We start from the raw sequence: 288,358 nt of genomic DNA on the forward strand, positions 1-288,358 counted from the left end.
TTCTCTTGAAGGAGTGGTGGCATAGACCACATGGATGGAGACAGAGTTGCACAGGACAGTTAGAACCTCCTCTCTCCTTGCTGAGTCAATGCACTTCACTTTAGCCTCTATCTTCTCATCTCTATTAAAATCGTACTCTCAGAGACAAAGGCCTTCTAAATGCCCAGTTTCCCAGACCACATTCTGCTTGACTTCTCAGGAGATCTTAACCTGAGATCAAAGATTCTCCAATGGTTCTGTGTATAGAAGCCAGGGAGTCAGTGAACTTGGATGGAAAATAAAAATACATTTTTTAAGCTACTTCTAGCAGTTCTAATCAAAATTTAGATTTTTCTTCAATTATGAATGCAGGCAACAAACCACAAAAGTATTTTCAGTCCCCATAACTTTGTCATTAATAGAAATCACACATTGTCATGTCACATGTCAGTAGACACAGGTATCTCACGGTATCATGTATACTCATCACTACCTCAAAATCATGGTAGTTAATGGACTAGTGGCCAGATCTTGTTATTTAATATGTTAATAACAAAACACATATTCACCCTTTATCAGATACATGGTTTGTAAATGTTTTCTTTCTTCCATATATTGCCTTTTCACTTTGTTGATGGTTTCCTTTGCTGTGCAGAAGCTTTTTAATTTGATGTAGTAGTTTTTACACTTTTAAATGATTGAAAAAATTTTTTTAAATAATAATATTTCATGATGTGCAAAAATTTATGAAATTCAAATTTCAGAGTCTATATTCACTAGAACAAAGCCACACTCATTTGTTTACATATGGCTTATGGCGACTTCTGCACTAACAATGACAGAGTTGAAAGTTGGGATGGAGAGTGAATGGCTTACAAAGGTTAAAATATTTACTAAATGGGCTTTTAGTAACAGTTTGTTGACCCTGAATTAGAAGAGTGTAAGGGTCCTGAGGACAGGGACAATCTCTCATATTTCTTTGGGTCACTTCAGTACTTAGCTCAAGCTCAAAGAAAGAATCAGTAATCCACAAATCTCTACTGGTTGAAAGGGCTCTGCTCAGCCCTTTGTGGTCCATTCCTGCCAGTTTGGGAATCTTGGTAAATTCTACCTCCCCTTTAATTTTTTCTCTAAGCTTCTAATTCAAGGACTCACGTTCCTTTCCCTTGGAAAATAGGAGAACTTCATCTTACATTTTATATTTAGCAACAGGAAAATGAGAAGAGGGCCGAATGTCTCTAGCTCAGCTTTACTGTTAAAGGAAATTACTAAGTAATGAAGCAAGTGCCCACTATAATGCTATTGCACAATATGAATTATTATGCAACAGAAAAAGTGATCAGGGGGCCAGCCTGGTGGTGTAGTGGTTAAGTTCACGCTCTCTGCTTTGATGGCCTGCGGTTTGTGGGTTCAGATCCTGGGCACAGACCTACACACTGCTCATCAAGCCATGCTGTGGCAGCATCCCACATGCAAAAAATAGAGGAGGACTGGCACAGATGTTAGCTCAGGGACAATCTTCTTCAAGCAAAAAGAGGAAGATTGGCAATATATGTATATATGTTAGCTCAGGGCCAATCTTCTTCACCAAAAAAGAAAAGGAAAAAGTGATCAAAAGATGACTACCGTGTGGCACATTTCTTCAATATGTACCGGTCAAGAGAAGTTTGATTCAGTCCAACGGATGCTCCCCCAAGCTGGAGGGTCAGAGGAGCCCAGCGGAAGTACAGCTCTCCCACAGAACACCTTGCAACAAGGAAGGTTATCCTGAAAGCCAAGGAAATAACCAGATTCTCCTTATGTCTTCTTTAAAAACAACAACAAAACAACTCTGTACAATATGTCCCTCAAAACTATAGTTTGATAAAGCAGTCATATGGTATAGAGGAAAAGAATTAGGCATGGAGGCAGAACATCTAGATTAAAATTCCAATTTCTCCCCCACAGGAAAACTCAAGCTCTTTAAGCCTAAATCTCTTCCTGTATATAATGAGGGAAAGGGGAAAATAACACTTACCTCTGAGGTCTACTAAGAGGATTAAGTAAGATGAGACACGTCAGTTACAAAGCACTATACACTCGCGCAAACATTCAAAGGTGCTGATGTATAAGAGCATTTGGTGCAGTGTGGAGCTGGAGGCCATGCCAAGCAAGTTGATAGTTCTTTACCTTGTATAAGTCTGTTCATTTATTCACTCATTCACACATTCATTCATGTCTGCCACATCCCAGAGATGACTGAAGGTGGCTTAAATACACACAAGTCAACAAAGAAACTTAAACATAAGTGAATATGAAAATAAGACTAAAGGAAGAAAAAGTAGACAAGGAGTAAGGTAGATAACCAATGCTTCCTAGACTTTGGATTTTCTGAACGAGTCAAATTTTGCCAAACACTGGGAACTGACACAAGTGTGCTATCATATTCTTTTGCCAGGTTAAGACATTAAAAAACAAAAAAAACAAGCCAACAAAAGTTCCTACCACTGACTCACCATCATTTCTTAAAAGAAAGACTTTCTTTTGTTAATCCCGACAAAGTGGAAATATAGGGTAGTCCAGTTTAGTTTTATAATTATACATTATACATACAAATATATTTATAATTATACATATAATTATACATAAATTACACATTGTTATTCATATTTTGTCTTGGATGGATGAAAACTGGCACAAGCTGGCAATGGCTTAGAAAGGCCATTTGTGAATGAATGACTTAGTATGCAAAACAACCTCTATACTTGCCAAGCAGTGGATCCCAAATCTGACCCTTGAGTCCATTAGTCAGTGCAAGGATGGAGATAGAACAAGTTGCTCAAGGAAAGAAAAGTTATTCCTGGTAGAGCCCTGAGAGAAACTTTTTCCTGAATTCTCCTTAAAAGGACATTGTGTAAGGGATTAAACAATATCCTCAGACTGAATTGGGCATTTTTATAAAATGTATTCCCCCAATATGGGCAAATGAAATAATGTCCAAGTGAAATTTGATGAAAGAAATTTTTCTGGATACAGTCCAGGCAAACTGCTCTTCACTTAGGTTGATCTGGTACAGGAACTGATTTTAGAGGATCCATATTCTGGAGGACCAGTTTTATATCTTCCAGGGAGTTCCCCAAAATGATATTTTTCTCAACCAAACTTTTGACAAATATTGAGTTCTTAGTTGTTGCATAATTTTACAATCCTTTTATAGTATATCTGGAAATCAGATCCTGTGTTGATGGTTAAACAAGGAGTCACATGCTTTAACTTTCAGCTTACCTAGGGGGAAGGACTGACATATCTCTTAGGACAGTTGAGAAACCTGATGAGGGCACAGGAGTAAATAGAGGAAGCCTAGAAAGTTTCTAACTAAAGGAGGTTCTATACAGACATTCCATGAATTCCCAAATGTCATGTGTTACAAATTATTTTCATTCATTCATTCATTCTGTATTTATTGAATGCCCACTATGTGCAGGCTCTACTCTATGCATTGGAGATACAGCCGTGAACGAAACAGAAAAAATTCTCTTTCCTCATGGAGGGTGGAACAGAAACAGATGACAAATAAGATATGCAAGTAACTAATATAGTGTATCAGAGGGCGATCAATGATAACGGAGAAATATAAAGCAGGATTACCTACCAGCAATGTCATAACAGCACTTGGGATAAAATGAAGTGGAAGTCTTGCAGTGTTGGAAGCTTACTCATCTTACCAGTCTGGGTGAAATCCCTGAGATCCATAACTCTGACAATTTGCAAAGAAATTCTCACAGACCTTAGACAAATTTGGATATCATAACAAAGAGCGACGTGCCAACACTTGCTCAGCTCTGTGCTTAATGCTCAAACCCACAAAACCAGCTCAGGTGGGAAGTGGGAACCCCAAGTAGAGTCTGGATATTGTCATAGAGCAGCATGGAACCGTTGCTTGTGTAGAGCAATGATTTAACAAACAGGAGAGGGAGCCGAAAAGGGAAGTGGAACCCGTGCCCAGAGTTTTATCTGCTTTGTCCATAAAAGGAGATGAGACACTTCACAGAAGCCTGCTCTGGGGCTCGACCATACTGTCCGCTTGTTCTCATACCACGTGGATTTGTCGTCTTATCCATTGTAAGCACGAGTTCTCCCATGCAATAAAATTTCTGTTTATTTAAATTGCGGAAATTCCAAAATCTACATTGGTTATCTGCTCATTTTATGTTTTTACTCCACTATGTTTTATCATTCTTATGCCTTTCAGAAAGTAATTTCAAGGCCCTAAGGATTGTAGGCAAGTCAATGTAACATACTAGCTGAACTTGATTTTAACTCATTTTCTCATCATGAAGGATATTTCTTACAGCTGATTAAGATACTCAGGCATGACTTAACATACTGTTTAGATGCTGATAGTTACGCCTTGGGTTGGCAGGATTGGCAATTACCCAGCTTGCTACCTCGTCCCGTGCTTGAGGCAGATGCTCCTTCTCCATCTTGCACCCTTTCCCACTGAACTTGGATTTTTTTTTGTGTGTGTGAGGAAGATCAGCCCTGAGCTAACATCCGTGCTAATCCTCCTCTTTTTTGCTGAGGAAGACCAGCTCTGAGCTAACATCTATTGCCAATCTCCTCCTTTGTTTTGTTCCCCAAAGCCCCAGTAGATAGTTGTATGTCATAGCTGCACATCCTTCTAGTTGCTGTACGTGGGACGCGGCCTCAGCATGGCCGGAGAAGCGGTGCGTCGGTGCGCGCCCGGGGGTTCCGAACCCGGCCGCCAGTAGTGGAGCACGCGCACTTAACCGCTAAGCCAGGGGGCCGGCCCTGAACTTGGATTTGACTCAGAAAACTTCTCCACCTAGGGCTCCAGAAAGTCACCACCAGTTAGCGGGAGCAGGCATACTCAGTGAACCACTGTACTATCCTAGGGTTCTATAGCCACAGTGGTGTTTGGCCCCATTCCCTACTTAGTTTTATTATTGGTGACTTGAAGAACTACCAACAGAACACCTGCCTGGGCCCCCAGGGAGTTCTCTGTTGCCATCACCAAGGCCCCGTTGCTCCAGCCTCCGCCATGGCGGTGTACCAGCCCTGCTGGGAGTCACATATCTGCACGACAAGGGGAAAGAGCTACTCCCTCCTAGAGCAATGACACTTGCATTAAAATCTGGGGAGTTAGCTCTCATCTTTCCACTCTGCACTAGGACAACATGATGTCCCCTCCTGCATCCTACCATCCCAGGTATCACCATCAGTCCCAAAATCCTCTTTACTATTTCTTCCAGAGTTCCTAGAAATGAGTGCAAATGAGGTTGATGGCAGGCCATCCTCTACTCTCTGAGACAATGCTTTACAGCCAAAAAATTAGAAAATCCTTATCCCATATTGTAAAGGGAGTTCTGTTTCCAGGAAGCTAAAAGTATTATAAAATCCCTCATTACCATTCCTAGGGTACTGACCCTGGGAACTAGAACGGTAACGCGAAAATCACTGCTTCTCACAAGGCCGCAGCGCTTCCCTAACCCACATTAGGAGTCAGGGCGAATGGTCACTTGCCACTAAGTTGTAACTCTCTGAGCTGGAACTTGCTAGGTCTCAGCAGTGGGGGTGGGGAGAGGAATGTTTCCCCCACCACTACAACATTATGAGAGACATGGGGGATAGGCCTCCCTCTGCCCCCCATCCCTCCCACTTTCTACCTTTGTGACCTGATTAGCGCCCCAGCTGGCTGCCTGTATGTACCTAAGCTTTCCTGCACTCTGGGACTTGGCGTGTGTGAAGTGGGGGCAAGGAAGTTAGTGAGGAAAAGAAAAGGGAGCGGAGTGGCAGGATGGGAGGGGTTCTGGCCAGAATGTTCTATAAGCAAAGACCAGCCTTGGCCTGACCACTTCTCCCAGGGGCAGGGCTGGCAGGCAGGAATATTAGGTGAGAGTTTCAACCCTCATCTGGCAGGTCATATATGGAAGGCAGTTTAGGGGTGTCAATGCACTGGATGACAGTGTACCTGTCTTGATATCCTAGCACTCTGGAGGTAAGTGGGTTCAGCAGGCTGCTGCAGAGAAGGAAGGAGAACCGTACAACTGAGTTGGAGGTAAAGATGTGAAATAGAGGCCGGCCCGGTGGCTTAGCGGTTAGGTGCGCGACCTCCGTTACCGGCGGCCCGGGTTCGGATCCCGGGCACGCACCGACGCATCGCTTCTCTGGCCATGTTGAGGCCACGTCCCACATACAGCAACTGGAAGGACGTGTAACTATGACATACAACTATCTACTGGGGCTTTGGGGAAGAAAAAAAAAAAAAAAAGGAGGAGGATTGGCAATAGATATTAGCTCAGAGCCGGTCTTCCTAAGCAAAAAAAAGAGGAAGATTAGCACGGATGTTAGCTCAGGGCTGATCTCCCTCACACACACACAAAAAAAGATGTGAAATAATTATGGTGTGATTCAAGAGACAACCATATGGCTTAACTGGTTTACCTGGTCTTGTAACCTAATGAAGAACAATTTCCATAACCCAATAAACATTCTCATCATTAGAGTATGTATGTCTGTATGTATTCCTCAGCTCTTTTTTAAAAAGATTTGAGGCTAAGTCTACAAATAACTGAGCTGTAACAAACAGTGAGCTAAGTGCTCAAGAGAGCAACACAGTGGCCAGAGAGAAAGTGGGTTATAAGGGGCTTTGGATCTTGGGAGTCCTAGCACCAACTAGTTCTGTGGCCTCCAAGAGGCATTAACCTCTTAGCTTCCTCATTAGTCAAGTGGATTTAATCATCTCTGTTCCGTAGAGTTTTTGTAAGGATTAGAGACAATGTATGTAAAGTACCTACCACAATGCCCCCAGTAGGCTAACCCTTCAAAGAATAATAGTTACCGCTATTACGGGAATCTTAAATCACGCTGTGTATAAAACTTTTGTGTCTCACTTAAATATACCTCCCCTGGACGTGAGCATCCAGAAGAATGGGATCAAGGAATCCCATGAGGGAGTCCTAATCAAAAAGTCTCCAAGAGTTTCTGTCAACTTCTAGGAACACTGTTAGGGTGGGGGTGGGGGGACCATGGACCTCCATTTGCCTCCTGAGCCAGGTAACAATAGCTGCTGCCGTTAGTCCAGGTCCATATATGGGTCACTGGACTCAGCACTTTACATAACTGTCCCATTTTATCCTCACAATGGCCCTATAGAGTGTGAACTGGTTCCATTTTACAGGTAAGAGAATGGAGACCAGAGGTCGGCAGCTTGCCTAAGTCACACCAGTGGCAGAGTTGGGATTTGGGTTCAAGTGCAACCCAGCAGCCCAAACTCTCAGCCACTTCCCTAAAGTCAGCTTCCTGCTACACTAAGCAACAAATCCCAAAAGATGCCGCCTGGGTTTCTCCACCACAGCCCTCTTCTGCAGCCGCCCCCCGCCCCGGTCCATCTCCCTCTCCTTCCTGCTCTCCCCTCCCTGCTCACTCGTCTCTGGAGACGGTGCTAGGTCCCCTACTTCCCTCAGATCCCCCTCCACCACCTGGGGAGTGAAATTGCCCCTATTTACCTGGTGGGACGGGGTTTGGGAGGTTTCCCTGTGTCCTACAGACCGCCATCTCCTAATCCTAGGAGCCCGCTTTCTCAGCCGTCTTACAGTTCCCTCCTGTCTCTTACACTCTACAAGTCCATTGGGAACTTCCCGCAACCTGACTCAAGGGTAGGCACACCCAGGTGTGTGTGTGTTTGTGTGTGTGTGTGTCTGTGTGTGTGTGTGTCTGTGTGTGTGTGTGTCTGTGTGTGTGTGTGTGTGTGTGCGCGCGCGCGCGCGCTGGACCAGCAGGGAGAGAAAAAGCGCTCAACCCAGCCCCTGCGTCACGCCCGCAGTTGTTCAGAAATGGGGCTTACCAGTGTTTAATAAGGGGAGGACACTTTAGCCATTGCTGTTTCGGAGTCCCTGATTTTCGTGCCTCAGTTCACTCCCTGCCATTATCCCACCCTCGCACAGAAAGAAGGGGTGATGCGGGGGAGAGCCAGGTGGCTTGGTCGCCTTCCTGTGATCTGTGCAGTTTTCATGTCCCTTTCAGAGAGAGAAGGCGAGAGTCCAGATGAGGGGGAGCGAAGAGCGGGCAGGCAGTGCCACCTGCTGAGAGCCCTGCGGGCCGAGAGAGCGGCAGGCAGCGCCACCTGCCATAAATAGGCCGCCGAGGACAGGGTGTACGACCGCACATCCCGCCGCGAGGGCCTCAGTCATGCGCGGGGCCCCCGGTCCCCGGAGCCCCAGGCTTACGGCGGGCCAGGAGCCTGCGCTAGGGCTGGATGGGGCGGCGCTCCAGATCGCCTCCCCCAGGCGGGGGCTGGAGCCCCCGGGGCGGGTTGAGGATGGACCGCCCGGGAGGGGAGAGGCAGGGAGGGGAGGGAGGCGGCGGCTGACCCGCACTGCAGCAGCTGTTGCCCGCGTGTGACTCGCCTGTCCCGGCCGTGCCGCCCGGGCAGAGTCACGTGGCGCAGTGGGAGGGAGGGGGCATCGCGCCCCCCTCTTGGGTCCCTGGTGACCGAGTCGGGAGATCCCGGCTTCTGCCCTCCCCTCGCCTCCCCCGCGCTCGCCCAGCCCGGGAGGAGGAAACGCGAGCCGCGCGCAGACACCTCCTCCTCCGCCGCCGCCGCCGCCGCCGTCGTCCCCGCGCCACCGTGCCTGTTGCTGCCGCCGCCGCCGCGGGACTCGCCGTGTCCTCAGCCGGGTGGAGAAGAGGCGGGAGCCAAGCCGAGGGGAACCCCTCCCCGCCCCCCGCGGCGTGAAGAGCGCAGCCAGTTGGGCACGATGGACGCCCCGCCCGCCCGCGCGGTCCCCAGGCTGCCGCCGAGCATCTGCGCCCCCCGGCGCGGCCCGGGGCTGTGAGCGCGCCGGGCACAGGTAGGCGCTCTCTGAGGCTTCGCCCACGCCACCCTGCTGGTTCCTGCCGGAGCATCCCGGCCGCCCCTCGCCCCCAGCACGCCCCAGCGCTCCCGGGCCCGCGGAGAAGCCGGAATCCGGCAGCCCAGGGGCGTTCCTGCGGTCCTTGCCACGCGGGGGGCTGTCGAGGGAGGAAGTGCATTGCTACCTGGTTGTTCCCTACTTGGACGAAAGCGAAACCTTCAAGTTTATAGCGACCCAGGAGCTCCGACAGGCACCCTCCCGCTGCCTCCCTCCACTCCTGCTCATTCGTCCTCGCATCTCTCCCCTCCAGCCAAAGAGCTCTAGGGCTAATGTGTAAGGCGACCAGATTGGGAGCAGGGCGGTCAGATGGATCCCATGGCATCCTTTAAAAGTTCAGGGTACTTTGCACTAGTAACTTTGGCAGCTCCACCAGTGCGCGAAACATTTCTTTCTATGGGCACATCCTGTACCAGTCATTTTGAAACCCTGCATAATTGTTTCTAGCAGCTTCCTGATCGTTCGGTGATTATGGGACCCTTCAAACTTCGCCACGCGTTGTTTTTTTAAAAACATAAATGAGGTGTCTGGTTTTTTTTTGAAATCCACCGAGAGGCACCTTAACTTGTGATTTTATTTAAAATAGCTTATTCTCTGGGAGTTGCTTAAAAAGGAAAAGAAATTGAAAGTGATGACTGTTCCTTCCACCAAACGGGTTAATTTTCAGAGTGCCCTACATTAATGAATAGGTATTCACTTCATATAGAGCTCTCATTCTTCCTTTTAGATGATTGGATGGTTTCATTTATTAATATAATCAGACTTTGAAAGAGCATTTAAAAAGGACCCGATTTAAATAGGTCACACCCAAGAAACTCGGCTATCTCTACAAGTCCAAACTTCTAAACTTTCTGCACTGTGTTTAAACTGAACTGCAGAGGCCTTGATAAAAAACCCTTCTTTAGGAAAGCAGAAATTCATTCTTTTTCCCAGATTCTAAATGGGATTGGTAGGAGTTGGAGAATGGCCCCCTCTGGGTTTTGTTGTGTTTAGGGAGCCTACTCTGTGTGGGCAGGTTGGTGTGGAAGAATGAATGGAGAGCTGCTGCAGGAGGCTGGGAATCCAGCTGGCAGAACAGACTCTTCATGTTTCTAAACACTTCATGTTCTATGGCTCACTTGGGTGGGGGGGATCCCTGAGGTGGCTGAGTTCTGCACGTTTTCTTAGAGTTGAGATGGCTTCTCGTAGTTGGGAGGAGGTGTGCCTCATGATCACCTCCTTCCTGGGAACCCTGAGGACTGTCCTAAGGAATAAGGACGTTGCATGAAAAAGTTTGTATAAAAAATGAGGCTTGATTGCTTTGTAAACAGGTGTTTTACAACTGTTGGCAATGGAATGCTACAGCACCTTCAAATCTGCCTGCTTCATTTTTTTCTGTACCAAATTATAAGACCATAAAATGTACTTTCTCTCCAGATTTGTCTGTAAGTAACCGTTGACATAACATGAGCTGCTGGATAGTGGGCACAGCTGTGAGTTAAAGGACACCATGAGAAATGTTTAGGGGACATTTTCTGAAGTGAACACAAGTGGAGTATCCTGAGACTATTAATTGAATGCAAGGAGATAGAAAAGAGACTAAGCATAGCTCAAAGCAGTGAATAAAATCATCAGGCAACGATTAAAATAAATGCCTTTATGTGGATTTGCCCAGCTGTTTGCAAACCAGTAAAATAGGGAAAAATTCATTGGTGGTGTTATAAATTATTAGCATCAAAGTAGAGTTTTGCAAATGAGACTCCCTGCCATAGTCAATGATTGTCTTTCCCACTGAACGCTCTGGGGATTTCCCCTTTCACTATGAGAACGTTTCTGGTTGGGTGTCAGGGTTGACCTTTTATCCCATATGACATTGTTTGTCCTGGTACCAGAGAGTATGAGGAAGAAATGGGCAACGCTGAAGAAATGCAGCTTGCTCCTTCTCCCTTATTATCCATCTATTGACAGTTTCTGTCCCCCACTTCCCTAGAAGGCAGCCTTCACCAGAAAGCCTACAGTAGCAATCAGATGTCCCCCTGCCAGAGCCAGGTGTGGGCAGGCAGCTGCTTCCATGCCCAGATCTTCTAGAATCTTCTAGGATGTACCACTTGCAAGCAGCGGTTAGTGGTGCACCAAGCAGCATGGTGCTTACCTGTTCCCCATTCACACCAGCATCTCCAGTCATTGTGGTGCCTGGAGAAGGGATGCCTGCTTGAGAGGATTCTGTCTTTGAATATGCTTTTAATTTTATCTCATAAAATGACAACTCCCTCAGGCCTCTTTTAATCCCTTCACAGCATTTCTCTGAAGGTCCTTGGTCTCCACTCCTCAGATTCCCAGGTGACCTAAAACGTGTATCAGCCCATTTGGGGGCTTACTTCTGCTTATGTGTGGGGGCCTTGGCATAGTTTTCTTGGCCCTTTTCCCTGTCTTCTGTGTTGTCCTTCTCAAGTTTAATGGCCACGTTAGTCCCAATACATGGTATGTTTCTCAGCCCTTTTCTTTTCTTGGTCGTTAAAACTTGGAGAAGCAGAATCTGTTCATTAAAATGACTGTGAGTCCACTCAGCAGACAGAGAGTGTTGGGTTTGTGTCCCCCTGATGATGGCAAAGGATTTAGGTTTTCAGAGCAGAATTGTTACCTTACAATTGCCTTTGCTGATTTTTATCTTCATTTCTTCCTTTCCAACCCCACATTCCAATAAAGAAAATTTTAAACGAGACTCTTCACAAAAGACATGAAGCTTTCCATTTTCAAAGTTTTTGACATTTTCAAGCGGAGATTTCCATTTGTCAGGTTCTTAGATTTAAGGAGAATGTGTCCCTTTTCAGGTTTCAAATGTTTAGAAAAAGATTTGTCATATTTGGGCCACATGAAATAATCTTGACACAGGTTTCAGTGAAGCTGTGCAGAATGTAGGAAATATGTTTTCACACCAACAAAGAAGCATTTAATTTTGAGTGTGCCTGCTTCCTTTGTGACAAGCAGCAGCTTAAAAAGAGAACATACTTATTTAACAACACATTATTTATGATCCGTGAATCTAGGTAAGCCCTTATGGGTTTGTTGTCACACTTAATTGATACATGTAAAGTCCTTAGAACAGTGCCTGATACATAGTGAGCTCTCAATAAATATTACTTATTGCCTTATTATATTTACTTGTTTATTTTATACTTGTAGAGTATAACTTGGACGTTAGATTTGGACTACTGAGGCCAACAAAAATTTAGGTAGAAAAACAACTCAGCTAATCCACTAGAAAGATATTTTAGATTTACTCCCTTCTAGAGATATTCTTATATCACAAAGAACAGAAATTTGGGCATAAGACAGGTCTGGATTCAAATTCTGCCTTCACCATTTACTAGCCAGGGGACCCTTGTGTAAAATGGGGATGATAAAACATACTTAGAGTTGTAAGAATACAGAAGATCGTATATGTAATGTCCAAGAAGATATAGTTGACCAATAGGTATTCCTCTAGCAAAGTAGTTAAGAGCAAGCACAAAGTCTGGAGCAGAAGGACCTGGGTTCAAAACGTGGTTCTGCCACTTGCTACTAGTGTGACCTTGGGCAAGTGACCTCACTTCTCTGTGCCAGCAACTTCCTCCTCATCTCTTGTCTTTAAATTGGAGCTGATGATGATAATAATCCGTAAGAGTCCTTATTCAGATAAGGTAATAACAGTCCAAGGTTGTTGTGAGAGCTAAATTAGTTAACAGACACACAGTAAGTGCTATTATGTGTTAATAATAATTATTATTACTTTTAGGAGAATAACTCAAAGCAGCTGTGCAGGAGGGAGGGTTATACATAATCTCTGAAGGCCTGCTAGGACCCCCACCCCTACTCTTTTATCCTTTGCCGTAAAGTAGAAGAGAATACAAGAAGTGCAGTGGCATTCTAAAGGACTAGCCTTGAATTGGCTCTGATTTATATAGGAAGGAAATCATTCAGAACATCGTTACTTTATGTGTCAAGTTAGAGAGGCACACGCTGGTACTGGAGTATCTTTGATGATGAAAAGATTAGAACCACTGGCTCCGGGAGCTCCGTGCGATGGTGAAATAGCCAGCTGCTCCAAAGATCTTTGGAACCTGTGGGCAATTCCTGGCTAAGTAGAGCGCTGCTCTGATTGAATAGGAGTCTATGGAGAAAGTGAACAAATAGTTTAGCCAAGCCGGAGCTCTTACTGCATGAGATTAGAGTGTTCAGGTGGCAGAATAATTCTGTTCTACTGCATGCCCACTCTCTCTGGGGTAAATAACGGAAAAATTAAACCATTGATTTGCAAGGGGAAGTGAATGGCCACCTGGGGACTCCCTGCTCATCCTGGAGAACCCCTGACTGCTAATCAATATTGTCTGGTTCCTAACCTGGCCTGGAGCTAGAAGCTTCCAACACCGCTCCCTTTATCCTTCTTTTTCTTTCCCTCCCCCTCTCCCACCAGCATTCGGAGGAGGTGAGAGCTGAACCTGCAGTAGCTGTGGTGTTGTTAGCTACTGGAAAGTCCCCATCCTACTCCCTGTGGTTTGCTGGGAGGGAGTGGAGTGGGGCTGGGAAGACAGGGGGTTCCCAATGGTGGCCTACTAACTCCCACCATCACTTCTCTCGCTTCCTGATCAATAAACCCCATGCTTTCTTCATGTACCTCCCCCACATTTGTATTCTTGACAGGAAGATGAGAGCAGCTTTCTATTCCCACACAATGTCGGGGACATTTGGTATTATACATTACGAGTATTAGATTCATATTCACCAGATTTTAGAGAGAGAAGAAAACTTGGGGATGATTTTGTTCCATTCTCTTATAGGAATAAACTTGAGATTTGGAGCAGTTAAGTAACTGGCTTTCTCAACTTCACACTTGAAAGTGTTTTCATGAGGAAACTGAGGTTCTTTGAAGCACTGGGTTGGAGTCAGGGACTTGGATTATCCTAATTCTGTCACCAAACTTGGGCAAGCCCCTTAACTTCTCCAGAACCAGTTTCTTCATTTCAAATATGAGGGAAATTTCTAAATGACTTAAAAGGACCTTTCTAGCTTAAAAATTTTATGATTCTAAGTGCATGCTTCAAGGGATATTTAGCATGGCAGGACTCACTAGCAAGTTTATTGAAACTGTTCTAATAAGAGTATCTTTGTGTTTTGGGTACCTACCATGTTTATGGACTGTGGTAGGTAGGAGTTGTATAGCATACAGACACTCTCTCTAAGGGATAGGCCTGTACACAGATGGCTCTACTAACAAGAACATAACTAGAAGCTTACTAGAATAATAGATCATAGTATTTCTTACTGATGGTATGAGGCACAAGAGGCCTCTTGGAATAGGTGGTTCTACCTTGGGCTTAAAGGATGCTCAGAGGTTGCATGCAAATGATGTGGACTGAGATGGCTTACAAAATAAACTAATGGTTTGTTAGTATTATTTGAATAGTTCATCTGTTTCATGGAACTTTTTATTGAAAAGTAATACAGTTATTCACCTAGCCTAAGTTACTATGAATCTTATATCAGCAGAATCTGAATTGCTTATAAATAATTATGGCTATGTCTGAGGTAGAACTTATTATTTGATAGTTTATAAACTGTGTTAAGGTCCAATCTACTTTTTTACAGAGAAACTAAGACTATGCCCCAGCTGGTTGAAAAGTGAAAACTTTAGACATTCAAATAGTTTTGTCAGTGAAATAGCAGAACTAATTTGATGACTAATTATTTAACAAATGACTAAATTGTGTAACTTTTTTGCACTATGTATATATTCCCTTACAAGAAAAGTGAAAGTAATTCTACTACGCTAATTGCCACCGTGTTAATAACTGCCTCATCTACACTAATGGATAGATCTCAGGTCTATCCTTTGTAATAATTCTAGTACTTTAAACATGTCTTGGGATTACTAGCTGTCAACAGTTAGAACTTGAAACAGATTCAGTTACAGGAGTGGAAGTTGAGCCAGACATTTAATGCCACTTTCACTGGTAGGTCAGAGAGAGAAAAAAGGAATTAGAGAGAGAGACCATTATTTATGGGGTTATATGAACTTCAAGTCTGTTTTCATCATCAAGGGAAGCTGTACTTTAAAGGAAAAGAGACAAGGGAATACACTTTCATGAAATACGTTGGAGCTCTAAATAAAGTATGGGTTTATTTCTGAAATACTGAATATTTAAATTAAAAAATTATCTCTGAGCTGTGTTCAAATTATAAAAATTCACTCTTAGCATAAAAACATAGAGTAAAAAGAACAGCCTTCCATTCTATTTCAGAAAAGGTTTAGAATTTCAGTACTGGTTTTAGAAATCCCAAACCTTAAGAGTTTAAGAAGCTTATAGTCTGGTTGAGGGACATCTATTCAAACTCTTAAAATAAATATGATGACTAGATGCAAAATGCAGGGGGATGTGGTGATGGATGCCCTACATCACCTTGCAAGAAAGGTGGCAGTTGCTTGAGCTATGACTTAAATATGAGTTGGAATTAGGTTAGAGGACAAGAGAAGAGATCATTGGGAGATGATTCTCCGTGGGTCTCTCCTGTTTCTATACATTTTGTGAATAGAGGCACTAACTGCCTTTGTTCTGAACTATATTTTTGTTTTTTTTTTAAATCGCAAGCAGCCATGGAAGATAGATATAGTGTCTCCCTCTGGAGCGAAGGGCAGACATGCTTACTCCCCATTATAAACTATTTGGGCTCCCAAAGCTTAGGCGCCTCTCCTGTAACCCAGTGTGAATACAGATGTCACCCGGCCTGTGGGAAATGGGGGTCAGGGAGCTGACACAAATGCTGACTCTCTGGCTACTGCTGTTGCTCTGAGTAATACATCGTCCTTTGTCTCAGACGATTACTCTACCAGCAGGCTACCTTGTGGCAGGCTAACTTGATACCTTGCAAGTAGGGTAAAATCTCAGACACTGTGCAGTTTGTGACAGGTATTATGTTCCTGGGATAGAGGAACAGTATGCACTGTGGCACAGAGGCATGAGAAATCACATCTCACATGGGAACCACAACTAGTTCTCTATCTTCAGAGCCAAAAGGTGCAGTTGGAGATGTAGACAGGACCAGATTCTGAAGAGACCTTATGTACCATGTAGTAGATGTTACAGGGGCGGTTATTAAAGAATTTTTAGCAGAGGAGTGACATGATGAATTTTGTGTGTTGGTTAAATTACTCTAGGAAAAAAAAATGAAGGATAAATTGAAGATTGGGCATCTTTTCTCCAGTTGAGAAAAGATAAGCCATATTAAGACAAAGAGTCAGTTTAGAAGTGGTGATAGGATGAAGAAGGAATCTGAATGACTTATTTTAGTTTTTTCAGGCTTCTATAACAGAATACCATAGACCGGATGGTTTACAAACAACAGAAATTTATTTCTCACAGTTCTGGAGGCTGGGAAGTCCAAGATCAAGATGCTGGCAGAGTCAGTGTCTGGTGATGGCCTGCTTCCTGGTTCATAGACTGTTGTCTTTTCCCTGTGTCCTCACATGGTGGAAGGAGCAAGGGAGCTCTCTGGATTTCTTTTAGAAGTGCGCTGATTCAATTCATGAGGGCTCCACTCTCATGACCTTTTCACCTCTCAAAGGTCCGACCTCCAAATACTATCACCTTGGGGAGTAGGTTTCAACATATGAACATGGCTAGGACACAAACCTCTAGTGTATAGCAATGACTCCTTGGCTTTTGACTTGGCCAGTAAATAGTGATGCTTTTCCCAGAGATATAGCTTATAGGAAAGAAGAGAAGTTCTGGGAAGGGGAGAGGTGAGACTGAGTTAGTTTTAAAATAACTAAATTGAGACTGAGGTGCCTATAGGCTATCCAGATAGAAATATTTAGTGGCCTGTGCTGACCTGGTACTCAGGAAGAAAGAGACTTCAATGGGAGACAAACACTTAGGAATCATCAGGGTATATGTGGTAGATGCATTCTTGTGCAGCACTGAAGAGGATGGGTTGAGAATAAGGAGCAAGCTCTCCCGCATCACCTGTGACAAGCAATTCAAGTTCTCCAGCCCTCAGTTTCCTAGGTTATAAAAAGGGCAACAACAGGGGCCGGCCCGGTGGCGCAAGCGGTTAAGTGCGCGCGCTCCGCTGCGGCGGCCCGGGGTTCGCTGGTTCGGATCCCGGGCGCGCACCGAAGTACTGCTTGGTAAGCCATGCTGTGGCGGCGTCCCATATAAAGTGGAGGAAGATGGGCACCGATGTTAGCCCAGGGCCGTCTTCCTCAGCAAAAAAAAAAAAAAAAAAAAGAGGAGGATTGGCGGATGTTAGCTCAGGGCTGATCTCCTCACAAAAAAAAAAAAAAAAAAAAAAAAGGGCAACAACAGTAGTCTCTGAGACTAAGGTTAGGGGTGAAGGTGGTTATGAAGATGAAATGAGCTAACACATGCAAAGTGCCTGGTACTCCATAAAAGTGAGCTGTTAGCAGCAGCAGCAGCAGCAGCAGTGAGAGTGTTAGAATGTGGCGGTTGACACCAACAGATTAGGTAAGACTGTCCAAAGAAAGCGGGTGGAATGAGGGGAGAGGATGATGTCAAGCAGGGAAGAAAGCCATCAAAGAACCTGAAAAGAAGCAACCAGAGAGGTAAGATGGGAACCAGAAGAGTTTCAAGCAGGAAGGAGCGGTCAACATCGAGAAATTCATCAGAGAGGACAAGGCAGTAAAGGACTAAAAAGCCCTCTTTGGATTTCACAACCAGAGGATGTGGGCAACCTTGATGGGAGCAATTTCAGTGGTTCCTCAGTGCTTCGAGTCACAATCCAGATTGTGGATGCGCAGTAGGAAGTGGGGATAGTCTAGACTTTACCTTAAAGAAATTTGTGTAGGGAAGAATTATGACTGGGGGATGTTTGAGGTCAAGGGAAAATATCTTTTTTTTTTTTTAGGATGGGAGAGACTTCATTCACTCCTTTAAAATATTTATTGAGCCTGTTTTGAGTCAGGCTCTGTGCCAGGCACTGGGGATACAATGGTGAATCAGGCAGATGTGATCCTTGCCTTCATAGAGTTTCTCCTTAGCACTTGTGTACATGCTCAGGGAATACATGAGAAAATGAAAACCCAGGGAGCAAATGAGTAAAGAATAGTGCTTGAGACCCTGTCGACAGCTCAGCTCTGGACAGAAGGGTTTTATCATCCAATGGACAGGAAGGCATTGGGATACACTCATTGAAAGTCACCCATAGAGAGAGGAAGGCAGTTGAGAGAGTTTGAGCCTAGTAGAAACAACATCCACTGTTGAGGAGGAGGAGCAAAGTGTTGGGGTGATGGCTTATAGTTCATAAATTCAACAAGACGATATTTGTGACGGTGTTTGGAACATAATAGGCACTGAGTACATGTTTTTGGAATTTGAATTTGTGATTCAGACCCTCTTGTCTATGTCAGGGAGAGCCTTTTAAAACTTAAATGTTATCCTAAGTAATAAAGTCAGTTGTTTACAGCTGGCCTGGTTCAGTGGACTATGATGATAGATAGCTGATATTTTTTTCTTGCAAAATTACTTTTCTGGGGGGAGTCACCAGTAGTGAATTTGCTTATCTTAAAAAAATTCCTTGAAATATGTTAACTAATACAACAGGGTTTAAAGCTATCCAGGTAGCATTATATTGTTTTCTATCATGCTTGCCTTTGTTGGCTCTATGCCGCTTAACGTTTAACAGGAGTTTCCCGGTGGGATCTTTGTAATCCGTAATGAGTGTAACAGTTATGGCATTTTCAGGTTTTATATGAAATACAATTTTAGGAAGGCTCTTTCTAACCAGAATGGCTTATTCAAACTAATATTCATTTCTTCCTGTGTTTGGGTTTCAGACTTTTAAGATCTTCTGAAATAATAACTCTTTGAAAGTAGCTATTGCAGTGACTTCATTAAATTCTAATGTGTCTGTTTTTCTCCCCTAGGATTCTGCATCAGAAGCACGTAAAATAGATTGCTTGGTCTAAAATAGAAAACAGTGGCAACATTTTGCTGAGTTTCCAGACCTTTCCCAAGATGGAACCAATAACATTCACAGTGAGGAAGCATCCGTTTCCTAACGAGGTCTCAGTGGACTTCGGCCTTCAGCTGGTGGGCTCTCTGCCTGTGCATTCTCTGACCACCATGCCCATGCTGCCCTGGGTCGTGGCAGAGGTGCGAAGGCTCAGTGGGCAGTCCTCCAAAAGGGAGCCTGGTACCAAGCAAGTCCGGCTTTATGTTTCGCCCTCTGGACTGAGATGTGAACCTGAACCGGGGAAAAGTCAACAATGGGATCCACTGATCTGTTCCAGCATCTTCGAGTGTAAGCCTCAGCATGTTCACAAACTCATTCACAACAGTCATGACCCAAGTTACTTTGCTTGTCTGATCAAGGACGATGCAGCCAGTCGGCAGAGTATCTGCTATGTGTTCAAAGCTGATGATCAAACAAAAGTAAGTGGAGTTGGGGATCAAAAAGGTTAAGGTGTGGCTGGATGGTTTTTATTGTATGGGGGTCAGAACATTGATTTTAAGTATCCTGGAATGAATAAGAGATCATGCTGCAGTCATACAGAGAGTATTTCACTGGAATTTTGAATTATGGGATAGTTTCTTTATAGTCTTGAAGAACATTTGGTAACATATTAGAAATTATAAAAGTTCAAAAATTTAACAGAGAAATCTGTCTAAAATTATAAATAAGAGCTGAACTGTTAGGATTCAGAACATTTAAGATTGTGTTCTAAAGCAGTGATTCTCAAACAGAAATGTGCATATGAATCACCAGGGAATCTTGTTAAAACGCAAATTCTGATCCAATAGGTCAAGTATAGCCCTGAGACTCTGCATTTCTAACAAGCTGCTAGGTGCTGCTGATGCTGCCCCTTTACCGATTGCACTTTGAGAAGCCAAGTTCTAGATCAGTGAGCTCCGCATTTTTTGATCCTATTAATAAAAGTAGATTTACTTATAAACTGTATAAGAATACTATTAGCCACTTTCCCAAGGTGTAATGTTCACTTAGGCAAAGACCATTGATAGAAACAGTGGCTATGAATCTAAGTGTTGATACTTGCAGGGTTTCTGTTGCTATTGTTTTTTGCCAACTTCATGTCAGATCTGATTAGCTTGTTATTGTTATATCTCATGATGTGGCTGAGAAAAATATTATATGAGAAGTGGTAAAAATGTCATCAGCTCTGCTGTTTTCCCCTTCGTTTGGGCTTGCATTGTCGTTAGCATTGCTTGCAGTCCTGTGCAGGACTTGTTTGAAGCCACTTGTTCCTTTTGTGAGGGTTGGTTTAGATAGAATTGGAAATATAATCCATACAGCTATGTTCTCAATTGGGACCATGTAAACTGCAATTTGGTAGACTCTACGGAAAGCAAACGAACAGGTGAGGGCCCCACTGTAGCCCTGTGAGCTGAGGAGTGCCGGCACGCCTGTATGGCTGTCGGCCACGTGCACTGAGTGAGGACACCAGGGTCAATCCGTGTGGTAAATGTCAGTAAATAGAAATAGAAGTGCTAATGATTTCTCCCTGCCCCCACTGGGTGTTTTTGGACACCCTCCAGGGTGCACAAGCCTCATTTGGAAATTAATGTTCTTGGGTGACTAAGTAGGTTTGCGGAGAGTCACTTTTGTTTGTTCATTCCTCGGTCTTTTTTACTCATTCATTCAGTGACTGCTGCTCCAAGTACCATTGGAGAGGATATTAGTACAGGCTAGAAGGATGGCAGAAGCATCAATAGGTAAATACCGCGTGGTCCACAGGGCATGATGGGAAGACAGAATGGAGCCTAACACACCAGAGTGAAAGGAAGGCTTTTTGAAATAAAGGCTAATCTGATAGAGCTAATAGAGCTTAAAACCACTATTTTACCCACAGAATTGGGTATCTTTTTCTTATAAATCATTTAACGTTATTGTCCATGTACCTCAAATGAGCAGGATAGCATCCTGGTTCAGAGGGACTAACTTCCTGGATTCCAGTCCTATCCACCACCTATAAACTGGGTGGCCTCAGGCAGCATTGAGTCTTTCTCATTTGTAAAATGGGGATAATTATAGTGTCTATCTCATAGAGTTTCTGGAGGAACAAATGAGCTAGAACAGGACCTAAAACTTAGTAAGCATTTATGGCCATAAGAAATTTTCATTAAAGAAAGTTTTACTGGAAGCAGATTATATACTAATTTCATTTCAAGTCCTAGGTCAAAAGAAAAAGGAGACCAAGACGAGTGTCTTCAGCTCACAGGATGAGAACCTGGTCATCCTGGAGCAACATTTTGTAAGCTAGACACTTACCAAGCTACGTAAATAAACTTAATGGTTCCTGTTATTTGGGCAAACTCCAGAATGAAAATTAGAGGATTGAACAGCCTGTACTCAGGCCAGCTCGCTATAAGGACTGAGTTTCCTTGGGGAGAGTTTTTCCATAGAAGAGTTGTTCAGCACTTTATACTTTTGACTCTTGCCCAAAATCTTTTACAGCCATCTGAGAACAGGCTTCTGGCCAGTCATTCAGAGACCTGACAGGAAGAAGAGATTTATAATTAAATTCTGTAATTCGGGCTTCCAGTCTTGCTGAAAGGAGAGAATTGGCCTTACTCTGTGTTCTAAAAAGCCATGGTAGAAATATGAATTAGTTCTTAAGTTATTTTTGGCTTGCATACAATTTTTACAAACACAAAGTGCCAGTACTCAGAGTAATGAATTGCTGTCATCCTGCTCATTTTATAAAAGAGTAATTTATAACACAGGTATTTCAATCAGTGATTCTCTTGTTGCTGGAAACTGGTAAACCAAATTGGCTGTGATTCTAACTGGTGTGATATCTTTTATGTTCTTGGGACATCCCTGGCTCTGGATCTCAGAGCAGAGGCTTATCTGCTATAGGAGCTTGTTAACCTATGTCATCATTTCTCTTGACTATTTGTAACATTTGCTTGGTGAAGTAGTTCTCCAGGTTAAGGCCTCTTCTAAATAGATCAGGTCAAACAACTGTGTTTGGCAGAGGAGGTATATGCATTTACTGCCAGGGTGATAAGCACAAAACTGCTGTTTGAGAGGAAACCATTTGATCAGCATATACATTAACTTACTGAAGAATGTCTAGGGAGAAGAGGCACAGAAAGGAATAATTTTATTAGCACAATGTGAAGTTGTGTTTCCCATTGTATATTCCATAGAATGTACTCAAGGTGTTCCACAGAGAAAGGCTTCCATCATCAAAATGCATTAGGGTAGCATCTCAAACTTTTAGATCTGAGGACCCCTGTTCACTCTTAAAAACTATTGAGGATCCCAAAGAGCATTAGTTTATATGGGTTACATATATTAATACTTACTGTATTAGAAATTAAAACTGAGAAATTATAAAGGTTTGTTATTTTATAACCTTTATAATTTAATTATAATAATTAATTATAAAAGTCTATTATTTTATATCATTTTATAAATTTATTATTATTATTTATAATAAATTGTAAATTTCTTCATTTATTAAAAAACAAAAGTAATAAGCCCCTTACATGTTAGCATAAATAATATTTTTGTGAAAATAACTATATTTTCCAAAAAAATTTAGTGATGAGTGGCATAGTTTTATTTTTGTTGGGTTTTTTGGCAACTCACTTTAACATCTGGATTAATAGACAACTACTAGATTCTCAGCTCCGTCTCAATTCATTCTGTTGTATATGTTGATTTGGTTGAGTATATGAAGAAATTTGGCCTCTACAGATGTATAGTAGGAAAATGGAGAAATACTTTATAGCCTTTTTAGAAAATTGTGGATATTTTTCTTTAATACTATACTAAAACTCGACAAGTGGTAGTTTCTTCAAGATTTGTTGTAATATGAAATTTGAAACGATAGCAAAGCACTTTTTGCACTTTGTTATATTAAAATCCATTGGTCTATCTTGCACTTTAATGACTCTTTTAAGCATACATGATTCTGTAACATCATGCATTGATAATGTATTGAAAAATACTGGTTCCCTGAGTTATACAGACCACCTTCTGACAACTGCTGTGTTAGGGAAACACTGTATTTTCTATTCTACTCTTGAGCTGTGCATTAGGCCATTAAATCCCCAAATTTATTGGAGCATAGGTTACATTTTCTCATAACACCCAAGAACATCCTTCAGAACATGTGTGAACACTGTTGTACAAGGTTCTGGGTTGAAGTGCGGTTTTGAGTTTGGGTCCATGGCAGGAAAAGAAAACATCCACTCTGGAAAACATGGTTGTGTGGATGACCCTGACTAGATCTTCACCCCATCCCATCACAAAGAAATCAAGAGTTTTGTCTGGACTCAGCCCTAGAAAAAATGAAAAGTCTAAGAAAATTATCTCAAGATTCTCCCCCTTTCCAGTTCTTCAGCTTTGCCTCTTCCGTGAAAATCTATACTGGGGCCGGCCAGTGGCGTAGTGGTTAAGTTCGTGCACTCTGCTTCGGAGGTCTGGGCTTCGTGGGTTTGGATCCTGGGCACGGACCTACACACCACTCGTCAAGTGATGCTGTGGTAGCATCCCACATACAAAATAGAGGAAGATTGGCACAGATGTTAGCCCAGGGCCACTCTTCCTCAAGCAAAAAGAGGAGGATTGGCAACAGGTGTTAGCTCAGGGCCAGTCTTCCTCACACACACACACACAAAATCTGTATTTAGAAGAACATCTGATTTGCCACTCACTTGAGAGTTTCTTATGTCACTCATAAGAGTATTTACATTTTAATCCTTTTCTTTATCTTCAGAGTAAAAAGCTCTGCCAGCACTGAGTTGCAGGTAGGGGACGTGTTGTGCTGGGGCTTCTGACACCGTCTGTTGCTGTTTAATTTCAATAAGAGGAAAGAATGGATTTTGAATGGGAAATGGCAGGGATTATGGGGACAGTAATAAATGGAGGAGAAGTGTAGGTTTGAGTGCAGGCGAGGGGACTGGACAGTATGTGGGAGTAAGTCAGAGATGGAGTACATGGGAGTAGTTTTGCGATAAGTTCTCACTGTTTTTAACTGTCTTTCTTTATCATACATGCAATCTGTCCCGGCTTTTCAAACACTGTTCCCGACTCCAGGCAGATTCTGATCTTCTGGGTTGGGTGCCCAGTCTGGGCACAGCGTGAGTGTTTCATAACTGTGATGGGACAGATGTCATTGATGCGAGAATGCTCACGGGCTTCTGCTTCTCCGTCTTGCCTAAGACAATCTTGTATTTGCTAGAATCTTACCAGCCTTACTCCCCTCCTCTCCCAAAGAAGTGTTATTTTTTGCTGGGAGAGAAGCTGAGTTGATCTCCGTAATGAAGTGCTAAAACCTTAGGGATGAGGAGGAAGGGAAAAGTGCGGAAAAGGAGCCTGGGGTGGGGAGTAGAGAAGCTAGAGTAACTGCATAGACTAAGAGGACTTTATTAACTCTTGCTGAGGAAGATGTCTTTGAGGGAATGTCAACGTCCTCTGAGGGAATGGGTTTCCTTTTCTATAATTTTTGGCAACTAAACTGCATTTCTTGAAGGTGATCTGAGTCTGAAACCTGTAGGCTCCCTTACTGCTAATTTTAAGAGTACTTAATTATTTGTGGACGTAAGAGCAATAAATGTTTCCTTTTGAAATTTCCAGTAAAGAATCAGTGCCTTCTTGCTTGAGGCGCTGTAAGTACATCGTCTTTCTCAGTAACTGATTTAGAGCGACCTCACTTAGTCTCTCTGGATTTGGTTATATTGGGTATTAAACGAAAAGGTAGTCTAAAGTTGTTTTCCTGTGGTTAGCAGAATTAATACTTCAGTCCCTTATATTAAAAGCCAGAGTTGCTTTGACTGAATTTTATGATTTAATTAACAATTAAAAAAAATTTTTTTATTGTAGCTTTGTTTCGGTTGCATTTTCCCCATTACTAATTTGTCTTAATAATTCCCCATCTGCTTGGAATTTTAAGTTAGTGACTTAAAATATGCACCACTTATTTCAGGATTTTCAATAGAGTCTGGCTTCAGTTGCATCTCTTGCTTCGCTGTTATATTTGCCAGCTCATTACTTTCTTTCTTTGCTAGAGTGAAGATCAAAATTATAACACTGAGCTGGAGCGTTTTGTTCCTGAGAGTGATTATTCTGAAGAACATAGTATTATTTTTCAGATATTCTTATCTATTGCCCTCTCTGCATTTGGTCTTCATAGTTTCTCAATTTCAGACATTAGTCTCTTTTTGCTACTCAGGAAATGGTGCTGAGAAGGTTTTGTTGTGTATGTTTTGGAGGATTTTTGATCTCTGGTAAATTCCCACTGGGCATCTTTAATCCTATTCTGGTTTATTATGTAAGGTTTCATTGGGGGTCCCACCCGGTGGCTATGACTCAGTCACGGAACAGCGTATCCGTATCAGCTAACCAACGCTTGACCGTCTGTCATGCTAGACAGAAGTCGGTTGCTGGGTGCAAGGGTTGGCAGGGATTTTTTTTCATCTATAAAAAGAAAGTCCGACTGCATGAACTCCGAAGTATTTGTTGGAAGGTTTGGGTTCATGACACAGGATTGATTACATAATTTATTTCTGACTTTGAAAAATGAGTGTGAGGGCTTCAGAAGCATCCACCTTGTGATAGATGCTGAGATAATTTTTTAAAAGTCTTTATTTTCAATGCATCACTTTATATAGCTTTGCATTTTTCACCGAATGCTTTGTTTGATAATTATTTTTTAATTTAAATCTGTTCCTAAGAATAGATTTTACGAGTATCTTGAACCTAAAGTTGACTTGCATCTTAAAGGGATTTATTTATAGCCTAGACCTTCACTGTCCAGTACAGTAATCAGTAGCCATACTGAGCACTTGCAGTGTGGCTAGTCTGAATTGAGATGTGCTGTAAATGTCAAAACAGTGGATTTCAAAGACTTAGTTAAAAAAAAAGAATGTAAAATATCTCAATAATTTTCTAGATTGATTACATATTGAAATGATAATATTTTGTATGTATCAGGTTAAATACAATATAGTACTAAAATTAATGTTACCTTTCATTTTACCTTCTTTAATGTGCTTACTAGAAAATTTAAAATTACCTATGTAGCTTGCAACCTCTTTCTACTAGTCAGCCCTGGACAAGTCTAGCCACCCAGGAATTATTTCTGGAAATAATCTGAACATTCATCAGAGTGACTCCAGGTTTCCTCCTTTTCTTTGCTGCCTTCTATTTGTTAATGATAGAATTTCACTCAAAGTTACTCTGAAAAGACCACATTCAAAACAATGACCTGTTTTTAATTCTAAGTGCATCTGGCAATGGACAAGAGCCCTGTGAGTCACTAGTTTGGGATATACTGAAAGAGATAAATCTCTTGTTTCTACTTTTTCTCTTTTGTAAATACTTTTCCTCCCTTTGGATGCTTAGGTGTCCAACCCAATAATTGTTGCCTGCGAGCCTGAACCAACAACCAGAGCAGGCCAAGTGGGGCGCTGCCTTGACTCAGAGGAACCTCACAAGAGGCTGGATCGGGGGTGGGAGTTGGGGGAGGGGCCTGATGTAGGACACACAAGAAAAGAGGTGGACTTGAGTGTGATCGCTGATGTGCAACACTGGCTCTGACCAAACACCTTAAATGTGACTCCGTAGCAGCCGGTCCTGCAGGATCACTTCCCTGGCTGCTTTAGTTCCAACAGTGCATCAGAAGTCATCATTTCTTGTGGTCAAGAGATGTAGGTATTTGAACTGTTGCAGACTTTACGTTAATTCATTCTTTGGAATGCTACCAATGTGTCATGTACTTGGCTGGGTGCTAGGGTACAAAATCAAATAAGGCATGAATGTCCCCTCAAGAAGAATAATGATGTTTTATATGCCAAATATAGGTTCTGAATGCTGCACTGCCAGGAGTTAGCAAACATCTGTAAGTTATGGAAGAGAAATTTTGGGAGAGTGGGTGGAGGACTAGTATAATAAGCATTTGTAGTTATTTGAAAAGCTGCCATGTACAATAAGAAATAGACAAATTATGAATTGCTCCAGAGGGCAAGCCTAGGAACAATAGAAATTTGTAGAGAGATGTTTGTCTCTTCCTAACAGTGATAGCCATCTAGTAATTAAATGGGTTATATTGAACAGTGGACATGGATGGATCTTGTCTCAAAGGGGTTTCACCTGGTAAGTCATCATCTTCCTGTTTCCATACTTCACACTATGAGGAACAAACTACCTGACAATGTTCCCTTTTTGTTTCAGACAACTGAGTTGCTCTTAAATCTGTTTTATGTTGAAATGAAGTTGTTCCCTGTAATGTCTAGTTGTCCATCACAGATCTATCTTCTGGTGGGACCCTCCAGAATGTAATGCATTTTCCATGGGACATGTGAGTGGGTTTTAAAGGCGTACTAGGAATTTCCCAGGCCAATGAGTTGGATGCAGATGGAATAGATGTTCGAAGTAGAGAATATAACATGTGCTAAGCCACAGCAGGACCAGGGAATGCAGAGGTGTCCACTGAGGCTGGGGCTGCTGCGATTACTATTTTGCAAATTGCATAATCAGAGATGACACAGGAAGGAAAGGCTGAGGCCAGATTTTATAGGGCTTTGTATGCCTTGCTGAGGGAGTTGGATATTCTCCTTAAGAAGGTTGCTATTAGAGACATTAATCAGGGAAATGAAATAATTTGGTTTGTTTTTGGATTTTGGAGTGGCGGGTGGAATAGAGGAATGACAGACAGATGAGGGAGACCGGTTAGGAGGCTATTGCAGTAGTCAGTGTGAAAACTCAAGAAGCTTCTTGATCCACAAGTATAATACGAAGTGGCTTGTTCTCGCTGAACCCATGTTGATGTCTTCTGATCACTTTCCCTCTGGATACCCAGAGAGGTTTTAGTAGTCTGTTTGTTGGTCTCTAATGGAAGAGAAAGTCAGCCAGACTCTAATTTCCTGTCCTATTGATGCTGACCTGCTTGGTTCCTAAGGAATGAGATGAAAAATAACATAGAAGTAAAATTCCTAATCTCGTCCTGCTTGGTCTTCTAAAAAGTATATCCTGGTGTCTCCCATCTTAAAGACAAACCCTTCCTTGACCCCATACCCCATTTCAGCTCCCTCCACTTACCCAATTTTCTGCTCCTTTTTTCAAGAGTTGTCAAGGTGGCTACCTTAACTTCCTCTTACCATTTTCTCCTCAGTTTACCAGTTGGCCTTCTGTCTTCAGCATTCCACTAAAATAGCTCTTATGTCACAGCAGCCTACAGCCGGTGAGATCTGATGATCCTTTCTCTGCACGTCTCATCCAATTTCTCAGGAGCTTTTGGCATAGTTGGCAAGAGAGTGTTTTTTCTTTCTTGAAACACTCTTCTCTTGGCTTTTGGAAAACCACACCCTCCTGTTTTTCCTTCTACTTCAACGGTGGTTTCTATCCAGTCTCCTTTGTTTGTTCGTCCTCTTCTCAGTTCTGAGTTTCATGTCCCTCAAGACTTGCTCTTCTACATTTCTCTTCTAGACAGTCTTTCCAGATGAATTCATCATAGTGTTAAATACCACCTATTTGATGGTGACTCCCCAAAATTAATCTATTGCTTCAAACTCACTGATGAGTTCCAGGCTTGTCTATCCAACCGCCAACTTGACTTTTCTACTTGACTGTTAGGCGTCTCAAACTCAACATGGTTAAAATAGGACCCTTGAATTTACTCCCTACCAACCTGTTGCTTTCCCGGTCTTCTTCAGCTCTTAAATGGCAATGACAGTTGCTACAGCCAAACTCTAGGAGTCATCTTTGATTTCTCTTTCCTTCACACTTTCATCCAAATTATTCAAGACTCATTCCAAATCTGCCACTTCTCTGGTTCCCTTGCTAATCCTGAGCCCGAGCCTCCATCATCTCTTATCTGGACTGCAGCGGTACTTCTTAATTGTTCTGCCTGTTTCCATTCTTGCTTCTTCTCTCCAGCAAGCAAGCATCCAGAGCCATCTTTAGAAAACCTCTCAATTCATGCGCTTCCCTGCTCAAAACCTCCTTAGTTACTTCCCCCTGTACTTAGACTAGAATCTCATATCTTTGCTGGGATTTGCCCTGTGGACCTCGTTTCCCAACTATTTCCGGTTCTCTCTGGACCCCAGCCACTGGTGTTTGTGTTACTAAAACATGACAATTTCATTCTTCACATTGGGTCTTTGCATTTTTTGTTGGCTTTGTCTGGAAAGCTCTGCTCCCACCTTTTCACGTGGCTCCTTCCTTGGATCATTATGAACTCAGTTCAGATCTCATCCTTTGGCCATCCAGTCAGAATCAATCACTGCCACTTCATCCAGTTTTAATGTCTTCATAACTCTTACCACTATCTGAAATTATCTTCTTTGCTCATATGTTTCCTTGGGTACCGTCTCCCACCCGCCTAAGCAGCAAGAGAGCAGGGCCCTTGTCTGTCTTGTTCACTGCCAGACCTCAGCGCTCAGGACAGTGCTGGTACATAGTGGGTCCTTCATGAATGAATGAATGAATTTTACCTTTTTGTATTCATTCTTGGGGATGTGCTCCTCTTTTTTTTTTTTTTTTTTTAACCCAATCTCATCTGGAAACCCCCTGTGCAGCCATATTAGTTTATTTCTTTGTTTTTCTTTTCCGTCCTCATCAGGATAGATTTCTCTTGCTCAGTCAGGATTTTATTCTTAGATACCACCCCTCCTCCTCCATCCCTCTTGAGCTTCTTTCCCCTTAGAGTCTTTGTCATAAGATAATATTCATTGGCTCTCATCTCTTTGAAATCTACACAGTTCTCTTCGTTGGTTTTTATGAATACGAAGTTTTCTTGGCATTTATTGGTGATAGTTGTGGGACAGATTTCATGAATGTCGAGCAGTTTTTACTATTGAGAAACTCTTTCTTGTGTGTAAGTTAAATCCTTTTGGCTGTGAGTTGAGCCCGTTTTTTTTTTGCATCGATTTTTTTTTCCTAAAATGAATACTTCTGATTATAGAGGCATTTATGCTGAATGTAAAAAAAATAGTATAAAAGTGTTAAAATTAAAAGTTTCCTCTTAATCCTACCTCCCTGAGAGAAACCAACATTAACAGATTGGTGTATATCCTTATAGATTTTATCCTTTTATTATATAAACAAATGTTTCTATATGAAATCACTTTTATTTTTATTTTTATTTTTTTTGTGAGGAAGATCAGCCCTGAGCTAACATCCGTGCTAATCCTCCTCATTTTGCTGAGGAAGACCGGCTCTGCGCTAACATCTATTGCCAATCCTCCTCCTTTTTTTTTCCCCCCAAAGCCCCAGTAGATAGTTGTATGTCATAGTTGCACATCCTTATAGTTGCTGTATGTGGGACGTGGCCTCAGCATGGCCGGAGAAGCGGTGCGTCGGTGCGCGCCCGGGATCCGAACCCGGGCCGCCAGCAGCGGAGCACGCACACGTAACCGCTAAGCCACGGGGCTGGCCCGTGTAATCACTTTATATATTCATTTCTACCATTTCTTTTTTAACTCAGCCCCCCCATACACATACATGTATATATATTTATAAATACATATTTATTTATATAAATGAATAAATAAAAATAAATATTTATCTCTATATATTTATATATAAAGTAAATATATATACACACACATAACTGTAGCTATAGCTATAGATATATTTTAGACATTGTTTATGGTAGTAGAGGTGCATCCTTTTGAGTGATTGCGCAGTTGCAGCAGCAGAGAGAAAGGGTGGGCCAGTTTTTTGACTGTGGCAGAATTGCTCTTGGGTGACAGCATCATCTTTGTTGAGCTTTGATGAGCCATTTTGGTTATGAAAAAAGAGCATGGCCAGGACGAGCTGGAAGTGACTCAGAGATGTGTGATCTGCTTAGCACAAGAAACAAACAGGATTTTGGAGTAACGAAAGCAAAAATGAGCAAGTGGGACTACGTCAAACTAAAAAGCTTCAGCACAGCAAGGGAAACATCAGCAAAATGAAAAGGCAACCTATGGAATGGGAGAAAATATTTGCAAATCACACATTTGACAAGGGGTTAATATCTAAAAAATATGAAGAACTCATACAACTCAATAGCAGAAAAACAATGCAGTTAAAAAATGTGTAGAGGAACTGAATAGACATTTTTCCCAAGAAGACATATAAATGGCCAGCAGGTACATGAAAAGGTGCTCAACATCACTAATCATCAGGGAAATGCAAATCAAAACCACAATGAGATGTCACCTCACACCTATTAGAATGGCTATCATCAAAAAGACAAGAGATAACTAGTGTTGGCAAGGATGTGGAGAAAAGGGAACCCTTGTGCACTGTTGGTGGGAATGTAAATTGCTACAGCCACTATGGAAAACAGTTCCTCAAAAAATTAAAAATAGAACTACCATATGTATACAAAGGAAGTGATAACAGGATCTTGAAGAGCTATCTTCACTCCCATGTTCATTGCAGCATTATTCACAATAGCCAAAACATGGAAACAACCTAAGTATTGTCAACAGATGCATGGATTAAACAGTTGTGGTAATGGATAAAGAAGTTCAGAAAGAAGAAATTATGCCATTTGTGACAACATGGATGGACCTTGAGGGCATGATGCTAAGTGAGATAAGTCAGACAAATAATATGTGAGACAAAATAATTCAGACAAATAATATAAAAATATAAGACAAATACTGTATAATATCACTTATATATGGAATCTAGAAAAGCCGAAATCATAGAAACAGAGAGTAGAATGGTGGTTACCAGGGGCTGGGGGTGGGGGAAATGGGGAGATGTTGGTCAAAAGGTATAAACTTTTAGTTGTAAGATAAATAAATTCTGGGCATCTAATGTAAAGCATGGTGATTATGGTTAATAGTACTATATTATATACTTGAAAGCTGCTAAGAGAGTAGATCATAAATATTCTCACCACAAAAAAGAAATGAGAATTATGTGACAGTATGGAAGTGTTAACTAATGCTATGGTGGTAATCATTTTGCAATATATAAGTGTATCAAATCAAAACATTATACACCTTAAACTTACACAATGTTATATGTCAATCATATCTCAATAAAGCTGGAAAATAAAGATACACAAGAACAATAAAAAAATAAAATAAAATAACAACAACAAAGATTTTGGAGAAAGCCAGGCCTCAACAGTATGGGAAGCTGAGGCCAAAGTGAAATTCCTGTTTTCAGTGGCAGAGTTGGGGGAATGACCAAGGTTTTCTAAGAACAGGAGACCTAATATTTGTTTTTAGTTAGCTGCTATGTTGAATTATGTCGCAGTCGAATATCTCGCTCCTCCTCCCACCATGTCCTCCCCTAGCTGATATCCCCAACAGCTATTACAGTTTACTATACATAAGAGGTCATGTGAGTATTATTTGTGGACAACAAAGAAAAGGGCTGTGTGGTATATCTGCACACAGGGAACAGAGAAGGAACAAGTAATAAGAGCAGTAGGAGGCAGGACAGGGAAGAGAGCCAGTATTCACTGGGGGCTGCAAACTGGAGACAGAGGGGACAGGAGAAGCCGTAGGCTCTCAAGAACCCCTGGAGAGTTTGGGATGGATGCTGGCCTTCTCTTTCCCCAAGAGAAGAGATTTTGATCCAATTTTTTTCATCTCTCAAATGATAGATCGACCCTTGCTACTATCTGGACTATATATGGATGTACCATAATTTAGCCAGCTCCTATTAATGGTCATTTAGATTTTCCCCTCTTTATTATAGTTTTCTCTGCAACCAGAATCTTGCTTAGCTTTGTGTCTGCTTCTAAGCAGAGTTAATTAATATGAATTAATGGAAACAATGCTGCCCCCTCAAAAAACAGACTAAGAGTATTTTGAAGATGATCTCCTTAGCAGCAGATGTGGCCTGGAGCCCATAGTTGCTCTGTGCTACTTCCATGATGTTAAATTTCAACCTAGAGATTCCATTTTAATTATGATGACGTGTCTTCATGGGATTCACGGCTTAAAAAAGCACCTGGAGACAAGTTGAACATGCAAGTGAATAAATGTCACATCCATGTGATTTCCATTCTCAAAGCTTGATTTATAACACTTGGTCTTCTAAAATCTGTTCTTGCCTTTCTCCTTCCACAATAGTATGGATTTTCTCAGGACTGCTCATAATAAATGAGGTGACTACCACCGACTTTCACAATGACGAAAAGCAAAAGAAAGATTGTTTTACATTGGAAAGCTGCATATAGCATTTGCGTTTATGAGGAAAATAAAATTACACTAAATAATATTTTACGTTTTTCTTTCTTGGCTTTTATGTTTTAAATAATGACCAAACCAATGTCATTATGGAGTGTTTCTGGCTTTTTTTTTTTGGTGAGGAAGATCAGCCCTGAGCTAACATCCGTTGCCAATCTTTCTCTTTTTGCTGAGGAAGATTGGCCCTGAGCTAACATCTGTGCCCATCTTCCTCTATTTTTTTTGTATGTGGGTTGCCACCACAGCATGGCTTGATGAATGGTACACAGGTCCGTGCCGAAGATCCAAACCTGCAAACCCCAGGCGACTGAAGCAGAGCGCGTAAACTTAACCACTATGCCACCAGGCCAGCCCCTGGCATTTTTGATCAGTATCCAAAACGGGGTGTACAAATGTACACTTCATCTAACAACTAATTATAAATTATGCTATTTTTTTAAAGATAAACAACATGTAACTATTTTTAAAATTTTCTTATTACATTTCTGGTATATATAACATTTTTTAAAATATTAATTAGCATAATTCAACGTAATTGTTGAATAACTTTTCATTTAAGGTTTTAGATGATATTTTACTTCTTGTAATAAAATAACAACAGGCAGAAAAGTCACGCAAGAAGGTGATTCCTGTTTGCAGGCTTGAAGACTTATCCCCTCCTTTTTTTAAAATTAGAAACGTGTGTCTTGAAAATGAAAGGTGAGAAAGAAGATATAACCCAGAGAATTTTATGGTTATAGATTTTAATTTGATCAGTTTCTATGCAGTTCACTCCTGGGAAAGGACAGCTACTCCTATTTAAGACTTATAACGTGATCACTGGTTAAAAATGCATGTGCATATTTCTCAAAATAAATACTCTAATGTAAATTCAGAATCTGCTGTATCATCTGTTTCATAGTTTGAATATACAAACTTCCCCTTCTTTTGACTCTGTCAGTGCGAAGTGATTACAGTAAATTATCCGTGTTGACTCTTGCAAGTTAACAAACTATTCTCATCACAAGTAGAATGTTCTTATTTAGCTTCGCTACAGCTGGTGAGGACTGGTTTAGTTCAGTAAACATTAACTGTTTACCCACGCTGTGCCGGGCACTGTGTTAAGCATAACGGATACAAAACCCCACGAACAGCCCATGCCCTTGAGGGACTTCGAGTCCAGGGGCTGTGAGGGTGGGAGGGAGTTTGGAGGACAGTCACAGACAGATGCTTCAATATAATCTGGTAAGAGGTAATAACGTACAGTTATGCTCAGGGCACTAGGTGAGCTCTCCTCCACCTGGGGGTTCTGGAAAGCCATCTTGGAGAAGACTAGTGTGAGCCAACTCTTTAAGGAGGAATGAGAAACAGGTGAAGAGACACGGCACAGAGCCAGCTGAGAAAAGTGTGAAGTGGGGAGTGGCCGAAAAGAGGAGGAAGAATGAGTGAGTAGGTTTCTGGCCTTAGTGGCTGCCTGAGATGAGGAATAAGGGGCAGATTGAAGGAGAGGAGCTGATGACTTCCATTTGGGGCCTGAGGGGTGTTGGAGTTGTTTGAGAAACGTCCCATGGGCTGAAGCTCAGGAGAGTGGTCAGTGCTGGAGATGCGTAGATGGGGCATATACATAGTGGTCAAAACTGTGAGACTGGTTGACAACATCCAAGGAGAAGGGAACACCGGGGAACGTATTTTAGGAGGTGGGTGGGGGAAGGGGAGTCCAAAAAGGAACATTAAGATAGGAGGAGACCCATGAGGCAACAGTGTCCCAGGAGCCAAGGCAATAGGGAGTTTCAGGAATGAGGACAAGGAGAGCAGTGTCAAGAGCAGTAATGAAGTTTGTAAAGCTAATAGCTGAATAGATAATATTCCCTAGATTTGGGCATATGAGTGGTCACTGATGACGTTTGTCAGTTTCAGTGGAGTAGCCGAGTGTGGAGCCGGATGTCAGTGAAGAGTGGATGGACAGCAAAGACAGAGAGATGCCATTGTGACTTCTAACCCAACCCGGAAAAAGAAATCTATATGGGGCCGGCCCCGTGGCTTAGCGGTTAAGTGCGCGCGCTCCGCTGCTGGCGGCCCGGGTTCGGATCCCGGGCGCGCACCGACGCACCGCTTCTCTGGCCATGCTGAGGCCGCGTCCCACATACAGCAACTGGAAGGGTGTGCAGCTGTGACATACAACTATCTACTGGGGCTTTGGGGGAAAAAATAAATAAAATTATTAAAAAAAAGAAATCTATATGTATATGTATATATATATAGATGGGTAGATATAGATATATAAAATTTTTTTTCTGCCTGACCTATTTTTATTTCCTTTTCCTATTTTTATCTCTACTCAAGCCCATTCACTTTTTGTTTTTTACCTCCCCTACCTTTTGATCTTAAAACAATAACTGCAACTAATTTGCATGGCTCTTTGTAATTTACAAAATACTTTCACATACATCACTGTTTAATATGCTCACTCACCCTCTGAGTTGGTATTATAACTAATCTATGTTTAGGGTGGAGGCTCAGACATGTAGGGTCCTAAATGCCTTGTCATTCAACCGCCTGTTTGATATTGAGGAAACTGAGACTCAGAGAGACTTAGTGTCTTATGTCAATTTCACCGCTCTTTGTTGAGGTCCTGGCACTAGAAGCCAATCTCCTGATTTTCGCTGCACAACTCTAATTACAGGGTGGGGACATTGGTGAGGTTCAGGCAACCCCGTTAGAACTCAGTGCAGGAGAAGCTTTGGCCCATAGCCAGCTAAGATCCTGTACCTTTAAACTATCCTGACTCACCTATGTGCTAGTTGCTGGTAGGCAATAAAACCAAACCTCAGACTCTCCAGGCTCATCTATGGTAACTGCCTCAGACTCTCTCACTTTGTTCCCACTCATGTCTTCTATTGGTGGATGTTCGTTCTTTTTGCCTGAGCAGTATCCACTCTTACTTAAATTTATCAACAGCTGCTCCGTATGGTCCACTGGGAATGACCCATGGCTAATTAGCAAATTCTGTTACTCAATGATTGATCCAGGTGTAGGCTTGTAATCCAAGCCAGGCAAACCTGAATCAGTCCTGGAAGGAGAATCTCTCTGCTGGGTCTGCTGGAGACCACGTGGCCACTGCCTAGAAAGAGCCCTTGTGAATGAAGCCAATGTGAAGGCAGCACGGTGATGGATGGGGTAGCTGGGTCCTGACGACACCATCTGCATGCTGGGGTCCAGCCTGCCTGGAGCTGGAGCTCTCCCCGCACTTTGTGAGGTATTGGCATGAGCCAATCAAGTCCCCATTTATGTTTAATCCTTTTGAGCGGCAGTTACAACCACAAGAGCCTTAACTAATATTTTCCTTTTTTCAGCCCCACTTTGCCTCTGTGTCTTGATTTGACTCACTGAGTTTGATCCTTGAATTCTCTAGGATTTGCTTCAGACCCATCCTTTTACTCTGGGCTTCCCACCTTGCTGGTTCCTGCCCCATCAGCCATCCCTTCCCATTCCCCTCCCCAAACCCTCTCGTGGGATATTTTCTCATTACTTTGCTATGAGTCAGAGTTTATGAGCTGCCTGTGCTTTGTTTGTATGAACTGATTATTGCTACTATTAATAAAGAGGGAAGAAATTTCTACCGTTAGATCAGCACTTGTTTTATTGTGATAAAATATGCATAACATAAAATTCACTGTTTTTAGGTGTACAGGCCAGTGGCATTAAGTACATCCACTATGTTGTGCAACTATCACCACTATCCATTTCCAGAACTTTTTCATCATCCCAAACAGAAATTCTGTACCCATTAAAAATAAGTCCTAATTTCTCCCTCCCCCCAGACCGTGGCAACCTCTATTCTACTTATTGTCGCCATGAATTTGCCTATTCTAGGTATCTTATATAAGTGGAATCATACAATATTTGTGCTTTTGTGTCTGGCTTATTTAACGAAGCAGAATGTTTTCACGGTTTGTCTATGTTGTAGCATATATCAGAATTTCTTTCGCTTTTAAGGCTGAATAATATTCCATTGTTTGTATATCCATGTTTTGTTTATCCATACGTTTGGACTGTTTCTATCTTTTGACTGTTGTGAATAATGCTGCTATGAACACTGGTATGTAAGTATCTGTTTGAGTCCCTGCTTTCCGTTCTTTTTGGGTAGATACCGAGAAGTGGAATTGCTGGATCAACCAGCAATTTTTATGTGCCAGGCACTGTGCTATGTATCTGATGCTCATTATTTTACTTAATATTCACAACAACTTTATGAAGTAGTATTATTATTCCTACTTTACAGTTGAGGAAACTGAGGCTCGGAGGAATTAACATGCCCAACGACACATCCTTTTTCATGAACAACCCACACCTGTCGGACTCCAGAGGCTATGCTCTTACTCTGCTATAACGTCACCCCTTCAAGCCCTTCAGGCATATACTGTGTGTCAGGCACTGGGCCGCAGGCTGGAGTGCGTAGTCACGTGTTCATCATGCCTCGTGTGGTCTTTAGCGAGTTGAGAGGAAGAGCAACACCCTGTAGCACGTAGCATGCACTGCGCGGTGCCTGGCCCGTCTTTCGTGCGTGGGGTCTTGTCTTCTCCATTTGCGCCGCTGGGCTTTATTTTTGCCCAGCCGGTGACCAGCTCTGCCAGCCTCTTTCAGAGCGTGGACAGCTGCTTTCTTGTATGAGTCCAATCCTGTCTGTAGGTAGAGGGAACAAGGAAACAAGCTGAGAAAAAAAATGTCTGTATTTCTTCTGATTATAAAAGTGACACATAACCACTGCAGGCAATTTGGCAAAAAATGGAAACATATAGCAAAGAAGACAGAAACTACCCTCTAATTATTCTATTCAGACATAATTGTTTTCAATGAAAGTTTAAAAATAAATTAATAAAATGCTAGATTATCCTCTATTAGAAAAGATCAAAGTAGTTTGGTGTCAATTTACTCTGTAAAACAAAGGGAGAAATTGGCCCTAAAAGTCCCCCCATTCTCTAATATGTGTAAATTACTCAATTCAGTTCCTGCAAATTTATGTCTTTCTGTTTGGAGGATATTAATCCTACAGAATTTGCCAGATGCTGCCCTGCGATGGCTCTATGATTATCCATCATCATTAGGAGGAAATGCTCTATAATCTGTCTGCATTAACTTGAACTATTTGGAAGGAATGTGTGTGCTTTGGAAGAAAGCTACCATGTGAGGAAAGCATACGGGGAGACCTCTCTAGGGAAGGTGGTGAATCCTAGCAGTAAACATTGTTACCTAAACTCTTCTGCCTGAGGCAGAGATAGTATAAATGACACCAGGATCCACTCCAGGACATGATTCCCTCCCTTTGTGTAGAGTATTCTCTGCCTCCCATCCCTTTAGGTCAGGTTTGCTCCTTCTTAATGCTTTAGCATTGCTCTCCAGGGCTGCTAACGCCATATGGCACCTTTGTCCAAATTAGACAGAGGTACCTCTTCCTTCCTCTGAGAGGAGGTGGCCCCACTCTACAGTTTGGCCAGTGGAGTGATGGTGACTTCATTCTTCACTTGCTTCCTTGGCCTGGCACCCATGTTCAGTGAACAACACATGAACACATGTAATGGTCCTGGCTCTGCCTTTTTGAGGCTCGTCCCTCTCTGGGGATGTGGAGGCTGTAGATATTCTAGATCTAGGTGATGTGCCTCCAATGCTGGGTGAGCCCTTGTGACGTGGTCCTCAATTCAACACGTGTGTATTGAGCTCTTACCATCTAAGCCTAGTCCCCACGGAAAGCTACTTGGACTTGGGTACCAGTCTTGCCTTCTTCTTGGCCACTGCCACCACCAACTCTGTGTTTTAGAGCCTAGAACTTTCAATCAAGTCATCTAAGTATTGGCTGAATTTATTGGAAGTAGTTTTGTCTACAGGTGCTTGATATATCACTATGTAATTATTAGCAGCTATTCAAATGAACAGAATCCTGGGTCGGCCCCGTGGCTTAGCGGTTAAGTGCACGCGCTCTGCTGCTGGCGGCCCGGGTTCGAATCCCGGGTGCGCACCGCTTCTCTGGCCATGCTGGGGCCGCGTCCCACATACAGCAACTGGAAGGATGTGCGGCTATGACATACAACAATCTACTGGGGCTTTGGGGGGAAAATAAATAAATAAAATCTTTAAAAAAAAAAAATGAGCAGAATCCTAATATAGTCACAGACACATCAGCTAGATGTTCCAAAACTATGGCCCCATCCAACACTCTCCTCATTTCTTGTTTTTTTTTTTTCATTAGAAGCTAAAGTCCACTCTCTTTCTACTAAAACAAATTCTATTTCTTCTTTGGGTCTTGGTTCTTTTGTTTTGTTTTGTTTTGTTTGTTTGTTTGTTTTTTTGTGAGGAAGATCAGCCCTGAGCTAACATCCATGCCAATCCTCCTCTTTTTGCTGACGAAGACCAGCCCTGAGCTAACATCTGTTACCAATCCTCCTCCTTTTTTTTTCCCCCTTTTTCTCCCCAAGGCCCCAGTAGATAGTTGTACGTCATAGTTGCACATCCTTCTAGTTGCTGTATGTGGCACGCCACCTCAGCATGGCCGGACAAGTGGTGCGTCGGTGCGCGCCCGGGATCCGAACCCAGTCTGCCAGTAGTAGAGCGCGTGCACTTAACCACTAAGCCATGGGGCCAGCCCCTGGGTCTTGGTTCTTAAACTTGCCGGGGCTACTTGGTCTCAAGCCTTTCCCTTCTTAAACTACTCCTCAAGAGTGTGTCTCTGAAAACTATTGCGATTTCACTCACATTTTCATCTGGGGAGCCCGGATCCATGGTTCCAGCTGTACTAGATATCCCTAGTTTTTGCTTTATCACAATGATGTTTGTATAAAAGCAAAACCAACAATTACATTGTCTTAGAGTTGGTGGATGGATTTTTCATGTTAGAAATAATCATTGTGCCATTATGCAAATGAAATTAATTTTGTGGAAATATGTGATACAGCATGAAGCTGAGCTCCTTAAATACAAATCCTTATGGTTTTGTCCAATTAATGCACCCTCAAAAATATTGGTAGGTTGTCAAAAAATTTAAAATAGAAATACCTTATGATCCGGCTGTCCAACTTCTGGGTATTTATCCAAAGAACTTGAAATCAACAATCCAAAGAGGCTTATGCACCCCTATGTTCATTGCAGCATTATTCACTATAGCCAAGACATGGAAGCGACCCAAGAGTCCATCAACAGATGATTGGATAAAGAAGATGTGGTATATATATATACAATGGAATATTACTCAGCCATAATAAAAGACAAAATCGTCCCATTTGCAACAACATGGATGGACCTGGAGGGTAGTATGTTAAGTGAAATAAGCCAGACAGAGAAAGACAAACACTGTATGACCTCTCTCATATGTGGAATATAAACTAACACACGGGCAGGGAGAACAGTTTGGTGGTTACCAGGGGGAAGAGAGTTAGGGGGTGGGCACAAGGGGTGATGGGGTGCATTTATGTGGTGACTGACAAATAATAATGTACAACTGGAATCTCACAATGTTATAACTATTATGACATCAATAAAAAAAAATATTGGGGGGCCGGCCCCGTGGCTTAGTGGTTAAGTGCGCGTGCTCCGCTACTGGCATCCTGGGTTCGGATCCTGGGCATGCACCAATGCACCTCTTGTCTGACCATGCTGAGGTGGCGTCCCACATACAGCAACCAGAAGGATGTGCAACCACAACATACAACTATCTACTGGGGCTTGCAGGAGAAAAAGGGGAAAAAAAAAAAAAAGGAGGAGGATTGGCAATAGATGTTAGCTCAGGGCCAGTCTTCCTCAGCAAAAAGAGGAGGATTGGCATGGATGTTAGCTCAGGGCTGATCTTCCTCACACACACACACAAAAATATTGGTAGGTTGAATTCCGGTCATTATTGTCCCTTCACAAAAACAGTAATGATTGATATATGGCAAGTGTGATTAAAAGCTGCACTCTAGAGCCCCTTACTACTTCAAGGACCTTGGGAAAGGTATTGACTTTCTCTGTGCCTTAGTTTCCTCATCTGTAAAATGTGGATGATAATAGTACCACTCTCCTGGATTGTGGCAAGGATTAAATGAGTTAATATGTGTAAAGTGCTTAGAATAGGGCCTTGGCAACTAGTAGGAGTTGCTGGTATACAAATGTTAGCTATTACATGGAAAATACTATATAATTAGCTTTTGGAAGTCAGACAGAATTTAGGTATGCATTTTGATAATGTAGTCTTACTTTTTTAATGCTTCGGCCAAACTAATTGAGATTAAATCCAACAGTGATAAATACCAAATGTTTAAATGTTTTAAAACAGATTGGTGTTTTGTTTTGTTTTGCAAACTTTCGATAACTGAATTACCCTAGGAGTTTTTGCTCTTCTCTGGGATAGACTTGTTCGCAGTCAACGTAAGTGTAATAAGTACAACCTTAATTTTTCCTTCTTTTGCATCTGATCGTTGAGTCTCTGTTTCTGTTACTTTTTCTTAGTCCCTGTGGCAAGAGCCTCTACTCTGTTTTGTTTCTTGCCCGGTTTATTTGGATTCTGCTGTCTCTCATACTCACTGCAGCAAGGCAGCCAGCTCTTGCAGTGGGCAAACTTCAGAAAATTTAGATCTTGATTTTGCAGCTTGTCCGCACACAATAAACATCCAACCTGTGCCAGTTTTCTTCCAGGCTCTTTTTGGCAGAGGAACGATGACTGGCTGCCATGATTAGGAATACTATGCGCTCCACAGTGGGTGGCCAGATCTGAGCTAAAATAGAAGAAATCCAACCTTAAGCTATTCCGATCTTTTCTGTTGCAGAAATTGATGTTATTATAACTGAGAAATTTATGATCCCCTGTTAATTTCCCTTTTTACACTACATTAGTTATTTTTACCAAGTAACTTCTTGAAATTCAAGGTCATACGAACCATAGGCAGAATTGCCTGAAGCACTGGGAGCTCTTCCTGACAGGTGTCTAGGCTTGGTCTAGGAACCGTGGGCAGGAAGCAAAGAGTTTGTCTGGACTGCTCATCTGAGCCATTGTCACCTCCTTTTATCTACTGGTGCCCTGAATTTGTCATGATGAAACTGTGAGATGGCTCAAAGTAAAACCACATTCAGTAATTTGTGTCTTCTTAATCTCTTTTTGATAATTTCATAAATGACTAGTGGTATCTGTATTAAGGGATGCCAGGGCAACTTTTTCTTTCCATAATCTAGTCTAGCATTTATCTGTCTATTTATCTACCAATCTAGCTCTTGAACCAGAAATGATTAAAATGAACCATAAGTGATTAACAAGCATACATAAAATACTACAATATTCTATGGATTAAAAATTGGTGATAGAAGATAGAAACACAATGATAAGGATATCATACTGGAAAATTGATAGAACTTTGTCGATAGAAAGTTGATAGAAAGAAAGGAAAGTTAAAATGCTGTACTATGTAGCATTACACCAGTGGTTTCAAAATTTAGCATGCATTGGCCTCACCAGGGGTTATTTGTTAAAAATGCAGGTTCCTTGGCCGTACCCCCAGGAACTCAGGCACCTACGTTGTTAACACGTGCCCCCAGGTGATTCTGATGCAGTGGGTGTAGGATCACCCTCTAGAAGCAGTGACCTGTTTACTTGCTGCAGATGGGTAAATTAGGCTCCAAGCTTTCTGGCAGTCAATAGGAAAAGGGAAGGCTGTCTTTTCAAAGAACATAACATCTTTGGCATAAGGTATAAATGAAGGTTTAACCTATGCTTATATCAACTTTGATATCTGAGTGGGATCTTGACTTGCATAAGAATCCAGAAAGGAAATGTCTTCTATAGACCTCCCTAACGTGAAATATGTCAATGAGTTTGTTGTATTCAATTAAATGGCATTAACTGATCTTTTTAGGGGGTGTACCAAAGTCTCTTTGGGAGAAAGGAAAAGAAGAAAAAAAAGAGGAGGAGTGGGGGGATGGGAAGATACAAAAAGGAAGAGTGAGAGAATGAAAAATGAAACTGGCCGCCAGTTTGGACAGCAGTTTGGTATTATCTACCAAAGGTGAATGTATTACACACTCCATGGCCCAGCAGTTCCATTCCTAAGAGTATACTCTATGGAATTTTTGCACATTAATGCAGGAAACATGAACAGAAAGTTTATAGCAGCATGGTTTGTAATAATTAAAAATTGGAAACAACCCAAATGCCGATCAACAGTAGAAGGGATAAATTGTGAAATATGATGGAATACGAAAAAGCAAAAAAAAAATGAATGAATTACAGTTATGTGCAAAAACATGGATGAATTTTAAAAACATAACGCCGATCAAAGGAAGCCAGGTGGAAGAAAATACATACTGTATGATTCCATTCATGTCATTTCAATGTGGGTAAAAAGAGAACTGATACATTGTTTAGGATTACATACTTAAGAGTCGGAGTCACTACCTTTCCAGGGAAGGAAGAGGCTGGGATCATGAAGGGGCACATGGGGATCTTTGGGCGGATAATAGTCATTCATTTCTTTACTTATATGATAGTTATTTATGTGTCTGCTTTAATATAATTTGATGAGCGGTTTTATGTGCTTTTCTATATGTGTATTATTTTTCACAATAAAAAAGTTTTTTAAAATGTTAATAGAATGTTATTAACAGGTTCATGGATAAACAAATGGCGGTATATCCATACAATGGGATATTACTTTGCAATAAAAAGGAAGAAACGATTAATACATGTAACAAATGGATGATCTCAGAATCATTATGCTGAGTACGCCACTCAGAAATGAGGATATAGGGGGCCGGCCCGGTGGCATAGCGGTTGGGTTCGTGTGCTCCACTTTGGCGGCCCAGAGTTCACGAGTTCGGATCCCAGGCACGGACCTATGCACTGCTTTTCAAGCCATGCTGTGGCAGCGTCCCATGTACAAAATAGAGGAAGATGGGCACAGATGTTAGCTCATGGCCAATCTTCCTTACCAAAAAAAAAAGAAGAGAGAGAGAATATACTGCATGACTCCATTTATATAAAATTCTAGAAAGTGGAGACTATGCTAGAGTGACAGAAAGTAGCTCAGTGATTGCCTGGGAACTGGACAGGGTGGGAGGGGGAGGGAGGATTTACAAAGGGCAGGAGGAAACTTTTGGAAGTGATGGAGATCTTCATTATCATAATTGTGGTGTTGATTTTGCGGGTGTATACAAATGTCAATTTATCAAATCATGCTCTTTAAATATATGCAGATTATTGTATGTCAATTATACCTCAATAAAGCTGTTAAAAAAACATTGATGGGAGAAAAACTAGATGTCAGAAATGCCAAAGAAATGGAACTGTCCTAACCAAGCCTTCTCACGGTTAAGGGTGGATACCCTTCATGTCAAGGGTTAGTGAGAGGACCCATGGATGTGGGTCAATGGGTGACTTGGATGTGCCCCGTTGGCCAGCACCTCGTTAGGGTTTGGGGGACAACCATTCATTGACTCTCACTGTGCCTTTATTTCTTCATCTGTAAATTGGACACAAATACCTTTCTTCTCATGATCTTTTATTGAGTAAGGGGAAAAGAGAAGAAATCTCACGTTGGCCAACTCAGTTACTCACTGACTGTTCATATAGTGTTCAGACAAGAAGGCCTTCAGGGAGAATTGAGCAAAGTCTCTGCATTTACCTGCCTTCCACGTTTTTCTTCCATTAATGTAAATCATCGTGAGATGGCTAACAGTGGTTTGTTGTAAATTCTAATCCACTGAGCTGTTATACAAAAGACTGATGTTCTCGTAATGTGCACATTTTTCAAAATACAAAATTTTCAAAGCAGTGTGTTATATTTCCATGTTAAATTTTTAGAAACTCACTAAACTAATTTATTTGGAAGGCAGATCTGTGTGTTGACGTAGCATGAATATTTGTAACAGCAAAGAGCTAGAAGTTCATGAGCTCAACAAATTCAACTGCATTGTGTGTTGGTTCCCTTTTCATGCTTCCTTTAATTGTTACTGAGATAAATTTAAATAAAATCATTTCTTAGAATCATATCTAACTCAATAAAGTGAAATACTAAATGCCAAGTATTTAAACTGGATAGAGATTAGGGATAATTAAATGTTTTAAAGGTAGGATAAAGTAAAATATTAAACTTTTCCTTAAAATGCTGAACTCTGTGGTTACAGGTTTCTAGGACAGGTAATACTTTTAAGCAAATCTGCTTTAGTCATTGGAAGATTTTATATTGAACGAAATAAATACGACATATTTTTGTTTTTCTAAAGGAGTATTTGCCAGATATTAAAATAATAAATAATTATTTAAAAGTATAAGTAATGAAAAAGTGAACAATTAGGCACAGTCACAAGATAAAAATTCACTCTAACAAAGGTGGAGAAAGTCCTACTGGATCATACTTTGAGAATGCTCCCTTTCATATGGAGAAAGAATGGATTTGGAGACTTTTTGTTCCTGGGTTTATTTAATAATGATGGCCATTACCATTTCTCACATGCTTACTTTGTGCCATTCAACACGATAGGTACTTATGTCTTTTATTTCCAATTGTCACAAAAATTCCTGAAAATGAAGTACTGTTGTCCCCATTACCTCCTAACCTTTTTCCACTCCTTCATTCCTTTCTATTCAAACTCATTCACACCAGGTGTTTTGCAAGCTCATCCTTTAATGTAAAATAACTTTTACTCTTCCTCTGCCTCACATCTAAATCATTTTGCCCTGATGATAGTAACTGAACAGGATCGAGAAATAAATTCTGAAATCATGAATTAGATCCAAAAGCCCTGTATCTGTTCCCTTTTTTCCCCATTAGCATCAGTCATTATAATTTTGACTAACAAATTTGGAATCATCTGAGAAAATCTTAAACTCATCTGTCATTGTTTTTTTTCCAGTGGCAGCTAAAGATGGCCTTCGTGGGCTGTTGCCAGAATAAACAGTCTGAATCTTTAGCCGGATCTCTGAACCCTAACTCCCAGTCCTTTCTAACAGATGTGTCAAGACTGGGCCTCTGTAGTTTGCCCTTCACAGAAATAGCTTCTGTCAGTTCTCTGTAAGCAATTCCTTTCATGGTGCATTGTCTAGCCCACTAAACTTGGAGAGAATATGCAATTGTTTTCATTTCTGACCTTTTAATTAATGTGGGAAACTAAGAATAATCACTGGCATTTCATAGTTGTTCTGGTCTCATGCATTCATTAGACGGGAGGTCATATGAAGTCAATTTTGATTATTCTCATTGCTACTTGGGAAAATAATTTTACAAGGCTTTCAGGATGGAAAAGGAAAATAGAAAACCAAAAGTGTAAATACTAGGAATCCTTTTGAGCAAGCATTAATCTGCTTTAAATACAAAGCTATTATTTTAGCTATTGACGTTTTATGTCTTCTGAATTGTGGCATTTTAGAGCAGGAGTGGCCCTGACGAGGCATCTGGTCCAACTCCTGCATTTTACAGAGAGGGAACTTTGAGTCACCTTTGCCCAGGTGCTGCTGGACAGTGGCAAAGCTGGGAGTGGAACCCAAGACTCCTGGCTTCCTGCCCCCACAGACCAATTTCTAAATGACTTTCACAGAAAATATAATTTTTAATAAACTTAAAACTTAATAAATTTAAAAGCATTTTAAAACTTCCATTGGAATATTGTATTCTACTAGGTGTGATACCAAGTGGCTAAAACACACATTACCTACTTTCTAACCTAACATCAGAAAATTTTTACACCTACAGCTATACACACATGCACATGTACATATATACATATATACTCACAAATACGCACAAACATATACACACATATACTTATACATAAACACACCTACATGTATACATACATATATATATATATATACATCTGCACACATATTTACCTACACAGGCATACTTCATTTTATTGTGCTTCACTTTATTGTGCTTTGCAGATATTGCGTTTTTTACAAGACCTTCCACCAGCAAAAAGGTTACAACTCTTGAAAGGCTCAGATGGTAGTTAGCATTTTTTAGCAATAAAGTATTTTTTAAATTAAGGTATGTACATTGTTTTTTAGACATAATGCTATTGCACACAATAGACTATAGTATAGTGTAAACATAACTTTTATATGCACTGAGACACCAAAAGTTCACGTGACTCACTTTATTGTGCTATTTGCTTTATTGCAGTGGTCTGGAACGGAACCCGCAATTTCTCCAAGGTATGCCTGTGTATATACACATACATACACATATATGTATGCCAACACACCCACATGCATACACACAAACACACATATTCCTATAGATATACACACACATATATGTATCCACACACACACAAACATACACACACACACATATATAGCAGAACAGTAGGAAATAGGGGCTCTGGAATCAGGCACCTCTACAATCCTGTTGGTACTGGTTGTGTTTCCTCAGGCAATTATGTAAACTTTTAAAATCTATGTTTCACTATTTGTAAAATGGAGAAAAATAATACTGCTCTTTGACTCTAAGAAACAAAATAGATAAAATATTAAGCGTTTAGCACATTGTCTGCCATCTAATAAGCATTCAATAAATGTTAGTAGCTAACATTGTGAACTATATGTACAAAATGTGAGCAATGAGTAAACGTAGGAAAAGATAGGTGTTTCGATAGCTTGACCTCCATGCTGGTCATAATCGTCATGGTAGGCTGGGTATCTCTGGTTTAGGGACTGGGCCTAAACCAAGGGAAGTGGCATAGTCTTATTAATTTGGAAAAAAGGGCTTTTAAACAGAGGGTGACACTCTCAGTCCTAATGTATGGTGGAAGGAGAAAAACATCTCAGGAGCCTGGAAGGTCTGGGAGCCAGATAGCCTGTGGAATAGCCTTGTCCCTCGCGGAAGGTGAGCAGAAGCCACCTGTGTTGTGTGTGTTCAGTGGGAATGAAGACACTTACACATGTCAATTTGTACTGGGTGAGCAATGACCCTCTGGATCAACTGGGAGAGAGCTGGTGGATGAGAGGCTTTGTCAATAGACATCCAGAGCGTCGTGGTCTGAATTCTGAGGCTGAGGAGTGGGAATGTAGAGAGAAGAGGAACCAGACTGACTGGAATCTGGAAAGGTCAACTAGGCACACAGCTGTTTGTCTGGGGGCGTGCCCAGAGGCCAAGACCAGAAGCTCAGGACGAGTCAGAATGGGCATGGCCACCACATGTGCAAGTTGTCCCAGAGGCTGTGCTGGCGCACGTGTACCTCAGGCTGCCCAGACGGCCTGAGGCACAGGGTGGGTCCAAGACAAGAAGAAGGTTAGCCAGACATGAATCCGAGAAACTGGTCAAAAACTGGAGGGAGGGTAGAGAGTAAGTCAGTCACAGGTGGGCCCAGGGCAGGGACAGATTTGGAGGGAGGGAAAGATGTGTTGCTTCAATTGTCATCTATCCCCCCTTGTTTCCTGTGCAGTTTGTGCCCCCAGGCCTGAAAGTTGATGCAAATGGCTTCTGAAAAAAGGAAAGGGAGCAGAGTGAGAAGCAGAAGAAAAAGGGTTTGTTTTTGTTAGGTTGGGAACCTGAGTTAGCCAGCAGAGAGGAGTCTGACAGAGGCTGATTTGCAGAGGTTTCTGCGAGTCAGAGGCTGGGGCAGGAGTGGGCTTCCTGTGTAGGCTCCACTTTATCTGCTAGCCCTTAAATGTTGCTTTTTCTCAGGGTTCTGTCATAGACCTGCCTTTCTTCCCACCTGTATCAGTCAGAGTAGGCTTGGTTTTGCTGCAATAACAAATGATCCTGAAATCTCAGTGGCTTTAATAACAACAGACATTTATTTCTTGCTCTGGCTACATATTCATTGTGGATTGGCTACTGCTCAGTTTCTTGTAATCTTTGTTCTGAGACCCAGTCTGACTGAGCAACTTTCATCTGGAATGTTGCTGCTTGTCATAGCAGGTGGAAAAGAGACCGGGGGAACTTGAGCTGGGCTTAAAGCCTCTGTGCAGAAGGGAGGTGACACGTCATTGGTCAAAACATGTCACGTGGCCAAGCCTGACATCAACAAGGTGGTAAAATCTAATCCTTCCCCAGGGAGGGGCAGTGGAGCTTTGTAACAATAACACAGACCACCCATGACTGTGCTGACCCCAGGGTCATCTCACTACTCCCAGGACCTGAGTAACTGTCCATGTGATCTTAGATCCAGTCCTCTAGCTCAGGTCTCTACACTGAAAGCCAGACGCACATAGGCAGCTGCCGATCAGGCAGTTCTCCTTTTTCACTTAAACTGAACATACCAAGCTGAAGTCATTTCCTCCTAACCGTTTCATGTCTTTTTATTTAAAGGCCCACTGTCCACCTAGCTACCCAAATCAGACACCCAGGTGTCATCTTTGACTTCTCGCTTTCCTTATTCACCCCATATCTGACCATCAATCAGAAGGTCCTCTGGATTGTACCCAATGAATGTCTCTTGAATATTTCTGCTGCTTTTCATCTCTCCTACTCCTACTTATTCAGGATGTTGTCATTCTATTCTGGACCACTGTGGTGAGCTCAGTGCCTCTGTATCTCCCCTTTCGAATTCATTCCACCCAGCACCCAGACTGATCTTTCTAATTTGCAGATCTGATGATACACCCTTCTGTTGCCACCTCTGGTAAGCTCTTGCATGGCTTCTGATTGTTCTGAAAATAAAGCTGTGGAATGCTAATAAGATTTGTCATCTGCCTCTCCAGTCTCTCCTTAACCATTATCCCACTCCTCATGACTGCTTACGTTTTATGCCCCCACCATACTGAACCTCTTCCATTTTCTCTATCATGCCATGCTCTCTCTTATTTCTAGAATATTGCATGTGTTGTTCCTTCTGACTGTTATGCTCTGACTGTATCCTCTTCAGCAGGCTAACTTTAACTCATCCCTCAGACCTCAGCTTAAACATCATTTCCCCAGAAAGCCTTCTTGGACCCCTTCCTAAAGTAGGTAAGGTGTTCCTATTATGTACTTGTATGACGCCACACTTCCTTTTCTATAGCACAGGATCACCATTTAGAGCTTACTTAAATGTCATTGTCTGTCTTTGCTGCTATACTCTAATCTCTTTGAGGGCAGTGACTAGTTCAACATTATGTCTCCAACTTCTAGCAGAGTGCCTTGAACAGTCTAGGTGCTAGTGTTTATGGAATGATGACCAATGACCATTCATGCTGTCGAACAGTAGGGTTTGTCCCGAACTCAAGAGCAAGGCCAGAAGGACATGGAAAGATCCTTGCTTCTTTCATGTCAAGGGAAGCTCAGAAAAACTAGCTTGGCTTAGGGCTAGAGGGATAGTATCAAAGTAAAAGAGACTTCTGGAGAAATATAAAGGCAGGGCAGTGTTGGGAAGAAGTGAGATCCACTAGACTGTAAGCTCCTCGAGGGAAGGGATTTTTGTTTTGTTCACTGCAGAATCCCCGTGCCTAGAACAGTGTTGGACACATATTAGGCAGTTAATAAATACTTTATTGAATGAATGAATGAACAAATTGTGGGTCAGTGTTCTTGGCTCAAAGAACCAACCCTGGCTGATGTAAGCAAAAACAGAATTTATTGGGAGGAAATAGGGTAGTTCACAGATTCGATGTGAAGACCAGAGAATCAAGCCTTGCAAACGAGTAGCAACCAAGGGAGCCAGGCAGGTGGAACCACAGCCAAGGTGGTGTCACAGGAATACCCTGCCGGGGATGCCAACGCTGGCACCACTGCTGCCAGACACTGTTGTCCCTGGCACTGCCACCACTGGTCATTAGCTGTGGCGCCATGTCCTCCTTGTGAGTCAGGTCTCACTGACCCTGTGACCTGACTTTACCCCTTCAGGATTCAAAGTCCCAGACAGGAATACCTGACTGGCTGAACCAAGGTCGATTGTCTGCTCATTAGTTGCCAGAAAGCAGGAGAGAGTGAATATTTGTCCCCTGTCAGCAGAGGGGGCCATGCTGCCACTTGTTTTAAGATTTCTCCCTATCCAAGACAGTCATTCAATGCTGGGCAGCCTTAAAAAGCTCTAAGTGTCCACTATGGGAGGACTGGATAGGAAAATTCAGAACCCAGGAAAGTATTTTCTCATTTAAAATATTTTATAAATGCTCACTGTAAAAAATTCAATCAATTCAGAAGTGTATAAAGTATAAAATGTAAGTTCACTCCCCACTTCCCAATCCCTATTTCATCCCCCAAAATAACCACTGTTATCAGTTGGGAATATGTTCTTACACACTTCTTCAAGAAAATTCTTGGATAAGAATTGTTTCTTAAATTGCACAGGGCTGGACTTTATAGCATTACTGGGTGCTTATAATTTACATATTAAGCTTGTCATCTGATATTTTTCACTTCGGAATAAAGTGGCTGCTTGGAGTCTCAAGACTGATGTGATGGCATCTGTCACTTTGATGGATGTCAATTTGGGTTCTCTTGGTGGGAAGGTACTGACTCTGCCTTTACCTTCATTGAATTGAGTTGCCAAGGTGACAGCCTCCTGTTTAGGATGTCTCATATGGAGAGATCTGTTCTTCTTAAGAAACAAAAATTATCTGAAATAGGGGCCGTCCCGGTGGTGTGGCGGTCAAGTTTGCGCATTCTGCTTCAGTGGCCCGGGGTTCACTAGTTCGGATTCTGGGCAAGGACCTACTCACTGCTCATCAAGCCATGCTGAGGCGGCGTCCCACATAGAAGGGCTACAACTCTACAACTGTCATACACAACTATGTACTGGGGCTTTGGGGAGAAAAAAAGAAAAAAGAGGAAGATTTGCAACAGATGTTAGTGCAGGGCCAATCTTCCTCAAAAAAAAAATTATCTGAGATAATATTTTGCTGGGAGTTTAAAGAAATAAAGTTCTAGAATGAACCCATCCTCAGCTGACCTTAAGGGAAATTATTCTGGGTAGCTGTTAATTTTCCTTGTTGTGTTGGTGGTTGGTTGGTCTGAGGTGTCCAGGAAGTGGCACTCAGGTGCCCCACAGTGGTTGGGTGGTACAAACATAAGACTCTTATTTGAGACAGTTTCGCACAAAAAACAAAGAGTTGTTGTTAAAATAAGCAGTTTGAATTTTAACAAAGTAGAACTCGTTAAAAAGCTTACTTGTAAGAAATACATGATAAATCGTATGTGAAAAATATAAACTGAATAATATACTTAAATAAGGTGGATGAATGCATCTCAGGTGGTTACATGGCTGACCCAAATTGATCATCAAGATTGGCCCCAAAATAAGGCCTTGGACTGGTATCCAGTGTGGTCTCTGAGAACCTAGAAGCAAAAGCTAGCACTTCATTCCAACCCGCTTTGCTTTGTATTGTCACATGCCCAGGTCAATGTCAATGAAAGATGTTGCATACATAATTTTTGAACGGTGTCATGTTCTTCTTCTTTACCAAACAAGCAGTCCACAGCATTTCTGCACAGAAGGGAGCAAATACGATAAGATTAAGATGTGACATCCTGGATTCCCATACAAAACCTTTATGTCTGAAATCAATGCCATATTAGTACCTAAACTGGTAGCAGTTCTGTTTTACACTCGTGAGATGGGATAAATTTTAGGTCTTTTCGATAGAATCTAATGAACAGATATGAGTTGAAATTTTAAAATGCAGGTGAATTGAGACAATTCCAATCTGAAATCACAGCCAAAAGAAAAGTCAGCTGTGATTCATTTGAAACCATGTGGACATTTTGAGTGTTGATAACAGAGAAGGGTCTTCAGTAAAAAACATTATTTTGCAACATGTAATTACAGCAGAGCTGTAACAAGTATGACAGAAAGCCATAATATTTTGTTGACACAAAGAAACATTGGCTTTTTAAAAGAAGGTACCAGTTCAAGTGGCAACATTTAAAAAGAAGTGAAAGCAATCAACTTTGATATTTTAATTTGAATTAAATTTGCTCTTGCCTTGGTGTCTTGACTATTACCCAAACAATCCTCTGTAGACTAGAAATGCTGGAAAACCCAGTATCATATGAATCTGTTAAAATAATATCCTTGTTTTGTCTGAGCAGGAAGTGACCAATTCTGTCATGTCCTTGAGGGGAGGTTAGACCACGACTGGGATGTGGAAGGGTCAGCAGTGGGAAAGGAATCAGAGGCATCAGCTGCAGAAAGAGGAAGCTAAAGTGTGGGGGCCGCAGTGACGAGAAGTGGGAGTTGTGGTGAGAGCAGCAAGGAACCGTGGTGTCTGGAGAGGAGTTTGGGAGTAGAAGTTGTGGCCATGCTGATGCTAGTTGTCTTTTTAGCCCACGGGCCATGAGCCAGGTGCTCTCCTGGGCTATGCGAAATTTCAGTACAGCCACAGGATGCTACGTGGAAATGAAAATACGTGTCCACACAAGTCTTGTACGCCAATGCTCCCAGCCACTTTATATGTAACAGCCCAAAATGGAAAACAGCCCGGAAACTGAAAACAACCCAGATGTCCGTCAACAGGTGACAAATAGAATGCTACTCACCAATAAAAAGGACGCATATAGCACTGTGGAAAGTCTCAAAGTCATTATGCTGAGTGAAACAAGCTGTCTCCCCCAATAAAAAGAGTACATGCTATATAATTCCATTCCTATAAAACTCTAGAAAATGCAAACTAATCTCTGGTGAAGAAAACAGATCAGTAGTTGCTGGTGGATGAGGTGGAAGGAGGGATGGATTGCAAAGGGGCACAAGAACTTTTGGGGGTGATGGAAATGTTTGGTAAATTGTGTTGGTTTCACAGATATATTCATATGTCAAAACACATCAAATGGTACACTTTAAATATGTATAGTTTATTGTAAAAAAATGTTAAAAAAAAAAAGTCCTAAAAGAGAACAGGGTCTGTTAGCTCAATAAACTAATAATAATAGTAATAACAATATGGGGTAGGAGCTATTATTATCTTTGTTTTACAGATGAGGAAATTGAAGCCCAGAGAGGCTAAGTAACTTGCCCAAGGTCACACAACCAGCTAGTAGTATGGCCAGAATGCTCTCTAACTCCAGAAGCTGAATCCCACAGTAGGAAAAAAAATGTGAAGACAGAGCTAAAAGAGCAGGCCCAGAAAGAAGATTATAGGAGGCAACGTGCCAGAGAGGCAGCAAGAGGGGAATGAAGAGTGGTGGGCACAGGAAGAGCTCTGGCTGAGCTCTTTGTGGACATTTTTTATTGAGTACAGGAACTTGCCTTTTCTCTTTCAGTTTTTAATTCACATACGATAAAATTCACCCACTTAAAGTATACAATTCAGTGGTTTTTAATATATTTACAGGGTTGTGCAACCATCACCACAATCTAATTTTATAACATTTTTGGCACTCCAAAAAGAAACACTGTACATATCAGCAGTCACTCTCCATCTTCCCCACCCTCCCTCCTCTTCTAATCCCCAGCCCTAGACAACCACTAATCTACCTTCTGTCTTTATAGATTTGCCTACGGTGGACATCTCGTAAAAATGGAATCATACAATATTCCTTTATACATATACATATCGCATCTTTCACTTAGTACGTTTTAAAGGTTCATCCATGTTGTAGCATGTATCCGTACTTCATTCCTTTTTACAGCTGAATAATATTCCATTGTATGGATATGCCACCTTTGGTTTATCCAATCATCAGTTGATGGACACTTGGATTGTTTCCACTTTTTTGGCTCTTAAGAATAGTGCTGCCCTTCTCAATTAATTGTGTTTAAACAACTGATGGTTATTTTAACTGGTGAAGAGAGAGGCAGGTATCAATCATAGGCACACATACCATTCAAGCAGAAGGCTCTCTTACATGCAGGCCTTCTGGTTTATTTTGGTATTTAACAAGATATGTGGGGATTCTTGAAATATTTTCCTGTGTGGTAAAGGATTTAGACTTAGGCCACCGGTACCAATGATAGTGTTTCCTCATATTAGTGCTTAGGAAAATTATTTGCAAAGTAATTGATAACATTTATTGAGCATTTCATATGTGCCTGGCACTTCCTATGAGGTTGGCATGTATTTCCCAATATAATTTTTACACTGATCTCTGTGCTAAATGTGATTATTATCCTTATCATAGAAGAGGCTTCTGAAGCCCTGAGCCATTGTATGCAGCACATGCTGTTGATGCCTGGCTCCAATCCCTTTGACCCACCTCTGAGTTCACCTGCGGCTGCATGCAGACAGTTTCTTATTTTAACCAGCCTCTCTGCTTCTCAGCCTGAGGCTTTCTCAGGAGCCACAGGGGCTAGCTCAGATTGCCTGAAGGACAGCTTGGCAGTGCGAGGGACCTAATGGCCCCAGGGCAACCCCAAACTAATGAGGTAAATAAATACAGCCATTCCTCCTCGGTATCTGCGGGGGATTGGTTCCAGGATCTCCCGCAGATACCAAAATCCACGGATGCTCAAGTCCCTCCAGTCGGCCCTCCGTATCCGCGGGTTCCACGCTGTGGGTATTTTCCATCCCCAGTTGGTTTTATCCGAGGATGCAGAACCCGCGGATGTGGAGGGCAGATTGTGCTCAGCTTCCCTCCCTCCTTCCGGATGTTCTGCATCAGGGTCAGCAAACTCTTTCTCTTAAGGGCCAGACAGTAAATATTTTCAACTTTGCAAGCCATACAGTCTCTGTCGCAACTCTTCAACTCTGCGGTTTCAGCATGAGAGCAGCCATAGACAGTATGCTAAAAGAATGAGCCTGGCTGTGTGCCAGTAAAACTTTATTCAGAAAAAGAGGTGGTGGGTCCAATTTGACCTGCTGGCTGCAGTTTGCTGACCCCGATTCTCCATGATTCCTCGGCAGATTCCCCAGTGGAGCTGAAGCCCAGTTGCCCCTAGAAGTAACCCCTTCATTACCACACCTTTCTTGTTTGTTTTTTTTTTGCCTTTCCTGTATCATTGTTTGCACATCCTGACTTGCACTTCCTGGGATCTTTAACCAGACAAAATCCCTGCTCCCAATTCCTTTTCTCAGGGCCTGTTTTTGGGGGAACCAAATTGAGAAATCAGGACCATGCTATTCAATACAATATTATGACAGGCTGAGGATGTGAAGAGGTCACCGGCTCCAGAGTGAGTCTGAGCAGCTGTTCTGCTCCTGAATGGCCCTGGGCAAATGCCTTCACCTTTTTGTGCCTCATTTTCTTCATCTGTAAAATGGGCATTATCACAGAACCTACCACAAACCAATGTTATGAGGATTTTATGTTAATCTTTGTAAAAAAGTGCAGTGCCTGACGTAGTACATGTAGATATTATAGAGCATAGAGTATACAAATATTGAATCATTTTGTACACCTGAAACTAATGTATGTCAATTATACCTCAATAAAAAAAACACTAAAATTAAAAAAAATAAAGCATAGAAATTTTGCATAGTTTTTCCTTCATTCATGGAAAAGTTCCTTAATGCCCTCTTTGCAGGAAAACTTCAGATTGAATTGATGGACTTTTGTTGTTTATTGTAAGTGAGAAATATAAATGGCTGACCAATATTATGCATTTTCCCCCAGTTTGGGCCTTGATTTGAAAATTTATTGTCCATCATGTTTAAACAGCACAAAGCATAAAGAGTTCTTATCTTTTAGAGCTCTATACTGAAATATCTATGGATGAAATAATATGTCAAGGGTTGTCTTTAAAATAATCTGTGGGAGAGAAGGGGTGTGGATATAAATGAAACAAGATTGGTCCTGAGTTGACAATTGTTGAAGTTGGGTGATGGGATCTGGGAGTTCATTATAATATTTTCTCTACTTTCCTATTTGTTTGAAAATTTCCATAATTATAAGTTTTTTTAAAACCAGTTTCATAATTTATAAACAAAACCTTGCCATTATAAGGACTATATTATATATAGCAGGGAAGGAAGGGGATTATCTCTAGCTAGAAGCTGAGGACCACTACACTCAGTTCCTTAATATATCAAAAGTGTAGGCTCCTTTTTATTCTTGAGTATCCTTATCCCTAAGACTCCCTGCACGAATTACCTTATGTGGTCTGCAGTAGAGAAACAGGCCGCATAACACTCAACGAGAGAAAACATATGGTGACACTTAGCAAGGATGGGAAAATGGACCTTATGGTCATAAATTAGCAAACTTCAAAAGGAATATTGAAAGAGATGTTCAAAACAAACGTTTGAAAGAGATCAGAGTATCTGCTCAACAAAACACTTAGGATCTATAAAGTGGGTTGTAGTGTTTGTCCTGGAGGATGAAACACTGATGATCTAGAAAGAGGTCACAGTGTTTGCCCAGAGGAGTAAGTCATTAAGTGTTGTTTTTGGGGGGAAGCTGATATTCTGGGAGCCCTGGTTTTTCACTTATCCCTCATGTTCTTGTCGTGTGCACAGATTAAGTGATGGTTTTGAGTTGATCGGGCTACAGATAAATTGTGCTGATTTACAGTGGAAATCAAAGCAAATCAACACATCTGACGGATGATGTGCAGTCATCATCATGTGCTGATGGGTGTGCGGTGTCTGACAGCTGTGGGTACTCGATACCCACACACGTCTCCATTCTTCTCCCATCCTGGCACTCAGACATAGCTTGCATTCAAATTGAGTAATCTGATGCCTTTTCTGGCAAGTTTGGGCTGAAAAGTATGAATGCTAAATTTTGGAATAATATTTTAAAAGATACATGGGAATACAGAGTGGTATGAGAAGCATGTTGTTAATTAATAAAATAGAATCAGATAGGAGTTTCTTGGACAGATAAGAAAGGGATGGTGTTTTTAATCTGGGAATGATCATGAATAATTCTTCTGAGCTCAGTTTTAAGCTGATACATATTAATATCAGACTTTATTAAAAAAACCTATCAAAGTGCCGTGTGCAATTAAGGCTTAATCAAGGAGAGGCATATGCATGTCATTACTGGCAATAGAACACTGTTTATGTAGATTTTAATTCCTACGTTACTGAAATGGAACACAACCAGTTACATAACATAATACATAAAATCTACTAGAGAATTCAATAATTTTGCAATTAAGTTTGAGGTCTTTCAAAATCATTTTACGTATTAAACCTGTCACTGTAATTGTTTAATAACGACTTGAATAAAATACTATAGAGAAACATATTTGGGGGTGTGTGCAAATATGGTTAATGAAGGAAAAAAGTGACCAGCTGATGTGTAGAATAGTGGTAAAATCTATAGAGGCTCCTTTGAGTGAAAGGTGAGCATGAGCCAAGCCTGGGAGGCTGTTTGCATACATTGAGAATTCTGGATGGCTAGTGTCATTAGCTTGGTATGTGGGAAGGGACAGTAGACAGTAAGGATGAGTTCAGCCAAAAGTATTAGAATGCCCAGTTTATAGTGGCTTACATCCTCATTCTTCAAAATGTGGTCCTTAGACAGCAACATTACCTGGGAACCTTTTATTAATCTACCTGTGTCCCATCTCAGACCTACTGACTCAACATTTTCATTTCCATGAGATTTCCAAATGATTCATAGGCACGTTAAAGTCCAGTTTAGGCAATAAAGATATTTTGATATCTCTCAATAAGAATTTGGAAGTAAGCAGTTCCAGAATGGCTGGATCTACATCATCAATAACACAGGCTGTCATCTCATTGCACTCTGCCATCCTTAGCATGTTGATTTTGGCCTTTTGGTTTGTGACCTTATGGTTCCAAGATGGCTGCTGTGGGTCCTTGCACAAGTGAGTTCCAAGCAGGAAGGATGGGGCATACTTCTTCTAATATCTCATCGGCTAGAACTGGGTCACGTGTTGACTTGTAGACTAATCACTTGGGAAAAGGAATGGTATAAACATGACTAATTTATACCATTCATTCATTTAGTAAAAAAAAAAAAGTGGACTGCCTTCTATGTGCCAACTCATGAGCGTCCGTGGGGTAAAGGCCAAGATCAACAGTCTTTTTTCACTAATTGCATAAAATTAGGGTTCTGTCAATAAAGAGGAATGAGGGGAATCATTATTAGGTGGGACTCATTGTCCACCACAGGAAGGGGAGGCTAGATTTGGAAGAGTCTTGAAAGCCATGCCAAGGCTGGACTTGATCCAGGTGGCATTGGAGAATCAAGATAGTGACATAATCAGATCTGTGTTTTGAGAAGTAGTAAATCTAGCCTGTGAAGGCTGGACCGAGACCAGTAAGAAGATTTATGCAGTCGTCCCAGTGAGAGGTGATGAGGGCCAACAGTGGCAGGCAGAATGGAGAGAAGGGGATACATTTGGAAGCCTGGGCTGAGACAGAAGTCACTACTTAGTAACGCCATATGTGGGTGGTGCGGAAGGAGACCACTCAGATGATTCACTGAGACTTTGATGGGATAACTCACTCAGCTGCCTAACACTAGTTGCCATTGAAACGTATTTTATATACATATGATCATAGGATACAAAGCTCTGTAATGTAGATTTTCCACTTTCTGTATCACGAACTGATTCTATGTCAGTCCATATAGAACTATCTCATCCCTCTTTAACTCAGTTTTTATTTTTATTTATTTGAAAAATACCCTAAGACACAAGCAAGTTAAAAACCGTTTATAATCTGATAAATTTAAGAAACTAACAAATAAAAAAGGAATCACTTTCTCCATCTTGCTTCTGGAACAGTGCCTCCCCCAATTTTTTTCCTAAGGTAACACAGACATGTTGAGAGATTCGATACACATACGTACCTCTCCCCTTTCTCTCTCTCATAATCATGCTCTTCACGTTAGTCTCCCTCATGCAGTTTCCATTGTTATGCTTTTCCACAAAAATCCCTGCCCTTTATTTGTCGTGAGCGGCTGTGCTCCAAGAACAACCTGTGTTAACTGTAAGAGGGCTTTACTTCAAAGTTTACACCTTCCGTTTATCTATTTATTTATATAGATTATAATCTAAACAGTCCGCTTCTAATGAACTTCTAATATACTATGGCATTTTAAAATTTGTTTTGTTTGTTGTCTGTCTCTCTCTTCACTGGGATGTAAGTTTTGTGAGGGCAGAGATTTTTGCTTTGTTAATAGGTGTATCCCCATGGCTTACACAGTATCGGGCCCCAAATAGGTGTTCAGTAAGTATTGGTGGATAAATGACCAGATTTCTATCTGATTAGCCTCATTATGCCAGCCCTGGTAGTCTAGTAGTTGAGATTCGGCACTCTGACCATTGCGGCCGGGTTTGTTTCCCGGTCAGGGAACCACACCACCCATCTGTTGTCTGTCGGTTGTCATACTGTGGCAGCTGCATGTTGCTGTGATGCTGAAAGTTATGCCACTGGTATACCAGTAGGGTCACCCATGGTGGACAGGTTTCAGTGGAGTTTCCAGACTAAGATAGACTAAGAAGAAGGACCTGGCCACCCACTTCTGAAAAAAAAATGGCTGTGAAAACGCTATGAACAGCAGCAGAGCATTGTCTGATATAGTGACCCAAGGTGAGAGGATGGTGCAAAAAGACTGGGCAGGGTTCTGCTCTGCTGTGCGGAGGGGCGCTGGGAGTTGGAATCGACTCAATAGCACTAACAATCCTCGTTGTACTTTGCTTTAACACATTTAAAATCTTTAAATGGCTTTTCCCTGTACCTCCATTCTGTCTTTCCTCCTTCACCTCATATGGTGTGCTCAAAGGTGTCAACTAATTTTAATATTAATCTAAGGAAAAGGGGAGTACAGTAATGAATTACCCCAGAGAAGTCACTCAATGCATGTCACAATGAAACATAAAGGATTATTGTTATCTAGTCTTTGCAGTTATCAGCACCACTGCCTCCCTCCCCTCTAATGAAGGCTTGAGCTGACTGCATCAACATTTAGACCCTTCAGGGGCTGGGAGGACATACGCAGCTGATGAGTGTGTATTAATACACATGGCCACAGCAGCACAACGTGGCAGGCGTATCCCTTCCTCTCCAAAGGAAGGAAAGAAGTGAATATATCTGATATATGACATTGTGTGACACTTTTATCCCCTCACAACCATTAGAGTAATGAATAATATCACCCTTTTAGAGATTGAGGAAATTTATCCCATCACAAGAATGTATAGTAAATGGAGAGAGCTGAGATTCCAATATAGTCTTTCTGACTCCAAACTCCAATTTTTTTTTACCCGACACCACTTTTTTGTAAAAGTTCAGAACAGATTGTTTGGTGTTTTTCTTTTTCTTTGTTATTACTTTTAAAAAGGTCAATTCTGACATTTGATTTACATTTCCTGACAAGCTACATATCATTTTCCTCCCTCCCTCCCTTCTTCCTTTTCTCCTTTTTTTCATTCTTTGCATTTACAATACAACAGATGATAGTTTCTCTTGATGTCCTGTAGATGGTGTATTTTATTGAAAATGCCAGACAAATAAAATTGTAAGTAGTCACTGGTGGAAACCTATACTGGAAAGTATGATTTCAGCTATAGTTGTATATTTTTTAAAATGCTATTTTTGCTGATCTCTACTCAGAGCCACGGAAACAGATGGCCATGTTTGCTGGATTTCCTGCTAGTTTTTATGCCCTCTTTTCTCATGTATATTTATGGTGACCAAGTTTGCTTTTAAAAATATATGCTAAGAATAATGATATGTTTTTCAGTTTGAAGTTGTCTAGAAAAAGTATGCTTAAGAAAGAGTCTGTGAGATCAACACAGCAGATTTGTCTCCTAGAAAACCTATTCTCTGATCAGGCCATTTTATCTCCAAAGCTTTCTGGCCTGTCCACCTTCTATCCCCCCACCAATAAATGCCAAACTCCTTAGCTTGGCAGCCAAGGGCCTTGACCATCTGGTCTCAGATGATTTTTCATACTTTTCCCTCTAATTCCAAGATTTTATACCCTGTTCTCCAACAAAATGGGACTGCTTATTTTTCCAAATTAGCCAAGCTTTCTTCTTTTTTGCTCATTGCTGTTTCTTTTATCTGGAGAGATTTTTTTCCTTCCTTTACTTAAGAAAGCATTTCATCTCTCACAGCTCAAATGCCACCTTCTCCAGAAAGCTTTCCTGGATTGGATTTGCTTTCATACCTCTAGACCTCACCAGTCTTTGTTTATCTCTTCTTTAGGACACTTATACTAGATCTTTTACTTTATTTCTGCCTAAATTCAGAGAACCATTTTAAGGCTATGCATTTAAAAAAATCAATGTGTCGAAAGACTTTGAAAGAAGGCAATTAGCAATAGTTCCTGCTAATGGTCTAATGGGACGAGGTTGCAGACAGGTGGCCTGCAGATATTTTTTTCATTTGCCTGCCATAGTGTTTGAAGAAAAGCAATTCAATTGGAATGCCTGCAGATTGGCATGCACACTCAATTTCACCAGTCTCTTCCACTCCTTGTCGCCTTCCACCTGGCGATTCACATGTTTACATTTGCTGCCTGACGCCTCACAGTACTTGAGTGCACAAGCTCCATGTAGCAGTTAAATGAATCACTTGATACACCAGATCCCCGTCATGGCTCTGTCACTTGCTAGCTAGCTGTCTCAGGTTAGGAGTTAAGAGTTCTAATAATATCTTTGAATGGCCTTTTGTATTTGAGGTGGGCAAATTAACAGGTATATTTTTGCATATGGACTCAAATAGAGACACACACACATGACTTGGGCCAAAGATTCCTGGAATGAATTGGAAAACAAGCATATTTATCATTGAACTGAAAGGACTCCCTTCAACTTACCTCTAGGCCTTAGAAACAGAAGTGACCCTTTGCTACTGTGAATTAAGAGGCTGGATTAGGTTGGAGTAGGTTGGCAAACGTGTGCAGTTGTTACAATACTCCTGTATCTTGTGCCCATGGCCAACATCATTGGTAGTCACATGACTACCCGTGACATCACCACTGAGCCCAAACAGGGCCTGGCGACCCTCCTCACCACTGCGTGCTAGACTTCTACTACCAATAGATCACAGTTGGCAAAAGAGTGAAACATATTTGGCATCTTGCAGTTAGAAGAACTTTGGGGAGCTGCTTTAGTCAGAAATGGAATACTCGGATTTACTCAAGTTTAGTAAGAAGTGAAACCATGTATGCAAAAGTACGTTATAAATTAGGAAATGCTGTAAAAGCAGCTGCTGTTTCTTTCTTGCTTGCTCTGCACTCTACCTGAGTGGTTTTTGATCATTTCACAATGTTTGAAAGATGGATGTTACCTCCATTTTATGGATGTGGAAATAGGCCTTGGATGTTAAACAAATGTGCCCGGGTCTCCCAGCTCACAGTAAGTTGCGTGCTGTGATTCCCTCTCAGCTCAGTCTGCCGGCAGGCCTGTGCTCTTTGCATGAGGTCATGCTGGCTTCCAGATCACACTCTAGGCACGAAAGTTAGTTATTACAGTAATGATTTCTACTATCATTACATTCTATTTAAATATAAAGTAGGTCACTTTCCTTCTTATTCTCCCTCAGCTGATCCCTGGTTCCACACTCCTTCCATACTAACGCTCCCACTTTTTGAGATATGTGAACAAGATTCGCTCTGGCAGAGAAAATAGGAGACAGGAAATAGCAAAGGATAAAGGAGAAAAGGCCAGGGTCAGGTCAAGAGCTTCCCATGTCTTCTCTTTCCAGTCTAGCCTGAACCAGATGGAAGCCTGAAGGAGGTCCTGGAAGCCAAAGGCGATAATCAAGAGAAGATTGCAAGTTAAGTGCGATGCTGAAAAAACAAGAAACATATTTGCAGCTCAGACTAACATTGATTATCTTAAAATGTCTGCACGGTAAAATAATATTTATGAATTCTCATTTTGCTTCTAACGTCTTATAACTTAAAGCAGCTTTACGCCTGTGCCTTAGATTCTGTACAAAGCTTTGATAGAGTCACAGATGTCTGATGTCAATCTAGATCACCTGTGAGGCTTGAGGAGTTCCTCTGTGGTTGCTGGATTCCAGGCTTTAGTGAATTTTCTAGATCAAGAGTTGGTAGGTTATCGTACATGTTAGTAGTTTTGCTGCGGCTACTGAAAGTGGATAGTAGTTATGCCTCTGAACGTCTTATTCCATAAAAAGCCAACTGGATATGGCTGTTTAAGACCCATCTGAGGCAGCCAGAGGCCAACGGTTCCAAATTCATTCTCAGTCAAAGGATGCTCAAAACTGACCTCCAGAAAAGATACAAAGTCTCAGTCCTAGGCTGCCATATTGTTCCTTATTGAAGAGTCATGGTTTTGTAACCTTCTCTCCCCCCTCACACTTCTCACTGGAGGAGGTTTGTTAAGTTTAAAAATTCAAGACAAGTCATAAATGTTTGAGAAGTAATTGCAGACAGTTCCTTATTCACATTTTTTTAAACCTAAAGGTCATTCTTGATTCTTCTCTCTCACGTATACCCTGCCTTCCATCCATTTGCAAGCCCTGTTGGTTCTGTTTCCAAGATATATCTTGAATCCATCAGTTTCTGTCTAATTTTCACTGCAGCCACCATCCTAATCCAAACCACCACCAAAATAGCCTCCTAACTGGAGAACTGGTCTCTTGTTCCCATCCTGTCCCCCAATATTCTGTTCTCCATATAGTGGTCAGAGTGACTGAGTAAAGATTGGATCATGTGATTCCTTTCCTTAAACCCACCTATAGTTCCCCATAACATTTAGGATAAAGTACAACTCCTTACACAGCCTTCAAGGGCTTGGGTAATCTGTCCCTTGCTTATGTCTCCAGCTCTATCTTGAGCCACTACCTACCTCACACTCTCTACTGTATTCACAGAGATAATTTAATCCTTCCATGCACAGAGCCTTTGCACATGCTTTTCTCCTGACTTGTGACATGGCCATCTCATTCAGGTCTCAGTTTTAGTACTAACAGAGGCCTTTATTGACCACATGTTCTAAAGTAAGTCCCTTGCCCACAAGCCTTTCTCTCTCACATTACCATGTTCCCTTCCTTAATAGCACTTACTACACTTTGTAATTATATATTTCACTGGTTTCCTTACTTGCTTATTGCCTGTCTCCTCCACTAGATAGTGAGGCCCATGCAGGACAGGGACCGTGACTGTTTGTTCACCATGATGTCAAAGTACTTGCTCTTCCCCTAGGGCTGACTCTATGGTGGGTTCTCTGTATAAGTGATCTTTGTCTTGGATCAATGCCCATCCAGGTCAAGGATGAGTTTCTATTAGGCGTGGGCATAAGCTCCTACCCATTCATTGCCCTCTTTAACGGAAGAACTGGATTTCATCTGTAAAGGAAGACATCATATCATGTGAATGCTGGAGCCCTGTTCTCCTGTAAGATTCATATCTCTGTGTTTCGAGCTCAGGCCAAGCACCACAGATGTATCCTAAGACAACACTGGAAGTATTACTGGGGTCAGAATCCTTGGGTCTTAACCCCGCTTCCTCTACTTACGAACCTTGGGCAAGCTGTTTAACTTCTCAGATTTTACCTCTTAAAGCTGTTGTTAGAGACATTAAACGTGTCTGAATTTTGTTTTAACGTTTAATGCTTACATTTATATGAAATTCTTAGCTTCATACCTGGTAAATAGTAAGCACCTAAATGATATCTGTTGGGGGAGAAGCACAATCAATATTTGTTGAATGAATGAATCAATAAATAATTTAACTGCTCAGACTTATTTCATCACCTGTAAATAAATAAGTTTAGCTAGGTGATGACTTTCTAGACTAATAGCCTGTGGATTTAGTTATGAGGATGCTAATAGTTATGATAATTTTTGGTTATGTTATTATTGATTTTTTCAGGATTATTATGAGGAATGATACAAAATCAAATTCTAAATGGAAATAAACAAATTGAATCAAAAATTGGACAAAAAAGAAAATGTTTCAGAAATTACCACAAGTCCGATGATAAGCTGGTCTTTGATTTAAAGTGTGTCTGTGATCAGCATAGGGCTTGCAGCTTCTTTGAGAGTCTTCAACATCTCCACGACAGTAATTAATCATTTAGTGTAGGCATCTCTATGGCAATGAACAGGAACTCTTCGTTTCAGATATCTCTTTACATATGCTCCCCTAGGGCATGGGATATGAAACCATTAAGAAAATACAAGCCAGGTCCTCTGCTAAAGAGAATAAAAATCATTTAGTTGAAGCTACGCATAGTTAGTAGCTTATACTCCTCTGTTAGTTGATTTACCTAACATTGTGTTTCTAAATAATTGTTAAGTCAAAGAACAATTGATAAAGAATTAATATCCAGACTTATAATGAATTTCTACAAATCAGTTTTAAAAAAGACAACCGAGTAGAAGAATGGGCTGGCAATGTGAACAGGCGATTTACCGAGGAGGAAACCTGAATAGCCCTTTGACATATGAAAAGATGGGCCATTTGCTAACAACCAGGGAAGGACAGATTAAAGTAAGAAAATAACGTATGACACTCATTAGATTCACAAAACTTCGAAGGTTGATAACATCAGGATTGTCGAGAATGTGAGGAAACAGGAACATATGCACTGCAAGTGGGAGTATAAATTGGGACCATGGTTCTGCAGAGGAAAATGGCCATGTCCAGACAGCTGAAGATATGAACACCCTTAACCCAGCAATGCTATTTCTAGCCATACATCATGGACATACCTGCAAGGAGACAAGTACAAGGGTGTTGTTGCTATGGCAAAAAAAAAAAAAAAAAAAAAAAAGGAAAAAAAATCTAAATGTCTATCAAAATGGAAGAGATAAACTATGGAATAGTCATATAATTTAATACAATGGAATACTATTCAGCAGTTAAAATAACACAATGTTGAATATAAAAAAGCAATTTCCAAAATGAATATATCCACTATGATACCATGTAGGAAAAAATTTAAAAGCACAAAATGCTACTTTGTATTGTTTGTGGATTGATACCTATGGGGTTAATACATAAAAACAACAGAGAGGGAAAGATACACCAGCCCAGGATGGTGAGTACCTCTGGGGGTGGAGGGAGAACTCTTTCAGTAACGTTTTACTTCTTTAAAAAAATACATACATGCACTTATGTGCAACATATTTAAAACTGTTAAAACTGGGTAGTAGCTACATGGGTATCTAGCATATTATTCTATTTAATTTTTAAAAAATATTTTATAATTATAAAAAGATCTTAGAAAATAAGAATGGTGTATATAATGAAAAGTCCAGTATCAGACTCTACTCCTTTTGGAGACTAGGGATAATGTCTCTCCTCTTTTACTTCTAGTGGCTAATTTCTACTTGGCCTTTGCGTGCATCCTTAAGCCTCGCTGCCTCCAGGCCGTCTTACAGGGCCCCCAGCATTGGGTTAAAGGCCTTCTCCAGAAGCTTTACATAGCACCCTCTCTTTCCCTTCTTGAAGCACTTCTCACCCAGTTGTGCTGTTTCCTGTTTACTTGCTGTATGGGCCCACTGGACCCTAAGAAGTTCCTCTAGGGCAGGTGGCTTGTTTACTGTAGTATCCCCAGGGACTAGTGTGTGGTGGGGTGCAATAGATATTTATGAAGTGACTGAATGAATTAATGGATACTGCAGTGGCTTAAGTTCACTACTATGCATGAGGGGGGCCAGAGTTGGATACCTGAAATCACCAACTATATATATTGTATATCAACTGTGAATTGAAACTATAAAGCAACATTTCTTGGCCCAGAGGGGCTGGGTGCCTCTTTCTTGGATTTGGCCAGCCTGTGGCCCTTGCAGCACAATGTCACAGTTGGAGAGGAGGGCGAGGTTTCTTGTAAGGAAACCTCATCTTAGACCCACTGACTCATCCAACCCAAGAATCAGGTTCTCTTTAAGCTCCAATCAACTGAATTTTCTGGGCACTAGGAGGTCGAGGTCCTCCACTCTATTAGCAGGCCAGCTTTTCTCAGGCAGAATCACTACTCCTGCCTCCCCCACAGCCCCTGCTTTGTCCTGGGTTCAGGGCGGGTCTGGCTTGCCAGCCCCCAGCATGGCCTCCTTCTCACTAGCCTTGAGAAGAGCCCTGCTGCCTCAGACCCAGAGAGAACTTGCTTCCCTTCCCTTTCTTTCCTCTCTCATTCGATTATTCATTAGAATCTGCTGCTATTTCAAGCCCACCTCCATCCAGTCTAGCTGGCATTGGCCCAGCCCCCAACCCCAGGAGAGAGGCAGAACTTCTTCCCTGACAAAGCCTGCTGTTGGCTGGAAGCTGGTGGCTGTCTCGAGAACCTCTATTGACTAGACTAGATCCCTGAAATCTTAGAGCACGAAGCCCTGTGTTGATAGCAGATGGGACCAATTTCTTTCTTGCCATTGCAGAGAGAGCCTCAGCTCTACCCAGGCATGCCCTTGGGTGAGTTATTTTACCTTTCTGAACCTCAGCTTCTTTGTCTGCAAAACAGAATAAGTAATACCTTGCAGCAGAGTTTCGAGATAATAATTAGGGGCCGTGTAGTAAAGTGGTTAAGTTGACAGAGTGCTTGGGCCAGAATCCCGGTTCTGCCCCTTCAGTTTCCCCGTCCAAAACAGGGTAATCCTGGTCCCTACCTCAAACATTGTAAATGCTTAGAACAATGCCTGCCTGTAATGAGTGCCATCTAAAGGGTTGCTGGTGTTAGCAGTGTCTGGTAGATAGTAAGTACTCAATACACACTATGTTCTATTACTATTAGAACATTTGGGCTGCTATAACAAAACATCCTAGATTGAGTGGCTTATAAACAACAGAAACTTATTTCTCACAGTTCTGGAGGCTGGGAAGTCCAAGATCAAGGTGCTGGCGGATTCCGTGTCTGGTGAGAGCTTGTTTCCTAGTTCATAGATAGCCATCTTCTCGCTGTAACCTCACATGGTGGAAGGGGTGAAAGCTCCCTCTGGGGACTCTTTTACAAGGGCACTGATCCCATTCATGAGGGCTCTATTCTCATGGCCTCTCTTATCACCTCCCAAAGGCCCCACCTTGAAATATCATCACATTGGGGATGGGGTTTCAACATATGAATTTTGGGAGGACACCAACATTTAGTCTATAGCATTATTCCCAAAATTCAGTCTTTCTCACATGCAAGATACATTCATGACATCCCAACAGCCCTCAAAGTCTTCACTTGTTCCACATCAACTCAAAAGTCTAAAGTCCAAAGTCTCGTCTAAATATCATCTAAATCAGACGTGGGTGAGATTTGAGTTATGATTCATCCTGAGACAAATTCCTCTCTAGCTGTGAAACTGTGAAATCAAACAAATTATGTTCTTCAAAAATACAGCGGTGGGACAGGCATAGGATAGACATTCCCATTCCAGAAAAAAGTCCCAACTATAACGCAAACTCCATGAGATCTTAAGGCTTGAGAATAATCCTCTTTGGCTTGACTCTCTGATTCTCTGCCCTCCAGGCCCACTGGGGCGGGGGTCCTACCTTCTGGACACACTGGGACAGAGGTCCTGTCCCTGCAGCTTTGCAGGGCAGGAGTTGGACCCCCAAGGCTCTGGGATGCCCTCTCCCCAAGGCTTTGCGGTTGTTGTGAGGATTAATGAGATAATACATGAAAATACCTAGCATGCGATAAGTGCTCAATTGATTTGGTTTCCTTCCTTCCTGACCCTTGATCTTAGAGAAGGGCTGCCTCAGACAGGAGGCAGGTGACTCCTGCCATTGATTTGCAGGCATTCATTCTTGCAATCTTCTCCCTTGAGGTAAGGAACCCACTCTAGGTTTCTGGAAAAGTTCCAAGAGCTTTGGTGCCTTGGTGACTTTATGACCTTGAGATTAGTGAGCAGGTATGTTTAGTTCAACCTTGATCCTGAGCTAAGGCTACCAGCCTGAACCCATCCTGAGCATTTAATTTATCACATATTTCATAGCGTTCCTGAGGGAAGCTTAGAAGGGACCTTGGAGATCCTGAGTCTAACCTCCGAAGTTTATGGGGTGGACATGGGTCCAGAGATGCAACACGAGCTGCCTGAGATCTCGCAGCCAGTCCTGGGCGGGTAGAAGCCAGCGGCATGCACCTGGATGCCCAGCCCCATGTTCCTCCTGGGCTGCCTCTGAAGACGTGCTGCCTACACAGAGAGAAGGACCCCAAAGGGCTCTGTGCAGATCAATCGGACCACTTTAGATGAATCCTGACCCTCCTCTGAAAGCCGATTTATCTTCACTTCACCCAGAGTTTATAACCTCTGTCATGTTTGAAAAATTCCAGGTGAGGAGAGCAGTGTTTGAGACCTCCTATTTATAAGCATTTGAGAAATCGAAGGAGATTCCAACACAAAGGGAAAAGAGAAGCCATTTCCCTCTTATATCTTCTCAGTCCTTACATCTCCTGTCTAAGCTGACAGAAGTTGTTTTCATTTATCTGCCTTTTCTGGCTGTGTGTAGAGACCAGGATGCAGATGATGGTTTATTTTATAACCTATGCAATCCTTTGCTAAGCAGTGACTCCAAGAGACCTTTTATCTTCAAGGTTTTAAAGTGGCATTTACCTAGGAACACAGCACTTATGTCTTAGCTTTTGGAAAGTGTGCTTGTTCTGTGCAACTGAAAATTGTGCTGAGCATAACCAGGCATGCTCCTCTTGGTGATACGCAAGTGTACGTGGGTTGGTGGACGTTTTGTAGGCATCTCAAGCTACAGCCAGGAGACATATGAATTGCTTTGCGCAACTGTGCAGAGCTACTTGGTGGCTCTGTGCCAGGCACCAGTAACCAACACGGAAGAGTCACTGTTCAGCTTTAGATGCTTGCTGTGCGGCTCTGATCCAAAATCCTGAAGCACATAATTTAGGCTTTGAAAGGGGTGACGACACTGACAGAGTTTCAGTTGTGTTTAAACCTTGGACGATCTTTTTAACTTAATTTCTTAGAGCAGTTCTAGGTTTACAGCAAAATTGAGAAGGTACAGAGATTTCCCATATACCCCACCCCACACATAAATAGCCTCTCCATTACCAACATCCCCCATCAGAATGATACATTTGTTACAATTGATGAACCTACATTGACCCATCATTATCACACCAAGTCCATAGTTTACATTAGGATTCCCTCTTGGTGTTGTATATTCTGTGGGTTTGGACAACTGTATAATGACATGTATCCATCATTATAGTATTGTACAAAGTATTTTCACTGCCCTAAAAAATCCTCTGTGCTCTGCCTATTCAGCCCTCCCTTCCCACCCTCAACCCCTGATAACTGCTGGTCTTTTTACTGTCTCCATAGTTATGCCTTTTCCAGAATGTCATGTAGTTGGAATCACACAGTATGTATGGAGCCTTTTCAGAGTGACTTCTTTCATTTAGTGATATGCATTTAAGCTTCCTCCATGTCTTTTCGTGGCTTGATTGCTCATTTCTTTTTAGCACTGAATAATATTGTCTGGATGTACAACAGTTTGTTTATCCATTCACCTACTAAAGGACATCTGGTTGCTTCCGGGTTTTGGTAATTATGAATAAAGCTGCTATAAACATTCGTGTGCAGACTTTTGTGTGGTCATAAGTTCTCAGCTCCTTTGGGTAAATACCAAGGAGTGCGACTGGTGGATTGAAACTTGACCATTTTAAAGAACTAGATGAAGATGAACAAATAGAAATTGTTTTAGAAGTGGGAAATCACTTTAATCAAAGGTAAACTAAATGACCTTTTTTCCAAAAAAAAGGAAATTATGATTTACAATGAAAGAAGGAGAAAAGGCAAGTTTTGGTGTGATTTTTACTCACTAATAGATTTGATTAGGAAATAGGAATTGATATTTTTCAGTCTAATTTTTTAGGAGAAACATAACTTTCAGTTTAGGAAAAAAAGTTATTTTTTGGTGACATTGGTGCTATGCAAAGTGGTGTTTTAATGTTTCTATGATGAATTATAATAAAAATGAGTTTAAAGCTGAGCATCTATGTTTAGTTGTAGCATAGGGTGAAGATGTCAAAAATCTTTTGACTCTAAGTTTTCACTGTATTTTCTTTTATGAGCTCATTGCCACTGGGTTTTTCCATGAATTTGAAACATGTGTGCACAGTAATTTGGAAAGAAGATTATTTGCTTAAACTTTATAGGCTGAGCTAAAAATAGAAAAACACTGTTTCTATTTTTGGAATGTCTTACCAACTAAAAAGTGAACATGATTACTGTACATATTAAGCAAATTAATTACTGAGAAGGGAACAGATATTTAAATAGCAAAATATATTAATTTAGCTGGTTTAGAAATGTCATAAGCATTTTAATGAATTGATTGTTATTTTTAATGAAGAGATAACTTTGTGTCGTAAAGTAAATTTCTGTTTTCACAAGAGTGCTGAGTGCAGAGAGAAAAAAGCCATCCTGAAATTGGTGTGAACTTTATTCTTTTTTTTTTTGGTGAGGAAGATTCATCCTGAGCTAACATCTGTTGCCAATCTTCCTCTTTTTTGCTTGATGAAGATTAGCCCTGAGTTAACATCTGTGCCAATCTTCCTCTATTTTGTATGTGGGTCGCTGCCACAGCATGGCTGAGGAGTGGTGTAGGTCCACGCGGGGGATCTGAACCCACGAACCTGGGCCACCAAAGCAGAACATGCCGAACTTAACCACTAGGCACCGGGCAGGCCCTGTGAACTTTATTCTTGAGGGAGTTTGTTACTGTTTGGTTCCCTTTAGAGTTATAAGTTCAATGGCTCCCTTTTTATACTGCAGAGTCTTCTTAGTCTTTCTAATTGGGCTGCAGCCAGTTTTTAATTTTGAAAGGCTTTTGGATAAATGTACTGAAAGTGGCTGGAGCCACTAAAAATGTTCTTATTAAATCCGTTTGCTGTTATTCTGGCTAACAAGAAACTACAGCTTGACACACAAAACCAAAACATAAAATTGGAGACCTTAATTTAAGTGTTGACATGATCTATCAAAGTAGAATGTTTTTCAGCTAATCACCTGAACTTATTGTCTACCTCCAAATAAGTCTTCACCAAATTTATCCTCCCACTTTCCCACCATACTTTCTTTCACTCATTCACCAATTTATTAAGCACCATTTGCTCTGAAGCTGGTCTTCAAATACTCAGTCTTGCCACCCAAAGACTCCATTTTGAATTTAGCATGATTTAAAATGTGAGTACATGTGAGTGCTTGAGAGAAAGCGAAAGATGTAGACAGGTAAGGAGGCACAGGATCTGTGGGGAAGAGAAAAGGGAGAGTAGTAGTTTGAGTGAGCAGGATCCATTTCTTAGGGAGGAATTTCTGAACCGTTTGAAAGTGTGAGAGGCTAGTAATGCTTGTGCACTGCCCAGCTAGAATGATAGGAATTTACCAGAGAAACTTGGACGATTCACGGTGTGGCTTATAGAGTTAAAGTAACAGATGGAGCATAGTCATACTGCTAGACATAGCAACTCATAAAAAGGGAGAGGAAAATATTGAGAGACATCCTGGGGGCCCACCCATCCCAGAATTAGTTTTGGCTGACATGCAGTCTCCTCTTTGATCTCAACTGTTTGTCCTGTCTGTAAACCCAGCCGTGAATTTGAGACCTCCAGCCCATCGCTTCTGTTTCATTTCTACATTTATAACATATACTGTATTAGCCAGAGTTCTCCAGAGAAACAGAACCAATAGGATATATTAGAGTGTTGGCCTTAAACAAATAGACAGCCAGTTATTTCTCCAGCAAAAGTGGGTTTATTCGGGATCAACAAAGAATTGCAATTTGGGATCTGCAACCGTGGCAAGCCACTTGCAAGAAGAAGGGGAGGAGAAACTCCTTTATAGAGGGGAAAGGAAGTTGGGAGGTCTACTGTAAACAAAGAGTCCATTGGAGGAAATAGAGTACAAAGTATAGTGGCTTGTCTTTGGCTGAGTTGTGACTGTCTCTCATTGGCTGAGCTCTTGCTGAGCAGAAAGAGGAAGTCTTTCGTCTTCCTGTTGGGCTTGCCGTCATCTAAAGGGCCTGAGAGCTCCCCCTTCTGGCCTCTGGACTCCGTTTTCAAATGAGGTTTCTGTTTATTAATTTTCACAAGAGATCTATATAAGAGGAGATTTATTATAGGAATTGGCTCACGTGGTTATGGAGGCCGAAGTGTCTCACGGTCTGCTGTTTGCAGGCTGGAGAACCAGGAAAGCTGGCGGTGTAATTCAGTACAAGTCTGAACACCTGAGAATTGAGGGGGCCAACGGTATAAGTCCTGGTCTGAGTCTGAAGGCCAGAGAACCAGGAGCACTGATGTCCGAAGGGCAGGAGACGATGGATGTCTCAGCTCAAGCAGAGAGAGAGAATTCACCCTTCCTCCACCTTTTTGTTCTATTCAGGCCCTCAATGGACTGGATGATGTCCACCCAACACGGATGAGGGTGGACTTCTTTACTCAGTCTACCCAGTCAAATGCTAATCTCTTCCAGAGACACCCTCACAGACACACCCAGAAATAATGTTCACCAGCTACCTGCACATCCCTTAGCCCAGTCAAGTTGACACACAAAATTAACCGTCACACATACTCATCATTAACCAACGGCACTCACTGCTGCTGCTGCTACTACTGCTACAGCTGACATTTCCTGAGCACCTTCTATATGTAAGGATTCAGGCTGAGTGCTTCATATGCATCTCATTTAACCCTGAAACTAGCCCTTTGAAGTGTGCATTCTATTATTATAAAGGTGCAGGGAATTAACTTACCTAAAGGTATTCAACCATCATCTCATAGAGGGATTTTAAAAATTGAGATATAATTCCCATACCATGAAATTTGGGTTTTTAATATATTCACGAAGTTGTGTAACCTCACCACTATCTAATTCCAAAATATTTTCATGACCCCCAAAACAAATCCTGTACTCATTAGCAGTCACTCCCCATTTTTCCCTCCACCAGTCCCTAGAAATCTACTTTCTGTCTCTATGGATTTGCCTATTCTGGATATTTCTTATAAATGGAATCATACAATATATAGTCTTTTGTGTCTGGCTTCTTTCACCTAGCATGATGTTTTCAAGGCCCATTTATGTTGTAGCATGCATCAGTACTTCATTACTTTTTATGACCAAGTAATATTCCATTGTGCAGATACGCTACAATTTGTTTATCCATTCATCAGTTGATGGACATCTGGGTTGTTTCCACCTTTTAGCCATTATGAATAATGCCACCGTGAACATTCATGTACAAGTTTGTCCATGGACGTATGTTTTCAATTCATACAGAGGGATTTTCTTCCATGATTTTTCTGGACTTGATAGTATCCTCAGCAAATATTTTTTTCTGGAAAGAAACTTTTATGCTGGTGAGGCATGACTGTACAACTCCAAACTACCATTTACTAAAATTCTCTCTACAACATGAGCTCTGATTTTTGTCCTACCTGCCCTAGTAAGGCTTGATTTCCGGAGATGAGCACCAGTCCTCCATGCCTTTGTCCAGCTGGTCCTTCTTCCTGGAAAGCCCACTCCCTCATCACCATCTGTAAAAGTCCTGATGTCTTCCAGCCAGGAAGCTGGTTCTTCCTTTGCAGCCTGAAGTTAGCTTTCATTCCTCTGGGAACTCCATGGACCTTCACCTGGGCCTTTCCCGTGGCATTCTTCTCTTTTCCCTGCCTGTTCTTCCCTGCTACCCTCTATGCCCCTTGAGGTCAGGCTTCAATTCTGATCATCTTTGCTATTCCTTGCAAGTAAGTACACATGTTGCTTACACAATAGGTGCTAATGAATATTCTCGAACTGAATAAATTGCTGATCAGTTGCTGTGATATTGTGATTTATAATAAGAAATATATATTTGGTCTTCACCTCCTTCCAGGCACAGAGCTCCTAAAACCCATGGAATTTCCGTTGAAAAGAGCTATAAAAGTGTCTTTTGTTATGTTAATGAGGTGGCTTTTGGAAAGCCTCTAGGTCACCCAAGGATGGAGGCTGGTTGCCCTGGCAACCAACCATGTGATTAGAGGGTTGAAACTTTCAGTCCCACCCTCTGACCTCTGGGGAGGGAAGAGAGGCTGGAGATTGAGTTCAATCACCAATGGCCAATACTTTAATCAATCATGCCTATGTAAGGAAGCCTCCATAAAAACCCAAATGACAGGGTTCAGAGAGATTCCAGGTTGCTGAACATGTGGAGATGTGGGGAGAGTGGTGCTCCCAGAGAGCATGGAAGCTCCGTGGGTTTTCCCCATACCTTGCCCTATGCATCTCTTCCATCTGGCTGTTTCTGAGTTACAGCCTTTTATAATAAACTGGTAATCTAGTAAATAAAATGTTTCTTTAAGTTCTGTGAGCCACTCTAGCAAATTAATTGAACCCAAGGAGGAAGTTGTGAGAACCTGCGATCTATAGCTGGTTGGTCAGAAGCACAGGTGACAACCTGGACTTGTGATTGGCATCTGAAGTAAGGTGTGGGGGCAGCATTGTAGGACTGAGCCCCTAACCTGTGGGATCTGATATTATCTCCATGTAGATAGAGTCAGAATTGAGTTGAATTGTAGGGCACCCCACTGGTGTCCCAGAATTGCTTGTGGTGGTGGGAAAACCATTGTAATTGGTGTCAGAATGGTAGTTGCCAAGTGCGAGGGGGTTCTGATTCACTTGAAACCAAGTTGAGTGTCCTTGTTGAGTTGGTATCACAATGGCTCTGTTTTTAACCATGTCTTGTGTGGAGGAACAATTTGGCAGAGTGAGGTCGTGCTTTTGCATGCTTCTAGCTTCCCTGCCCTCCACATCTGAGTTGATGGAGAGCAGCCTGTCTGGCATGTTTTCCTGAACTCTCTGGAGGTTTTTCCTCTTGCTCCTCCTCAAAGGAGGAACTTGGCAGAAGAGTAGGGCAGGAATGTTGGGGTTTATTTGGGGGAGTATGGTCAGGCTTAGCAGGGGAGTAACTCTTCCAGTTCCTAAGTTTTTCTCCCCTCTTTTCAAGATCTCCCTTAATGTCTCAGGAAAACTGAGATGGTGAGAGATTAAATCATCCTTTTAAAGTTACTTAGAAAGACAGCAGTCTTGGATTTTCTGTACATCCTAGTTGTTTAGATCTCACTTGTCCTATTTGGAAAGTGTATTGCTCTCCACAGAGCAACCATATCTTTTTTTTTTTTAAATAAGAGATCTAGAGGGGCTGGCCCCATGGCCTAGTAGTTAAGTTCAGCATGCTCCGCTTTGGCGGCCTGGGTTTAGTTCCTGAGCACAGACCTACACCACTTGTTGGCAGCCATGCTGTGGTGGCAACCCACATACAAAATAGAGGAAGACTGGCACAGACGTTAGCTCAGGGTGAATCTTCCTCAGCAAAAGAAAAAAAAAAAAGAAAAGAAGGAGGCTTAAGTTATGTTTAAGTCAAAATTAAAAAAAATAATAATAATCAGGGATCTAGAACTTGGAAGTGGTTCTCAAACCTGGCTGATAGTCAGAATCACCTGTTAGAATACACACACACACACACACTCACACACTCTTCCAAGCTTTAAGTAAACCCAGAGGTCAACACCATATAATGACCTATCTTGCTGAATTCATTTGGCTGACACGTTTTACTTGTCTGTGTGGGGTTTTAATAATTGAGCATGCATTCTCCAAGATGCCACAGTTCATTCATTTCTTATTGTCTCACACCTGGCCCTCTTCAGACATTTATATGACCTGCCTGCCCTTTGAGGTCTCTGAGAATACAGCCTTGCCCCAGAGCAGCCAAATCATCTGCCCTCCTTCCCCACTTACCCCTACTTGGCACCACTGGTAACTCTGATAGACAACGAGGGCTGGGAATGATCAGCTGGGAACCATCAGCATCTTTGAGCAATGACGATTCTGTCTGTAGAGATTCTCAATTCTGGCTGAAAGAGAATCACTGGGGAGCTGTTAAAAATTATCGATGCTTTTTTTAGTTTCCACATATAAGTGAAATCTTACAGTATTTCTCTTGCTCTGTCTGACTTATTTCATTTAGCATAATACCCTCTAGGTCCAAACATGTCACAAATGGCAAGATTTCATGCTTTTTTTATGGCTGAATAATATTCTCTTGTATATCTATACATCTTCTTTATCCATTCATTTATCGGTAGACTCTTTGGTTGCTTCCATCTCTTGGCTATTGTAAATAATGCTGCAATAGGGGTGCACATATCTTTTTGAATTAATGTTTTCATTTTCTTCAGATAAATACCCAGAAGCAGTATTGCTGGATTATATGGTAGTCCTATTTTTAATTTTTTGAGGAACCTCCACACTGTTTTTATGGTATGTCAACTATACTTCAATTAAAAAAAAATTACCGATGCTTCGTCTACAAATAGTTCTTTCCTGAGGGAGTATACAGTTTCTTGGGTAAGGATACCTTTTTCAGATGGGAGGGAGTGCAGTATTTTAAGGAAAATTGTTTTATTTGCGTGTGGGATCAGTGAGATCGTCTGATGTTAAGTTTCCCTTTAATGAAATTCTAGATTATAAGAGAATATCTTCATGTAGCGTGACTGCCAGCTACATGTTGGCAGTAAATTAAAATAAGATTCATGTATATTTTTAAAAATATTTGGTGTCAGAGCTCCAAAGGTCACTGTCTGTCAAGTCTACCCATTGGAAAGGCCCTTACGTTCCCAAGAAATGAGTGATTCTGCTCAGTCCTGGATCAGGCAGGGAGACCTGGAGCAGAGGGAGACCTCTGTGAGTCTCAAACATACGTAAGCTTTAGGGAAGTTCAAACCAGGATCTGCATGAGCCTCCACCCTGATGTGTATGTATGGAGAACTGGATCCATGTTTAAGCAGTGAAGGCCTGATGCCCCTATTTCACCTGCCCGCACACTTTTTCTTTGTAACTATTATATTCAGGATTTGGTCTGACTTTATTATTATTATTATTTTTGCAAGAAGTGAAATTTTTATTCTCCAAAGTTTAATATAATTTCTCTTTTCTTCCTACCTAGTGGCAGAAAATTTATCTCAGACAGTTAGAGGTAACTGAGGTTTCTTTAGGCAATTTTGGGTTCCTCTGATCTTTTCCCCAGAGTTGCTCTTAAGTTCTGGGCGTTTTCGTAGAGCTCAGGCTGGGGATTGGAGTGATGGAGTACGATGATTGGCATCAGTCCAGCTTGTCCCTCCTGGTCCTCAGCTGCCCATCCACTCCCATCCAAACCATGTTGCTGCCCCAGAGCTCTCCAGATCTCTAGCTGCACTAGTTCACACCATTGCAAGGACTCAGGACAATTTTAGCTGTTCTTTGAAGGGGCTGGTGGTCAGTAACTTATTTTAAGACCAATGTCAATGAATCTCATATATTAGTGCATCTCAAACTTGAACGTGCATACTGGCCACCTGGAATCATGGTAAAATGAAGGTCTGACTCAGTAGGTCTGGATTAGGGCAGGGCCTGGGATTCTGCACTTCTAACAAATTGCCAGGTGATGCTGAGGCGGCTGGTCCATGGACTACTCTTGGAGGAGCAAGGTTGTAGGGGCCAGAAGGGCTCTGACTTTAATGGAGCTCTCAGCCTCTATCTCTTCCATTTGCTTGGGTAAGTGGTGTGGTAACAGGGAAAGATTTGGTTAAATGGCTGCAAATGCACTCTCCTTTGCCACCTCTCAATTTCTTTAGGGAACATCACTGCTTAAAAGAATGAAAGAATAGCACTTCCCTAAGATGCTCCTAAGGCCCTTTTCAATTACCCAGGTAGGCTCTGTTAGAATGATATCACTCTTGACTTTCCCCATGCCTTTATCATTTATCTTATTCCCATGCACCCTACCTGAAAGGAGAAAAAAAAAAGATGACACCCTCTCCCTCTTGGTATTCATGCCCTTTTGTAATCCCCTTGCCTTGAATGTGGACTAGACTTATGTCCTCGGTTTTAACGAATAGAATACAGAAGTCTTGGGATGTCACTTCTGAGATTAGTTTATGAAATGATTGACTTCCTTCTTTGACATGTGCTGTTTCTTGGATCACCTGTGCTGGGGGCCGCAAACTGCCATTTTGTGAGCAGCACTATGGAGAGGACCACATGATGCAGCAAGAAACTGAAGGTCCCAGGAACAGCCCGCAAGGAACTGGATCCTGGGAACAACTATGTGAGTGAGCTTGAAAGTGGCTCCTTCTGTCTGAGTCCAGTCTTGAGATGACTGCAGCCCCAGCTAACAGCTTGAGTGCAACCTCAAGAGAGACCTTGAGCCAGAGGCACCCAGCTAAGATGCTCCTGGATTTCTGACCCACAGAAACTATGCAGCAACAGATAACTAATAGACCCACCTAACTCAGATGCCAGGCATTTGGGGAACATCATTGAAATGTCTTACTGGCCTATCATGAAGATAATGCATAATTAATATGATGAAAGGAAAGAGAAGCAATGTTCTTGGGCTAGGATGGCTAATTGGCCTGGCCTGAGGAACTCAGTGAGTGTCTTAACATGACACACATATTTACACACTGGCTATCAGACCTTTGGTCTTTTTTTTTTCCGACGTGGAAGTCTTGGGTGTCTGAGTTTGAAACTCAGCCTAACCTTTGCAGCCATAAACAAACTACACTGTTTTATCATCTTGCCTTGGGAGAGAAGAAAACTGTGGTGAAAACATCATTTCTCACGTTGCTAAAACCTCCAGGCTGGCAGGAGCTGAAGGTTCTTTTCTTCCGCCCCTTTTCTAGTCTCAATAGCTGAGTTTTCTGACTCCAAGAAAACCACCTTTGATTACATAAAGGTATTAGCGGCTGGGGAAACACTGGTCCTTTTGTTACCAGCAATCTCGAGCGTTTAGGAAGAAACGCTATGGGGGTGGGGGTAACCCCGGGAAAGTTGGGCGGGCTTTCTGTCCGCTCCATCTCGGGGGCTTTTCTCCGACCTCAGAAGGAGGAACGCCTAGTTTTCCGAAAGTTGTGCGCAACGGACCCGAGGCCTAGAAAGCCGCGCCTCCGGGCAGCAGGGTTTGGACTCCTCCTCCCGGAGCTGCGCAGCCGAGGCATCCCGGAGGAGGGCGACCCCCGCACGTCCCGCTTCCCGCCGCGAGCCGAGCGTGGGGGCGGGGTCGGCCGCGCTCCCTCCGCGCTCCCCTCCCGCCCCGCGCCCCCGCCCCCGCCCCGCGCCCCCGCCCGCCCGGCGCTCTCCGCACCCACTTCCCTTTCTGCGCCGGGCAGCCCTGCGGGCGCGACCTCTCCGGGCAGTGACGAGAGGGGAGGAGCCCGCCGCCGCCGCCGCCGCCGCCGCCGCCGCAGGGGGAGCCATGCCCGGGCCCCGCCGCGCCCCGAGCCCGCCCCCGGCTGCCCGCCGCCCCACCGGCCGGCGGCGGGAGTGAGCGGGAGCGGCGGGCGAGGAGCCGCCTCCCGGCCCGCGATGTCACCATTGTTCAGCTGGGTGGCCAAGGTAGGCGGCGTCGGGGCAGCGGCGGGCCGGCGCCCGGTACGGCGGCGGGGGCCCTGGGAGCCGGCGTCCCGGGGCGCGGTTCGGGGAAGCTGTGTAACCGTCGGGCCACGGGGGGGGCGCGGGGAGCGCCCGCCGCGGGGGCCTGATCGCACCCGGGCCGCCCGCGGTGGGGGGCGCCCCGCAGCCCGGGGACCGCGGCCGGAGAGCGGCCAGCGCGGCCCAGGCCGTGTACCAGGTGGTTCTCATTCATTAGTCCTTCTTCCCCGTGAGGCGAACGGGCGAGTGGTGTCACGCCCATTTCACAGGTGGGGAGAGTGAGGCGCGCCGCCGGGACGGTCAGCTTCTCTGGCTCCCGCAGCCCCTCACGCGCCTCGGGTTCACCGCTTGTCGTTTCCCCGGCGTGGGGACCTTGTGTGTCATCCTCCTTGCTCCAGATTTGTGCCTGGTTGTCTGCGATAGTGCTCCGAGGATGCCAAAACGCTGAACTTGTTGCACATACAGGGTGTCTCTTATTTTTAACTCCCTGGTTTCAAAGGGCAGGTTTTGAGGTCTGAATTTTAAGTGTAAGTTCTTTACTTGCTGTTAACGTTTTATTTTCGGAACATCGGCGCCTTCAGAATAACTGAGCCATAAAGATCCAAGTCAGTTTCACTATTGCTAAAATGAAGAGACTGGAGTAGATTTCTGGAGTTCCCACCAGCTTGAGAGCAGTAATAGAATAACACTCGCCCAGAGCACCAGGTGTTTGAGGGTTTTGAGTGAGGCATCCCTCGCAGCCTCTGAAGGCCAGCCGGTCAGTAGGGCATCTTTTTCTAACCCCACAGACTCGCTCCCTTTGCTAACCCCTTGGCAGGGCTTACTCCTGGCGTATGGCACGTTGAGGAATAAACTCATATTGACAGAATCCGTTAGCCATTCTGTGACCCTTTACAATTAATAATTAGGTGGTCGTTATATTTCTAGTTACGATACAGTGCTTTTAGAGTGTTATTTTTATAAATACCCATTTCTGAGACAGGTAAGTCTTTGCCTATCATTTAAGTGATAAGAAAATGGAGACAAAGAAACCAGATGACATTAGTTACTTGACAGACAATATATAGTATTCCATCTCCCATTTCTCACCAGAGTCTTCACTTCCTGAAACACAGCTAGTTGTAAAATGAAATGACTTTCAAGAGAATTTCCAGTCGTTATAAAGTAGTTTTGTACTGAAGAAAAGTTGATAATGCCCAGATTTTCTGGGTTGAAGTGATAGCTAATTGGCTTTTATAAATAATGCTAAAACTTTAAAATCATGTTATGTAGCTTAAAAAGTAATTCAAGGTGTGTTGTCTGAATATATTTTACTTATTTTTGGTTGAAGATTTGAGTCTACTTTTATATTGTTATACTTTTATACTGTAAAGCCAAAGGGAGAAAAAAACAACAAATGGAGATTCATTATGTTGTTTTATTTTGAAATCAGTAAGAAGTAAATCTAAAAAAAAGTATTGCCAAGTACTATTTTATAGTTCTACTTACTTTTCTAAAATGTGTGTAATAAGATGCTTTTCCCTAGAGAAGTGAGATGAACTTTTGTCTACCTTGACCTACAGAGGTGACAGTGAAAACACCAGACCACAGCTTTATTTCAAAAAAAATATCAAGGACTTTTACAAGGATTGTCAGCCTTCTCCAACTGGCAATACTTTTGAAAAGTTCATGTAAATGAACTGTATGTTAACTTGATCTAAATTCTGAATCATCTTATTTCAAAGTTGTTTAAACTACAGAACAACAAAAAAACTATGAAATGTTTTTGAAGCAGAGTTATCAGTTGTCTGCATAATTTTAAAAAATGTAGTTATTTTATATTTCATTTCTTCTAGGTGTGGTGCTATTATAAATTGCATCCTGAAATTGATTTTTATAGACAATATGTTATTCTCTGAGAGCTTTTAGACTATTAAACTATTCTTTGAAAGTTCATTTCTTGGGGTTCTAGATTACAAGAGTGGCTTTCTATGGAACCTATTTGGTTTTCAGTTAAGAGACAAGACATTAACACACTGCGTTATAGACAGAGAAACGTTTTAAGAGCAGAAACGAGGCACAGATAATACACGCAATGTGCATAATCCCAAAATGCATTTATATTTGATTTTAGAATGACCCTTCAAGAACACACAAATGCATAGGAGCACACACCTCACACGGACACTTGCACGTCTAATTTCGTTTCTGTTTTTTTTTAATTTATTTTTTCCCCCCAAAGCCCCAGTAGATTCTTGTATGTCACAGCTGCACATCTTTCCAGTTGCTGTATGTGGGACGCGGCCTCAGCATGGCCGGAGAAGCGGTGCGTCGCTGCGCGCCCGGGATCCGAACCCGGGCCGCCAGCGGCAGAGTGCACGCACTTAACCGCTAAGCCACGGGGCCGGCCCTTCTTTTCTGTTTTGTCCTTTGCAAACTGCAGCTGAACACCTTATAGAGAAGGAGAAGGGGAGCGGGCATCCCTGGATGCAGATGGATACCTGAACATGACTTTGTTTTTCTTGGGCAATGCATTAATATTGTGTGAATATTGACTATGTAGAGTACGCAATTGCATGATGTAGACAGGGAAGACTTTTGTTTCAAAGAGATTATCTGTTTAAAAAAAAAAAAATGCACCTTTTTTAAATTGGACGTGACCTGGATCCTTAAGGCAGGTGTGTGTTGTATCGCGAACAGGGCGAGGTTTTATAGAGGTGTGAGCTTTTGATTAGCCTTTCGTGGGGACACTTGAGTTTTTACATAGATTATGAATAAAAAGAAACTTCCTCAAACTTCGTGATTTTCATACTAAACCCACAGATGTTCCCACAAACCTGCCAGTTTTGAGTATTTCTGTTGATTGTTTCTATGGCTCCAAGTGTCTGTTGGTGAAGACAGGCTGCTGCGGAACTGCCAGGTGACTTTCTGAATTTACTTGGATTTGTACCTGCCTGCAAAGATAATGGCGAAGATTATTGCTGGTCTCTCAAATTAGGGGATTTTAACGATATCTGTCAGTTTATCAGATAAGATGGAAAATGGGAACTAACTCTAGCCAAATTTGCCCTGTTCTCAAATCCAAATGTAGTTTCATATAGTTTATGCCTTGTTTTAAGTTTTTTTTCCAGTGCTTATGTGTTTCTTCAGCAGATGTTTATCAGGTGCCTTCTGTGTACCAGGCACCATTCATGCCCTGGAGGAGGTAGTTCGCTTTGCACAAGTCTATCCTTTAAAAAATGTGTACCCTGAAGCTTTGTGAGTCAAATATTTAAAAATGCATTAGGCAAGAAATCCTTTTGTAAGAGAAGTAATTGCTAATGAATATTTTATGGAAAATCAGGTTTTTCATATTCTGGCTTTGGCTAAAACGTAGGTTTATAGCCTTTATTCATTCAACAAATCATTTAACGTGTGTTCAACGCAGTATCGAGTACCTACTGCATGCCAGGTACTGTTTGAGGAGCTGGAGATTGAGCAGTGAACAGGCGGACCGGGTCCCTGTTTTCTTGGAGCTGGAATTCGAGGCAGGAGAGACAGCAAAGGAGGAAGCAGATAGATAAACAAGGTAATTTTAGATGGTGGTAAGTGCTAGGAAGAAAAGTAAACAAGGCAGTTTGGTGGAAAGTGATTGGGCACTGGGATGGTGAGGAGGTGGCGTTTCATCTGAGTGGTAAGAGGGTGCTAAACATGTTCTAGGCAGAGGGAACAGCAGGGACCAAGGCCTGGAGGTGGCACCAGGTGAGCATGTTAGAGCAGCAGGAAGAAGGTGGGTGTGACTGGAGTACAGTGAGCTTGGTGCGGAGAGGTGGGCCCGGAGCCAGGGAGGGGTAGTCTGGGCCAGGCTGTTAAGGGCTCTGTAGGCACAGTACAGGGTTTGGATTTGCTTCTAAGTGCAGAGGGAAGCCATTAGTGCGCATGAAAGAGGAGTGACGGCTGATGTCTATGTTGGGTGGACGCTGGGGGACCGCTTAGGAGGTGGTTGTGGTTTGGGCAGGAGGTGATAGTGGTAGCTTGGGCTTCAGTAAGGAAGGAACACCGTGGATATGTAATTGTTCTTTATCTTCTGCAATGATGTGGCCCAGCGGCTTTCCTTTCTTGTTTGTCTGAGATTGGTGCAAATGACCCAGTACCTAATCGCTTCTCTCTCTCTTTTTTTTTTAAAATGGTACAGCCACTTTGTTTTTTTTTTTAACTCTTTATTTATTTATTTTTTCCCCCAAAGCCCCAGTAGATAGTTGTATGTCATAGTTGCACAGCCTTCTAGTTGCTGTACGTGGGACGTGGCCTCAGCATGGCCGGAGAAGCGGTGCGTCGGTGTGCGCCCAGGATCCGAACCCATGTCGCCAGCAGCGGAGCGTGCGCACTTAACTGCTAAGCCACGGGGCTGGCCCCGTAATCTCTTCTTGTATGTTGAGTACAAGTGCAGTTTGTCCTTTGGCCGGCTGCTTCTAGCCACGGCTTTCAGACGTGGTGTGTCCTGATGCTGGGCTGATTTATTTACCTTTGAGGTTTCCTGCAGACTGGATCAGCCCACTTTGGGTGCCTCTGACCAGCCTCTTCTGTTTACTTGCACACAGCAGCCTTCCTGTAAGGTGTGACTCTGGCTATAGCTGGTACTCAGGCAGCAGTTCTTCTGCTGTCTTGCTTAAAGTCAGTCCAGTATTGGTTTGTCCTTGAGGTGTGTGTTAGGTTAATGTGGTGGATTTATTTAAAAATATATATTAAAAAATTTTTTCAGGGCGGCCCGGTTGCCTGGTGGTTAAGTTCATGTGCTCTACTTCGGCGGCTCAGGTTGGCAGGTTCGGATTCCAGGCTCAGACCCGCACACTGCTTATCAACCCATGCAGTGGGGGGTGTCCCACATATAAAGTAGAGGAGGATGGGCACGATGTTAGCATAGGGCCGATATTCCTCAGCAAAAAGAGGAGGATTGGCATCGGATGTTAGCTCAGGGCTAATCTTCCTCGCCAAAAAAAAAAAAGAATTTTTTTTTTTCTTCTGTAGACTTCTATTACTTTCAGTTAGTGGACATTTGAGTTTAATAAGGAGGGAAGAACTTGTCATGGTCAAACCATTCCTTGAATTTGAAAAGTCTGCTGCCTCTGCTAAGCAAGGCTGGTGTAGCTCTGACCAGCATCTCAGCAGAGCTCCTGTGGGGCATCCTTGTTTGGTCGTGGCAGCAGCCTCGCTTTGGGTTATGGGAGCTCTAGCTGCTGAAAGTGACCATAACTTTGGCACAGGTTGGTTTTACTAAGAGAGAACAAAGAAAAGCAGGGATAGAAGTCCCACCTAATCCACAACAGAACGCTGAGCCTGGAGCAGCTCTCATAATGAGACAAAAGCAAATTATAGTGTGTTCCCCTAGACAAATTCCCTAAACCGGTCTTAGCCTCTATGTGCCTCTGCCCTGGTCTTCCATTTCTGACTATTGAAACCGTTCTCATCCTTCACCCCTTCCCTGAAGCATCTCTGATGACTCATTTGTTCATTCATTCATTCATTTGATGGGTGTACTAAACAGGGTTGAAGATAACCCCTAAGGCATTTCCTCTGAGGGGAGGATAGACCACTAGCCAGCTGGGCTGTGCCAGGGGGGAACAGGGAATGGCTTCTGCCTTAGCCTGAAGGTGGCCACAGAGGAGTTAGGGAAGGACAGAGTGTGCCAGGCAGTCAGAGTAGCATGTGCAAAGGCCTGGAGGCATGTTGGAGGAACCTCTGTCACGGGCTCTTGTTCATGCTGGTGGGAGAATCTGCTGTAGCGGGTAGCAAAGGGTGAGACTGGACAGATGAGCAGGGGCCAGGATGCATGGCATACAGACTCCTTCAGAGGAGCTGGCATTTTATTCTGGGGCAGCGGGGACCCCTTAGGGACCAAAGCTGATCTTTTCCTGAACTCTTGTAGCTGCATAGTCCATTCTGTTTGATGTCTTGTGTTGTGGATATTTGCATATTTTATTTCCTCTATTAGCCTGTAAACTCTATGAAAACAGGGGTGGTGGTGTCATATATACCAGTGCATACAAATCACCTGGGCATCTTGTTAAAAGGTAGTTCTGTTTTAGTAGGTCTGGGATGGAACTGAAGATTCTGCATTTCCAGCAGGCTCCCAGGTGATGCTGCTGGTCTGGGGACCACACTTTGAGTAGCAAGGCTCTCAATTTGGGTATTTTCTGTTAACACCTACCATTTGACATAGGAGTTGCTCATATTTTTTGGCACAAAATGCCATGATTTCAGATATGTCACTTGTATCTTTGGGGAGGATAATAGTGGAAATAGTGTCCCATGAAATAAAACTTAAAAAAAATCAACAATAATCTTGAAATTGGGTGTCTGAGGAAGAAGAGTGGAAGGAAAAATTTGTACTGCATACTCTTGCACCTTTTAAAAAATTTGAGCTTTTTTCATATTAACTATGCAGTTTATTGAATTTAAGAAATACTTTGGCCTTTCCTCTTTTTCAGTGTATTTAACTTTGTCCCAAATACTATTAGGATATTATAATCGACTAGGAATCAGATTATTATTGAAAAAATAGATTCAAATTGCCCCTCTTCCGTTTCTTTCTTTTTTTTTTAATTTTTATTTATTTATTTTTCCCCCAAAGCCCCAGTAGATAGTTGTATGTCATAGTTGCACATCCTTCTAGTTGCTGTATGTGGGACGCGGCCTCAGCATGGCCGGAGAAGCAGTGCGTCGGTGCGCGCCCGGGATCCGAACCCGGGCCGCCAGCAGCGGAGCGCGCGCACTTAACTGCTAAGCCACGGGGCCGGCCCAGCCCCCTTTCTTTTGATTGTTAACTTTTAAGGAGTAGAAATAATAAATTAGTCCTTCTGAATTTTATTTCATAATACATGGAAGTATTCAGGAACATCTATAAAAACTTACAGAAAAAAACATTGTATGGTTATATTTGTGAATCTAAATTTAAGTATCCCTAATTTTTTCATTATTTCTATTATTTCAGGTTTTGCTATTGGAATAATGATGAATCAGCAGTCTACACTATTTTGTTAGATTTATAAAAAAGATGTAATAGAAGAATTTCTTTAGTTTTCATGCACTTTGGTACTTTTTCTGCAAATTATTTTTATATCTGTCATGTGTTATAATGAGATTAGACTCAGAGACTTTGTTCACTGACTTTGATTGAACTTGGCTTAGTTAACTTTGCTGAGCCTGTTTTTCTCACCTATAAAATTAACTTAGTAATATATTCTGTATTTATTTATTGATTGATTTATGTATCCTGCTTTAAATTGAATAATGTCAGAATCTGCTTAGGAAATCGTGAAGACCACCTGCAAACGTAAACCGTTTAAACCGTGTTTGAGTTTGCAGTTTAAGGCAGTGGTTTTGTGTGTGTGATGATGGGCACTGTGGATGCAGAGAAGAGCAGGACACGGCCCAGCCTTTGAGCAGTTTGCTGTCTGGCAGGGAGAGGGGTGCCTCTGAAGATAATTTAGTGTAGTAATACAGGTGTCTGCACAGGGAGTCACTCAGTTGGGCACTCTGGGAGGCATTTTAGAGGAGATGAGGTCTGAGCAAGTCTTTAAGAAAGATGATTGAGTTGTAGGTCATTGATGCGGTGGATTATAACAAAGAACAGTTAGGAAGTTTTCCACCAGGTTTCGGAATTATTCAGAGTTGCTTTTCAACTCAGTTGGCCTTGTTCTTGAGTGATTTTTAACCTCGGGGAAGGCACACCACATCTGTTAAATCTTAAATCGGTTAAATAAATTACCCAGATATAGGGAGATTCAGAATGAAGAGCAACCCTTTTTTTCCATCCCAACAAACCCTAGGGCGTGCACACACTTATCAGTAATTGCGGCTAGCATGGTGGTCATTCTGGTGTAACCAGACTGTAATCTGTAATGTAATTCCATTGGTTCTTTTCTGCATGGGGAAACTGAGACTCAGAGCAACGAAGTAACTTAATTTGAACAAGCTCCCACAGGTAGTTTGTGGCAGAACGTAAACCCAAGGCCTTGGTCCCCTAGGTTTTACACACCATGCTCATGTTGCCCTGCTGATTTGTTTGCGCTTTGTCTCTAAAGTATTATACTAAAATCAAAAGTATGCATGCCTGTGAAACAATATATTGTATTTCAGAATACTTTATTTAATCACCTGAGTGTATACACATGTATTTCGGAGTAGGTCAGTCGAGGTGCCTGCAAGGAAACAGGCAAAGAATGGAAGCGTGACGTTGAGCAGTTTGGGGTGGGTGGAGATGCTCTGACATGTGAGGGCGTCATAAACGCTGGAGCCTGGCAGGCCTGAGCAGTTGTGTGTACTGTGTGTAGGAAGAAACCAGGGCCTGAGTAGTTGAAGAGAGTGGAAGTTGCCAAAGTCCAGGGTGGCGACATAGCTCCCTGGTATCGGGCTGCTGTGACCTGCTGGTTCACGAAGTGCTCCCATTTCCAGGAGGACGTCCTGTGGGAGATGGAGTAGGTGTGTATAATGTGTCTCTTCTCCTCTAATAAGGAAGATTGCTCAGAGAAACATCACTTGCAAAGCGGATTTAACAGGAGGGAAAATTACATTAGCATTAATACAACCGTGGAAAGGAAGAGAGAATTTTTTTTGAGCACTTAAAATGTGCCAGCTATTGTGTTGGGAGTAGTCAACTTCCATAATTTATTTAATTCTTGAAATAATCGTGGAGGTAGTGGTATTATTCCCTCCTCCCATATTTTTTGGAAAGGAGTATGAAGAAACTCAAGTTCAGAGAGGCTAGGTAACTTGTCATGGATATTAAGATTAAAGCTTGAATTGTCTGGCTCTAAATTCATGTTTTATCTGTTGTACCTATGCTATTTCTGTAATGAAAAGTTTTCATTACAACATGAACACATGTTGTAATGATATGAACGGATATGTTTGGATATGAAACAAGGATATGAAACAAGGGTGGTCAGAACTTAAAAAAAATCTTGCCCCACTGAAAAATTGAATTTTTTTATCCCTTAGGTGAGAGGTATAAAATGTTTAACTTAGCTGCTTTTAAAAATAGGTGTATAAGATTGCAGCTATATAAGAGTGGAGCTAATATTTTTTAAATGCCTAAATTTCATGGTGTTCTTGGTTAGGGAGGGAAGAAAACAGGAAATACACTGGTAGGAAGATTGAAGATAGGTCGAGACTGGGGGAAAGTTAGGGGCAATTAAATGATAGTCCAAAGAGGTCGGTTTTCAGGTGACCACAAACCTGAGTTTTCAGTTTTCTTGTTGACTTTAGTTGTGAGCTTTAGAAAGTTATCACTTATTTGAGATTCTTTTCAAAACACCATGGAATCATGTGTCATAATTATTCAGCTTCTCTGGCAAGTTCTCTTTAAGAGTTTATTCTGAATAGGCTCTCCAGAGAATCCTACCATAGTGGACATTTTCTCCAGCCTGTGACAGTACACCAGACAGGAAGTTAAAGGCTTGGGTTGGAGGCCCCGGTTTGCCCTGCGTTTGCTGTTAACCTTGGCTAGATGCCTTGGGAATGACGATCATTGCCCTGCTGCGCATCAGGTAGTCCTGTTTGGGTGTCAAATGAGATGATATAAGTGAATATAAACTGTCAAGCACTCTTTAATATGAACTTGTCTAGGAAATAGGGTGGATGTAACCATATATTTCCATTAAATTTCCTGTCTTATACTTCAAGTTATACTTCCCTAGGCCTCAGTCCTTGATCCATAAAAAGAAGGCATTGTGTTGAATGATCGCAATGATTGTTCTCAATTTGGAATCTGTGTCTCTGTTACTGCAAGTCAGGCCAATCATTTTAGATTGTCCCGCTCCGATAAGGAAGAGAGGGTCCCTGGAGCCATTGATCTGAATTCACTCTCCATCTGTTACTGGTAGAGGTATGACCCTGGACAAGTCACTTCTCTCTAAGCATGAATGTGTTCATCCACAAAATGGGGATAATAGCCATCTTCCCACCTGTTGAGGGTTTATCCACGTAACATATTTAGAACAATGCCTGGCTCAGATCAAGCGCTTAGTAAGGGTGGGTCACCACCGCCACCGAATTTAGGGGTGGAGAAGACCTCTGCAGTTGCTTATTTCTGCTCCCTCTTTTTAAAGGTGAGAAAATTGAGTCCTGCAGAGGGGAGGTGGCTGTCTCAAAGTCACAGCTAAGATTAAAACAAGGTGTTCTGACTCTTTGTCCAGAGCTCTTTGCATCACCTGGTACTCACCATGATATTTAGATTCTTTCTGTTGTTTTATCACATTCTGCATGAATTAAACATAAGCCCTGGCTCAGTAGTACAGAACAAGAGCAAAATGCTTTCATCAGGCCACAAGTAATTTAGATCACATAAGGGGAAAATGGGGCAGAGAGAATTACAAAAGCCTCTGCCACCAGCAGCTTGTGTGACCTTGCCCAAGGTCACAACTCTGCCTTGATTTCCCCTTCCCTAAAATAGAGGTATGGAGGGGCTGCTCAACCATTTCTGAAGTCCTTTTCATCTCTCAAAATACTGCGAAGAATTTCTTCACTACTAGAGCTGGTAAAGTCCAGGAAATGGTGTGCCAACCAAAGATGTAGATTCTCCAATTTTGGAAAACTTTAAAAATAGGAAGGAAGTTTATTTGTTTAGCAGAGTTCAAAATTGTAGGCCTGCCGAAAGCAGACAATCAGGCAAATGGTATTTTGCGGAAGTTCTTTTTACAGGGTGGACCCAAAGGAAATCACTCATAGGGTGAAAATAAACTGTAAGATCTTTGAGACAATATTTGCTTAGACTCATTTACACAGGTCTATTGTGATGGTCTCAATTGTGTAGGCTTTTTGTTTTTTAGTACATGTAAGTTTCCAAACTTAAAATATTAGAGATTTAACTGTAAAATTTGACATCAGAAACACAAACCAAAAACCTGCTTATGAGTAATGAGTTTGTGGCCTCTTGTGCGTTATTAGTAAGTGTATAATGAGCATGAAATATTGCTAATACTTTTACTATGGTCAGAACCCTCTTATCGTTCCAGAAATAGCCATATTACTGAGTTTCAAGGTGAATAGAAGAGAGTCTCTTCTCATATTTGAAAATATATGAAGGTAATACACAGGAATGTGTATTACACTGGATTTTCAGTAAAGGCAGCACTTCAAGTCTGTACCACCCAAATTTAGTGTAGCTGAAAGAACATCATACCAAGGTTTGATTTTGTCAATTCTGTAGTGTTGAAACTAGCTGAAATTGTGATCTCTGGATTTTTCCCCAGGGAAAGAGCTCTGGTGCTAGACCACCAGAGCGTACAATTCTGTATTAATTGTTTTGCAGTTACCACACTATTTAGGGGAGTCCTGTGGTATTTCCAGACATTCTTGGCCAAGAAATCCAACTTCTCCTTCAAGTTCAGTGTCAATGAGAACATATTAATTGTGCATCTTCTCTGTGCCAGACAGTTGGGACACAGATTCCAGAATGACAAAGATACAGTTCCCACCCTCATGGGGAGAAGGCAGGCGTGTGCGAAGGGGCTTACGCAGTAGTCCTACAGTTATGTGGGCTGGGGGAGCTGGAAAACCTCTGGGTACTCAGAGGTAATAATTTTCCAAATGCAGTAAATTCCACTTAACAATCTCACTGTTCATTTTAATCAGCAGGAATAGTCAGGACCAATTGTACACTGTTAACTTAAATATCATCCTTCTCAAAAACATTGTTTTCAGTTCGGGAGCCAAAGATGTGGTTTGGATATGGGTGTTAAGAAAGGTCTGTAGTGTCCTGGAGCGCTTCTCTGTGCAGATTTTGGGGACTCTTTGGATCTCTCTAGTAGTTTTTTGCTTTAATGCTGATTGAATAAACAGAGGCAGTGGATCCCATCTGGTTCCTCTCTGAGAGAGAGAGGGTAATTCTGCTCTGAAGTCCTTCATGTAGACCCCAGGATGGGCACCAAAGCCCTTCATATCCACATAGCACTAGTCATTAAATTTGAAAGTGCAAACCCAGTAAGTCTTGTGAGTGTAAGAGAAATCCCCCCAAGTCACTGGAAATGTGGTCACTGGCTGCTCTTCTTTTTTAAAAAAATTTGTGGGCTTAGAGGTTTTCGTCTGATAAGGAAATTTCAAACCGAAGACTATATTTCATCCCAGTTAAAAGCAAATCATGGGACTAGTGTGGTCTAGAAAAAGAGACCTGAATGGGGATGTTCGGCTCTGACCAGGGGAGCTCTGTAACCAGATGCCAGTCGTTCCAGCCCTCTGAGGCCTTGTTTCCTGATAAAATGAATAGGTTGAATGAGTGGCTCGAGGGTCCCATCCAGGAGGTGAGAAAGCACATTTGGATGGAGGAAGCTGCCTGAGCCAAGGCCTTGAGGTGGAAATGCAAATGAGCAGAAGCCCAGGATATGTTTGAGAACTGACACCTTCCCCATTGGTGAATAGGGATGTGGGCCTCAGCATGGAGGGCTCTGAAGGTCAGGCCTGGGGTGTTGGTGTTTGGGTAGATTGGAGAGGAACCCTAGAAGGTTTGTGAGTGGTAGGCTGGTGCCATAAGAGCTGTGCTTCTGGAAGATCAGGCTGTCAGTGGAGAGTGGGATGGGTGGATATGTATTCTGGGAGAGGCCAGAGGCAGGGCTACAGGTCCTGGGGGTGGTGGGGGTGGGGTGTCCTTGCTGTGGTCTGGCTGAGTTAAGTACAGGCCTACACCAGCACTTGAGGTTTTGGGCTCATACTGAGAGAGAATATATACTCTGATGGCTTATCGATAGATGGTGAAAGGAGAGATAAGAGAAGAAGCCACGTTCCACGTTTTGCAACTAGTTACCTGGAAGGCATTTGGGAAGCAAGTAAGGAGTGAAACCTGTTGTAGGGCAAAGAGAATGAGCTTGATTTGGATGTTTTAGGGTCAAGATACCTGAAGTCTGAGTGATTCTCAAAGAGATGATTGGAAATTTGAGGCGAGTTTAGGAAAGAATTCAGAGCTAAAGAAGTAGATTAAGAAATTATCTTTGCTGGCTTTGGGGGAGTGGATGGGATCCCTGGAGAGAAACAGAGTAGAGAGAAAAGCAGAATGCTTATAAAGAGTCTTCCCCAAGATGTCTGTGAAATGGAAGTGCATTTTACTAAATAGATTCTGAAGGAGATAATTACGCTAATAAGGTTTCCTCATACCATTCCAACCCTTAGGGCTTAATTTTTATTTTTTTCCTCTTATTCTTGTAAATCAAGATGAAGTCTCACTTTTGAAAATGCCATTACAATTCAGAGACTACAGTTCCAACTTGGTGGGTGGAATTCTTGTTCTTTAATCGCAGAATCCATGGAAGGTAGATCAGAGTTGACATTCAGCGAGTCGCTCGAGCTTCTGGACACACATTAGCCGTTCCCTTGGCATGGGTAAACATCGCTTTGAATACATTCCCAGCAGCAGCTCTTGGCTGGTGTAGCCAGTCTTTATCTCTTCTCAGCCTTGGTTTCGGTGTTGGTTCTCTAGGAATGTTCCTGATTGTAAAACGTGGTCTCGTGAAGATGAAGTCAGCACTTCCCCCTCCCTCCTGCACACAGACACACACACAGACACACACACACACACACACACACACGCACGCACGCAGCACCTGACTGGGGAGAGAAGGAACTGTGTTTTCAAACGCCTGCCTAATGGGAACTGTTGCTCAGGAAGCCCTTGAAGGTGGAGGCAGGTTCTCAGTGCCTGTCTTGAAGTAAAAACCTAGACCTGGGAAATTGAAAGTCTGATTTTGAGCAGCGTAGGCATGCTCCCCCCATCCGGTGCTCAACCTGCTCCTCAAGGGATGCTCAACATTCCTCAAGAAGTCCGTACCATTCTATGTAGCTTTAATTGAAAGAAAGATTTTTATATTCTAAGCAGAAATCTCATTCTCTGTCCCACCTTCTTTCATTCCCATTTATGACAGAGCAAGTGAGCTAATGCCTCTTCCCTGTGACAGATTTGCACAGTTAGGGACAGTGATTCCTGTCTTCCCTTTCCCAAGCTGAAAGCCTCTAGCTCCTTACCCCAGTCTCCATTCATGGGTTTGCAGGCACCTTGTGACTCTTATTGCTGCTGCTGTTAAAGTCTCCTATAACCGAAAATGAAACTTCCTCTGTGGCTTGATGAGCAGGAAGGACAATGAGGCTGTGACCTCTCTCTTAATGTAAGGATGACATTTCCCCTATGCCATAGGCTTTTCTTTCCTTTTCATTCTTTTGGTATCCAGGCCATTCTGCTGGCTTATCCAGGGTTTACAGTCAACTAAAATCCCTAAATCTTTTTCACATGAACTTTTGGCAAGCTGAGTCTACCCCATGGGTACTTACCCGGCTGAGGTTTTTCCTTTTGAATTTTTTGCAACTTACACATAATACTTTACATATATCACCATGTTCCTGACACTGGGATTTTTGTTTTTTTGTATTTTCATTCTATTAGCTAATTTATTTCTAGAATAGTAGAATTCTGGAACTGGAAGTGATTTTAAGAGTACTGCAGTTCATTTCCTTCAGTGTGACACATGAGCAAGTGCCTTGGGGAAACTGGCAACGGAGGGATGTTTGGGTGCTGGGGCAAGATCCGATTTTGTTTCTCACACGCTAGGAGTGTAGGCAGGTCAGGGAGGAAGAGAAATGTCAGCTGAGGGCTAGGCTCTGGTGGTGAATTTACACTTGGACAACTTCGTTCTATGTGCAACTTTATACTGTTTTATCTTTGTCTTGCGTAGTTTTTTTGATTGATTGCCTTCATCTCTAAAAAAAGGAAGAGAGTATTTGCCACTTAATTCTGCTTTTGAGGTATCATGTGCTAGGAAACAATCTGAGTTTTATAAACATTTCTTGAAGTTATCTAACATTTATAACTTCCTGAGACAGTCAAGGAGTAACAAATAGGATTGTTATTGTTACACTTGGTATTACATAAAGTATAAAATATGTTAAGTGGAAAATAGATTAGACCAGTTCTAACTAATATCCTTTACTGGTCAAAGTTCTGATTTGCCTGTTGACCAAGATTAAAGAAAAGGAATGGCTGAATGTAGTGTAGTTTGTAGCATGGTGAGCGTAGTGTATTTCAAGAGAAGGACTGAAATGATCTGCAAGAGAAGACCTGTTTCTACCACTGATCTGAATGAAGTTTGGGATTCTTGAACATGTGTGATAGGTTCTATTCAAGAATGCAGTTAATGCTGTAAAAGCCAGTGTAGTGTAATTAAAAACTAAATATTTGGGGCCGGCCCCGTGGCTTAGCGGTTAAGTGCGCGCACTCCGATGCTGGCAGCCCGGGTTCGGATCCCGGGCGTGCACAGACGCACCGCTTCTCTGGCCATGCTGGGGCCGCGTCCCACATACAGCAACTAGAAGGATGTGCAGCTATGACATACAACTATCTACTGGGGCTTTGGGGGGAAAATAAATAAATAAATAAAATTGTGTTCTACCACTGATCTGAATGAAGTTTGGGATTCTTGAACATGTGTGATAGGTTCTATTCAAGAATGCAGTTAATGCTGTAAAAGCCAGTGTAGTGTAATTAAAACCTAAATATTTGATTTATGCATACCAGAACCCATTCTGGTGATTGAGCATGGAAATCATGTATTAGTAAGTTTAAATTTCTGACATTCGCTTGGTACTTACCACGTGTCTCACAGATGCTGTGGCTGAGCTGCTTTGTGTGTGTGCGGGTTTCGTACTGCACAGAGGCGCCCACCCAACAGCAAAGCAGGGGCTGAGATCCAGCCCCCACGTGGCCTTACCAAAGTCTGCGACCCGTGAGTTTTTGTCTGTGAGGTGGGGGAGGACACGGATTTGGCTTTTAATAATTTGAACAAAGGCACCATATATGCGAGGGGTAGCCCTATGCTACAAATTATTTTGTTTTTTTAAAATATTAATATTGGTGTTGTCAATGTGATTCCATACTGTGTCTACAAATGTAATAATTTGAATTACATTCATTTTACTGCAATTCCTAGGCAGTAGCAAGAGTCTTTATCTGATTAACAAGGGTAATGGTTTATCTAAACTTGTTTGAACTGTCAGCTTCATGAAACAGACCAGTTCTTACTACTATCACAATTTTGATTTCAGCTACAAATTTTTGTCTTAAGTAATTACCTATGCATATAAAAGGACAGTCTTCTGAATATTGCTTTTATACTGTCATCTAAAGTTTTTGGTTTCTATAGATATTGAAGTTTGTTTATTTTTCAGTTGTGTTTCATGACTTAAAGGCTTTTATATGTTATATAGTGAAGCATTTGGGGGCACTTAGAAATGTATGCCGTTTCACTTGTGCCTTGAAATAATTTATCCTATTTAAAATGATTTTTTTCTTCTCTTTCCAAATAATTTTGTCCCTGGAAGACTTTACCTAATAACAGTAAACAGTAACCTCTAAAACTGTTTGAAGTTTAAGAAAAATATACTCTTTTAAAAATTAAAAACCTTTTTTAAGATTACAAAATATATGTAAATATAGAGAAATAACATAAGCAAAAATAACAAACCACCATATTCCTGCTACCCAGAGACTACTATAGGTAACTCCTTCCAGATCTCTTTTATTGATAAGCACTGTTTTAAATTGCATCTCTTTTGCTGAAAATGAGTAGAAGAGAAAACAGTTCTTCCCACGTACTTTTTTTTTTAATTTGTCAGAATTTTTGGCCAGAATGCCAAAGTGGGCTGGGAGGGTGGGGGAGGGGCATTGTTCTCTGAGCTGCAGAACACGCTGTCTGCACAATTTCCACTTTTTGTTCAGGAATGAAATGTGTTTGAAAAGAGAGAAAACTCATATGAATAAATATTGAATTGTAATTTATATTCAGATTTCTGGATTTTTTTGGTCTCGGTGGATGATTCTACCATCTGACCTCTCACATCTGGTCAGTTACCAATTCTTGCCTGTTTTACCTTTGGAGTAGTTCTTTACCTGATCCTCTTCTCTCCCTTGGTATTGCCACTGCCCTGGTTGAGGTAATCATTTCTTCCTCCTCAGTTGCTCATCTGGTCCTTCATCGTTCGTTTATTCAGTCTGAGTTGAGGAACGGTGCCAGGTACTGGGGTGCCAAGGCCCCTGCTTCCAGGACCAATCATCTTGTTGGGGATGAAGGCAGGTAACTAAGCCATTTCCACTTCAGCATCCTACTGCCTGTCGTCCTTCCTCTGCTATTTTGTTCATCAAACCCATGCTCTCCACAGCAGCCGTGTGATCTGTTGACAGCGTAAACTGGCCCAGCCTCACTGGTCCCAGTCTCAGGGTCTGCTGGTGGCCTCGAGCATGCTGTGTACAGGGCCTGGAGAGCCTCGCTCCTCATGTCTCCTGACCAGCCTCTGCTCCGTGATGGCTCAGCCCAGGGCTCCTCTCCTTCAGCAGTGTTCTCTGACCCCCCTCGTCCTGTGCTGCCCACCCCCAAATGAGGGGCCTCTCCTCCGTCTACCTGGTGAGCTGAGGCTCCTTAGCTCCCGTGGCCTCCATTGCCTTCTTTTCTAAAGAGAGTGTGTTTCTGGCCCCACTGTAGATGGTGCCACATTCATCTACAGGCCCGGTTCACAGCACTGATCCAAAAGAGTCTGCGTTTCTGTAAAATCCAAATAACGTGCCTTCCTCAGAGGGTTGGTGTGAGGATTCAGTGAGATAATCGACGTAAGCGTGGCTTCGGCCATATAGGTGGCTTCGATTAGTGGTGTTAGTGCCTGAGATACTGTATTAACTTAAACGACTCGATTCAAGTGGTGTCAGAAGTTTAGCTTTTCCCCTTGACAGTCTCCATGTGGTTATATAAAATACTAGTGTCACACTTTCTCTACCTGATATTAGGTGAGGTTAGAAAATAAAGCCATTTTATTGTTTGTTTCTTTTATTTTAACCTGTACAGTTTACCTATAGGACTTTGGTGAATTTTCAAGTAAATATATTTAAATTGAGGCGAATTAGTATTACATTATCCACTTTACACTTTAAGGTAGAGAAACAGAAAACGGCCCTTTATTTGCCTCTCAGATTAAAGTGTGTGTGTTTAGTAAACACTGCCACAAGCCTGCAGGGTCCACAGAAATGGATCAAACAGTACCCCGCCCCCAACCCAAAGTGTGGAGTGGGAGATAGACTCATGCTGTGACCTGTGCTACAACAGAGGGCCAGGGGCAGGGGAACCCAGGGAGACCAGCCCTGTGGGGCAGTGGAACCAAGGAGATGCTTGAACTGAATCTGGAAGAATCAGCAGATGCTAGTGGAGAGTCAATGAAAGAACATTCTAGAGTAAAGGCTCCCCGGCTTGCCTGCAATTGTCAAATGTGAGCTGCAATCCAAATAACAGTGTCTTGAAATGAGGATTCAAAGGTATTTATTTTGTCATATTTTTCCTGTTCTCCTATTGGCAGGAATAATAAGTTGATAGTTGAAAATAATTTTCTGTCTGTTTCCATATTAGACTAAATCGTCACATTCAAGCACTAGCTAAGCAGTAAATCACGTCGGACTTAAATTGAGTATTTGTAACATTTGAAAAGAGTTGTAATGGTTTTATATTGATGATGAATTTACTTTATGTAGAAATTAATTCCATAACTCTATCTAATGAACACTTGAGTTTTACCCAGTTGGAATTTGCTTTCCTTATTGACTGCATCGTGCCATTTTGATTTCTCTTTGTAGACTTTTTTTTTTTCAAAGATTTATTTATTTTTTCCCCCCCAAAGCCCCAGTAGATAGTTGTATATCATAGCTGCACATGCTTCTAGTTGCTGTGTGTGGGACGCGGCCTCAGCATGGCCGGAGAAGCAGTGCGTCGGTGCACGCCCGGGATCCGAACCCGGGCCGCCAGCATCGGAGTGCGCGCACTTAACCGCTAAGCCACGGGGCCGGCCCCTCTCTTTGTAGACTTTGATGGCTATAGTTTTTGGCGCAGCTTTCCCATTTTCATTTGGATTTATGTTTGCACTGGAATGGTGGGATAGCTTTGTTGCATTATTCATATTTCCCATATCTACACACCGTGATTCTAAGAGAGATGACTGGTGGTGGTGGTGGTGATCATATCTTTGAGTTAGTTGTAGCTGGTCCCCCCACCCCCTGGGCTTCCTTTGATCCAAGGAGCCTTAGCCTGGGATCTGAGGATGGAAGTCAGGGGGGTCTATGAACTTGGATGGGGAAAATATTACGTCTTAATTTTTACTAACTTCTAACTGAAATTGAACATCTCCTTCAATTATGAATGTTGTCATCAAACCCAGTAGCATTAGCAGCTCCTGTGATGGTAACATCAGTAAAATCAGTTATTTTCATATTGCATTACAGTTGTTACACATTTCTCAAAAATACTGTGTATGCTCATTATTACTTTGAATTACAGTAGTTATTTGACCTGCCCCTAGGTCTTGTTAAATTTAGTAACAAGCACATAATACTGTATCATAATTATTTGGATAATTTCCTTTTAGTATAATTAAGTTCTTTTGTATTGCCTTGTGTTCTATTTTGTGCATTTAAAAACCTAATTCTGAGAAGGGTCCCATAGGGGTCTGTCAAAGGGTCTGTGGCACAAAAAGTTTGGGAACCTCTGCCTTGGTCCCCGGGGTACGTTTGAGAGAGAGCCTGCCAACATTTGCCTAGGGAGAACTGGGAGGAATGTGAGGTACGTAATTAAAACCTGAGATACCGTCTCTCACCTAAGACGCCTACTGATACCATACAGTTGGGCCTGGTGCCCCAACCCAGAGCAGCACACAGCTTAACACAACCTCAGTAGCTCCTGTGGTCATTGTAGTATATGCTCACCACAAAGAAGAAAGGGTTAAACTGTATTCTCTATAGCCTTTGAAAAAATACACGAAATGATTCCCAGCCAAAAATGGTTAAAATAGCTTAGGCGCTTAAGGGTCAGCCTTCAGCTGTCTTGAAAAATCTTATAATCCAAAAGGACTTAGTCCTAGTGTTTCTGGTTTACTATTTTTGCAGCCTTTGTTCCTTCTGCAAATATCTGTTGCATGCATGCTATGTGCAGGTGTTGTGTTGGAGATATCACAGATTTATCGTGGTTTTCCCTTCTAAGGTCTACTTGAGGTACTCTTTCTCATCACTTAAAAGCCTTGAAATCAGTAAATTTTCATTTTCAATTGCAGTCTTCATACATTGAGCAAATTTACTGAGTACTTGCAGTGCAGCGGGCGTGTCCTAGGCACTTGGGGCTACATCAGTGAGCAAAGTAGACAGTAATTCTGTGCTCTAGGAGCTGACATCAAGCGTGTAGGCGTTTTATGCTCTGAAGTTTGTAAGGCTGTCCTGAATGTGCCACAAAACTGCCTGCCACTCACAGACCCGCAAAGTTTGCCAGGGAGTGGTTTTCACCCTATGTTCCTATGGGTGCTTGTGATACTTCAGTGCTGGTGGAAGGAAGGAGAAGGGGATGTTCTGCTTCCTCAGCTCCACTTGAATCAGCGCTTTCCTACTCTTAGATATTTGGGATTGCTGGAAGGTTGGGGGTGGGGTGAGGTGGGGGAGAGTTCTCTTGCCTGCAGGATGTTTGGGAGTGAGGTCAGATTTTTAAAATGTGATTGCCATTATCTGCTGCTGGCTGATAGAGAATACATTTTTGTCATTTATTGCCAGTTCTGTACTGACAGGCAGTTGGAATAATAGCAAGCTCCTTGCCTTTAGGTGCTGTTACTTTGAGAGTTGACCTTTTCTTACTTTGCAAACATGAAGTCAACAGCTAGCATTTATTGGGAGCCAATATGTGCTAGGCTCTATACTAACAACTTTGACATTCATTGTTTAATTTTATTGTCAAAACAACCTCCAGAGTAGGTTGTTATAATATCCCGTTTTGATAGAAGAGGATGCTGAGGTTCTAAGAAGTTGGGTGACTTGCTTGCCCAGACTTGCACATGAAGCTACAGGGTTTGGAGCTTGTTGCAGCATTTTGGTCACAGATTCCCTTGTAGGATCTGTCAGTGCAGTGGATTCATGGCTTCAGCTGGGGCAAGAGTTAGGGCTGGCTTTCTCCTAATAGTTGTGGCCAGCAGCAGCGAATGTTCCTCTCTGTCTCTTTGAAGGTTATTCCATTTCAGTTTCTGCTCCCTCTGGATGGCATGTTTCTCTCTGGTCTAATAAGCAGTATTGGGTTCACTCTTATCATTTCTTCTACTCGCCTCCCTCCCCGCAACGTACACACAAACACCTTACATCCTCTACATACAAGTAGGGGTCTAGGCGCTTTATGCAAAGTTTGTGATGCCAGAATGGCTTATTATTGAGCAGAGTTCGTGACAGCTGGCATAAGGTTCATTGGAATTGGATCTTGAACAGTTTAAATTTTTTTTTATATTTCCATTGTGTACAGTATTTGCAGTGAATGAGATTGATGCTGTGATTATCAGGAAGGAATGAGATGGTTCTATAATGGGTTGACATGTCAATGCAATATGCCCATGATGATAAAACTTAGTTGGAGAACACTGATTCCATTTTTTTTTTTTTAGTAGAAGAAATTACCATTTAGTATACACAAAGAACCACATGTAAGAAAAACAAAACTGTTAACTGTGGATATTTCTAGGCTTGGGATTATGGGAAACTTTATGTTTCTGTATTTTTCTTTTACATGGATGTGTATTAAACTTATTATTGGAAATACAAGATGACTAAAGAATACATTCTGCCGCTGTGTTTAAAAAGGAAGCTGGATTATTGGGAAGTGGTGAAACGATTAGTACTTTGTTCTTGAGGTTGGCCCTTGCACACCAAAGCAAGAGGTTGCAGCCCGGCTTGCTCCTTGCTGGGGCCCAGGAGAGGGGCCCTGACCTCAGCTTCTGGAAGGGAGTCAGAGGCAGGGGGCAAGGCAGTCCTCTTCTGTTCTTTCTGCTCAGTAGCAACCTGTTGCAAAGTCTTGGTCATAAAATAATTGACCTTTCAGTTCAGCCCAGAGACAGCAGCCAAGTTGGCCTAGAGGCACCTGGCTGGTGCTGACTGGGAGTGGAGGCCCCAGGGACCTGAGGAGTAGAGTGTGCGTAGGAAGGAGGTGACCCAGAGGGAAAAACGTATGCTTTATGGGAGAGCGAGAGGAAGAATTCGAGAGCAAAGCCTACGTTTTCCATTAGTTGCCCTGATTCTGATCAACTGATTCCCTTCAGTGTGTTTTAAGTACACGGAGTGAGACTTGTATAACTACCCCAGACAGTAAGGGCCTGTCTGGGGCAGTTATACATGAGTCTAGGGTGTTGCAGTTTACTGAGGAGTAAGGTTCCGATTTGATTAAGGACTAGACCGTGTGGCTTAGGGAGTGAGTGTGCCGCTGCCTGCGTTTGTCTGGAGTGTGTGGTGCTGTCCCCAGCCTTGCTGAGTTGCCTGGGTTCTGAGACACGAGCGCAGGCTCCGTGGGGACAACTCTGTTTCTTGTTGCTGTGGCTCAAAGCCCTACACTTGGCACAGGGAGCCCTTCTTTCCCATTCAGTTCCTCTGGGGGAGGAAAGCCTTTTCTTTTACCTAAGAAATAAGACCTGCCCTTGGAGGTCTGGCTGAAACCCAGAAAATTCCTTTGCTGTGGTTTTCATTTACAGGTAAGCAGAGGAGGGATGTGAATCCCAGAGAGGGGGCAGGGCCACATGATACTCCAGCAGCCGCAGTCACTGAGGACTGGTACCAGTCCGACTGCAGACGTGGGCCCTGGTGCAAGGGGAGAAAAATTACCTTTTGAGAGAAGGAAAATCATCTTTTTTTTTTTTGTTTTTTTGTGAGGAAGATCAGTCCTGAGCTAACATCTGCCAATCCTCCTCTTTTTGCTGAGGAAGACTGCCCTGGGCTAACATCCATGCCCATCTTCCTCCACTTTATATGGGACGCCGCCACAGCATGGCCTGACAAGCGGTGCGTCAGTGCGCGCCCGGGATCTGAACCGGCGAACCCCGGGCCGCCGCAGCGGAGGGTGCGCACTTAACCGCTTGCGCCACCGGGCTGGCCCCAGGAGGATCATCTTTGAGTGGCATATTTAGGCCTATGTGTGAGGCAGTTAGACACTTTGCAGTTATAAGTCCCCTTATGAACTGGGGCTGGCCCTGTGTGTCCCACCTAACCGAATGGGAGTGGGGCGAGGTACTATTTATTATTAGAAGAAGGAGAGATGGTTCCAGGAAAACAAAAAACTCTCAAACCACGGCAAAAAACATGTGGACCACAGGGACTGGAGAGTCTTTTTGAGTTGAGAGTGAAGTCTTGTTGTGGTAGGAAGAGGATGTCTTAGCATCAGGCAGATGCTGTCCTGGCTCTTCTGCTTACTAGCTGGGTCACTTTGGGCTAGTATTTTCCCCCTTTCTCAATCAAATTATATCATGCCTGTGAAAATATTTTTTTGTAAAATTTTCATTAAAGTGTAACAGAGTTATACATAAATCATATACTCAGTGACGTCACAGTTTGAATAATCTTGTGTATAGCCAGCACCCAGATCAAGAAATAGAACAGTCCAGAAGCCCCCACAGGCCCCCTCCTAGTCAGTCCTTCTCCAGAGATAATTACTATCCTGATAACATCATAGTTTAGTTTTGCCTCTTTTTGAAATTTTGCAAAAGTGGAATTATACCATGTGATTCTTTTATACCTGTTATTTTCACTCAACATGATGTTTAGGAGTATTTACCCATGTTGTTGCGTATAGAATAGCTTGTTGATTCTCATTCTACATGTTTTCAATTACGTGAATATACCACATGTTTTTCAGCTCTGTTGATGGACAGTTGGTTGTTTCTAGTTTTTGACTGTCAGAAATGCTGTGACTGTCCTTGTAGGCGTCTGGTGGTGAGCCAGGACATGTCTCTGCTGGAATGGAATTGCTGGCTCCTGCACTAGGGCTTTAACTGCTCTGAGATTCTCAAGGACTTTTGTTTTGAGGCATAAAGGAGAACAGGTGAAAAAAACTCGAATGTCTATCACCTAATAGAAGGTCCATATCCTCCTTTAAGCGTTTTGTCTAAGATTATTGATTTGGATGTGAAAAAACAACACATGGGCACTTGTAAGCTTAAAAGTCAATTTTAATAAGTTGAATATGTTTGATCCTGCATGATTTTAGGTAGAAGCAAAACAATATTGGTGCCCAGTGCTCTAGCTGATTTTACTGTTTTGTTTATAAATATACACTATTTGACCAAATATTCCTTTATTGAAGCTCTCTCCCTCAGTGACAAAATTTCATTTGTAAAAGCTGATTATGGTATGTGTCCTGGAGAAGGAGCCAGTGCTTTGTTTAATGGTTTCTCCTAGCATGTTTACATGTTTTTAGTTCTCTGGCTTGTAGAAAAGGGACCCCCGTGTCCCTTTTCAAAATTATGTAACATACATAACTAATGTTGGGTGATTGCTATGATTAATTGCTAGTGTATTATATCTGTGAGTGTTTCTTAATCTTTGAGAGATTATTTTGAAGTTTGATCAAAATTATAGAGTAGCATTTCTTATAAGGCATTTGCTCTTAATGTATTTAGTTAGCTGAGACCTCTAAAATGCAGTGAATTTATTTGCAAATCAGGTTTGCCCTTATATGGTATAAACAGCTTGTCAATATCTGTGTGGCGATTCTGTCTTTTTGTCTTCACTGGTTTGTTCATCTCCGCTGTCTGGTCTGGATCTGTGTAGTTGGGCTCCTTTATTGCTGTTCCCAGCTTGCCTAGGGCCTTAATAATCAAATAGTTTTGGGGTATGATGATGTGGGGAACAGGGCGAGAAGGTGGCATTCCTTACTGGGCGGATGAAGAGGACAGTTGATAAATCCGGGATTCTGCGCATTAGAACTGCCCGGGTGCTTCTGGAAACTGCAGCTGCCGGGGTCCCACTTCATCTAGACTAGGGTGGGGCTAGACATTAGTTTTTAAAAATAATGGCATTTCTAACATGCAGCCACATTTGTGTTGGGAATCACTGCATTCAATGAAGAGGATTGGACATTGAGGACTTAGGTTGAACATTCACTGATTTATTCCGTGGTTTCTGTCAGTATTTATGCTGACCAATCAAAATGTTTTGACTTTTAAAAATTGTTTTAGAAAACTTACAAAATAATTTAATAATCTTACAGTGATATCTTCTTCCACCCTCTTATATTAGCTCCTGCAGCAGTTAAACCACTTCTTATGTTAGATTTTACTCTCGTTGTCTTAAATGTTTGTAGCAAGGTGTTGGTTTAGTCAGAAGGTTATAGTGAACCTTTCAGACGATTATTTTAGTGTATGACACTGGGTTTTGTGTTTGCCTAGACTCTTTCCATGGGTTTAAAAGCTACTGAGCGTTTATTCAGCTTGCCGTTTCAGAAGGAGGGAAGCTGAATACTACTACTTCTATTTTACATAAGATGAGAGATCAAGACCCAAAGGATAGAAAGATAGGAATGAATGTGAGGGTATGTGGCCCTGTGTTAGGGGCCGGCAGTCATTAGCATCTCTTATGTGCCAGATGCTTTCTCGCCCAGCTACTAATGAGCACATCTGATCTCTCTTTTGGGAAGATGTAACACATTAATTTGACCTTTCTGCTAATTGTAAGTGCAAAGCAGGAGTTGAGCGTTAGTCACCTGAGGAGTCACGATAAGTGGGCGAGACAGACCTCTGCTTAGGACCAGCCTTCTCTAGCACGCAGTCAGTCGCTTTGCTCCTGTTCGTGTTCTAGCATCTGTCACGTCATGTTGGAAGTCACATGTTTAGAGCGTCTCTTCCTTCCTAGACAGTGAGTTTCCTAAGGTCAGGAGGAGTCATGTCTTATTCATTGTATGAGGTGTATCCACATCTTTATGTTGAATCTAGTCTCAACAGGCTGAACTGTTGGATAATATGAATGCTCACGTGTGTTATCTAGAGAGTGTCAGACAAGTGTTTTATTCTCTTTGAATAATTTAAGTGGTGAGCGCTAATGAGAAGATAGTTAAGTGTTTTGTGTGAAATTCAAGGCATGTAAGATAGAGTGAGGAAATACTTGGTTTAGTTTTCTTCCCCTATTTACCTTGTGACCAACAAATATGAATAACCGCTTATTATCAACAAAAAGAAAACACAAGTCTTTTCCTTCTGGAAAATAATTATGCTGAATAATAATTTTCTGTTTGAAGTGCTTGTTTTAACTGCTTGCAGTGAGAGAATATTTCATCCAAGGGACAAAGCACATGTGGCCTGCCGTGTTTTTGCAGTTTTGGAATGTTTTTAATGTTAACTAACAGGAAAAAAATGCTAGAATTTTAAATACAAATAGGAGCTTCTTTAGATTTAATATTTATTTGTTACTAGTTGACAGAAAAACAAAAGTATGAATGCAGAGTAAAATGACTTTTCATTCTAAACATTGTTTCAGGAGCTCTTTCCTAAGCCCTTGTGAATAAAATTACACTTGCAGTGTCTTTATAATCCTTTAAAATCTTGAAATCCTTGCAAAGAACGTTGACCCAAATGTTTAAATAATGACTTTATTTAGAAGTGAATGTTTCTAATTGTCATAGAGTATCATTTTCCAGCTGCTTATAAAACAATATTCGCTTAAGCCTGCTGCAGAAACTGCATACTATATTGTGCATTTGTTAGTATGTGAATTCAAAAGAAACTCGATTTGGTTGTGATATAAGTGCGGATTTACTTTAAAATCAAGCTTTAGTATAAACTCAAATAGGTCGACAGAAGAGCAGTTCAGTAAATTTTTATATGTCTAAACAGGGCCTGTTTCTTCATTATTGGTGATTCATTTTAATTAACATTTTTGTTGTGATTTCCATTGTAAAAGGACCCGTATTGAATTTATCCCAGGAAAATACTTTTCAGATTCTTGTTTTTGTTGTAGTTTTGATTTATTTTATCTGTTTATCTGCAACCAGAAATGATGTAGATGTTGCTGTGACTAAACTAAAAAAAGATTTTTGTTAGAAGTACCCAGATCATATCAGTGGGAATAAACTCCACTGGGCTCAGCATATTTGCCCTAAAAGGGTCTGTGAATTTGCAGTAAATATTGTAACTTGAAGTGTATGTTCTTATAGACTAAGATTTCACCTTGAGACATTTTTCAGTTGTTTGCTTATTTTGAGGGATTCGTATTGGCGTTATCCGCTTTATTTATTTTTATATATCTCTATAAGCTGCCAACTCCAGCAGACCTGTCTCAGCCCAAAGTTTGTTCTCAGTCACCTTCTCTCCCCTTCTTTAAAGGGAATGCTTGCTTCCTTGGGCATCTCAAACATCATCCTTGCCTGCCTGCCTTCCTACTTCTCTGCCTGCAATTCCTCTGTTTCTTTATACCTGAAATGTTGGTGTATCCTAAGGTCCCATCTTTGTCCCCTTCTTTTACTTTCCCTCTTTCTGTTCCCAAGGCGTCAGCCACCTCCTGTATATGAGTTGTTGATGTCTCAATCTAGGTCTCCTGTCGGGGACTCCAGGCCTGTTTGTCCAGCCTTTACGTTCAAGTCCTCCTGGTCTTACTTAAGATGTACAAAAGCAGAACTCATTGTAATATCTCCCCAAACCAGCTTCTTCTGTATTCCCTGCTTGAGAGGCCTGAGCCAGAGCTCTGCAAGTCACAGCAGTCTTCATGCCCTCAATTCCCCATCTAGGTAATCGCCAAGTCTTGTAGATTCTGTCTTCCAGAATCTTTTACTCAACCTTTCTCTCCGTCTTCAGTGCTTGGTTCTTAGTTCAGGCTCCCGGCAGACCCACCTCCATTACTGTAGAGGATTCCAACTATACCTCCCTCGGGCCCCACTCCCTTCCTCGTATCATCTCACACTTCTCAATCCCTGCCTCCTGGCATCTCATCATACCTAGAAGAAAGTGTGGAAATAAAATGATGTAAATGACTCAGTTCCCTCATGTAACAAGTAACAGTGTAGATGAGTCCAGGACAGTTAGAAAGAATGGAGAGTTCAGGATTTCATCACACGTGGACATTATGCCTTCATTTTTCGAAAAACAGTGCCCCAGGTCTGTTCTGGTAAAGGGAACTAAACTCTCAGTCCAGTTTTACAAACTTACACACAGGTGGAGCCCACTTTTGATTGAAAGAGTCTCTTAGTATATTTGACTTATAGTAATATGTTTAAACAACATTATATTTTTAACTGTTTACAATTTATTGTTGAAACTGTTTGACGATATGCCTTCAAATATTCTGAAATTGTTACGTTCTTCTGGTCAGGATCCCAGTGAATTTTTTTTTAACCCCAGTTATCTCCTTTATTCCCCTATTACAGCTCACCTGAGCAAGGAGAGGAGGTGCTGGTCTTTGACTAAAAAAGTATGAGCGAGATGAGTGATTGGAAAAACTACCACAGCTTCAGCTCTGGCCAAGGTCTGATGTACTTTTAGCCTCTTCTTATCCCCGTGAAGTGAGGAAACAGTCAGGTTCTCTGCTTTGTGTCTTGCTCGTGTTTGTGCCCTATACTACTGAGTCACTATAAATCAGGGGGCTTCATGTGTTTTCTCTCCCTTGGATATGTAATGAAAGACACCATTACTCACTTTAGGGGCAGCGGAAGACCCAGCATATAGAAATGTCAGCTGTTTTAACAAGTCTCCAAAGACCGTAAGCTTTGAATTTTCTGTTCAGAGTGGGGTTAATAATTGAGAAGATTCACGTGACTCCTGATAAAAATAATTTCAGACACTTGCTCAGAAAATTGGCAGTGTTCCTTACTTGCATAAATTGGTTATTTTTCTTTGAAAAATATCATTATTCTTTACCTCAGAGAAATAACTTTTACCTGAAAAATCTTATAAGCTTTTTTTTTTTTTTTCCAGAGGGAGAAACTGAGGCTCTTTTTGCCAAGGTCTTGTGACTCACTGGCAAAGGTGTGAATGAAACCTAGGCTTCCCACCTCTTTCTTCTCTCTGTCCTTTCTTCTTTGATATTGGTGAACAATTTTTAGGCTTCCACATGAGGTATGATTATTTGGCAGTAGAGGAGTGAGCTACAGCACAAGGAATACTCAGTGCAAATAGATACTTGACGTATATTGAAATTTTGGCTTATTTAGTATCGTTTAGATCTGATGTTTTAGGAATCAATTTTTTAAGTATACAATATCCCTAAAAATATTTTGACTCTTTATATGATAAAATACCTTGAAAGGATATATCATAATCTTTATGGTAGAGAAGTTGTCTTTAAGATGTGCTTGATATGAAATCACAGAGAGAAAAATCTGTGGGTCTTTGAGGATTATGTCATGAACAGAATATAAGCATGTTAAATCTACTAAAACCACCTCCCATTACTGTATATGTTGATCTTTGACTTGAATTGAAAAGGGTTCTTTTTTCCTCTCTATAATATTTTTAAAAAGACATTGGGCCTTAAATTGAATTCTCTTACATGGAAAAAAGGAAAAAATTGCTTTGGGTGTTAGGTCATAAGAAAAGGTAGGCCCTTCCTTAGGAAGGTTGAATTCATGCCTGTCTTGTTTTGGTGTTGGGGCTGTTCCTCATCCGGATGATGCACAGATGCTCCTTCTCTGCTTTCGCAGATTTGTCTTTGTGTCTGCTGCTGCTTTGAAGGGTCTTGTCAGAAGCTAATGAAGAGATGGGACAGCAGAAGGGACGACGGTAGCACACGAGACCCTTTTGTTCATTCTTTCGATCATAACTTTACATTGAACTCAAAGGCTTTGGAGTCTCGGTGGGAAGAGGCCCCAGTGTGTTGCTGTGAAAATAATACTGTCCTGGGTTGCTTACTCCTTGATTAAGACCTCCTAGCTCTGTAGTCAATCCTATTCAACTATTAGGAAATACAGGACTGAGTAATGAATTGTCAGTTGTCATTGAAGAAAATAATGATATTATGATTTGAAAAATGTTGTGTAAGGGGCCGGCCCGGTGGCGCAAGCGGTTAAGTGCGCGCGCTCCGCTGCGGCGGCCCGGGGTTCGCTGGTTCGGATCCCGGGCGCGCACCGACGCACTGCTTGGTAAGCCATGCTGTGGCGGCGTCCCATATAAAGTGGAGGAAGATAGGCACAGATGTTAGCCCAGGGCCGTCTTCCTCAGCAAAAAAAGAGGAGGATTGGCGGATGTTAGCTCAGGGCTGATCTCCTCACAAAAAAAAAAAAAAAAAAAAAAAAAAAATGTTGTGTAAGATAATTTCAGTCTTTACATGTCGTCCTCATCCCAGCCATTTATTGTTGAAGACTTTCCAAGATACACTGCCATGAAATCTAAATAACTGCATGATGTTTTTGTGAGCCACATTGGAGACACACCTCTGTGGGAGGCGACAGCTTCTCCAGAGAGGACCTTTGGCTTTGGAGTGGAACCAGCCTTGGTTTGAATCCACGGCTTGCCACGTTGGGCTGTGTGTCCATGGGCTAGTTACTTAACCTTGTGGGGTGTTGTGGGCCTGTGAATCATCCAGCATAGCCCCTGGCATGGAAGAGGTGCTTAATAAGTATTATTCCCCTTCTGTTTTCTGTGCAAGTTGTGCGTTTCCCTGTCATGGGAAGGCATTCCCGGTCTCAGATTACCCGTGGGATTCTCCTTTAGTACCATGTGATGGAACAGGCGGGGCAGCAGATGGAGAGAGCATGGTGTCGGCTCCTTGTGTGTTCATGCCCTGCATGTGCAAGCGTGGGAGGACCAAATACTGCCTGTTCCATGTAACACTCTTTGCTTTCTCGGCAGGTGCCTGAGATCATCAGCTCCATCCGACAGGCCGGGAAGATTGCCCGCCAGGAGGAGTTCCATTGCCCATCAGAGTTTGACGACTCCTTTGCCAAGAAGTTTGAGGTGCTCTTCTGTGGCCGGGTGACGGTGGCTCACAAGAAGGCCCCGCCAGCGCTGATCGACGAGTGCATCGAGAAGTTCAATCACGTCAGCTGCAGCAGGAAAGCCGAATTTGACTTGGGGTCTCAGAATTCCAAAACCACAAATCCTGAGGGAGGATTTTCCTTCACGGATAAATTCCGATCTGTGCTCCAGCCGGTGGGGAACGGGGAGCAGGGCCGGAGGCCCATGCGCAAATCCTTCTCCCAGCCTGGGCTGCGCTCTTTGGCCTTTAAGAAGGAATTTCAAGATGGAAGCCTTCGAAGTAGTAGTTTTTTCAGCTCTTTTGAGGAAAACGACATTGAGAACCACCTAATTAGTGGACACAATATTGTGCAGCCAACAGATATTGAGGAAAATCGAACTATGCTCTTCACGGTAAAATATTATCTATCAAGCCTCATGCTCATCCCCAGTCTGAGATACATGTTCAAAAGAAAATCTGTTTTACTGAGCGAAGATTCTTCATAAATTGCTTTTGGATTTATGTGTGAATCCATATGTTTTTATACTAAGTAATTCTTAGGATAAAATCCTTACTTGAGTCTAAGCCTTTAAAATCATTGGGGGAAACCTAAAGAGAATCCATCTTGTATCCTTCTATAATTTTTATCCCCCCTGTCCCTCATGGTTATAAAGATTCATTTTCAATGTGGAAAGAACAATTAATATGTGTAGAAGAGGCCCCAAAAGGCATTTTTAAAAATGTGTATTAATTACAAGTAATATGTTTCAACAAAATCTTTTAGTTGGAAAATACTCCCTCTTTACTGTTTTTATTAATTTATAAAACATTTATGCTTTGTTAATCAGGTTAACTGGATTTGGAGATGACGTGATATCTGAAATTTATACCCAAACTGATATAGTAGTTCAGCCAACTGCTTACACTTATTTGTGGAAAAAGTTTGGTAAACTGATAGCCAAATGCTAGGAAGGAATGGACAGGGAAGCTGTCCCTGGCAGTCGGGGTTCCTGTGTTCCGGCTGACCTGGGCTCTTCTGGACGGGCTTGCCCTCCTTGGGAGTCCCCTGGGTCTGAGCTGATGGGACTTGGAGCCGTCCCAGCAGTGAGCTGGCCTCTGACGACATGGGGAACTGATTGTTCCTCTGCACCCTTCTCTGTTTCTTCTTTGACGCAAGGCTGGCTGACATTTTAGAGGGAGCAAAATTTTCTTAAGTGTAATGTCTTGTTTTTGTGCCTAACTCAGGGCAGTGAGGTGGCTGAGGGATAAGGAAGCTGGATACTTAGGTTAATGCTGTGTGGGCGTATGTAGGTTTAAGATCAAGATGTGTCTCGGGGTAAATAGGGCTGATTTTCCTCTTTCCATCATTGACCTAGTATACTGGAAAGAAGGCCACGTTGGCAGTCAGACTTGTGCTTTAATCTGTGACCTATATTTAAAAAAACTCTTGGTGTCATTGCAAAGGCTGCTCAGTGCATTTATTTTCAAGTACTTATCATGTGACTGCTGTGTACGTGGCCCCTAGCAACACGTTAGAAACACACAGTGAACAAAACAGGCATGGTCTCTGCCCACGTGGAATTTAAATTCCGGTTAAGAGAGGCCGACAACTGATTGTACAAGTATTTACCTCATTACAATTGTGATGAATGCTGCAAAGGTGAAGTAGAGGATGCTGTGAGAGCATCTGCGGAATCAGGGAAGGCTTCTTTGAGGAAGTGACTTGCACTGAGCAGAGGTTTCAGTGTGGCCAACCGGAGCGTGTCCTGGGTTCAGGGAGCAGCAGGTGAGAAGGCCCTGGGGGAGGGAATGCGGCACGGTTAACAACGTGACTATTGCAGCACAGTCCTCCGCTCCAATGGAGGTTTATTACGCTGACCCAGGTCAGGAAGACACTGCTGATTTACGCTAATCCTCTAAGTTGAAAAAGTCAGCTGAGTAGTACGTGAATGCCTAATGCATAGTATGTACTCAACAAGTGGTAGGTTATTTTAACCATAATTTAAAAAGAGTTTTCAGTAAATAAAAAAAATGGTTGGAAAGTGTTTTGGAAGTTTTAAAAGAGAAGCTTCTTTCTGGAAGATTCACGTATGTAGAAACCTCACTTCCTTACAAAGGAGGGATGTGTGATCTGAGGTTTTGTAGCTCACTTTTGGATATTTGGTCTTTTCATCTCAAAGAAGATAAGAAGAAAGAAGACTGCTGTCTTATGTAGGCGAATGCACTGATAGTTGTCTTGTGCCACCTGAAATCCATAGGATAAATTATAACCTTTGAAGTGATTTTCTACAATGGGACAGAGGTTTATAGAAGCTTGCCCCTTTTATTCTTTATTTCCATAGGTCATGAAATGAGAAAGTTTGTATAATAAATGTGAATTCAGCTTGCATGACGAGCTAGTTTCTTTTTTTGTTTGTCTTTTAAGATTGGCCAATCTGAAGTTTACCTCATCAGTCCTGACACCAAAAAAATAGCGTTGGAGAAAAATTTTAAGGAGATATCGTTTTGCTCTCAGGTAAGTGCAGGTGGGTTATTGGCTCAATTGCAGTTGAATTTTTTAATTTTGCTCTCTGTCATTCAACAGAAGTGCTAAAGGTCACAAGATGTACACTTTCTAAGTACTTGATTTGTGATCTTGCAGTTCTTTCTCCTTTGCTTTAGAAATTAAGGTAAAATATAATTTTGAAACTAAGAATTCTGCTCTTAGCAACAGTAACCTACTGGAGAAAATAGATCTACTTTCCTTTTTTTCAGTTATTGGTGGTAATGTTCCACAGTCATGATTTCTAGATGTATACATGTGTGTCTGTGTGCGTGTTTTATATATACATTCATATATACACACAAATACACATTTTTAAATAGATACTTTTTTGGTACCAATTATCATTATTTCTTCTTCCTTTTAAAATATAATAGTGATTATCTTTGAGGATGTTTTACTCATAATACAGTGTCTACTTTAGTTCCTTCTTGGCAATCTCCCAGGTGTGTTTCATAGAGAGATTTGGGAGAATCACTTATAATAAGCTATGCCAATTTACTAAGGATCTTCCGAGCAAATATGAGATCACTTAAAGTTATCGTTTGGCTATTTTTTTTTTTTTATTGATGTTTTAATGGTTTCTAACATTGTGAAATTTTGGGTTGTACATTTTTGTTTGTCCATCACCCCATATATGACTCCCTTCACCCCTTGTGCCCACCCCCCACCCCCACTTCCCAGGTAACCACAGTCCAGTTTTCTCTGTCCATGTGTTGGTTTATATTCCACATATGAGTGAGATCATACAGTGTTTGTCTTTCTCTTTCTGGCTTATTTCACTTAACATAATACGCTCCAGGCCCATCCATGTTGTTGCAAATGGGACGATTTTGTCTTTTTTTATGGCTGAGTAGTATTCCATTGTATATATATACCACATTTTCTTAATCCAATCGTCAGTCGAGGGACACTTAGGTTGCTTCCACTTCTTGGCTATGGTGAATAATGCTGCAATGAACATAGGGGTGCATAAGCCTCTTTGGATTGTTGATTTCAGGTGCGTTGGATAGATTCCCAGTAGTGGGATGGCTGGATCATAGGGCATCTCTATTTTTAATTCTTTGAGGAATCTCCATACCGTTTTCCATAGAGGCTGTACCAATTTGCATTCCCACCAGCTGTGTATGAGGGTTCCTGTTTCTCCACATCCTCTCCAACATTTGTTGTTTTTTGTCTTGGTGATTATAGCCATTCTAACGGGTGTGAGGTGGTATCTTAGTGTTGTTTTGATTTGCATTTCCCTGATGATTAGTGATGTTGAGCATCTTTTCATGTGCCTATTGGCCATCTGTATATCTTCCTTGGAGAAGTGTCTGTTCATTTCCTCTGCCCATTTTTTGATCGGGTTGTTTGTTTTTTTGTTGTTCAATTGTGTGAGTTCTTTATATATTATGGAGATCAACCCCTTGTCAGATGTATGTTTTGCAAATATTCTCTCCCAGCTGGTTGGTTGTTTGTTCATCTTGATTCTGGTTTCATTTGTCTTATAAAAGCTCTTTAGTCTGATAAAGTCCCACTTGTTTATTTTTTCTTTAGTTTCCCTAGTCTGGGTAGGCATGTCATCCAAAAAGATTCCTTTAAAACCAATGTCAAATAGTATGTTGCCTATATTTTCTTCTATGAGTTTTATAGTTTCAGGTCTCACCTTCAGGTCTTTGATCCATTTTGAGTTAATTTTTGTGAATGGCGATAGCACATGGTCCACTTTCATTCTTTTGCATGTGGCTGTCCAGTTTTCCCAACACCATTTATTGAAGAGACTTTCCTTTCTCCATTGCATGTTCTTAGCACCTTTGTCGAAAATTAGCTGTCCGTATATGTGTGGTTTTATTTCTGGGCTTTCAATTCTGTTCCATTGATCTGTGTGTCTGTTTTTGTACCAATACCATGCTGTTTTGATTACTATTGCTTTGTAGTATGTTTTGAAGTCAGGAATTGTGATGTCTCCTGCTTTGTTCTTTTTCTTTAGGATTTCTTTAGCTATTCGGGGTCTTTTGTTGCCCCATATAAATTTTAGTATTCTTTTTTCTATTTCTGTGAAGAATGTCATTGGGATTCTGATTGGGATTGCATTGAATCTGTAGATTGCTTTAGGTAATATAGACATTTTAACTATGTTTATTCTTCCAATCCACGTGCATGGGATATCTTTCCATTTCTTTATGTCATCGTGGATTTCCCTCAATAATGTCTTGTAGTTCTCATTGTATAGGTCCTTCACCTCCTTGGTAAGATTTATTCCTAGGTATTTTATTCTTTTTGATGCAATTGTAAATGGTATTATCTTTTTGAGCTCTCTTTCTGTTAGTTCATTATTAGCATATAGAAATGCAACTGATTTTTGTAGATTGATTTTGTACCCTGCAACTTTGCTGTAGTTGTTGATTGTTTCTAACAGTTTTCCAACAGATTCTTCAGGGTTTTCTATATATACAATCATGTCATCTGCAAATAGTGAGAGTTTCACTTCTTCGTTACCTATTTGGATTCCTTTTATTCCTTTTTCTTGCCTAATTGCTCTGGCCAAAACCTCCAGTACTATGTTGAACAGGAGTGGTGAGAGTGGGCAGCCCTGCCTCGTTCCTGTTCTCAGAGGAATGGCTTTCAGTCTTTCCCCGTTGAGTATGATGTTAGCTGTGGGTTTGTCATATATGGCCTTTATTATGTTGAGGTACTTTCCTTCTATTCCCATTTTATTGAGAGTTTTTATCATAAATGGATGTTGTATCTTGTCAAATGCCTTCTCTGCGTCTATTGAGACGATCATGTGGTTTTTATTCTTTGTTTTGTTGATGTGATGTATCACGTTGATTGATTTGCGGATGTTGAACCATCCCTGCGTCTCTGGTATAAATCCCACTTGATCATGGTGTATGATCTTTTTAATATATTGTTGTATTCGGTTTGCCAATATTTTGTTGAGGATTTTTGCATCAATGTTCATCAGCGATATTGGCCTGTAATTTTCTTTCTTTGTATTGTCTTTGTCTGGTTTTGGTATCAGGGTGATGTTGGCCTCATAGAATGATTCAGGAAGTGTTCCATCTTCCTCTATTTTTTGGAATAGTTTGAGGAGGATGGGTATTAAATCTTCTTTGAATGTTTGGTAAAATTCACTGGAGAAGCCATCTGGTCCTGGACTTTTATTTTTTGGGAGGTTTTTGATTACTATTTCAATCTCTTTACTTGTGATTGGTCTATTCAGATTCTCCATTTCTTCTTGGTTCAATTTTGGGAGGTTGTATAAGTCTAAGAATTTATCCATTTCTTCTAGATTGTCCAATTTGTTGGCATATAATTTCTCATAATATTCTCTTATAATCCTCTGTATTTCCATGGTATCCGTTGTAATTTCTCCTCTTTCATTTCTAATTTTATTTACTTGAGCCTTTTCTCTTTTTTTCTTAGTTAGCCTGGCTAAGGATTTGTCTATTTTGTTTATCTTCTTGAAGAACCAACTCTTTGTTTCATTAATCCTTTCTACTGTTTTTTTGGTCTCAATATCATTTATTTCTGCTCTGATTTTTATTATTTCTCTCCTTCTGCTGGCTTTGGGCTTTGTTTGTTCTTCTTTTTCTAGTTCTGTTAGGTGTAATTTAAGGTTGCCTATTAGGGCTTTTTCTTGTTTGTTAAGGTGGGCTTGTATCGCTATGAGTTTCCCTCTCAGGACCGCTTTTGCTGCATCCCATATGGTTTGATATGGCATGTTATCATTTTCGTTTGTTTCCAGATAGTTTTTGATTTCTCCTTTAATTTCATCAATGATCCATTGGTTGTTCAGTAGCATGTTGTTTAATCTCCACATTTTTGTCACTTTCCCAGTTTTTTTTTCCTGGTTCATTTCCAGTTTCATAGCCTTATGGTCTGAAAAGATGCTTGTTATGATTTCAATCTTCTTAAATTTATTGAGGCTTGCTTTGTTTCCCAACATATGGTCTATCCTAGAGAATGTTCCATGCACGCTTGAGAAGAATGTGTAGTCAGCTGTTTTTGGGTGGAGTGCTCTGTATATGTCTACTAGGTCCATCTCGTCCAGTTTTTCATTTAAGTCTAATATTTCTTTATTAACTTTTTGTCTGGATGATCTATCCATTGCTGTAAGTGGGGTGTTAAGATCCCCTACTATTATTGTGTTGTTGTTGATTTCTCCTTTTAGGTTTGTTAATAGTTGTTTTATGTACATTGGTGCTCCTATGTTGGGTGCATATATATTTATAAGTGATATGTCTTCTTGTTGGAGTGTCCCTTTTATCATTATATATTTCCCTTCTTTGTCTTTCTTAACCTGTTTTATCTTGAAGTCTACTTTGTCTGATATGAGTATGGCAACACCTGCTTTCTTTTGTTTGCCATTAGCTTGGAGTATTGTCTTCCATCCTTTCACTCTGAGCCTGTGCTTGTCTTTAGTGCTAAGATGTGTTTCCTGAAGGCAGCATATTGTTGGGTCTTGCTTTTTAATCCATCCTGCCACTCTGTATCTTTTGATTGGAGAGTTCAATCCATTTACATTTAGGGTAATTATTGAAATATGAGGGCTGAATTTTGCTGTTTTGTCACTTATTTTCTGGTTCTTTTGCATTTCCTTTGTTTCTTGTCCCATTTGTTTTGGACTGCCAATTCAGTTTGGTTGTTCTGTCTTATGATTCTTCTAGTTTTCTCTTTGTTTATCATACCTGGTTTTAATTTGATTATTTGTTTAGTGGTTACCTTGAGGTTTGGGCGAAAAATCTTCTGTATGAGATAGTCCATTATCTGATAGCCTCCTATTTCCTTATACTAAGTCACTTCAGTCACTTTCCTCTTCCCCTTCTAAGTTGCTCTTGTTATACCTTATTCTATCTTGTGTTGTGGCTGTGTGTTTACAGTGATGAGGTTAAATTTATTTTTGGTGAATTTCTTCCTTTGATCTTTGAGTTTAGTATTTAAGTGGTTGCTAACCTATTCCGGTAAAGATCTACTATTTCTCTGATTTTGTCTACCTACTTTTCTCCTTACTCCAAGCTTTGTGTTCCCTTTCTCTTCTTGTTTTCAGGCCTGAGGGCCTTCTTGAGTATTTCTTGTAGTGAGGGTCTCGTGGCCATGAACTCCCTTAGCTTTTGTTTATCTGGGAGAGTTACTATTTCTCCATCATATTTGAAGGATATTTTTGCTGGATAGAGTATTCTTGGCTGAAAGTTTTTGTCTTTTAGTATTTTGAATATATCATTCCAGTCTCTTCTAGCCTGAAAAGTTTCTGTTGAGAAATCCGCTGAGAGCCTGATGGGAGTTCCTTTGTACGTTATTTTTTGTTTTTGTCTAGCTGCCCTTAATATTGTTTCTTTGTCGTTGACCCTGGCTAGCCTTACCACTAGGTGTCGTGGTGAAGGCCTTTGTCTGTTAATATATATAGGCGTCCTGTTGGCTTCGCTTACTGGTATTTCCTGCTCCTTCCCCAGATTTGGGAAATTTTCAGCTATTATTTCCTTGAATAGGCTCTCTGTTCCTCTCTCCCTCTCCTCTCCCTCAGGAATACCTATAATTCTTATGTTACGTTTTCTAATAGAGTCCGATATTTCTCGGAGTCTTTCTTCATTTCTTTTTAGTCTTAGTTCTCTCTCTTCTTCCATCTGGAGTATATCTGTATTCCTATCCTCTAAAGTACTAATTCTTTCCTCCATATTGTCAGCTCTGTTCTTTAAAGATTCCAGATTCTCCTTTATCTCCTCCATTGTGTTCTTCATCTCCATCAGCACTGATAGGTTTTTCTTTATGATTTCAATCTCTTTTGTGAAGAAACTCCTAATCTCATTTAATTGTTTGTCTGTGTTGTCTCGTATTTCGTTGAGTGTTTTTATGATAGCTATTTTGAAATCTCTGTCATTTAGTTTATGGATTTCTGTGTCTTCGGGGTTGATTTCTGGGTGCTTGTCATTTTGTTTCTGGTCTGGTGATTTCATATATTTTTGCATTGTGGTTCCTGTGTTGGTTTTGATTTTCCTCATCCTGGAAGTCTCTGGTTGCAATTTCCACCTGCCGCCACTGTGTGGTGGTAAAGGGCTGTGTAGTCTAAGCCCCCTGCGCTCTGCCCCAGTTTTTCTGCTGCGATCCGCAGTTTTGTTTTGTTTTGTTTTGTTTTCCCCACTGCGATCCACGGGTCCAGTCCAGTTTGTTCAGGTCTGCCTCGGATCGCTAGATCTGGTCGAGCTGCAGACTCCGGGTTGCGGGGAGGGGGGAGCTCTCTCTTTTGCCCTCTGGGTCCCTGATGTGGGAGGCTTCTCGTTTGCCCCTCTTTATCCGCTCTCTGGGGTGCTCAGATGTTGATGGTAGCCCTGTGGCTCCTCTGAGCCCTCTGTGCGGGAGTTTACCACTGGCTGAGAGAGCCCAAAGAGCTACAGTTTCCTGCCGAGGGCCGCCCCTCCCCCCTCTCTGGGAGCCGCGCGGACCGGATCGCTGATCTGATGGGGAGGGAGCGGAGTTCTCCTTACCTCTCCCCACTTCCTCCGGGGGCCCAGCACCTTCCGCTCTCAGATGTGCGGCAGTGTGGATCCCTCTGCTCTAGCTTTTCACTGTCTGGGATTCCGTTGTTGGTCTGTGGCTGTTGCTTTTATTGTATCTTGTGGGGGAAGAATTCACGGGAAAGCTCACTCTGCCATGATGCTGACGTCACTCCCCCTCATTTGGCTATTTTTTTAAACAGTGACTTCTAATTTCCTCATTTCTATTTTCTCATAGTAAGATATAATGAAAATCTCATTGTTTGTTGATTTATAGCATGATCTACATAAGGATTCAAAAGGGAATTTTTTTTTCCCCAAAATGTGAAAATAAAGAATGTTCGCTTATAGTTTGAATAGGGAACTATTTACAAAGGAGAAGTTCTTCCAAATTATATTCCCCTGAGAAGTAACCTCTAGTGTACGCTTAACTTACTGTTGGAGAACGTCGATCAAGATGCCAGGATATGTCGGTGGTTGCCCATTTATTGGAAAATATTTGACCTGAAAGTGAGATTATCCACAGAATTTTTACCTTGATTGGCTGCTATTTCTATTGAAATGTTAATGTTAGATGTTTGCTTTTTCATGTGGTAGTTTATGATTTTCTAAAGGATCACCTGAACTTAAGCTATCAACACTCATATCTCTCATGCTGGTGCTTTCAGGAGACACCCACGGATTAATATTTATGGAAGATGTCTTATCTCTATCAAGGTGCTTCTTAGCTGATGCTTTCAAAACAAGTTTACATATTGATGTTTATTAAAAAGAGCTCTTAGGAAACTATGGTAGAGCCTTGGTCTTAATATCTTATGTTTAAGAGCGTCTCTGCTCTGTGTGTAGATAGTTTTTGACTCTATGGTTTTTGACTCATTCTTCATACCAGTTTACTTTGGTATTTACCTGTTTGTTATTTTAGGAGTACCAATATGTTTTAAATCTTTTTTTTAACCTTTGTGTTTGTGTGTGTACTTGTGTGTGTCTGTGCGTGTGTGTACAGTTGTTTCTTCATTCATCTCTCGTGTGCTTTTGATTTTCCAAGTAGTTTTTAGTTCTTTAATACCTAAGAAAATGCTCATTTTTCTGTGTCAGCTTTTCTCCACTGCCTTTTAGTAATGAAACGGGCATTAAAAACTCCAGTTTTTACATCTTCTCTTGTTTTGGGGATAATCAGAGTAACATTTTAGTAGAATGATGTTAATCTTCATCATATTTGAGAGATGTTTTTAGACATTTAAAATATTTGAGAAAATAATTTTATAGTGCTCTTTAAAACCACACCATGTAAATCTTAAGTTGCCTCTCTGGCAGTGGTGTCTCTTTTGGACACAACTGAATGTTCCTTCCTCTTTTCCTTGCCTCCCACAGGGTATTAGACATGTGGACCACTTTGGGTTTATCTGCCGAGAGTCTTCAGGAGGTGGAGGCTTTCATTTTGTTTGTTATGTGTTTCAGTGCACAAATGAAGCTCTGGTAAGCGAGAATGAGTACTTCTTACCCTGAAACCTTATTTACAAGGAATTCAACCTCACTAATTTTTCTTTCCTTAGCAAACCATATGGCCTCATTGAGATATCATTATTTGGCTTTAATTATTCATTCATGACTAATAACTAGTACATATCCGAGACTTACTTGGGTGTGCATTTTCAATTTTCATTATTTTTGAAGAAGCTGCTCACTTTCACCCTCTCATCTGGCATATTAAAAATGTCATTTTGGACATTCGATCAGAGGAGTTGGCTTTTTCGCTCAGTATTGACTTAGTGTTTTTTGTTTTTACCTTATCTCCTTTAAGAGCTGTGAGCATCTAGGTAGTATTTCTCAGACTGTCATCATAGCAGTTATTCCAATTATTATCCATTGACCTGTGACTAATAGTCCAGAAAAATACTAAGTCTTTCCAGAGTCCTGAAGTCTCAGCCCAGCTTGTTTTAAATGGACTTTTTGCTGGTTACAGTCTCTCTTGTCTTTGACCAGGTGGATGAAATTATGATGACTCTGAAACAGGCTTTCACGGTGGCTGCAGTGCAGCAGACGGCTAGAGCCCCAGCCCAGCTGTGTGAGGGCTGCCCCCTGCAGGGCCTGCACAGGCTCTGTGAACGGATAGAGGGTGAGTAGGGGCCCCTTTCAAGCTTTAACATAGCTGGAGTTAGAGATCCCAGGAAAACCTTAGACGATCTGCATTTGTTGAAAGGTTCTGCCTTACAGGGGCTTGTGTTAGTTCTGTGGATCGCAGGTGAACTTTCATCGCGCAGTAGAAGTCTTTTGTATGTCAGGTATTGTGCTAGGTGCTCAAGGTTGAAGATAAAATCCATGTCTCCTTCTACCATCTCCCCTCCAAGGGACTCCCATGGGAGTGGAGGAGTCAGGGAAACAGGTTACAAAACCAGTTGCCTAGCATTTATCAAGGTTGTGAGTGGTCCTTTGTATTGGCTGCCATGGAGAGATCTAGCAAGATAAGAACTAAACAGTTTCCCCTAGGTGTCTGAGTTACAAGGTCATCGGTAGAAGGTCAACTGCTAGAACAGTTTTAATGGAGTGGAGGGTGCAGAAGACAGGTTGCAGTTGAGGAGCCAGTGGGAAAGCGTAAAAGAAGTGGTGACTGTGAGTATGGACTACACTTTCTAGAAATTTGGCTTAGGGAGAAACCATGATAAATATTATGATTTGCAGCTAATATTTATAAAGTATTTAAGATGTGGCAGGCACAGTACTTAGAGCTTTATTTAACATTTATTAGTGTCCATTTAATCCTCACCACATTGTGGGGGGAAAATGGACTGTTTATTCTGTACATTTTAAGGATAAGTAAATTGAGGATTAGTGAAGTCTAGGAGTAAACTAGTGTCTGATGAATACAGGAGTTAGCCCTAGGTGGGAAAGCCCTAGCTGTTACCTGCCGCCAAAGCTCCTCCTCCCAGGAGAAGGCCATGCTGCGGGGAGATCCAACTGACTTGACTTTTTAGAGTTGGAGAGTTTGAGCAAATTCAGAGCCCAGGGGACCAGATGGGTCAGAATGGAATGGAGACGATCCCTCCTGAACAAGGGTGGGAAATCTGCCTCAGGCAGGAAGAGAGCAGCTCCGTCTCTGGGATGCAGGGGGTCGAGGTGGGAAGACAGAACCAAGGTTAGGATGAAGGGGTGGCAGTGATGCTCATCTGAGGGAACCTGGAATTTGAAGGGGTTCATTCCTTTCTTTTCTTGATTTTGTGTTTTGTTCCATTTATGGGAGGATTTCTAAAACTTTTTGTGTGTGTGTGGTTTTGAGGGGGGTCACAGGATTTAAGCAACCTATATTATTGTAAAAAGAAAACAAATATTTGATTGTTTCCCATGTCTCTGGAATACTTATTATAAGCTCTACTTATGTAAAGAAAAACAACATTACTATCTAGATCTAATTTCCATTTTTTTTAATAGTTGTGGTAAAAATACACAAAATTGACCATTTTAAGCTTTTTAAAATGTACAGTTTAGTGGCATTAGTATGTTCACATTATTTTGCAACCATCCCCACTATCCATCTCTAGAATTTCTTAATCTTTCCGGACTGAAACTCTTTAAACAATAACTCCTCATTTCCCCCTCCTCTCAGCCCCTGGCAACCACCATTCCACTTTCTGTCTCTGAATGGTACTGGTGTAGGTACCACATATAAGTGAAAGTTATAGAGTATTTGCCCTTTTGTATCTGGCTTGCTTATTTAGCATAACGCCTAGTGAGTTCATTCATGTTGTAGCATGTGTCAGAATTTCATTCTTTTTGAAGTCTGAATAATGTTCCATTGTGTGTATATACCACGTTTTATTTATCCATTCATTGGTTGATGGGCATTTGGGTTGTTTCCACGTTGTGGCTATTGTGAATGATGCTGCTCTGAAAGTTGGTGTGCAAATATCAGTTCAAGTTCTTGTTTTCAGTTCTTTTGGGAATATACCCAGAAGTGGAATTGCTGGATCATATGGTAATTCTGTGTTTAATTTTTTGGGGAACCGCCGCTCTATGTTCCACAGTGGCTACACCGTTTTACATCCCCATGAGCAATGTACAAGGATTCCAGTTTCTCCACATTCTTGTCAACACTTGTTACTTTCTGTTTTTTGTAACCATCCTAATGGTTGTAAAGTGGTACCTGATTTCCCTTTTTAAATGATATAAAGTGATCTTAAGGTCTTCGAAGGTTCATTTGCTGGCATTACAGTGCTCTTTAAAATGAATCAAAATGATTAATATTCTTTTTTTTTTTTTTTTTAGGAAGATTGGCCCTGAGCTAACATCTGTTGCCAATTTTCCTCCTTTTTTCCTTTTTTTCCTCCCCAAAGCCCCAGTAGATAGTTGTATGTCATAGTTGTACATCCTTCTAGTTCTTCTATGTGGGACACCGCCTCAGCGTGGCTTGATGAGCAGCGCGTAGGTCCGTGCCCAGGATCCAAACTGGTGAACCCCAGGCCGCCAGAACAGAGCTCTAACTTGACCACTATGCCACCCAGCTGGCTCCAAAATAATTAATATTCTTTTTTTTTTTTTTAAGGAAGATTGGCCCTGAGCTAACATCTGTTGCCAATCTTCCTCTTTTTTTTCCTCCCCAAAGCCCCAGCAGATAGTTGTATGTCATAGTTGTACATCCTTCTAGTTGCTCTCTGTGGGACGCTGCCTCAGCATGGCTTGATGAGTGGTGTGTGGGTCCATGCCCAGGATCCGAACTGGATTCGGAACCCAGGCCGCCAAAGTGGAGCGCGCAAACCTAACCGCTATACCATCAGGCCGGCCCCAAAATGATTAGTATTTTGAGCTTGGTTTTTCTAGTTGTTACTGTTTGCTGACATTGTACAAAATATATCTGGGAACAAGAAAAGTTGTGTTTTAACTGGAGATCCCATCTGAGAGGATCACTAACCCTTTCCTTAGTGGTTGTCAAGATAAGGTAAACGAGGACGGAAATGTCCCTTAAGAGCTTATTAAGAAGCCAACAAGAAACCAACAATGACTTTGGCCTTGAAGTTAAAGTAGATCGTGATCAGCAGGAACTGGAAGGATTCCAGAGTTCCACTTGATAAATCTCTCTTTGGTCTGGCTTAGCTTTCAGAAAGTTGTGGCTGAAACGTTTAATAAGGGTAGGGATTTTTCTGCTGTAGTTTTGCATTTGTCATTTAATTCTTCCTTTTATCTGATAAAATCCAAGCAAAGCAGAAAACTGTGCTAACGCAAAAACATCCATTAAACAGCACATTTAGAAGGCTGGTTGAGGGTATGTTTTGTCTACACGATGGAAAATGTTTCTCAAGTATAGATGGCACATTATTAGAGGCATCCTTAGTGGAGGAGATGCTAATTATTTTATGAACAGTTTGAGGCCCTTGCTTTTTGCTATACTGAGCTCCTAATAAGTAGAATGAAGTGGTTTATTAAAGCTCATTGTATGTTTCCATAAGAGTAGTTCTAATAGGAAGTTGTGGTCTGGCCAAGAACTGCATAAACTGTGGCGAGGACCAGTGATGCGGCCACAAAAGGAAAGACTTAAAGACTGTGTTTTCTTAATTGTTATAGTCACATTATTCCTGGAATCTATAAAATAGAATCAGCACACTGTACATATGATGACATCGGCCGCTTACAACAGGTAAGAGGTACAGCTGTGCTTGGTCTGTATTTGTACAACGGCTAGTAGTATTTAGTAGTAGTTTGCTTTTTAAAGTTTAGAGGAGCATTTTGGGAATTACTAGAGTGAATTAAACTTGCACTAAAAGGAAAAAAAAAAAAGTAGAACTGAGGTTTCCTTTTGCTCTCTAAGTAAATTTGCCTCTGGCAAAGCAAAGCCATTCATCAGAGCTCCCTCTAATAAGAGCCTTTTCAGCAGGACAATTTGAAAGGGGCTCACTGACAACCCAGGGCTGCAAGGGATTGTCCTCTGGGAATGCCTGCCTGTGACCCTGGTTCCCTTTTTCTGTGTTGTTCTTTGCCTCCCCCCCCCCCCCCCCCCGCCACCCCTTAAAGCCTTTTGGAGTCACGTGGGGAGTGCTGCCTTCTTGCTGCAGAAACCACCTGGTGGTGGCTGGAGGTGGTGAGAAGCCACTTGGAGGGTGCACAGTAAACATGGAGTGGAGAGCGAGGTGGTGGGACCCCCTCTGTTTTGAGATGGGGCTGGAAAGACCTAATGAATTGAGGCATCCTGAAGACAAGGATAAAACTTGTCGAAGGATCTCTTGATACCTGCTGAATGTGAAGAATAGTCGGTATTGCATGATTTCAGCTAAAATTGTTAGAAGTGTATAACACTCCTCTTAGTTAGTTAGTCGAACTCCTTTTAGGACTTGGGTTTTTTCTCCACATGGGAATGTCTCATCAAGCAATACAGTATGTCCAAAACAAGATACTTACACTGTGTCAGAGACATCCATATGCTGGGAGGATTCTGAGTTAATGATTACTGAGTGCTTATTTAAACACTGTTTTGATTCAGCATTTAAGTAGTGAGTGAAGTAAAACCATGTGTGTGTTTCCCTGGCTTGTGTGACCTGACAGCTTGCCGGAAGAGCACCTGAGTTGTGCTCTGACAAAGCCCATCTGTCCTGTCTGCACTTGACTCGCCTCTGAATTCACTTTGGGATTGAAGCCCCCTTGTGTCAGGTGACTGGACTGTCCTTGCCTGTCCGGGTAAAGGGAGGCAGTGGAGTGTTTAAGAGTGTGGTGTCTGAAGGTAACAGACATGGTTCAAATTCTAACTCTGTCCCTTACTTACTGATGACCTTGGACAAAATGCTTGACTTCACTGTGCCTCAGTTCATCTGTACATTGGGATTACTAAAAATAGTGCCCCCTTCAAGGATTATTTTGAGGAATAAATGAGATTATACATGTAGTGCTGAGTGGAGTGGCACAGCAGTCACTTAAGAAATATTGGCTTTTGTTATTTTATGGTGGCCTCTTACGGTTTTCTTGGCAGAAAAAAAAAGTTGTGGGGAGACAGGAAGGACTCCCTAGAGGCTGAGCTGGCTGCAACAGTTCGAGTGGGGGCAGCGGCCTGGCCACAGCCTGTCAGGAGGGTGGGGGCTCTGCCTTCAGCTGCAGTGGGAGGGGAGGAGCACTGCTCTGGGGCAGGCTTGCCTGCTGATTGGCTTCCTGACCTTTGACAAGTGGAGGCTTGCCTGCTGATTGGCCACCTGACCTTTGACAAGTGGAGGCTGGCCTGCTGATTGGCCACCTGACCTTTGACAAGTGGAGGCTTGGCTGCTGATTGGCCACCTGACCTTTGACAAGTGGAGGCTTGCCTGCTGATTGGCCACCTGACCTTTGACAAGTGGAGGCTTGGCTGCTGATTGGTCACCTGACCTTTGACAAGTGGAGGCTTGGCTCCTGATTGGCCACCTGACCTTTGACAAGTTGCCCAGCTTCTCTAGACCTTAGCCAACTCGTCTGTAAAACAGGCAGGATCTCCAAGTTCCCGTTCTAGATTGTAGAGGTGTCCCCTCCTGGCTGTCCTTAGTTACACAGATGCATCCACACTGTTCTCTGGCTCGGCCTTGCCCAAGCCCTTGCCCAGCAGCTCACCCCGGGAGGAGGAGAAGGGAGTGGCAGGTGGGTGAGGAGAGGGCTGCCCTTGGAATAAAAGTAGTAGGAGGCAGTTTTTTCATGGCTGTTACATCAGCAAATCTTTTCACTCTAAATCTTCTCATCGTGTGTAACATTTATCTCTGGCACCAAGAAAAGGCAAAACAGGGTCTGAGCCATATAGAGGTGTAGAGAAAGAACTTTCTGAAATACCAGATTCTAATGGGCACTAAAATTGAGACTTTATTTTTTAACTTTTCATCAAAATCCTCTGTAGTGGTAATTAAATGGCTATTAATAAGCAATTGGTGGTAAAAGGAAAGTTGTTAGCCACATGAATCAGTTTTACGTGAAGGAGCCTAACATGCCAGAGAAAAACCTTTGTCGGTTTTCACGTGGAGCACCAGTTTTTCCGTGAGAGAAGTTGTCAGGTTTATATAAGAATACTCCTGAGAGTTTATCATTTTCTGAGGACAATGTTCTGATTGTGTGAGGTGTTTTAACACGGAGTGGTGGAACCACACAGGCCTGAGGTCAGGTCCAGTGTGGTGGTCTCTGGAAATTCTGTAAGCTCTGTGGGTCTCATTTTCCTTAACTGTAAAATGGGGATAGTCGAAGCCTCTTCATGAGATTGTTCTGAGTGTTAAATGAAGTGATGCAGGCCTGCTGTTTAAGACAGTGCCTGGCACATGAGGGCTTAACTGAAAAATGCTTTGTTATCATTGTCATTGCCATCAACGTTATTATTGATTAGAATTTCCATAAATCATTGAAAGCCTGAAGTAGGTGGATGAGACTGTAAAGGGAGTGGATGCGGAATGTGTTAACTCTGCCTTATAACTTTTACATAGAGTGTTTTCATGTCTCTCTTTTTTTTCTTAATAGGAATGAATTCTTCCAAAACCAAACTAGAACTCCAGAAGCACCTGACGACATTAACTAATCAAGAGCAAGCCACTATTTTTGAGGAAGTTCAGGTACAGTACTAGTGTTTTGTTTTGTTTTTTTTTCTTCCCAAAGCCCCAGTGCATGGTTGTATATCCTAGTTGTAAATCCTTCTAGTTCTTCTATGTGAGCCGCTGCCACAGCATGGCTACTGACAGACAGCTGATGTGATTCTGCACCTGGGGAGCAAACCCCGGCAGCTGACCTTGAACCACTAGGCCATCAGGGCTGGCTCATGGCACTAGTTTTTAATTTCTATAAGGAGCGAAAAGGCAGGCAGCTTACTGTGAAATGTTATTTATAAAAAATAGCAAACCAGAGCATTCACAGCTGCGAGTTCCTCTTTAATAAGCTTTAACAGCCCCACAGAGGTTGCAGATCCACCTCAGGTCTTGGTTTTCATGGTGAAAGCAACTAAACCAGGGAAGCTGTCCCTTAAAAAACATTTTTAGAATGAGAGAAAGGAAATTATAAAGTGGAAAGAGCCTCAGCCTGGGAGACAGGAGTCCTGGACTTGGGTCCCCTGCACTCCTCTGCTCCAGGGAAAACCTCTGCCAGCCCCTGCCTGCTCGGGAGTTCAGCCCTGAGTGCGGGAGTCGAAGGAGGTGCTGTTTTGTACATGAAATTGAATGTTAATTGTTCCTCCTCTCTTTTAGTTCTTTTTTCAGTTTGAAAATAAATTTAGATGATAAATTTATCTACTTAGAGCTATATAATCTATGAAACCTAAACGTAAAAACAAAATACAAAACAAAAACCAAGCTCATTGGCTTTCTGCATTCAACCTGGAAGCTCGCGCTTGTCCCTGCAGTGAGATGCAGTGTATCTCGGGGAGACTGTGCTGCATGTGCTGGCATGCCTGTAGTCTGTTCATTATGAATCTTTAATGAGCTCATCAAAAATTTCATGTCTGCTTTAGCCGAGGGGCATTTTCTATGGTTTCCTGGCACTTTTCTAGGGAGGAGAGCACAGCAGAACAAAGAATAAATCTCTCTGTTTTGGGGGGAGGAAAGTGGCAGGGGTCCTTCAAGTAGAGGAGTCATTAAACTGAACAAGAAGGCCAGCCAGTCTGCATTGTAAGTTCTCTCTCCCTCCTTGTTGGGGGAAAGACTGTACAGATGGGGCCCATGATCTGTTTTCCGTTAGTGTGGAAAATTAAAGGATTGTCTTTTTCTTTTTAAGCACATGCTAGAGTTTTTAATTTCATAAATAGCTCAGAATGTAATTTTCACAATTTCTAATTGCCTTTAAATTTTCTTGTTTCCTTCCACATCAACTTGAGACACACTATTTTTTCTTAAAAGATCTTTAGAGTTCTAAGTACACAGTACCCTCAGACAAATTTAATGTTGTTTGTACTTGGAGTTCACGAGCGGATGGGCAATTTGCTTCTGATTATTAATGTGTTTACAGTGGAAGCTGGGCCTTTGTCATCTGATGCTAGCCTGCTTGCTGTTTTAGTGCAGTCAAGTCACTTTTGGTAATGTCTTTCTAGTGAGCATAGAAGATGCACATTCCTCCCCTAATGTGAGTTTTCTTTTTTATTTAGACGGCACTGTGTACTTTCCCCAAAACAGCGTGATGACTCAGAATAGGTAATACACAAAACGTTCCTGTGCAGCAATGAGAAGTTCTTAATGGGTGTGATTCTGAGCTTCTCTTTGACCCATGCCAGTTTTTAGACACTCAATACATTATGGCAAAAAGACTTGAGAGAAAAGTGGTGGGTGACACAGCTTTATTTAAAAAACAAATGCATTCAGTTAATATCCTGGGACTCCTATGTGTTGTTCCATAAGGCTCTGTAATTTTTTGATTGGTTTCAAGACCAAAAAGAAGTCACTGGGTTTGAAAGCCGTCTCATACTTTGTCCTCAATCATTGTAAGCCCAGCTCTTCCTTGAATGATACGAATTTGACATGGATCTCTTCTTCTAGTGGCTTATTGATATTCTTGGTAACTTATTTCCTCAATGATCATTCTTGGTTTTTATAAAACATTTTATAAACCAAATCACTGGTTTTTTTTTAAGTAGTGGTGCCTGCTAATGTGTTTGAAAATCGTATATTTCAAAAAGATCATAAAGAAAAAGGTGGCTTTGCAGTGTCATGAGTCCTCTTGTAAATAGAATGATTAATATTTTCCTTTATACAGTCTTTCCTGGAGGGGAATTTGTTTCTGAAGAACTCTCCAAGGGCAAATTTTCGTAAGACAAATGTAATTACTATTGAAATTAATGGTACATGATTACTTAAATAGTTATGAAAGCATACATAATCATTGTTTTTGTAAATAAATGTTTAATACAAAAAGTGCAACCCAAACAGCCACCAAGAAAGAGAAATCAGTAATTACTATGCATGTGGTGCTGGAGATGATGACTGCTGCAGACAAGCCGACTTAGAGCACTCGGAGCGGAGCACTTAGTGCCAGGTGGGCACGCGGGCCTGTTAACCCTTCTCTTTGTAAGAGGACTCATGATGCTGTAAAGCCCCTTTGTTATGACCTTTTTGAAACGTATGATTTTCACACATCTGTAACTGGGCATATGTGAAGATGACCTGCAGAGTCTTGCTCTCTTCTCCAGCTGCTCTGCTGCTGACTGAGTTGCCAAATCCGAACTGGTCATCCTTAGTGTAAAAAATTGCTTTCAAGCCAAAGTAGGGCTAGTAAAGAAAATGTCTCCAAATCTAATTCCCTTCCTCTGAATGAGTGTATTTCAGGGAATGACTTAATTAATGCTGAGTAGGTAAATCAAGGAGATTTATACTCAATACTTGTCGATAATGGATTAAAAAACATGACTTTTCTCAAGTTAAAGATTAGTGGTCAGAGGAGCTTTTTTTTCACTTTGTAAAGAATATATATCAATTTAGTTGGATTTTCCATGGTTTTAAAATTGTTATAAGATTTGATTATAATAATTTTTTTAAAATGTCAGAATGTAGTGTCCAATGAGCATTGCCATTTTAGGTAGTTTCCTCAGAAGACTGTAGACTTTCTCAGCATTCTGATATTATTCATTAGTCAGTGTTGGGACATTTATTTTTGAATTACTTTTCAACCAATTTATAGGTCCCTTCATAGAAATGAGGTTAAGAAACATAACAAAACTGGCTTTGTTATTGTTAACAGGCAGTTGTGTTTTTTTAATGAAATATACCTATAGAAAAGCACATGGATCAGTGGTGTGTAATGCAATGAATTTTTGTAAGATGAATACACCTGTGCAGCCAGCACCAAGATTAAGAAATAGAGCATTTCCATTCCCTCAGAACCCCCCTCAGGTAACCACGATCCTGGCATCTGACACTGTAGATGAATTTCGAATAGGCAAGGTAATTTTTGACTGCAAAGTGGTGTTATCCAACTTGATTTCCCATTATTTTCTTCAGACTTGTCTCTCTGACTAATGAACGTTTATAAAGTTAAATCCACTTGAGGAAATAATGGTTTGCCACTATGGAAAATGGTGAAGTCACATGGGAGGTATTAAGGAGATAACACCTTGCTAATCATTTTGAACTTAATGCAAGAGAAGCCCCTAATCATGTTTCATTTATTTTAAGGAAGGATTTCTTGACCGTGCATAACACCATGAACATGGATTTCTTGGCTTTGGTGACTTTCCTCTGTGATGTTTAATGAGCTCCATGGCGCAGTCTCTGGTTCTCAGCGTCAGATTCCAATGGGCGGCACCTGTGGTAGTAATGGTGCTCAGTGCTAGTCTCATTTTCTATTTGAATAGCTTCTTTCATGTATATTTTGAGGAAAAGAAAAATGTATTAATGCTTCTTGTTACTGCATTCTTAGCCTTTTTTGATATTTTGAAATAAGCAATCATGAAGAATTTCTCCAAGAAAAAAATACACATTTTCTCATGAGAGCAGCCCAAAGGTTTAATTAAAGATACAGGAGAAGAAAGAATGGGTCAACCCTTGGGTGCCTGCGCCTGCTCAGAAGCATCTCGTAGTTCCTGTCTGCTCCTCTTTTCCTGAACTTTTTTAAAAACAGACTTTATTTTTTAGAGTAGTTTTAGTTTTACAGAAAAAGTGGGTGGAAAGTACAGGGAGTTCTAACCTCTCATGCCCCCTCCCCTAGCCAGTTTCCCCTATTACTAACATCTTGCATTAGTATGGTACATTTGTTACAGTTGATGAGCCAATATTGATACATTGTTATTAACTAAAGTCCATACTTCACATTACGGTTCACTCTTGGTGGTGTACATTCTAGGGTTCTGACAAATATGGTGGCATGTATCCACCATTATAGTATCACACAGAATTGTTTCACTGTCCTAAAAATCCTCTATGCTCCACCTGTACATCCCTCCTTCCGCTTCTGACCCCCAGGCAGCCGTTGATCATTTACTGTCTTCCATTTTGCTTTTTCCAGAATGTCATATAGTTGGAATCATGCAGTATGTAGCCTTGTTAGATTGGCGTCTTTCACTTAATAATATGCATTTAAGTTCCTCCATGTCTTTTCATGGCTTGATAGCTCTTTTCTTTTCAGTGCTGAATAATAATTCATTCCATTGCCTGGATGTACCACAATTTGTTTATTCATTCACCTGTTGAAGGACATCTGGGTTGCTTCAACGTTTTGGCAATCACAAATAAAGTTACCGTAAACATTCATGTGCAGGTTTTTGTGGGGATATATATTTTCAACTCATTTGAGTAAATACTAAGCAGTACTGTTGCTGAATCGCATGGTAAGAGCATGGTTAGTTTTGTAAGAAGCTGACAAAAGGGGCTCCCAAAGTGGCTATACCATTTCACATTCCCACCAGCGGCGAATGAGAGTTCCTATTGCCTCCTGGGCTTTTAGGCTCCAGTATATCGATAACCTTCTTGGGGTCAGCAGTATTGAGTTGGAATGTGGTACTTGACTACCACTTTCCTTGTTTGAAGATCTGATGGGAACTTTCTCTGGAAAATATCCACTTGTTGCATAAAACATGTAAAATTTTGTGACATCAAGGTTCATGGCTTGGAATCCAGTTTGAGAGTATCTGCTCTAGCTTCTAAAATATTTAATCCTTAAATCTGAAATTTGAAAGAACACAAAGTCCTCAATGAAAACAACCCCTTCTAGTCGTTTACTATCTTTTCCTTGAGTGACAGGAACAAATTGTCATTTAAAATGATCTTTTTCCTTAAGAGAGGGAATGTCAGAAGGTCTGGGTTAGTGTAACCTTTGCTTCTAAAGCAAACTTGGAGAGTAACTTGGAGAGTAAAATCGTTGTTCTGCGGTTAGCTGGGGAAGAAGGTTACCAAGAGCAGCATTGACCCAGACTCAGATGCTTGTATAGTTGGTTCGTTTATTCCACTCTTTGTTTTAAGGGGCAGGCTAGAAGTTTGGAGTAGGGAGAAAGGAGGAACAGGACAATGGATACTTGTCGGTATTTTGGATATATTTCCAAAGTTTGTAGACTAGAAGCTTTGTGTATCTCCAGAGTAATTCAGTTTTGTTTTCTTCATATTCAGAGAAAATAATATATTAAATTAGATGATCTTCTGAAAGTGAGCTCTAATAATTCAAAGACGAAGACTTTGGGGTTTGGAGGCAACCTTGGAGTTCACTTGGTGTATGATCTTCATTTGAACAGATGAGGAAGCTAAGATTAAATGACTTGCTTTGGTCACACTTTGAGGCAGCACTTAGAACCGACATGTCCTGATTTCTGGTCCAGTATGCTTTGACGCTACCCTGCCTGAAAAATAAAAGGCATAGAGAGAATTGTTTTAAAAAAGAAAAAAAAAAACCATTAAGGCCATGCCATGAGATTTTGTGTGCAAGTACATGCATCATGGGACTTCCAGAAAGTGCTTCATGACAGACTCATTCGACATGTGGAACCGTGACCCTGAGTCCAGTTGCTATTTTCCTGTCCAGCTGCCTAACCGTGAGAGTTTATGAATGTGTAGCCATTCTGGCTCTTGACCTCTGCGTGTTTACATAGATTTTGTTCTTTTCTTCTGTTTTCAAGACTATTTATTTACTAAATATTTTGACTATGCCTCTATCTGATGTGAAATGTTTTTTTTAAGTATAAGGACAGCAGAGGTCAAAAGCGAAATCTGGCCCACTGGCTCTGCTGTCTGTCCCTTTTTAAAAATTGTCCCCAGTTTTAGGAACATTGGTGCCTCCTAGTGAGATAATTGGGTAAAAGCACTAGTTAATGGATGGATGAAAGCTGTTAGTTTCTAAAGGGACAGTTTAGCAGTTTTGTTGACAATTAAAAATAAATGTAATATAGTCTGCTTTTTTTTTTTTTTTTTTTAAGAAATTGAGACCAAGAAATGAGCAGCGAGAGAATGAATTGATTATTTCTTTCCTGAGATGTTTATATGAAGAGAAACAGAAAGTTCACAGCCATACTGGAGAGACAAAGCAGGTATCGTATTTTTGTCTTTTATAATTTTTCCAGGACGCTAATTAAAACAGAGTCCTGGGAATTTTCTGAAGCTCTGAATCCTCTCTTTCTCTGTGTATTTTATTTTCATTTGTTACACATATAGGGAAGATTTGGGAATATTTAGATTGTGCTCAGAGAAGGTGAGAAATTCCTGTCTGCATTGTAGTGGGGTTGGAGCAGTTGCTCTGATGAGAGGACTGGTGTGGAGCATCAAGAAAGAAGTTTAAGCAACTAGACTTTTGGTGGTGAACATGATGCAGTCTATACAGAAGTTGAAATATGCTCCTGAAATTTATATAATTTTTAAACCAGTGTGACCTCAATAAAAAAAAAAGGGTAATTCTGTGAGGTCAAAAAAAAAAAAATGAAGTTTAAGAGTAGATACTGCAGGGACAAGCTACTTGACCTGCTGGGAGCCTGTCTCTGTCACCTCACCTTTATCCCTGGTAAAATGGGAGTGACATTTTATAGCTGCCTTCAGAGTTACGTAAAGTCCCTGGAAATCCTTTATAGTATAAATGCTATGCAAATATAAGATAGCACTACTGACAAATCAGATGCAATGTTAGAGCAGCTGGTTTATGTGCTATTCAGATATAGAACTTCCATTAATTCCTGCCATCCTCTACTGTCCGCAAGCTTTATTTAGCTTTTCTGTTTGTGGGGGCGGGCTATGTTGGAAGCTGGGGTCACTTGCAGGCCTCTGTCTTTGAAGAGCTTCGAGTTTGGGATTCAGTACACACAGTGCAGTGGACCATTTTCTGATGTCTTTTGGACTCTAAGTCGATTCATAATAACCATTATAGCTTCAAAACATATGCATTTTATATTTGCTTAAGTTACTTGTAGGCCAGAAAATCTAGAGAAAAATCAGTGAAGGGTGTTCAAAAAATCCTTAATTTTCCAAAAGTATATTGCCTTTTTTTAAGAAAACACTTAATGAATGCTTGTTCTAAAGGCACTTTACTGCTCAGTCATGTGCTTGCTCTCTTCCCTGCACACAGCCCGTGCTGTTCTGGTGACCTCACCATGGTGTACTTTTACTCGATACTCTCATAGCAGCTCTCCCCATCTGATTTCTACCTTCCAGTTGACTTTGGCAATCATGCACCTTTCCTGAACTCTTAAAGCTCATGTACAGTGTTTGACGTTGCTTTCAGTCTCATTGGCCAACGACAGGGTCCCTTAGCGGTGACCCTACACCAGGATACTGTCTGTGTTGCTGGCCTCTGGCTTTTGTGTGTTGGCATGCCTGCCTTCTCAGCCTGTACCTTAAGAGAGCTTGGGAGTTCTGTGCTGCTCCTGTGCACTTTTGGCTGGGCCACCCAGTCTGAGTCTTCAGTTAATTCTCTAGTTCACTTTCCAAACTATTTCTCTTCTTATTTCCATTCCATTTTTTCTTTCTTTTATGCTACTAGTAGTTTTTCCCTGTTCTGATTCATTTCCTAACTTGTTCCAACAGGAAATTGATAATTTTTAAATAATTTATAACTGCTAGAGGGGAATGAAGCATTTATGGTGGATGGAAAGTTTTGATCTAAGTGCAAACTCACTTGTATGGAACAAGGTAGTATCTTTGTGATTTGGGCATAGATTAGTCCAACGGAGAAATATATTTAATGGTTTTTTTCATTTGAAAACATCAGAGAATTAAATGTAAGAGAGACCGAGCCTCACAAAGCAGGACTGGCATCTAGGCAGCACTTTCTCTAGAGATTTCTAAACATTCTCTTACCCGGGAGGCTCGTGTCTTTGCCTTTAAAACATTGCCCTGATCCCCAGATGTGGTTGGGTGTCCCCGGGCTGGACACCCTCTCAGGCTCTGAGGATCAGCCTTTTCAGAGCGGCAGCCGCTTTATAGATCCATCAAGTGGAGCTTTGAGATTCGCCAATAGGTTCCTGCTCTCATTTTCTGCTACCAAATAGTTGAACCACATGGACTTCATTACCTTCTTGTTGTACCTAACAATTCCTGTAGCCTTTGAAAATGTGTTATGGTTTGACCTAGAGAGAGGTAGAACCATGGCTGTGACGATCAACTTCTCTGGCCACCGGCCTTCAAAAGTGGACAGAAGACAATGAGCACAGACTCAGGGCTGCGCTCCTCAGAGGCAGTGGTGACACCATACTTGCTTTTCAAAGACTGAGATGGTAGTTGGATAGCTGTTGGAGGAAACATTTTCATGAAATAGAAAACAAACTGAATGAATCCTTTGATCTTATGGAAAAGGATTCTCTTTGGGCAAAGACCTATAAATTAATAAAGTTAGAGGGTGTCATGTTTTAGTTGTGACACTCAGGATGGTGGGTTCTGAACTAACTTCAGTGTAGCATCAGAATTTAAAACTTGGCTCCAAACTTTCATGCTTAGAGTTCACCCATCTGTTGTGGGATGGGTAATATGACGACTGCAGTACAATTCACCCTAGAGCCCCAAATTAGAAACTTGTCCAAGAATGAGCATCATCTTCAAAGGAGAAACTTCTAGATGCTTATTTTAAAATAAACAAGAACTATGTTATTTTCTAAACACTATTTTCTAAACGTGAGTTATTTTCAAATTATATTTGAATTTTGATGATAGACATAGAATCTTACTGGATGGTAGAGGAGAGCACAGGAAGCATTGAATTAAGTGTACAGAGATTCTTATGGTTTGGTTTAAAAAAAATACAAGTGCAGTTTTTCTTCTCTGTAGGATCTACCACGTAACACTAGTCTTTTAGCCAATATTTTCTTTAAATATCAAAATGATCAGTTCAGAATGCTCCTATTTTATGAAAACTTTTGTTATGAGTTTGAAAGCAAATCCACAGCTTCTTTGAGTGAACTGGCATTGGGTCAAAGACAGGGCCCTGAGGGCCCTTTGTGGGCAATTTCTTTGCTCTGGAGGCTGCCTCGAGTCTGGACAGGCTCTTATTCTTGGTAAATGATTGTGGAGGACCACTTGCAACTAGTAAGGCAACTACTTATGGTGCGTAAGGTTTAGCAGGCACTCAGTGGACACTTGTTGAGTGAGTCTGTTAGTTCAGTCTCATGTTTCCATGGGCCTACCTGGTGATCATTACTCATTCTCTCATTCTTCAGCAAGCAAGTGTTAAGTGTCCAGAGTATGCTCAGTATACTCTGTGAAAACACAAAGATACATGATAGTCTCCCTTCTTGAAGTTCTAAGCTAAGTCATTCTTTTAGTGCATGTTCTAATTCTTGTAGAAATAAAACTCTGAATAACTAGACAAAGCCAAATGTAGCTCTCATCAGAACCTTTGTCTTTTATGCCTTGAAAAATGTATAACATTCATTGGTGAATTAGAATTTCATTATTTCCAAGAAGATGTAAGGTCTTTTATGAGCAAATAACTGAATAAAATAAAAAAATGCTTAATTGTAATAGGAAGCAGGGAAAGACAAATTAAGAGACCGTCTGTACCCATGAGATTGGCAGAAATTTAAAAACTTGGCAATACCATGTAAAGGTGAGCTCTCGTATGCTGATACTGGGAAAATGAATTGGTATTAGTTAGGGGAGAGAAACTGGACAGCAGAAGATGCACAGACCCAGTGATCCAGTGACTCAGTAAGAACGTTCGTAGTTACTTACCTTGCAGACACTTTCACACGTGTGATAAGGAGCAATGTATGAGAGAGGTTACTGCAGTCTCCTTTGTAAAAGCAGGAAAAGAGAATCATGTTTAACAACAAGAACATGAATAAATTGTGTTAGAATCATATAGTAAATATTACACTGTGATTAAAGTGAATCAAATAACATTTTCAACACTGATAAATCTCAAAAACAACATTGAAAGAAGAAAGCTAATTACAGAAGGAAATGTACAGTATGATACATTCATTTAAAGTTTCAACTGTATGTAAACCAACATATATGTTTTATGGATACATACGTATATATATATAAAGGTGCAAAATTTGAGTTGATAAACACCAAATGCAGGAGAGGGGTTATTTCTGCAGGTGGAGGAAGGAGAGTGGTTCCTGGAAGCTTCAAAGATGTCTGTAATGTTTTCTGTTAAAAGTAGAAAGAAATAGAGAGAGTAGCTAATAATCATGATAGCTGACATTTATCGAGTGTCAGGTATGTTCTAAGAGCCTTAATATGTATCCATTTAAATCTCATAACTGCTCTGTGAGGAAAGTTCGTTATGTGTCCTCAGTCTGAAGGTGGAGGAACTTGGAGAGGCAGCAGGTAATAACCTACCCAAGGCCACATAGCCAGGGAGCAGCAAGGAAGTACCTCACCTGGGCACTGAGCTCTAGAGCCTGTGTTCCCCACTGCTCTCAACACCTGCAAAATGTTAGCTTGGCCAAAGTGGGGGGCGGGGGTGCACAATATGTAACGACAAATAGTAGTCAGTGTTTACAGTAATGGGGGATGTATGTATTTGTGTGTTTTTCTAACAAAATCATCATCTAGCAGGAAGCAATCAGGTAAGAATCCATAGAAGTAAGAGGCAATTTAATCTAGAGGGTTTTTGTAGTTTTTTTCCCATGAACATACCTCTTTGTTAATTAGTGACATTAAACTTCATTTAGTGGTTGGCAAACAAACTCCATTATGTTGTCAGGCTCATATTATGGTCAGTTCAGTGAGAGAAGCTTGGTTGCAGAGGAGAATGAAAGGGATGTTAGAACAATAGGTGGGAGAGAGGAACAAGTGGAGAAGACAGCTCTATAGAAAGGGATGAAGTGATTAGTATAGGCAGAGAGAATGGATTCTTCAGTGGATAAATTTATTTTGTTTCAGCCTCTGAAATGCCCTGAAAGGTAAGTTACTACTTTACTTTGAAAATCTAATCACAGCTACCTTTGTACCAGAAGCCGTGCCCAATGCTTTACCTGTTTTAATCTCACAACACAGCATTATGATTAGATCTTGAAGTTGGTCTCAATTTACAGAAGAGGAAATTGCAGCTCAATGAAAGTAAGTAACTTGTATAAGGCCATAGTCAGTAAATGACAGATCTGTGATCCAGCTGCAGAGCCCGAGCTCTGAACTGCCTTGTTAACTGGTTGGTTTCTAAGCACATTTCCTCCTTTTGTTGGAGTAGGCAAAGCAACTCTTTGAGGCAAAATTATTTCCTGGACTTGCAGCCATGTCACCCAGGAGGAGATGAGATGAGGTCACAGAAAGAATTAGAATAATGGCCTCAGGTTAAAAAGATGCATCCTAGAGATTTTTCAGTCCTTTAAAAAGGAAGAAGGAGGAAGGAGGGAAGGAAGCTGTAAGTGACTTAACTTTTCATTGTTTCACTTTTTAGACATCACAGATTGCAGCGGAGAATATTGGAAGTGAAATAGCACCTAGTGCCACTCGATTTAGGCTAGATATGCTGAAAAACAAAGCAAAGAGATCTTTAACAGAGTCTTTAGAAAGTATTTTGTCCCGGGTAAGTAGCATAATTTCTCCTAATTTGAGTTAAAGCACTTTTTAAGAGAGCATGAGATTCAATTCTTTGCTTTTATTCCATCAGTGTTCATCATAAAATATAGAAGGGTACAACCTTTTTTAATGTCTTCTCAGTCTTGGAACAATGTTATCTACACATAAAATTCAGATTTTAACTTGGCCTGGGTTAGAAAAAATGCTCCATTCTTTTGTATTATGTTATATCCCGTGGAATTTTTTGTCTCCCAAAAGAATGTTATTCGTTGGCCAGTCCTATAAAGAGCACAGTTAAACACACCAAAGCGTGGGTTCCGTTCTCCCTAGTGTCACTAAGTACAACTTAAAAATCCAGTTACTGCTGATGTGTCTGGAACCCTCTATAGCATGAGTCAGCAAACTACAGTTCTTGGGCCATGTCCCAGGCCACTTCCTATTTCTGTAAATAAAGTTTTATTGAAATGCAACCACATCAATTCATTCGCCTGTCATCTAAGGCTGCTTTTTTGCAGAGTTGAGTAGTTGTTACAGACACTATATGGCCCACAAAGCATAAGAGGTTTATTATCTGGCCCTTTACAGAAAAAGTTTGTGGCCTGCAGCTCTATAGGAAGAATAAAGTATACGTATACATCAATCTGGGAGATATTTAAAAAATTACTCTCCCCCACCCCCCACCATGAGTGTAAAGACCTTTGATGGCACTTTTAAGAAATGAAAGTTCTATTTTCTTTCAGTTTCACACCTTTCTGGAACTTGCAATATCTTTGTATAGTTCTTTTTGATTTCTTGACACACTCCATTTGAAAGATACTTTTTTTAAAAGAAAGTTAAATTGTATTTTCTTTGAAGATGTTTCCAAGAATTTTGCAGCATCCTTACAGATAATTAAAAACAGTTCATTTACAAAACCAGGGTTGGGAGGGGCTGCCTTTGAGAGTTCCCAAATGGATAGAATGTTGTTTGCGTGTCACGCAGCTGACGGGTTTATGGTGACTTGTGACTCGAGAGACGGTCGTTGAGTACGCTTACTTTAGCACTTGCTTTTCTTCATAGACGAATTGTCTCTTTTTCCTGCCTATCATCCCTGCCAAATGACTAATCTACAAGGTGTTTTGGAACATTTAGGTTTGTGTGTTATTAAAAAAAAGAAAAAGATATCAGAAATGTTGATTGTTTTTATGTGCTCAGCAGCATTTCTCAGTAGTTGCATTTTTCATGAGCTTATTTAAATAGACCAAGCTGCTTCTAGCTGATGCCTTTGCAGAAGCCTCAGGGGTCATAACTTGACTGCCTTTTCTTTATGTAGGGTAATAAAGCCAGAGGCCTACAGGAACATGCCGCCAGTCTGGATCTGGACAGCTCCATGTCTAGCACATTAAGTAACACCAGCAAAGTAAGCAAATTTTTCTTTATATGACACCCTGAAGAAACCAGCAAATGAGTCTTGTTCCTTTCCTATCTACAGAGCCTATCAAAAGCAACAAAAGAAGGCTCATCTCTCCAATCATGAAAAGTTTGGTGCGTCCAGACTTCTTAGTGCAGATGGAGGGCTGGTCATGCTGTTCTACTATAACATAAAAGTTTTACATAACAAAGCAGATGACCATTCCACAAGCAAAGAAACAAGATCACAGTTTTAGACCACTGAGATCTAATTTATTGCAAGGCAACCAATAGATTTTTTTCTCAAGTAGATTTTCCAATGTTAAAAATAATTGAAATTGGGGAAGTCTTAAAAGTGAGTTTGTAATTCCGAGAAGCATGCAATTTCCTGAACTTACTTTGTTCTCTAGCTAGCTCTATGATTATAATTAAACGTTACTGTTTTTATAAATAAGCAACTAAGCTTCACCCTCGCCTCTGCCCCCAAGCACAGCTTTGTGATAACGAGCAAGCCAGCCGTTCTCTTTGGGAACAAACCTGTGTCTGTGTCTTTGTTTTAATTTCTTGCTTTCTAGACATTTTAAGCATATTTAAACATGGTTAGTTCAAGTTTTTAACCACGAAAAAGTGGATTTGGGGTTTTGTGCTGGAGAGGTCAGCTTTCCTTCTGCTACCAGAGCGCCCTCAGATGCAAGAGAGAGGAAGTGTTTGTGGAGGCCAGCTCCCTACCATAGGAACTCTAAATTCTTCTGCGATCTCTCCTGGGTGTGAGGACTTCAGAGTTTTTAGACCATAACCAACAGTAAGAAACACATTTAACATTGTGAAATGGTTCACAAACACACATACATACACACACACACACAAAATAAAATAAAATTTCACAGAACGGTATTTACTATAGACCGCATGTGATACATAATGGTATTTTCTGTTCTCTTTCACTTAAAAAATGTTCATGGAAAGCCATTAAATTGATATCACTACCTACTGATGTGTTACATTCTACAATTTGAGACATACTGTCTAAGATGAGTGCTTCTCAAATTCTAGGTGCATCTTTAATGGGGTTCTGGTTAAAGTGCAGCTTCTGATTCAGTAGGCCTTGGGTGAGGCCTGAAATGCTGAATTTCTGACAAGCTCTGAGGTGATGTTGATGCTGCTCATCTGTGGACCCACTTTGGGGAGTGAGGCACTAGACACCAGGCTTCTGAATGTGATTTTCTAAGTTAAAATCTAGTGGAACGTAGCATCATCTATTACATACTGGCTCTACCCCACAGTTCAGATGAATAGGACAGAGCCCCTGCCCTATAGGAACTTAGCCGGTAGGAGAGAGATGACAGTACTCAGATATCACCAGCATCAAGTAGAGTGTGGTAGGAGCCCTGAGGGTTCGAAGAAGAGGCGGTGGCAACTTAGCAGTCACAGGAGCAGGGGGAAGGGAAGTTATTTTTGGTCAGTGCAACCAGAGAAAACTTGGGGAGGGAGGCAACAGTGCTTTTGAATTGAATCTTGAAGAAAGTGTACGAATTGTAGCTGTGGAAGTAGACAGGGAAGAAGGGGTTCCAGATAGATCGGTGTGAATAGAGATACTGTAGGAAATTCATGTCGCTCGAGTGACTTTTCCAGTAAGTCTTTATTGCTTTTCAAAAAATTCTTCTCCAAAACACAGATCTAAGAATATACATATAGCTTGAATTTCTAGGGTAATTCTAAGAGAAATGCAACTTTTCAGAAGCCACCTGTTTGTATTGTATGTGTATCTTTATGTGCACTTCTTTACATCTTTTTTTCGTCCTGAGATTGACAAACTGTTGTAAAGGTATGCTTCTTATGTAATTGGATCTCTTCCAATAAATTAATCATCTAGGAGTTACAAGGAAGCTGAATATCAGAGTGGCCCTTTTAGGTGTAAGATTAAGCTATGGGTTACCTCTTTTACATAACTTGGAAGGATGGTAATGAGAATTGAGATGAACAGGTTTACGTGATGGAGATTGTTTGCTGTGGTGCATTGTCTTAGACAATTTTTAAATCCTTAAAAGAGTCTTTGGAGCTGTAGAGTCCCGAAGAATGAAGAATTTCAGTTATGTTTAAAGTAATTAACATTTCATAGTATGTTGGGAATTAAGCTTTTCCTATCTAATTCCTACAAAATTAAGTGTGTATAACCTCTTCCCTCAATAAACATAAGTTTATTTTTTAATTAAAGTCCTTAATACCTATCATCTAAAAGGCACTCAATTATATATCAAATAACAGAATTTAGATTCTCTAGTCCACCATTAGCTGCATTTATTCCTTTTTACTCTTTTCATGTGGATTTATTCATCCCTTCTAGCAGTTTCAGGAGGGGCAAGCTGGTACATTTTCTCTTATTTTGTATTTTTTGATTTGAGAAAAATATATTGGTCACCACCCATGTCCTGGGTGTGCAGTGCTGTGCATCAGTGTGCATGAGCGATAGCAGTACACTTCTTTGAAACAGTATGCATCTTGAAAGCCTGCAATGTTAAGTTCTTGTCATGATTCTCAACAAATGTTTGAGTAACCACTCAGTAAATTCATTGAGTATCTAATAAAACAATAACTAATATTTGTATAATATTTTACGGTCAACAGAGTACTTTCAGTTGTCTTATCTTGCTTAATTCTGAAACCCAGGGAGATAAATTTTCACTATCCTCTTTTACAGATGAGGAAATTGAGGTACAGAAAGAAGTTAAGTGACTTGCCCTGAATCATGGCAATAAGTACCTAGAGAGAGATTGTCCATGTTCTAAGAATAGTATAGAATACAATTTTTAACCCTCAAGATTACCAAGTTAAATCTCAACATTAGGTCAAATTCAGAGAGAGCCTTAGAATGTGGGTATAACTTGTGTGGACACAGCTGGCAGAGAGACAGACTTCTTGATGTGTTTAAACAGTGCAGACAAGTTACACAACCCTCATCACCCTTCTTACGAGCAGTAGTAGAGAGTGCTGTTTTCTAGAGAGGGAACTATTTCGGTTTTGCTTAGAACTGTTACGTGCCCTCGCTTAGTCCTTCTCACTTGCATTTGGGCAGTTTCCCCATTCATCCAGCAAACTAGCATTTTGTCTCTGACAAGCAGGCATTTAAAATGGGCCTTCATTTCCTTATTTTTTTGGTGGCCTCTAGATGGCATTATGATCAGATGTGCGTACTTCTTTGAAATGTTTTCCTGCCCCTGGGATTAGAGATTTGTAAATCTCACAAGTTCCCTGTGCTATGTCTGATCTGCTGTCTCTTTGCTGCCAGGAGCCATCTGTGTGTGAAAAGGAGACCTTGCCCGTTTCCCAGAGCTCCTTCAGGCTCCTCGGCTCCTCGGATGACCTGTCCAGTGACTCGGAGAGCCATCCCTCGGAAGAGCCGGCCCCACTCTCACCCCAGCAAGGCTTCAGAAGGCGTGCAAACACCCTGAGTCATTTCCCTGTGGAATGCCAGGACCCTCCTGAACCTGCACAGGGGTCTCCGGGGGTCTCGCAAAGAAAGCTTACGAGGTATCACTCAGTGAGCACAGAGACACCTCATGAACGAAAGTAAGATTTGTTTAAAATGTAAATTTGTTGTATAATAGCTGGGGCATATGGGTTACTAACCAGGTATGTGCATCCCAGGTATGATTATTGGATGAAAGTGAAACCTGAATCAGGTTTAACTTGGCTAAAAAGTTTTCCCACTTTCCTCCCGTGGGGAATATGTAGATGTAAGAGCTACTTGTTACTTATTCAAGTAACAGGTGCAAGTATTATGAGGAAGCAGGTAAAACTGAGCAGAAATAGCCCTTAAAATGTATAATAATCACTCTTCAAACAGTGTGAGAGGCAATATTGACTTGGGGACTTAGCTCGTGGCTTTGAGGAAAAGTAGCTAGTAGGCGGGCAGGTGAGTCTGCTCATTTGAAACCTGGAACATTCCTGCGGTGGGGCGGAGATGTGTGATCAGTACTGAGCAGAGCATGAGAGGTAACATGGACGCCTGTGCCAGACGCAGCAGCCTTGGGTTCTGGTCCTAGCTCTGTCCTGAACTGCTTGTTTCCTGGGCAAATTTGCTTAACTTCTCTGTATGACAGAATTGGAATACATGTTTTCTAAAATCTCCTTCAATGTGAGAATTCTAGATTCTTCCAATAAGATTTACTAATTTTAATAATTGGGCTCTAATGAGCAGTTGGAATTTCCTGGTCGTAGAGATGGGTAAGCAATATAGTAGCAGAAGTTTGCCCAGTTCCTTCTGGGGTCTCTTCGCAATTAATTTGACCCTAAGTGTCAGAGACCATAAATGGACTCAGAGTTATCTTTACAAATAACGTTAAAAATCTTTTATAATGCCTCACCTTATAAATACGCAGTAGGGCCACACCTATGCGCAGTCGCTGCCTTCCTCTGACTGGTGACAGCAGAAGCCACAGGATGTGTGTCAGCGCAGGTCATACCTGGATAATGGAGAGTCCATGCGGAGGTGTTTGAAAGGTGTCCAGGGAAGAAGTGACAGTGTTAACAATCCTCGAACGATGTAGTAGAGCTCTTAGCTCTTTGTTTTCAGTCAGTCATTGAAAATAGCTGTGATGGTTCTTTGGCATTCAGCTGGACGACTATGATCCGACAGCAGGACGTGCTTCAGAAGCTAATATTTAATACTATGACATTTTAGAGACAAGCATAGTTTGAGGCTTTCTGAGGTTCTTGTCATGTTTCTTAAAACCCTGTATACACGCTACTCCTGTTCAGCCTCTCCACTGTGTTCCCACCCTTCTATTTCTCATATTTTCAGTGATAATGGAAACATTCCTGCCTGGAGATGCCTAGTTCTCTTGCTAAGCCAGAGGTGGTAGGAAGTGAGCATCCCTGGCAGTACATTTCCCTTCTTCCCTGGGAAGGCAGCTTCGTCTGATGGATCGTGTGGACATAGGTGATGAGAGGGAGGGAGGGAGAAGGTCTGCCTCCCCAGAGTATCTGTTTTGCTTTCTGCCCTCCTTGTGAACTCTTTTCTCATTTACGTACAGGAAATGAGACATTGAAATTCAAGGCAGGTTATTGTTCGTTTAAAAGAGAGCTGTATTTTAAAAACTCTGGATTTTGTTTTGCTTTCCTTTGCTTTCGTTTTAATTAAAAAAAAAATTTTTTTTCCTGTCAGTTCCTAAATAGGGAATAGAGGAAAAGGTACTCTCGGGTGCATAGACGTGTGGGCAATGATCAAGAATGACCTTTTACAAGGCTTTTTTTTTTTTTTTTTTTTACTGAAAACTGCCTTTGCCAACGAGAGTTGGGATGCAGAAGAGAAGTGAAAAGCCCTCTCGCTCTGTGACGGTTCCTATTGAAATGATGCGACACCCGCAGCCGTGTCCATTCTCTCTGTTTCCTCCGTGCTTCCCGCAGTGGTCCCTCTGTCTCTCCCTCTAACCCCCCATGCTTTCTCTCTGATTGCTGTTTAGTGTGGATCATCCGCCTGTTGGCGAGTCTAAAAGTTGCTCAGGTCAGTCTTCAGCTCCTGCTCCTCCAGCTCGTCTTAACCCCTCCGCCTCCTCGCCAAATTTTTTTAAGTACCTAAAACATAACTCAAGTGGAGAACAAAGTGGGAATGCTGTGCCAAAGAGGTGAGCACACTCGCACGGCAAGTTCAGTGTCGTCTGTCTTGCTGGGAAGTTCACACACACAAGATGTGCTGAATGGAGGGAAAGTGTGCAGGGAGCCTGGGGCCACTGCTTGTATGTGTGTTTTGTCTGTTTTTGGTTTTATTATTTTCACTCTATCATTTGAACCCACTTAATTTTACTGTTGATTAATTTTCTCAAAATTATTATGAAAACAGATTTTGATGGCAAGCCATTTTTTATGTACTTATTTTCTCATTCCCCTGCCGTAGTACGCACACACAGGTTAACAACACTGTGTTTGATCACATACACCGCAAGTTGTGCCATGTCAGAATCTTCCTCGTTAATTTAGGAAAGTTATTTTTTCCAGTTTGAAAGGAAGAGTCGTTTTGGAAGATGGACTGATTTTTTTGTTGTTGTTTTGTTTTTATTTTATTCTGTTAAGAATGCTCAACATGAGATCTACTCTCTTAATGAATTTTCAAAGTGCGCAACACAGTATTGTTAACAGTAGGCACAATATACATTGTATGGCAGATCTCTAGAATTTATTCATCTTGCGTAACTGATTGAATTGATGTTTTTCAATTAATTCATTGATTCCATTCACTTAAAGTGGAGTTTTAATGACTGAAAATGAAAGTTAAATCTCACTTGTAAACTATTTTTAATTTCTTACTTGGTTTAATTTTCTTAGCATTAAAACTAAAATGTTTCTTTTATTTTGAAGCTTATGTTTTATACTTTGTGTATTTGTGTTTCTTGATCCTAAACTCTTTTTTCAACCAAACTCTCAGCATCTCCTACCGTAATGCCCTGCGGAAAAAACTTCATTCTTCTTCCTCTGTGCCAAATTTTCTAAAATTTCTGGCTCCTGTAGATGAAAATAACACCTCTGACTTTATGAACACAAAAAGGTAGGGTTTAATTTAGATATATCAAGCCTGGGTAGAGTGTTGAATTATTGTTAGATATACAGGGATTTGAAGCCATTTAAAAGAAGAGGTTCTTTTGCCATTTGAAAAATCATTTTAGCTAAATCTATTGTATCTTCTTTCTTATACTTTTTTCTTACTGATTGTCATTTTTAAGAATGTGCAGTCAACCTGTTCTCCATTTTTGACTAGGATTAGTTTATTAATGTGGTGTTATCTTCAGAAGATTAAAGAACGTCTTAACCAGTTCTCTACGAGATAGCAGTCTTTCTGGGTAGTGCATGTGGCTGTCATAGTTAAGTCAGGATATCTGATCTGTAAGTTTGGATGATTGCTTAGTTGTGGGTATATACTCGAGTGTAAATTAGGGCTTCCCCAAGTTGTCCTGTGAATAGGAAGAAAATTAATGATTAGAGATTATATTTATGTACATTGATAAATATTCTTTGTTTTGTAGTTTTAAAAATACACATGTTACAACAATCATCCTTGGGGCCAGCCCAGTGGCATAGTGGTTAAGTTCGGCACACTCTGCTTTGGCGGCCGAGGGTTTGCAGGTTCCGATCCTGGGTGTGGACCTACACCACTCATCAAGCCATGCTGTGGCGGCGACCCACATACAAAATAGAGGAAGATGGGCACAGAGGTTAGCTCAGGGCCAATCTTCCTCACCAAAAAAAACCGCAAAAAGACAACCATCAGCAAGTGACCGCATAATTATTGCCTTGATGGTTCTGTGTAATTTAAGTTTTTTCATTTTTTGTGGTGGTCCATGGAGACACAGGCGTTTGCTGGAAAAATATTCCCAAACACATACTAGGGGAGGTGGCGGCCCTGGTGGCAGTGCCCCCTTTTGGCAGTTTCTCTTTTCTAAAGTGGCACCAAGGGAGGCCCAATTGGAAGCTAATGATCTGTGGAGTCTATTTCTTAATATCTTTTACAATAGAAATAAATTAAGGGCATGTAATTTTGCTCTTTTCATGAAAAATATCCTGTAAGAATGCAGTCCTTTCAGAGTGTTGACCCACCGTGAGCCTGATTTGACATTTGTGATTATATAATTATGTTTGCTCATACAGAGATAATTTATAATTTAGTGCTCTGTTAAAAAAAAAAAAGTCAAGTTAAAATACCTGTTTATATCTCCCTGCCAGTCATAAATTAATTATCTTATAATTTTAGGGACTTTGAATCTGAAGCCAACCATCTCGGCGATGCCAGTGGGACCCCTATAAAGACACGGAGACACTCGTGGAGGCAACAGATATTCCTTCGAGTGGCAACCCCCCAGAAAGCATGCGATTCTCCCAGTAGATATGACGGTAAGGCCCACCCCTAGCAGAAATGAAACTGCTAGATTCTGGCATGAGTTTTACCTGTAACAAAAGTACATTTGGTGGGGGGCTGGCCCGGTGGTGTAATGGTTAGCTTTGCACACTCTGCTTCGGCGGCCCGGGGGTTTGCAGGTTCGGATCCTGGGTGCAGACCTACATACCACTTATCAAGCCATGCTGTGGCGGGTGTCCCACATATAAAGTAGAGGAAGATGGGCACAGATGTTAGCTCGGGGCCAATGTTCCTCAGCAAAAAGAGGAGGATTGGCAACAGATGTTAGCTCAGGGCTAATCTTCCTCACCAAAAAAAAAAAAAAAAGTACATTTGGTGGAAGAAGAGGTTAAATGAGATTTCAAGTCAAAATCGTCCCCTGATTTGAAAACTCCTTGGGTAAGAAGCTCAAATGACAGTGTTTCCAGAGGATCCCCAAATTCCAGGAACACCTCTGCCAGGGCTCAGCAGCTTGCAACACCTTGTGTTAAAAATGGCGCCTCTGCTAAGCTTTCGTGACCGCCTCCCCACCCTGCCCATGGGAATGTTGAGGGGCTCAGCCTGACACCCCCGCTTCCCTCCTTCCCTTTGCAGTGTGTTTCCAAGCTTGTCTGTGTTCCCTGTCTGCAGTCTCAGCGCAGGTTTGCGCACTGCCTTCGCATGGTATAGTTTTAGAGGTACCCCCGATCCCAGCACTCTGCTCTCAATGTGATGCCCCGCGCCTGGTCAGTTGCTGTCACTCAGTCTGGTGTCATCTGAGGACTATCTTATGCCCTTTTTTCCTTCTCGTCCCCCCTAAGTAAGTACAGAATGTGCTGAAGTCTGTTTTTAGGCCTTCCTATGTTGAGTTATAATGTAAAAAAGGAGTTGAAATGCAGTTCTGATTAAAATTAAGACTTCTCTCAGCCCAGTGATATCATAAACTTTCAATAGCAGATAATTCCTTTCTGTAATGTTCTTTAATCAGGAAACATTTTTTCCTTAAAAAAACAAAGCAAACACTAGAACTCCAGAGATTACCTGAATCTGAGGAGATTGCGTGTAGTGTGGATTCACCCTCGTCCCTTGACACACTTCTGTACGACTCTCAGGAAGCAGCACAGGCTAATCCATGAGTTTTCAGACTGGGTTCCATGCACCTGCCTGGGGGGAGGGAGGCACTGTTGGAGGACCTCTCCCCGCTCGCTCTCCTCACCCCTTCCCCTCTCCCTTGTTTCTTCTCTCTCTCTCTCCCCTTTCCCTGCCTCTCTCCCCCAGAGTTCTCCTTAATATTTAATTTAAAAAATGAATCCTCTGTCACATTAAACAACAGCCTGATTTGGGCTCAGTTCGCTGTGTGATGTAAATCTTCTAACTTCATTTACTCTTAGTTCCTTCAGTTGTAAAACGGTTATTGTAATGTTGGCTTATCCTATCGTCTGAAGTTATATTAAATTATAAATGTGAAAGTATTTTGAAAACCAGTGTAAAGTGATCACATTCTCTTGTTACCATTATTGAGATTGGAGCACTGGTGTAAAGCTTCCTATACTGTAGTCCCCAGTAGGAGCAATGACAAAGAGAAGAACGCTAGAAAGACTGCGTTTATAAATTAGGTGAGATTGTTTAAAAACTTTCAGTAAATTGAGTTATTTCAATTTAGAAAGTTTAGTTTTAAAGATTTCATTTTTGTAGATTGTCTAGTGGTGTCCAATGGCTATATTGTGTGACCTAGTTCCCTCCTTTTTAAACTTCTTAGCCAAGGAGTCCTCTGGGCTGGTGGCTGTAGAAATCACCAGGCTTGTACAGTGCACAGCCCCGGGGGCTGTGCTCCTGTTTGGAGCTCTGGCCTCTGAGGAAATGCTGGTGATCTCTCCAGGCCCCACCCCAGGGTCGTTCTTTTCCTGCGTGCTGAAGTGTAGCAACTTTCTGGATGGACACTGTTGTCTCCCAGTCCATGTCTGAGGACCCGAGTCAGAAGGTTAGTCAGCGCTGGCAAATGTTTACTTCTCTGGAGAACCCCAAGCTAGAATGTGCGAGTCGAGTTCAGTGTGGGCGGGTGAGAGGACGTGATCCCGTGTCGCCCCAGCGAGTGGAAGTGCGAGGAAGGAGAAGGAAGAAGAGAGCCACCTTGTGTCCGCATTCTCTTTTTGGAAGCTTTTCTTTTTAATTGGTTTAGTCTGGGAATATTGTAAGAGATGGATAGTTAATTCAAAGTGCATTCTTATTTATGATATTTGCAGTTGACAGGTTCTTTGGTGAGTTCTGGGCTAGCTGACACTGTTGGGCAGAAGTTTGCAGTGAATGAGATGGGATGATTGGTTGTTGCCCCGGGGGCCGGAGCACTGAGCAGATCCTGCTGATACCCTGGACCCTGGGCAGCATGGTCTCCAGGGAACTGAGAACAGAGCACTTGGTATTGTCCATCTCCCCTGCTGGAAATGATACTCAAAATAATACTCAGAAGAGGACCCAAACGTCCGCCTGATGAGGTCCCCTGGAATCACTCGCATATTGGTAGGAAAGCAGAGAGCTAGCCTCTTCTTCAGCGTGGGAGGGTCTAAGGTGGTCACAGTGTTGAATTTAGGGAAGGAATTTAGAGCTCATTTACGGTGGCCTCCTCTGAAAGCAGGAGCAGAGTGATGGCGCTCAAATCCCAGCTTTTTCTTAGGAGCCGTGAACTGGCACAAGCTGTCTAAACTAAATTTCTCACCTATGACATAGCATTAATTATGCCTCTTGCCACACTGATTGAGATAAGGGAGCTTGATGTTTTTACTGACATTTTATTTAAAAGTGTTCAGAATTCATAAGATTAGAAAGAAAATTAGTGAAGCGGACGTTTCCAGTGTAAGGTCACCTCCCATGGTGTGGAAGTCCCTCTGGTACTCTGCCTGCTGCTTCTCTTGCCTCAGCCCCTCCACATGGGGGCGCCGTGGAGCTGCCGCTCTGCCAGTCTCCTGCTGCGTGGAGCCCCTTGGTGGCGGAGCCGCTGTGCTGCGTGGCCAGGGTTGTGACTTCTCTTGCTGGCAGCGTGAGCGGGATGGCCGTGCCGCACTCTTCCCCTGCCGCCTTGGAGAGGCCCTCCTGCTGCAGAGGGCTCTTCCTCCCAGGTCCTGTTAGGGGGTGGGGTGGGCATGGGCTGAGGGGGGAAGGGGAAGGAACCGGAGGGAGGCCGCGGAGGGGGAACTGAGCTGTGATTTGTGGCTGAAACAACAGAAGAGCAGTAACACCAGAAGTGGAGTTTCGGTGTTTAAAAATAGTGCCCCAGTATGGCGTGGCAGTACCTCACAGAGAGTTGTGGAGATTGAAGTGCCATAAGGTATTTCAATGTGTAATGATACAATTCAAATGAACTTCCTTAGATTGAGCCAAATCCTGTCCCTTGTCATTCCATCGCTTTGTTCCGCTCTGGTCTCTGAAGCCACACAGAACACATGTGCTGCTACTTCCTGTTCTTCAGGTGGCAGAGGGTCACAGAAGCCGCTGCTTCCGCTACAGTGCTTCTCCTGGCTAATTGCCATGGTTCCTTGCCTTTGCACACTTTTGCTGTTGGGTCCCCTCTAGTCAGAGCCCTGTCCTCTGAACACACTCTGTCCCTGCGGAACCCTGCGCCCAGCACAGCATTCCCGCCGTCTCCGGCCCTTACCGCCTCTTCCTGCCACTGTTCTCGTTCCTAGTCTGTTTCTGCTTTAAGTAAGTAACTCACGTTCTTGGCTCTTATGGTATCTTGTCCTTTGAGGCATGAACTGTTGCTTAAAAATTGGACTGATTTCTAGCTGCACTTGAGTAGGGTTTTTTTAAGCCTCTTCCCAAGCAGTTTGTGCCTGTGAAGTATTACAGCATCGATTTTGGCCAGTCCTTTTGGGATGGTTTTGAAGCTCAATTCTGATAACCAGTTGTAGAGAGCTGTGTAATGTTGATGAGCCATGCCTCCTGTGTCTGTGATTGATTGACAAACATGCCACACACAGCAGGCCCTGCAGTGATACTGCTCTCCTATTCCTAGTCCATAATCATCACTAATTCTTCAGGCCCCACACTGTTCAGCTGCTCTGGGTTTTCCCACCGTCTCTTGCAGGAAGGTGTCCTCAGAGACCCCTATGCAGCAGCACTAGGTGAATGTCATGGTACATCGTCCACCTGTCTTCTCTGATGAAGACTTCTTCTGGGGCCCCTTGCTCTCACCACACATGAGGCCTGCCTGAGGCCTTTGCATGGGCTGTTCCCTCTGTCTGGGATGCTCTTCCCCTATATCCCTTCCCCCATGGCCCCTCCCACACCCCCTTCCCCAAACTTCCTCACCTGCTTCAGATCATTGCTTAAAATCGCTTTTTCTTTCTTTTCTTTTTTTTTTTTTTGTGAGGAATATTGGCCCTGAGCTAACGTCTGCCAATCCTCCTCTTTTTGCTGAGGAAGACTGGCCCTGGGCTAACATCCATGCCCATCTTCCTCCACTTTATATGGGACGCTGCCACAGCATGGCTTGACAAGCGGTGTGTCAGTGCGCGCCCGGGATCTGAACCGGTGAACCCTGGGCTGCCGCAGTGGAGCGCGAGCACCTAACCGCTTGCGCCACCGGGCCAGCCCCAAAATGGCCTTTTCAATGAGGCCTCTCCTAGCTCTCTATTTCAAATTGCACCCTCCCCCTCCTACCACCAGACATTCCTAATCTCCTTATCCTGATTTTTTCCATAGCACTTATCTCCTTGTAACATACTCCAGCATTTACTTACTCATTGTCTTTATCATCAGGTTTCTCCAGTCCACACAGGCTTTATGACTTTTAAAGGCAGGCAGGTAAATTCTCAGATTCTTACAAGCTTAGTCTTTGTTCATTAGTGGTTTCTTAACTCCCTCCTCCTCTTTCTCTATAGGCTGTTCTTTCTACTCTTGCAGAATTAAGAAATGCAGTCTGAATTTTTTGATTATATTGTAGGTACTCTGTGTATGCCAGCTCTCATGATCTAGTGGTTAAGATTCTTTGATGCTCTCACTACCATGACCTGGGTTCGTTTCCTGGTCAGGGAACCACTCCATCTGTCTGTTGGTTGTCATATTGTGGCAGCTGCATGTTGCTGTGATGCTGAAAGCTATGCCACTGGTATTTCAAATACCAGCAGGGTCACCCATGGTGGGCAGGTTCCAGCAGAGCTTCCAGACTAAGACAGACTAGGAAGAAGGACCTGGCCGCTCACTTCTGAAAAAATTGACCATGAAAACTCTATGAATAGCAGCAGAGCACTGTCTGATACAGTGCCAGAAGGTGAGAGAATTGCTCAAAAAGACCAGGCAGGGTTCCACTGTATTGTACTCAGAGTCACTGGGAATTGGAATTGACGGCACTAATAACAAACTGTATATGAGAGAGAGAGAGAAGAGAAAATAAAAGCATTTAAGAGTCTGAATTGGTATAATAATAACCACTTATGCCATTATTTATGGCAAGTGTTGACATGAATTATTTCCTTTAATTCCCAGTCAACCTTATGAAGGTTGGCATTTTTATTATACCCATTGCACAGATGAGGGAGTAGAGGCTTGCAGTGGATTAAATCACTTTCCCCAAACCACAGAACTAGTGGGCGACAGAGGCAGGACTGGAGCTCGTGGGTCTGTGTGCCCCAGAGCTCGCGCACTGACCTGCACGCAGGCCTAGGCTGTGGTCACTTCAGTCAGTCGTCCCCGCTCCTTGCATGTTAGCACTAGGACTGGAGTGTGCAGGGGAGGAAGGGTGATTTCTTAATATCTGTGAGTTTTCTTTTCCTAAATCAAGCATTTTCATCCTCTGCCACTGTCTGCTCCCTGTCTTTAGATAGCAGAGATGCCAGCGCCTTCCACTGTGGTCCGTGACCATTTGGATCACATCTCAGCTCTCTGTGTGTTCCCCTCCACTGCGAGACCTCCAGATCCTCAGGCACTTAGGGCCCCAGAGGTCCCTGCTGTGGCCAGATGGTCCCAGCAGAGTGTATGCTGCTAGAGATGGCTCGAGGCCTCTGTTCCTGCCCTGCCTGAGGGGCGTGACCCGTGGGCAGCCCAGGTGTCTGTGCCTCTGGCCTGTGAACTCGGCCTCTGACTTGGGCATGAAGGACATGAAAGTGTGCTTGTAGCGAACACTTAACAGTGCCTTTTAAAACGTTTCGGATGCTCAGGGTCACTATTTGTGACTCTTTTGCATTTATATTCTGGCAATGCAAAGTTGAGTTAGACAGGAAATCTTTTAACTTTTCCTCAAGGTGGAAAAGTAAGACAAGGATATTTGTACTGTCCTGTCCATTTCATCCCATTTGGAAAATACTAATAAAATAAACCACCAGTAATTTAGAAACCATGGTGTTTGCATAGCAGTAAGGATACAGATGAAGGAGAAATAGAATTTTCTGTAATTTTTGGGGTTCTGATTTTTATAGATTGGCTAAAACCTGGAAACAAGAGTGTTAGTGAGTAAGCAGTGGTGCTCCAACTAAATATAGTGTAAAAGAGAGGAAAATACAGTCAGGTAGTGTGGATAGAGGTGGAGAGATTAGACTGGGCAAATATTATCTCAAAATCAGCCTGTCATTTACTCTGTGTGTGTAACTTTCTATATACACAGCCCTGTGAAATCGTTAAGTTGCAAGAATCTGGATTTTATGTTTTGGAGACCTATCTGAAGTAGTTAGGCAGTTCTGTCTAGAAATTTACTTATATATGTCTAGTAGGAACAACACAAACCTTCCCAAATCCCAGACTGTTTTATTTTTTTAATTCAGCAGAGACCAATTGGTCTTCTTGTAGGAATTCCCACTTGAAGTTAGCAAAGTCTGGGAGGGATGGTTTCGTTTTGAAGCTCACAGGGGAGATCTCTGCTTCTTAGACGGGGGTCAGCTGCACAGCAGCACTCCATTGAAGGGAAATTATACACTAACTAGGGGAGTCACTGATTTGTACTTAAAGACTTGGCAAGGCAAATGTTTTTGTAATAAAACAAATGTAGGTATATGATAAAATAGAATACTAAAAGCTGCATGGTGGTTTAAATTTAAAGCAAAGGCTTCAGTGATGCTTTAAGTTTGGGTGGCCACTTATGGCCGTCGCCCCAGAAACCCTAGGGAAATGCATTCTCTCTCCTTTGGTTTAGGGTTCTTTGGGTGGAAGCTTTGTGAGATGCTGAGTATGTGAAAGGCCCGCAGTTGGTAAACTATAAACTCGATGGAGGGTCGTATTATGAGGGTGCTGTTAAATGGGCTATAGACCACAGCTGCTGAAGGTTCGGTGAGTTTAAGACTGCATTTGTAGGGCATGGTGTTTCTCTGAGTGGGGGATAGTGATGCTGATATCTGGGTGACAGCCTTTCTCATCTTCAGAGCCTTCCCACTGTTGAGCCGACCGTAGGCCTGCACTGCAGGTAAAGGTGGAACTGTCACCCCTCAGGTGAAGACGTGAACACACCCGTAGGCATAGTGGCTCTCTCCAGATCATGGTCTAGAGCAGCACTTCACAGACCTGCACGTGTTTGGAGTCCTCTGGGGTCTTGTTAAAAGGCAGATTCTGATCCAGTGGGTCTGGGTGGGTCCAGAGGGTCTCCATTTATTTCTGACAAGCTCCCCAGTGATGCTGATGATGCTGATCCAGTGTGAGTAGCAAGGGCTTAGAATAAGCAGCTGTGGTAAAGCCAGCCAGACCTTCCAGTCCTAGTCCAGGACTCCTGTGCCTCTCTGCTGCTCTGCCTCACTGTGAGGACCCAAGGAGTCACCCTAGTGTCTCAGACCTCAGATAAGTCTGGGTCATCAGTGGCGTTTTTTGAGAAGATTTGTGCTGTCTGGAGAAGGAGAGAATCTGGTGGGGAAAATGCAGTGATAAAAAAACGTGCTGGGGCCGGCCCGGTGGCGCAAGCGGTTGGGTGCGCGCGCTCCGCTGCGGCGGCCCGGGGTTCGCTGGTTCGGATCCCGGGCGCGCACCGAAGTGCTGCTTGGTAAGCCATGCTGTGGCGGCGTCCCATATAAAGTGGAGGAAGATAGGCACCGATGTTAGCCCAGGGCCGTCTTCCTCAGCAAAAAAAAAAGAGGAGGATTGGTGGATGTTAGCTCAGGGCTGATCTCCTCACCAAAAAAAAAAAAAAAAAAAAAAAAAAAAAAAAAAAAAAAAAACGTGCTAATAGGAGTACAGAAAAATTGATAACGTGCTAAATGAAACCAAACATATGGTGCTCTGCCTCCTTCCTGCCGTCTTGTTTCCCAGGGCAGCTTTGTCTCTTGGGAGGCGCAGGGCCCAGAGGTGTGCAGGTGTTTGTTTTCTTAGCTGTGGGCTCTGACCTCATTGTCAGCCTGCAAAAAATGCTGAAAATGAACTTCTGACAAGACATTTTGTAGTAGAAATACTCCACAGTTTTTCCTCCTAATGTATCATACAGAAGCTACTTCTTTGTTGTTAAGAAATAATTTTTTAGGTCACTCTCAACTATGGAATAGGGAGAAATCCCCTGATTTACCTCTGTGAGCCAAGGAACAATTTTAGTCTCAGTCTAATGCTTTTCATTTAAGCATTTCAGATTACATTGTGCATTTACAGTTTTCACCAACAATAGACACATTCAGACTTTACATGTCATGTTAAAAAAAAGGAAAGCCCATCTAATTTAGATAAGGTTTATTGATTTGAAACCCATTGTATAGAAGCAAATAGTCCAGTGAAACTAAAGTTCAGAGGGTTTTTGTGTTGTGAGTATAGCTGTGCCAATACGCCTACTTTATGATAAGGTTAAGTCTATTGGAGTAGAGATTAGATGTGAATAGTAATGGCACAACTAAGGAATATAATCTGAATCTTTATAATGACCATTTTATATTGTGAAAAATGTAGAAACTGTTGTATGACTAGGATTTGTGTTGCACGTAGCTAAATTTTCAAGAATATATATACCATTAGGAAATGTTAATGAATGATGTAGGCAGAATAACTACGAGTAAAACTTGACTGGAACATATAAGCATAGTGACATCTGTAGGACCTTTTGTTCTGATCAGGGGTTCTGGACTTTCACTGGACACCAAAGTCACCTGGTGAGATTTTTAACATACAGGCTGCACCTGCCCTCTGCTCTCTGCCTCGTAGTGTCAGTGGGTGGGGAGGGGGCCTTAGCATAAATTCTGTTTTTTTCTTTTTAAACACCCCTAGAAGATTCTGATGGCTGCCCCGTGTGAGACCGCTGGTTTAGACATCAGAGGGTGACTTGAGACACTGTCACCACTTGGTGGCAGTGTTGCCCCCTGTCTCGATGGCCCTGCTTTCTTTCCCATCCCGTAAAAGTGCTTGCTTTCTTCATGTTTTTGTTTTTGTTTTGTTACAGTATGTATCTTCCTTGCTCATTTACACCTTATTTGAATGGAGAGCTACCTTCTGAAATCCAGAGGTTTTTCTTTTTCTGCAGGGTTTCAGAGAGTGAGCAAACAAGGAAGAGAAAAGTAGTCTTTGATTGCCAGAGACACATGGCTTTTTAAGATGGTTCTTAATCTACTTTCCATATAACTTTGCTTTTCTGTGGTGAATAAAGACCGAGTTCAAGATAAAATATTGCAAGCCATGAACCTGACTGTTCGTGGCTTTCTATAGTTGGAAGCTACTGGATTTTTTTCCCTTTATTGTGCTTCCTGGCACGTCATTGCAGACACTGGTACAGTGGAGGGCAAGATTTGACCTCAGTTTGCTATTTTCGTGCCTGTTAACAATTGTAAGTTAGCATTGATTGAGCTTTTCCTAGTTAACTGTTGGTGTTTAAACAGTCCTTATATTTGTGCCAGGGCTAGAGCTAAAGGTTGTTGGTGCTAAGGCTACAGGAGTAGAGAGCTGAGGGCTTCAGCACTGGCGGCCCTGGAGGCAGATGGCCTGGGTGTGAATCCCTGTACACAGTGCCCAGTCCGTCAGGGGATTGCTCCTGTGGGCTGATCTGACTCCACATTCTGTGCCTGCTTGCCCACAGGATCAAAGTCCAAGGTGGAAGATCTTGATCTGTCACCTTTGAACTATAATCTGTAGGCACTAGGGAGCCACTGAAGTTTATAAAGCAAGAGAATGGTAAGTAGTTTGAAACTGTTTTCAGGGGGATAAAATCTGTAGACACATCTGAACCTGAAGCAGCCTGAGAATCAGGGCAGGACTCCCCGGGTGAGGCAAGCAAAATTTAAGGAGGCACTCACTTTCAGGGCCCTGCAAGTGCTGACCCTGAATGTACATGGTCCTGAGAATGAGTGCTGCCTTAAATATTATGCCCTGGGTATCTGCTCGCCTCACCCCCTCCCAGCACTCCTCCCAGCTGTGCACTGCTGCCCTGCAGCCTTCTCACAGCCTTCTTCTGGGACAGTACTGCCAGGGAGGTTAGATTAGCTCTGAGGAGGGGTCCTTGGCAGGAAGGGTTTGTTTTATTTAAAGAACAGCTTTATTAGAATATAATTCATATACTATACAGTTTGCCCATTTAAAGTATACATTTTTTTCCCCTATATTCACAAGGTTGTACAACCATCACCACAATCTAATTTTAAAACTTTTTTGTCCTCCCAGAAAGAAACCCATAGCTGTCACTTTCTATTAACCCTCCCAAACCCTAGACACCTCTAATCTATACTTTCTGTCTGTAGATTTGCTCAGCTGGACATTTCATATAAATGGAGTCGTGTAATATGTGGTCCTTTGTATGTGGCTTCTTTGACTTAGCATAATGTTTTCAAGGTTCATCACGTAGCGTTTCAGTGCTTCATTCCTTTTTATGGTCAATTAATATTCCACTGTATATACATATAGACTGCAAACACGTTTTCTTTATCCACTTACCAGTTGATGGACATTTGAGTTGTTTCCACCTGTTGGCTGTTATGAATAATGCTGCTTTGAACTTTCATGTACATGTTTTTGTGTGGATGTATGTTAAGAAAGGGTTTTAAGGGTGAGCTGGCATGGAACGTCCTTCTCTGGGGAGCTTTGAGTTGTCACCTGTGATTCTGGTCATGAAGATGGTTAGGCCATGGCGAGTGGATGAGGTTTGGTCCCCCAGTACCAGGCTTCCCTGCTGCCTGCCTTGTTGGTTTTTCTTCTCCTGGGTGAGAAGGAGGGTGGGGGGGACTCTGGCGTTGCTCTCAGAAGTGCCTGGGAAGGCAGGGGATGAGGGAATCCTCCATCAGGGTTCCCACGGCTCTCCCCATCCCAGGGGACGGAGGGCCACAGGTAGTGGCATTGGCCCAGGGCTACATTTCTTTCAGCTCTTCTCAAGCTGAGGGTGCCCAGAATCCTTTGGAGGAGTTGTGGAAACACAGGTCACTGGACCTCACCCCTAAAGTTTCTGATTCTAGAGATGGAATTCTCTTAGTGGAGCCTGAGAATTTGCATTTCTTACAAGTTCCCAGGTGATGCTGATGCTGCAGATTTGGGGACCACATTCTGAGGCCCCCCAAATTTCTCAAGCTATAGCGGTTGGTAGGCAGGGATAAATCCTACTGTGATTTAAACTCCGGCCCAAAAAGCCTTGAGTGGTTGTTAATAAAATAAACAATGGATTGAAAATTGGAAATGTGTTCTATGGCAGATTATGAAACAGCCAACAAATCCTATTTTCTTTGCAGTAAAACTAATCAAATATTAATAATAGCCGTTGTAATTATCCCTGTCACGTATTAAGCATTTAGTGTTTGCACTTTTACACAGTTAGGTGATAATTCTCACATCCACTGCATGCAGTAGGTACCACTGCCCATTATTTTTGGGATGAGGCTGCAAAGATTGAATGGTGTGCCGTAGTGCCCACAGAGCTTAGTTCACATCGCTACGATTCACATCAAGTGGGTTTGACTGTAAACCCAGTCTCTTAGTCCCAGTAATGAACTATTGACAGTTTTAGGAATAAATTCTCAAGAGTTTTGACTGGTTTACTCGCTTAGATTAGTGTTCATGTGGTGATAGGCTGTGTTAGAGTGAAAAAACAATTCTTGGAAGTATTCTAGAATTAAATGTTAACCCTTGCTAATACAGCACACATTTGGGGCATTATTTATTGGTAATCCTAGTTTTTTTAAACAGAATTAGAATCTTCCTACTTTAATTGTTTCTGTTAATTTATTTAAATGAAAGAACGTATATCTCTTGGAGGTGGCGAAGCTGTGTGTTCCCACCGGACGTGAGCCAGCGATCCCAGCATTACAGTTGTTGGCACGCCCAGTGAACTCTTGATTTTGTAAGATCCTGAGATAAAGCCAAGGGATGCATTAAAATGCTTTCTAAATGGATTTTTTCCAAGTAAATTTGTTTTATCACTTTTCTGTAAATGAAAATATTTACAAAATGAGCACTAACGAGATTTTAAACATCATTTACCGAAGTAGGAACACTGTAATTGTGGTTTTATATAATTCTGAAAATAATTTGTAGTACCAAACTATGTATTTTATACTTGAGAGAATAATAGGTTTTCCACAGAAAGTTGAAGTACTGTGGTTCATTCCTGTCCAGGTGTGTTAGCTTGAGAACTTTTGATGAATGGCAGTTTTGGTGATGAGAGGTTATAGTCTAACCTCTGTGGGTTTGGTTTTTGGAATTGGTTTTTTTGCAACATCATCTTCCCCAAACCGTTACTGAGGGGAAGTTTGTTTGCACCAGCCTTGTCTCCTGCTGAGGCTTGTGTTGAGGGGTGGGGGGTAGAAACAGTTGGCTTTTTCAGCTCCGCAAGCTTTCAAATTGTGGGACTTAGATTAGGGGTCATAGGCGGATAGCTGTTTTCACAGAGTGGTATTTCTTCCTATCGCTGCTTGCAGAATGGCTGGTGTGGTTTGAGTTCGTCATTGTCCCTTAGAGAAACCCATATGCACCACATTCTAGAAGTTTTCTTCCATTATTCCTGACACTACAGTCTCAGTCATGCGTGGTGTATGTCCCAGTGTACAGCAGGCTACGTACGGTTAGACCAGATGTTTTACCAGCACATAACAAAGTCACCAGATTCCCATTCATCTGTTGGGGATTCCTCCTCATTTCCCATTGCCTGATTTTCTCTGCCCTGCCAATTCCACATTTTTTAGCCTTTCGCCTCAGATACCAAATTTGACATCATTTAGAGATTAAATCTTGCTACACTGGCATAACCAAAGAGGGATTAATTTTTCTCACTGGACAGTGGGTAGAGCAAGGCTGGTTCAGTGGCTCCATGATGTTACCAGTGAGCCAGGCCCCTTCTCTTTCTGTCTCATCCTCTTAGATGCCACATGGTCACAAGACGGCTGCTCCACCTTCAACTTCTCATCCAGTTTCCCTCAGAACAAAGAAAGAAACAACAAGGAGGAAAGGGTGATCCCTCCCTTTTTCTAAGAGAGCAAAACTGTTGTAGAAATCCCTAGTAGAGGCCCAGTTGTGTCTCATTGTCTGGAACTGTGTCACCTGGCCACTCATAGCTACAAGGGAGGCTGGGAGACACTGATTTTTGGCTGAGCACATTGCCACTTTGTACCATATCCACAGTTGTGTGGAAGAGGGGAGACTGGATATGGGGAAGGGAACCAAGAGAGACTGCAGCACTGCCCACGCAGAACGTTGCACCTTTCCCTGCTGTGCTGTGTTTCTTTGTGCTGCCATGATTTTTGTTTCGATTGCTGATCTGCTCCTTTCTATATCCAGCTCACAATGCTTGAACACTGACAAACTTTTCCTAATTCTTTCAGGCCACTTCAGATGTCGCCATTTCTTCCTCTTTTCTCTCAGGCGTAGTCAACCTCTCCATCCCTGATGTTCCTCAAGGGTTCATGTTTGTCCCTGTCAGAGAGCTGCTTACTTTGTCTTGGGGTTATTTCTCTTGACCTCTAGATCTGTGCTGTCCAGTACAGTAGCCACGAGCCACTTATAGGTATTTAAACTTAAATGTAAACTAATTACACTTAAATACAATAAAAAATTTAGTTCCTCACATTAGCCTCATTTCAAGTGCTCAAGAACCGCATGTGGCTACCATATTGTAGATGCAGCTCTAGAACATTTCCTTCATCCAGATGCTCTTGGACAAGTTGCTCTAGATGGTGAATTCTTTGAGGTCTCTGTTCGCTGTGACACTGTCCCTCAGAACCACAAGAACTTCCCCTTCAGGGTGGGGCTCGTGTTGTGTTGTCTCCTAACTGAAGTGGTAAACTTTGGGCAGAGGCAAGATTTTCTACAACCCACATGGCTTCTAAAAATATCGTTAATGGGTATGTAGAAGGTATTGAGTCCACTGCTTTCAAGGAAGACTAAGCAAATGGGGACTTTGAAAGTCATCTGTTCCAAATTTCTTATTTTATAGATGAAGAAACTGAGGGAAAGGGACCCACTTAAGGTCAAACAGGCAATCAGTGGCAGAATGGACTAGAATCTTGGTTGTCACATCTGCATTCACTTCTCTTTCCATTAAACCAGACAAGATTGAATATCACCAAACCTGTTAGTTTTCCCTAATTAAGTTCTGTTCCTGCCCATTCAACCAGTTTCCAGTTTCTTGAGAGAAGAAGTTGTTTTCAGCTCCTTAGTTATCCTCAAATGCCCACTGCGTATAGGTGGTGCTCAGGGAATGCTCAGGAAACAGATGAGTGGAAGGCTGTCTTAGTCAGTGATTGTTTGGTTGCAAGAAACAGAAAATAACTCAAGCCAGCTTCATCAGAAGGAGGCTTGTAACAATAAAGATAAGAGTAAGAGCCGGAAACTAGGCAGTTGTCAGGAACCAAGGAAGTCTCCCATTCTTTGGGGCCGTGTAACTTTTCTTTTTTCTTCCAGTCGCCTGTTTATTCTGCACACCGGCTTTCCCAGCTTGCTCATCACTGTATACAGTCATGCCAGCCCCAAGTGTGTATGACCTCTTAGCTCCAGAGACATCCAATTACCTGGCGGCCAGTCTGCGCTTTATTCCAGAGTTTTGACAACTGATTGGCGCAGCTCATGGTAGCTCATCCAGGGAGAGGCAGGAAAAGCATGGTACCAACATGGTAGCGGGGACCCACCCGGGATATTATTTGGGCTGTGGGGGGCGGGACAGGGCTAACAAGAGTAACTGGGGCTCACTAGCTTTTTAACAGTTAATGGTTATCCAAAAGTAGGTGAAATTGTGTGTGGGAAAGTGTGTAAATTTCTTCTTACTGGAAGTACTTGGCTAGAAGATGAGTGACCTTCTGTCAAAGATTCCTGTGCTGGGAATGAAGTGTGATTAATATGTTTACCCAGTCATTAGAATTTGGGATGCTCAGAGCAGTATAGTTGGCACGTGGCTTCACAGCCAGAGGTGGTCAATGTGAAAGACTGGCGGGCCATCACTGGGCTCACCGTGGACCTTAGACACATGGTATGAGGCAAGCCGGCCCTGTGGAGGCCTCCCATACCCCTGCGTCCACTTCAGTTTGCCCAGCCACTGCAAGCGTTTGAGGCGCACTTCTAAAATCCATTGCAAACTCTGTGAGGGCAGGGACACCGTCTTGTTCTAGTTCTAGGACGTGGCATAGGGTTTGGTTCATAGATGGTGGTTGATTTCTGTTGAATACAAGGACATATGATTTTGGAATATTTAACTGAATGTGGGTATTTTATTGTGACTACTCAGATTTTACTATGTAAAAAAATAACTATATACATGGAGAAAAAGATACAAAGAAAATACAAAGAAAATACAAAGAAAATACTGATATTCTACAGAAGTCGGGGGGAGGTGTGGTGATAGGTGATATTTTCCCCTTTTCTCTTGTTCCGTTTTATAATGTGACATTTTGATAGTAGGAAAAATTAATTTTTAATTAAGAAAGAAACATTTGAAATATATTTAGTCTTATAGGAGGTTAAAATAGAAACACATTTCTGTCGTGAATTGTGATGGTAGCAAGTACAGACATGCTGCATATTGATGTTTCTGTCGATGATGGACCGCATATACAACGGTGGTCCCATAAGATTAGTACCACATGGCCTAGGTGTGTAGGGGGCTATACCATCTAGGTTTGTGTAAGTACACTCTGATGATGAAAACGTGTAATGGCCCATTTCTCAGAACATATCCCCGTCATTAAGCAATGTATGATTATATTCAGATTTATTGGAAATGGACTCAATTATAAAATCACTTCTCTCTCTTGTGGGCTTGAACTACTGATGATCATTTGAGGATGTTCTTCCCCCTTTCTTCTATGGAATTACTAATTTGCATGACCAGTAATTTGACTTGAGAAAGTGACAGCCTTAATTTGCATAAATCGAGCCCAAAACTTAGAGAGTCACGGTCTTCATTTGAAGGGTTTTTCTTGTTCCTGGCCCTCCTGCCCCCACTGTCATCCACCTCAGATGCCTTTGCTCCCAAGGGCCGCTCGTTACCTGCTTACTCGCCCTGGGAAAGAGCCTCAAGTGTCCCAAAACACTTTGTTGCCTGATGCTCATTGAGATTCCAAATTTCTCTGGTTCCAGCAGAAAAATAATTGCAGAATGTTATGTTTATCGTTTCAGAGAATAGTTTGGAAATTGATGTTTTTAAAAAAATAAGTTACATTAAGAAATATTATATAATATATAAATATATATTAAATAATGTAATGGATCCTTTTTCTCTGTATCCAGTAGCTTAAAAGACACCCCATTTCCTCTTCTGATTGCTCTTCCCATACAACTAAAAACTTTTATTTTGAAATTGTAATCGACAGGTTAGTCCAAATCAGTATGTTCTGTTTCTAAATTAACATAGCTTGTTAAAGTTTAAACTCTGCGGTTGAAGTCATTTTAAGGTTCCTGCTAATACGTTTTAATGTTCCTACTGAAGTAACATCAGTGATATGGAAAAAGCAAACATTGTGGTGTCTACTTTTAGTGGTATAATGACGGGGGTCATCGCCCCTAGATGCCTCTCAGTGGAGGGCTTTTGACTTTTGCCTTCTCCAGTCACCCCGTATTAATATGAACTCCAGTCCACTGCCACAGTCCCTGGCCGTCCCATCCTCAACCTCTACAACTCCTTTGGTTGTGATCTATAGTCGTCCTACCCACTGTGGGTCAGAAATAGTTTCATTTTCATCCTTTGGCTACTTGATTCTTTCTGCAGTGGCAGTGTTCTGTCTCCATAGTCTTGGGCATGTGTCTGTTGGTTTTTTCCCAAGATTCAGACTCTTGGATCACAGGGTGAAAAGACTCTTTTGTTTGCTTAAATACTTCTATTTAATACTCCTAGTATGATATACTCTGAGTCTGTGGAGCCCAATAAATTCTCCTTGATATTGTTGATAACTTAGATTATTTAGGGCTTTTCATATTAGAAAGAACAGGGATTCTTAATCCAATGCCTCATTTTACAGATGGGAAGACTGAGGCTCACAGACTGTGATACCCACATGAGCCTTCATCTGCACTGTGTTTAGGAATAGTATCCAGGGTCGGCACCCTGGCATTGGATGACGGCAGAGCAACCTGGTTAGGAGTCCTGGAGGTGGGTGGGTGTGGGCTGTGGGGTGCCACTGTTGCTTCCTACCTCTAGGACCTTGGGCCTGCTCCCTCCCCTCAGTTCCTTACTTTATAAAATGGAGCCAGCAGTAACTGTCTCCTTCCATGAGAGGCAGTGTTGTATCGTGAATGAGAGCGTGGGGCTAAAGAAGGCAAAAGTGCGTGCCCTCGGAAAGCCTCACAGGCCTCCAGAGAGAACCTCCGTGTGGCAGAGAGACAGGACCTGGGAGCGTTCTGAATTGGTGTGACCTTTGGGAGGATATCCTGGAATCTCAGATCTTCACTTGCATCAATACTCTTTCCTTGCACACCCAGAGTTTTAAAACTGGGCCCTGTGAGCTTTTTTCCATTGCATCATTCCAGCTCGTGGTCCTTTGTTTTCTTGGTATGTCACGAGGCAGAATAAAGTGAAACTCAGTTCTAGTTGATAACTCCCATTGTAATGAATATTTCTGCAAATAGTTTCTGGCCACCTGAGGGAAAAGGGGTCATGTATGATTTCAGAAAGATGTGATCGACTGGAGACTCAGTGTAGCATCCTGGTTAAGAGTATGCATTAAAAAAATTTTTTTTAAATGTAGTAAAAACACATAAAACTTATCATCTTAACCATTTTTAAGTGTATGGTTCAATAGCATTAAGTATATTCACATTGTTGTGCAATGGGTCTTCAGAACTGATTCTTTCAAAACTGAAACTCGATACCCATTAAACAGTAACTCTCCATTCCTTTTTCCCTGCTAACCCTGGCAAGCACCCTTCTACTTTCTGTTTCTGTGACTATTTTAGATACCTCATATAAGTAGAATCATACAGTGTTTGTCTTTTTGTGATTGGCTTGTTTCACTTAGCATAATATCCTCAGGATTCATCATGTTCTAGCACATGACAGGATTTCTATCCTTTTTAAGGCTGATGCTTATAGTACATTTTGTTCATCCATTCATCTGTCAATGGATATTTAGGTTGTTTCCACCTCTTGGCTATTGTGAATAACGATTCAGTGAACGTGAGTGTGCAAATGTCTGTCCAAATCCTGCTTTCAAGGCTTTTGGATGTGTACCTAGATGTGAAATTGCTGGGTCATATGTTGATTCTATTTTTAATTTTTTGAAGAACTGCCATACTGTTTTCCATAGCAGCTGCACTGTTTTACATTCTCACCAAAGTGCCCAAGAGTTCCAATTTCTCCACATCGTCATCAGCGCTTGTTGTTTTCTGTTTTTTTGAAGTGGTCATCCTAATGGGTGTGAGGTGATACCTCACTGTGGCTTTGATTTGCATTTCTCTATTGGTTAGTGATGTTGAGCATCTTTTCGTGTGCTTGTTGGCCATTCATATATCATCTTAGGAGAAATATCTATTCAAGTCCTGTGCCCATTTTTTATTTCAAGTTTTGGTTGCTGTTGTTGAGTTGAAGACTATGGATTTTAAAATCAGACTGGTCCAGGCTTGAATCCTGACTCCTCCATTTATGAGCTGTTTGACCCAGGGCAGCTGCACCACCTCTCTGTGCCACAGAATCTTCAGCTGTCACACAGGTACAGTAATAGCACCCAGCTCACAGAGTTAGGGATGTTGGAGTAACCATGAGGAAGCCCCCCAGAGAAGGGAGCTAGTGCTACATAAGAGTGCAGGCAGGCTGTTCCTGATAGGATTTTGAAGGAAATAAAAATAGCTGCCTTCTCAGTCGTCTGCACAGATGGCAGCTGTTCTGTAATTCCACCCCCACCACCTTCACTTTTAACATCACTGGACTTTTAGGACAAGTAAAAGGATGTTCTTGGACAATCAGAGACTGGCGTATGGAGGACACTCGTGTTACCAAGAAGAACCTCTCTGGGCCTCCTGGGCAGTGTGCTGGTAGTGTGCACAGTGGCTTCAGCTTTTTTGCAAGGTGGATATCATCACTGGAAGTCACAGCCAGAGGAGACCTGGGTCCTTACGGGGCGGCTTGCTGCTCCTGCTCCGCCCCAGGTGCCCCCCTGTGACGACAGACCCCGCCTCTCTGAGCAGCCCCGTGCTCTGAATTCAGAGGCAGAAAAACCGCGGGCCACGCCTGCTGACAGGGACAGGGGACCAGTTTCTTTTCAAACTCTTTTGACGCAGAGAGACAAAAAGACTGGGAATCATTGTAAAGAAATTAGTCATAGATGTTTCACTCTTTAAAATCATCCCAGTGAAAGGTTAAACAGCGTACAGCTTTCAAGATGTCCCAGAGGTTGACGGGTGCAGTGGGGTGAGACCTGGCCGGCCAAGCACACAATTACCAGGCTCCGGAGGATCGATTTCCCCCGTGGCTGACCTTCCTTGGAATGTAGGTGCCACTTTTCAGCTGAGTGTGCAGTACTTGGTTTTCTGTGTTGCGCCAGGATGTTTAGAAAAGTATCCCTCCTTTGAGGTGGCAGATATGTTAAGTCTTTACTGAATTATTTTGTTTGTTCACTCAAAACAGCCCATTTCTCCCCTCTTTGTTTCGTCCCATGAGCACGTAACAACTCGCACTTCTTACCAGCTCCGCCTGGAAGCTCTGGGTGCTGGGATATGCCATGGTCAGTTATGGTCAGTAGAGACTTGCAAAAGGAGATGTTACCTCTTTAATGAGTCTTTGGGACGAAGTAAACTGTGGTAATGTTGAAGAAACTTGCTTACCACAAAGCAGTTTTCAAAGAACATTTGAACTTGACTTGTCCACTTTACGTCATAAACCAGATTAAATTTAAGTGTTTGAAATCTATTGAGGTTTTGAATGAGTATCAGTGTACTGACTTTTAAGGGATGGAAGCCATCTCAATGATCATCTAGTTTGTTTCCATTTTCTAGCTGAAAACATCAAAGCCTGAAACTTTACACAGCTAAATCCTAAGTTTCCCAACTGCCGAACAATCATGGATTCCTAAAAAGAATGCTCCTTCCCAAGTTTGTTTCTTTCAGGATACGGGCCCTTATAAGGAAAGCAGTGAGGCTGGGGTTTTCCAGGAGGAAAGATCACATTTCCACATAGAGCCCAATGAGCATTGTGTTGAGTTGGGGGAAGAATTGGGTTCACTATTTTAAACTTCTTGTTTCATAGCTTGGACTTCCCCATCCCCTCTCCCCAGTAAAGCACAAAAGTATTTCCTAACTTTTAAGTCATGGGCTTCCTTTCATGGATTTTGACCTTAGATCATATGCAGATAAGCACTGTGTAATGGGATGGGTGGGGTTAGATTTTTTAGTCACAGATGCATGAGAGGCAGGAGGGAGGGTGGAGGGCAGCGGAGTTTATAACTGGGGCTTTTAGCGGTTCATCCTCGTCAGCGACTAAGGCTTCTCATCACAGGACTGTTGTGCAAGCAAAAGCTCATCACGGTTTCCCCACTGCCTTTTCGGATCACCTGTATATGCCTTGGGGACCTTTCCTCCTCTCTCCCTCTGAATTTTTTCCTTGGTCACATCACACATTTCTTTCTTACATCCCCCACATTACCCTTTCCCTGCTTCCCATTCCCACTTTCTTACCCTTTCCTAGCAGTTCCCACCGAAGGTCTCACAGCTCTTCTCTGGGAATTACAGGTCTGTGATGTGACCGTCTCGTTTTTGAGTATTTCTAGTTGAATAGCTTCCAATGCTCATCTCCGGAGATGAGTCTTAAGTGTGCACGGCCCGCCTGCCGCCTTTATGTGGGACTAAGGTCATGATCCCACTGCCCCCTGCGGCCTGCTCCTGCTTGGGTGTGCCTCAGGCGCTTCAGACTCTGCCTCCCATTATGATGTTTTAAAAGGGTGGGTATGGACCAAGGAGATGACACAATGCAGTGCTACCAAAAATCAAAATATAGCATGGAACGTACATGTTCAGTGAAAATCCAAGAAAAGACCAGAAGGAAATATGTGAAAGTATTAGGAGCACCTGTCTTTGGGAAGTAGGATTATAAGTGACTTTTTTCCTTTTTTTCCATATTTTTTAGTGTTTCCAGGTTCTCTGCAATGAGTTAATCGATGTTACTTGTTTTAGGGGAAAAAAAAAGTCAGTCAATATATCTAAAAACCCTTGCCTGGGCCAGAGGGGAAAAAATAGGGCACTCTTCTTGAAAATTGCCATTTGTGCTATTGTTTTCTCATTTTACCGGTCACTAGAGATTGGACCCGTTGGAGGAGGCTCTCGGACTCCTTTCTCTGAGTCTCTCCTGCAGCACCTCTGGCCACCCATTCCTTCCTGCTCCTTGACTGCCCCTCAGATTCATCTTTCAGACCTCTGTGGCCACAACAGCTGTTCCCTCTGCCCCTTACAGTGGTTCTTTCTATAACTCGGTCTTTATCATCACATCATCAAGATACACTGATATAGTTTTTAATGAAAGTCCAAAATTTGCATGCAAGATGCAATGCCTGCCTGTGACGTGATGAGGGAGATTTATCCTGTGTTGTTTAACATGCAGATGTTCTGAGTGCCCAGTTGTTCGCAAAGCACTGTACTAGGTGTTGGGTTGAAAGTGGATTTAGTGAAAGATAAAGGAGCATCCGAGTGTAGTATGGGAGACAAATAACAAATACCAAGGGAGAAAAAAGGATGAGAAATGCTGAGTCTGGATATAGCTAAGGTCAAGGTTCTGAACTGGAAAGCTGTGGCTGCGAAGGAGAAGAGCCTTTTAAATTCCCCAGAGGATTTTTTATGTTGTCTTGTACTGATGCAGTGCTGTTTGTGGCGTAAACCTTAGTGATTTTGAGGTTACAACTTTATCGGGATAACATGATCTTTATCTACACCAAGCTTAATAAATATTATTGAAGCATAAATTAAAGATACTAAATCTACCCATCTATATTATAACTGTGTGGCAGAAACTATATCTTGACTCTTGGTTCTTTCACAAAACCTTAATGCATTTTTGCCTTGAGCGTGTTTTGTCTGATTTTATATCACAAGCCTGTGTTTGTCTCATGTCTTGAATCTGTGGAATTGTTGTCCTTTTTTCCTCCATCATCTTATGGGTGTTCAAGCGATTTTAATTAGAAGTTGGGCTTAAATCAGGCACTGGCATTGCGCTCCGTGATCATCTGGGGACTTGAAAGCACTTATATAGTTAAGTGTCTGCCTGGTTGGTGCACCGGAATGGGTTGGGTTGGAAGTACCATTCCAAATCTGCGTCTGGTGCTAGGGCAAGTGAAGTTGTCTTGCACTGACAAGGAAGCAGGCTGGACGAGGAAGTGGGATAAAAGGTAGACCAGGTGACAGAGTTCAGGTCTAAGTCCTATCCCAGGACCTGGCTTATAAAAGATGCCACAAATATAAAATATCAAAGATACCACGTGGCAGCACAAGTCAGTTGCCGCATTAGTGACATAGATATCAAGTGCTGTGAATTCAGAAGGAAAGGTGGCTCTGAGCTAGAGTACTTGGTGTCTTTGCTCAAGCAGATCCCTCTTTCTGGCCCCCAGGTCTCCCTTCCCCCTGCAAAAAAAAATAGTAATAATAATTTTGCCAATCCATCAAGACTCAAAACACCATCCTGTTCCTTTCAGTCATAATGAAATTTTGTTACCTGTGCTTTCTAAACTTTCCTTTTTTCTTAGCTACTGACTGAAGTCTTATTTAAGGAGAGTTTGCAGAAGCCCTATAAAACATTAAATCAGACCTGCTCTGCTGAAATGGAGAGGAGAGGTAGTTTAGAACCACATTTGCTCCTGCTACGGATTGACTGATTGTGTACTCCCCAAATTCGTAGATTGAAGCTCTCATACCCAATGTGATGGAGGTGGCACCTTTGGGAGGTAATTCAATTTAGATGAGGTCATGAGGGTAGAGCCTCCATGATGGGGTTAGTGCCCTTATAAGAAGAGAATGAGACCAGAGCGCTCATTCTCTCTGTGCCATGTGAGGCTACAGCAAGAGGGAGGCTGTCTGCAAACCAGGAAAAGGGCTTTCACCAAGAACCCAGCCACACAGGCACCGTCATCTTGGACTTCCAGCCTCCAGAACTGTGAGAAATAAATGTTTAAGCCACTCAGTCTATGGTATGTTGTTATGGCAGCCCGATCTAAGAAAGCTCCATTCCCCACCTCTTCCCTGGCCTCCTGCATGGACTTTGCAAACAGAGCTTTGTGGAGTATAGTTTGAAAGCTGTCATTCCTTAATGCAGCCACTCTACTCACACCAAGTCTGATTCTGACCCTCTTAATACCCTGTGCTGTGGTCAGGGGAGATTTGAAGGTGAGGACATTGGTTTCCTCTCTAGGCTTCTTTTCCCCGTGCCTCAGTAGAAACTGAGATGCAAAAGGGCCCCACGAGACGGAGCATACCTTTCTCAGGTGGCGGCGGCTGGTCCTGGCTCCGAGGAGGCTCACATGGAGGAGGTGCTGGGAGCCCAGCTGTAAACAAACGAGCGGCTTTTCTGCAGATGGTTAAATAACAAGGGCTGAGAAATCGTGATCTTCACTTTCAGTAGTATATTTTTCTGTCTGTGTTGGTTGACTCATTGGTCTGTGTTTCTGTTTCTGTTCATATCTGGAAGTTTTCTGGAAGGAAATTTATTCTCACTATGATAATGTGGGTAGTTGACCTCAGTCAGCAGGGAGGGACCACTTTCTGAATGCATTTCTTAAGAAAATGGTATTAATTTTAGTTCAAACAGTTGCCTTTGACAAAGATAAAAATGAGATTTGGCTAGTGTTTGAAAAGAAAGATACATTACATTTCAAAATTTTATTTAATAGTCAGGTCACCCATAATGGATGGAGTCATTGCTTAATTAATTTGAAAGGATTATTTTTAAAGGGTACCCCTGTTCCCTAAGTGTCAGATAATATGAAACCACCAATTAAGGTAAACCCTTAACCTAAAGTGAGTGGCTGGAAAAAGTGCTGAATGTCAAGGGCCAGGACTTTTCAAACTTTAGTGTGCGTTAGGATTCCAGTTGTTACAACTCAGACTTCTGGGTCCCGCCCCAGAGTCTGGGATCCAGCAGGTCTAAGGTGGGGCCAAGAGTTGGCAGTTCTAACGAGCAACCAGGTGATAGATGCTGCGGTCTGGAGAGCACCGCTCCCATAGACAGAACCCGTGTCCTAGGTTCTGTAGATGGTGACCCCATGTGCTGTTGTGGGGAGGAGGGTCAGGGGGACATCTTGTCTCTACGCCCTCAGTGAGGTCCAAGCAATGTGGGCTTGACCAGCAGCTGTAGTCATGGAGAGTCAACAATGTAAATGACAAACGCTGGATGGTCTGATACCTTTTTAAAAATCCATGTGGATGAGATCAAATGGCCGTGTGGGTAGTGGTGGGGTAAATCCCCACATGGTTACTGCTCACTCACTGGCTCTCTGATTAGAGCTTAATGGCCAGTCATTTTTTCACCTCTCTCGGGCTTGTGTCAGTGTGGCAGCCTTGCATAGCACAGGAAGCCCTTCACCATTTGATCTGACTCATTTCTTACCATCTGCATTCACTCCTCCCTCCCCCACCACACACACTTTCCCAGGGTCACGTAGAACTACTTGCAATTCCCGAAGCCATCATGCCCTGTTGTTTTACTTCCCGCACTTCCCAAGGAGTGCCCTTCCCTCTCTCTGGCAGTCGTCCCTCCTGGTCATGCTTCAGGACTTAGCGCTTAACCGTTCCCTCCACCACTGTCCTTTCCCCTACCCCAGTGAAAGGGTCACTTGAGGGTCGTCTCTTCTAGAGGCAGGGCTTCCATGGTGGCCTTCTGTACTTTTTCCATGGTGGCCTTCTGTACTTTCACCACCCCAAGGGCTGTCCTGCCGCTTCTCACACTGACCTTCATGGTGGCCTTCTCCCAAGCTTGGGAGACAGAGGTTGGTTTCATTTCATCATTGTTCTTGGGATGAATTGAATGAATGATTGGTCACAGAGGTGATTAACACCTTATTTGTAATATGTTTCTTAAAAAGCTGTATATATGTAAAGTTATGGATATATGACATTTAGATATATAAGATATATTTATCTACATATGGATATATATGAAGTTTATATGAAGTTTTATAATAGTTTTGCATAATTTAAGAATAGAACTGTTGAAAAGAGCTGAGCTGGAGTCACTTGGGCCCAGAATTGTGTGCCTCCTAAGGAAGGGCCTTGCTTGTTTCTTCCCACTTCTGTGCATGTTTTTCCCATCCCCTGCATCTGGACTGCCCTCTTTTACTTCCCTGCCTTGTGCTTGTCTTTCTCTGGATGCTCCAGGCTGCCTTGATCTCTTGCTTCCCTGAGCTCCTCTTGCATTTTGTTACTGTGCTCAGGGCAGTGACTGTCAGCCCCAGGGGTGCCTTTCTCAGAATCACAGAGGCTCAGCTGAGGTTCCTGAGGTTCGCCTGGGTGCTGGGGGAGCACAAAGGAGGTACTGCAGGATGGGTGGGGCAGGAGTGGCTGGAGGAGTCTTCCCAGAGGGCGTGACCTTGGAGCTGGGCTTTGAAGGAGGAGGAAGGGAGTCAGCTAGACAAAGAAAGGCCAAAGGGCATCCCAGGCATTGTGAGAGTGGCTGTCCTCTGCAGTGCTTCCATGCCTCTCATGACCACAGGCCCTGGACACACTAAGGCAGTGACCAGGGGCCTCCTATTGTTGTGGGGAGCCCTGTGGACAAAACTGTTGATTTCTTCGTAGAATAAGTGTCTGCCTTCCTCGGTATCCTTCAGTAAACCAGTTTGTTTTTTTTTTATCTGCAGCCCCAGTTTGTGGAGAAGTCTAAGGCACAGAGTGATTTTGCCAGGTGTAAAGTAAAATAGATAATGATAATAACAGGATTTCAGCACTTACCCCTGGCCAAGCTCTGTTTTAAGTGCTCTCAAGGATTTTTCATTTAATCCCTGCAACAAGCTGTGGGAGGTGGATGCTATTATTGACTGTGGTTTTTGGATGAGGAAACTGAGGCACAGAAGGGTCGAGGGCTTATTTCCTGGTTAGTAGGTGGCAGCACTGGGTAATAGGTGCCTGCTCCGTTCCCTCTTTGCATTCATTTCCATCACCCCGAGCACTGGAGGAGCCAGCCTGGGGTCTGAGTCCTTGTCCTGGCTCCACCAGCCAGTTAGCTCCGTGTCCCAGGCCTTGCCATTGAGGGATAGAAACAGTCCTCACGTATCGGCTGCTTGTGAGGATGTGGTCAGTGGGTCCTTGTAAAGCACACTGCCTGGACATTGTAAGTGCTCAAAAATGTAAAACTTTGTACCTCTTTGAGCCTCAGTTTCCCCACCTGGGAAGGGAGGGGTCATCTTCTAGTGCCCCTTTCAGCCCTAAGTTTCTGTGTGTGTGTGAGTGCTGGCGGTTCCCCCCACGATGCAGAAGAAGGAAGGAGCGAGAGCAAGGGCCGGCTAAGGCGGTTGGCATGCAGCTGCCCGTGGGAAGTTCCCCGGACGGGGGCCCAGGCCAGGTCCCCAGACACCCCGCTCACACACACATCCTGGTGGTGCTGACCAAGGGCCTTTTGTAGTGGTGATACTTTTCCACCCAAAGGTGTCTCATAAAATTGCAAGAACCACAATTTGAAATCCAGTGTTATAAAGGGGCAATATAAGAGAGCAAACTGTGACAAAGATCAGCATTTTATATGCCAACTGGAGCTGAATATTTGTTCCTCTTTATAGTTTTATTGACTTTAATCAAGAAACAAGAGCCCTGACCTTTAGCCCTCTCCAAAAGTACAATATCCTTCCATGTATTAAATAAAAATTCATTCTTCTGCAGCATTTTCTTGGTTCTTTTCAAGCTTATGTAGACCTCAACTTTTATAGCCACTACCTCCCCACCCCGGGCAAGAACAGAGCTCTTGGTGCTTTGTGCCTCTGCCCTCGCAGGAGAGTGGCCCGGAACGGAGGAAGTCAGGGGCCTTGTTGGCTGAGCAGAGCTCCCGGGAGCGCCTGCTTCAGTCCTGTTCTCTGTGCCGCTTCCTTGTTCTCTTCCCGGGGCTTCCCACTGCAGGGCCATCTTCACTGCTGCTCCTTTGAGCTGTAGGTACAACCCCTAACCAGGCTAGGTCCGGGCTTTTGGCTTCCTCGTCTCTAAGTCGTCTTCATAGAGCCTTGGAAACTCACCCCAAGTGGCTAATTTGGGAGGGTGTAGGGATAAAGATCTGCAGGGCTTGCTTCTGTTTCTAGTTTCTGCATATCTCAGCTGCTGCTTTTTAAAAAAAGTTGTGTCCCCCCACCCCACCCGCATCACATATCCTCACCTCTCCTCGCACCCCACCTTAGGCAGAGTTAGGCTGGCTATTCTGTCTTCATAGCTTTTTTGTCTGAGCAACTTTTTCACATTATTTCATAATAGGCTTTCATTTGTCTGATCCACTAAGCTTTGCATTCCCTGATGACCAAGATATCTTGTCATTGCTAAAGAATGCATAAATGAAATAAAATTTCCTTGAAAAAACTGTGAAAACCTCAAATCTTCTATGACTCCCAGTTCCTTACTAATTAACACATAAATTAACCAGCCATTCAACGCTTTTGTAATCTAGGCTCAATCACTCCTGTCTTCCATTGCTATGTTCACACCATCTGGTCATTAGCCAGAATGGGTCATTGGATGATTAATTGATAGTCACCTGTACGCCTTGTTTATGCCGCTCCATTTACCGGAAATGGCTTCCATCATTTCCACCTGTCTGAATTTTCCTTGTCCTTCAGGAACCACCACCACTTCCAAAAACCTGATCCTGGTGATAAGAAGAATGATAGTTGACATTTGATTGAATGCTTGCTATGTGCCAGGCTTGGTGTTTTCCCACACATTTACCTATAATGCTCATACTAGGCCTTTGAGGTAGGCACTATGATGCACATTGTGCAGATGAGGAATAGGTATAAAGGGATCTCACAGCCCATCTGAGGTTAAGTAGCTGGATGAGTGGTCAAGCGAGGATTTCATCCCAGACTTGTGGCTCAAGGGCCCATGCTCTTGACCTGATACAGGAGAGAGTTATCTTTCTTTGCCGAACTTCTAGAACACTTTCTTTGTATTTCCCAGTAGTCGTGTACTCCTCTCAATCACCCTGTTGAAATTTGAGAGACTGTGTCATATTCATATCTGGATTTCTAGCAGCATATGGCAAAAACTTAAAAATATTTCTTTTTACCAAATGAATGTTATTTTTAAAAAATTCTATTTTCTTATAGCTACACCATCATATAATACAACTGTAGAAAATCATGAGGTTCTTTTTTTGATTATTTTCCATAAAACATCCAAAGAAGTGCTAGTAGGGTTTAGAGCAGTCTCAGGTACATGAATTCATTTGCTCAGTGACTGTTCCATGTGCATCTGCTGTTCCCAGGCACAGGGTAGGGCAAGGAAGCCAGAAATCTGCCCTCCTGGCATCCACGTTCTGCTGTAATAGAGGTAACTTTGTTCGTGCTTTGTAAACAGTTTGACAGCATCATAGAGGACTTCCTGTCCCTTAAATCTGCACGGTTGTTTTACTGTGTTTTTTTAGGAAATTTTCTTCAGCTGTTGGTAACAACAGATGCTGCAGATGTTAATCCCCAATGTTGTTAGCTTTTCTCCAGAGATTTAATGCTCAGTTTTAATTCTCATTTCCAAAATCTATTCATGTTGTTAAAACAGAGGTTTCAGAATAACTGGAATTTTAAACATTTCTTTTTCTTTTGGCATAGGAGATCAGGATTTTCAAGAGGGATGGAGAGAATTATAAAATGCTCTATTGTGAGATAACAGGAAAAGCCAGAATATTGGAGAACAAGGATCTGTTTCTTCATTTTCTTCCTGGAGCTCCTCTTTCTTACAGGGCACTTAACGTGTGATTTAATGTCCTGTCCGTAAGAGGAGGAGAACTGCAGTTCAGGACTTGAGATCAGTGTCTTGTGAAAATACAGGGAAGGAGCCATGTATTCTGTACTTTATGGAGCCAGATGCTGGGCAGATGTGAGGCCATCAGCATGTTTCTTTTCCTCCTGCCCTGGTTGTGTCCATACCCACGGTGCAGTGTTGTACTCTTCCCACGCATTTGTGTGCAGAGAGAGAAGCATGCAGCAGTACCAAGGTGTTGGAGAACAACTTGGCATCTAAAACATTGACACACCAGCATAGATCATATTTATGACTCTATTGAGAGTGTCACGGCAGTGATTTAAATGGAGGCAATTGTCTCTTAGGGCCCCTGAATTATGGTTGGTTTTAGAATTCTTAGAGCCCATTGAAGGCTGTTCTTTCTGAAGGTCTATATAATTTAAGCATTCGACATCCTGTCGTTATAGGAGATGTCAGAGCGGTACAATCTAATCCTAGACTAATGTGTCACTGCAGCCCTTCGGTTTTGTGGCTCTGCAGACTTTATAAATATGTGTGTGAGTGCCTGTGGTCTCCACAGTTGGGCAGTCGGAGGTGAAGATCATTTCTCACACTTTGCACCAAGGGACTGGAACCCCAAAGGCGTATGTGTTTACAAAGGTTTACAAAGAGGGACCTACCAAGCTGGTGGGGTAGAGCAGCTTCCAGCCTCCGGCGCAGCCTCTGCTGGCCTAAGCTCTTGCACGTCAGTCTCTGTGCAGTATCTCTCAGCAAAATATAAGTCAATGAAAGGAGCCAGATCCCCAGGGTTGTTCTGGAGAGTATTAGAAACATCAGAGTGGCCTGTCACAGACCACCTGGCACATCACGTCCTGGGTACGTATAAGGCACTCGATAAATACTGGGGTAAGGGGCTTAGGAATGATCCAAGTTAAAACAATGTCCATATTTATTATTAGAACAAGGTTCTCAGTTGACAATTGTCCAACGTTTTCTTGCTATTATCCGCACCCTGCCCCTCCACCCACCTGTGTGCCCCTCCACCTAGCCACCTGTGTACGTGGTTACACATTTCACAAGACTGCACCCCAAACACACACATGCATGCTTGTGCAACACAAAGAGGACTGATTACAAAGCTATAGCCTTGTCCCAAATCTGACTCTTTTTGCACTGATAAGAAAATAGCCCAGTTGGAGTCATTTAGCCGTGCTAAATTTAGAACAAACAAATATTTTAACTATCCCTGTTCTGTAAGTTATGAAACTACTTTGTAACTAGGTGACTGTTAGTATAAACAAAAGATCATATTTGTAAAAAAAATTGTGAATTTAAACTATAATGTCAGTAACTGTTACCACATAAAATAAATTTGGGTGAAGGGGATATGTGTTTACTCCTTTCTAAGGTTTAGGAGAGGATAAGTGATGAGTTTTTTTACTCTGAATTGGGTTCTCGCTGGAGGTGACCTTATTCCCCCTGCCCCCCAGGGGACATTTAGCAATGTCTGTGTAGTTTTGATTGTCACTGCTGGCGTGGGTGGAGATTACTGTCATCTAGTGGGTAGTGCCCAGGGATGCTGCTAAACATTCTACAAAGAACAGTCCCCCATGACAGAGAATTATCTAGCCCAAAATGTCCGTGGTGCTGAGGTTGAGAAACCCTGCTGTAAACTTTTAGGTTTATTTGCTGACCTTGACTGTGGATTAGCTTTTATAGTTAATTCAGAGGTGAAATTAATACTCATCCTTGTAATCCTTCTTTGTGTTCTGGACTTGGCCTTGGTACCTGACCAAGGTCGGGACAAGCTCTGGCCATGTGTGAAGATCTAACTTCAGGTAGCTGATAACAACAGCACTTGAACCGTGTTCTAATGGTAACAGAAAGGAAGGCAAAGAGCTGACGTGCTAAGTACATAGGGTTGCATGAAGGAGTGAGGCGTGAAAATGTAGTGTGGAGCCCCGCCACTCAAAGTGTGCTTTGAGAACCAGCAGTGGTGGCATCGCTTGGGAACTTGATAGAAATGCAGACTCTCAGGCTCCCCTCAGACCTACTGCATCAACATGTGCGTTTTTGCAAGATACCTACATGCTGCTCCTGCATCGAGAAGTTAGAGAAGCACGGGGTGAGCGTTGTTTACTGTGGAGGAAAATACGCCCTGGTTCAAATTGTGCATCTGACTCTTACTAGCTGTGTGACCTTGGCCAAGTTAAAAAACCTCACCGCACCTTAGTTATTTTGGCTGTAAAATTAGGATAATGTCACCTAATCTCAGGAGGTGGTCATGAGACTCAGACAAGTTTATTGGTGTCGCGGCCTCATCATGTGGTAAAAGTTCAGCACCCTGAGCTGTGATGATGAGAAAAAGAAGACAAGAGCAGAGACATGGGGAGGCAATTTATGTCTTAAACCTGACAGTCGTCATCGCCAAACAATGCTTGTAATCTTTGTAGATCTAATTTCTCTGAGAAGATAGCAAAAACCAGGGCTATATACCCTTCTGTAGACCGTGGTTCTTGTCAGCAACCCAGTTGACAGGGGGCAAAGGGATCTAGGGACCAACCAGCCTCAACTCCTAGACGTGTTTCGTCAGCCTGGCCTGAGTTACACCTGTCCTGCTCATTACGTTCCAGAATTTGAAAGTAATGTAGTAGAATTTTTAAGGTACTCGGGAGGAGAAAGGCTGTGGTAAACAGGAAGGATGAGGTTAGAGGAAGGAGATTAGGTGAGATGAGCCCTTGTCTTATTAGCAGGGTTTAAGAATGAGAAAGAATTTACAGATTAACTCCACCTGATGCTCTGACGACTGGACGGGTCCCAGGTTCTTTTTGTATCAAGTCCGCTGAAATGCTGCTTCAGCTCCTGCTCTGACGCCTGCCACATCAGCCAGGACATCTCACAAGAGTCACTTTTTGGAAACGAGGCTCTTGTGTGAACCAGAGGGAGTATCAATACTTCCAATAGAGATAAAGCAGAACTCGAATCGTAAGTGCAGTGTCCAGCAGAGTTTCAACAGCCGAGGTGGTGAAACAAAAAAAGGAAAGGAAAGGGCTTATGTGGAAGACTTCAGCCTGCAGAATAAGATTAAATGATAATCTTGAATAAAATTGCTTTTGAAAAAAGGATTAATTTAAACTATCATATTCAGTAATGACTAATCCTAAGTATGCAGGTTTTTGGGGGTTTGATTTGTCTTCTGTTTTGCAGGAGAACGTTTTTCAATCTTTGATTTAAATCAGAATAGATTTGCATTATTTAAAAAAATTTTTTTGATTATAAAAACGTTTATTGTCACAAATTTAGAAAATACAGGAAATACAAAGAAGAACAAGCACTCCCAAACCCAGCACCTACTATCTCTTGTTTTCTTCAACAGTTATTTGTCAGGCACCTGCTGGGTGCCAGGGACCGTGCTTGTGCTGGACAAACCCTTGTTGACAGGGCGGCCTTGTCCAGCCTTCTTGGAGCTTACCGTTGAGTGGCTAAATTTTGATGTTTCCGTCTAGTATTTTTTTCTGTGCCCTTAGTGAATATGTGATAGCAAACAATTAGAGTTAATGTTCATCATATTCTTACCGTGTTAGACCCTGTTTTAGGTGGATTATATCATATGTATTAACTCAATCCCTGTAACACCACTGTGAGGGAGGTGTTGTTATTCCCACTTACAGTAAGATTGGAAAGCTGAAGTATAGGCAGATCAAGCAACTTGCTGAAGATCACAGCATCAATAAATGGCAGAGTCTTGATTAAAACCCAGGAAGCCTAGGGACCGGCCCCGTGGCTTAGCGGTTAAGTACGCGTGCTCCGCTGCTGGCGGCCTGGATTTGGATCCTGGGTGCGCACCGACGCACCACTTGTCTGGCCATGCTGAGATGGCGTCCCACATACAGCAACTAGAAGGATGTGCGTCTATGACATACAGCTATCTACTGGGGCTTTGGGGAGAAGAGGGGAAAAAAAGGAGGAGGTTTGGCAATAGATGTTAGGTCAGGGCCAGTCTTCCTCAGCAAGGAGGAGGAAGATTGGCATGGATGTTAACTCAGGGCTGATCTACCTCACACACACAAAAAAAACCCAGGCAGCCTAGCTCCAGAACCTGCCCTATTAATCACTAAACTATACTGCCTCTTATAATTTTTAAAATTGAGATCCTACCATATAGACAGTTTTAATTCCTGCTTTAGTATTGATCATTACATATGAGCATCCTCCTATAATGTGCATAAACTATTACTTCTTACCCACAAAAGAAGTAGAATTTTAATGTATTCATTTGTTCATTAGGATCATAATGAAATAAGCATATACAGAAATGTGATAAACCTTTAAATGCTTACAGAGATCATGAAGCATTCTTAATGCTTATCAAAATTTTTTTAATCCATTAATTTAAAGGCAGTCAGATGGACAAGTTACTTTAGGAAATTAGACATTTCATAGCTTGTGTTTGATTTCATAGATCTCATAGCAGGAAAACAAACCCAACTTTAGATAAAGATAATGAGCAGTCAGTGGTGACGACTGTTCTGGAAGTTAATCATAACATGGAATTATGTTGGAGCTGTCCACTGGAAGAGATTGTATGTTGTATTACAAGTGGTTGTGAGACTCAAGTCACCTGTGAAGGGCTTTTCACAGCATATGCTAAGACCATGGTTTTATTTAGGTTCAGTTTAGGCAGAAGTTCTCAAGAATGCATTGTGTCAGATGAGGTCCACTTGTAGGGGAACTTCTGCTCTTCATACCTAGTTTCATATTGAACAGGTAGAACATTCTCTGTGCATGTCTGTAAGGTTTTTGTGAGTTATAACAACATGGTGTGCTAGCAACATAGTGTCTGCAGTTGAGAAAGGTACAAATTCATGAAACGTAAAGAGATTTCAACTAATAAGTAGAAATATGAAAATTGATGACAAGGAAACATTTGAATTGTAGGGGTATCTAGAGGAGAGCATGGACTTCCAAGTCAGGCAGACATAGATTGGGATCCCAACGCACCTGCTTATTCACTGTGTGACTCTGGGAAAGTTACTGGCTTCTCTGAGCCTTAGTTTCCTCTTCAGGCTAATACCTGCCTTCTGGAGTCAGGGTTGAATGAGTCTGTCCATATAGAACACCTGGCACGGTGCTCAGCACTTGGTGGAGGATCCGTTAAAGATCGCTGTTATTATTGGCTATTAAACATGTTTTAATCTTCTTTCAAAATACCTATCCATATAACACAGTGGTTAAAAATGCACACGAAAGCCAGACTGTGGGTTCTAATCCTGGCTCTACTACTTCCTTGCTGTGTGACCTTGGGCAAGCTACTTAAACTCCCCTGTGCTTCAGTTTGCTTTTCCTTAAAACTGAATAGTTATAGTTCCTACATCTTAGGGTGATTGAGTGTTAAATTATTATACATAAAGCCCTCAGAATAGTCTGGTACATAGTGGGCACTATATGTATGTTTCTACTATTATCAATATATAGTCCTTAACTCAGAGGAAGATAAAAATATTACACCTTAAAAAGTAAGTATCTTTGAACATTTTTTCAGCTGCTACAACTTTTGCTCACTATTTGATGTATAATTTGTTTATGTTTGCAGCTCAGGCATAGTATACTCCAGCGCATATGGAAACATGAATTTTACACTTGGGTGATATCATTATGTACATCTGAATGAGCAGAGTTTTCTGATTTGGCACTGTGTTTAAATATAAATTTTTATTGAAAAATGATCATTCTGAAATGTCGTTTTCCCTCTCCAGAATATTCAGAGCTGGGAGAGCTTCCGCCACGATCTCCTTTAGAGCCGGTTTGTGAAGATGGACCCTTTGGCCCAGTACCAGAGGAAAAGAAAAGGACATCTCGCGAGCTTCGAGAACTATGGCAAAAGGCTATTCTACAACAGATACTGCTCCTCAGAATGGAGAAGGAGAATCAGAAGCTGCAAGGTTGGTTTGCCATTTTTGAAATTGAACAGGCCTGATGATCTTCATTCATCTTGGGTCTGAAGTGAATCATATCAGACATAAGCTTGCTATCTTAAAAGGCAAGATACTCTAACGTGTGTGTGTATGTACATACATATATACACACACACAAAATGTCTACTTTTTCAAAGTAAACGCTACTTACTTTCTGGAGATTTAATGATAATCTCATCAACTCTATCAAATTATTCCTTTATGGTCATGTTTAGCATAATGTCTATAACTTCTGAGAGAACAACCTTCAGCTTTAAGCTCTAACCCTCTGAAAAGTGTTTGTTTTTTGTTTGTTTCTCTCTCTCTTTCTACTTTGTCTTCAGCCATAGTCTATGCCTGGGTGTTAGGTATGAACTGATCCTACATAAATCATTAAAGTTCATAACCTCACTCTGTGCATTTTTAGTGAGTTGTAGGTAACCTGAAAACAGGACTAATCTTCGACATTAGCTGAGCTTAACCTGTGCTGATATCAAGGTTTTACATAGACAGACTCATTTAATCCTGACCACAACTCCAGAAGGCAGGTATTAGCCTGAAGAAGAAACTGAGACTCAGAGAAGCTGAGTAACTTGCCCAGGGTTATGTCAGTATCAAAATAAGATGTGAACTTTGAAAGTTTAGATTTTGTTCATTTCCTGTTTCCATACTGTCACTTGAAATAATAAATATTTTCAGAGTAGCTGAGAAGCTAAGTTGATGTAGCCGGGGTGGTATAATGGAAAAGAGCACGGGTCTTGGAGTGTAGAAAGCTGCTGGATAAAAGAATGAGTATTTTGATCGGGAAGTCTGAACAGACTCTTTCAAAGGGAAGCTGTGCGGGTGGTTCAGTCATGCCGCCTCTGCCCAAAGCAGTTTTGGAATTAGAGTACCTCTCACTGAACTTTCTCCTCCACTGCAAATCTTCATCTTTTGATAATGATCTTGATGTTTGTATAGGACTGAAAGTCATTAAGACACTAAATCTGATGAATAACATTCATAGTCCAGATAACTGTGTCATCTTCGACCAAAAATAAGAAGTGAAGTATACAGTAATAAGATCTTTTGATATGCAAGTAGTCCAGCAGTTAGAATGGCTGCTTATGGATGTAGTGAGCTTTCTGTTACACAGTATTGAAGCTGAGAGAAATGGGGCACCCCTTCACAGTGCTATGGAAGAGGATGCCAGAGCCAGGGGAGTTCAGAGCAGTGAATGCTAAGTTTTCTTCCAACTCTCTTTTTCTACCATTTTCTTGTGTGTTTTTGAAGGTAATTCTAAATGCAAATGTCTAAAAGAGGTTTGATAGTGATGGCATCACTCAGCATGTCATCAGCTAAACGACAGCTTTGGAGCACAGCACTCATATTCATGTGTATGTGGGGATTTTTGTTGAAAAGCCTAAAGGCAGTATGTCCATCATATAGGTCGTAAACCTTAATGACCTTAAGGTTTATCCTGGCCGATCTTCTTGCAAATGACAGCCTCAGAAAATCAGGGCATAGCTGTAAAATAGGAATTGTGCTGGCTGGCTTCTTGTAAACGTTGGGAGGAATCATGACTAATTAATGAGACGAGAGTTAGAGTACCTTTGGAATTAGAGTACCATTCCAAAAAGTTCTTTGCTTTTGTGGCATAAGCAAAGCTTTTGTAAAGCTTTGTGAGTGACTAGACAGACTAGAATGAACAGGGAAGAGCTTCCTAAGGTTACCCGGAACACCTTGCCAGGTATGGCGTTAAGTTCACTGGCCCTTGCCAGCATCTTTCTGCTTCCTCATCTCATCCGGCAGTGCTCAGTTCTGTGTGGTCTTTCATTTTTACTGTTTGAATTAGTTTCTCTTCTTAGCTCTATAAAGTTGAACATATGTTTACATTTGTGGTGAAAGCACAATAAACTTGGTAAATATAATATAAAAAGCATTGTATCAGTGTGTACAGTACCTCTATCGCTGAGAAAAGTAATCATCTATAAGAGCCTTATCATGAATTGCCTAAAAATATTTAGTTTTGTTGGGGTGGGATGGGAGGCAGGACTTTCTCATTAAATACAGAAGCAAGATTTGACAAAAACTAACCAGAGAGTGTACTCTGTACAATTTTCAATTGCTTTTTAAAGGAAGGTGAAATTGCAACTGGAATTGGCTCTTGAAATTGATCAAGAGTTCAGGCTGACTTCCATGCTCTTTGGGAAGGAACTTAGAGAAACATGTATGAGGAGGTTCTGCCTATAGTTAAGCCTATTTCCTGGCTTTTTAATATATGGATCAGATATTTACTACTATTCTGGAAGCGTTGCATCTGAGAAAGAACCAAACCATGTCATCTAAATGTACCTCACTCCATTGTAGATAGTTGGAAGCTGAATTATGATTTTCCCAAAGTTAAACAGCTAATTTTCAGTGCTCTTGGGGCTAAAATGCATTTCTCTCTCCCAAGCCAGCAGTCCTCCGCTGTGCCCCTCTGCAAGGCCATTTCCCCCGTTATAAATGAAGACGCCTGCAGCCTAATGCAAGACAGCAGGGTGTGATTCAATACAACCATGGGTTTTGGTCAGCGTGTCATGGCTTTTCAGCATTTCCTGTTTATCTAAGATTAAAATGTTACAGATAGTACTTCTGCATAATGATGTGATAACACATGGAATTTTGAATTGTAGTTCAAGGTATTTTAATTTAAAAAAAGGTTTTCCTTTGTTAAACAAATAGTACATGTTGGTTGTAAAAAAAAAAAAATTAGAAATTGAGTGCAGTTTTTCTAAAATCTCTACAATTTTGGGGGTCATTTAGTTTCTGAGGCTCCCAGCCTCTTAGCCTTCCCTTTCTAAGCTTTCAAGAGATGGTGGCAGTTGGAAGAGTGTTTTGTCTGCGAAGGCAGTTGCTAACGGAGCATCGACAGCCACCCTATGCCATGGGTATAAATCAGACCTGAACATTGTTAGTCCAAAGTCCAAGTTAGTACATATGTCAGTGTTAAATGGTAATAAATGTTTAGATGACACTTCTGCAAAGTCACATTTGAGCTCATTTAGTCCTGGTTTTCCCCGGTCCCAGAAACTCACAAACACGGGTTTGTACACTGTTATGTAGTAGTTTAAGCAGTTTGGTCTTATACCTGAAGTTCTTGCCTTGGAGCCTTGACGTTTGTTGCAGGCTTGCGCCATCTGCCTTGGATGATAAGGCATTTTGGAGGCCACTGATATTCAGCAGCAGTGTTGTCAGGACATGAAACAGCAGGGTGTTGTGGGCCAACAGCGAAATACATGGCTTAAGCTTTTCCAGCTGCATCTTCTGGCCAGATATTTGTTCTGTTGACTTCAGAGCAGGGTCCTCATGTTGCTCGCTGGACTCTTTAGTGTACCAGCCATGCTCACGGCAGAGTTCACTGCCAGAGACACATACGTTGACACTACGAGCCCAGTGCTGCATGCAGTCACTGTTCAGCAAGACTAGTCCTCAACCAGATTTGCCACAGGGATTAGGGCAACTCTAATGACATCTGTTGTGTTTTCTCATAGCCAAAAAAATCTAGGGTTGACATTTTTTAAAAATTTGAACTCCACAGATGTAGGGAATTCTTGAATTGTTTAGCGAGACCTTGAAAATATATTCTTCAAAGTAAGAAGGAAAAGAATAAAGATGGTTGATGAAAAACCACAAAAGATGAGAGGGAGGCAGCACTAGGCCTGGGGTCACTTGGCTACCTGCTAGCTAGTAAATGACCTTGGGCAAGTCTCTGAATCCTCTGAGCTTCAGTTTCTGTGTCCATGAAATGAGAAGCTGGATGAGGGAGCTCTGCAGTCCTCTTCAGTGCCATCATTTGACGCATTTGTACTTGAGGGCAGTAATTGGGTGAGTTAAATTCAGAATCCATGCATCAGAAGAATAAGATCTTCTTATTCTTCATCAGGGTAGCATTAGCCAGGTTAACTGGGTTAGCATTTGCTCAGTTTCTAACACAGAAAAAGAAAATATTTTATTTCGTGTTACCAGCACTTAGTTTGTAAAGCGGTGTTTTGTACCTTCTGTTATTTGTCTTGAGGTTTTTGATAATGTGTGGAGCACTTGCTAATGAGCAGGCATTTTGTAGATGCTTAGTATATTTCATCTCCTTTAATCCTCAGAAGAGCAAATCAATGAAGTAGCTGTTATTCTCGTTTAAAAAGTAGTGGGAACTAGGGCTCACACGGGTAGTGGTGTTAAACCTGAGGGCTTCAAATCCTGCCTCCAGCACTTGCTGCCTCTGTGGCCCTGGGCGAAATAATGAACCTGCTCAGCCTCTGTCTCCTCCTGAATAAAAGGGTGGGGGGGAGTGTGTATTCCCACTGGGGTGGTGGGCAGGGAGAACAGTCTTGTGAGACGTGCACGCTGACTTATCAGCGTCTGTAGGACTAAGAACAACTCTATGCCAATAAACTTTACTCAGATGAAATGGACAAACTTCTTGAAAGATGTAATTTATCAAAACTGAAATGAGAAGAAAAAGATCTGAATGGCCCTGTATCTGTTAAAGAGATCAAATTTGTATTGAAAATCTTTTACACAAAACTCTAGACCCAAGTAGCTCCCCTGGATTCTGTCAAACATTCAAGGCCCCTAATGGATACGTGCCTAGTCCCAGAAAAAACATGTAATTAACAACAGCAAGCTCTGCGGTGGGTGCGGTGGAGAAGGGCGAGGGGCCAGGCCTGCTTTGGGACGTTGGGGGAGCAACTCAGCCCCCACCCCCTCGTGCCTTAGTCTTCTCATCCAAAACCACATCTCAGAGCATCGTTAAGATTAAAAGTTACTAAATATAAAGTACTTAAGACATATGGTATTTGTTTATTGTTATCATCATAAAGAAGATGAGTTTATCAGCTCTGCACAGGTCTGTGTATTGGCTTTTACTTAGCTGTGTACCCTCCCTGCTTTGTAATAAACACACATTCTAGATCTGAGACGTGATGCAGAATGGACTTTGAGGCAGACATTACCGCTGTGTCTAAGTAGGATTTAGGGGTTTTAGGTGGGTGCAAGGTTGTCCGTTTTAATCCTTTTCAGAATGGTCAGTTTCACATTTTCCTTAACTGATTTTCCTCCCAGTTGGTAATTTAGGTATAATTCTTCTTAATGCAGCTTTAGGCGGAATAAGATTGGTGGGAAACATAGCTATCTTTATGTATTTGAGGAGATGCCATCTGAAAAGGGTAGGTTTACTCTGTTCAGCTCCAGGAAGCAGAAACATGACTAATGCTGGAAGCTACCTGAAGGAGGTTTAGCTGTAAATAAGAAGGAACTATCCTTGGAGAACCTCTCCTAGTTTAGATGAAGAAATTTTGTTGAGCTCTAGCCATGCCAGGTGCTGGAAATTTTAACACATACCTCCTGCCCTTGAGATGTTGATGGTTTAATAGAACAGTCAGGGAGGATAGAATTGGATAGGTATGGGATATATTTTAGCAGTAGAGCCAACAGGACCCATTGGGGGTGAAGGGGTAAGAGAAACAAGGATACATCCTAGGTGTTCAGCTTTTTCCAAGATAAGGAAAAGGGGTAGGGCGGGAACAGTGACTTGAATTTGGACCCATTGAGCTGGCTGTAATTGCTCGACATCTCAGTGGTAAGGGTAAGCAGGCAGCCATGTTGTGAACTAGAGGACATGTAGCCATAGCGTTCACTAACGTGCACTTCAACGGTCTATTCTAGCATCTGAAAATGATTTGCTGAACAAGCGCCTAAAGTTGGATTATGAAGAAATCACTCCTTGTCTTAAAGAAGTGACTACAGTGTGGGAAAAGATGCTTGGCACTCCAGGAAGAGCAAAAATTAAGTTTGACATGGAAAAAGTGCATTCGGCAGTCGGGCAAGGTAAGCTTTACTGGACATCGGTCCAGCCAGCGTCACCTCTCCCCAATCATCAATGAGAAGTGTGGAATAAAAAAAACTTAACGTCCAATTTTAGTGGTCATCTTGCTCCTATTTATCAGGTCTTCATCTAATCTGTTTCCAGATGTCTTAATTAATTGTTTCATGATTCCTCTTGATTAAATTAATTAAAATGCCCAGAAGAACAGGAAACAGGGAGAGGATAGAGGAAAAGCCAAGGGCTTAGTTGCCTACAGACTAGGTCATGATATGATGATATACTCTGAGTTAAATAGTAAACTGAAGACTGACTGCGTGGCTTCTCTCTGGTCACTGGTGGGAGACAGCACAGAGTGTCGGGCACAGACTTCAGACAAGTAGTCCTGGGTTGGGATCCCAGCTCCACCAGTTACTTTGCAGTGTGAAGTGAGGCAAACGACTTAACCTCTCTGAGCCTCACTGTCCACAGGTGTAAGATGTGGGTGATGACAGGGGTGGTGGTTGTGAGTAAATGAGCTGATACCTGGGGGCACACTGCACGTGTCTGCTGTACTGAAAGGCCTTGGAGAGTGGGCAGTATTGCTGTTTTCTTTAGCGTGGTCTGCTGACCGTGTGCCAGTCTGAAGTGTTAGTGATCCAAGATAAATACAGAACTTGAGACTAAGCATTTAGAAAGGGTCTAAGCAATTTGACAGAGTTATCCTAATAAAAAAAAATGTGGACTTGTATTTTGTCAGTATTTTTTCTCATTCATTTTTCTACTAATTCAGTTTTACTGTACTTTGTAAAAGAATCAGTCTACAGTGATTGGACAATTTAAAAGAAAAAACGTCCTTCATCACAGATAGTTTGAGAAGTACCATTTCAGAGTTTAACTTTGTTTTACCTGAACACTAATAATCATCAACCATTTCTTTTAAAATGTATGTTAGTGTCTGTGGGCAAGATTGGAAGCTTTCTGAGTCTAATTCTAGTGCTACTGAGTTCTGGTCCATCTAGGCATGAATAACCAGGTGTTTAGAATAAGGTTTGCAAATATGTGTAAATGTTATGGTTTTCTTCTGACTCAGCTGTTCAGTGGATGAAGTTCCACATGCATTATTTATCTCTAAGAGAAAATAGAGCAAAGCAGTTTTTTCTACTATAGTCTATTAGGTATTATTTAACCTTGTTCTGAGTTTTGACAGCATCAAGTTTAGTAACAATATGTAGTTATTGCTTTTTGTGACTTTCTCCTTTCTATGGATAAGGAAACTTGGGCTAGAGAAGTTGAGTAATGGGCCCAGGGCCACAGAGCTGGTCTCATACCCCCGTCTGCTGGAGTTCTGGCCACCACAGGGCACTACCTCTGGTTGAACCGTGCCTTAGCAGTGCTGTTCTCAGTGACCAGAAATGTGGTTGGTGGTGAGGACACAGGTTCTGAATCAGCCAGCAGCTCCCAGTGTGACCTTTGTTTTTAATCACAAAATCTAAGCTTTTGCTTAAACATCAGAATATGTGATACTGTCCAGTGATACAGCGTATATCCTTCTCCTCATCTTTCTGGGCTATGGCCTCCTGGCTGGTAGAATGAGAGGTGTGGACCAAGCAGGGGATCTCAGAGCTCTCTTCCAGTTCCCGCATTCTTTGCATCTATAGTGGTTGCTGGAGGCTCACCATTGCACCAAAGGGCCCCAAATTGCTGTTTTGAAAAAGTTTGCTCTTTGCCTTTTCACTGTTAACTAGATGTTGGTCTTCAGGAAGGTAAATTGCATGGGTCTGTGACAGCCATTCCAAATGTTTGAGCTTCTTGGAAGCCTGGCACCTGGGTATATTGGTTTTCATCCTGCATTTTATGAAGGGGTCTAATAGAAATACTCTGGGCATCTGGAACCTGTATGGTGAAGAGGGGCTAGATGATTGGACAGTTTATATACTGCAGTGAGCCATGGCCAACCTGGGGTTTCCTCATGTATCCCCCAACATTGCCACATCTCTTTCTGCTGCAGGATCTTTATCGAAGGAGCTTTGTCAATGATTCAGCTGGTTTCAGCACATGATTTAAGGACTCCAAACAAATGACCATAGTATATCTCATAGCTTCGAATTAAGATGAGATTAAATCAGAACCACACCTTCGACCTTTCAGGCAGAGGCCAAGTCACTTCCAAGCCCTTGAAAGAGAAGATAGTTCCTGTGTGGGTAATGAGGCCTCTCTTTTTAATGACCTCAAGACCCTAAGTGATAGAAATAAAGGGATTTATAAACTTTCCAAGTTAAAATTGGATCAGAGTGGCAGGGTTAGGGTGTCAACTTGGAAGAAGGAACAATAATTCTATGGAATTTTAAATAACTCAGAGTTTAGTTTGGGTTTTAATGATTTCTCTGAAGATATCAAGGTAATACTTTATGAACTGGAGAGTACTTTTCTAGGATTGGGATTGCAAAGAGGTCACCTGAGCAGTTGGCAGTATGGGCGAGATGCATACACTGCTTGCCTTTGACCCAGCGATGCCATGTATAGCAACCTGTTCTAGAAATCAGTCAAAAATGTACTGCCGTAAGAAGAATGCTTATTGTGGCATTGTTTAATAGCCAAAAAACAGGGCAGAACCAAAAAACACCAACCGTGTAACCATCCCATATCATATTCCTTGAAAATGACATAGTAGATCTGTATTTACTCTGTAAAAGATGTCTGAGATAAGTTGTTAAATGGAAAAAAAAAATACAGCATGATCTCATGTGCGGTTGTATATTTCTGTGTGTGTATATGTAGAAAACATCTATGATGTGTTCGCAGATACCCGGGTAATGGACAGGCTGGCTGTACATCCCAGTTGACCTGGCATAGCCCTGGTTTACGACTCTTGGCCTAGTAAAATAATTAATAGCTTTCCTCCCTTTTGCTTTCAGAAGCTTCCTGCTTTTAGATGGTGAATTATATGTTCACTCTAGTTATGAGTGGTTTTTCTCTTTTTGCATATTCAGAAGTTTTTTTTTTTCCACTTAAATAGTGAGCATATATTACTTTTAAAGTCAGTAAAAATAAGAAGGTATTTTATATTTGGGGATGGGAGATGGGGATGGCCTCCTGTCCACCCAGAACTCTGCCTACAGGCCCTGGGTGGACTCCACTGTCAGGTTTCTCTCTTGGGTTAGGAGTGGAAGCAAAAACCGACGATGGGGAAGGGTGTTCCAGGTCATTCTTAGCAAAAACATTGCCTCCAATCTGCATGACCCTTTGTTTCTTTTTATTTTTTATTTTTTATTTTATTTATTTTTTCCCCCAAAGCCCCAGTAGATAGTTGTATGTCATAGCTGCACATCCTTCAAGTTGCTGTATGTGGGACGTGGCCTCAGCATGGCCAGAGAAGTGGTGCGTCGGTGTGCGCCTGGGATCGGAACCCGGGCCGCCAGTAGCGGAGCACGCGCACTTAACCGCTCAGCCACGGGGCCGGCCCAGACCCTTTGTTTCTAAATCACAAAATCTAAGCTTTTGCTTAAGCATCAGAATATGTGGTACTGTCCAGTGACGCAGCCAATATCCTTCTCCTCCAGCAAATAAAGGTCTGATAAGATAATGGGAATGGTTTAGTAATAAAAGGAAATTGGTCATTTCATAATTTGGGAAAATTTCCCAGTTTGAACAAAATATTTTGTGAAAAGCCCCGCTATAAATCACTTAACATACTGACTGTTTTTCAGGCCACATTTACTTCTAATATGGTTTGAAGTAGTAAGGGCTTGCGCGTGCGTGTGTATGTACATACACACAAACCTAAGCTATATGTCTGAGCAGGAATAGTAGAGAGGGAGAGAAGGAATAGAATAATATAAAAAAGCAGATATCAGAATGTATTCGTTGCTGCTGTAACAAATTATCACAAAATTGGTGGCTAAAACAACAGATTTTTCTTTCACGGTTCTGGAGGCCAGAAGTCTGAAGTCAAGGTGTTGGCAGGGCTGTGTCGGCGTCTGCCAGCTTCTGGGGGCTGTCAGCACTCCTTGACTTGTGGCTGCATCACTCCATTCTCTGCCTCAGTAGTCACATTGCCTTCTCCTTTCTGTGCCTCTTATAAAGACACTTATTTGTCATTGGATAGAGGGCCCACCTGGATAATCCAGGATGATCATCTCATTTTAAGATCTTAATTGTATCTACAAAGACCTTTTTTCCAAAGAGGTTAACATTCACAGGTTCTGGGGATTAGGGTGTGGATATATCTTTTTGGGGACCACCATTGAACCCATGACACAGGGTCATCAGATTAATGCTGAGATAAACATGCAGAGAAGGTTAGGATATGGTCACAGTTATGTGTGGCCTGGTGTTTCTCCCACAGGCTAACTTTTTTTTTTTTTCCCAACAACTGTATGTTTAAGGGAAAAACCAAGTTACTTACTACACCTTAAGTATTTCCAAGAAATGGCTGAGTGATTGTTTCTAAATAGTTTCTTGTGGATCTGGTAATAAATGAAATTGACTACTATATGGTTCAAATCCACAAATGATTATTTTATTATTAATTGCCAGGTAGGGACATAAAATATTTTTCTCCAGTGCCCATCTGAGTAGCAGCTTGTCTGACGGCTCTGACAGGGAGGACATCAAGAGGAAACGACAGGCAGTTTCCCTGCACCGCTGCCACTGACAGCCGACGATCTCTGGCAAGGGCCCTGGTCTCACTGGTGTCTCTTTCCTCATCTTTACCATGAGGATAATCATGTTTCCCTTAGTGGGTTGTGAGAGTGACGTAAAGTGCTTAGAATGGTGACAGTGCCTAGTCACTTCTTGGTGAATGTTAGCTGCTGCTGCTGTCTTGCCAGAGTAGAAACTCCTCTCAAAGACGGCCTATAGGAAGCTAGAAAGACAGTCTTCCTGGGCAGGCCTTTTGAGTGGCAGGGAAGTGTACAAAGTGTTTTTCTGAATATAAAGAAAGATTAATCCGTAATCCGGAGGTTCCTTTTCTCTCAAGAGAACTCCTGTCAGAGATGAGAAAGATTTGGTGTCTTATTCTGCAGTTTTCTTTTGCTCCCCATTTCTGCATTTGAGCCTTATAACAGCTGAATGATGAACCAAAGAATTTTAAATCAAAACCGTCATTTTTTATAATGAGGTTTGCCCGAAATAACATCATTGACTTTAAGAGAACTTTTCTTAGTTTTAGACATTTTTTTTTTTTTGGTGAGGAAGGTCAGCCCTGAGCTAACATCTGTGCCAATCCTCCTCTTTTTGCTGAGGGAGACTGGCCCAGAGCTAACATCCGTGCCGATCTTCCTCCACTTTATATGGGACGCTGCCACACATGGCCTGAGAAGCGATGCGTCGGTGCGCGCCCGGGATCCGAACCCCAGGCCGCCAGCAGCGTAGCGCGTGCACCTAACCACTACGCCACGGGGCCGGCCCCTAGACAACATTTTTAATCACTTTGAATATTCAAATTAATCGTATTTAAAGCATTAACGAGGCTCTTGGATAATTTTTCTTGGTTTTAGATCTCCATTGAACACTTACCATGGCATGTCTATGCAGATGGTCCCTTGTCCAACCTCTGGTCCCTTCCTGCAGCTCACCCTTGCAGGAAGGTGTCTAATCAGTATTCCTCAGTCTCAGCTTTGATTTGGCTACTCCCTCCCCAGCTCAAAAACATTTGCGGTTCTCTAGAGCTGCCAACTACAGTGCAGGTTTCTCGCTCTCAATTTTGCTTCTGGTGAAACCCTTCCAGCCTAACTTCCACCTGCTCCTTCCCTGTGCCCGAGGCGACCGAAACACTCACAGCTCCCTCCTTCTGATTTGTCTTCTCTCTTCCATCCCCCACTCTTAAGTCTTGGCACAAGTGAAGGATTCTGTGACACTTGGATCTCCATCCAAACTCACCTCACTTTGATTGTACCCCTGCTATGAGAGGACATTTTGCACTGTAGTCTTATGTGCTTGGTCTTGTTTCCCTAGAACATTATTAATTGGCACCAGATAGGGGCTCATGGCTTTCATCAGTTTATTCCTTGCAGAGTCTGAACATAGTGAATACTTGAAAGGTGAAAGGAAAGTGGGAGGCGGTCCGGGGGGCTGTGGAGGAAGGAAGGAAGCAAGCAAAGAGGACAGAATTTTGGTTGCTTCCTTTCCATTCCTATGCTGTTAATTCATAATGAAACAAGAATTTGGATCAATGGAATGAAACACAACTCATTTATGTTGTTAAGTTGTATTCTGTGCATAAAGTCTCTCTCTGTATTGTCTACTCTCCCCCCCTTGAAGGTGTGCCACGTCATCACCGGGGTGAAATTTGGAAATTCCTAGCAGAGCAATACCACCTCAAACACCAGTTTCCCAGTAAACAGCAGCCAAAGGACACGCCGTACAAAGAACTCTTAAAACAGCTCACCTCCCAGCAGCACGCAATCCTTATCGACCTCGGTGAGTCTGCAGTTGATTTGATGTGAAAGTGGAAGTTTCACTCACCTGAGAAATCGGAAGAGCCTGGCAGGTTATTTAGTGAGTTGCCTTTAGGGTTAGCAATCAAAGTTTACGGCTGAGACTTTCGATTAAAAAGCCCTGGAGTAGTCACAGATGTCTTCCTCAAGTATATAAAACTCTCGCTCTCCGCTGGGCAGCTTGTTGACTCTGCTCAGCATGGGGGGTGGCGGTCATGACGGTGGTTCAGTTCAATAATTCAGATATTGCTAGGAGGTTTTATAGCCAACCCAAGGAACATCCTGGAAAAATAAGTGTCAGAACCGAGGCTTGGTTTAATTACAGGAGCCACTTCCTTAGTCTTTACAGCTTACTAACAAGATTTATTAGAAAAATTGTAAGAAGCAGTTTGTATGTGTGCCAATAGCGCGGCCCCTTGTCTCTTGAACAGCTTTCGAGACACTATGATGGAAACAGTGTATTGGATACATTTGTAGTTGCCGCAGGGAAGCACTTGTGGAATTACGATGTATAAAGAGCTGGGGGCCGGCCCGGTGGCACAAGCGGTTAAGTGCGCGCACTCCACTGCTGGCGGCCCGGGTTCGGATCCCGGGCGTGCACTGACGCACCGCTTGTCAGGCCATGCTGTGGCGGCGTCCCACATAAAGTGGAGGAAGATCGGCATGGATGTTAGCTCAGGGCCAGTCTTCCTCAGCAAAAAGAGGAGGAATGGCAGATGTTAGCTCAGGGCTGATCTTCCTCACAAAAAAAAAAAAAAAAGAGCTTCTGACTTGTCAGTGGCCACACCTGGGGTGGAGGTGGGGTGCATCCTTTGCTGCCTGCTGCCTCTCACAAGGGCCTCCATCTCTGCTGGCGGCAGGGCTCCCGGGGAACCCGCTGGCCCCATGTGGCGGGAGCTAGGCCCTGCTGCTTTTAGAGTACGTGGTCCTGCTGCTAGAACATCCATCCTGGCTGCTGCTGCCACCGCCGGGGCTTCCCTAGAGCCCGGTCTGTGCTTTGGGCCCTGCAGTGGCCTCGCTCTTTGAGGTTCCTGCGGCGCAGCTGCCAGGAGGGAAGGAGGATGTTTCCCAGGACTTGGAGGTGTGAGCTGGGTCAGGCAGTACTGGGTCTTTCCTGTCCAGCTGCATAGCAAGTCATAAGGGTTAATTTCCTAAATGTTGCTCTGTAGGGTCTAAACTGAGATGTCATCTCTGAGAGACTGCCCCTGACCACAGCCTCTTCTCCCCACCCCAGACTGGATTAGGTGCCTCTGCTAAGCCTTTCTGTCCCACCCCGTACTCGCCCCCTATGATACTTACCACATTTATTATTACAATTATTATTATTTAAAGCTAACACTTAACTTTACCTTGGGCCAAATGTTGTATAAAGTTACTTAAACTACTTTCTTTAATCCTCACGACACGGTCAAGTAGATATTGTTCTATCCCTGTTTAGAGTTGAGAAGAATTGAAACACAGGTTAAGTAACTTGCTCAAAGTAACACAGCCAGTGTGCTGCTGAGCAGTGTGAATCGAGCCTGTGCTCTTTACCCGTCCCGCCCCCCCACAACTGTCCTCAGTTATGTGGCAGTGCCTTTCCATTGCCTTTTTCCCCTGTAGGATGCAGCCCTCTGTGGGCTGGACTGGAAAGTTTTACCATTGTACCCCCAGCTCCTAGGACAGAGCCTGTCACATAGTAGATGCTCAGTAAACCTCTGGAGATTTTGGGTATGAGGCGCTGCACTCACACCCCAAGCTCTTGTGACCCTCACAACAGCCCTGGGAAATAGGCCCTGTATCCTCTTTAAGAAATGAGGAAACTGAGGCACAGGGAGGTCAAGTGTTGACCACACTCACACAGTTGACCCACTGTGGCTCTGTGCTACAACAAGGCCACTCTGTCCCTGAGGCCCTCTGAGCCCAGGAGCCCCACGTGTTCCTCCGGACATGTCTGGCTGGGTGAAGGGGATGCTGACAGGCCGTGATTACACTTGGGGACAGTGTGAGACATGGGGCTGGAGCCCGTTTGGCCCACTGACCCCGAGGAGAGCAGTTTTGTGAATTGGCAGTAGCTGTGTTTGCTAATGTGATGAGTAACAGAAAAAATGACATCATGTTCCTATCATGTGAAATGAAGTGAAAAATAAATTTCGAGTAGGAGGTTGAGAGGGAGGGAGTACAGCCGGTTCCTCTGCTCCCCCCACTCCTTCCCCGGATGGAGGAGGAGGGGAAGGGAACATGTTTTCCCCCCTTGATTCGAACGTTCTCTTCTCTGTTTTCCTTCAGTGTTCCTCTCGTTCTTCCATGGGCAGGATCGGCCCTCTGCCTCCTGTTGCTCAGATGTAATCGCTTTTCCGCAGAGGTGGAGGAAAAGGCCAGGTCAGCACGAGGCCTCCTGGGGCCTCTCCCGGGGGAGCCGTGTTTGCCCTGGCCTCACCTCGGGCGGCTCCTCTGCCCAGAGGCCCACTGCAGCCTGTCCTCCAGTTGGCACAGGGTCTGTGCGAGCCGAGACTCGTCCTTTTCTCATTCTCGGGCAGGGCCAGGCTGCATTCACGTCCTCTCCGTCCCTGCCCATCTCCCACCCTCACCCTTTCATACTCCCAGAGGCCAGCTGCAGCCACCCCTCTCTGGCAGTGCCGGCCTCCTCTTTCCATCTCACTTCTCTCCTAATCCTGGCCTTCATTTTGGATGCTCTCCAGATACCCTCCCAAGGCCTAAAAGAACCTCTGTTTCCAACAGTACGTTTCCCAAGTAACCTCTGTGCGTCTCTCCCGGCTTTATCCAGAGACCCGACTGGGGCCAACCTTCTCTCCCCACTTAAACTGGGAAAACCCGTATGTTGGCCCAGACCTGATGGTGGACCCAGGGTGCCCGGCCTGCCAGGCTCTGGTTCTGCACAGTCTGGGTCAGGGGCCTCACTTTAGAAGTTCCTCTAAGTTTTGTGCATTGCTCCCCTCCCACCTCTCACCAGGAGTCAAGCCATTTGTTTAGTCTACACTTTCTATTTAGTCTTCACTGTAGCTAACTCAAAGCCCCATAAAGGTGTGTAGTGCTGAGCAAAAACAAATCAGTATTTCAGTTTTTCTTGAAAAGTGACATTTATATCCTAGCCAGAAGAACAGAATGCTTGTTGGTTGGACATATTTTGGGTTTTCATGGATTTTTGTTTTCCTGCCTCTTGCTTTACTTTCTGAAACTAGCTGTTAGTCTAATCAGATGTTTGCAAGGTTTTCTTCTTCCGAAGAGTAAGAATGATAGACTTTGTAGGTGGGCGGTGTTTTATAGTTTGGGAAACGTATTTTCTAGCTTTGTCAGATTTCAGCTTTACACAACCCTGTATGAAATTGGGCACGTATTATTCCACTTTAGAGGTGATGAATGAGGCCCAGAGAGGTTGAATGCTTTGCCCAAATTTCAAGCTACTCAGTGGCAGAAAGTTCTAAAGGCCTCAGTTAGGAACCTGCCCCACCCTTTAAGCCTGGTTCCAGCCATGTGCATTTGTACAGCCCTCTCTTCTCTGGCTCCTATCCTGGGTGAACAGCACAGACTGCCAAGCATCCTGCTTTCTGGCTGGGCCTCCCACTCTAGTTCTGGCCATACTAAAGGCTACCAGTGACACTGAGCAACTGGCTGGAGACCCCCTTCAGGCTCTACTTCACCCCTCCATCTTCTGCCACTTCGGTTGCTCATCTCCCTGGCATCCCAGCCTGGACTCCTTCCAGCTATCAGTGCTTCCACCTGGTGAGGTGCCCAGCCCCTCCCATGATAGGAGGGACTTAGCCAGAACCACACTTGAACAGGTCCAGGAATGTAGGGACACCATTAAGTAGAGGGCAGAGACAGGGAGTGCTCCCCCGCATCGATTACTTATTATTTTATTAATCTGTGTTTTATAGATCAGTAAAGTGGTGGCATAGTTAAATACCCTGCAGAGATCTGGTGAATCTTTTAGTGACCAGAAGTAGCATTTTTTGATAGATTTCTAGAGAGCCCCTATCAATGACACCTAAACAGGTTTAGGCGTGCCCATGCTGTAGTGAGAGGCGAAGCATCTAGGCAAAGCCATATTCGGGTCAAGAATCCAGCATGGGTGCTGTTGTATTGGTTTTTGCCTCCACTTAATGTATTTTTTGTGTGTGTGTGGGAGGAAGATCAGCCCTGAGCTAAGATCCGATGCTAATCCTCCTCTTTTTGCCAGGGAAGATTGGCCCTGGGCTAACATCTGTGCCCACCTTCTCTACTTGATATGGGACGCTGCCACAGCATGGCTTGACAAGCGGTGCATCGGTGTGCACCCGGTATGCGAACCCGCAAACCCTTGGGCCGCTGAAGCGGAGCGCACGCACTTAACCGATGCACCACCGGGCCGGCCCCACCACTTAATGTATTTTAACCAAAGGTATAAAACCTGCCTGGTATCTGGAAGAAAATGAGCTATGCTCCAAGTGTTATAAAAGAGAATTTTCTCCCTGCTTTTTTAGCATCCGTTAAAGATGAGGAGAAGAGCCTCCAAAGGAAGGATCGGCAGAGAGTATGTAAGATAACTCAAGATAGAAAGGCAGAGGAGAGTGTTTTCCCTTCTCCCTCCCTGCTCCCCTGGTCTTGTCACAAAGAGCTGTGTGCTTTGAGTAGTAGGTGGGGCTGTTCATTACCAACAGATGGGTGCTGGTGGCGAGTGCTACTTTCTGTTTCATCTTCGGGTTGAGGTCCCATATGAGAAACTTAAAAAGCATTAATGGCAGAAGACAGAAAAGTATCTGGAATTTGTCATGCAGTAGTGTTGTTACTTAACACACCTGCCTCTCCAGTTGGAGACTTTGCTTTATGGAGGTCTGTTGAACAATCACAGCTCAAGAGTGATAAATTCTTGCCCAGCTACATGCATTGTTCCAAAGGGTCTGTCACTGTTTCTGATATTATCAAGACCCCATCCTGAAATCATATTTATTTGGTCATTCCAAATATGCTCTTTAGCTTCAAAGGGATATAACTCAATGTGGGTGATATAAGGAAAGAGTCAAGTGGGGTGTGACTTCATTTCCTTTCATAGAGGTCTGAAATCTTCATGCATCCTTCGAGCCAGTCAATGGTGTACTGGCAGATGTTTAACAACCAGCTCCCCTAAACCCCTCAAGTGAAGCCCAGTGTTAGCATGTACAGATTTCCATGACATAAATACTCCCACTTTGGCTAATTTTAAGCTACCCTTGATGTCACTGATGGCAGAATTGGGCAGATATGTGTACAAACAGAGCCAACAGAAGCTGGTTCCAGTGGCCACTGGACTCAGCCAAATGTTTCCTAAAAATAATCTGCGTATAGAAGAGCTCTCCCTCCTTACTCTCCCCCTGTGTCATTCAGTGGTGATTCCATAGATGCTTCTCGAGCACCTGGTGCATTCCATGCGCTCTAGGAAGCACGCGTTCTAGAGGGGAAGACAGGCACTGAACAGCTGATGACCAGATTATTTAATTACATTGTGAGGAGTCATACAAAGGGTATTTTTTTCTTCTCAAATTCTGCTCAGAGCTAGATGCAACAATTGAAGATCTTAGGATCACAGCTCCTCCTCCAGGAAAGAGCCTTGGAGGCCATTCGATTGTAGGTTACTCTTCCTTCCGCAAGTGAGGAAACCGAGATCCAGGGAGTTAGAGATCACGGTCAGATGGCTGGTTTGCCAGCACCTCTCCCTGGAGATGCAGAAGTCTCCAGGCTCTTTGTGAAAGGAAGCAAAAGAAAGAAACTTGTTAGTCAACTGTTCAGAGCCTCGTCAAGACTGAATAGCTTTGCCAGTGGCCCTGTGTGTGCTGGACAGACCTCTGGCCTCCTGTAGTAGCTGCAGCAAGTAAACAAAGCTGAGAAAACCACAGGTCTCACCCAAGGTTAAATCAAATGGGCTCTGAAGAGATAGGGCAGGACACTCTTAAGACTGGAATGGTATTTGTCACAGTAGCGTGCAGGGGTCACCTGTAGGGTCCCTTGAGGAGCTTGTAGAAAACACACATTCCTGAGACCACCATCCCTGACCTGCTGCTAAAGAAGGGTTTCCAGGTGAGGGCCAGGGATGTGCGTGTTTCACAAACCCGCAGGTGGCTCTGATGTGATTAGTGTTTGAAAACTGCTGAAGGGAAGCTCCTCGTCCTCAAGGTGATGGAGAAGATAAAGATTCATCCTGGAAAAACATCTCTTAGATGAGTGAAATTCCTTGGGAACACTTAGATTGTTGAGCACTTCGTGAAATTAAGTTGTAGGTCATTTAGAAATACGTCTGAACTGTGCCTTGCCTCTTAGGGCTTTCCAGCACGCTTCTCCAGATAGGCGTACAAGACACAAAATGGTTACCTGTCTTTTTTTTTTTTTTTGTGAGGAGATCAGCCCTGAGCTAACATCCGCCAATCCTCCTCTTTTTTTGCTGAGGAAGACGGCCCTGGGCTAACATCTGTGCCTATCTTCCTCCACTTTATATGGGACGCCGCCACAGCACGGCCTACCAAGCAGTGCGTCGGTGCGCGCCCGGGATCCGAACCAGCGAACCCCGGGCCGCCGCAGCGGAGCGCGCGCACTTAACCGCTTGCGCCACCGGGCCGGCCCCTGGTTACCTGTCTTTTTAATACCAATAAGGGGTTTCTTTGTGCTCATGTTTGACTTCCTCCACTTAACAGCCTCATTCTCATTTTGTATATGAAGGGAGAGTGCTTTAGAGAGAAATTTAAAGGGCTTGTATTTCTCTACTACGTGGCAAACAGTAAAATTGAGTTTAAAGAGGCAGGCCCTGTAGCCTGATGCATTCATAGGAAGGGCTTCACGGTTTTTACCCAGTTTCCTTCTACGTTGGCAGAAATAAGGTATTTTTCCTAAGCTGGAGTCGTCTGGAGACAGTGTGCTTCTCCTGGGGACGTGCAACGGACGTATGTGTGTCTTTATCAAGTGCCGTTTTTTTCCTTCCCAGTGCTGGCTTAGTACCTTCTAAACTGGGGCTGGAGTACTCAGTCCTGGATTAGATGAATGCGGAATGTCTAGGAGCATTTCTAATCTGATGGGTCCATTTCCTGCCCACGAGGCCTGCCTCCCTCCTCTGCTTGGTGTGTGTATGCTCAGCAGTGTGGGTGAGTGTGGTGTCAGCCTAGAACAGCGGTTCCCAGACTTTTGATCTCAGGATTCCTTTCACTGTTAAAAATTATTTTGTAGCCCAAAGAGCTTTTTTTGACAAGGATCATTTCTATTAGTGTTTACTATATTAGAAATTAAAACTGAGAAAGTTTGTTTCTAATATTAAATATTTGTTGTTAAATAATATAATAATATAAATACTTTTGTATTTATTTTTCAATAACTAGAATAAACTCATACATATAAACATATGAGAAGTGGATTTTCCAAAATAAAAAAAATTTAGTGAGAAGAGTGGCATCGTTTTATATTTTTATAAATCTCTTTAATGTCTGGCTTAATCAGCTGGATTCTCATATTTGCTTCTGCATTGGATCTGTTGTGATTGTGTCATTTGAAATACATGGAGCAAAAGGTGACCTTGCATAGATACATGGTTGGAAAAGGGAGGGAGGAGCTAAGGGACCCCCTGGGGTCCTTAGAGTGACCATACATTGAGAACCATTGACCTAGAAAAATGTAATATAGGAAAACAGCATCTCCCCCAGAGAGAACTTACTGTAAAACATGGACTGCATTACAAAGTCAGATGGGCAGTCATTCCTTTATTCCCGTTAGTTAGGAGCTGAAGGCCAGAGATGCGTGACTGTTCCCCAGCCTGGAGGCGAGCGCAGGGCCTGTCTTGCTGTGCTGAGTCCCAGACTCTGTGGGACAGGAGATTGCATTTGGGAGTCTTATGGAACTCACAGGAATATTTGTTTTAGCTTGGTCAGGTTCGTGCAGACAGGTTTCTTGCGTAAAGAAAATCAGTGACGGTTTCTGGGACTCTGCACCATGGAAGAGTTCTGTTTCGGTGAATCTAGATGGTGATGATGTTTATTATTGTTATTATTTGGAATTCATATCAGCTTTCAGTTCCACAGGTTTGTGAATTCCAAATTTCCTGAAATTCGTTGCTGGGACAAAACTTTCCTTTGCCTCTAGACCTCTGTTAGAAAGTGAGATTTTCAGGCTCAAGTGGAAGGTGATAGTCGATACAGCAGTGGTTCTGCACGCTTGTTCCTCTTTTTGTGTTTCTGCTACAGGAGTATTGTGTGTGTGACTTTTTTTCCCGTTCTGGTTGGAAGCTTGCTTTTTGTATGTTTTTGAATGGCAAATCTGAAGACTGTGCCCCATGCTTGAACGCCATTAATCACACCCATTCGTGCTGGGCATTGTACATGTACTCCCAACTCTGCAAAGTGTGCTTTCTGCCCACTGTAAAGAGGAAGCCGAGGTTCAGAGAGGCTGGATGGTCCATTCCTAGCTGCATGTGCGGGGGTCGGAATCGTGCACCATGCCCCTTGCACTTGACCGTGCTGCCTGGCAGACAAATCCGCCTAGGGAGATTCTGTCTCCATTTGTCAGAACTCATAAGCCTTATGTTTTAAGTAAGATGTTTAGCTAAATTCTAAAAATGTTGTGTTTTTTCTCAGCTATTAAAAATGGGGAGCATAATGCTTGCTGTTCAGGTTGTGTTGTGAAGTAAGACAGAGCCTGAAGAACCGAGTTCAGTCCTGGCCCAGGATGTGCGGTACCCTGTACCCACGTTATCTTCTCTTTCCTTCTTGTCAAGTGTCTGAGGGCTCATGAAACTAGAACTTGAAATAAAACCTAATTATTCCTCACAAATGCCCCTTAGCTTTTTACTTACTTCATGAATCCCTTCTGTATGGGTAATTCCCCTGATTTCACTTTTATAAAAGTGAGTCCTCCAAGTTGAATAACACTTGCTAAGCCTAATTCAAGCTATGCATTTCTATAAAGAACACACTGGATTTCAAAGGCTTAGTTTAAAAAAAAAACAAAGAATGCAAAATGTTTTATTAATAATTTGTATGTTGCTTACATGTTGAAATGACAATATTTTGTATATGTTGGGTCAAACAGACTATCTTGTCAAAATTAATTTCACCTCTTTTTAATGTGGTTGCTAGAAAATTTTAAATTATGTATGTGGCTCACATTACAGTAAAGTTGCACATGCTGCTCTAGAATAGGAAAATGCACAAGCATAACTTCACCCTCTCATACTCTCACACACGCACACTCAGTTCTGCACACAGCCCACAGGGGTTCAGAGACCGGGAGGGCCCCCTTCGCAGCTGCTAGGTTAACCCTGGAGTAGAGGATCAAGCTGGGAGGGTAGGCGAGGAGGTGAATGTGTGGAGCTCTATTGGGGAGCTATTGATTGCTTTCTAGCATTGGGGTGATATGTGCAGAGTGTGTTGGGGAAAGATTTGTTAGGGTAAGAGGTAGAGCAGGCAAGAAATGAAGACAGGAAAAGAAATCAGGAAAGTAGTTAGGAGACTGTTGCCATCCTCTTAAGTCCAGTTCAGATAAACCGATCTGGATTGATTAAATGCCTTCTCACGAGGCTGAGGGAGAGCACACGAATGTATCCTCCTTCCTTTGCTAAGACCAAATAGTTAAGGTGAACGAACAGTCAACGTGTGGCCTAGATACACTTTCTGCCTTTGCTGATCCAGATGAGGCCATAATTCTTACCTGGGTCCAAACTTGGCCTTGGCCGAGCATTTCTTTTAATCAGGCAGTTTTCTGCTCCCTGGAAACACACTTCCCCATCAGTCACATTCTAGAAGGACGAGGTGAGGTGGGATTTGACAAGTATCAACTACAAAAGCCTGCTAGACAAAAGAAGTCTTTAAACCTTATCCGAATACCAGCTTTTTGTGAAAATAATCAGGGTATCGAGAGCTTTCTTTTCCCCCCTCCCCAAAGCCTCAGTGCATGGTTGTATATCCTAGTTGTAAGTCCTAGTTCTCCTATGTGAGCTGCCGCCACAGCATGGCTACTGACAGATGGGTGGTGTGGTTCCGCGACTGGGAAGCGAACCCCGGCCGCCGAAGCGGTGAGCGCCCAACTTGAACCGCTAGGCCGTCAGGGCCGGCTTGAAGTTTTGTTTTTTTTAACCTTTTTTTGGGAGGTAACTCTTTTGTGTAAAAGAAAACACTCGTTGCTCCTCAGTCTGTTTCAAAGCACTGCCTCTGGTTTGACAGTTCAGAATATGCATGTGGCATGAAGCATTTGCAGGCAAAATATGTGCAGTCTGGGAAAAGCTGATCAGGGAGTGTCTGTAGCTAGGCGAGGCTTTTGGCTGCATTTAGATGATGCTGGAACAGTATGGTGGTAAAGAACCACAGCTGTCTACTCCTCTTGAGAGTGTAGGATCGACAGTTTTTTTGTTCTTGTTTTAGATTGAAATCTAGATATCTGCAGGACCAAAGGTAGTTCTAATTTCTTTCTCCTGAACCACCACAAAAAAACATGAATAATTGCTGATTTTTGATTGCAACATTATTCTAAAAACAACCAGCTGACCTTGTTTGCAGAGCTGATTTACGATACGATCCAGCTTCTAAAGATCTGTTGCTTTGACCTGAAGCACCTCGGATTTCTGGTTCAAGGGGCTTTCTCTTTGCAGTTACAGCTCATGTGTGTTGTTTTCACAGGACGAACGTTCCCAACGCATCCGTACTTCTCCGCCCAGCTGGGAGCAGGGCAGCTGTCCCTTTACAACATTCTGAAGGCCTACTCGCTTCTAGACCAGGAAGTAGGGTATTGCCAAGGCCTGAGCTTTGTAGCAGGCATTCTGCTGCTTCACATGGGTGAGGAAGAGGCCTTTAACATGCTCAAGTTCCTGATGTTTGATATGGGACTGCGGAAGCAGTATCGGCCGGACATGATCATTTTACAGGTAGAGAGCGTCCTACGTCTTTGATGAGACAAATGCCAAAAACCTGTGTGATTCCTTTCCAGGTCTATTCAAGGAACTTTTTCACCAGCAGTTAACATTGTAATAGCTGTCATTGCTGAGAACTTACTCTGTGCTAAGTGTTAACCAAGTGTTTCATATGCACCTAGCTCCTTAATAACCCTTAGGAAAACACTATTAATCAGCTCAATTTATAGACGGGAAAACTAAGGCTCAGAGAGGTTACATAATTTGACCAGGTCACACAGCTAGCAAGTGGCGGAGTTGAGATTTAAACCCAGGCCTGTCTGACTGCAGGGCCCTCCCTTTCACCCCACAGGAAATCGTCTTCAGGTAATCTAATTCCTGCCTCCCACTGTATTTGCTACTTCCTCCTCCAGGGACCCCACCCCACCCCCAGCCCCCAGCCCTCAGCCCCTGTCACCCGGAATTCAGCGCAAATATTACATCCTGGAGGAGCTCCTCCTGGCCACCCTCCTGTCGAGTCCCTCCACTTCTGCCCCGGCACACTGTGTCACGTGATCCTGTCTCATTTCTTCTGCATAGCACTCTCACTGCCTGAAATTATCCTGTGTCCTTACACTCATTTACCTGTTTATTTTCTGACTTGCCTTAGCATATATTGTGAGAGGGGGATGTTACCCATCTTGGAGCTGCATCTCTAGTTCCTAGAACAGTGCCTGGGATGAAGTAGGCACCCAGTCAGTATCTGTTGAATGGACGAGTGACAGGGCAGGTCATATCAAAAGGAAACCAAACACAGCAGCAAGCGCCAAGTGCTGCTGTCGCCACCTTTCAGAGGGAGGAGGACTCTGGATCCTGCTCTGGGAATATTCGTCAACATTGGAGCACATGTTTACGTGTTCATTTACCAGCAAGACATGATTTCAGAGCCTTAGAAAGTATGCTTGGAAAGCTTACATTCGAGCCAACGACTCTTTCAGAGCACCAGATTGCATGGTTAAAAATCCTCTTACCTCCACCTGTGAATATGAACCACATGAACATAAATCTCATGAATGAAGCCATTTCATTCACTAAAAGATTTTGGCCCAATAACACTTTCCACAAATCCTATCAAGGTCTTCCTACATTCTCCCCATTAGCTTTAATATAGGCACACCTGACATCTAAGCAGAATTTTTGAGTTTTATATAATTTAGTATCATGACACATGACTCTTTTTGGGCTGGTGGCCTGGGTGATTAGATTCTTTTCAATATGAAAAAGCCACAGCTGTTATTGGAGGACTGTATGGTCTGGGCCCCTGGACACAGTCTTTTTCCGGTTTGGACAGTACATATCCAGCTTGTAGCATCTTTATAGGGTTCTGACCCTCTCTAGGTTATTATTTCTTTGGGCTCAAGCCATGGGACACTGAAAGCTGCGCTGGCTCTAGGACCTCTGTGAGCCCTGGGACTCATCCTGGGGCTGACCGCCAGAACCATATCACTCTGAAGAGGGAACCCTTTCAGTTGAAGTTCAACTTCAGTTGGAAAAGTTATTTTCTCCATCTTGAGATAAACATTTGTCTTTTTATTTTAATTTGCCCAAGATCTGTATATTTCACATTATAAACCTAAAGAAATCACATTCGTCCTGCCCACTGAGTAACTTGGGGTTTCAGAGGGAATTTACTGAGTGAATAGCACAATGGAATGCATCTACAGAAGCATCATATGCACCCACTTCACTCTTAGCAGAGAGGCTGGCTTTTTATTTCTAATTCCTCTGGGTTTGAGGTTTGCTAGGAGTGTGTATTTGTAAGAGAATTTGAGAAATGTTTTCACAAGACAGATGTTTAGGTTCTCTTACCCAAGGAACACAAGGGGACAGTAAAAAGAAAGGAAGTGGTAGGAGAAGACCCAACATGAGTGTTCTGGGCCTGCGCCCAGCCGGTGCCTCGCATGCAGCAGGCACCCGTAAACGCTTGGTAGATAAAGGAGTAGTTGAGATCAGTGGATATCACAGTTCAGATGGAATGTTTCAAGTTCTAGTAACTCCTCTATTACCCCTCGTGAGTGGGATAGGTAACTGAATACATGTAGCAGATATTTAGTTCTGACACCTGTGTGCGTGTATCCCCACAGATCCAGATGTACCAGCTCTCAAGGCTTCTCCACGACTACCACAGAGACCTTTACAATCACCTCGAGGAGCACGAGATTGGCCCCAGCCTCTATGCTGCCCCCTGGTTTCTCACCGTGTTTGCCTCACAGTTCCCATTGGGATTTGTAGCCAGAGTCTTTGGTAAGTGTGTGTAAATCTGTCTGCCAGAACCAGCATCCTCATGTTAGGTGAGAAACATTTCTTGTCACTCCGCGCTGGGTCTCCTTCCTTTTATACCTGTCTTCCACAAGAACAAGGTATTGTTTACGTTCTGAGTTTAGTCAGCATTGGGTTTTGTGCATTTCAAGACGTGCTTAACTTCTGATGATCATTGGGCTTCCCTAGATGCCTTCATCTTGTGGAATTTAGACCCAGTTTCCTCACCACCTGGCTGTCCCTGGAGCAGACATCTTAAAGACCTGGCCAAGGAGCTCCATGCACGTATTCCAGGCACATCTCTCATGAATCATGTTCCTCAACCTCTCTGGTTCATGACTCTGTTTACTGATACCTCCTTAAAACTTTTCAACCGATGACTTCTGGGCTGCTCTTCTTTCTAGATTCCCTTCGCATCTCCTCTTTCCCTACCCTTGGCTCTTCATTTTCTCTGCGGTCCCGCTCTTGAAGACACCTCTGTGTCAATGACTGGCGTGCTGTTCCATCCTCACGTGCCCCCTGCCTCATCTTCCCAAATGTCGTGACAGCTGCTTCCACTTCTGTGCCCCACCGCAACCATAGGTTGTTCACATTTCAGACCATCTCCTGTTTTCTCTATTTACTTTTTAAGAAGATTGTCTCCGTCAAAGTTAAACAGGTGTTCATGTGCAGAGTCTCAAAACTATACCTCAATAGAAAAATAAAAAATAAAAACTTTAAAAAACTGCCTTGAGATGGCAGGGACCAGTGCACCCTCTTGGATACCAGGAGCCGAGTGAACACCCAGTCAATTCTTATATAGTGTGTTTTCCCTACTTCAGAATGGAATAGTAATTTTGACAATTCATGTTATTTTTATTTTTTTAATGTGGAGGAGGAAGTTATTAAAAAATTGATAGTTATCACATGTTAAGTTGTTTTAAAGTGTCATTTATGTTCAGTCACTTGATAGCTTAAAAACCTGTCATCTTATACTTTTTTAGATTTGTTTTTAGAATTAGCATCTTAAAGGGAATGTTCGAAAACATTGAGAGCGTACTGCTTTACGCATACTCGGGGAAGGCAGCTTATATGTCCAAATTCTAGAAATCCTAAAATTTGCCTTTTAATGTGAATGGGCTTTGATTTGTCTTCTCTCCTCCTTTTCCCTCCAAAGTACTAGATTTTTATTATTACTCACTTCTGTCCACAGGAACTTTTAAAGACTTCCCCATTTGACTTTACTAGAAGAATCCATTTTCTTAAAATATTCACTACCTTCTTTTTCTCATAACTACCTTCCGAAATTGATTTTTATTTTCTGTCCCTAAAAAAATAATCGTTGAAAAAAATACATACTAAAAACTCTCTCCTGGTTAAATAAATCGTTAGTGAGATTTCATCAAGGTTTTATACCATAGTTTAAAAAAAAAAAGATAACTAAAAGCCTCAAAATTTTCTGCTTAGTTCACTAACAAAAGAGTCACAGAAACTGTAAGACCTTTAGGTGTAGGCTTCAGTCTTTCTTTACCCAAATTTCTGTGTTTCTCACTCTGGAAATTAAAATTGTTAGTCCACCTTACTTTCCTCCTGGTTCTCTACTGCATTTTTCAGGGTAATGGAGAGGAGTGAAGATTGAAAGGGCATGGAGGGAGTGTTGTTAATGGTTTGAAAACAGCTCAAGCATCGAATTACACTGTTTGTGAGGAAAATTCTACAAAGAGGCCTGTGCAGGAGGGGCTGAGTTATCACTGCCCCCAGCTATAGGCAGAGAGTTCTGGGCTCCAGGGCCGTAAAGCTCTAGGAGAAACCCTGTCCTTAGGCTGCATAAGTGCATAAGAGGCTTTAACAACAAACACACTCTGCTTTGGAAATGACAGCCTTTCTGTTGCAGAATATTCGAAACTATGAAGTTCATCCTAATGTCTTCATAAATAAAAGCTGAAGCCAGTAAAAGGATATTTTTCTCTATATTATATAGTTAGTGGTAGGTCTTGGGGTTTCTTATACATTATGCATAAGGATGCCAGTGTCTGTGTAATTCCTGGATCCCACAGACCCATGCTGTCCTAAGTGGGTTCATGTCCAGCTGGCTAAGGGCTCTGGCTCCTCAGATTATAGGCAGGAAGTAGAAACTCAAGGCAGCATTGTGTTGTGATGTCATTTTGCAAAAACTGCTGTTTTTTTGCACAGTCCATCCCATCTATCAGTCCTGAAAAACTGTTTTATTAGTAGGTTCCGTAGACAAGTTACGTTTCTTAAAAACCATTTCTGTATGTAGCGTAGGTGACTTGAACCATGTTTGTTTAGCTCCATGATGGTGAATAGCTTCGTTTTAAATCCCAAAGCCTGCCATTCATACCCTGTAGTCTTTTTTGGCCTGAAGCCCATTTCATTATAAGCCTCCAGGCCTAGATAAACCCAAAAAACAAATGGACCATTGTTAACTATTCACTATTTTATATACAAGTAAAGGATTCTCAGCGTGCAGTCAGCATAGCTCGTATATTAGTAGATTACCTCAAATTAAGTGTAATGTACTTGGAGGGACAGTTGCCAATGATGTGTGTGGCTTAACCTTCACATGGTAATCATGCTTTTCTGAATGTCAGTCCTTCTCTCTGGGTGTCACATGATGTAAAATAGCCTCCTCCTGCATTTTTCCAGTTTGGGTATAGAGGGGTCCTGAGAGAGATGCCTGCTCTGTTCACCTTCTAATTGTCTGCCTTTGGGAAAAATCTGGAAAACAGGACCTGGACTGCTCCTCGTGGAGGAGGAGGCTGCGGTATCAGGCTCCTGATGTTTGTGCTGCCAAGTAGGTGAGAGAGGAGGTGGAATATAAAAACTAAGTGTTTGGCAAAAACACAGAAGCCACCTGTAATGTAGGGAAGGATTCAGAGAGGCTTTAGGGCTGAAACAGACTGGGAAAACAAGATTGTTTATACGGCCAGGAAAAATGGCTCTTCGGGTAACGTGATCCAGTGGTGACGAAGTGAGTTTTTGCAAAATCTGTTTGTGCTGTTGCTCTGCTGCAAGGCTGTCATCTTTCATCTCCCTCCCACCTGTTCCTGGTAGGAATGTAGGGGTGTCACACCTGGAGGACTATAGCCTCCCAGGAGAAGGTTAAGGAGAGGGATTGCCCTGGACCAAGACAAAGCCGGCGGGAGAAGAGATGGAGTACGAGTTTGCTTACTGGCCTCGTGCTTGGCCTTTATCATTTTCCCCCATAGGAAAATTGCACTTTTATATCCTGGGGAGTTTCAAATAGAGTTGCCATACACGTTAACACAATAACAGGGCTGCTGAGGTATCTTCAAAGGAAAGTAGTTATTTGCATTATTCTCAGCAAGTAACTGGCAGAGTGGTGGAGTCAGCTGAATTTAAGGGTCCCTCTACTTCCTGCCTGATAAAACCCTTTGCCTGTTTCTAGGTGACTTGAAAAAGGAGAGAAGAAAGGAAGTTGGCCACAGTGTTGAGCTGGGCCACTGCTCCAGCTGTTCACTTTCTTCTGCAGTGATTTTCAAATGTGGGAAATTAACTCACTTTTTCCCAAGGAGATTATTGTTTTTTTAAAAAAATTTCATAATGTAAATGTGTGAAGAAGATGGGCAAAATGAAAATAATTGGGTTGGGGCAGTGAGTTTGTGGGTAACATTTTTCTTTACTGTTATTTAAAAATTATTTAATTTTTTTAAATTTCCAGAGGGAGAAAAATGCACTCACTGTTTAAAGCATATAGATATTGCGCCACACGTGTAGTCAGATAAATTTAGGAGCCACTTCCTCCAAGCAAAACTTTGAAGGATCCGTCCTTCAACCTGTCAGGCACATTCCTTCATTGTGCAGCCACATTAACTCCTTACTTGAGACCTCCCTAGTCTAACAGAATTTTCTAGGGCTGAGCTTTCCCAGTCTCACTAGTATGGACAACTGGCCGGCTTGTCTTCAGCAAGATGGTGCCTGGAGCTGGCCTCCAGGAGTGCTGATGAATCAAGCGTCTCGCTGCTGGCAGCACGCACTTGTGAGTCTGCTGGTGGGAATCAGCGTGGTCTTGCCAGTAGCTCGCAGAAGGTGGCTTTTCTCTGTCTAAAGCTAGCTAACCCTTGCGAAGATCAGCCCCATGACGTGGATCTCGTTAACATCATCCCCTTACCAGTGCGCTTACCTACTCAGAAAAAAGGAACAGAAAGCCTTCGGTGACCCCTAGTGCGCTGGGTAGTTAGAACGCAAGGCCTGGGCAGAAAGCCCTTGAGGTCTGGCCCCCGTCTTTCCCTGCAGCCGGAGCTCTGGGCTTACCACACTCTTTTCAGGCTCCTGCACGCGCTATGTGGTTCTTTCACGCCTCTCTGCGTTTACACCTTCTTTTCCTTCTGCTCAGAGTAATATCCCCTGGCTTCTTACCTAGCAGGTTTCTATTGGTTCTTCTAGACTTGCTTTGCCAGCCACCTCTTCTTGGACTTCTGTCTTCCCTTTTGTTCTCATAATACCCTGGGCATAACTCTACGAAACGGGTAGTTGTGGTGTCTCGGTGGTTTGTTCTTTGTGCTTTGTTCATGGCTTAATCCCCAGAGCCCAGGACGATGCCTGGCTTATACCCAATGCTCAGTGAACGCTTGTTAACCTGAAGCAGAGAAACTTCTCAGCAGATAAGAGTGTTCCTAAGGTGTTGAGGACAGCATTAGGAAAGATTTCTTTATTGTTACATTAAATACAGCAGTAGATCTAATGAAATAAACATGTCCAGGCTAATGTTTTATTTCTTTAACATACCAATAGAGTTAAAAAAATAAATAAATAAAAACTTCCACACTTCCTTTTATTTTCTTCATACAGTCCCAAAAGTCTTAGTTTAGACTCGTAACAAGCATTCTCCTCAGTAGATTTGTTATAAAAGCCAAGATCCTAAAGGAATAAAACTTGGAAGACCTGTTGTTAACCTTAGAGACTGCTGATGTGGATTGCATATTTGATTATGCTCATGAAAGTTCCCCAATAATAATTTATTTTAGTTGGCTTAGATGTGGTACTGTATCTAGTTTTAAGATACTTGTCCCTCAGCATCTAAAGATACCGAGCTATAGCCAGTCATTGCTCTGACCGTGCAGTCCTTTCCCCAGGAGCCCTGCGCAGAATGTCTCGATATTTATTCTGATAATGCCATCAATTTTTGTTCAGCTATAAATGTTCATATATTGAAAGGAAATCTTACTGTCTAAACCACAGAAACTTCAAATTTACTTTGTTTTGTTTTGGGAAATATCATTTCTGTTTAAAAATACATCTTGGTGATAGTGCTATTTTAGATCTTTTTATTTGCTGTGGTGGTGAATTACATGGGTAGACTGTTTTATAAAGCAGACATTTCACAGGAGTATTCTCCCATAGCGCTGCCTTGAGACAGGTAAAACTTCCCCTAAGAAGCTCAGATTTCAAAGATACAATCAGTTCTCTAATGTATCTTTGCAGCCTCTACAGCCAAACCTAAGGAGGCAGCATGCATCCTTTCCAGTGTCCTGGGGCCGCCGTGAACCATGAGCAGTGGTGTTGTTTGCGGGAACTGTGGCTGAGCTCTGTGCGAGGGACAGGCTGATCTCAGCGGCATCATTGCTTAGGGCTGGTTAAGGCCTTTGTGAAGGTCACAGAGCATCTCCATGGCTAACCCAGCTGGCCGAGTCTCTCCTGTGTGCTGTCCACAAACTATTCTGACGCAGACACATTTCCCGTTTGCACAGCAGCATCCAGCCTTTGCCTTCCTGTTTCTTAGCGGCTTTTACATTGTCATCACACTAAACCACCTAGAGAGACACGTGCTGGGGAGTCTTCTCTCACCTGCTTTTGTCTTCCTTGACTTACTGAAATTTACAACTTTGTCTCTTCCATTATCCTGCAACAAAAAAAAAAGAGAGAAAAGAAACATTGACAGTTGCCTCTGATCATCTTTAAAACTGTAGTTTTTCTTACATTGTTGTTCCAGTTGTTAGGTAACATGCCTGAATGTAGTCACCCAACAATTAGTTATTAGGGCTGTGCTTTAGCCCAAGGACACTTCAGTCTCTGTCTCAGTGGCTTCACCTCCATGAGGAAGGGGGTCGAGGCCTGGGCTGCCTGCTTGCCGGTTGCCTTGGCCACTTGCCCTCACCCTCCCTGTGTACAGTCGGTGTAGATTTCCTGACGTTTGCCAACTGTTCTAAAAAAAATATGGCAAGAACTAGAAAAAAGCTTTGACAGAGTTCTTTGAATTCCTTAGAGGAAAAAATGTTTTTTATTCCATTTTATGCTAAAATTTGGTCTACTTGTAAGTATTTAATAATGTACTTTTGCAATTGTGCAGACTTTTTACAGTTTTTAGAGATCTTTTAATTCCCCTTATTTCAACGGAGGAAGCAGAGACATTTTTTCCATCTTAATTTCTGATGTAACTATAAAAATCTTTCAGTTTGGGCCATAAAAACATATGTTTTAGTAACTACTTTAAAATCCAGAGCATTCCTGGAAAAATAGACTAATAAAAAGTTTTCTTTTTCTCCATTTAACTTCTTTTTCTCTTTTTTTTTTTTGTGAGGAAGATCACCCCTGAGCTAACATCCGTGCTAATCCTCCTCTTTTTTGCTGAGGAAGACCGGCTCTGAGCTAACATCTATTGCCAATCCTCCTCCTTTTTTTTTTCTCCCAAAGCCCCAGTAGATGGTTGTATGGCATAGTTGTACATCCTTCTAGTTGCTATATGTGGGACGCGGCCTCAGCATGGCTGGAAAAGCGGTGCGTCGGCGCGCGCCTGGAATCTGAACCGGGGCCGCCAGTAGCGGAGCACGTGCACTTAGCCGCTAAGCCATGGGGCCGGCCCTCCATTTAACTTTTAAAGCATGCTTAAATTTAATATATTTTTGGAGCAAAAAAAAACAATCATCTGAACCTGTGATAAAATCTTAGCAGTATGTTTTTTTTTTTTTTTTTTTTGCAGTATTCAAATATTGCACTGTTATCTTGACAGCTCTATCTGAAATATCAAGCTCTTAAAGTTTGCAGTTTGGGTTTACGTTTCCCACCGTCCTGCTCTATGATGTACAGAAAAGAAAATGGAGTGGTATTTCATCAGAAACTGGTCTGGTTTAACTTCTTGCATTTCTGTGTTTTCCCAGATATGATCTTCCTTCAAGGATCAGAGGTCATGTTTAAAGTGGCGTTAAGTTTGTTGGGAAGCCATAAGCCCTTGATTCTGCAGCATGAAAATCTGGAAACCATAGTTGACTTTATAAAAAACACACTCCCCAATCTGGGCTTGGTGCAAATGGAAAAGACCATCAATCAGGTATGATTCCGTTCGAACCTTCCAAAGGCTTAAGCAATCGTGAGTATGTAGAAGCTTAAATTTTTTTCTTTTTTCTTTTTTTTGAGCAGGGCCTATTTCCTGCCCCTTTGTATTCTGAGCAGCATCTTGTGTGATGCCTGGCGTGTAGGAGACACGTCACAAATGTGTGTTCAGTGATTAAATGCGTGTCTGAGTGTGCATGTGCTAAGTGTAATGGGGAAATGCCACATGGAAACACGGTGGTAGTGTTTAGGTATGATAACCAGCACAAATTCTCAGTTTCTTATAATTAAGAGGTTTCACCTCTAGTCATTTGTTGTTCTGAAATACATACGTTTACTCAATGCAAGGCTTTTGTAAAATGAGTGCTTTGATTTTTCTGCTGAATGATATTAATTGGAATTTTTAAAAAATAACTCTGATAGCAAAGTTGTGATAGTATGTATTCTATATTTGTTTCATGATGTGTGTGTGTGTTTTTTTTTTTTAATAGAATTCACTTCCACATCTGTGGTTTCAGCACCTCTGGTTTCTGTGTACAGTGGTACCATTACTGTCTGAAATGTTAGAGGTGAAGGGTGAACTGAGCTGGGAATTACAACTAGACCAGTTGTTAAATGGTCTGGGTTAGGGGTGGGAGCAGATTTTGACTCTATAACGAAGAATCTTCCAGTAGTGACTGCTGACTATGAAGGACTGAGCTGCTTAATAGAAGGGGATGAGGTCACCATTGGAAGTGTCCAGAAGTTGGATGGCTAAGAATGCTCTGGAAGAGATTTCTGCATCAGGGCACTGCAGAGTCATCAGTCAGGCCTCTCATAAGCCTAGAACTTACCTTACCTGCTCCAAATATAACGAAAACAGAGCAATTAGGTAAAAACAGATAGTGAAATAAAGCTATTTTTTAAAAAATCCTCATTGTGAGAATTTCTGATAGTTCAAGAGGAGTCCAGTGATTCACGTGGATTGCACCCAGATGCGGCATTTGTGATGTAATTTGCTGCCCCTCCTTAGGTGTTGAGCATAGAAAAAGAAGCAAGTCTGGCTTGGAAAAGGGAGCGGGTTTCATCCCGATATTTAGTTTGGACCTCTGCACATTTCGTATGCCTGTATGAAAGAGCAGTTCTTTTCCGCTCTTGCTCCTCGTCTTTAGTTAATTGATAGGCTCTGCATCTCTCTGTATTTAACTTCCCTGGCATGTTCCTCTCAGTGTGAATAGCTTTGGCTTATTGAGGCCCTACTTTTTGCCAGGTTCTGTGTGAATCTGTATATATACATGATCTCATTTGGTCATGACCGCATTCCGGAGAGGAGGGGTGGTTTTAACCCATGAGGAACCTGGGGCTTAGAGTGGTTAATTAACTGCCCACAATCACCCTGCTGCAGAGTTGGGGAGGAGAAGGTTTCAGACTCTGGTCCTCTCTCCTCAAAGTGCATTAGCAGCGACTCAACCCCGCCAGGTACCTCCGGGTGTCGTCTAATTACAGAGTTTTCTGTATTTTACCTGTACCTTAATACTGAATTCTCCACCCTTGTGATTCTTTAACTTATGGCATTTGCGTGCGTTTATTCCCATTTAGAGCTTTCACTGAACACACGTATATGTTATGCCTGCCGGGTCAGACACAGGGCCTACAGCAGTGTCTGTGCCCAGGGAGTGGCTTGACTTGGCTCCTAGCTCCTGGCTCTAAGGCAGGCAGTCTCGGCTGACATTCAGTTTACCTCCCAGATACTGAGCCTCAGAAAAAAAAATCCCATATTTTCCCTCTTTTCTGTAAAAGGTTACTTATTGAGAGTATCAGGTGTCTTTAAATGCTGGAAGAATGGAAATGGGCACAACACAGAGACAGAACAGCTTTGTGTGTGTCTCCCTGATTTGTTTCAGGCAGCTGTTTTGAACACGTAATCCTTTATTCCACTGACTCCTTAACGACTCTGGGACATGTGTTATAATCCCCGGGTTTTTTTTTTTTTTTTTGTGAGGAAGATTGGCCCTGGGCTAACATCCATGCCCATCTTCCTCTACTTTATATGGGATGCCGCCACAGCATGGTTTGACAAGCAGTGCATAGGTCTGAGCCCGGGATCGAACCTGCAAGCCCTGGGCTGCCAAAGCGGAGCACATGAACTTAACCGCTACCCCCCGGGCCAGCCCCATAATCCCTACGTTTTTAGATGGGAAAAACTGGGCATGGAGAGAGTAACATGCCCAGCACCCTGTATAAAGTGGTGGAGCCAAGAAGGTAATCTGTCTCTCTGACACCAAAGCCCATCCTATGCAGAAAATAACCATGTCATCCAGTAATTTCAAGTATGGTAAGAACTACAGTGGTGCTTGTGCAAAGGCTTATAGGAGCCGGGCTGGTGGAGTGAGTGCGTGCTGCCGGTTGAGAATTGAAGGGGTTTCAGCCGGGCCTAAAAGAATGAGCTAAGTCAGGGGTCGCACACATTTTCTATAGAGGGCCAGATAGTAAGTATTCTAGGCTTTGTGGGCCATAAGGTCTCTGCAGCCACTCAACTGTGCCTTTGCAGCACAAAAGCAGCCACAGGTAGTATGTATAGAAATGAAATTGTTGCAGTAAAACTTTATTTACAAAAATAAATAATCTGTCCCATGCAGTGGGACACAGTCAGTCCACAGGCTGTAGTTTGCTGACCCCTGATCACAGCAGACGCAAAGGCACGGGAGTGAGAGAGAGAAATTCTAGATGCCTGACAGGTTCAGCTTTTTAGGGGACGTTGGAGATTGGGAGAGGGCAGTGTAGGGAACACAAAATCTACATTTCAGGGCCCAGGTTTTCATTCTACAAAGTCTTGATGAGAAACAGTTATAAAGCCAGGCAGCTCTCTGCCCTCTTCCCCTCTCATGTTTTTCATGTGGAACTAAACATCTGAGTGCTGTCAGGCTTTCTGCCCTCTCACTGTCCCCTCCCCTCCAGAGGGTGCTCTAGTCTCAAGTCCTACTCAGGGATGAGGCCTGAGATGCAGTGCAGTTCCTCTGCTGCCTTAGAGAACCCCCAGGCTCAAATCTTGGAGGTTCACAGGGTGGAAGTGACAGATGCATTAACTGCACACGACTGAACCTTCTGTCCTGTGTATGGATGGGGTGGGGTCTGGGTGGTCCTCTGTGATAGCCATGGCTCCATTTCATCAAATGCCCTCTCTATGGATGGCCTCAGCTTGAGCAGTGGGACACAGCCTGCCTCCAGGATGGGAGAGGAAGTAGCTAAGGACAGGGCTCTGGAGCTCCAGCTCTGGACAGGCTGGGAGCAGCCCCAGAGGGGCAGATTCAGAATTGACCGAGTCCAGAGCAGAAGGGCAAGGGTCTCTGAAGGCTCTGTGGTAGTTCCTCAGTGTGAATTAACTGTCAGTTGAATATAAGCCATAAAATCCTCTGACCCAAGAAGGGAGGAAGCCCCGGGAATGACAAACGAAGAGAGGGAGGCCAGTTTGTGTTCCTGTCGCAGTGAGCGCCTCTGCCTGCGCAGCGTCGGGTCAGGGTAAGTAAGAAAGAGTTGAAGGGGCGCTTGGGAAGACGGGCAGATAGCCTATTTTTAACATCCTTTGGGCTGTATTCAAAGTGTGGCCCCAGACCAGCACCATCACTGTATCATGTAGAAACTTGTTAGAAACCAGCATCTGAGGCCCCACCCCAGCCCTGCTGAGTCAGAATCTGCATTTTAATAAGATCCCCCGGGGGTTCACACTCAACACGAACATTTGAGAAGCTCTGTTATGGGCAACTTCATTGTAAACACACTGGGCAATTCTCTGTTCTAGTTGAGCTTGTAGGATAGAAACCAGAATCTTAACAACGTTCCTTTGTTCAGAAGATGCTCCTCAAAATCGCAGTGGTGAGGCTGCCTCTTCTGCCCTTGGGTGGAGCCCTCGCTCCTTGGGCAGTTTGCACTGTTGAAAATGAGTACTTTTTTAAACAGCCAATCAGTGCTGTACCAAGAGGGTGGGGTACAGTGAGGAGGAGTATTTTACCACTGGCATTGTTTGGAATTGCTTGCATGTGGTGATAATAAAAAGCAGACCAATTTTTAGTTGGGTTCATTATTGTTTTTAAATTCACTGCAGACTCTGCGCCTCCTTATTGCCCATACCCAGGCAGACTACTCCACTGTCCAGCCTTTGGTGTGCCACGGAGACCAACAGATTGGGGGGCAGGGTCTGGGGATTGGGAAAATGGAAAGTATGTGGCTAGTTCTGCAGACATGAGGGTTAATGGCTTCGTTATACTGAGTGTCCACAGACTGCAAAGAGAAACACTAAGTCTCCAATAGCAAATAAGCCAAGAACATAGATAGATAATTCACTAAAAAGGAGATTCATCTAGTAAACAAATATCTGGGAAAATATTTAGCTTCGTAATTTAAAGAACATATAATGCTTTACCTACTTGACTAACAAAATGGAATTTTTTAATGCCAATACACAGTGCCAAAGGTATACTGTATCTGGCACATTTGTATGTTGCTAATGGCATTGTACATTGATTATTCCCACTTGGGAGGTAGTTTGGCAATACGTATCACAAGCCAGTGAAATATCCATAGCCTTTGACTCAGTAATCCCATTTCTTGGAATGTATCCTTAGGAAATAATCCAAAACATGGGGAAAGCAATATGTACAAGGATGTTTAGAGTTGTCATTTACAACAAAAACTCTTGCAAGTAACTAGATATCCAAAACTTGATGAATGGATTAACATGGTTATATGGTGAGTTGGTACAATACCATGAAACCATTTATAATTATGGTTATGAAAAATATATAGCAATTTGAAAAAGCATTGTTTGAGGACCAGGGCTCTCCTTTTACCACAAGCCACATACTGCCATGGTTTGGGATAAATTCTGGGGCATAACTGCAAAATATCAAGGGCTGTAAGTGTTTTGGCAGCCAGAAGATAATGATGCAATTAAGCAGAGCTGATTATTACCCAGGATGGTTCCTAGGGCTTAATGGAGGCCTGAAAGAGTGTGTGGCTTTGGGCACAGCTGAGAGCCATTAACCTTAGAGCATCAATCTGTATAAAAGGCCAGAGGTTTTGTTCCTGGGTTTTCTAGGTTAGGAGCTCATTTAAAAATAAATCTTTGGGGCGGGGGGAAGTAACTGTGTCTATGACATTTATTCTGCACCATATTTCTAATTACACACTAATGCCATGGCAATCTCGGTTTTAATGTTTGTGGTTTTTACTCTGTTTGAGCTATTCAGAAGTTCCATGAAGTGGCATCCTTGGTAATTTTGCTGAAGCACAAGGTTGAATGTGAGGGTTGCATGACAAGTGTGTGGAAGCAGATCCCTTAGCTAAGTGAGCACCTACTCAACCTGCCAGGCACATGCTGAGAACTTGCATGAGTTGTCTCGTGTAATTCCCTCAGCGATGCTGGGAGATGGGTGTTTTCACCCCCTGCTGGAGGCCAGGAGCTGAGACTGGGAGAGGTCAAGTCACTTGCTCAAGGTCGTTCAGTGATTTGCCAGTTGGAGCCACGATTCGAGGGCTGACTCAAAGCCTCTGAGTCAATTTCCTCGACTGTAAACATGATCATCCCTGCTGACCTCACAGTCACTCTGAGGGACAACGGAGAATCAGATCAAGGCAGTAAACTGCTCACACACATGCCACAAATACAATCTGTATTAGTTTTTCAGCATAGAATGACTTTTGTGCCTCATTAGTATTGTCCACTGAATTAAAGTGAAAACCAAGAAGCTGAAAAATTAATCTCAGGAGAAAATAAGACTGTTGGGAATGGTGAGAAAGAAAACGTGGTTTTTGAAAATTGATTTCAGGGAAGGTAAGACTCATCTGTTTTTGAGTGCTAACAGGGTGCCATCAGGGGAAATGAGTTTTTCATTGACTTTAACTATGTTGAAGTGTCTTTCTTAAGGAAATGCAGTGAAGTCAGTTTCTGCTCTTGTAAAGTCTAACTTCATTCTCTGTGTGTGTGTTGTGATCATGCTGGCTTTTTTTTATGTGGTCACTGAAGTTGCAGATCCCCCAAATCCACATTGGGGTTTCGCTCCTTGCTGAGAGGCACAGCCCCATGGGTGATCCCACAGAAATAATGGGAGAGAGAGGAGGTGCCTTGGGCAGCAGCGGCATCTGCCTTCTGACCCGCTCGTCAGCCTTGTTTCCACCAGGCTCACTCACCAAGAGAAAGTACAGACGTGAACAGCTCACTCACTTGTGTGCTCTGGGGTTGTTTTTCTCACGGGTGGTTTTTTTCATCACTGTTACTATTATGGGAAGGAAGGCAACTTAGGCATTGTTTCGTATTCACTCATCTGTGTGGGTGACATTTGGGTTTTGGCTCTTTTCTGCATATTTTGTGTGCAAAGGAGGGTTCTTCAGTAAACAGTTCCATTACTTAGCTGTTCTTGTAACTCTGAAAACCCAACTGAACTATAATTAAACTTTGACTTGGTGACTGGGCAAATAGGGCTATGATTCTTTTGTTTTGTTTTGTTTTCTCCCTTTGACCCACAGTTTATGTATCTAACCTAATAGAATTTTCAGAGAAAAAGGAAATAGGTACTGAAATAAGAACTAAAATTTTTGTAAGCCTTTTCAAAAGTCAGATTTTGGCTTTTGGAAAATGAGTATCAGAGACCCATTCTTACTGTTACCTTAGGCTTATTTCTCAATGCTTCTTATATCATTTTTTCCCCAGTAAAATTATTACCTTTTCAGGGCAGAGAGTTTTCCTTAGTTTTCACTGAGAGTAGCAGGCAGAGAGTGGGTGCTTAGTGGATGCTCACTGACATGATCACCTGTGAGTGTGGGGGGTGGGGGTGTGTGTCTGATTGTTCTCGTGTTCAGTGCCTGGTGACTTTTCTGTATTTAACAGGTGTTTGAGATGGACATCTCTAAACAGTTACAAGCTTATGAAGTTGAGTACCACGTGCTTCAAGAAGAACTTATCGATTCCTCTCCTCTCAGTGACAACCAAAGAATGGACAAATTAGAGAAAACCAACAGCAGCTTACGCAAACAGAACCTTGACCTCCTTGAACAACTGCAGGTAGAGAATATGTATGAGGCGGCTTCCTGAACCCCGACTGTCTGGTAGTTCATTAACGCACCAAAGGCACCAGCAGGCTGGGTTTTCCCATGACCGCAGGACCTTTTTCTCCCCAGTGTGTTTATAATTGTGATCAAAGGTATCCCAGGAGAACTGGGCCTTTTTATTAGGGGCAGACAGATTCTCCTTTGCTGAGGTCAGAGAGTCCTGGAGCTTTCTAAGAGGCTGTTTCTGCGCAAAGCATTTTAGGAAACAGGCCCAGAGTTGAACTTGGGTTTAGGATGCTGTGGTGCTATTAGCTGATTGCCAGCAATTTTGCTTTTTGTAATGACAAGAGAATCAAAGGCTTGAGCTTCCATGAGCGAAACCAGCTAGGTCCACAGAGGGATATTAAAGGAGGAAAGTGACACAGAAATCTACCAACAAAATAAACCAGAGCATATGATCATGATTTGTGAGTCCTTGCTGCAAACACAAAGGTTTGATTAATGAAGGACACAGTTGGCCCCTCTAGAAGCTTCCATTTTAACATGGATAAATGTGGATGAGGTCATACAATAGAAAGGCAAACACAGACCGTGCAGGCAGAAGGGTGAGATGGAGCGAGCGAGGGAGTGCAGTCCAGAGACCTGGATCTTGCCAGATGTGCTGCTGCCCCCACCACATTGTCGCCTTGCACAGACTGCTAACCTGCTCTGTCCTGATTCCCTCGTCTGTGTGACAAGGACAGAAAGAATACCTAACTGCTTAGCATGGCTCCTTTACCAATCAAATGGAATAAGGTAACCATACAGTCTGCGTTTTTAAGGTCATAAATGGGTGGTAATGCTGTAATGTTTTGGAGGTGTTTAAAAAAAATTTTTTTAGTTGCTGCAGAGAAAAATACATATTTCATGGTGTTCCTAGGCTGTCCTTAGAATAAGCTTTCCATCCTGATCTAAGCCTCTTATTTTTCTGCATAGAAAGTTGCCACTTTGCAGACACAAGCTTGGCAGTGATGTGAGAAAGGCCAGCATTTGAGAGCCTAATAAATCAACCCTTGTCTAAAATGCATTCCTCCCAGCAGGGATGTATCCCAGTAGACCCTAGTAGATGTTTACGGTAGAGGAACCAAGAAAAATGCTTTCTCTACCCCCAGTCCTAACGACCAGTCACATTCTGAAATTTAGCTTCTTTTTCCCTGCTAAGATTGAGACATCCTAACTGAAAATATGCCTGTGTACGATTTCCCAAGGATGTCTCAGCTATAACCGGAAGGGAAGACTCAAAGGGATAGAGCCTTATCTGGCCTGTAAAGGTCTGCAGTGTAGGTGGTAATTGTAAATGATTTCCAAACAGTAGGTCCCTGAAATATAACACGATGGAAACCGTTCTCACAAGTCTCAGATTTGCATTTGAAGCATTTGGCTTGTTAAGATAGGCAGTACTCGAATAACAACTTCATTTTATTGGGCTAATGCCCATGTGGTTTGTTTTGTGATGAGGGTGGAAGTAATTTTATGTTGCTGCTGGGATACTGTACCCGTTTTGTGAAGAGAGGGAGTTGTGAAAAGCTGCTCGGTTATCAATGTTTTTCAAGAAAGGCATCAAGCAGTAATGGGTAATACAGATGTTCTCCTTGGAATGATCTTTCTCTTGACCCAGTGGCTCTGTGCTTCTAGAGGTATCATTCAAGACTGCAGCTAGTGGCAATCCACCATTGTTTAGAGTCTTTGCTGTGCTGGGTGCCAGGGGCCACCAAGATTCATAAGACACTGCCCCTCTCAAAGAGTTGGGATAGGGATGTGGTGTGTCAATTGGTGGGTGCTTGAATATGGTTTTCCAATTACCCTCTGTGAGTCACATGGATTTACTGTCTTTCAGCTGGATTATGTAAGTTCTTTTTGTGAGACTCACCTCCTTTCCTTTTTTATTTTTAACAATTTTCTGAGTCCAAGGATAGGTGTTCAATACAGTAGTACTTAATTTTCTAACATAAATCTTTGGTTTTTTGCCAGGGTATCAAAATTGACGTGTTTTTCAGCTTTGTTCTCTTCAAAGAGTTTTAGACATACTAAGTCGCATTTATTTTCTGTTAATCACACAAGAATGTTGTCTAGCAGCTGGAAACCAAACTGTTTAACCTGTTTTGTCCAGCAGCATACCTAAGACGATTGCATAGACAGGCCAAATGGTGCCAGATAATAACGGACGTACATTTTCTGTAATAACCACAAGTCATTGAGTGCCCACGAGCTAGGTGCTCTGGGAAGCCAGACTGTGTGCAGGATGAGATATGCTTTCTTCCATGAAAGAGCTTCATCTGGGGCCGGCCCGGTGGCATAGCAGTTAAGTGCACGCACTCTGCTGTGGCGGCCCGGGGTTCGCAGGTTCAGATCCCAGGCGCATGCTGCCGCACTGCTTGTCAAGCCATGCTGTGGTGGCATCCCATATAAAGTGGAGGAAGATGGGTATGGATGTTAGCTCAGGGCCAGTCTTCCTCAGCAAAAGAGGAGGATTGGCAACAGATGTTAGCTCAGGGCTGATCTTCCTCACAAAAAAAATAAATAAATAAAAAATAAAAAGGTTCATCCTCACAAAAAAAAAGAGCTTCATCTTACTGAGGAAACCTGACATTCATGCAGAGCAGTAAATGACCAGCAAAACAGCTCACTCCGAAGCTGTGAGGTACACCTGGGCATGCTGTGGGACTAGAGAATGAGGAGTCCTTTGTGGGGATGAGGTGGGACCTGGCCCAGGCTTGCCCATGGGTAGGATTGTGAGGATCAGAAAGTACTGCGTGGAGATGCACACCAAGCATGACCACCCCCTGCTCGGGAAGCTGACAAACTTGGATCTCAGTCCTTTTATCCTTCTATTTTGAGTATTCCAGTGGAACTGCCAGAGCTAGACTTTGAGTCATAAGTTATTTGTCTGGCACGAGTGTTATCTTGTTCAAAAAACTGTTTCCCTTGTTTTGAGAATGGGAAAAAAAAAATGTACCATTCTTCCCACCTAAAATAAACGGGGGCACGTTGAGGGCTGGACTGGATTAACAGGATAGAGCTGTACGTTACTGACCCAGTGACCTGAGCACTACAGATGCAGTTGTGAGCTGAGGAATAGGCCAGAAAGCCCTCGGGGACAGCAACATAAAGGTCGTACTTTCTGTGGTTCTCTCAGGAAACCACTCGGCTTCACTTGTTGCCCGAGAAGCTGGCCCTAGTAGATTAGAGAGAGGAGGGACTGTTGCTAGAGAGAAGCACCTAGAAGTTGCGCCTGACGTTAATCATGTGCTAGGCTGAGGGTGTAGACTGGGTGGGAGTGAGGACACTGCTGACCTCTGTGGTGCTGGTGACCAGTCAGTGAGACCGTGCATGTGAACCTCTGAGCAGAATGCTTGGCCATTGTGAGCACTCCACATGTGTTCTGGGGGAAATGCCCAGGTTTCTTGGCATAGTGATGTCTTGTTACTGTAAGGAAAATAAAAAGAATTTCAGATTAGAGAGCTGTTACTACTTGGGCCTTTACACAGAAACTGTTTTAACTATCAGTCTGAAATCACTTAGTACGTGTAAATATATGTATTAGTCAACATAGGCCAGGCCGTGCTCTGGTAATAAAGCTCCAAATCTTGGTGGCTTAGCACAACAGAAGTCTTTTTGCCCTTGAACCTCTACCTCTTGTTCATGCAACATTCTTTGGCCATATCAGAGCTGTCCTCCCTGGAGTGGGTGACTCGGGGATTGGGCTCCCTCCACATTGAAGCCACCATCTCAACGTGTCACTTCCAAAGTAGTCACAGCAGGGGAAGAAAATGCTGGAGGATCTCAGGATGGCCCAGCCTACTTGCAAGGGAACCTGGGAAATGTAGTCTTGTTGTGTGGCCAGAAGAACTGATTGCAAACACTAGGCTATCTCTGTCAAAATATGGCTCCAAAGTGCCCTCAAGGCTGGAGAGCAGAGTGTATGGTGGATCTGCCTGTATTATCACTGGGCAGCTCCATTCTCATTTCTTCTTTTATTCTCCAGGTGGCAAATGGTAGGATCCAAAGCCTCGAAGCCACAGTCGAGAAGCTTCTGACCAGCGAAAGCAAGCTGAAGCAGGCTACCCTCGCCTTAGAGCTGGAGAGGTCGGCCCTGCTGCAGACGGTGGAGGAGCTTCGGAGGCAGGCTGCAGAGCTGAGCGGTGCAGAGCCTGACCTCACACAGCCCGAGCCCACGGGTGACTGACAGTGCAGGGGACAGCACCTCTCAGAGCATGGCTCCAGAGGAGACCTTGCAACACCATCCCAACACTGTCCAGGCCTTAACTGAGAGACGCAGAAGATGCGGGAGGGAGAGAACCAAGCGTGTGAAGCGTGCTTCTCAGGGAGGAAACTGGCTTGCCAGCATGCGGATTCTTCTGAACTAAGACTTGCAATTCAGGGGGACGAATGTCCTGGTGTTTTTGTTGTTGTTTAGGTTCTGATTCGTCCCTTCTCCGGTCCTGATTCCTGTACTCAGTAGATTTAGATGGCGTGGTCATGAATAAATGCACCTTTGTGTTTCCATGTTGTTTCCTTTTTCAGTTTCACTGTTTCTGAAGAGCATTCTTAGTACTGTGGAATTTCAGAAGCTGGAAGGGTTCAAGATGATGCCTCTGGCAAAGAGGCTGCTCCATCATTCTTCCAAAGAGGGTTTGTGTGACCACATCCTCAGCATCACTGGCAGTGTGCAGTTGGCCCTTGTCCATTCTTGTTATGGAATGCCCAGAGGACCACTGTGAAAGATCAAAAGTGATTTGTTTAAATTTGGCATCTTGAATTTGATCTCTTTCCTTGGTATTTAATGACGTTTGTCTTTTTTAAAAAATAGTCTTTTCATACATTTTTTTGCTTAGCTCTTAAGTTTTGATCGAAGTCATTGTAGATAAATGTTTTATGGGAAAATCACCATTTTTTAGACTTTACCAGGTATTGCTAGTGTGCAGCCTGCAGTGATAGAGTCTGAGGTATTTATTTCTTTGTGGTGTTTCATATCCATATTATAGAGTCTTGTATTTATTTTTGCCATTGTTTGATGTCATGCAGCTGTGTGTCCCTTTGAGCCTCCAGCCCTTCAGAATCTGTTTCCTTGCAGAAGTAGCCGCCACATCAGGATTTTTAGGGGTGCCAGAGATTCTGGAACTTTCAAAAAAGAGATCAGCCTGAAATTGCAGTCAAATGTCTGGCAGCTGAGAGCAGTTTTTCAGAGGTAGGTTGTGTGTTTGAACATAACTCACAACACAGTGACACCCTCCCCACCCTCAGGAAGATGAGGACCCTGTGCCTTCAGCAAGCGAAAAGCCGCTCACGGTTGCCCTGGTTGGTTTCCCCCCTCCTTGCGTGAGGCCTCTCTTGGAACGAGTTCTTACAAAGGATCGGGTTAGAGAGTAACTGGGGAGGCACATATCACTTGCTTGACAGCAGAATCCTTTCTGGTCTTTCCTTCATTCCCGTAACCACTTCTATTCCCCAGGAGTTTCTTTTGAATCCCTCAGTGGTGGGCATCTCTTTTAAGCCTGAGGTGAAAGGAAGGATTTTCATATTTGAAATCATTATAGGTCCTCTAGACATTTCAGAGGGAGACAAACATGCCTCCCCCAGTGCCTGAACAGTTGGTTGACGTTTGGGACTCTTCCTATTCCCCAGGTCAGCGGAAAGCAGTTCCCTTCATCCACCAGGATGGCAAGTCCAGTAGCCTTTATCCCGAGTTGTTCCACCAGATATAACTTAGAGGAGTTAACGTTTGAGGGCTTCTTTCCACACGCTGTACTGTTTGAATGTTTAATAATGTTGAATTTTCGACATCTTATTACCATTACTCAAAAACATTGACTCTGTTAAATAGGAAGAGAGCAATAAAACAAATAATTCATACCTGTACTTGTATGGTGTTTTTTTTTTTAACTGTGAATTTTTGCTCTCCAGCCCAAGACTGAAAGAATGCCTCATGAACACCTGTGGGTCAAAGTGTGACTATTGCCTAACCACTGGTGAGGTCATCTGAGGGCCTGGCATCTGTGTTTCCAGTATTGCTTGTCATGTTGTGACACTTCTGCATGGGGTGTGGGTAGTAGCACCAATGAGAGCAGCTCCATCAGTTGTAGGTGCCAGCGAGTGCAGTTAGGAGATTGTGATGGGCGGACAGGACTGTGGACATGAGCCTGTGGTACAGGTTGGACAGGGTCTCAGCCTTTGACTTAGGGAAAGAAAAATGCATAGAGCCAGTTCACACTGGTGTGTGAGGATTCGCAGAGGCAAATTTTTAAACCAAGTAAGTTTGGTATTATATTTTCCCCAGGCACACAACTATATGCACACACATGTGTGCACTTGGAGACTTTTCTTTTGATTTGTGCCTACTTGACGCATTATGAGCCATCAAGAAACTCACTGTTACATAGAACATGTATAAAAAGATCTATGCAGAACACTCAGTTTGGGGCCCTCTTAGGAGTTACATATAAATAGAACAACAATGCCCATTTGGGTGTTTGTGTGTGGATTGATTAGTAAATCGGGAGAGGAGTTGCTCTGAGTGCTATGGGATACAGGATTTGTTATAGGAAGTAGACCAGGCCTAACCGTGTGAGGAGCTGAGAATGAAGGTGTGGAGGCATGCAAATCCAGAGAAGTCACCAGCTAGTCTATCTGAGAAGCAAAACATTGAGAGGCTGAAGTAGGTCTGGGCAGGGGGCGCTCGGGGAGCATTGTGGGAAGCTGACGCTGCTAAGTGACCACCTCTGTGTGTCTACAGCCAGGTGCTGGGCGATGGGCCTGGGGCCACACTAGGTCAACACTTGGGAAGAAGAGCTGAGGTAGAGTGGAGGAGAATGAGGACAAGCTGGAACCAGCCAGGCACCTCTGTGTCCATCGCCACATTTGACTGTGATGACCTTTGGAGAAAAATAGCCTTTGCTTCACTTTTGCCTTCCAAATCTCACACAAGCACGTTTTTGAGCCAATTCCAACTTAGAACCACCAGAGAAGGGGACTCTGGGAAAGGTAGTTCTGGCTTAACCAAGTTGACAAGAACAAACCACTGCAGTGAGTTTTGGAACCTGCCTATTTGGATGATGGCATGCCCAGATGAGTCATTTTACAGAGGCCTTCCATCTAAGGCCATGTGGTTAGTAATCCATAGAGTTCAGGTTCACAGATTGGTTTTGACTTTGAGAGTCACTGATAGTGCAACGTTGGGCACTACAAACTGCTGCAGACCATTGCTGGCATCCAGAACTTCCCCCAACCTTCGTCTGCTTCCCTCTGTCAAGTGTTACCAAACGTTCTAGAAAATAAGATCCAGGAACTTCCTATGTGGTAAAATAATTTACAGGCCACATTATCTTAAAGGATTTAAGGGTTTGAAATGGCTCAAAGTAATCTTGGATTGGGAAAGCCAGAGGGAACATTCTACTTTATACTAGAAAACCACCTCCCACATCATTTTATAGCAGAAAAAACTGAGGTGAGGAGAGGTTCAAAATCACCTAATAGTGGGCTACAGGGTCAGAGTAGATCTGCAGTCTCCTGGCTGCCTGATGGTCGACACCACCTGGCTTTAATTCCAGTGAATTTTAGGGAATCATTTCTGATGACATCAAGATTCAAAGCAAGGAAAGTTCTGCTCCATTTTGCAAGGGTGATCTGTATGGGAAGGAGCCCAAATCAGGTTCTCTTCTGAGATGTGGGATCTCCAGGGGCCTTAATTTATCATGAGTTAAAACCAGGGGGGCTCCTCCAGCCCACCCCTGTGTATGGACTCATAGGCAGAGGAATACGACTGCAACAGGTCTGCACTGATTGGGTACAATGTTTACTCTTGACAGTCATTTCTTTTTTACCTTTAGACTTTTGAAAACCCTTGTTTAAAAAATCAATACAGAATTGCCTTTGGTTTTATAGAAGTGAAACTTTCCATAATGTAAAGTTACCATCTGTAGAAATGATTAGAACGATTAGGGAAATGTAAGAGTTGTGATATGGAGCAGCCACAACAGTCATTATTTCGACAATTTGAAATTGGTAACAAAAGATGAAAAAGAATGTTCTTAGTATCTAGGCTTCATAGATAATCTGCGTTCACATCTCTAAACTGAATAATCAACCAACTGTTTAGGTTGTAAACCCTTATTAGCAAAGTGTTTGAATTTATACCACCGTATATGTATTTATTTAAAAATGTACGTGACGAGATTTTAGAAAATAGAAGTTTCAAATGAGGTGAAATAAAATAGTTTAAAAGTATTAATGATTAAAAAGTTGATGTCCAGTGATTCTAAGAATAATGAGCACTTCATAAATATTGTTTGAAGACTGTGATACAGTAATTCAGGGGTCAGTTTCCAAGTTCAGCCTAGCTTGATGGTTGGTTTTAATGCACTGTCATGGCTGAAAAAAGGTGGCTTCCAAACTCTAAATGGAGGAAGGCACTGCTGGTCGCATTAAATCATGATGCTCATTAAATCACTTTTATTTACCAATTATGCAAAGGTTTTTGTTGAAATCTGGCTAGTAAATTTCCATCTTCTCTAATGGCAGAGTAATCAAAACGTGTTAGAATTTTGTATATTTTAGCGAAGGACCTTAAAGCACTCAAACTCTTCATGTGAGAAGTTTTGAACAAGTTATAAAAGTATTTCCAAGATTGTTTAACATGTTCACATGGTTTTTGGCCAAGAGGTGAGCTAAACGATGGCAGCACTTCCAAACATCCTTTTCTGAAATCCCTCTCCATAGTACTTGCTCAGTAGTCTTTTCTAGGGCTCCCCCACTTGGAGCCCTCTGCTCTCGGTAATGGGGCAGGGGTGGAGTAGGTTCTAGCGTATGGGTCTTCTTTGTCCATGTGGCTGCCTGCTCACCGGCCAGTGTGCCTGCTGTAGACACGTGGTCTCGCCGCCAGCCCCTGTCCTGCGGTCCCTCAGGAGCCTGGAGGTCCTGGGCCCTGTGAAGTGCAGGGCTGAGCAGAGCAGAAAGGAGCTGCACAGTGTGTGTGTGTAAAACAGCACCTGCGAGTCCCTGCACTGTATTACTGCAGTGCCCCTTTCTCACAACCACTGGAGAGAGCCTGGACACTTGGACAGGAAGAGGGGGAAACTTTGTCACATTCTTCCTCCTGGTCAGATTTGTCTGCTTTTCCTCATTCTTCTGGCTACATCTTCTTGCCATTGTTTTTGTCTGATTCCATATTTGGATCTGCATTGACCAATTTTGAGTGTCTTCTTCCTGCTCGTCTAGACAATTTCGTCTTTTTAAACCTCTGTGTTTCTCATTTCTTCCAACGGTAGGACAAGCTGACTCTTTGATGCCCGTTAAACTCTGACTTTGGTTCTCAGCACCCTGCAGGGTGACATCCTGAGTTACCATCTTGGGGAATCTGTGCAGATTGTAAAGTAGCACATTATGGAAGTAGAGGCAAGTCTTCCTTTGGGGGGGGGGTCTATTTAATGATATCAAAGTTCTGTGCACCTCAATTCTTCCTGTACTTTCTACCAAGGGTGGCATGATCCATTTTCCTTCCTTTGAGGTGCATGGCAATCAACTTTACTTCTAAATTTCGATCATCTAAATGGCTTGGTTATTAGAAAGGATAAAATGAGCTTTTCACTCAGGCTCCCTCTCTTTTCCCCCAGGTGTTCCCGTGATCACTCCTAATATCACTGTAGCCCCATGTCTTCCTATCATGTAGAACTGGACCTGCCACTCAGGCCCCAACTCAGTGGTCATTGATGTCTCACCTGCTTGCCTGTTTCCATTCCTTCCAGCAAATGGTTATGGCGCCCCTGCTATGAACCAAGCCCTGATCGAGGTCCTGGGACTACAAGGCAAGTATCTGCCATCATTGAGCATTTGTCTAGCAGGGGAGATAGGTAATTGAAATAAATAAACAAAGATCAATCATGGGGTAGTGGCTGCCTACATAGAGTGGTCAGAGAAGGCTCAGCTGAGGAGCTGGAATTCAATGTGAGACCCAAAGGATAAGGAAAGGAACCAGCTAAGGAGGAGTTGGGAGAGTGTGTTCTGGGCAGCTTAATGTTAGAAGATGGAAGAGTACTTTCCAAATGATGCATAATTCTATCCTAACCTTGAATCTTGTGCCAAGAGATCTCCTTTCGAAAACTCCCAACACCAAACACATGGATAAGGAGAAAAAATTAGTGATTACCAGAGGGGAGGGTGTAAGGGGTAATGGGACACATATATATGGTGACAGATAAAAACTGGACTATTGGTGGTGAACGTGATGTGGTCTATACAGAAACTGATATATAATAATGTACACCTGAAATTTACACAATGTTATAAGCCAAAATGACCTCAATAAAATAATTTAAAAAAGAAACAAAAACCCCAACACACTTAACACTGTGTCTTTTTCAGATGGCAAGAAAATACCAATATTTTTTGAGATAGACAAAACTCTCATTACTGTATAGGCCCATAAATATAAATGATAAATTACTGGCCTTATCCACTGATTGTTTCAACTGACACAAGGGACTCTGCTATTGTCGACTTCACATCAAGCTACAAGGAGGAATGAGTTGGTGAAATGGGCATTGTGATGGGCACCTGACAGGGAATGACCTTGTTATTTCAGGTTATGCTAGGCTCACCTGCAGATCTGACAGACAGCCTGTGGACACAGCCATATCAGCTTAATGCTGTGAAGATCAGCAAGGGGAAACTAGATGTTGGGAAGACATTCCTTAAAGTGAGGTGTGATTTAGTGGCATGAGCGTCCAAAAGGTAAGGTGAGTCAAGAGACTGTGTGAAAATCCCCAAAAGTGAATCCTGAATGCTCAAATTACATTCCAGGGTACTGAGAAAATGTGAGCATAAAATTGCTTAATAGCCAATAATATTCGTTTGGAGTGAGTTGACTATGGTGGAAGAGGCACTGGAAATGGGAATGCAGAAATCTTTAAGAATTCTAAAGCTAGCCAAAATTCTCATTTTTTTTTAATAAAGGAGGAAGTGGATGGTGGAAATCATGGTTAATCAAGCACTGTGAAACTCTTACCTGCACGGATCATGAGGATGTTCTTGTAGACATTCCTTTAATCCTCAGTGTCTTCTTTAAGGAGGCCCAGGGCTTCTTAGGTACTTCTCCCAAGCAATGTTTGTGTTTAATCCAATGTCAACCGTGCAATTGAACTTGTGATCCATTTTGACTTGACATTTGCAGAATACTCAAAGCCAAATTGGTGACCCTTCAGTGAGCAAATGTGCAAATATTTTGTTCTTACTCATGACTTATTTTGACCCTCTCTGGTCTTACTTTATTCCCGTTATTTCATGCTTTCTCATATCTTTAACATCCTTGTAAGTCATCATAAAACATTTGAAGAACAAGATGGAACCTGGCAAATATAAATAGTAGTAACATCTAGTGGTTAAAAATACCGGCCCTGGAGTCAACTGGAATCCAATCCTGATTCCTCGTGTGTAAAATGGAAATAATAATAGCTATTTCATAGGATTGTTGTGTGAATATTTATGAAGAGCACTGTGGCTGAGACAAAGCTAACAAGCAATAAATGTTAGCTATCATTACATTTTGATTATATGAACTAAATGGATCCAATTCTGTGAGCTTGAAATCAACCCCAGTCAAAATGCCCCAGCAGACTGTAAACATATTTAAAAGGTGATCTTTAAAATTAGTATGATTCCCAAAAAGCAAGTCATGCTAGGCCAACATAATTTTATGTTTTTGAAAGTGCAATGGCCAAATATAGGATGGAAAGCTATGGGAAAACATACCTTGATGTCAGCAAAGCTTTGACATCTTTCACAATAAGTTAGATAAGTTAAAGCTTATTTAAAGCTTATGAAAGCTTAAATAAGTTAGAGTTACATGGGCAGAAGGGCAGTTCAATTGGGTTGATTTAACAGGTTAAATCATTAAGACTCCTGGAGGGTGGTTCTCACCCTTGGTTGCACATTAGAATGACCTGGAGAGATTTTTTCTTTTAAATACCAGCACCTGAGTGAAGTCCAGGCTGATAAACCCAGGGTGGGTCCTGGGCATCGTTTTTTGTTTTGTTTTTTAAGCTTCCCTGTGATTTTAAAGTTTCACCAGGATTGAGAACTACTGCTGTAATTATAATGGATTGAGGTGAGCCTAAAAACTAGGGGTTTAATCATCTGACCTGGATTTTGTCCTTAGCCAGCCTGAACCACATTTGTATCAGTGACCTATATAAGGTCCTAGGGTGCATGCCTCTCAGATGCACAAATGCCACAAAGCAAATGCAGTGAATGACAGGACCTTGATTGATGTTGACAGGGTGGACCCATGATCTGATTCGACCAAAATGCACTTTAAGTGTCAGGTTCTAAATTCATGTGTAGGGGAGTGGTTCCCCAAGTATAGTCCCCAGACCAATAGCATCAGCAGCATCTGAAAACTTGTTAAAAAGTGCAAATGCTCTGGCTCTACCCCAACCTACTAATCCAGAAACTCTAGAGGGTGGAGCTGTCAATCTTTTTTAACAAGCCCTTGTGTGTTGGGGGGAGGGGATTCTGATGCTTGCTAAAGTTTGAGAACCACTTGTATGTGGGGAAAAAAATCACACTGGACAAGTACAAAATGGGAGATGATTGAGTTAAGCAATGACTATGAAAGGAGAATCTTTATTTTGATCAATAGTGCTATTTCATTCTCACTTTCCCATTGCTATGAAAACCTTCCACACTTTGTGGGTGGTGCCAACTTGCCTAGCAATTTGTTCCATATTCATGGAATAAATTCTGTTTATTATTATTTTATTTATTGAAAATCTGAATAATTCCAGAGACTGTTAATAGAAATACTGAGGATAGAGTATAATGATGTAATAATAGCTAAAAACCAACAACTAAAAAAACAGCAGGCACCATATGTCAGGCACTGTTATGAGCCTCTTAGATGAATATTAACTCGTTTAATGAGGAAAGACACAATTAGGATTTGATCTGTTTGCAGTTGCAGAATGATCACCATTATTGGTGAGGCAGAAAAGGTTGAAGGGTGGGCTCAGTTAACTTCCAGTGATTTCTTAGGTCACTAGGTATGCTGTGTGCCTGAAGATCTTTTGGATAAATAGTAAAGAAGATTAAGAATGAGTGATCACCAGGATTTAAACTTTCATACCCCCCCTACCTCACTCCTCCCCATCCCCTGAAAAGGGGCAGGTGAGGAGAAGAAAAATCTGCCTCAACACACAGAGGGAACAGGAGAAGGCAAAGAAGTTGGGAGAGACCCTGCAAGGTAGATGACTGGCCCTGTTCCAGGAAACATGGATGGACGCGCGCCTGTCTGAGGCCACGTGGGGAATGGGGTGCGGATGGTGAATATATGTCTCAGGGCAGTGGAGCACAAACACTTCCCCTCCTCCAGCTCCTGGGGGACTTGCAGGTCGTTCATCCACAAAGGGAGGTACAAACCAGAGAGACCAAGACTACCTGTGGGGCTTCTCTTTTTTCTTTTTTTTTGAGAGGATCTGTGATTTAAGAATAAATTGCTTGGGGGCCAGTCAAAAGTTGCGTGAAAGAACTGTCATGTCTCAAGGTGCATTTCTCAACTGAGTGTGGAAAGAACAGTCTGAGTCCAGCAAAATACCCCAAACAGATTTTTCCGTGGCTGTGGCCAGGCTTAGCCACCTTTAGCTGTCTAAGGCTTGAAGAAACAGTGTTGGCCAGATCAGTGCTTCCTAAAATGTTCTGAGGGACATCGTCTCAAGGATTTTGCTCCCCTTGGAGATTAAAAATATGTTAGCACATGTTAAGGAGGCTGAGAAGTCCTATAGTAAATGTGATATTGTGATTTATAATAGGAAATGTATGTTTGATCTGCGCACAGAGCTCCTAAAACACTTGGAATTTCCTGTGAAGAGAGTGATAAAGGTGTCATTCGTTATGTTGATGAGGTGACTTTTGGAAAATACCTGAGGATGGGGGCTGATCACCAGAGGAACCAACCATGTGATTAGAAGGGGGAGAGGGGCTGGAGGCTGAATCAATCATGCCTATGTAATGAAGCTTCTATAAAAACACAAAAGGACGGGTTTGGAGAGCTTCTGGGTTGCTGAACAAAGGGAGATTTGGAGAGTGGTGGTTCAGAGAGTCTGGAAGCTCTGAGCCCTTTCCCCATACCTTGCCCTGTGCATCTCTTCCATCTGGCTGTTCCTGAGTTATAGCCTTTTATAATAAACCAGTAATCTAGTCAGTAAACTGGCTTCCTGAGTTCTGTGAGCTGCTCTAGCAAATTAATTGAACCCAAGGAGGGGGGCGTGGGAACCTGAAATCTATAGCCAGTCTGTCAGAAGCATAGGTTGGGGGGGGGGGGGAGTGGGGGCAGGGAAGCAGTGTTGTAGGACTGAGCCCTTAACCTGTGGGGTCTGACACTATCTCCAGGTAGATCGTGTCAGAATTGAGTTGAATTGTAGACACCTACCTGGTGTCGAAGAATTGCTTGGTGGTGTGGAAAAACCCACACATATTGGACATGATGTCAAAACTGTAGTCAAGAAACCTAGTTTCCACCTTTGTAATATGTCGTCTTTCTAAAACATTTCTTCTTCACGACTATGTTGCGTACTGTTAAAAAAATGATTAAAAGAAGACAATTTAGATGATACAAACTATATTTAACTCCGCATGAAGTGGACAGTCTCCTTTTGGAGAACTGCAAAATGGAGCAGAAGGCAAGAAAGCTTTTATAAGATGAAGAATAAAGAACAAGGAAGAGACAAATAGAAAATACCCGATTGGCTGGGGCCTCATAGTCGACCTCGTTTGAGGTGAGAAGGCCCAGTGTTGGTTTGGCCTTTGGGGATTGGCTGGTGAACATACTGCATTTCTGGCAAGCGGAGCATTTACAGGGATGTGAACGTTATCTGAGTTTTGGTTTGCTGACATGGCATCCCAGGCAGGAGAGGCTCCATCTTGGGCCTAGAAATTTATTGCAACAATGCACACAGCAAAAACTCAAACACACAACAGAAACATACAAAATAAAAGCAAAGTCTTTCAAAGGCCCTCAACCCACATCCTACTACCCAAAGGTAATCACTTTTATCAGTTGCTTATCTCTCCTTCCAAAAATTGATATGCATACCACAGGAAACGTGTATGTGTGTGTGTTCATGGAAACGTTTTGGGTTGTAACAACTGGTGGGGAGAGGAAGGGTGTGTACTACTGTCTTCTAGTGGGCAGAGGCCAGAGATGCTGCTAAATATCCTACAGTACTCAGAACAGCCCCCCACAACAAAGAATTATTGTGCCCTAAGAGTCAATATTGCTGATCTTGAGAAACCCTGCAGTGGTTTTGAAACATGAGTGTATCAGAATCTTCTGGAGGGTTTATTAAAACACAGATTGCTGGGCCCCATCCCCAAAGTTTCTAATTCAGTAGGCCTGGAGTGGGGTCCCCAAATTTGCATTTCTACAAGTTTCCAGGTGATGCTGATGTTGCAGGTCCGGGGACCACATCTTGCGAACCTCTGCCTGGGGCCTTCCCCTTGTCTCCATGCATGAGGTGGGCTCACTAGCAACAGGTCTTGGTTCTGCCTGTGGGAACGGATGAGAGAGAGAGGAACACTGCCCACTCTATAAGTACTGAACCAAGAAGTAGCAGAAGTCACTGCCATGCACGGTCCGTTGGCAAGAATGTAGCCACACCCAGTTGCCCAAGAGGCTGGAAGATATGGTCTCCAGCAGAGCGGCCATGAGCCCTGCAAAGACAGTGGGGATTTTATTACTAAAAGGAAGAAGAGAGAATGGATACTGGGGACAGTTTGCAGTCTCTGCTGAAAGATCTGCCCGCCACCCCTGCTCTCTCTCTGCCCTCACTTCCTGTCTCTCTTCCTCACTTGCTGCTCTCCAGACACACTGATCTCTCTGCTCTTCTGCCGCCAGCGCACTCGCTCTCAGGGCATTTGCACCACCTGCTCCCTCTGCTTTGGAAGCTCCTCTCCCAGACAGACGGTCGCTTGGTTTGTCCTCTCACTTCACTGGGGCCTCAGCTCAGATGTGACTCTCAGAGAGGGGGCCCTGACCACCCTGTCTAACACGTACCCTCCCCACCCCTGCTGCCCCTTTATTCTTTCTCCCCTTATCCTGCTTTTTCTGTCCCTGTTAGTACTCTCGACAGTGTATTGCATTTTTATTTGCTTCTCTATTTGCCCCTGTCACAGGAAAGCAAAATTTGTGAGGGCAAGGCCTGTCTTCAAATAGATTTGTCCTTAGGTTGTGAAGCCAGGAGCCTGTTCAATCCTCATTAATTTGGAATATTTTCTTTGGGCTTCAGTGTGGTGGCAAATAGGCGCAGTGGCCCTGGAACATTCATTACTGTCCCTCTGCCTCTCTGGGGAGGCCTCGTCTCCCCAGGTCCCTGGGGCTGCACTTCTCAGCTGGGTGTGAGTCAGAGGAAACAAAGAGGGCTGGCAGCAAACTTTCCTGAGGAGGCAACGCCATTTCTCAAAGGAAATGGTCTCAAAGGTGTGATGGTCACCCATTTAATGGAACAGCCTAATCAAGGGAGAGGCATTGCTTCATCTGATGCAGCCCTCACCAGAAAAATCATCCCCTATCTACACCATCTTGAGTTACAAGATTCTTAGTGGCTCAAAAGTGCCTTATCAGCTTAAGCTGATCTAAGAAAATAAAAACTTCATAACTGTGACAATATAAGCGGCTAAGCCCCCATGCATGATTCTTATAAATAAACCAGGCCATCGCACACTCCAGAAATAACTAGAATTTCTGTGACTTCACAGGGAGCCAGATGGAAATGCCCTTGCTAAGTGAATGCCAAAGTCATCCCGTAGTGAAAATATGGTCAAATGTTAGATGTGAGCCAAAAATGTTTTGCTCCAACTTGAGCCACTTCTCAAGTGGAACCCAGTTAACTCGAGCCCTCAAATTGAATTTTTATGTGTAGATTTTAGGGAAAGGAGACATAACTACAACAGCATGAGCTCATCTAAAGGGTCTGGTTAGTGCCAAACAGAAACAAATGCCGGCAGCCAGCGCGGGCCTGGAATCAGATTTGACCAGTGGCTTATGCGTTCTACATCAACAGCCCAGGCCATCTGGACTCACAGTGCCCTGGAGCCCGGCAGGGTCCTGTATGATTAAAAACAGGCCAGGCGTTGGTCCATGAGACATAGATTTTCAGCATCACTGGTTAAAATGAAAATACTTTCCTGTTAACCAGAAAAGGCCAGTTATCAGAAGAACCTCGTGTCCTCAGCATTTTAATTTTTGAGATTTTATGGTGATAAGAAAACAAATTATTTTTCAAGAGAGCGTGCTGTAGCAATTTCTTTGGGAAATTATATCTTCTGGGCCAAGGTGTCCATGTGATCTGTTTTGGATGGACATAAGAGTAGCCTAGACAAAATCAGGGGAGGCCCAGCTTCGTCCACAGGCTCAATTCCAGGCAAATGGTGCCTCTGTAAGGGCAGGGCTGCACTTAAGCCAGGTTGGCCAGAAGAGGTCATTCGGTTCAGACTGTCCCCATAAATTCCCCTAGAGATTAGGTGGTGATTTTTTCTTACTCCCCAGATTCCAAATCCTTTCAGTAACTAGCTTGGCAGTCTGCATGATGGGCAGTCAACACAGAGGAGCAAAAGTCTCCAAAGGTAGGCCAACTCAAGGCTTGGGCAGGCTCCAGGGCTGTGCCAGAAACCAGCAGCCCCAGCAGGGTAGGGATCTCTGCGAAACCATGGGTCACCTCCGTGGCTTCAGGACTGGTAGGCACCAGCCACAAAGTACCATCTTGGCCCCTTCCAGAGTTTTCCAGAAGGTTCTAGCATTTTCTGCACAAGGCAGGCGTCATAATCCTGTGGTTTAATGAGGGTGAGTGCTGCTGCTACCACAAGCAGCTCACCAGTCAGGGAGTGTCTTCCTCCATGTTCACTGGTAGAATCAGACCTCAGCGAGCTCAGGTCCTCAGAGCACCAAAAGAAAATATTTTTCATGTGATGTGTTTGGAAACTATTTCTCATATGCAGAGGCCCACTGAACCTTCAAAGGCCACAAAACTAAAAATGTCACAGACACTTTGGAAGCCAAAGAAGCTTTCCCAGTTTCCTGAGGCTGTATGCAAAGGCTGCCAATGTTCCTATAGCTGGTGGTCTGAAGATTCTTCCCTTTCTTTCTTTCTTCTCCCTGTTTCTTCCCCCATCAGACCCCTTCCCTGAGAGGCTTTTATTCCTCAACTGTGACAGCCTGGTCCCCACGGAAAGTTTGACTCCCGCTGTGAGAGCTTGGAGGGAGGTAAAGAAACGACTCCTCCCATGGGGGTGGGGTTCAAAGCAGAGCTGTCAGCGTCCCAGTGTCCTCCAGGGGGCAAATGGCTTTTTATGTTTTATTCACAGTGCCCATGACCCATCCCCATCCCAAGACTAATACCCAAACTGTCAGGGGGACTTCAGGAGAAGACTGAAGAGAAGCACAGCATGATGCTTGCAGTCTAGATGGTCTGTCTCCGGCTCCATCTCAGACTGCAGTATCCCCTGCCGGACTCCTCATGCTGGCCTGCAATAGAACGCTGCTCCTCTCCCCACATCCCTACACTTGCCTGAACCTCAGAGAAGACAGCACCCAAGAGTCACGCTGGAGACTTCTCCCAAACAAGTCAATGGCAAATGAAGCAAATGCTCTAGGACTATGCCATCCAATACAGTCGCCACTGGCCACAGGTGGAGACTGAGCACTTGAAATGAAGCTAGTGCAAACTGAGATATATTGTAAGTGTAAAATACACACCAGATTTTGAATACTTAGTATAAAAAGAGAATGTAAAATGTCTCATTAATCATGTTTATGTTGATTACATTTTGAAATGATACTGTTTTTGATGTATTGGGTTAAATAAAATGTAGTCACATTAATTTCACCTGTTTCTTTTTACTTTCATTCATGTGGCTACTAGAACACTTAAAATGACGTATGTGATCTGCGTTACATTTCCATAGGACAGCACTACTCTAGAAACTTGGGAAGAAACTCCAGTGTGGTCCGAAGGTCAGGGAAGTCCCTGGAGAAGGGGAGAGTGGAGCTGTGCTGAGATGGGAGGGGAAGATTTCATCAGAGAAGGAGAGGAGGGCTTTTCGTTTTGGGAGAAACTATTTCGATTCACTGGCAGACCAGCCGGGCTGGGGCAGCAGGGGCAGCTAGCAGTGAGCAGGATGCTAACTGGATTTTATTCAGGTGCCTATTTCAGATGACTTGTTAGCTCAATCCAGCCTCAGTCTAATGTGGCACATCAGGGGCAGGAACTGGGAAGCTGTGACGCATCTGTCTCCAAGCCCTTCAGCCCTCCAGAAGGAAAGGGGCCTGTGTCTGCCCTGCAAGTCGCTGGTGCAGACAGAGGCCGACATAGAGGCATTTTAGTATCTGGGCACAAAGTCCAGTAACAGCTGCTGTTTCGATGCTGCAGAACTATCCTAAGCGCTTATTGTCTATTCAGTGTTCTGAAAAATCCCGTTCAGTTGGTTTAATTACCGCCAGCGTTTCACAAATAAGGAAGCCAGATCCCCCAGGGGTTAATAACAGGCAGAAAGTCACACCAGGTAAGAGAGGACATCAGGATTTGCCCACGTCCCTGCTCCTGCACTCTGAACCACCAGGATCCACCTCGTTCCAGTCTCTGCTTGGACCCGAGGCCCCGCCCCAGCTGCCCAGCCTGGCACACTCCACAGCTGGCTCCTGGCCTGGGCAAGCTTTCCTGGCCTCTGCACCTAAACCAACAGGTACAGCCAAGTCCCTGCCCAGAACCCAGCCTTGTGCTTCGGGCTGTGGAATGTAGGAGAAGCATCCAACAGCTTGCTCTCTGCAGGTTGGGGAAGCGCCTTGGGCAAGGGGGTCAGCGGAGACACCTGGCCCTCTGATCCCTGCGGTCAGTCCCCGCGCTCCCTCAGGGTTTGTGTCTGCTCCCGGGGAGAACTGGGCTTGTGGGGCCTCTGCCTTTTGTCCAGCCTCTGTTTTCTCTTTCACCCTGGCTGGTTCCATCTGGCATTTAGATATTATAAATAGCTGCAGCTAGGGTGTGACTTGGGTGGAGACCTGGAGCCTGTACTCCACCCTGAAGGGGGAAAAAAGCTTATTTAATTCATTTCTGCACTTGGAAGCCTCTAGTTGTGTAGAATGCCAATTAGACGGCAGCTGCTGGGGTTTTTTCCTCTCCCTATCCCAAGATTTTCTGTGCCTGTTGACTTAAGCTCTTCCAGGAGGCTGGGTGGGGCGGGCGTGGCAGGACCACAGCCGCTCTGAACGTGGGCTGGCTGAGCTTTGCTGACTTTCTGCAGGAGCCTGCGGGTGGGGGTGGGTGAGGTTCCACAGAGGGGCCCAGCCCTTCCCTGTTTCTCCCAGGACGCAGGAGTTTGAGGTAAGAGGAAAGATGTTTCCCTGAGAGACGGAGTCCAGCTGCCCAGGGCCTGAGGAAGCCCCAGACTAGTGCCCTAAACAGAAACCCCCCGGAAGGGGTCTAGGCCTCTTGGCTCCTGCAGAACTTGGGTCTCTGCACCGCACATCTGGCATCGATCACGTGCTGCCTTGTAGATTATATCCGCTCTAAGGCGCTGTTTCCTAGGCAGTGAGTGGGGATTACAGGGCCAGCCCAGAGTTCTGGGGAGGGCGATGTGGTCCAGTGCAGGGAGAGTGCCTGGCACAGAGCCTGGCACACAGTCAGGGCTCACAGATAGCGGCTCTCACCAGCTTCCGGAGTAGGTTGAGACACAAAGCCAGATGACACTCAAGGAACAGTTCCTGAAGGGTTCAATGTAACTTCTAGGAAGACCAAAATGAATTGGAGGGCTTCCGATTGTCAGTCAAATATTAATATCTAAAGTGATTTTTAAAAACGAGAGCCTTACAGGGGCCGGCCAGGTGGCGTAGTGGTTAAGCTCCCGTGCTCTACTTCGGTGGCCCAGCGTTCGCAGGTTCAGACGCTGGGCGTGGACCTATGCACTGCTTGTCAAGCCATGCTGTGGCAGCGTCCCACATATAAAGTAGAGGAAGATGGGCACAGATGTTAGCCCAGGGCCAATCTTCCTCAGCAAAAAGAAGAGGATTGGCAACAGATGTTAGCTCAGAGCTAATCTTCCTCACCAAAACAAAAGAAAGCCTTACATAATGAAATGTAAAATGTATTAATACATAATGAAAAAAGCATTGCAAGATAAAATGACAACAAAAAAGCAAAGCAAATGGGTATGTCAGAAGACAAAAATGAGAAACACCCCAACACTCACCCTCCAGGGGTTATTGCCATTATTAAAACTCCTTGATGTGTGACATTTTGACTCCTTTTCCGTGCATATATTAATTTGCATTTGCGAGAGTGTGTGCCTCTGTGTGCGTGTGTTTGTCTGTGTGTGTCTAGGCAGCAGGGGCTAAGGCTCTGATGCAGTTGCTGAAAGGAGTAAGGAGAAACTAACCCTTCTCCACATGGTTCTGTGGATGGGCCTGGGGCTCGTGGGACTGAAGGTGGAGAGATGGAACTGGGGTGTGCAGGGGGCCTTGCAGAGGGAAAATGGATGACAAGGAAGGGATGTCATGGCCTTTCTCTTCCACCCACCTTGGAACCAGGTTCAAGTTTTCTCCAAGGGGGTGGGGAGTAAGGACCAGAGGCTAAAGAAACTGTTTTTGTGAAAGGCTTTGTGAGACTCTGGGCACAGGAACTCAGCACCCAAATGGCAAGCTGTGGCGCAGAGTTGGGAGGACAGTCTCAGCACCATCAGTTGTGGTGACAGGGAGGTTTCTTTAGGGGTCTGTTTGGTGGACTCTAACAATGATGACTTACTGCAGAGAAAGCTGATAGAGAACGCTGTGTGGTTCAGGTGGCCAAGACACTGACACTCCATTGGGATTGCCCGATAATAACAGTAAGATTTTAAAGGGGGGCTCAGGTCCTGCCCTCTGGCAAGGGGAGCTCAGAGTCATTGGAATTTGGGCATAAATGTGAATGTGATGTCATTATTAAACAAATATTGAGTCATCTGTTTGTGTCACTTCATAAGTAGCTCTTGTTGCGTGGTTAATTAGGATGAAAACATATTATTGATTTTAAATTAAATCCACAGAGTCCATTCCAGCATCTTTGAACAATAGGAAGAAGGTAAGACTTGAAGCAATTCCCCAATATTCTTCAGATTCTATCAACTGTGAGACACTTTGGGTAGTCAAAGATGGCTGGCTGCCTTTCATTCCCCTGAACTCTATCATTCCCTGAAGGAAAGAAAATGAACACGAGGCCCACCTAGTGCAGCTTCTTAGATCTGATTAGGCACCCAAATGAGTGAACAATTTGAACTCAACATATCCCAAGTTGCAAGAGTGGGCCAAGTCTCTCGGCACCCAGGACCACAGATTTGCCTCCATCGGGAGCTGGAAATCTGGTGCTCAGAACTTCAGGTGTGTGCCACGCCAGTGGGAAGAGGCACACCCTCTTGTGTAATGCAGAGGTCACAGTCTGGACTCCATTCTAATCCCCATGTCTAGAGTTTAAGTGCAACAGACGAGGAAAGTCTGACTAGAGAAACTTAAGCCCTTTCTAGGTGGTAACACTGTCTTGCAGAGTGCCGTGGGAGAGCTCGATTGCATGTTAACGTTCGCTGTGAACACAGTGCATATGAGTCGCATGCCTTAGAGAATATCAGAGGGAGAAGCCGACTGGCTGGCAGGGGCTGTAGGGGACCCCTTTCTTCAGATAGGTTCTTGCTTTGGAAACTCCGTGGCCTGTGAAAGTCTTCAGGGGTCAAACCTCTTGTTCTCTCTTCTGTGGGCCTCCCTCTGCCCAAATGGAAAGAGTCTCACCATCTCCTCAGAAGATCATTTAATTTCCTCTTCTTCATAAACTGAGTCTTCATTATCAGATGTCAAGATGTTTTGTACTGAGGCATCAATGTCACTTTTCAAAGAGACAGGGTTTTAAAACCTGAAGATAGAGAAGAACAGGGCATAGCTGCAGATACAGACCACTGATTCATTCATTCATTCATTTTTTCCTTCAGTGAGTGCCTAGAGAAATACTTCTTGAATCCACCATCTCCATGGCTACTAGTTTGTTCAAGCCACCATCCTCTCTGGGCTGGACCTGTGCAATAGTTTCTTAATGGTTCTATTTGCTTGCATTCTGGCCTTTCTCCAACCATTCTCATCAAGATGATTAAAAAAAAAACCCCAAAACCCCATAAATCTGGTCTTGTGTCTTCACACCCCTGCTGAAATTCATTGACTGCCTTTCCCTTCCTCGTGGGATGAAGACTAAACCCTGCAAGGCCCTGGGAGCCATGGCTGCTGCCTGCTCCCAGCCTCAGCTTCCCCTCCCTTCTGAAACACAGCAACACGAGGGTGGTCTTTCAGATCCTCAAATCTGCACTCCCCTCCCCTCTTCAGAGCCCTTGCCTGGACTCTCTCCTCCCTGGCCCTCTTCACCTAAAATTAATTTCTCTACTTCAGATCTCAGCTCAAACATCACTTCCTCAAAAAGCCTTTTACAGCCTCCAGGCATGAACAACTTCCTTGCACTATGTTCTCTTAACACTTGGTAATTTCCTTTCACATCACTTATCAGAGTGAGTGCTAATATATTTTTCTGGGTAATTATTTGATCAATGTCTGTCTCCTCAGTGGATTAGACATTGCATGAGAATAGGGAGTGTGACTGTTTTGCTCACCATAATATTCTCAATGCCCAGCACAGAACCTAACACAAAAGTGCTCAATAAAGATTTGTTTAATACTTGAATAGATACATAGACTTAGCTCCCAGGGGTTTATCATTAGCTAGGAGAGAAAAAGATTTCTTCTAACTCTCCAAAGCCCTCTTCAAATTTCATCCTCATTGTGAAGTTTCCCTGTTCAATCTCCTTTCCTCCTCCCCACTCTGGGCAGAATAAATCTCCTCCAGCATGCTCTGTTCCCTAGTAATCCCTCCTTGGGCTTTTGAAAAAAGACTGGCCTGACCTCATCCATACCTTTCAATGGGATGGCTCCATCTGGATCCCTATATCTATTTCTTAGGGATGCTGTAAACCAAGTGCCACAAACTGGCTTAAAACAACAGAAATTTATTTTCTCACAGTTCTAGAGGCTAGAAATTTGAAATCAAGATGTTGGCAGGGCCATGCTTCCTCTGAAACATGTAGGGGAAAATCCTTCCTTGCCTCTTCTGGCTTCTGATGTTTTCTGGCAATTCTTAGTGTTTCTTGGCTTATAGATGCATCACTCCAATCTCTGCCTCTGTTGTAACATAGCCATCCTCTTATAAGGACACCAGTCATATTGGATTAAGGACCCACCTTACTCCAGATGACCTCATCTTAACTAATTATATCTGCAACTACCCTATTTCCAAATAAGGTCATACTCTGAGGTATTGGGGGTTATGACTTGAACATATCTTTAGGGGGGACACAATTTAACCTATAACAAGCCCAATAGGTAACTCAGGTCCCAAATTGCCCTCTGTGATTTCCCCAAACCCACTTATCCTCCTGTATTCCTTATCTTAATTGGTGGCACCAAGGCCCATCTAAAGCAGAAGAATGGGAAGTCATCCTATTCTTCTCCCTCTTCCATGTCTAATTACATGAAGGTCTGTTGACAATCTCTTTAACATTCCTCATATTCATCCCCAGTGACTCTATTTTAGTTCCTTCATCATCTTTAACCTGGACAAATTGTGGGAATCAGACTGGTTTTTCCATCTCCTGTTTCAATCCCTTCCAATTCATCCTCTATGTTGCTGCATGAGAGAAGTGTTTCAAACACAAATATGACCATGATACAATGTTTAAAACTCTTCAAAAGCTCTGCTCTGTTCGTAAGGTGATCCAGACTCCTATGCATGGCCCACAAGATGTCATCATCCTGTCCCTATCATCTTTTCTATCTCAACTTCAGCTACTTCCTCTCTGCACTCTCTTCTCCAATCATTTTGAACTGTTCAGTTTCCTAAACCTAGAAAACTGTTTCATGCCTTTGGGTTTGTGGTGGACACATTTACTACTCATGGAATAGCCACGTGTTTCTGTACATTTCATAATCTGGGCAGGCATGTGATTAGTTCTAGCCAATGGGCCGTGACTGGAAATTATACTTATCACCTCTGAGCCAAAGCATTTAAGAGCCGATGTGTTACCTTCTAGCTCTTTGTTTCCTGCAAAGCCAACTTGGAAGCCAAGCTTTAAGAGTGTATGGATTCCGCTAGCCTGGATTCCCAAGTGACTGTATGGAGCAGAGCCCTGCCCGCTGCTTCTGCTCCCCACCCCCCTAAGCAGCTGACCTGCATTGGACATGTGATTTGAGTAAGAAACAAACCTTAGGTATATTAAGCTACTAAGTCTTCAGGGTCATTTGTTATTATGGCATAATAGGCTATCCTGACTCATGCAGAGCTTTTGTACAAGTTGTTCCCTCTGTCTGCCCTGTCCCCCTTCAACTGCCCAGGAAAGTCCTGCTTATCCTTCTAGCTCCGGTCTTCTCGTCTGTGAAATTGATCTGACCCATTACCAAATAGAGTTAATTACTCCATCCTGTGATCCCAGTGTACCTTGTATATAATGCAAACATCATCCTTATCACCTGTTATCACAATAATTTAATATCTATCAAATCATGTAATAGTAAATGGTAGGTACCTTGAGGGCAGGGACTTTGTGTCATTCAGCTATCAAGTTTGTATCTCCTCACCCCAGAGAGTGATTGGCATATAGAGGGTACCCAATATAATAAATGATGAATGAATGAATAAGCTGATTAAATGTAATCTGTATATGCTGTCAATGGAGGGTGATGGAGAAGGCCCAGAGGAACATGAAAACTCTGTGTGGGCTCTATGGCCCTATGGCTCGGAGGCATTAGGAATCGATGATTGCAATTCTGAGCTTACGTCGAGCTTAGTGTAATATTGACCTATATAATGTACATTAGTGAGGCTTGAGTGAATGAAAGCATTATAGAAAATAAAACTATCATGCTTGCGATCAGAAAGGTGAAGTTTAAAAGAAGTCCCCAAATTACTTTTAACTCATGAGTGAGTGCACAAGAATGGAATAAAAGAGGGTCCAGTTAGCAATAAGCAGTTATTTAGAAAATAACACCGCACATGTGTGACACAGCCAGAATGACTATCAAATTAAAATCACGTGTAACTGGCACATTGAAAAAGCACGAACAGGGATTGTGAATAAATTGCAGCTCTATCTTTCTATCATCTATCTATCTATCTATCTATCTATCTATCTATCTATCTATCTATCTATTATCTATCTACCCCATGAGAGCAGTAGGGGCAGATCCAAGTTTTGGGGGTCTCCCTCATTGTCTCTTTAAATTTTATTTGATAGCAGCAGCATTCTTCTACCCCCAGTGCTGATTTCGGCAAGCCAATGAACTTACTGTTGCATTCAGGCAATTAAAAAATCCTTTGACTTGCAAAAAGTAGCCTCAATTCAGATCTTAGCATTCCAAGTCCAAGGTAACAGTTAAAACTGAAACTGACTTAGCCTTAAATCTTCTCTACTCCCTTGGCTCAGACCTGCCTCGACCTGGAAGCCTGCCCTGGGAAAGGGGGCATGGTCCTTTTCCTTGCCTCTCCCTCTGCACCTCCTCCCCCTTGCTAGCTGTGTTTCCCTTGATGGCTGGATTGAAGCCCAGAAAGGGGAGAGGTACGGGAATAAGACAGTTCTCACGTGGCTGGGTGGCCTAAGCCCTCTGGGCCAGCAGCTGGCCTCCATGGGGTGGCCTGGCAGATGATTAAAGCTGGCCCTGTCATGGGCTTTGCAGAGGCCTCCAGCTGGGCCCTTGTCTCCTGTGGTTCCCTTGACCCAGGCTGAAGGTCTCTATCCCTCTGGGTGGTCTCATATGACTCCTTCCCCAGCTCCTGGGATTCCAGAGGTATAATGGCCAGCACCTTTCTGCTGAGGTCTTCCGTCTATGCCCAGAGGCCCCAAGAGCACCCCATACTACTCCACACTTGCTCCCTTTCCCACGGGGCCCACATCAGTCTTGGGACACTCTCCTTGCTCTGCCACCAAAGTAATATCCATCACTAACATTTAAATGTCGTTTCCAATGTTCTGGCACTATCCTATGTACTTTACATTTATTATCTCAGTTAACGCTCACAACCCCTACAAGGTAGGTAGATCTGGTAGGCTATATCCATGGGTGTTCATTTTAAAGCTTCTGCCTTAAGTTCTGTGGTCACAGAACACTGCAGACACATTTCATTTTGTGATTGATTTTGATTGCAGAAACAGGAATTGAGCGATTGAGGCTTTATCTTAGCTTGACCATGAACTCACTATGAGGCTTAGGGCAAGTCAGTAATATCTCTGGAATGGACTCATCAACACCAAGCCTCCTTCTCGCTCTAAAATTCTGGGACTTAAGAAATAATTCTAGGGTAAGGAATTGCAGGTAGGTGTTTGGGGTGGGAGGTGAAAAAGACTAGTTAGGACCTGGGGCATGGAAAAGCTCAGACCGTCCACATATAAGGAACCCTTAACAGTCTTGAGCATCTTTAAGCTTTGAAAAAATCATATTTAAAATGCCTCAAAGTCTAGGTCTTTATCATTGCTTCTTTTATAATCCTAAAGAGAAGTCTCAGTAAAAAGAGAGGTTTCAGCACGGTGGTTTCAAGAACTTAAAAACATTTGTCCCTCTGACTCACTCTACTACCAGAAATAAATTCTAAAAAAATAATCAGAAGCACACACAAAGGTTTATGTATAAGAGGATGAATCACAGTAGTCTTTATAGTGGTAAAAAGTAGAAACAACTCCCTTTGTTCCATTTCTGCTCACATGACACCTCTTCAGAGAGGGTCTTGGACTGCACTAAACAAAGTGTCTCCTCCCTGCTCACCCTCCTTTATTTTTTCCATCATGACACTTCTCACCGTCTGATGTAGTATATATTCATTTGTTTACTTGTTTACCTTCTTTCTCCCAACCAGGATGTTAGCTCCACGAAGGAGTAGGGGTGGATCCAAGTTTTTTGGGGCCTGAAGAGCATACAAATCTGAGGTCCTTTTTCAGAAAAACAGTAAAAAAATAAGAATATAAAATTAAGCATGAAAATGAATTTTGATTTAGAATGAAAAGAAAAGGTCCTTGGAAGGCACCTCATTAACCTTACAGTGAATCTGCCTCAGAGGGGAAGGAGCGTGGTCTGTCTTGTTCAAAGCTGTATCTCCAGGACCCAGAACATGCCTGGCCCATTGTAGGTGCTCAGGACTGTGGAATGAAAGAGTGACTGACAGTAGAGATCTGATGAAATGAATGAGCAAAGAGGTGGAAAGAGGTTCCATAACTTGCCTCCAAACACAATTAGTCATTGAAAGGACTGGATTTGAACACAGGTCTGCTCTCCCCTCCTGTCTGGGTTCATGGCTGCCCAGTTGTACTCCATTCCCAGTCTCCCTTGCAGTTAGGTGTGACGATGTGATGAAATTCTTGCACGTTAGATATGAGCAGATATCATGGTGCCACTTCTCAGCCTGATCCTTAAGATCATGGGTATGTCCCCTCCACGCTCTCTTCCTTCCACCTGCTGGCTAAAATCTGGATGGGGTGGTGACTTGGTCTGACAACATCCTGGAAAGAACCAAGGTTCCTGAATGACTGTAAAGGAACAGAGCTGTTTCACTGAGCTTCACGGTTCACATCAGGATTGTTATGTGACAAAGAGATGATCTTCTTTGTTCTGTGAGTCACGGTATTTGGAGGCCTCTTCGTTACAGCAGCTTAGCCTACACTAACTAATACAGTTGTTAAACCCAGGCTTTTTTCATCACACTATGCTACACTGCCTTCTAACAATACTACTAGAAATAAGCAAGGGGATTTACTCACAGTGGGCCTGAGACATGTCTTGTGGCTTTCTCCTGGCTGTTCCTCATGCTTACCTTCCCTGGTGATAATAACAGTGGCTAACTGTGTGTCAAGTACTGTCCTAAGTGCTTTCTATGAAATGACTCATTCATTGCTCACCTTTTGAGTAGATAGTATTATTATCTCCATTTTACAGATGAATAAAAGTGAGGCACAGAAAATTTAAGCATCACAGCTAGTAACTGTGAGAGCTGGGATTTAGACCCATACAGGCTGGTTCCACAGCTTCCTTTCCCAGCCACCTTGCTATGTTCTTCTGACCCTCTTGCCTTGTTTCTTCTGCTCCCTTCCCAGGGATCCTTCAGATCCATTCAACTCTCCCCCATTGCGAAGAGGCCAATGAAAGCACCAGATAGTCATAAATCAAAAGAAGCTCCTGCCCCTTTCTCTCTGTTAGTTGTTCCACATTGATGTCTCTTTGGTATCTTCACATGATGTTGGGAACTCTAGCATTTGGTACAAATCAGGCCTGCATTTCCTCAGGCACACTGGGCACATCAGAGAGAGCCCTGAACTGGGAGCCGGAAGTTCTGTCTCTCAGCCTGCCTCTGCCACGGGTTTGTGTGTGACGTTGACCATGGCACTCCCCTGTGTAAAGTGACAAGCATGGATGGTCTCCAAGGTTCCTCATAACTCTGAAATCTGCAATCTATGATTCTTTCCTTCCTCCGAGTACTCTCTGTTTTCTGGTACTGCTGCCCTGCCTTTTTGCAGGAGGCCAAGGAGCAGGGGTCAGCGCCATATTTGGGGTTTTGGAGGAGCTTCAAGTGGTTTCACTGGATTCAGAGATGCAAAAGGAGAAGGTGAGGATAAGTCAGACTCTGCTGGTTTTCTAGTTGGTCCTCTATCTGCAGGCTCAAATGTTTTCTGGATATGCAGATGCAAATGAAACAAGATTAAAGGGTAAGAATGGGGACAAGGAAGCTTCCAGGCTTGAAGAGGGAACTTGAACTCAACTGATTGACCAGTGAAATGATCCCCAGCCTGGAATCCCAGTTTGCCTGCAAGTTGGGGTAGGATGCCCTCCAAGAGACTAACAGATGTATTCAGCTCCAGTGTCCATGAACTTCTGTCAATCGTGGCAAAAGAGGTATCCCCTAAAGGGAGAGATTGGGCAAGAAGATTTTGAGGATGCATGAATGAATAAACAAGAGATATGGCAACTCTCTTCCTGCGAAAGTCTTGAGCAATCAAACAGGCATTCTGCTCTCCAGGATGGCTCAGGTGGACCTCCCCATCAACTCCATGTGGAATTAGTCATGGCTGGAACATGCCAGGGCGCAGGAGGTTATGGGAAGCCTTTGATTCTGGCTGTCTGCTAAAACCAAACTTTCCTTCCTTCCTGATTTTACCATAGTCCCCCTCCTAGAAATTACTTGCACATTATTGATTCAGTATCAGTTCTGGGCTAAGAAAATGGCAGCCAGGACCCATTTGGTCATACGATGAACAGTGTCAGAAAAAAATAGGGAAGAGATAAAACCTTCAGCTGTAAGTAGGGTGGGCCTCTGCCGAATGGAGGATGTCTAGAACTCTTTTGCTTTCTCAACGAAGTTATGAAATTGAATACCTTGACGTGTGTGGCTGAGCAGACATTCTCTTGGCCGGAAATCTATTAGCTCCTTGCCTGCTCTGTGAGGGTGTGGTGCAAAAATAAGAGGTCCAAGGAAGAAGCCAGCAGTGGTGGGAGAGGAGATGAGGGGCCTCCGAGAGATCAGGAGCTGAGGGACAATGACCCAGAATTCAGAGGAAAGGGGTGTCTGAGGGAGCAACTCTGCATCCTATTCAGTTAACTTTTCTCTAAGGAGAGAAAATTTGCTGCAGATCATTTGCAATTCAAAGAGCAAGAGGCAAACAGTTGAAAACGTGCTTTGTAGGAGGCATTCACAGGATCCATGCCCCAAACACATCCCACCCCAGAGATGTTGCCCATATATTTGAGAACTTTTCAATGACATGGTCCCTTCATGCCACCACTTTTCTGTCTTTTCTCTTCTTTCCAGACTGGCTGCATATTTGTCACTTCAACTCAGGCCAGCCATCTGGAACCTTCCCTACTAGATAATATCCCCACCTCAAATTAAAAATGGTCCTCTCCTGCTTGTTCAGAGCCCTGGTGTCAGGATGTTGAGGAAGATTGTTAAATGGCAGTATGATGTGGAGATTTCCTGGGGATTTCAATTACCCCGCTCCCGCTACCCTTCATGATAAAGGTTAATCACGGGGGGAATGAAAACAACACACAATCTTATGACAAATGAGGGATGGGTCAGATGGAACCCACAGAGGCTGGCTGAGATTTCAATTTTCTTACTGTAATGAAAACTGCATGTCCATTAACTGCTGCAGTAGATATTACTTACTGACCGTCACCTGTGAGAGCATCAGCCGGGGGTCATGTGTGTGCACCAATTCTGCTAGGGATGGTTGCTGAAGCATCTACTCATTACCACCCTCCACATCGTCCTGGGGATGCTGCAGATGAGCTAAGGCTTTTGTGCGAGTAAAAAACAAGGTGCCAAAACATAATATCATGGTGATTTAAAGATCTTTCCTTCTTCTACCCTTTTTCTGTGACCTTTCCTTGCCTGATTTGAATGTATGATTTTCTGCATGTATTCCAGAGGATGCCAGATATAGGTCAATAATAATAAATAACAAACAGCATTATGTTCCAGGTACCTATTATGTGCCAGGCAGTTTCATATACATTATCGTATTCATATAAGAGTTTCATATACATTATCCTTTACAGTTTCAATAACCCTGTGTGCCAGAGACTGTCCTTCAGTATCCATCCTTCCCTTCTTTTTTACTAATATTATCCCACGTTTTTTAGCTAGGCACATGACTTCCTGCAATAAGATCACATAGCCCAGCTTCCCTTGTAGCTATATGAACCCATGTGGTCAAAGGGATGTAAGCAGAAGTGCTGTGTGCAATTTTCAGGAGGTGTCCTTAACGTAAGGGAACATGTCCTTTTGACTCTTCCTTTCTATGCTGACTGGAATGTGGACATGATGGCTGGACATGAACAGCCATCTTAGACCATGAGGTAGAAGCCACTTGTTGAAAAAGATAAAGCAGCAAGGAGCAGCAGTCCCTGATGATTGTGAGGGAAAATTTTGAGTTTTTTGTCACTTTCAGCTGCACCTGTCAGCTGCAGAAACACCCTACAAGAAGGTACTAGAATGAGGAGTTGGAGAATATGGGCTTTGGGGTCAGACACACCTGGGTTAAAATCCTACCTCTTGTACACTGGCCAGCTTTGTGACCTTAGGCAAGTTACTTAACTGCTCTATGTCTGAGTCTTCATGTACAAAATCAGTGTAAATAAAACTTCAATGCATTTTGGAACAAATTAAATTATAAAATATACTTAAAATTTTCAGCATAATGTCTGGCACGTGGTAAGTGCATGATGAATGCAGATATTGTTATTCTAATGTTATAGATGAGGAGAATCTCATCAGACCTCAGAGAACAAACCTGAAAGAAGTTAGTAACTTCTCCATGCTGATAAATAATTTAGAGAGTTAGACCCAGAAGCCCCCAAGGCTTGTAATTTTTCCGTGACATTGACCACCATGGATGCCCAGATGTCACCAAGAAAAACAAGAAAAAAGGTCACTCTTCCTCATACTTGCTAGTTAACACACCTAGACACACACACACACACACACACACACACACACACACACACACTACACACTTTAGGTAGCTCAGCTCATTCTTTGAATGTAAGATTATTATTTCTTACAAACAAATCTGCTGAAATGGGAATGTTTATTTATTTGAACTATGTGCCCAAATCACTTGGTACAAAGTTTCCAGCAAGCTGTGCTGTTGTCTGCACAGGTGATCAGTCCTTTGTGACGTTATCACATTCTTCATTTCCTTGCGTCCACACCGAGCTCACTGTTTAATTTGCAGATGAGTTGAACTCAGAGATATCAGTCCTTAGAATTCTGAGTCTGTGCCAGTGGTGTCCTTCCTACCCAGACTTTCCAGCAGACCAGGGCTGAGGTTTGGATAGGACTGTTCAACAGCAACTGTGGGCTCATAACAACGAGGATGAACGCAGTGGCCTATAAACAGAGGTGGATGATTTAAGGGGCCTGTGAGCTCCATGAAGGCAGGGACTGTGCCTGTTTTGTTTACCGATGTATCTCTACCCAGAAAGGCTCAATCACCATGTAGTGAATGAACTCAGAATGAATGAGTGCTCTCAGGATCACCATGCAATAAATCGCCATGGATGAAGTAAGCTACTGAACTGATGCTCACAGAACTCCCCCATGGGGCCCAGGTTTGGGGGGCACTCGCCCGGCTTTGCCACCCAGCACCCCATCCCACATCCTAATAGCGCTCCATCTTCCTTTTAGGGAGCTTCCTACCATGGGCTGTTTTTGGGAGTGGGAGGTTGTGGTGGAGGGAAGTGCCCGCCTCTTGGAAACCACAGGGGCCAGAGCCTCTCCCTGGGAACTTTGAATGTGAAACTGGCTGCAAGGAGGCAGGATGGCTGGAGGCCATTCCCTGTAGGGCTGGGGTAGTGCGTAGACCACATGCCTCTGCTCTGGGGTTTGCAGTGTCTCCTTCAGCCTCTCCTTCCCGAGCTCTTTTAGCCCGTGCCCACATCCCCACCCTAGACTTCTAACCTCCCATGGATTCTGATGTGCCATAAACTCTTTGAATAACCCCCAGCCCTTTTGTTTCTTAAAATAGCTTGCAAGTAAAATTGCAAGAGCGATTTCACTGATAACATTTGTCTTCCCTGATAGGCCTAAAGATTATTTGGTAAATTTCCCAACAGCAACTTCGGAGCAGTAGAGTGAAGCTGTACGGTCAAGGCTCATATTTTTCAATTTGAAATATGGAGGCTGAAGTAATTGGAGAAGGTGATAGCGACTGTTTCTGAAATGATTATTAGGATCAACTATTTGGCACTGAAAAAGCTGGCGAGACGTGAGTTGAAGACTGAATCCATGGCTAAATATGGTGCCAACACCTAATTTTACAATTGCCGATGCATTTTTCTCATCCACAAAGAATGTACGTTGGCAGGTTTCTCTCCTGCCCTTGCAGAACCGTTATTGCTGTGCGGCCTCTTCTGTGTTGTGATGATTCTGGGTCATTTTTCAAGTTTGAAATTGTGGATGTGGCAATGGCTGTATCCAGACAGAAAACAGTGGAATCCTGGAAAGAGCTGAAGTAACTATCAACGGTGATTTCGTACTTTTGTCCAACTGAATTAAAAAGCAGATCCTTTGGGTTTTATAGATCCATGAAAAGAATCAGGCTCTCATATTCTACACTGTGAGTGTTCTTCTTTTCTGAAAAGAATGCACTTTATTATTTAAATTATATCAGAAAATATTCATATTGTGTTTTATGTGTTTTTTTCTTTCTATCTGGAAAAAAACGATTTTGAGAGTCAAGTTTCATGTGCCAATTTTAATAGTATAATTCCTGGGGAAGTAATTAGCTCCCTTCTTCTTCATCTTTTTCTGAACCTACTGAAGAAAAAGACAAAAGAGAAGGGCAGATGGAGACCAAAATAGCATCCTTCCTACTGATAAAGCTGACACTGGAGAAAGTGGAATATATCTGTGGGCAAATGGACTTCCTAATCCTGAGCCCAGGTATTGGAGGACCTGCCCACATGGCCCCAGGCAGAGTCGGACCACCACTAGCCTCCACACAAGGCAGGCATGGAGTGAGGCTTTACTGCTGTGCTTCCCATGGGTTGGAGAGCCGCCTAGAGCGTGCTGTCTCTGCTATTTCCTAAGAGGAAGAGGAGACAGGAAGGGGCCGGGCCGTGCATGCTCAGCTCCTCCTCACAGACTCACCAATCAGGTAAGTCCCTCCACTGCCCTGGGGAGGGGAGAGTGGGGGCCATAGGGAGACCTCCGCTAATGGGGCTCACACCACAGGGAAGGGAACACCCACTGGAGTGGGAAGAAGCACCTTCCCCAACAGTCTGAAATGACGGTCTATTGTGGTAGGCAGTTTCTACTCATCAGCTTTGGTTTTTATCCCTCTCACCTCCTCACTGCCCCTTGAACATTCTAATTTGAGCAAGAGAAAGAAAACAACATAGTACAAAGAGCACTGGACTGGCTGTCAGGAGACCTGGGTCCTGGTTGGGGCGGGCGGGGGAGTCAATGGGCTCTTGGGTCTTATCCTGTAGTCTCCATTGGTCTGCAGTCTGAGGGTGTAGGAGAAGTTGCTTCTCCTTGCTAAGGCCAGTCCTATGGTCTGGCCCCATCCTTCTTCTTCTGGGAACTTTGTCCTTTCCTGTATATTCAACTTCTTTTTTTCTCAACCGAGTTCCTTCCGTAGGCTTTTAGACATCAACAGGTCTTTCCCACTTAAAAACAATATCCTCATTTGCCCCCCACCCTTTCCAGCAACTTCCCTATCTCTGTACCATCTTCTTTATAGGAAAACTTCTTTAAAATGTTGTTGGAATGCACTGCCTCCCCTCATTCACCCCTCAAAGCAGCCTGGTTTCTGGCTTCCAGCCTTATGACGCCTCCAAATGACTCTCACTCAGGTGGCCAATGATCTTCATGCAGCTCCATCCAATGGACACTTTTGTTCTCGTTGTTCTTGATTTCTCAGCATTAATTGACACTGCTGACCAGTCCTTGCTTTTCAGAAATCTCGTTTCCCTTTGTTTCCCTGACACAACACTTTCTTGGTTGTCTGGTTTTGAAGGCTCGTTTTCCTCTAGTCAGCTATAGCCGGGAGTTCTGCAATACCTAGTTCGTCTCTAGTTTTCACTCTATCCTCTCTCAGTGAAAGGATGGTTAGACAATTTGCTTATTCATTCAATACACTTTTACGGGCACCTCTTATGTGGTAGGCACTGTTGTAGGCATTGAGAATTCAACAGTGGAAAAGAAATTCCCTGCTCTGCTGGAGCTCACATTCTAGTGGGAGAAGAGAGTCAATAAGTTAAGCAAATAAATATATAATGTAGCAGGTGATAATAAGTTCTATGAAGAAAAGTAAATTGGTGTGAGGGAATAAGTGGGAGGGGGGAAGTGATGCTCTAGTTATATGGGAGAGTCAGGGAGGACAGAGTCCTGAAAGACATGAGTGACAGATTTTGGTATCAGAGTAATACCGAGTGAGGAAGTGTTCCTTCCTCTTCTATTTTTTGGAAGAGTTTGAGAAGGATTAGTTTTCATTTTTCTTTAAATGTTTAGTAGAATTCACCTGTGAAGACATCTGGTCCTGGACTTTTTTTCATTGGGAGGGTTTTGATTACTGATTCAATCTCTTTACTTCTTATAGGTCTGTTGTTTTCTATTTCTATTTCTTCTTGAGTATTCTATTTTCTATTTCTTCTTGAGTCAGTTTAGGTAATCTGTGTTTTTCTAAGAGTTTGCTATTTCATCTAGGTTATCTAATTTACGAGTGTACAATTGTTCATAATATTTTCTCTAATCCTTTTTATTTCTTTAAGGCTGGTTGTAATGTCCCCACTTTCATTTCATTTCATTTTTTTCTCTGTCAGTTTTGAAGTGAGTGACTGAATCATGGAGTTATCTAGTGGCAGAGTGTTCCAGGCAAGATGACAAATAATACCAGCTAACATTTACTAAGAACTTCCTGTGCACCAGGAATTTATTCCAGGTGCTTTACCCAAATGGCAAGTGTAGCAACTATTATTAATTATTATTATTATTCTCAGTTTCCAGATGAGGAAACTCAGGGCACAGAGAGGTGAATGAACTCCCCTGGGGTCTCACGGCTAATGGGGGCAGAGCCATGAGACCAGCCAGCAGTCTGACTCCAGGGCCCTGTCTTCACCTCTGCACCTTGACCTTTCACAGTCTGTGAGTTCATTGAAAGGAATTATCATCATAACTAATATCAAAACAAATACAGTGAAACAAAACGTCATCTCCTAGACCTCAGTATAGCATTTTTCGTTTTTAGAAATATATGAGAAATGTGTCATTTCCAGCTTGGAATAACAAATGGTACAATCATTTTACCACCTAATTTTGCTCCCCAGCTGGTTCCAGGATATTAATAACCAGAACTGGACCATCCCTGCTACATTTTGCGTTTCTTAAAAATCTCTAGCTATTTCCCAATCTATGCCATTTTATAAAATATATTTTTCCCGAGTATTTTTTCCTTCCTGGGGAAACAAAAGCATGTTTTAACAGCACACAATCCATATGCTTTTGATTTGCTTGTACTCAAATCTCAAAAATGTTGCTTTATTTTATTCCTCTTCAAACTCTCTTGAACAAAAATTTCTTAACACTTCCTTCCTCTAGAAGACTGAGCGGTATTTGCTAAGGGAAAGAATATCCTGATATCACCATAATTGGATTAGTTTAAAACCCAAAGCCAGGGCTTCTGAAAGGGCCTTGGAAAAACATGCTTCTCCATCCACAGCTAGATCGCGGGATGATTCTGAACCTCTAGGCAGCTAATGGCATAGGTTAAGGATACTGATGGCCCCAAAGACACAGAAGAGTTTTTAATCATTGGCCGTTCCTACACACCCCACGTTGGAGCTCTAAGTAGTTTCCCCTGTATAGAAAAAAAAAAAAGATGAGTGGGAGAAGAAATTTCTCTTGTCGGCTGGAGCTTTAAAAAGAAGAAGGAAGTGTGGGGCGACTGGATGTTTTTAAGCTCAGGCATATGCTAGAGGGGGAGGAAATGAGACTGAGTGAGAAAAAAGTGCTGACGCTGAGGATCCTCCACGGCCTCAGAGTGACCCTGGAATCTCACCAGTTCCTGTAACAAATGCCACAAAATATGCCTCATGCCAAGAGCAAGTTTTGTCAAGGAGGCATCGGCATTGAGTGAAGTCAGCAGAATTAGGAGTGGTGCCAACTGGGGCTCCTCTGTCAGGTGAGAACTGAATTTCCCTTTATCTGCCCATCTGTCCATCCATCCATCCATCCGTCCGTCCATCCGTCCATCCATCCATCCATCCATCCATCCATTCATCCATCCATCCATCTATCCATCCATCCATCCCGGTATCCATCCCAGAAACACTGGGGAAGGCAGGCAGGAAGGATAGAAGGCAATGGAAATGAAATTCTATTGATCATTTGCTATGCCAATAATGACAAATAGGTTTAATCTCAGGGCAATGATTGATTGGGAGTGGCTGCCTGGAATGCTGTGTTGAGAAGGATTCTGAGGTCCAGTCTGTCTTCTATAGTAAAGAGTGCTGAAGTTGATTCAGGGATATCAGCTATGAGCATGACTGTGGTGAGCATCAGCAGTCACACACATCCTCAGAACCGCTGTGCTGTGCCATGCTCCCAGCTCAGGGCTGGTTAGATGGAGGAGACAAAGAAAGTTTTAGCCTAATACCCATCCAAGGCGGACGAGAGTGAGAAGAACTGGGCATGGGGTTAGGAGGCAATGGCAGGATTTTAGGAGTGAGGGCTTGGCCGGGGCAGTATGTGCAGCTCTGCCAGGAAAAGCACTAACAGCTCCAGCACGCTAGTGAGCCTCTCCCTGCTCTGAGCCCGGCTGTATTTTACACAGTGCCCTGATCCCTTAGGTCCCCGTTACTGTACTCAGTAAATGAAAGCTTCCCTGGGCCACTCACTGAAACGCTGGGAACTCCAAAGTGATGAAGAGCATGGCTTTGCAAATCAGACAGCCCTGGAATTCTAGCTACACCCCTGAGAAACAGTTTGCACTCCCAGAATCCTACCGAGCCCCAGTTTTCTCATCTATAAAACAGAATAAGAACACCTAACTTACAGGATTGCAGTGAGCATTACACATAATATAAAGGGCCTGGCCTGTAGTTACACTTTCTAAATGGTTTATATTTTTATAAAAATGCCCTTGGCTTTAGGCTTTCTCAGTCAGTCAATGTTTATTACACACTTAGGTATGACAGAGAACAGAAAGAGATCTAAGATCTAGGGTGTTGGGTAAGACATACACAGGACAGAAAACTGTGGGGTCAGGGATTAGTGGTCCATTTCTACCAACCTCTGGAAGAGGTGGGGGATTTGAACTGGGTAAACATTTGAGGACAGTGAAGTGACTTCCCAGCTATAAGTTTGGAATATTCCTCTCTTCTCCTGTGTAGCCTTTTGTGTTCCTCAGAGAAGGGACCTGTAATTCTGAGAAGTGGTCAAGAGAAGGTCAAATCGCTGCTCACAAAACAATGACTCAAAACCCTGAGTCTTTTCCAGATTTACCTACATTAAAAAACATAAAATAAAAATCTTTTGCCCCATTGAGGAGAGCTCCTGAGAAGTGATGTGAGGGGCTGAGGGTCTCCTGTGGCTTTCTGACAAAGGCAGCCCAAGTGTGAGGGAACCCTGTAGGCCAGGCCACGCCACCAGAAGGCCAAAACACAGCAAGAAACCCCATTCAGCAGACCACGGAAAAGTCCTCTTCGCTGTTTGAAATTTTTATCTCGTTTGTGGCAAGTCTAATGATTTAGTAACGACCACAGCTGTGTTCAGGCCCACAGTTCCCTCAGAGGCTTTTCCCCCCTTCAGAGCAGGGACAGAACCGGCTGGTGAGGCCGCTCTGCTCCGAGCTCTCTTTCCAGTTTCTGCCATGTGTTCGGGACAAGCAGAGCTTGGAGCAGCCATTCGGAGATTTTATCAGGCTTCTCCTGAATCTAATTCCAGTGGGAGGAAGTGAAGGAAAACTCGCTGTTTAAGTTCATGGACGATGCATTTCTGGGCATGAAATTCAGCTTTCAGTATCGTGCTGTTGAAGTGAGTTTGAAAGAGTCAGAGAGTTTCTTATCTTGGTCCTCAGTATGCTAATGACGGAATCACAGAGAAGACTCAGGTTTCCCAGGCCCTGCCAGGGGAACAGCTGGCATCTGCCAGTGACCACTTTCTCGCCTCTGAATTCCCCTGGTTTGTGTCTCCCTGCTGTGTGCTCTGAACCAAGGAGCGAAATAGAAGAGAAAGCCAGACATGGTGGCATGCTGTAGCAAGAACTGCCAAGGGGCTGGAGGGTGCGGCAGGATCTCAGAAGATAGCTGCCCAGTGGCCTGCAGCTGGCCCGGGTGTGGCTCCTGGGGACACCCTGCCCGGTTCAGTCTCACTGACGTGCCAGTGTCTAACGAGCCTCACTTTCCTCAGCTAGGAAATGAAGGTGGGAGAGGGGAGGTTGTTCATTCATTCATGGATCTATTTATTTATGCATCCACCTATGCTTATTTTTTACACACTGACTGTGCTAGGTGCTGGGCATATGGAAACAATAAGATTGGGTTCCCACCCTCCTGGGCTCACAGTCTTCTGGATAAATATGCAAATAACTCTAGAAAAGTCATCTGAGTGAATAACTGGACTGTGTAAAGTGCCTAGCCCTGCCTGGAAATGTTGAGAAAGCTGATCTTGAAGGATGAGTAGAGGATGTCAAAAGGGTAGAAGGGTATTCTGGAGGAAAGTCTAGAGCTTGCAAAAGAACTTTGCCTGAGAACAATAGCAAGGCTGAAAGAGATTTCAAGCAGGGAACAAAAGGCAGGGGAGGCAACGTGGACTCTCCAGTTCTCAACACCCAGTGGAGATTCCAGTTTATCAAGAGAGGATTTTTTCCTTCCTTTGAACTCTGAAAAACGCTTGGGCCTTTTATCAGGATCGCCCAACAATGTTTATATACCACAGATAAGGCCAGTGATATTTGTTTTACCAGGCCCGGCATGGGAAGATATTTCTTGGTGCTATTTCTTGCAGAGACCCTTGATAAAGCCTGAGGACTTCATAAAGACTGTTGTGATTCTTACCCTTTATGGGGTCAGGGATCCTTAGAGAATGGAAGGAAAGTGATAAATCATCCCCCCAGAAAAATGCACATAGTTTTGCATACAATTTCAGGAGTGTCCAGAACCATCCCCCCTCCAAAGTTCACTCATACACTCCAGGTAAAGAACTCCCCTCCTAGCCTCTGGCTGTGGGTCAGGGGACTGGAATGACCCAGTGTAGACACAGAGCTTTACGGTGACCTGGCCTGATGTGGGCATTCAGCTGGGACATTCTTGAGAAAGGAACGTCATGAGGCAGGCCTCCAGCTTGCCCTGACCGAGGTTAGGTGAGGGCACGCGGTGTTGACAAGTGCCCTCGCCCAGACTTGGTGTGGCCCAGTGGTCTTGGACCTCGCAAAATCAGAAGCAGCTTTTTAGCTTGGCAAGTTAGCTGCCTGCTGAAGGGCGGTAATCGGCAGTGAGATCAGTGATGGCAACGGTTTCTGTCAGATTATCCACTAGTTACACTGAAGTGTGTACACCGTGTGTGTACTTCTTGTGACTTGAGTTGGTGAATCGAGTAGAGCAGCAGGGACTGTGGTGACACGGAGGCCATTCTCAGATGGGAGGAGTGAAGACACATGTGTGGGGCAGCGACAGGAGCTGTGTGTAGCTCACTTATACACAAGGCTTTGGAAGGAAATTGAATCCTTCTCCAGAGGGCTTTGGCAGCGTGGATACTAGGCTGAGGCAAGTAAGGCATTTGCAGTGGGTGTCAAATGTAAGGGAGGGGTGCCGAAAAGCTCACAGATCAAGATAAATAATATTTTAATGCAATCTTAAAAAGTCAAAATTCATGCAAAAATCCATGATGAATAAAATTACAGAATTTTAAATAGAGACGGGATGCAATCCTGCACTTGCCTGGCCCCGCCTCACGCTCCTCACCCTCATTCCAGCCCTAGGTTTTGGAGCCAAGACATGCACACCCTTCAAGTCCCAACTTGTATTTGAGCAAGACTTCAAATTTCAGCAAGTTTGTGCCTGGACACTGCTGAGTTATTTCTGGGAACAGTCCCAGGTGGTGTGAACACTGCTCCTTGTCCATCTCTGTTTAGCTTCAGCCGGCCAGCTTGCCCACCTTTGCCTAAGGAACATGTGTTGGCAGTGACCCAAATGTTCCACCAGGTGGCACTCTTGCTCCAACCAGGTGCCCCCGAAAAGGGGCACCTTAGCCAAACTAAAGAGATTTAAACTAGTTGCTAAAGTGTTGCCAGTTGTTTTTTGAAAGGCCAGAAAGAATCTCTAGCGGGGGTTGGGGTAAGCAGAGATGCCATATGAGGATTGAAGGAGTAGTCTAGAAAGCCTGAATCAAGGTACTGACTGATTAGTAACCACAGGCTGTGCTGCTCCTTAGCAGGTGAGAAAAATGAGAATTTTAAACCTCCTTTTGTTCTCAGATACAATATAAACATGCATGACAGAGGAGAGAGGACTGGGATTAATGGTTTTCTGAGAAGGATAGCCTGATGGGAAGAGCTCTGGCAGTTACCTGCGATGTTGGCTCCACCACTTACTGGCTGTGAACGTGGACAATTGACTGGACCTCGCAAGCCTGAGATTCTTCATCTTGAAATGTGATTATTGTAGCTGCCCCCTGGAGGGTTGTTAGAGGATGATGAAATAAAGAGATGTACAGAAGGGTCTTTGCATGGTGCCCGGCACCAAGAAAGTGTTCAACAAAGGAGAGGGGCTATGATGGACTTGAGGCAAAGGCTGAGCAGCTGGATTTTGTGATTTGCCTTGACTGTTACATTAATTAAGGAGATGACCTCAGAGTGACCCAGAGAAATAACTTGATAATGAACCATGGCTTCAGCAGAGTCAACCCCAAGAATTTCCCACCTGGATCGAATTTCACAGGTGTGATTTTTGAACCAGGAAATCAAGCTGGATTCCCTAGCAGAACTGTCTCACCCTCAGTGACTTGGGAAACATCTGACCACCAGGTGACCGGCCCCACTTAAGCTGTGCATTGTTGCAGAAAGTATCCATTTACACGTACGTGTGGCGGAGCCTTTCCATTAATGCAGTCTATCTCCTTAACAGTTCTGAAATCCTGAACCAACAAAGATGCCCCCAAATTAACTGTTCCTCAATAAGAATGATATTGGTAATGGTTTCTGTGTATTGAGCCTTGCTTTATGTCAGTCACTTTAATAAACACTTTACATACACTGTTTCATTTATGCCTTGAAACCATCTGGAAAGGTAATCGAACCCATTTTACAGACAAGTCAATTTAGGTTTAGGAAAACTTAGTACCTTATCAAGGTTCCTTCAGCCAGTAATTGGTATAAACTTAGGTCTATCTGACTTCTACATCAATCAATCAATCAATCAATCAATCTGAGTATCATCTATTTATTTGATATGTTAAATACAAACTGTGCTGATCTATTAATTAAAGCAAGTTTTTTAGAGACCTCTAGGGTCTAGGGAAATCTTTTTTGGCCTCAATTGAGGCTTCTTTCTTGAAAATATAGAGATATATACATGGCTGTGTCTTTGCAGATACGTACATACATGACACATATATGTGACATTTTAAGTAGCATGTTTGTACTCAAAGGCCCCATAACCCAGATTACGATCCACTCTTGTGCCAGCCACACTTCTGGGAGTCCCTGGAGAGAGAATTTTGAGCTGTATCCTCTCACTGGGGAGGACGATCGGACAATGCCATTCTCCACTCTGCCTGGAGCTCCCTTTGCTGGCACGGGAAAAGCTAGTTGACCAGAGTGGTCTCACTTTTCAATGGGAAACTGTTGGACAAGAGAGGAAGTGTCAGAACAGCAAGATCAGTTTGAGCTGGCCGCAAGAGGGGAGGGAGAACAAATCCTGTCTTCCCGAAGGAAAGCATCCCCAGCCATCAATGCAGGGAATTTGGTTTTCCAGTTCCTAACTGGGGAAGACAGCTACCTGTCAAATGGCGCGGAGGCTTCTTCATAAATACGGCTCTTGGGGTCAACTGGGGAGCCAGCGTGGATAAGTGAGAGTCCTTACTTACAACAAGTTTGTTTTTCCCCCCAAAATGCAGTTTATTTCCTCTAAGTTCATATCATAGCTCAACTCCAATTAATAAAATTTTTCTATTATAGGAGGTCCATAGAGACTCTACTTTATTAGATTAAGCGGGTTTTAATTAGTCATTTAGAGAATGAGTTCTTAAAATTTGTTTTGTCAAGTTATTTCAGCGAAAATATGGTTGGCTTTATTTGTTCAGTAACTTTTAAAAAGTCACTTCCTGTATATATTATTACAAATTAATCTTAAGTGTCAATGAGGGCCATGGATTGAGAGGAAAAATGTTTTTCTTTTGCACATAAATTTTTTTATTAAAATAAAAATAAGCCAAAGCAGTATAATAAAATATAGAATCACTACAATTTCTTAGGGAAATAGATGGATTGAAAGACATTTCACGTGCTTAAACAGCTGCACGTCAAGATGTAGAGAGGCGCGGCGGAGGGGCCCCGTCTTACTCATTTCTTCAATCTCAGTATGAAGCACAGGATGGATGTGTGGTCTGTGCTCCACAAATGTTTACTGGCTGCAATTAAAGCCCAGCACACGGATTCTCCTTTATTCGATTCCCTGAAATGAAAAGGGCCAGTCTTCTGCCCTTTTTATTCTCTATCAGCACTAGCTCCCTCCTCAGAAGGCCCAGCACAGGATCCCATGCTCAGAGCCGCCTCCAAAGGGATCAAGGCAGGGGGCATAGAGGACACTGGTCCCAACCCCTCTCCTTTTTTGTGTGTGTGAGGAAGATCAGCCCTGAGCGAACATCTGTTGCCAATCCTCCTCTTTTTGCTGAGGAAGATTGGCCCTGGGCTAACATCCGTGCCCATCTTCCTCTACTTTATATGGGACGCTGCCACAGCATAGCTTGACAAGCGGTGCGTCGGTGCGCACCTGGGATCCGAACCTGCGAACCCCAGGCCACCGCAGCGGAGTGTGCACACTTAACCTCTGCCCCACCTGGCCAGCCCCCCCCTCCTTTTTTTATGGACTGGGAGGAAGGATCATAACCTCAGCTGAGCTGCAAGTCAGACAAAGTGGAGTGGAGGCCCTTTTATTGAGCACCTACTATAGTGCATCAGGAGCTTTGTTTATTACTAGGAGTATTATTTATTATTCTCCTGCTACAGTGTGTCAGGAACCTTATTTATTGTTATTCTTCCATTGGATCCTCACAAGGAGGTTGTGAACCCACTTGCATCACCCATTTCATCTCCATTCTTGGAGAAGGAAACCAAGCTACAGAGTGAAATAACTCGCACAAGAGAAAGACCTGGGATTCAAATCTGGGACTTGAGCATGGAAGCTCTTTCCATAAGGTCAAACATCCTCTCAGCGGCAGGGGTGCCTGCAGCCAGGAGAGGAATTCGGGCTCAACACAGAATGGTACCAGGTGTTTGCGATGTTTTGAACAAGGGCATTTCTAGGGAACTGGAGGACGTACTGTTGATTCAGCAGGCAACCCGCCAGAGAGCTGGAAAAGGAAACTGACTTGGGATTGAACAATCAATTCCATGTTTGAATATTTTTTCCTCCAAATCTACCCACTGAAAAGTCCTAGAGTAGAAAGGGACCCAAAAAGAGCTGTCAGGATGGAAGATACTAATTTCTTTCTTTTGCATTTATTTTAAAAGGGCCTTCTCTAAAGCTCCCTAGATCTGCTTATGTCTTATATAGGAAGATGGGTGAGTCTCAAGTTCTTCAGTTAGAAAACCATTTCCATCGGTCAAAAGAGCCAAAGGACTCCGAGGTTCTATTTACATCTTCAAAAAGAAAAATTCATTTCTAGATCCAACACCCTTTCTCCTTTCACTGACCCTAGTTAAATTTCCATTTATCATCGTTTTATCTGGCTTTCAGGACCCTGACAACTGCCATGAATGCCTTGTTAAGATGCTCATTTCCTGCCCTCTCACTGCATCTCGAAGAGTCTGTGAGCTCTCTGTTAAATCCTTGTCCTGTACAGGAATCAGGTGAGGAAGGACAATCTCTGTGTCCAAGAAGGGGTTAGGTAGGAGAATTCAATGGAACGGTCATGAAAATAGGGCCTGTGGTGAGGGGTGAGGACAGAGTCCTCTCTCTCAAAGGACTTAGTATCTCGTGGGAGATGGACAGGCCACTGTTGTCTGGGCACCCATGAGTTCCTCTGCCAGGGGGCGGGAGTAGGGCCCACCGGAAGCTTCCCTTTGGACCTGGAAGCTCTGCTGTTAAATCCAGCTCCTGGGTAGCTCCTAATTCTAAGGCTTTCCTACTTGCCAGGGAGACCTCAGGTTTCTAATTGATTAAAGAGAAAGGCTCCTTTGATGCTAAAAATGAGAGCATTTAAGTTGCCAAGTGATTTAATGCAATTATCTCTTCTTGGCCTGACAGGTCGAAATGAGCAAAGGAGCGAAGGGAGTGTCGGACCTTACACAAAACAAGCCCATTATTTTCTCACTAGCTATCAGCAGATTGGGAACGTCCATCGAGGAGATTTATGATGCTTCCTGCGGCAGCGTTAAGTGCATTAAAAAAACTACTTCTCTGAGTTTCCAACGCTTTCCCACTCTTTCATTACCTGGAGAGATTCTGCTTTTGTTTTCAATCCATTTTGAACCTTTGTGTATTGAACTTCCGTTTGGTTCCTTTGAGCAATCTCCTTCTATTCATTTCCTAGGGTTGCGGTAACAATGTACCACAAACTGGGTGGCTTAAACAACAGAAATTATTGTCTCACAGTTTTGGAGTCTAGAAGTCCGAGATCAAGGTGTTGGCAGCGCCTCTACGGGCGGTGAGGGAAGGATCTGTTCCAGGCCTCTCCCCTTGCTTCTGGGGCTTTGCTGGCAATCTTTGGCATTCCTTGGCTTGTGTACGCATCATCCCAATCTCTGCCTTCATGTTCACATGGCGCTCTCCCTGTGTGTGTGACAGTGTCCAAATTTCCCCTTTTTATAAGGGCATATGGAGTAGGGACCTACCCTTCTCTAGGATGATGTAGAATTATCTTCCACTGCGTCATGAACTCTTCAGGAAAATCATGGCCTTCCTAGAATGTCTCTTTCAGTGGGGATGGCACTCCTGCCTGCCACACATGGCCACCAGCCTGGGATGTAGTGGCCTGTGAGAAGAATGAGAGCAGTCCCATCCCTGCAAAAAATGTCTACCCTCATCAGGCATGGCCTAAGATGACAAGGATGGCATGAAGTCATTACATCAGTGGGAGACAAGAGAGGACATTGACCAGCAGAGTCTCTTGGCATTGAGGAACAACAGCCTGGAAAGCCACCTGGGAAGACTCCAGAACCTGCAGTGGGGGTGGGTGGCTGTCCTGGGTGTCTGCTGTGGGGGCACACAGGGCCAAGGTCACTGCCCGTGCCCCTCAGTTCTGTGGACCTGGACAGTCCGAATGCAGAGGGGCAAGAACCACGCAGGGTCTACACTCAACTAAAGGTGGGTCTGCAGTGGACCGTGGGTAGCCCAGAGCCCCAAGCACGCCCATGTGTTTGATGTGAGCGGTCACCCCAAATTAGCTGTCAGCAGCACTGCTGGCCTGATCTGTGGTGCAAGAAACTGTGCGGGGCAGCAGGAGTGACCTAGGCCACCCTCCTGGAGCCACGCCAGCCACAGGTGTCCTGGCCACCTCAAAGGCACGAGTCACTGAGCTCTGAGGGCACCTGCCTCCTGGTCCCTGCTCAGGGCACCCCAGGGGATGAGGCTGACAGCTCCTGTGGGTCCAAGCACCCACATAGGAGTTGGATAATTTCCAGGAAGGAGCTCTGAAGCACAGGGCCAGGGCAAACTGGCTCCCTTCTCAGGTCTAAGGGCCTATTGAGGCACAGGCCTTAGCCCTGGATACTGATTTCCTGGTCTGGGAGCTGGGCTCCCCTACCATGAATATGTTTATACGTATACACCATATGTGTAAAAACCTCCCCAGGTGATTCTAATGTGCAGCCAAGGTTGAGAACCACGGTGACCCAGCCCACTGATTTGCAAACTTGGCCACACACTGGAATCACCTGAGAGGTTTAATAAATTCTTACACCTGGGGCCAGCCCGGTGGCACAGTGGTTAAGTGCCTGTGCTCCGCTGTGCCGGCCCGGGGTTCGCAGGTTCAGATCCCGGGCATGCACCGACGCACCGCTTGTCAAGCCAGGCTGTGGCAGCGTCCCATATAAAGTAGAGGAAGATGGGCACGGAGGTTAGCCCAGGGCCAGTCTTCCTCAGCAAAAATAAATAAATAAATGAATGAATGAATGAATAAATAAATAAATAAATAAACAAATTCTCATGCCTGGACGCCACTCCCAGAGTTTCTGACTTAATTGGTCTGGAGTGTAACCTGGCATGGGGATTGGGAAATCATTACCTTTTGCCTGAAGTGGCTTTTTTAAGCCTCACATGGTGCCCTGCATCTGATTGGCCATCAGTTGCATACTCAGCTTGGAATCCCTTCAAATTCTGGTTTTGTGGGAGAGATTCCATTTTATCCACTCTCTCATTGCTTGACTGGCTCCCAGGGGCCCCAACAAATCAACCAACATGGCAGACAGTGAGGGCTAATGGGAACTAGGACGAACTTTAAACTTCGAGCAGAGTGTTTGGAAAATACTGTGACTATGGTCAAAACCCAGTCAACAGGCCTAAATACGAGTGTGAAAAATCCTGCATATATTCAAAGACACAGCTCTGGTCTCCAGCTCTCTTTTCAAGGCTTTCTAGTTCTTGAGCTGGGTACAAACTGCCTCTCTCTGAAGCCAAGAGGTCTATACTGACTTTTTCCTCCATGGATGATGAATCTATTTGACAATGTATGTTTTGAAAGTCAAATACTCTTATGACTAAAAATTAAAAACATTATCTTAGTATCAAAACACATGAGACTTTTTATAAACCATAACGCACACTTTTAAAAAATGAAAATAAATATCTAAAAAATTTCATGCTTGCACTGGATGCTTCAGACTAGCCCTCCCTTCACTCTAATCAGCTCTTATGAGTTCTTTGTTAGGAAAGTTTGAGACCCGCTGAAGCTAGCGGGTTCGACCTATTCATTCATGATCTAAATGACTTTGAATATGCTTTTTCCCTTCTAGGGTTGTTCTTCCTTGCTAGGTTACCTGATGAACTTCTATTTGTGCCTCAAAACCCACCTCAGATCTCCCACCCTTGGGCATAGCTTTCTTCCCCTACCAAATGCGGGTTATCACCACCTTCTCTGTACTGTGCATAGCACATAACTCAAGCTTTACACTTAGTCCACATTAGTGTAATTTATTTGTTCATGCATCTGTTTCATCCATAAGACTGGATACTCTTTGAGGGCAGGAATTATTTTTTTTTCACTTCTCTTCCCAATGCTTAGCACTGAGCCTGCCATAGAGCAGAGCTCAGTAAGACTTTGTTGATTCAAAGTAATGTTTTCTTTACTTCTTAAAAAATAACTGAAAAATCCCAAATGCTCTAAGTTGCTGCTGCTTGAAATCCAAATGGAGAGTGTTAACGGTTTTCTCTGAGTCAGCTGTGTGACTTTAAGTGTGCCCAGAAAACACAGGAGTTGCCCTGGCAGGGGGCTCAGGGAGGGGTTGTCACTAGATCCTGGCCCTTTGCGGGGAGGGAGAGAAGAGGGCATTGAGGAAGGGACAGTCCAGCAGCTGGCCCAGCTGTAGGACCTGCAGTCTCCTCCCTCCCTGGCCCCTCCCAGGATCTTGGAACAGCTCTGTACTTACAGCCACTTGGACAAGCCCTAGCATTGTTTGCCTCTGGTGTAGGGTCAGAGGCCTTATAGGAACTGCATGATTCTACTTCCTTAAATAGTGACTTGGGAATGAAATGAGTAACCATGTCTTTAATTAGCCATACCCCAGAGGCCCAGAGGGGGCTGGTAAATGGTGGGCTCCCAGCCAAGATCAGCACTGCGCGGCTGGTACGCAGCCCGGGGAGACTCAGTGGGATGTTTTATTTGCCTCCCTCTCCTGAGTTGTCCTGTCAGCCCCTGCTCCATTCTGCCATCATTTCAGCCTAATGGGCTGCTCAGGGTTGACAGAAGGAAAGAAGGGAGGAAAAAAGCTCACCTTTCTGAGCATCTCTCATGTGCCAGGCTTGTGCCAGATACCAGGAAGAGCAAAGTGAAACATCAGAGAAGCACAAGGATGTAACCCAGTGAAAGTGTAACCCACGTGGTCCAGTCTCAGAGCAGCGTCAAAGAAGAGGGTCCTGTGACCAAAAGATATTTCGGAATAATTTAAGTGCTTTACTGGTATTTTCAAACTCTGTAAATAGAATCCACACGGACAGTCCAGAGCTACCCTTACTACCATCTCCTTCCGTTATCTACCCACTTCCTCACACCTGGAGCCTGCCCTGGCACTCTTTCTTCAAAAACCCCCAGAAAACTGCCCCAATCTTTGCAATTTTTCCTTTTCTATCTTAGAGATAATATTTGTCTGGCCCTAGTCCACATACCTCTCATCTCTTCTTTTTTTTTTTTTAAGTTTTTTAATAGATTATTTTGAGTTTTTTAATTCAGACTTAATTTCATTTATTTATTCTTGTTGTGAGGAAGATCAGCCCTGAGCTAACATCCATGCCAATCCTCCTCTTTTTTTGCTGAGGAAGACCGGCCCTGAGCTAACATCTATTGCCAATCCTCCTCCTTTCTTTTTCCCCCCAAAGCCCCAGTAGATAGCTGTATGTCATAGTTGCACATCCTTCTAGTTGCTGTATGAGTGACGTGGCCTCAGCATGGCCGGGGAAGCAGTGCGTCAGTGCGCGCCCGAGATCCAAACCTGGGCCACCAGTAGCGGAGCACGCGCACTTAACCGCTAAGTCACCGGGCCGGCCCTCCTCTCATCTCTTCTAAACATCCTTCTTTCTTTCTGTCTCTCAGTTTTCTCTCCCCAGCCTGTGGTTCTGTATCACAGAAGAGAAAGGAAGAATTATACCAAGGGAGACCTCTATCCCCGGAGAGTGGTGGAAACCAAGTGCAAAGAGCCTTTCTAGCTGGTGAGCAGGAAGAAGACAAGCTGGGTATACTTAGAGATGAATAATTCTGGTCCTGTCCCTCAGACTTGTAAACAATATGGAAGCATGCATGCGGTACAGCAAAAGTGTAGTGGAGGTAATGACAATCTCCACCGGGGGTGCCGAGGGATCACCTCCCAAAGACAAAATGCCTGAGATGAGTTTTGAAGAAAGACCAAGAATTCACCAAGAGGCCAAGGAGAAATGGATTTCCATGCAGAGGGAGAGACATGGGTGAAGTTGCTTGAATAAGACAAAAGGTTGAATCCCTTGGTGGACTGCGTCAGGTCCCTATCAGTTTTCTAGCTCCCAATCTCCAGGCTTTCTAGAAATGTAGGCGACAGCAGATGAGGGTCAGGATCCCTTCCTTTCAGCTATTTATGTTGAAATCCTAGGGTCCAGTGGGACCTTGATGAGGGATATGTTAATGAGCTGGTAGGACCAGGCAGGCAGATGGTCCCTGCCTTTCCCAGGGAGGAGAATGCAAATGCAGCCAGTGTGCTGTGGCTGGGAGGTAAATGTGCTCTCTCCTGGGGAAGCAGAGAACACCTTGGGCAGGTCTGGGCAGGGCTGGGCAGGGCAGGGCTGGCTTTGCCCAGACCAACTTTGGTACTCTTAGGAATGAGGCGGAAAGCTTGACTATAAACAAGGCTTTCGCTGCAAGTCCTTTCAGCTGCCTCTTTATTCAATCTCCCCTGACCCTCCATCCTTAAGAGGTTTATCCTTAAGTTACCATTCAGCCTGGGCTCAACTTGTCCTAATGTCTTCACTCTACCTCCTACCCCACACACATATTTGTGCTTCTGGGATTTTAAATATCCTCTTGTGCTGGAATTGTGTTTCAAGCTGTGATTTATAGCAATGGTGTTGCTGGTGCTAACATAGAACCAAGAATTCTGCAAAGCAATCTCTGGAGGCAGAAAGTGTGGTCCCTGGATCAGCAGCATCAGCATCACCTGGGAACTTGTTAGAAACGCAAATTCTTGGACCCCCCCCACCCCCCCAGACCCGTGGAACCAGTGGATGGTGCTACAAGACAAACCAATTTGTGTTTCAACAAGCCCTTCAGGCATGCTCAAGTTTCAGGCATGTTCCATTGAGCTAGACGGCTGCTTAATGTTGTGATGTTAACCAGTGATAAGTAGAACTGAGCCCCCAGGTTTGTGGGGGTTCCAAGGCATGGAAGACACTGTTTGCTTAAGGGCCTCTTCTCAGGATGGCTACAAAAGCACTGTCTGCCCTTTTCCTTGAGCGCCGTCGGCTTGACAACATGCCAGAGGTGTTGCATCAGAGGCAGAACTGCGACTTCTCAGCAGGCAAATGAACCTTTGCTCTCTGAGGGTGAGGAGGAGTGGGGGCTTCAACCAGGGCTGTAGACAGGGCTTCCCAATGGCTACAAGTGGCCTCCACTGGAGGTGTTTCAGTTCAAGTATAATGAATGCATCTCTCCCTTCAATGCCTGCTCTAGGACAGTCCCTGCCCCTTCCCCTGACACTTCTCAGAAGCTGCCACGCCCGATTCTCCAGCTCCCCTTGGCGCTGAGCAAGAGGAAATGGACTGTAACAGAAGTAGGAGAAATTCAAGATCCCTATAAGGGACTTTCTGAGGGCAAAGCCTGGAACAGATTTACAGGGCAGGTTGCACAATCTTGTTTGCACATCTCTCCTAGCGGCTGTGGAGTGTAGCAGTTAAGGTTGAAGCCTGATCTGTGTTCAATCCTGGCTTTTCCATGATTCAGCTCTGTGATCTTGGGAAAATTACTTAACGTCTCAGTGCCTCCATTATCTTGATCATAAATTGGAGTCATAACGGCAAGAGTCATTGACGCTGGGGAGGATTAAATTAGACAATATATCCTAAGTAAGTACTAGCTCAGTTCCTTGCCTGTAAGTGTCCATTAAATATCAGCTATCAGCTATTGTTAATGCCTAACATGGTATAGGCATTCAATGTATGCTTGCTAAGTGAATGACGGGATCCACACCCCCCGTCTGGAGCAGCCGGAAGACTACCAAAAATATATTCCACTGCTATTTCAGATCCCCTTACATTCTGAACAATTAAATTACCAGGGAGTGGTTCCACTTCCCAAGGCTTAGTGAAACTCTAAGCAGGTATTTTTCACAGTGGTTTCCTATTTCTGGAATGTCTTCTCTTTTCTGGTCTGTTGTCATCCAATAGGCTGTTAGGGGAATCAGAGGGGCTTAAATTGCTCCCATGGACAGAGGGAGGAAACAATTAAAAAGAAATGGGAAATGGGGCTTCTTGGATAGAATTACAAGGCTTAACACCAGGTAGCATTTCCTGACAAGACTCAGCTTGGAAGTCTCTTAGCAAGTTGGAAGAGGGAGCCCTCACGCCTGCCTGACTCCACCCTCCGTGCATTCCTAGCAGTGAGCTGCTCTAGCCCCTTCAGCCCCTCATTGGAGGGGTCTAACTTTAGCAGTGCAGAGGTCTGGTAGGGGCCTCATTTTCTTCGCTGAGCTGCTTAGAGGAAGAGAGACTGGGATTTTTCACTCACACTTGTACTCACAGGGAAAGACACCCTCAACAGCATGTCAGCCCTGGGACCATATAAGTACCCGGAGATTTGTATATGACTTTATACCCACATAATGTACGTGGTTTCTCCCCTGCCATTAAGCCTGGGTATTTTACAGTGAGGCTGTTAAGGAACTCCAGAGCAGGTGCAAAGGGTGGGGAGCAGGAAGGTTTGGCGAGCGCTTTAGGGTCCTCTCCTGCAGAACCCTCCAGCCTGCCAGAGAACAGGACTGGAAACCCAGCAGCAGCAGCAATCTGGGACGTGTGCTTCCGATTTTGCCCAAGTGGCCCGATTCCCCAGGATGAAGCACTCAGTTCCTGCAACGGCCCCTCCCCCACCTTATCTCCCCCTGCGGGGACCTCCAGGTCACCTTGATGGCTGGACATTCCTCTGTAGCTGCCACTAGAACTTCTGCTTCTGAGGTGAGATTGTAAGAAAACCCAGCATTTAAAAACAAGAGCTCACAAAAGATGAGCTGGGGAAGTGGATGATTATTTCTATTTGCTATATATAGGAAAGTGTCAGTTTATAACAGAATTATTTTTATATACTGTTTTTTCCAGAGCTCAGAACAGCCATCCAATCTAATTATGCCTATAAGCATTTATTTTTATAGCATCTCCTCTCTCCTTCCTTGGGGTCAGACATGAGCTCTTGCAGACTGTCTCTTCTAGTACTTTTCTGGCTTTCACCCATGCCTGGCACTGAGCTCTGCACTCAGAAGGTCCAACAAGTGATTTTGACTGCTGGGTATACTCAGGCCTGAGCTGGGGGAGTCGTATGGGAGTCTGGGAGCTGCCACCCACACCTGGTCTCTCCCGGAACGTGCTGCTTGGATAAGCCGTCCTTCTTCCTCTCAAGGTGTCCCGGCAATCGGAGAGCAAGGCAGGTGCATTCACCCCACCCGGCCTTCTCCTCTCTTGGCTGGAATAATCTGTGCAAAGTTGGAAACAGCTGGAGTGTGTTCTCTACGTGTCTGCATGTGTGAGCCCATTCCTCTGTGACTTGAAAACAGGCAAAGCGTGAAGCGTAAAAAATACATGGGATGCAAGGAAGAGAGCTCTGTGCATTCCTGCTGTCTGACTTTCCACTTCTCGGACTAAGTCTGATTTATCAGCTTTGATGGAGTCTTATGTCTGTATCTAAGGAGGTTATTTAAAAATGAAGCTTATATCTCTGAGGATTGTAAGGGCTGGGCTGCAAGCAGGGACTGCTCAGCCAGGGGTTCTGTGCTCTCCGGGTTTGGTGCCCATGGTGCCTCTCCAGCCTTATTCCCAGCAGATCGGCATCACACCCAGCGTTGCACCTTCTCTGGAGCATGGCCCCGTGCTTCTGCCTCTAGAGCCTTTGCTCATGCTGTTTGTCTAAGCGAGAGGTCCTCGTCCTCTTTCCAGGTTGCCAGCTGCTGGAGAGAATGGAAAATTTCTTTTCTTTACATCTCCAGGGCCCAGGATAATGCTTGGCATAGAGAAGATACTCAGTAGATGCTTACTAAATGAATGGGGATGGAGGGATGGCCGTCTCTCACCACACCTGTCCTGCTTGCCTTGCAGTTAGGGAAATTTATTGAGCACCTACTATGTGCCAGGCTCTATTCTAGGTACTCAGGGTACATCAAAACAGACAAAAATCTCTGCCCTTATGGAGAGAGACTACATTCTAGTGGGAGTGACAGACAAACAACAAATAGGATAAATAAATAAATAAATGGTATGGTATACTACAAGGTGATAAGTGCCAGGGGAAGCAGGAAATGGAGATTGGGAGAGTGGAGGTGGGGGCAGGTTGTGATATTAAATAGGATAATCAGGGCAGGCTGCAGCTGGGGTAAATGGATCCCTCATCTGAACTCCCATAACAGTTTTTTTGAACCTTTCCTCTGGCATTATCGCCTATTCCTTTGTGTGTGTGTGTGTGTGTGTGTGTATACATATATACATTATATATATGTATATATAATACCTATGTTGGCTCTCCTACTAGGCTGTCAGCATCCAGAAGTGGCTTGTATGCCTGATTAGTATTTGTATCCTCCTCAGCATCTAACACATAATAGATGTTCAACAAAAAGTGGTCAGATGAGTCAGCCCTAATGACCTAGTGGTTAAAGTCAGGGCTCTCACCACTTCAGTGGCCTGGGATCATGTCCTGGTGGCGGAACCACACCACTTGTCTGTAAGTTTTCAGCCTGTGGCAGCGGCTCGCATAGGAGAACTAGAAGGACCTACAACTAGGATATACAGCCATGTACAGGGGCTTTGGGGAGGAAAAAGAAAAGTGGTTAGGTGAACGAGCGCTTAATAATCAATTTGCTGAAGAGGATTATACTGACTGATTTTTTCCTCCCTACAGAAATAATAACTGTCATATTGACTATTTTATACACATATCCAACTTGCTCTCTCTACGTTAGGTGTCAAATACCTTTGAGTACTTTATGAAGAGCATTCATCATTAAATTTGGCTTAAGGGTAGATCTGCATCAGTGGGCTTTAGGAGGAGACTATCAATGAGCAGGGAACACGGTGGTGGTGGTGGTGGGGGGTGCTTTCTGTCTGTGAAAGACCTGCTCTTCTGAGATGCATCAATTCTTTCAGGCTAGCCAGGGGAGCTTTGGTAAATGTTTTTGCTTCAGGGGACTGATTAATGCTTTGGTGTCCCCAAAGTGTTAAGTGGATTTACAAAAGGTGGTGATATATGGACCCGAGGGAAAGCAATGGGATTAGAGCGGGTGAATCGCTGTTTGGGAGGGAAACCAGGTGCAGAGAGATGGGGTGGGTAGCAGAAGTGTGTGGTGTCAGTGCCTGGGCACTGTTTCGGCCTGATTTGGGGAAACGTCTACCCCCTTAAGCCTTTTGGCTCTTCTCCCCAATGAAGGGAGTAATTGGTCTTCTCTGTTGCTGAGATACTTAGATGTTACACTCCTGAGAGTTCCTCTGTGCTATGCTGTATCCTGTTTGAAATTTCCAAAAGAGAATAATAAAAATGATGCTATTAATAGAAGAGCTTCCATTTACTGAACGCTTACTATGACCCAGTCTCCATGTTTAGTTTATATTCAGTATTGCAATTTAATTCTCATGGCAACTCTACGAGGTAAGGGTCACTATCCTTTTTTTTATGGATGGTATTTCGAATAATTAATTTTTCTTTTTTTTTTGAGTGGTTTATTTTTTTATTTTTATTTTTTGTTTATTGCATAACATAGGTTTATAACATTGTATAAATTTCAGGTGTACATCATTATACTTCTATTTCTGCATAGATTACATCATGTTCACTACCCAAATAGTAATTACAACCCATCACCACACACATGTGCTGAATTATCCCTTACGCCCTCCTCCCTCCTCCCTTCCCCTCTGGTAACCACCAATCCAATCGCTGTCTCTATGTGTTTGTTTATTGTTGTTATTATCTACTACTTAATGAGGGAGATCATACGGTATTTGACTTCTCCCTCTGACTTATTTCACTTTGCATAATACCCTCAATGTCCATCCATGTTGTCACAAATGGCTGGATTTCATCATTTCTTATGGCTGAGCAGAATTCCATTGTGTATATATACCACATCTTCTTTATCCATTTGTCCCTTGATGGGCACTTAGGTTGCTTCCAAGTCTTGGCTATTGTGAATAACGCTGCAGTGAACACAGGGGTGCATGTATCCTTATGCATCGGTGTTTTCAAGTTCTTTGGATAAATACCCAGCAGTGGAATAGCTGGATCATATAGTAGTTCTATCCTTAATTTTTTGAGGAATCTCCGTACTGTTTTCCATGTGGCTGCACCAGTTTGCACTCCCACCAGCAGTGTATGAGAGTTCCCTTCTCTCCACATCCTCTCCAACACATGTTGTTTCCTGTCTTGTTAATTATAGCCGTTCTGACGGGCGTGAGGTGATATCTCATTGTAGTTTTGATTTGCATTTCCCTGATAGTTAATGATGTTGAATATCTTTTCATGTGCCTGTTGGCCATCTGTATATCTTCTTTGGAGAAATGTCTGTTCAGGTCTTTTGCCCGTTTTTTGATTGGGTTGTTAGTTTTTTTGTTGTTGAGATGCATCAGTTCTTTGTATATTTTGGAGATTAAGCCCTTATCAGATGTATGGTTTGCAAATATCTTCTCCCAATTGTTAGGTTGTCTTTTCGTTTTGTTGATAGTTTCCTTTGCTGTGCAGAAGTTTTTAGTTTGATGTAGTCCCATTTGTTTATTTTTTCTATTGTTTCTCTTGCCCGGTCAGACATGGTGCTTGAAAATATGTTGCTAAGACCGATGTCGAAGAACGTACTGCCTATATTTTCTTCTAGAACTTTCACAGTTTCAGGTCTTACATTCAAGTCTTTAATCCATTTGGAGTTAATTTTTGTGTATGGTGTAAGGTAAGGGTCTACTTTCATTTTTTTGCATGTGGCTATCCAATTTTCCCAGCACCATTTGTTGAAGAGACTTGCTTTTCTCTATTGTATGTTCTTGGCTCCTTTGTCGAAGATTAGCTGTCCATAGATGTGTGGGTTTATTTCTGGGCTTTCGATTCTATTCCATTGATCTGTGTGTCTGTTTTTGTGCCAGTACCATGCTGTTTTGGTTACTATAGCTTTGTAGTATATTTTGAAATCAGGGAGTGTGATACCTCCAGCTTTGTTCTTTTTTCTCAGGATTCCTTTAGCTATTCAGGGTCTTTTGTTGTTCCATATAAATTTTAGGATTCTTTGTTCTATTTCTGTGAAAAATGTTGTTGGAACTTTGATAGGGATTGCATTGACTCTATAGATTGCTTTAGCAAGTATGGACATCTTAACTATGTTAATTCTTCCAATCCAAGACCATGGAATATCTTTCCGTTTCTTTGTGTCTTCTTCAATTTCTTTCAGCAATGTTTTACAGTTTTCGGTGTACAGATCTTTCACCTCTTTGGTTAAGTTTATTCCTAGGTATTTTATTCTTTTTGTTGCAATTGTAAATGGAATTGTATTCTTAATTATTATCTGATATTTCGAGAGGCCAGTTCAACCAAAGTTGCCCAGATAGTAAATGGCAAAGTGAGGGTTTGACTCCAGGCCTGTTTGACTCCAAAACTTGGCCTCAAAACCACTAAAGGAGAAAAAAATTATTTTTTCTTGAGAAATGTGGGGGACCCTTCAAAACAGCAATTGTGGAGACCGTAGAAATCTGGGAGTGTAAGAGGAGCCCCATCTGTGTAGCAATGTGTGCCACAATGACAATTAAGAAGGGACAAAAGTTTACCCGTGTGATGGTTGCAACAAGTGAGGCCACTTGTGCATGTGAACAAGTCCTAGACAGATGTGGCAAAAATGAAAAAGTTTGGGTGAGCTCAGTCAGATTCTGGAGGACATGCTTTTTTGAAATTTTCTTTAATATTGTTGATAGTTATTTCTAATTAAAACTTGTCAGGTAGTATACTAAGACTGCTTCTTAAAGGGCCTGGAGAATGTCTTACTGAGTCAATAAATGGTTGGTCAACTCCGTATGCTCCACGCTGAGGCAGTGGACTTGTGTGGATCAGTTAAGCCCACATGCAACCAAATCTCCCGCTTCCTTCAGCCCCTCCACGAGTCTCTAAGAAGCCCTGCAAAGGCAGGATTGAGTTGTGTCTTCTCTCTTCTCTCCTGGGGAAGTTCCAAAGAGGAGAGACCTGGCCCCAGGGCAGGTAGTGCCAGGAGCTGCCTTAGCTGGAGCGTCTGAGCCTGGGGGGTTCGGAGAGTGCTGTACTGACTTTGGGCTTTGAGGAGACTTAAAATGTAGAGTCTTGCCCAGGCCACATTGGACTTGATTCTCTTAAATCCAACAGATGGTTTAGCAGCTGCTGAGTTTGGTGTGTGAGGTCCTAGGGATGCCTTCTGCCCAGTGAGCTACGTAGATTTCCTCGCATCCCACATTTTGCTTCCTTCCTGTGACAGCCATCCTCGCACCTGTGCCCTCATTCACCTGTATTACCAAGGATCCCATGACGGGTCTTGGAGTAGGTGTGAGAATGTTTCTATTTTCCTTTCTCCAGTCCACCTGCTTTTTCTTTGGGGCTTTTGTTTTATTTTGTCCCGCCCTTGCTCTCCCCCTCACCACCCCCATCACACACACAGACACACACACACACACACACGTGCATACACACATGCACGTGTAGTATGTTTATCGCCTTCTTGCTTCCATGACCCAAGGCCAGCCCATTGCATGACTGCACTGATGCCTGCCACTCCCCACGTAAACACTCTCTACCAAATTCCTTTCATGGCTTCATATCTATCCAAACAAATAAACAACTTTCTCAACAGTGATTGATAGTGTTCCTCATTCCATCTGATCAGATCCTTTTCTTTTGTTTAATCTGTGGTCTATTTCCATATACCAACCCTGGAACAAGTAGGCACTCTGGAAGTATTTGTTTAAACACGTCCCATGCCACCAGATTACAGATTGACTCTCTTGCATTAGGATTTCAAGTTCCTTTTGCTTAACAGCCGTGGTTAGTCCATTGGTGTGAATGTCCCAGACGGTGAGCCACCCTCCCAACTTCTTCTCCCGCCACTCTCCCCACCCATTGGACTAGGCTCCAAGCAGACAGACTCACTTCAGTTTCTCAAACCCGCTAGATTCTTTCTCACCTCAGGGCCTTTGCAAATACTGTTCTTTCTCCTTGAAGTTATCTTTCTTTCCTCGTCCACCACCTTTCTGGCTCTTCACAGGTCTTACTGCTTCTCATCTTTGGACTCTCAGCTTGAACGATATCTGCCCAGAGGGGCCTCTCACCACTTTATGGACAGTGGGTACCTGCCCCTTCATTCTTTACCGCCACACCTTGTTTCCTTCGGAGCCAGTCACTATTTGCAATTATGTATCTATTTGTCTGCTGCCTTGTCTATAGTGTCTTTCTCTGCAGGATGTGAGCTCCGTGAGGAAAGGGATTGATTCTGTTGTTTTCAACATACATACCCAGCACCTGGATGAGCCTGGCACAGAATAGATGCTCAACAAGTGTTAGTTGAATTGAGTGGGTGAACGAATGAATGAATAATTGAATGAGTATTTTTCTTTTGTTTTTTTTGTGAGGAAGATCAGCCCTGAGCTAACATCTATTGCCAATCCTCCTCTCTTTTTTTCCCCAAAGCCCCAGTAGATAGTTGTATGTCATAGTTGCACATCCTGCTAGTTGCTGTATGTGGGACGCGGCCTCAGCATGGCCGGAGAAGCGGTGTGTCGGTGCGCGCCCGGATCCGAACCCGGGCCACCAGTAGCAGAGCACGCGCACTTAACCGCTAAGCCATGGGGCTGGCCCTGAATGAGTATTGTTCATAATCTTTTTCCCCCCTCTTCTTTTAATCCTTGAAAATTACTGGGTATTTTCTCACTGTTATTCTTCTGGTTATATAAACAAATGATTTTCTCTTGAATGTGGTTTTAGGGTTTCATCTGTGCATTTTTCTCCATTAAGGGTCAGGTGTCATTTTATGTTCTTTGAACTACAGTGGCAGATCTTCTGTCCTTCCCATGTTCTTCTGTGCCCTAGTAAGGTGTACCCCTTTCCTTGTCAGCTGTCATCTTGAAGTTCAAAAACAAGATTTGGTGTTCTGTGCCCTGGATTAACATACTAGAATAAAATGTCCAGATGAAATTGGGAAAATCGACATGATTATAGAGAATAATATGCAGAAGGGAGGAAATTGGGGGGTGTGGCCCTGAAATTGAGGCAGAACATAAAACAAGAAATTCTGCTGCAGGCATGGGCCCCGGACTACTTTCTAGGCAAAGGTATCTAGAGGTAGAGAGATGACGTTTTCTTCACACGGATTCCAGCCTCAAGGTACGTGGCCATCATGATGGAGGGTTGAAACCCTCTGTTCAAATGTGCTTTGCTGATCAGCAGCACCAGCAGCACCTGGGAGCCTGTTTGAAATGCAGAATCTTGGGCCTGGTGATGGAGCTACTGAATCAGAATCAGTATTTTTGACAAGCCAGTCAGGTTGTTTATATGGCTAATAAATTCTGAGAATCACCAGTCTAGTCTAAATAACTGCTGGAAATTCATGTTGCTAAAGGCAGAGAAAGCATCTAGTAAATTATTGGCATGTGTTTCCGACGACTGCATCACTCAGGAGTGGGAAGCTACTCGTGTGAGCTCTCCTCTGGCCACCAAGAAGGCTGAGGTTGACATGGGCTAGGACAATTCAGGTGATCTTCATTTAACTTGAAGTTCTTAAGAGCCCAAATGGAGACTTGAGGGATAGTCAAATATTGTAGGATACAAAACAGATTTCAAAGTGTCCGAAGATGAGACTGATGCCAGGTTCTTTAAGGGAAGATGGCATGACAAGGTGAGAGCCTTCAAAAATGGAATGATGTATGAAACCAAAACTGATGCCAGTGTTGACGAAAAGGAGGGGGCGTCTAAAAAGGGGGATGTGGCTGCCCAAGGTAACTTAGAGGATCCTGACATGCACAGAAGGAGGAAGGAGGAACACAAGATCGAGCAGGAATTTAGAAGAGTTGCTTGGATCTGTACCAAGAGTCGCAGGTGGTTAAGGATAGAAAGAAAATGTAACTTGTGAAAGTGTTGAAGACAGAAAGAGCTTCTCTGGGTAAGTGTGGAGCAAGAAGGACTAGACAGGAATGTTTCTGCTGTCGGAAAAGCAGAAGGTGTCACTGCCTCACCGAGGCCCGCCCTGCTCACTGGCCCCCACTCTTTCACTCTCATCACGTCCCCCTTTCGTATTTATTTCATAGCATTTATTGCTGCTTGGAATTATCTAGTTTATTTATTGTTCTCTTATTCATTATCTACTTTGACCTCTTCTGGAATGTAAGCTCCATGAGAGTAGTGACTTCTTGTAGTAGTGCTTTATTGTCCACCAGGTTCCCAGGGCCTAGAACAGTGCCTGGCACACGACAGGTACCACATACATGTGAATGAATGAACCGAAGTCTGAGAGAGAGCCAAACGCCTCAACCCTTCTGTTCGGTATGCAAACTCTATTCGCTTCTGTTTACTCTATCTAGACCAGGAGAGGAGGGTCTCCAAATTGCACAAAGGACAATAAGCTTATAGATAAAAGGGGAGAGCTACTCATCTTTCTTGGGAACCCATGCTTTGTCCTCACGTGTGACATAAATTATGCCATTTAACCCTCACGCCAATAGGGGCTGATATTCTCACTCCCACATTACAGATGAAGAATGAGCCTCGGAGAAGTTAAGTGACTTGTCCTAAGGTACTTAGCCAGTAAGATGTGGAGGCTTGTTGTGAATTAAGCCTCTCTAGTTCCAAAACTCATGCTCTTTCCATTACACCAAGGCTTGGTGGGAACTGGAGAAAAGAGAAATGAGCCCTTTAAGAGCTTTAAAGAAGCTTAAATCTCCAAGCCCTGGACGAGGTAAGTGTAAATTGTTGCCACACTAATGCCGCTGAACAAAACCATTCTGAAGCTGGTGGACGACAATAAGCACTTATTTCTTGTTCACATGTTTGTGGGCTGGCTGGGGTTTGGCTGATTTAGGCTGAGCTCTGCTGGGCGTGTCTGCACGCTGTGGGCTGGGTCCAGGTCTGCTCCATGAGTCTTTCATTATGCTGGTACCAGCGGGCCTCCCAGAGCACGCCCTTCCCCTGGCAATGACAGAAACACAAATGGGATGAGTGGAAATACATAATACATGAGGCTAGGCTCAGAAGGGACACATTGTTCTTTCTGCCCACGTTCCACTGGCTGAAGCAAGTCACATGCCAGCCAAGCCCAACAGCAATGGGATAGGAGGTCCATGCCATCTCTAGTGAGGAGAACTGCAAAGTCACATGGCAAAAGATACTGATTCCAGGAGTGAACAGTGGGGAATAACGATGCG

The 288,358-nt window shown here is 43.0% G+C and overlaps 1 protein-coding gene across 6 annotated transcripts; it reads left to right on the top strand.

Moving 5' to 3' along the window:
- The first annotated feature begins 8,669 nt into the window (after positions 1–8,669).
- Positions 8,670–229,792, top strand: TBC1D1 (TBC1 domain family member 1). Of its 6 annotated transcripts, XM_058546871.1 has the most exons (22): positions 8,676–8,831; positions 18,790–19,297; positions 111,708–112,226; positions 114,239–114,328; positions 122,203–122,307; positions 122,815–122,947; positions 129,271–129,362; positions 135,626–135,736; positions 141,037–141,165; positions 142,471–142,557; positions 145,834–146,114; positions 148,010–148,171; positions 148,969–149,088; positions 150,289–150,428; positions 185,346–185,531; positions 191,229–191,390; positions 197,629–197,787; positions 208,409–208,653; positions 210,762–210,921; positions 218,055–218,224; positions 225,089–225,262; positions 229,274–229,792. In XM_058546871.1, the coding sequence occupies exons 2-22, from the start codon at positions 18,881–18,883 to the stop codon at positions 229,472–229,474; spliced, it is 3,843 nt and encodes a 1,280-aa protein (XP_058402854.1). In that variant the 5' UTR covers positions 8,676–8,831; positions 18,790–18,880; the 3' UTR covers positions 229,475–229,792. The 6 variants fall into 6 exon arrangements, with proteins under 6 accessions (XP_058402856.1, XP_058402854.1, XP_058402855.1 ...); XM_058546873.1 differs by lacking the exon at positions 141,037–141,165 and having other exon boundaries at positions 8,670–8,831; XM_058546872.1 differs by lacking the exon at positions 148,969–149,088 and having other exon boundaries at positions 8,680–8,831.
- Positions 229,793–288,358: the final 58,566 nt, after the last annotated feature.

Source organism: Diceros bicornis, chromosome 8 (assembly GCF_020826845.1).
Source record: "Diceros bicornis minor isolate mBicDic1 chromosome 8, mDicBic1.mat.cur, whole genome shotgun sequence".
NCBI classification, from domain to species: domain Eukaryota; kingdom Metazoa; phylum Chordata; class Mammalia; order Perissodactyla; family Rhinocerotidae; genus Diceros; species Diceros bicornis.

Excerpts from the sequence above, each read along its gene's own strand:
- TBC1D1 (XM_058546871.1), top strand. The coding sequence starts at position 18,881 with ATGGAACCAATAACATTCACAGTGAGGAAGCATCCGTTTCCTAACGAG. Across the intron at positions 114,329-122,202 it reads AGATATCGTTTTGCTCTCAG|GGTATTAGACATGTGGACCA; the intron begins GTAAGTGCAGGT and ends TGCCTCCCACAG. Across the intron at positions 225,263-229,273 it reads ACCTCCTTGAACAACTGCAG|GTGGCAAATGGTAGGATCCA; the intron begins GTAGAGAATATG and ends TTTATTCTCCAG.